The sequence below is a fragment of the Alligator mississippiensis genome, chromosome 4, assembly GCF_030867095.1.
Source record: "Alligator mississippiensis isolate rAllMis1 chromosome 4, rAllMis1, whole genome shotgun sequence".
Lineage (NCBI taxonomy): Eukaryota > Metazoa > Chordata > Crocodylia > Alligatoridae > Alligator > Alligator mississippiensis.
The window spans coordinates 41748168-42036525 of NC_081827.1; positions in this window are offsets into that span (position 1 = coordinate 41748168).

The following is a 288358-nucleotide window of genomic DNA, read 5'->3' on the forward strand; positions in this document are numbered from 1 at the left end:
CTGGATAGAAATGCAAGTTCATATTTCATAGGATTTCACAGAGGGGTCAATAGATGGAAAACCCCTCTGGGCAGCAGTTCTTAGCTGGTAAGGAGTCTCAGCTCTCCTGTGAGGCTCTGGTGATGCAAATTACCTTAGACAAAGGCAGGAGCAGGATCTCAGGTTTCAGGTGCTCAAAGTTGTTTCCTGCTTGGGAAAATATGACCTCATTTAAAAAATCGGCTAAAATGCAGTATCTTCCATGTGTCAGGTATTCAGGTTGTAGCTGTATTGGTCTAGAGGAAAAAGCAATCAGGACTTGTGGACAGAGGTGATATCTTTTATTAGACAAACAAGATTTTTGCAAAAATAATTCTTTAATTGCAAGCTTTTGAGCACAAACACTCTTCATCAGGCATCGGAGAAAAGATTGTAAAAGTTTTCCTGGGTGGAAATAAAAGGATTTCATAGGATTTCATAGAGGGTGAATACAAGGGTGAATGTGATGATGCAAATTACCTTAGACAAAGGAGGAAGAGGATCTCAGGTTTCAGGTGGTCAAAGTTGTTTCCTTCAGAAACAACCTTGGCCATGTATAGACGAAAAACGTTTCTAGAAACTCAGACACTTTGTTTCTGAAACACAGGTTTCAGGTGGTCAAAGGTTGCTTTTTCCTCTAGAGCAATTAAAGAATTTTTTTTGCAAAATTCTTGTTGGTCTAATAAAAGATATCACTCCTGTCCACAAGCCCTGATTGCTTTTTCCTCTAGACCAATATGGCTACAACCTGGATACCTGATTTTAGTATTCAGAAACTCTCTGATCATGCACCAATACAAACCTCTGTATTGAAGTTAAAATCATACACTGGTTTGGGGTCTATTAGGGAGCCTCAACTAATCATAGAAGTTAGCAGTAGTTATACTGGGATCAGGCGTGACATTAAGTTTTAGAGGACTGGCTACCCACAGGACTTTCCCTTCTTCCCTTTTTCATTCTACCCAGGTTTATGCAGGTATTGTAGGATGACTGAAAAATGATTATTAATAAATCATTTCAGAGTTCTCTTATTTCACTGTGGAACTGCCAATTTGAGGATGACAATTTCCCTTTTCTTCTGCTTGCATTCTCTTGCCTCCTTTCCCTCTGCATGTTTTTTAAGAGCAATCGTCTCTATCAAACTAATTTTTTCAACAAAGCTTTTAAATCAATGGTTTATTTTTCTCTCCAAGACAATCTATTTTGCTACGTTCCTGTGCCTCATCAAAATAATATATTCATTTTTTGGCTCTGCTTAGTTTTAAACCATGATTTTTTCTTTAGCTTACTTTCTTCTCATCTACTTTCCCTCATCGTTCTCACTCTCCATGCAGCATTGTGCTCCAAGTTAATTAGCACTATCTGTAAAGTTAATTTACACAGTACCACTTTCCCGTGGGATGTAAGTTATATAGTAATAGTATTACCCTACTTGATTACATTCTTCTTTTTATAATGCTTCATTGTAAGGATTTTTTTGTCCAGATGATACACCAGCAGGGTCTCTAATAGTCATGTCTCCATATGCCAGAGGAAACAATAGGGTAAAATAGCCCCAGTTCAGAAAATTCACATATGATGACATCAAATTGAAATCCTACTGATTAGAATTAGGATCTTTCAATATGGGCATTGAGCGGACACTTAGCTGTACAAAAATTCAAAGGTTTTACTGTTTGTTTTGGGGTTTTTTTTTCTTGGTGAACATAGAATAAAATGGACAGTTCATTCCAGTTGTAAGAGACCAGTGTAATATAACTTCCTAAATCTCTTTCTCTATTAAAAGTTAAAAGGAACAAATGTCCTACCTGAAAGGAATGCAGCTGCAAATAAAAGATGTATGTTAAAATCTCAGTTTTAACAGAGATAACTCCCAAACATTATGAGACACAAAACTCATATACCCCTCACATCACAAATTGCTTTCCTTTCTTGTCCTTATTTTGTTAATTAGACCGTTTTGCCCACAGTGAAATGGATACATTATTCATCTACTCCTCAATAAGCAAGCATCCTCAGTAACAGAGAAACATCTCTTTAATGTGAATATAAGTGAACAAAAAGCTTGGTTGAAATAATCCAAAGATCTAATTTTCAAATTAATTTCCATATTTCAAAATTATTTTCTGAATGTTTTCAGCTAACTGTTCTTATAGATTAATCACAAACAACTTGTGTTCAGTATTATAAAATTTAAGCTATGTTGATGGTAGCCAAGTAATATAGATTGCTTCTTTTATATAGATGGCTGAAATGTCAGCTGCGGTAACTGCATCTCTGTAAACAGTTTAATAAGCTTTCCTAATAAAAGCCAGTTTAGTTTTAGAAGGATCAAGCCCTTTCCACTTTTTTACTCAGCATCTGGTACATGAAATGCACTATTCTGCCATCAGTGCTGAAATTGATTAGCAGTGTGGGCCACATACCATTTGCAAAAAGTGTGTGCTTAAGGTTACAATTCTGCAAAGGCTAACACATAATTTTAACTAATATGGGCATTCCCAGTGAATCGGAAGAAATTACTAAGGCAAGCAAAGTCAGGCACAAATGTAAGACATGAAGATGCGAGGCTTCCATTTTAACATACCACAATAAATAAAGATTATAAACAGGCGTAGAAATGGAATGGGAATAACAGGAATAAGATACTAGTGAAAATAAGAATGTGCAGTTATTCAGCTTAATAAATCAGGTAGAAATGTTGATAGTCCTATTTAATTGTTAAATTATGTTCATGCACTTGTCAATGTGACTGTATTTAAATATTCAAATGAATATCCTCAGTACATTCTGTGCAATATTCAGCCATCTATTCTCCTTATGTAATATGAAAGCTAAATTCTTCATAATCATCCTCTAATAAGAATATTTGAACTTTGGAGAATCATTTGAACAAGGGCATAGTAATAGGCACCATGCCCGTAGGAACTGGAAAGTTCTAGGTGACTTTTTGCCATATGCATAAGACCAGTGAAATACTGTACATAGTTTCAACAACCTGTCATCATCCATCATCTTAATCTTCTTCTATCAGGTTCACAAAAAATCTTACAGGGAAAAGAAAATGTTTTTATGACAGATCACCAACTAATATTTTGATCTTATGTTCCTAAGATAATGTTAAACCAGCTGTGCATTCTTACCAGCTAGCTGTGTAGGAAACTCAAGAAGTTATATGAACATTACTTATGATTTAGAACCTGGTAAATTCTACTATTTTTTCTTTCTAGGTCAAAGGCCATAATTTCTGTATTGTTAAACCAAGTAATAGGTGAAACTCTTCTTGGACACACACACACACACACACACACACACACACATGCACACACGCATGCACGCACCAGCCAGGCAGTGTCCTGGGAGCAGACTCAGCAGCTGGATGCAGGTAAGTATATGGGGGGACAGAGGTCAGAGGGCCAGGTCTGGGGGATAGTCTAGGGTTTGTGTATGTGTGTATACATCCAAAAATATTTATAATAAATTGAGATTCCATTATTGTTTAACTGCATAATTAAAATTCCGATTAATCAACTATTTTTTAATCTCACAATTAATTATGATTAATTTTTTAATCATTCGATAGCCCTAAAAAAACATATATAATGGTATTGATAGTGAGTGGTAGCAAGTCTCAGAGTCAATCAAAATGTTGACAAGTACTGAATATCTCTATAGTATATATCATGTCACTATCTCTGTACAGGTTCTATTAGTGCAGAGCCTAACCTGAGCATGGACAGCCACCAACTCATTGGATCTGGTGTGTGGGTGGCTGGCAACTCTGGCCACCATGTGATGCCAGGTAGGCAGACAGGATTGCTTTTGCCCAGCAGCATCAGCCATTGATGTGGCAGCATCAGTGGGTGGGATTTCTGCCACAGTGGGTGGGCAGTGGTGTAAGCTGAGGATACTGCTGGAAGGTTCAGGAGCCCCAGTGCCGAACCTGCTGGTAACGTCCACAACTGATGCCACTGCCCCCCCTAGCACAGTGGAAGCTCCTGCTGGAGCCCTGACCCAGAACCTGCCAGTAGCATCAGCTGTGAACCCAAGCAGGAGCTGCTGCTGCACTGGGTGGGCATCATCTGTGACACCAACAGCAGGTTCTACATCGGGCCTCTGGACCCACAGCTGCGCCCACAAGTTGATGCTGCCACCCACCCACCTGCCCACTGTGGCAGAAGTTTCCATTTGGGTTCACAGCTGAGCTTCAGGTTTCCTGGCAAATTACAGCTCTAGCTAGGTTCTGGAGGGAGGGAGAAAAGCGAAGAGAAGAAAAGAGAAGAGAAGAATGGAAGTGGCCCTCAACTCATTGAGTGACCCTCTAGCTAAAATAATTTTCAACCCTTATACTATTAAGAATAGGATCTGCAGGGTTACTAAACACTGAATTTTTCCAATGAATCCTAGTTGCCAAATCACTGCACCAAAGTAGACTTGTATTAATAAACCTTGAAAACTCGGTGTTCAGTGGCCCTGTGCAGTTTTCCATTGGTTTAATTTGATTCAATACTGCATTACAGTCTGCACGTCAATAAGGTTTTCCAAAAGCTTCACAAAAGATAGGTTTATGTTGTCTGAATGTTCCATATTAATATATACATGTGCATGATGTATATATTATATAACATAATATAAAATTTACATACTAATGCACCCCTATTTTGGCCATATACTGACATTTTTTTGTCAGACACTTCAGTTTTTAAAAATATGACCAGTAACACTAAGAACAAAAAAGTTTAATAACAATTCAAACCTTGCATTTATTGACAACATATGGCTCCATCTCTTTAAGATTAAAGCATTTCCTTACAAACTAATGCACAGTTTTCTGAAAGAATTAGAACTGGAAAAATATTCAATCAAATTTCTGTGACTATATGCACAGATACAAATATGACTGATTTGTCTTAATTTGCTTGGGCTATGTCAAATAGATCAAAGATGCATACAATCTTAGCAACCTGTAGCCCAGTGTGATTAAAGCACACTCGTTTCTAACAATAAACTCACATCCAGCTGTCCTAAAGTCCTCACCCTGAATAACTAAATGCCTATTTACATTTCATCCAAACTTTGGAATTAGCCTTTTGAACACGTCCAGGGAAATACACTATAACTGCTCTGCCACCAAACACCCCTTCAACTTTGTGGATGTCCATGAACTTTTTAATAGACCACATTGGTAATTTTTTTGAGTGTGCTGTGAGATCTATTTAAGGTGCCATGAAAAACTAGGTGTGCATGATTTACAAGATAAACACAGATATTTCAAACAGGAATCCATGATGTCAAAAATATTCTGACCTGTTGTGATCTGTTTTAATTCTTTGAAGCAGAAAAACTGTTCTATTATTTTTCCAGTTTTCAGCTAAGAGCTGAAATTTTCCAAGAGTGCCTTGCAGAGGTGTTCCTCGTTAGGGGGTGGGGAGGTGAATCAGGGTGACCACCCTGGGCCCCGTGCTTTGGGGGGCCCTGCAGACAGTGCCTTTGGCACGTGCTGAGGGTGTCACCACTCTGTGCAGCTGTCGCATGCCACCAGTTTCACGTTCCAGCTGTTCCCCTCCCCTCCCCTCCTCCCCCAACCCCACACGGGCCCTGCACAGACTGATATGACCCACCCCCCGCACCCTCTAGGGTTGGCTCTGGTGCCTTGAGTCTAAAAAAGATTTAGAGCCATTGGACTAGATCTTTAGTGCTTGTTGCATAGGAAGCTTAAATCCATTATTTCCTAACTTTTGAATCCTTGCTATTGCAGTCTTAATTGTTTTATATTAATGTAGCTCCTTTGTTTATAATACACATATATACTTGTATTTTATAGTTAGGCACTTGAGCAGATAAGCTTTTATAACTGCTAAATGGAGCAGGTTAAGTGGTAATGCACACTCATCATGAATTAAAGTTGTGGCCATTTGTAGAATGCATACCCATTGCGAGCTTTCTTAAACAGTTTTCTCATTTGCTATTTCCATTCTGACATTAATGTTGTTTTGCTTCTACAGAGACACATGCTCACGTACTAACATAATTATTCTTTAGCAGTTCGGTATTCTGTGTCTTCAGTCAGGGGTTGACAAACTTTTGCCACTGGGGTCCATTGATTTGTGATCCAGCCCCAGCCATGGGCTGCGCTCCCATACTTCCCCAGAGATCAGGAAAGAGAGAGAAAAAGACAGGGTCTAGGGATGCCTTCTATCCTGCTGTAGCAGGAGCATAATGTCAATTCCTTGAGCTGTCATAGGCCAGATCCAGTAGATTCACAGGTTGTAACAGGCCCACAGGCAGCAGGTTTCCAACCCATCTGAAATTATCTGGAAAACATTAAGTGATCCCAAAATTCACCTTCTATGCCTTCTGAGATCTGCAACAAACACAGCAACTGACTTGCTAAATGCCTTCTAGTACATTACATTGGTGAAAACAGTCATTAAAAACTTTGGAAATTTTTTCCATAAAAATATATTTTTAAAAGATTTTAACTTTAGTCTGACTAAGTCACAGGATAGCATGGTTCTGTTGACTCTACTCTCCTTCCTACTTTCACAGTTTGATATTTTTCATTCTAACAACACCGAATAGTTTCAACATAGTTTAGCGGGATTCGTCTAGAGCAATATATTACAAATTAGGTCATAAATCTGTGCCTTTTCTCTTGTTTGTTTGGGTTATTTTGTTTTCAAGACAACACAGGGGCCTTTCTACTGAGCACAGAATGAAGGGTCTGAATGAAAACTCCCTTCAATAAATAAATAAATAAATATTACTGATTGAGGAATCTCTGGAGAGCTAAACAGAAAGAGACCTTTGGATTTTCCCAGGATTAATATTCCTCCAAGGCCTTTAAAGGGCAAAGCAACTTTGGCTCCCTGAGCAGCTGAAAATTACATCAGAAAAACAAAGAATGGCCATTAAAGAAATAAAATGCAATTTTAAAGGGAAAACAAATTGATCTTATACTCAAATTATAGAAATGTAGTTGTCAGAATTACAAATGTTAACATAATTATTGGAGAGTAGGATTTGAGCTACCTTAGTAATTACCTATTCCAAGTTCAACTTTTAATGGTAACCATTCTGCAGTAACAGTAGTTATTTGGTATATGGCTAGGCAGTTACTCACAGTTGTAATATCTCCTGAAACAGCAGCATGCTGTGCTCACAGTGAACAGAGATGCATATAAAAAGGTAATACAAATAGCAGGGCTCAAGTCTGATATAACACATACTGTTTTACAGTAAATCCATTTCCTTCAACTTATTTGCTTTGGTGTAAGCAAGGTCAGAATTAACCCATGGCTATGGACTTTGGAGCAGGCTTGGAAATAAATGTACTGTACCCTTTCCTAAAAAGGAAGCAAATATTTGCTTGGTTCTAACACACTATTACTAGAGGCTGGTAGTATTTTTTTTCTTCTTAGTTCCAAGGTGTACTTATTCTACAATTCTTGCTTAGAAAAATATGTTGTTCCAAGCTGCCTAAAATGAGGTTGTAAAATTGTTTTATTCAATTATTCCCAGTTGAGTGTTGTGGTGAGTTTCAGGACCCTAAAGAAACATGCCTTAGTTTGACAGTACCTCCTTCTCACAGCAAAAATGCATCACAAATTTGGTGGCTACTCCCTGCCATTCCATTTTTAAATTTACCAGGCAGCAAGTCAGTCAAATAGTTTTTCCCTGCTGCCTGAGAGAAACAGATGACACCGTGAGCACATCACACTTGATGTCCTTGGGCATATTTTGTTGACTTTAAATCGTATCCAGCTCTTCATGACAGAAAATCATTCCTATTTCAGAACTTTAACAGCCAGAGTAACACAAGATAGGTAGCCCAATACTAGTTCATTAAATACAGAGTTAGAAACACTTCAAAATATGTCCTTGGCCAAAGTCTTACCAACTGCATTTAATAAGGTCAGAGAATTCATTTTATAGTAATATGTCATGAACAATTCCTCTGCTTATTCTACCAGAACAAAGAATTCTGAATGATCAGAGCTAGGCATGGACTGAACAACAGTTCAGACAGTGTAAAACAACAGGTGGGTACAGCATTGTATATTTAGGGATATTAGAAGTCATAAAGGTGACTAATATTCTTAACTACTATTATTTATTAAACACTAAAATTACACCGAAGTAATGAGCTGTAGCCAGCTACACAGAGAGCTACCAGCTACCAGGATGAGTTGAACATGGGATCTTTAATACTACAGCCTTTTTCAACAAAGTGCATAAACCCATGCTTCAGTGTGTTACTGATGTCTCAGACGGCCGGAGCCGACTTGAGGTGATCTAGAAATTCCTCGGTAGTTGGGCGGGCTGGTGAATGGAGAGGCAGACAGAACATATTGGTTGCAAAAAGCTTTACTTACGCCACTAGTAGCCGCGACGCAGGTGGTCTGGTCGCTTAAATAATCACGAGTTGCTCCAGCTGGCAAGGCTCAGGCCAGAGAATCCATACACGAACCAAGCTGGCAGGGAAAAGGGTACGTTGAGGGATGGCGCTTGGCGACTGGGAGAAAATCGATAGTTGATCAGACTATCGATTAGCTCAGCCACGAGTCAGGAATCTTCAAAGTCACTCTGCAGCGTGCTCAAAGTTCTGCAACTTGGGCAGAAGTCACACAGAATTTTATACGGCTAACAAGCCAATCGCTAGCTGCCACGTAGGAATAATTTAGAACTGGCCAATAGTGGGACACAAATTTGCATACGAATGGCGGGAACTCTCTTGCACCAGAGTTTTCTGTGGCAATAGAAAACTTTTGCTGTGCACAGAGACTCTCATATGGCGGGAAAATTCCACCGTGCCGAGGCACTAAAATCATTGGGTTGTGACATGCCCCCTTGCCGACGGCACAACTGGAATTTTAGACACATGAGCATGTTATAAGGAATTTTCGTCTAAGGACTCACTGGCCTTACAAAGCTTAAGCAACCAACAAATATATATATATATATATATATATATATATATATATATATATAAACAAACAATTTTTTCAAACCGGTCTTTTTAACAAACTACAAAATACAATAACTTAAACATATAACAACAACTATTGATCATCATCTGATGGGAGAACATCTGTTTGGGACTCCTCCTTTTTATTAGCTAGTGAAATGCGGTTCATAACGAAGTACTCGTCGCGTAACATCTGTCTTCTCCCATAACAGAAAATGCCAATTAAAATACTTCCCAGTACTAGAAAGAGACTTACACCTACTGCACTACCGATGATGGTACCCCAACTGCGTCCCTGCATTACTGTTAAGGTTAATGCTGACGCTAAACCCGTAATGCTGTTAGTTGAAAGATACCATGAAACCGTGGGTGATCGTGTAGTAATAATAGAAGGATCTAATATATGGATAGTTTGTTGATCACTTCTTTGACCAATGGAATTTGTTACCCTACAAATATAAGTCCCGTCATGATTGTGGGTTAGTGGGCTATTGAAATGCAGAGTATTGTTTACAGACAGTAATTCTTTAGGCCATTGTCCATCTAATCTGGCCCAGGTAAACTTTAGAGGTGGCGGATTAGAATTAGCATTACACTTAAGCTGAGCATTCTTTCTGCCAAAAACCCAATTTCCGTCATAACCAGTTATTGATACTTCAGGGGCATATTGGATGTCTAGGATGTGAGAGTGTCTTATTTCTTTGTCCAAAGCTGGGTGTTTCACAATACAAGTTATACGCCTTTCCCTTGCAAATTTAGTGGGAATGATCTTATATTGGCTTATAACTGTTACCGTTCTATTTGGAAAGGAAATTGAACTACACTTCATTTTACCAAAGTCTCCTTCCCAAGACTTTCCCAGTGGCTGCTGTACAGATGGCTGCCACTGCCCACTTTCCATCATCTATTAGAGAGTTTGGCCCCTTGGTAAAACTTACAGTGGGCTCAACAAATACAATTACAATTGTTAACGATTGTGTATTTCCCAAAGGGAATGTAGTTACTTTCCATATATACTTTCCTTCATCATAGAAACTCACATTATGCAGACTGATCGTCACATCAATGGGCGAAGAACTTCTAGATAACACCCTCCCGTGGTGCTTTCTTTGAACAGAGACCCCATATTCAGGATGATGCACAACAATAGTTTGTGCACTTGTATCATGTATCTTTTCCCATGAAACTTGTATTATGGTTTCATTCATGTCAATTATACACTTTAATGTGACATTCTTTCCCCAAACTGCTGTTACATACGGATCAACAACAGGTTTAACTAATACACTGCAACAGAAATGAGAGAGAAGCAGTGCCAGAGCAAGCTCTGACCTGACGGACATTTGCTGCCTCCGTGCCCTCTCCATGGCTGTCACTACGTTGACTCGAAGGAACCGCAGTTGGGAGCTTGGTGGATCTCACAATCGAGCAGTTGTAGATTACTGCTTTGTTGAGGTTAGGCCTGTAAAGAAAAAAAACAACAACAAAACAAAACAAAAGAGAATTGTAATTGAATTTACTATAAAGATACTAGGTGAACATCGGAATGACGAGTCATCCAGTTGTGATGAACGATAATAGGGGGACGATTGGGCTTCTCCTCCAATAGGACAGAATAGGTATTAGGGTACGTGGTATTGAGACCCACACTAACTCATCTGGTTGGAACTTAGGTTCCCAAGGTAGAGGTTTCTTGACATTAGCTTCATCCCATAACGGTTTTGCGGTGTTCAGTGAGATGAGAACATCATGATTGAATTTAGTCCAGTTTTTAAACGTCCCTCCTCCTCTGAGACGAAGTTATTCTTTGTACAGGCCTATATGTCTTTCTACAACGCCATTGGACTGCGGGTGGTACGGCAGATGGAGATGCCATGCTACATTGTGAAGACGAGCAAATTTGTCTAGAGCGTTAGAGTTAAAAGGGGGCCCCCCATCAGACTGAATCTCATGAGGAGGTTGCCAGGTGGCAAATACAGCAGTTAAAGCACATACAACAGCAGTGGCATTGCTTTTCTGTAAGGGAATGACTTGTAACTGTCTTATTCCCAAGTCGACAATGACTAATCCTTTATTTGGCGGCTTAGACCCTGGGACACTTGCCAGACTTTTCCTGCCTGGAACTGCGAAGAGTCGAACACCCCGAGCTGATGTTTGGTTCTATGACACTTCTCCTTAGCACATATCTCACAGGCCTGAGCTACCTTTTCTCAATCGCGCCAAGCTCCATACGAGGCCGGCTCCATAATGGTTTGGTGCCAACGTTGATGGCAAGCTCGTGGTCCTGGATGGCCCCAATTTTCACGAAGCCATGCGAGGAATGGGCTTACTTCAGTACTGGAGGTAGATATGATAGGCAAAACTACGTCGGTCCGGAGTGGGTCTTTTAAGAGTTTATCAATGACCTCATGTACTGGATCAGCATCCGGACGGTGTGACTTAGTGTGCCTAACCAATGGGAGCCATGCAAATTTAGTTAACGTTTTCCAGATGTCTTGCCAATCATCCAAATTTTCAGTAGGAAAGGCTGTACCAGTAAGAATTTTGTAAATGTACTGCGAGTCGATTGCGATAATTGGAACGGGGAGCGTATCATCATGATGTGTCAGACAATGCTCCAGTACCTGAGGAATCTTAACAATTCACATTTTTGGGCCGAGTTGTCATCTGGGTAGGCTTGAAATATTTCCTTATCCTGACAAGCCTTGCAATAGTACCCATAGCCTCCGCCATGTCGGGAGGTTCCATCTGAGGCCATCCACGCCGGGGCAGAGGTTCCATACAGTGTAGGGACCTTTTCCTCATCTCCTGGGCTAGGATTAGGTGTCATATCTTCAAACTTCCAGCAGTGCCAGTTGTAATGGTGAGTAAACCCCAACGTATTCCACGTTTTAATCTCCCCCTGAAAATGCGGGTTGACTTTTTCCGCATCCAGCAAGGGTAACAATGTGGCACCGGGAGCGCGTAGTGTCCCATGCCCCCTTGCTAATGGCTCCACTAGTTGTGCAGCTAGGAGGATTTTCCCTACAGTTCCATACCGATGTTGTGCCGCCTGAAGCGTCTTACGGGCAATGTATACTAGCTCATTGCGAAGGTTGTGCCCAACAGCCCACACGTGGTTTGTGGTGAACCCAAGGGTTACGGTTAATGGCTCACGCAGATCGATGGCGTGGAGCTGTGTGTTTTTAACCGTGGCTAGCAGGTGAAGCAGGTTCCGCTGGTCTCCTTCCGTCCAAGGCGTGGATTTTTGGGATTTGTCATGGATCTGTCGCTGCAACTTAGTGAGGAGCGCCAAATGACTGGGTTCAATATAATGCCGGTACCAGTTCAAATGACCTAAAAGCTGTTGGAAATGTCTCTTAGTAACAGGGAGAAATGTCTTTAATGTATCGATGTTAGGACCATCATGTGAGATTCCATGGCAGATGGAACCAATATATCGGGTGCCGAGGAACGGGATGTCATCTACAGGATGTAGGCATGACTTTTCCTCGTTGATCGTCCATCCCTCACTTTGAAGGTGAGAGACTAGTTGTTTGACTATACTAGTAACTATGGAACTATCACGACCCATGATAGCAATATCATTGACATAACTCCAGATTCTTAATTCCTCCTCTGGGGGAAGAGAATGTGAGGCTTGAAAATTCTTCAGGGTATTGTTCATGGCACCAGTAGCCAGCGACGGAGCGTTACGATACCCCTGTGGGCAAACCGTCCATCTGTACATAGTGCCATCAATGCACATATTTAGTATTCCTTCAGGGTCATTTATTGGGATGGAAAAGAACATGTTTTTCAAATCCAGTGTGACCCCGACCCACTTACTTTGCTGGAATTGAGCCATCTCGAACATGCATTGTGGTAGAGTAGAAGGGTTAGGTTGTTGAAGTACTTGACATCTTTTGTTGACCTCCCTATAATTGACGACTAGCCGGGCTTCGTTGGGCTTTCCAGGTTTCGCGACTCCCCATCCTGGTGACAGGTAGGTGCTAGAAGTTACGGTTTTAACACAACCTCATTGCTCGAGTCGCCGCAGGAGGTCAGTAAGGGACTTTTTTAGGGGACCCTTGGTTGGGATGGGTCGATACCGCCAGGTAGAGGTATTTCAAAGCATTGGTCGATGCCAATCCTGTTCTGGGATAATAATGGGTAATGCTTGTAGCACTTGTTCTTTAAGGTCAAGCGCTTTTATTCCTGGGATTCCTAGAATGTTGATGCCCCCTAGCACGGCCTCTAGAGCATATCGGTGACCTTGGACTAAGAATTTGACTTTTGTTGGGACTGCAATAGCGTTAAGCCCTTGTACCTTGATTGTTTTGGTGGTCTTCTGGTGGGGTATTGTTGAGGTAATTACGTTAACCTGAGCTCCAGTATCAAGGAGGAAGAGTACTTGTTGTTGGTCATCTGGATCAGCAGGGTCATAAACAGTAAGTTCAGCGTAAGGACGAGGGTCAGTAGGGTCAGGTCTGAGCTGGAGGAGGCCGTCGGTTGGTCCCCGAATTTGAATCCCAGTGGGTCAGCTAGACGACGTTGGCTCTTTTCCCCCAAAACACGCAGTTGAGATTTCGTGAGTCCGGAATGGCCGAGAAGGAACCCGAACATGTTCCTTTCCTCCAATGTTCTTTGAGGTGACCACCATAGCTCTCGCCAGTGGTTAAATTCTTGACGTCTTGGTCTCGGTCCTTCGACTGGATACGCCAAAGATCGGTCTTTTACATCAGTAGGAGTTCCTTCACTTTGTTTCATGAGCGCCTGCAGTCGTGGGAGATGGCCAAAGAGATTTCCTACCAGCTGACCCGCCATCGGGTTCAGAAAGAGTCAGAGCGTAACAGCATTTGTCCCTCCATATACCTCTACACAGGTGTCTATAGCTTCCAGAGGCACTGGAATTGCTCCGGGATCTGATAGGTGGTGATGAGCCCATCTCTCCTTGCATTGGGCTGCTGTTAGCCCCATTGGATTCACTCTTGGGCTCCATGAAAGATATGACACTCCAATTATGGCCAAGAGGAGTTGCTCTGCAGTGGCCTTCTGCGGGCGGCCCTCATGCCAGGAGTGGAATTTATGGGTTACCTGTCCCACTACAAGCGCTGGGAGTGTGATGGGCCAGTGTGCACTGTCCGTGACCACATTCAGATAAGTAGCACGCCCTCCGCTCCACGCCGCTTGCCGGGTCAGGGCACTCGCTTCTTCCCTATCTAAGATGTCAGATCCAAATTCTACTATCAATCGCCCCAGCCACATGGCCAAAGTCTCTTCTGGTTTTATTTTAGATTCTCTGCAAAGTTCCTGTATTTCTGGTTGGGTGCATGTGCGAGAGGTAACAGTGGTACGCGTGGTACCTTCTTCATCCGCAACACACTTCATCACAGCTATTGGGTGAGCTGCGGCAGAGGGAGAGTTAAATTCATCAGGTGGGAGCTTTGGATACATCCCTCCTCCCATTGCCCCCTCCCCGTGGCAAGGAGGAGGGGCCGTTGGGAACGACGTCACCTCAGGGGGCGGGGTCGCTAGGCAGATCCCCGCTGGTTCTCCCGAAGCTCCGCCCCTCTTTTCCGGGTTCTCCGGATGGCTCGCGTTTCTTTCGGCACCATTTTCTATCAGTGGCCTCATGCGGCTGGCACTATTGATAGGCGTCGCTCTGGAGTTCTCTGCCATCTGCTCTAGTGACTCCTTGCCCGCCGTATGCAGTTGAACCTCTAAATTTGCATATTCCCTTAGTAGACCCGCTACTGTATGGAACAACACATTCATCATTTTTCCCTTTTTCCACTTGGTTAAACCCCATCTGGGCACGTGACGGCCCTTGGTCTCCAGGTCCTCCCAGAGCTGAACGAGAAGCTCACGACCCCGCGACCCAGGCACCAAATCCGGACAGTTGAACCAGTCCGTTGCGGTGGGTTCCCCTCCTTCCCTCAGGTATCGGGTGCATTGAGCAAACTCCTGAGCGGGGGCCAGCTTTTCTGCCTTCTGCGCCTTCACCCCGGCTAGGGATATGGTCGATGTTTTCTCCGGGGGTCGATAGTAGACCCGGTCGCTCCCCATTATACACCCGAACTCCCCAAGGGATAGCTTTGTTCTCCACTCTTTTATGACCTCTTCTTCTTTCTTTACGGAGAAGTAGCCGTCAATATTTCATTCATCCCCTTCTACCGCCTGGTGGTACGCGATATGCGCCCATAGATCATTTGCATTCTCTACGTGGCAGATCCCGGTGCGCCAAGGGCAGCACCCAATTAGGTTCGTCTCCATCACTGTGCCCTTAAATCCCATCCTTGTCGCCATGTCTCAGACGGCCAGAGCCGACTTGAGGTGATCTAGAAATTGCTCGGTAGTTGGGCAGGCTGGTGAATGGAGAGGCAGACAGAACATATTGGTTGCAAAAAGCTTTACTTACGCCGCTAGTAGCCGCGACGCAGGTGGTCCGGTCGCTTAAATAATCACACGAGTTGCTCCAGCTGGCAAGACTCAGGCCAACGAATCCGTACATGAACCAGGCCGGCAGGGAAAAGGGTACATCGAGGGATGGCGCTTGGCGACTGGGAGAAAATCGATAGTTGATCAGACTATCGATTAGCTCAGCCACGAGTCAGGAATCTTCAAAGTCACTCTGCAGCATGCTCAAAGTTCTCCGACTTGGGCGGAAGTTGCACAGAATTTTATATGGCTAACAAGCCAATCGCTAGCTGCCACGTAGGAATAATTTAGAACTGGCCAATAGTGGGACACAAATTTGCATACGAATGGCGGGAACTCTCTTGCACCAGAGTTTTCTGTTGCAACAGAAAATTTTTGCTGTGCACAGAGACTCTCATGTGGCGGGAAAATTCCACCGTGCCGAGGCACTAAAATCATTGGGTTGTGACAACTGAATCAGAGCCTTAAAGTTTTTTCCAGCTAGGGTTAAAAAATTCTGTGATGCATGGACTCTAGAAAGCTGTAGCTATAATATATTGTGAGACTAGCCATGAAAGACATGGGGTTGGCCCCCCAAAAAATGCTTAGCTGCCCATAAGTTTGGCACTGTTCCAGAGCTACATACTTAAACTTCCTATTTAGTGTATGGGGGTGCATCTACATGTGCCACCCACAGTGCAGTTGTTACAGCACAGTCATTTAGTACTTGGTTTAGGAAGTACTAAATGACGGTGCAGTAACAGCTGTTACTGTGCCATCCTGGCAGGGCACAGTTATTTTTAGCAGCTATGTCACACATTTTAGCAGACACGGTACTGTAGTATCAGCATCATGGTTTGTGCTGACCAACATAGTGATGAGCTACGTCACTGTAGCACATCACTACGGTGATGTATCATCACATGTAGACATACCCAGGGAGTATTATCAGGACTGTCTTAGAGCAGCCACCACAAACACTTGTTAGAAAAAGCATGTGTTTGTGGATACTTGGCCACTTTTCAGAGCTCAGGGACTTGCGTCAGGGCTACAGGCAGGCATTTCCATCCAGAGTCCCCTCCTTCAAGTAGACATACACCGCTGGTGGTAGTGTTGCTGTTGTTGCCTCCCAATTTTTATATAATTGCCCAATGGTTAGCACCCTTGCTGAAAAAGTAGGAAACCCTGTATTCAATTCCCTTTTCTTCCTAAAATGGTTCCAGTATTTCTCTGCAATGTGGGTGTTGAGAGTTTGAATGATATTTTTTAGGGGGAACAAATGGGGTACCCCTCACATCTCCTGGTAAGAATGTGACACTATCCAAAGAAAACAAGCAAGCTAGGGAAGAAAAAAACATTCAGGGGCCTAGAAAGAGCAAGCAAAAAGGAGTCTGATTCTATAGGGTATTAGTTTGGATTCTGAGATGGGTAAGAGCAGTCCTGGATTGAAGTCTGTAACCAAATGTCTGTTTAGCATAAAATAATTAAACAAACATGGGAGAGTGTCAGAATCCAGGATGCTCTTCTCCTAAGCAGATGCCCCAAACACTAGGTTACAAAGTCAAGTTCCCCGGTTTTTTTCACTTTTTCTTGCCCTATGAATTCATGCATTCCTTCTTTCACAGTAGCCCAGTTTCAAAAGAAGGGTTGGGAAGCCTCTCTTTCCCCACATAAAATATATAGCTGGCAGTTAAAGTATATAAAGTATATATATATATATATATATATATATATATATATATGTGTGTGTATATATATATATATATATTATATAAAGTAGTATATAGTATATAGCTGGCAGTTATATATTAGTATATACAGTATATATATATATAATACTGTATATATATAAAATATATACATATATACATAAAATATATACATATATCTATTATATATACATATATCTATTATATATATATACATATATATATATGTATATATATACATATATATATATATATATAAAATACTGTATATATTAATATATATATTAGTATATACACTTATATATATAGTATAGAAAGTAGTATATAGCTGGCAGTTAGGACTATGAGTGGATCTAGGACAGGGGTGGGCAAAATGTGACCCGGGGGCTGGATGCAGCCCACCAGGCCATTCTATCTGGCCTGTGGGGCCCCTAAAAATTTAGAAAATTAATATTAATCTGCCCTGGTCTGCCTGTCATGTGGCCCTTGATGGCTTGCCAAAACTCAGTGAGCATCCCTCTGCTCAAAATAATTGCCCGCCCCGATCTAGGATTTAGTAAAGGCATGGTGTAGCACATCACTACTCAGACTATGGTTGGGGATGAGGGTGAGGTATGGTTGGAGTCCCCAGATCAGTGGGGGACACTTGGGGACAGGGAATAGAGCAGGCTCAGAAAAGCAGGGACATGTCAGCAAGCAGAGGGGTGGGTGCAGAGAGAGCATCTGAGTGGGGTGCTGAGCTCAGTTGGGGACAGCGGTGGTGGAAGGGTCCTTCTTTCCTGTGTCTGCTTTCCTGCTCTGTGTGCCCTGCCGTCTGGGAGCAGGTGCTAGAAAGAGGAACTGCCCCCTGCTGTCACCACTGTCTCCAGTCAACCCCAAACAACAGATGCAGCTGCTCTGCGTAGTCACATGCTGGATTGAACCAAGAACGGCTCTGTGGTTCACCCATGCTTGTTACATCCAGGGTGAGTGGGCTCCTCTTTGTAGCACCTACCCCTGGATAGCAGGGATCAAAGTGGAGGAGCAACAGAGAGCATGTGGAGGAAGAGGAAATCTGCTCACTGCTGCCACTGTCTCCTGCCAGACCTGGCACCCTGTGAAGCCACTCCTTGTGGCTGCAGTGGGGCAGAAGCATTCCTGGGTCAGCAGCAACAGCAGATAGGTCCCTCCTTTCTGTGCCTACTTCCTGCTCAGCCCTCTGGTTTCCCCACCCACCTAGGGGCTTCAGCTACAGAGAAAAGCTGCATGGTGTGCTGGGCTCCATTGGAGACAGTAGCAGCAGAAAGGGTGCAGTATGAACACAACCCCACCCACACCCTCCTCACTTTACCCCTGGATGCATCCCTGGTGAGGACTCCTGGGTTTGCATTACCTCTGAGGAGAACATATGCTCTAGTCTCCTGTTTCTTGGCTTACAACTACTAGATTATTGCTTATATAAATATTGCCACTTCCACCACCACTTTTTTCTGAGATCCTCATACACCACCTTCTTGGGGAGCCACACTGAAACCCACCCCCAGCAGTCACACCTGTATTTTGTGTGGTACCCAGGCTCTATGACATATGGAGGTCATGCTCAGAGCATGCCTTCCAGATCTGACCCCTCAGAAGATGCTGTCACCACGTCATTGAAGCCAGATCTTAAGCAGACACAAGCAAGAGCTGGACATCTAAATGCTCTAACTGTGCCAGTTCTGGAGATGTGCAGAAGCTGAACTGTACATGTCTATGGAACTTTCAAGTAAAATAGAGAACTGCTTATTGAAATTTAAATTCTTCACATTTTGAGTGCTGAGAAAGGTTCTTTTGACTCACAGGAAGATTTTAGATATCTAAGTCCTATTTTGGATTACCGAGTTTTTGTTGTTGTTGTTGTTTTTGGATCAGTTCCAAGGTCATATTTGCTTGCAGTATATCACTTAGCCACTAGATGACTCTATCTGTGTATCGCTTCAGAACTGGGAGGTCCCTAATACATAAAGGAGACAAAGCTGGAGCTCAGGGCATGTAGAAGCCTGTTTGCCTGCCTGCAGCTTGCAGCTGTTTAATAAATGCCTACTATTTACAAATGTCTATTATTCCATATACTAAGACACTGTTAACATTCATGCGATCAAGCTTTAATACTATGAAAGCTCTCAAACAGAACATTTTAAGCATCCAGGCTCAAAGACTAATGAGCAGTGAATTTTCAATTTGCTTTCTATGATAAGAATTTTTCTCATCCCACTATGGAACAGAAACAATACCATGTGACATAGCTTGAATAACAAATCACAGAGCAATCAAAACTTGGGAATTTTGCTAGGTAACTACTTGACAAAATGTCAAGAAAACAATCTGTTTCTAGACAAACCATAAATAGAGAGAAAACGGGGAAAATAATAAAGTTAATTATGAGATATGAATAATTATCTCAGCTCTAATTCAGCCAGCCATCCTGAAAAAAATCTCTCTGGACTCAAACTTGGCAAAATATTTATGCATTTTAATTAAGTTTTCTTAATAAGCAAAGCATTTAACTTTATACATAAGTCCCATTTAAGTCAATGGTACATAACCATAAGCATGTAGTTAATTTTAGGCACCTATGCTGTTTTTAGTAGAGTTCATTTCCTGAATTGGGGATTAAAGGAGCAGATTGGATAAAAATATACATGAAATAATCTGAGAGATACCAAACTGTCAGTGCTTCCAGGGAGTCAAAGTCAGTCTACATTGCAAGATAAGCTACTTGGTGCAGTGGAGACAAGTGGATATCAGGGAGGAAGTTCTGTTCAAATATATAGGAGCTTAAATAACCTATAAATAGGGATCTATTGAAATTGAGGAGGCAGGAAACCAATTTCAATGGCAGCTCATGGGGCTGGAAGCCATTTTCTTGGGCATCCTCTGATGGCATACCCCTCCATGCCTCTGATAGGCTAAGGGGTTCCAGTGGCCCTGCTCCTGACTGCTGATTGGTTGAGAGGGCTCTCGGTCATGTGGCCTCACCCTTTGCTGCTGTTTAGCCAAGAGGGCTGACCATCATGTAGTCTTTCCCTTCACTGCTGATTGTCCACATGGCAGGCAGCCCTCTCAGCAATTAGGAGCAAGCGGTGGGGGGCGGCAGCTGCCATCTTGGCTGCTCCCCTTCATGCCAATGGGTCCCCCCTCCCTGGGCTGTGTGTCTCAGCCACAGTGGCCATGAAGACCACTGGCTCCTACTAGGGTACCAGCATTTTTTTTGTAATTTTTTTCATGGATTTCACAGACATTGCCTGATTTTGCAGACAATGGACAATTTTGTGATTTCTGCAAAATCCACAAGATTGAAAATTAAGTAGGCCCCTACCTATAAACTCTTTAGTATCTTTGCAGGAGAGAACCTCTATTGCTGAAAAGTATCACCTGGTACTCCACATCATAGATTTGGTATAGATTATATAGTACTAGCAAATCAGCCTTGGTTTTTCTGTTTAAAATGTTTTTGCTGCAAAGGATGTGTTATATCTTTAAAAATCATCTTTTTGTTTGTTTGTTTTCATAAAGAAGGGAGAATAAAAATCTTGCTCTAGTAGAAAACAACTTCAGGAACTTCCAGTAAGTTCTTATCATTTCAGTAATTTGAACTCATTAATTCCCTAAAATCTACCAGAAAAAGATAGCAGGAAAAAATGGTCTATGCTGTGGTGCCCTTGCGATAATATTGCAATGACTGCTTAAATATTTCATGTCTGTTTTCATGGTGAGCACTGTACAAAGAAATTCATTAATGTCAACATGATTCTGTTTTGATCTGATCAAAGATGGAATCTTACTTTTCAGCTATTGTTTTCATTTCTTCTGGACAAATATAAAAAACACATTTGTTCTGGTGATGAATCACACCTATTAGGTACATATATCTTTCTATAGCAGATACTGTTTCCAAGAAATGTTATAACATTGTTTTTGTTTACATCTAATTGTTCTGCTCTTTCCAACAGTTCTGATAAAGACAAAAAGACTATATCAGATATTCAGTGGGGGGGGGGAGGACAAGTCAATATCAAATAAGCACCCTCCAAACCTTTTCTCCTATTGGAAATGGAGCCAAGCCAAACCCAAGCTCTGAACAATCTCTAGCATGAAGTGTTCAGAATCCAGTCCCAGACTTGGGTTTTGCAATATCAGCTCATTTCTATCCAAAGTTCAAACCACAAACAAATCCCCAAATGGCCTTTGCATCAGCTCAACTTTTCTTACGCATACATGCATGTTTTGAGGTAAATATGTCTATTTACAGACTTCTACAGTTGCCTCTAATTGGCCAAGGGTGGAAGAAGTTAAAAAAGCCATTAACCCTCCCACCTTTGCATATCCACCAATCTGCAGCAAAGTGAAGGGAAACACTAAAAGCAAGACATACATATTAAACTTTAGAGACCCTCCTTGAAATTCAACAGTCAACTTTTAGTCTTCACACTTTGATTGCATAGTGATGGACACAGAAATATCTAGCTGAAGGGAAAGTCATTATGTGGGGATGGTGAAATATGTGGGAACAGTTTTCAATTGCTATACTGAGCATCTGAATTCTAGGATGTATAATACCTTGAAAACAGGTCATGACCTTTTTAGTTACTTCTGTCTCTGGCATTCCCTGCCAATTAATTGAGCATATATAAATTTTATATAAAACATTAGGTGACAACAATCCATGAAATACAAATGGGATAGAATGGGACTGCAAATGTTCCATTAGAGGTTTAAGGTGTATGACTCATGTTTGTTTCCAGAGAAAATTCTCTAACAAGCTTGAATTATGCATATTCCCTTCTGCTCCTACCTCCCTTGCCCCCCACCCCCCCATATAGAGAAGAAAGAGGGAGAGCAGTCTCATAATGTTAACATAAGGAAAGAAAAGATTTAGCAAACATTAACTTAAGGTATCAGGGATAATTACCATTGAATAAGTCAATATCAATAAAACAGTCCAAAAATAAAAACTGGCACTGTTATGTTTTCAGTTGTTTTCTCTTTGCTTTTTCACATGTGATTTTCCCCAGGGTTACAAAACTTCCCACTATTACTACTTCATTTTCTCTGTAGAATGAATGTTTCCTTCCAGCTCTAAAACACTTATATCTTGGCCAGCCAAAAAACCTCCCTATAGTCCCCTTTTAGAAGTCATTCAAAGTAATAGGAACTTCCAAGAAAAATAAAATAGTCAGATACAGAGTGACTGCAGGATGCCTAAGAGCAATTTTGATTCCATAATTATTTGTATATCCAGCCTTCTGAAGTCTTGGCTTTTTCCACAGTGTATATCAAAGTACTTCATACACAAAACCAAACAGAGCATGTCTACCTGTGCATTAATGCATTGTAATTCCAGCACATTAAGTTTAGTACCTGTTATAACAAGTAGTAACTTAATGTGCTGCAATTGGCGTTACTGCACAGTAGCACCAATGCACCCCCTTTTTTTTATGCTAATGCAGTAGATTAATTCTACTATGTATTAGCATGGGTTTTTTTTCCTGCTACTGTGCAGTAGAATTAGTCTGCTGTGTTTGTTGCATCTCATGTAGACGTGTCAACAGATTCAGTACTCTCCATTCTATATAGCAGCCTAGGGTTTCAAATGTGACCAGTAATTTTGGGAATCCAACTGGAAAATGTCTTTGAAGTTCTGCCTTTTAGAATTTGCTGACCATCCTTAGAAATATGTCTCAAATTTCTTAGCCTTAGAGATCAGGTCAATTGTAATAAATACAACCAGTAGCATAACTAGGGCAGGGTGACTGGGACAGTAACCCAGGACATTGACTTTGGGGTGTGGGGGAAGGGGGAATGAAAAAAGAGCAGTTGCCACCAGAGCTGCTTGGTTGCATTGGTAGCACAGCAACAGCTGAAAGTGTCTGCTGCCTCCATGAATCATGCTAACCAGGCAGGGTCACCAACTGTCTGTAAATTTATAGACAGTACATAAAAAAACACGGCCAAAATATCCTGTTTGTAAAATCTGTAAAAATATTGAGCTGTCTATATAAAAAAAATAAAAATATTTAAGCAACCAGGAGCTTGGTTAAAGATCCTTGGTCGGAAAGAAGCTGGAAGCAAAGCGTCAAAAGACAGACAGAGAAAAGCAGCACCACCTAATGTCTGAGATGGAGTGTAGCATCCTCTCAGGGCTTTGAAGTCCAAGAAAGCCTCTGAGCCTGTTGCCCCCTTTCTATCCCAACCATGTGCCTCTGCTGTGTCTTGTCCACTACCTGTAACCCTGCAGGATTGCAGGGAGCAGACTGTGGTCTTTCTTTGGGTGTCTGTGCTGGGACGGAAAGGCAGGACAGGTGAGGGTAAGGCTGGAGGGTAGACTGGAGACAGAAGCATGGTGTTCAGTGTGGTTGGCGGCATCAGGTGTAGGAGTGAGCAGGGAACCCCAAGGGTAGGGGCAGAATGGTATAAAACCATTGCTGCAGGCAAGCAGGGCTGCTGACCCAATATTTTTTTTTTTACTGATAATCTACAAACTTTTTACTGACAACCAAAGTTTTTTCACTATGGCTAAACCTCTACATTTAAACACAGCCTTTGTCCAGGGCATGAAGAAAAGGGATACATTTATGTTATGTAAAACATATGTAAGTAAAAATGTTTGGTTGTCAATAACAAGTTTGCAAATTTCTAATTTCCGGGGTGTGTGAAGATTTCTTGCCTGTGGTGGGGCTGGGCTATAAGCAGCAGCTCATGGTAGCAAAGGGTTTCCAAACCATGGCTTAGATGAACGACCAGTGGAAGAATTAATTTTTAAGTCACAGCCTTATATAGACCAAACTAAGTGGAATGTTTTTATATAGAGCACAGAAAAGTATAAAATTTGAAATTAGTCTTCTGGAGAATAGTAGTTTGTTTTGACATCTCAGGAGATATGATCCAAATAAAGGTCCCGACATACGGTAAAGTTGTAGAAGCTGCTAAAGCTGTGGCTGATGAAACTGAAAAACATTGGGAAAGATCCATACAGGAGACAAGGGAATCATCAGTACACACCTGAGGCACTATATTTACCTTTTCTTCCATCTGGACCCCTAATATCAGGTGCTTCCCTCTATTAAGAGACAGAATTATCAGCATAGCATTCATGAATTCCCAGATTTCTCTGACATGATGCAACTGCCTTGCAGCACCCCTGTAGCACAAATTGGATTTGTATACCTGGCGTGAGAAGGATTATCCCAAGGTAATGGTAATTCCATAATGCCAGAACAGGAGAAGGAACAAGCAGGAATGGCTAAAGAAAAGCATCATTCTTGAGATGTTTCTGTGGAATTCCAATCTCTGGTGACAGTTATGTTTCCTTGGGGTCATTTGCAGCTGCTATTAATACCACCTCAAATTACAGTAACCAGAGACCACCCAAAAATAACCAGTAATTTCATGATTATGAAACCCCACACATTTTGGAACAGGCATTCAAACCTGGATCTTCCATATTCCAAATTTCAAGCAGCTACCCTAGCCAGCAAGCTATAGTGTCATTCTCTCAGAATATTTTAATTATTAATGCAAAGTGGAATACTTCTAAGACAAAGAGAAAGAGAGAAAGAAAAGAAGACACTGATTCTATATCTCGGTGACTGGGGCACTAATTCAGACAGAGAAAGTATTTGAACATGGGTTCTCTTTGGGGTTTTCTCTTTTTTCCAATAGGGGCAGGGGGCAGAGAAAAGTTCCATTTACATTTTTTAGATGAACCCTAGTCCCAGCTCTCTCTAAAGCAGTGTTCTCAGCCACGGTGCTGTGAGAGTGCTTTGAAATTCCTTTAAGGGTGTCACAGGGTACTGTATAATATTAACACTGTAAGGTATATGCAGACACCTATACATGATTCACAGGATAAACCCTGACATTTCAAATAGGAACCTATGGTTTCAAAAACATTTCTGACTAGTTGCATTTTTTCCAATCTCTTTGCAAGAGAAAAATTGCTCTATTATTTGTATGTAGTCAAAAATGAATGACAGCTAAAAGCTGACATTTTCCAAGGGGTGCCTTGGATCTAAAAAGATTGAGAACCACCAGTCTTTCAGCAGAATTGACAAAAATGTATTGGCATTATGTACAATACTGATGACAATTAATTAGCACACATTGCAGTCTATTAAGGAATGCTTCTGCAAAATCATAAAATTGTAGAAAAATAAGTTTGGAAGGGACCTCAGGAGATCATTTAGTCCAACCTATAGTTCAAAGCAGGACCACCCCCAACTAGATCATCCCAGCCAAGGTTTGCCAGGCCTTAAAAAGGATGGAGATTCCACAACCTCTCTGGGTAACCTGTTCTAGTATTTCACTATCTTCTGGTCAGAAACATTTTCCTAATATCTAAACTGAACTTCCCTTACTGCAATTTGACACCATTGTTCCTTGTTCTGCCACCTGCCACAACTGAGAACAGTCTAGCTGCATCCTCTTTGGAACCTCCCTTCAGGTAATTGAAGGCTGCTTTTCAATCCCCTTTTAAGTCTTTTCTTCTCCAGACTAAATAAGCCCAGTTCCCTCACCTTCTGCTCATAAGTCATGTGCTCAGCCCCTGAACCATTTTCTTTGCCCTCCCCTGGACTCTCTCTAATTTGTCCATGTCCTTTCTGCAGTAGGGGCCCCAAAACTGGACACAGTACTCCAGATGTGGCCTCATCAGTGCCAAATACAGGGGAATAATCACTTTCCCAGTTCTGCTGGCAACACTCCTATTAATGCAGCCCAGTATGCTGTAAGCCTTCTTGGCAACAAAGGCACACTGTTGGCTCATATTCAGCTTATTGTCCACTGTAATCCCCAGGTCCTTTTCTGCAGAGCTGCTGCTTAGCCAATCAGTCCCCAGCCTGTACCGGTGCATGGGATTGTTCTGTCCTAAGTGAAGGACTTTGCACTTGTCCTTATTGATCTTCATGAAATTTCTTTTGGTCCAACCCTCCAACTTGTTGAGGTCTCTCCAAATCCTAGCCCTACACTTCAGCCTATATACTATGCCTCCCAGCTTGTGTCACCTGCAAACTTGCTGAAGGTATGCTGCATGCCATCTTCCAGGTCATTAATGAAGATATTGATCAAAGCCAATCCCATGCCCTGGGGCACTCCACTTGAGATCAGCTGCCAACTATACATTGAAACATTGTCTACTACCTACTGAGCCTGATGAACCAGTCAGTTTTCTATACACCTTACAGACCATTCATCCAACCTGTACTTAGCTTGCTTATGAGAAAGTTGTGGGAGACCATAACAAAATCCTTGAGAAAGTCAAGGTATATCACATTCACTGGTCTCCTCACATTCATAGACCCAGTCATCTTATCATAGAAGGTAATCAGGTTGGACAGGTATAATGTGCTCATGGTGAATCCATGCTGACTCTTCCTAATCACCTTGTTTTCCCCCAAGTCCTTAGAAATGGATTCCTTGAGTACCTACTTCATGTTTTTTCAAGGGACTGACGTGAGGCTCAATGGTCTGTAGTCTCCTAGATCCTCTTTCTTTCCATTCTTAAAGATGGTCACTACATTTGCCTTTTTTCAGTCATCCAGGGCCTCTTCTCATTGCCAGGATTGTTCAAAGATGATGGGCAGCAACTCTACAATCACATTGGCCAAATCCCTCCACAACTTCGAGTTCATCTCCTTTGACCTCATGGATTTGTCCATATCCAGATTTTCTAAATAGTCCCTAACCTGTTCTTTTGCCACTGTTGGCAAATCCTATATTCTATATTTATTTTGTATATAGGATAGTCAATTCCATGTAAAACTAGAGCTTTAATATTCCTGAGATCATGGATATTTACTAACTATACAAAGACTGAATCAATGAAAGGGATGTAAGACCTTTCTTTTTCTTTTCTTTTCTTTTCTTTTCTTTTCTATCAGAACCAAAGTCTTCTTATTTTTCTATGCCCATGCATATCTTTTGTTATATCTTTATCCCCATCTGCAAAGTGAAACAAGATAGCTGATGTAAAGATGCCAATGCATATAGAATGACAGACATAAAAGAGTACAGGCAAGGGAAAGTTGTCAATTTATACACAGTGGGGTGCTTTATTCTAATTAACTTTAATTACAACAAACAGTTGGCACTCTCAAACATCAAACTTCCTGTTTAACTCCTGTGACAGGGCAAGTATCAGCTGGAAATGAATGAATTTCAGACCATTGGCTACATTCACATGTTCTGCAGTGCAGTAAGTTTTAAAAGAAAGGAAGTAAATGAAAAGAACAATTATACCCCATTCTTATACATTCCTTCCCTTCCCCCCTTGCACCTACATTAGATCTATTATTTCTTACTACATTTTGAAATGTGCTCAGTCCTAATTTGTAAGCTACAAAAGAAACTCAAAACCTAGGCATCTGGTAAACAAACTGTGTAATGTTCTTGTAAAATATTCTCAGAAAGCTGTTCAGGATTTCAAAAAAAGAACAAAACATCTTTCCCAAACTTTAAGCTACACCCAGGCCATTTTAGAACAGGTTTGGAACAAGCATAGGGAATCACTACCTATTCAGTGCAGACCTGATAAACATAGCTTCTAATTATATATGGCACTCATTAATGGGTTTCTGTGCCTTGATTTAAGTTTCTGAAGCCTCAATGAACTTTTTACGGGCTTCTAAAAATGAGGTGGAGTATTACCTAAATACAACCATACAATTCAGTAACTTTATACAAGTCACAGTGCATCAGAACTCTTTGAATAAGATCAGATTCAAGGTCACAGCAAGCCTAGCCCTTTCTAATCATAAAATAGTGCCACAGTCCACACAGCTAGGCATAACACATACTAATAAGTTTCTCTCACAAAACTAAACAGCATGTACAACCCAGACATACGAGCAGCTTTAAACTGGCGTTTCAGCAGCAAACCCTGATTAGACTTTGAAATACAGACACCCCCCTCCCTCCCCACCCCCCGCAGAAAACAAACAAACAAGAAATCATAAAGCATGGAATTTGTTTCGAAATGAAATCCAACTAAATAAGTATTAAAACTGAATATGATCTGTCAGAGAAGCTAATAACACTTCAGAATTTCTCAGACATGAGGAAAGAGAAGCAACTGAAGGAAACACAGCTAGAAAAGACAACAAGCATAATGATTCTATTATGCCTTATCAGCATTACAGGTTTTACATCTACCATACTGTAACTTGAATATTAAATTTTAAAATGTTCAGCAGAATTGTCTCTTCTTTTTCTTCTGTTGTACTTGATGTAACACAGAGCTGTCTACTTATGTCTATGAGTTTGAATTTTAATACCTTATGCTAGGAAATACCAAAATTAACATCCATCTATTATACAGGAGTACTCTGAATCAATTCACATTGACATTATCTGGAGAAATGATGAGTTTCACAGGGTTTATGACCAGAGGGGACCATTAGATCATTTTGTTTCACCTCTTTTAGCTCACAGGCCATTAAGTTTCACCCAATTTCCCTTGTATAAAGCCTGAGATTTTAGTTAGACTAAAATCTTGTGCCACAGACAGAGAACAAGAGACATCAGGATGTCACCAAATGTCCAGGGATCCTTCAACAGCAAGGAACAGATTAGGTGAAATATGTCCAGCTGATTCCAGTAAGGAAAGGATGCTCCTTGCTGCAAAGGAAGATGAGATCCCTCAGTATTCTTGCCAGCTGGCCTTTGGGAAAAATCCCATACTAACCTTGAACTTGAGGATGACAGCAAGGCCTACCAATTGTGTATCTGAGAATGAAGTCATATATTGTACTTAGACTGTGATAAGGACACTTAAAATACATACCTCTGCATTTTAAAGCTTGTTAATTCATTCTAAATGTCCTCTGAGTGTCTGAAAATTATGTCACTTCAGGTGCAGGTTACTGTAGGCTGTGCTACCTTCCTTGTTTTAGGGTAACTTCAGTCAGCCCCACGGAAATTAACTTAGCAATTTACAGTCCTTCAGCATCCCAGGATTTACTGTACCCAGGCCCAGCCCCATCATCTACAACCCTACCCAAAGCAGGGATAGACCCCTGGTTTCCTGACTCCTAGCCATGCGCCTTCTCACCAGCCCCAGTGGCTGGTCAGAAATGTGCAGGTGAGAAACAGTATTAACCCTTAATGTGTGGCTAGTCACAGCACATTCTAACTTCAACACTGCTTAACGTTCCACAGACTTAGTATGCTCCAAGCGTAATGTGTAACTTCACCCTGAGAAACAACATTTTTTGTACCAACTCAGAAAACATTGGTTTGTCTCATGCACCATCATGCCTGCAGGTATGGCCAATTTAGTCAAGTCTGTATGGGGGTTGGGTGAAGAATTTTGTTTCTGAACTCTGTCAGTGAAGGTCTGAAGAATGAGATTTAATTATAATCATTGCCTTAAGGAAGAATTGCAAGGCTTAAGAGCACTCTAAGGGCAACACCTGTTTTCTCCAGGTCCCGTAAAGGAAAAGATGGTGCATAGAGTCACAGATTCCATAACCAAAAGGGATTATCATGCCCATCCAACCTGATTGCATGCTCTCTTCATTAAGGTGTCATAGATTTTCTTCCAGACTCTGGATTAAAGTGCATTTTAAAGCAGAAATTGAGATGCTAACCTACAGAATGTGCCTTCAGGAAATCAATATCTGATGCTGTAATGCTCTTGGAGAGGCATACACAGTGCACATGCTTAAAAAATATATATTGGTTTAACAGCGAAAATTCTTGTACTGGAAATCCATATTTAAACATGGGTATGCTCTCTCCAATAGTTCAAATTGGACAACATTTCTTAAGTGTCACCATGTCACACACATATTACAAGTATGATTATACTATTACTAGTGCTTCCAGTACTGGAATAAAAAAACAAAATTCACTCAAGTGTTAGAATGGCCACTATGAAGTATGATATCCATCCCTTAGTTTGTAGCACTATTACCTATAAGCACTGCAGAAATGCTAAAGACCAATGCCCCTTTGCACTCTTAAGAACTCTACCCAGTCCCTGCACCAAAAAGCATGCATTTTAATTTGAAACAAGCTACGACAGTGTGTGGAATAGGTTAGAGGAAGAAAATGGAGAAGGAAGAGAGTATGAAGCTAAAGATAACAGAACTGTATTTAACACAGGCTAAGTATTGCTTATTGGTTACAAATATAAAATACAGCTGTCCACACATTTGCCATGTATTTGCATATTAGTTAGAATTTTAATATTCTATTTATGGTAAGAACTAAAATTAATTCATGGATTGTATGCATATTCACAGGATGCATGCCAGGGGATATAATACCAGAATTGAATGTTTTGTTTCTCTGAATACTTCTTTCTGTCTTCATTTATGCCATACATGAATTTAATCTTATTGTTTGAGAATTACAAGTTCTGATACTGAAAACAGATTTTTTTTGTGGAAATTTTACTCCTTTACGTGTTTTGAAATAAATTTTCACTCTGGTGTGGTAGGAACTATTTGTCCTTCTGGTACAAATTAGGTGCAGGATTGCAGATCAGCACCTATTTTCAAAAGAAGTTAATAACTATAATTTTAGAAATTTCAAAAGGACAAATTAATTAAGTTAATTTTCGTACCTTAAAATGCATCCATCTCAGTATAAGTCAACAGATGGTCAGTATTCACAAACAGAATGTGCTAAAATGATGTTGTTAGTTGTACTGCAATAGCAATCAGAGGCCCCAGCTGGGATTGGGCTGTCATGCAATTTTGCAATCAGATAAACCTACAAGGCAAAAGACTCTTTTTTCTCCATAGAGTTTTCAAACTGGCATGCAACTATTTTCTGTGAAATGCTGCTATCAGTTCAGACAATGATTTTCCTTGTTGAAATAATATAGTAGACTGCAGCTCCAGCAAATAAGTACAGTTAGGTGTTTTCACAATAATATTTGTAGAGTAGCACAGGTCACACACTATTTCTCTAAATGACTGTTGAAGCAAAAAGACCCATTACTAGTTACACTTTTTGATAGTGGAAATTGAGATGTCCACCATATCAGTTTCAGGTCATTTAGTAGTCCTCATTATAGTAATCTATCACTTTCTGCAAGCAGCAACTTGTTTAAGAGAAATGTTTTAGAACATTTTCATGTAATCCAAAAAATCACAACCCCCACCTCCTGCCCCCCAAACAAAAAGCAAACAAACACCTCCTCCCCCCCGCACACACAGAGATTCCTTAGATTTTAGAATACATTTCACTAGCTGGTATCAAGAGCTACATACAGTTTAAGTTACACGTTATGTTAGGGTCAGCACTATTGTGCAGTTGGTAAAAAAGATGAGCCAAGATTGCCATTGTTCCTAGATTCATTTTTACAGTTAGCTTTGGACCAGGCCTTATTTTATGTGATATAACTTATTTATCTACAAGTAATATGAGAACTCTTTTAGAGTGGTGTGTGATATACAGACATACACAAATTTTCAGTGTACAGGCTCTTGTGTTGTTTGGTTGCACCACTCGCCAACCAGGCTCAGGCTAATTGCTTCCATTCCCTTGAATCCTCAAACACCTAATAAAAGGCAGATCCATAAAACAACATTACACAAGGTCTGGAGGTGCTCTTTTGACCTCTTATATACATTTCTTTAAAGACCTTAGCCTAAATCAGTGATTTTCACTAGGGTGCCATGGCACCCTGAGCTGCTGTAAGATCTTTTGAAGGATGTCAAGAATTGTGAGGAGATAAGCAGGTGTGATGAGAAGTACAGGTTCAGGTTCCTCCCTGCCTGGCTGTTGCCCTGCCCTCCACTTCAAGGAGAGGAGCACTGTAATAAATAAATTGGTTTTTGAAATTAGGTAACTTGATTGGGAACCTCAAGTCTAAAAATGTTGAGAACCTCTGACCTAAACAGACTCAGTTGTATATGATTCTATCCTACCTGCGAGTGTACCTCCCTAAACTGACCCTGGAAAATCCTATTTCACTGTCTTGCTGGAGTGCTCGGGAAAATCAAGCAATTTGGACCCCAGATTCAAGAATGGCTCCTCTGCCTACACAACTCATGTATAGCCAGTCAAATATTCCAAAGATATCGTGACATGCTCAGGTAGTAGCACTTCTAAAGACAAGGAAAGATCCATCTAACCCAAAATGCTTCAGACCTATCTCTCTGCTATACGAGCTGTATGAATGATCAATACTGAACCGGCTTGCCCGATAAGTGGATAAACACCTAATCCCTAAACAGGGTGGCTTTCACCCGGTAAAATTAACAATGAGCCAGCTGTTCATAGTTTCATAATTTCATAATTGGTAGGGTCGGAAGGGACCTGAGCAGATCATCAAGTTTGACCCCCTGCCATGGGCAGGAAAGAATGCTGGGGTCAAATGACCCCAGCTAGGTGATTATCTAGCCTCCTTTTGAAGACCCCCAGGGTAGGAGCAAGCACCACTTCTCTTGGAAGTTGGTTCCAGATCCTAGCCGCCCTCACTGTGAAGTATTGCCTCCTGATGTCTAGCCTGAATCTACTCTCAGTCAACTTATGGCCGTTATTCCTTGTTACTTCCAGTAGTGCTTGGGGGAACAGGGACTTTCCCATTGCCTGCTGGTCTCCCTTGGCCAGTTTATAGATGGCCACCAGATCCCCTCTCAGCTTTCTCTTGAGGAGGCTGAACAAGTTCAGGTCTCGTAGCCTCTCCTCATAGGGCCTGCCCAGCTGACCCCTGATCATGCAAGTGGCCCTCCTCTCAACCTTCTCCATGTTGTCCCTCCTGAAGTGCGGCGCCCAGAACTGGACACAGTACTCCAACTGCGGTCTGACCAGTGTCACATAGAGAAGGAGGATCACCTCCTTTGACCTGCTTGTAATGCATCTGTGGATGCACAACAGGGTGCAATTAGCCTTCCTGACTGCATCCCCACATTGGCGGCCCATGTTCATCTTGGAGTCTATAATTAATCCAAGATCCTTTTCTGCCTCTGTGCTGATGACAGGGGAGTTCCCCAGCCTGTAGGTATGCTGCTGGTTCTTTCTCCCTAGGTGCAGTACCTTGCACTTGTCAGTATTGAATCCCATCTTATTCTCATCCGCCCACCCCTGTAACCTGTCCAGATCCAATTGCAGCCTGTCCCTGCCTTCTAGCGTGCCCACTTCTCCCCACATCTTAGTGTCATCTATGAATTTGAACAAGGTGCTTTTCACCCCCTCGTCCAAGTCACTGATGAAGATGTTGAACAGCGCGGGATGTTGAACAGAGCTCCAAGGACTGAGCTCTGGGGGACCCCACTGCCCACATCCCTCCAGGTCAAAAATGATCCGTCCACCACTACTCTCTGGGTGCAGCCCTCCAGGCAATTGGCGACCCATCTGACTGTGTAGGCATCGACACCACAATCTCCTAATTTTTTAACGAGAATGGGGTGAGAGAGTGTTGAAGGCCTCTCTAAAGTCCAGAATGACTGCGTCCACCGCAACACCTGCATCCAAAGATTTTGTGACCTGGTCATAGAAGGCCACTCAATATACTGAGGATGGTTTTGAAAGAGGCAGATCACCAGAGCTGTGTTCATCGACCTAACAGTCACCGATGATACAATTAACCACCAATGACTCCTGCACAAGACCCTGGAAATGACAAAAGATCTACATCTTACACAGCTGATACAAAACCTGTTTGACAGACATTTTTTGTCAAGCTGGATGGAAAGTGAAGCAGATGGAGGCAACAGATTAATAGCCTGTATAAGCTCACCAACTCAAAATGGGGAACTAGCCCCTCAACCATCTCAACACTGCTCTGGCTCTCAGTTTCTTCTCTGCTGAGCATGCATGCCCTGTATGAGAGAGACCCATACATGCTGAGTGCCTTGACTCTGTTCTGAATGATAACTGCTGATGCATCACAGGATGTTGAAGCCTACCAGCCTAAACAGTGTGTGGCTGCTGGCTGCCATTGCTCTACCTGACATCAGAAGAGCAGTGGCCAGTAGGATAGAATGACCGAGACAAACTGAAGATGTGAGATGCCTTCTGTATGACCATCCTGCAGGACACCAATACCTAAAGTCATGCAGGAGCTTCCTCACTAGAACCTCACTTCACAATGCCACACCCAAGGAGACACAACTACATATGTGGAATGAGAGGCTGAAGAAAATACCTGACAGAGAAAAAATGGACATTCCAGTAGCCATGTTCTTACTACCAGGGGCTGATGAATCATGGCAAAAGTGACGATTTCTCAACCGCCTATGTACCAGTCAGGCGCTCCAAGGAACTAATGAAGAAGTGGGGCTATACCATTAGTTCAACCACCTGTGACAGCAGCACAGTGCCTCAGACTATGTAACACCTGCTGCAATGTCCACTGCTTGAAGGCACATATACAATGAAAGTTCTCCCAAAGTACAATAAATGAGCATAAGCAGGTGTAACAAAATAGTTAAATGTCATGTAGAGACATGAGAAAAAGGAAACAATCTTATTTAGTCCAGAAACAGCAGGTGTATGTTGACTGTGGGGGTTCCTTTCAGAACGGATCTTCATGCCTGAATGCCTCATGAAGCTTTTTTCAATAGGGAGGGAGTTCAATGAAATTACTGCTCCCTGTAATTTCCATTCAAACTGTAGCTAATTTTACTACATTATTTATGCCCTATCACTTGATATATCAACAAACCTTTCAGTTACCTGAGTATCCCTTGTGAAAAATACTTACCTACATTTACTGCAGTTCTGTCAGAAATGCACATCCATATTAACCAGTCTTATTTCAAATTGTTGAACTCAGTTTAAAGGTTATGGATTTGTATTTAGAAGACCTATTTAACCCTTCTGTTAGGTATTATTAGTATTTAACTTGGTTAGAGTCAATTGTTGTATAGGAGTTTCATATAAAATAAATAGATAGACTACCCTGAGACCCCTCTTATAAGCTTACTTGTAAGTTGACTCCTGCTTCTGGTTCTAGGAAATGAAGATCCCTGATCACCATTAATAATAATATTAAGAGATCTTTTGGTCATTTTATTGTTGGATTAGCACACCAATGTGGAGTCCTCAGAATAAATGACTGCCACAAACTCAGTCAAGCAACTGAGTAATGTTTACAAAAATATCTTACTTACTCCACTACAATCAGTTTTGCTCCCTGAAAAAACAACTTCGTTTTAATTTTTTACGACAGGATCATCTCTGACACAAGAGATCTCACATCATTCTGGAGCAATGTAACTTTATGAGAACACACACAGTTTGGTTAACTTAAGAATACATACAAATTGCATCTTGGTTACACAGACTGAAAGGGCAACCACACTGTAAACACATGGGTTCACTAGTAGGTAGCCAATCCTTGTGGCATCCAGCAGAAACCACATCTAAGCCTGATGTTCTTATAAATGTTACATGGTTGTTTTTGAGCTGGCTAACCAAGCTAGGTTCACTCTTTTCACATTGAGGTTGTGGGGAGGGAGTATACTTTCCCAAGCACATTTCCACATAGGTTTACATTTATCCTCACATTCTTGTACCTGCAAACAGCAAATGTATCACAGTTGGTTAAGTAAGAAACACGGGAAAACTCCATAATGTGAAGCCCTGGACATGTTATGGAACTGTTCCTGTGTCTTCAGATTGTGATGTGAGGGCAAATACAGCAACATTCAGTTCTTTCCATATGTGAAAAAGATATTTACATTAAAGGATGTCAGGGCCTATGAAGAAATTTATCGAATTCAGGTGGTTGTGGAGCAAGAAAACAGAAAGAAATTATGTAGTGGGAGTGGAGAGACTTGTAGAGAGTGAGGTTGCTTGCACAACAGGGAGAGAAACTTGTTCCAGGAGTAGAAGCTTATATGAGGAAGGTACCGAGACAGGGTTAAGAAGAAACATGATGGAGAGATTCTCTATACCATTGGTGGCCAACCTTCTCAGATGCATGCCACAAATTGAGCCTACCCTTTCCCTGAGTGCTGCTCTGATCCTCATCTGATCTGCCATGTGCCAAACACAGCATGCCTGTGCCACTTCTGGCACACATGCCATGGGTTGGCTACCTATCAGATAATGTAAAGGAGCTGTACTCTACCTCCACCTGTCCAACAGAATATTCCCATTTTGGAGGGGATTTCCTTTATGGTGTAAGTGGGCTGTGTCCTGTATCCATGGAATTGCTTCCCAACCAAGGTTGGTGCGCTGGAAAAGAGAGGGATGTCACAGGAGCTGGGAACAGTTGATCTCCACCACGTCTAACTATCACAAGTGTAGGGGCCAGAATCAGCAACCATTACCAACTATCTGATGCTTTTTTTTTCTGTTGCTTCCCCTCTGTTGCTTCTCCACTCAAGGGTAGGGGTAGGATTCAGGGTGACTTAGGCAAATTGGAGGATTGGAATCTCATGAGGTTCAACAAGGACAAGGGCAAAGTCCTGCACTTAGGATGGAAGAATCCCATCCCACTACAGGCTGAGGGCTGACCGGCTAAGCAGCAGCTCTGCAGAAAAGGACCTGGAGGTTACAGTGGATAATAAACTGAACATCAAACAACAGTGTGCCCTTGTTGCCAATAAGGCTAATGGCATACTGGGCTGCACTGGTAGCTGTGTTGACAGCAGCTCAAGGGAAGTGATTCTTCCCCTCTATTCAGCCCTGGCGAAGTCACATCTGGAGTACTGCATTCAGTTTTGCCCGCCCCCCCCCCCCACAGAAAGGATGTGGACAAATTAGAGAGGGTCTAGCAGAGGGCAACACAAATGGTTCATGGACTGGGGGACATGACTTATGAGGAAAGACTGAGGGAAATGGTTTATTTAATCTAGAGAAGAGGACACTGAGGAGATTTAATAGCAGCCTTCAACTACCTGAAAGGGGGGGAGGGGATCAAAAGAGAATGGAGCTAGATTGTTAGTGGTGGCAGGTGACAGAACAAGGAGCAACAGTCTCAAGTTGCACCAAGGGAAGTTTAGGTTAGATATTAAGAAATGCTTTCTTAGTGGTTGAAGCACTGGAACAGATTACCCAGAGGAGTTGTGGAATCTCCATCCTCAAAGGTTTTTAAGACTTGGCTGGATGAAGCCTTGGCTGGGATGATCTAGTTGGGGATGGTCCTGCTCTGAGCAGGGGGTTGCACTAGACGACCTCCTAAGGTCCCTTCCAACCCTAACTGTTGATCATTCTATAATTCCTCTAATAGTAGAGCATTGTAGCCCAGGAAGGGATACAAAACCTAAGGATTCAGAAAGATGTATAGTTGCCAGGGGACACAGTAAAAGTTGGGTTGTAGTAGGAAACAAGGAGAGCACATAAGGGAAAAGAGGAGGAATGGCATGCAGTTAAAAGAAAAAGGACAGCAGGAAAAAAAAAAAGGCTGAGTATCTATGGATAAAGGCAGTAGTTACGTTTAGTTAGTAATTGTCTGAGAACAAGGCAGTTATTAATTCCTATCTCTAATTTCTCTGGTAAAACTGATCCTGAACTGGCTAGGAAAAATCCAGTCAGGATTTGTACCTTCAAGAGAAAGGAGAATTTGGGTGAGCAGCTTTTCACTCCAATAGAGAAACTGCAGCAAATCTCATTATTGTTCCTTTGGACTGAATGTTTAGGCAATATTTGATGCACTGAAGTACTATTTCTATTACAATGAGAAACCAGTGATACAAGTCAGATATATTCTTTGATGTAATCTTGTTTATTTACAACAAACAGTGTGTATGTATTGTCTGGTTCCCATGAAGGCACTGGAAGCAAACAGTACTAAGCAGTTCCCTTTTTCAGAAATCCTTTATGTTACTCCAGAAAAATCTAACAAACTCTGTCTCTCTGATCTAGATTAGAGAGTTTGTAGCAGGGAACCTGGAAGTCCCATATGCCTTTGAGGAAATGCATGTGGTGGGGCTGCCTCAGAGCCATGACCCTGGATCCCTGATGCTGATGTAGTTGACATGGTGAAGCAATCCTGAAAAATGTGCATCCTGCCATTTTAGAAGTCCAGAGGCAGTATTCGTGTCAGGGACGCCTCAAATTATGGACCTTGGAAATTTGTGTTACATTTTAGGCTTATAGTAACCATCTAAAAATGTAGGCTAGGGTAAAAGGTTATATTACAATATATATTTATATTTTTTCATTAGCTTGATTGCGTCCCCATACCAAGTTCTTTTCCACAGTATCTCTGCCTAATTTTTACTCTTCATTCATTTCCAATTTGGATTGTTACTCTGGTGTTTTTTTCCCCCACACAGTCTGTCCTAAATGAATGTAACACATGAAACTGAAAGAAGTTCAAGAGGGTTTGAGGTTAGAACAAAATTCCCTCATCCCTTGCTATGTCCCACATCCACTTCTTTCTTTGAAATGGACACTGTTCTCTCAATAGCAAAGTGCCTTTCTGAAAGAAAAAGAACAAAGGAAAAAAACAAAAATCTTGCATTCAACAATATGGGCTTTTTATCACTTTTTCTCTTAAATTTATTCTAGAGTCTGAATGTAGCTTGAAATCCATGACTTGTGTTAGCAGCATTACAGCAATTCTTTATTTTCAAACTGATTAAAGATAGATTGAATAGGTCTTTGGTAATTCAAACATCACTAAACTTGATCTGCCTATAAATAATGTGAACACTCATAGTCCTCTGTGCTGTTTCACTGTGTTTTTATTTCACTTGAGAAGGAAAGCTAGTTATTACATTACAGCAAATTAATAACAGCTGTCTGCAGCTACTGCTATGTGTATTTCAAGGTTTTGTTTTTCAGCAGGGAACTATTTGCCTTGTCATGTCAGTGCAAGAGACTGTATATATGTACAAGAGAGCATCCTAATTAGAAACATGATTACAGCACTGATCCTGCCATGGCTTACATATATGAGGCACCTTGTGAAAGGTGAGCAGAAAGTGAGGTTGTCTCACAACTTAAATAATCTTGCAGTTATTAACTGCAGTATAAATAAAAGCCTAAGTACCATATAGTATTCTTTTCCATAAAGCTAGAGAAATAACTTTTCATATACATACAATTACTTGTACCTGAACTAGAGGGAGAACCCTGAAAAGTGAATCTTTGTTTAATAGAAAAAGACATTTTAGTAGGACAACCATGTTTTTATTTGAAAGAAAGAAATTGTACACATAAGTAACAACTAAATACACCCAATATAAATTGAGATACTAGCTTGTCAAAATTTGTTCAAATCTCAGTATTTATATATTAGGATCATAGAAACATAGGGCAAAAGGGACCTTACAAAGTCATCTAGTACAGGCCCAGATCATTCCTGACTAAACCATCCCAGGCAAGTATCTGTCTAAACTGCTCTTGAAACCTTCCAATTTAATGTTGGTTTTTTTTATGTAATATGGTTTTATTTTCAGTTTTTGCATCACCTGTTTGATTAATTGGGTAAACAATATTAAAGGAAAAGAAACAGAAGATATATTCAAAAGACACAGTTTGTCAAAGCTTTCAAAAAATCTCAGGTACCTTATGTCAGAAGATACTAATATAAAGCTACAGGGGTGTAGGTTGTAGCTGTGTTGGTCTAAGGACAGGCAGATTCTTTGGGTGAATCTGATATCTTTTATTAGACCAACTTAAATAGTTGGAAAACAATTATTAAGCAAGCTTTCCGGTTAAAAACCCTTCGTCAGGCTAAGGAAGTTTCTGCAGTTGGTGTGTGCTCTTCCTGGATGGAGTGAAAAGTAAAGAAGCCAGTGGCTGGGCTGGTCTGCATACAAGACAGGCAGTCAGTGAAAATGTAGATTGAGGAGTCAATGGGTGAGAGACAGGTTGGGGAGGGGGGCGAAGAGAGAGAAGGGGAACGAATAGTGGAGAGATACCTGGGGAGTGAGATGTCAGGCAGGTTATAATGTGTCATAAATCCAATGTCTATATTTAGTCCATGATTTTTGTATCCAGGAGGTTGATGAAGTGGAGTTCCTAGGCTCGTCTCTGGGAAGTGTTTTGTAAGTTTCCTTTGAGGATTAGAACTGAGAGATTGGAGAAAGAGTGGTTTTCTTGTGAGAAATGTGCCCCCACAGGTAATTGGGTATTTCTGTCTTTGATAGATTTCCGGTGTGCATTCATTCTGGTGCACAGTTGTTGTTTGCTCTCGCCTACGTATTTTCCATCAGGGCATTTGGTGCATTGGATGAGGTATATCACATTTCTGGAGGTGCAGCTGTAAGATCCTGGGATGCTGATGGCTCTGTTGTGGGGTGTAGTGATAGTGGGGGTGGGAGAGATGTGTTGGCAGGTTTTGCATGTCTTGTCCTGGCACGGTCTGGATCCATTTAGTGTGTTCTGAGCTTCAAGAAGTTTGCTTCTGGTGATGAGGTTGGCGAGGTTCGGTGCTTTTTTGAGGTCTAGGATGGGTGGATCTGGGAAGATCTCTTTAAGAATAGGGTCTCTTTCTAGTATAGGTTGCAATTGCTTGAGGATTTTCCATATGGGTTTGAGGGAGGGGTGATATGTCATAACCAGTGAGATTTGTGTGGGGTTTTCTTCTGTACTGTCACAGTTCTTCACGTGATATCCAGGTGGCTTTTTCAAACATGTGGTCTATCTCTCTGGAGAAGTGTCCTTGTTGGGTGAAGGCAGACAAGGTTCCTTGGATGAATCTGATATCAGATCAACCTACACCCCTTGTTGGGTGAAAGCCTTTTTAAGTTGGTGAGTTGGCAATCCCAGGTGTTCTCTTCAGTGCAAATTCGGTGGTATCCGAGGGCTTGGCTGTATATCATAGCTTTTTTGGTGTGTTTACAGTGATTGCTGGTTCTGTGCAGATATGTATGTTGGTCTGTGGGTTTCTTGTATAACATGTTCTGTATTTTATCATTCTGGATACTGATCATTACGTCTAAAAAGGAGATGTTGGTGCTGGAGTATTCTAGAGAAAGTTGGATGGAGGGATGGTGATTGTTGAATTTCTAACGGAACTCAATCAGAGATTGTAGGTTTTCAGTCCAAATGATGAAGATGTCATTGATATATCTTAAGTATAGCAAGGGTTTGATGGTTCACCTCAAGAACTGCACCTCATCACCAGAAACAAACTTCCTCAGGCCCAGAACACATTGGATGGATCCAGACAATGCTGGGATGAGAAATGCAAAACCTGCCAACACATCTCCACCACCCCCACTATTACTACACCCCACAACAGAGCCATCAGCATTCCTGCATCTTACAGCTGCACCTCCAGAAATGTAATATATCCCACCCAATGCACCAAATGCCCTGATGGAAAATACGTAGGAGAGACCAAACAACAACTACACACCAGAATGAATGCACACCGGAAACCTATCGAAGACAAGAATACCCAATTACCTGTGGGGGCACATTTCTCACAAGAAAACTACTCTTTCTCCAATCTCTCAGTCCTGATCCTCAAGGGAAACTTACAAAACACTTCCCAGAGACAATCCTAGGAACTCCACTTCATCAACCTCCTGTATACAAAAATCATGGACTAAATATAGACATTGGATTTATGACACGTTATAACCTGTCTGACATCTCACTCTCCAGGTATCTCTCCACTATTCATCCCCCTTCTCTCTTTCCCCACCCCCGCAGCCTGTCTCTCACCCATTGACTCCTCAATCTACATTTTCACTGACTACCCGTCTTGTATGCATACCAGCCCAGCCCCTGGCTTCTTTATTTTTCATTCCATCCAGGAAGAGCACACACCAACTGCAGAAACTTCCTTAGCCTGGCGAAGGGTTCTTGAACCAGAAAGCTTGCTTAATAATTGTTTTTCAACTATTTAAGTTGGTCTAATAAAAGATATCAGATTCAGCCAAAGAACCTTGTCTGCCTCTAATATAAAGCTAAACATTTAAATGTAAACCTCAGAAGCACTCATGTGTTTGCATGAAATATTTACATTTTGAGCAGTGCATTTGCAAACACACACTTACAAAACTCACTACTAATATTCTGAAGTGAGAAAACTGAATAGAACGGGTTAAATTTTATGGCAAAGCCCTTTTAAGAAAGCGGGCCGTAATATTTAAGAGGGAAGCTGCTTGGTCCTGAATACTTAAGGAAACACAGTCCTGCCTCGCATTTGAAAGTCTTGTCTATATTTATAAGTCCTTAGCACTACAGCTTTGCTGGTATAGGTATATGAGCAGAGCTTTATAATGAAGATGAAGCAGATGAAGATCTTCTTTTCTGCCTATGTAGCTATTCTGCATCCCTGATCTAAGCTGAAAGAAATCTTTCACATCTCCTAGCTAACACAGCTAGGATGAAATAACTGTCACCTAGGACAAACCTAAGTGGAAACTAAAGTACTGTAAACATTTAATCATAACTACAGTTGTTGAACACTTGAAAAAAATGACACTGAGTTTTTGGTTGTGTTTTTTTAAAGAAATCTGGTCTCAAATCTACAGAATAGGTGCCAGTTTTATCACCCACCAGAAGATCAGTTTTCCCTAAATATCCAGTATGTGGACTATATATTAAAAAACAAATATCCTTTCTCGTAAAAGGTGAAGGTAGTGAGCAGGGCCAGAAATAAATTTATATCCAATAAGATACATTTTAAATCAGAATAAGGTAATACCTTTGTTGTATTAAAAGGGCTGTTCCTGAAAAAATAAGGTCCCCAACCTCTTTCAGAGTTAACTTCATAATAACTATTCAGTTTTACTTAATACTTTCAGGTAAAGGAAGAGGGTTAAACATCAGCAATCCCTATTGCAACAACAACATCAACATACCTGTGAAGAGAATTGGGTTTATATCCTCTTTTTACATAGTTTTCTTGGATGTGAGAGCAGTGGATGTGGCAGGCAATTATTAGCTCCTATGACAACAATAACCCCTCTCTGTGAGGGATTTAAATGTCCCTTTCACTCAGCCTGCCTGGAACAAGTAGCAGAGTGATGGTTAGCTCCTACAGTAGCCTACACATATGTGCTTTAATAGAGCCATATAAAACATAGGAATGGGTAAAAATAGACTATACCGAGGCTATTGATTTTAGAGAGGAGATAAGTCAGTAACAAAATAACGAATGCTAGAAAGGTTAATTGGGCCCTCATTGTTCATTTCTTCTAATGCAAGGACAAAGGGATATACAATGAAACTCAAAAACACCATGTACTCAAGAAAGATTTACTCATGTATTCAACTCATTGTCCGAAGTATTACTGAGACTGAGAGCTCAAAATTATCCATCATATGGTTAATGGCAATAATTATAATTTTTACTAGTAGTATTTATAACCAACCTTCTTTTTGGAGGAATGTAAACCAGCTCTGTGAGTAAGCTGAGCACCAAGTGTGGCAGAAGGCCACCTCTGTTTCACACCAAAAACTCTGCTCTGTGTCAATTTGTTTAAGATGGGCCCTGCAGAGGGTACACACCTCACCCTATATCTTTAGGTAACCTGACCTGGATACTTTCCTGAGGGAGGGGGGAAACCTGCTCCCTCTGCCTACGTGACTGGCATCACATACCTGGGTGAGGGGCTTGGATTCCCTGGGGAGTTAGGAACTGCCGGTCTGCCCAGCAAATAGTGATGCATTTCAAATTGGTTGGCTGACAGCCAGCAGGTGCTGGCGTCCATTGGACTAGGTCAATGAGGTCATAAGGGATATATAAGTTAAGGACTTCCCAGGAGGAAGGGGCAGCAGCCATGAGGAAGACTCAGAGAGAGAGAAAAGCTGAACCATCTGAAACTTGCTCTCTCTCTCTCAGAACTCGTGATCAAGGAACAGCCTGCCTCCAGAGGGAATCTCCACCTGCCTCTGGATGATACTCATGAGTAAGCTACCTGCGATCTAACTAGATATATAGCTTGCAGTAACTCAGGTGCATGATCAAAGGCTAGCCAGACATGGGAGTTTTCTCTATGGGATTTCTCTGATATTGCTCTACCCTGTACCCTATTGCAACCCTATCCCTTGTAACCAATAAAGTTCTCCTTTGTACCTAGCATGGGAGATTTATTGGGTGTGAGTCTGGATTATGCCTTGGGGTCCCCTTGGTTCGGCTGACCAAGGGAGACCACCACTTGTGCTTCTGACTGAGAGGAGTACACCCAAGTGCTTGAAGTGAGTCAAGTACCCTCGAGGGCTACTAGGCCTGTGTTTCCCAGGGTGTACAGAGCAAGAATAAAGCCCTGGGTGGTGGCAGTTTTTACCCCAGGCTAGTGGGTGTGCCCCAAGAAGGGGGTCAGACAGACGTGACGCCCCTAGGGAGGCACTCGGAGCCTGGAAGGTGGTTGGGCGCAATGAAGTGTGTGGCTCGATGCAGAAGCACCTCCTACTGGTCTGCCACACCAAGTGCTGAAAGTTAAAAGAGAACTAACTTCTCACCAGCTATTCAATTACTGTGAATCACAACTGCTTTCCTTATTCCTTTGAAGTGAGAGTGGCAACTCTCAAGACTGCACAACGCACTTAACTGACCAAAGACTGGTTCCAGTATGGCAATTCCTATATATGCAAAACAATTTTGTCTCTTTGAGGAATCTCATTGAACATATCTTTTTTCACACTGAAAACCTATGAATCGTATTTCTTCTAAAGAATTATCTGATTGAAATTAACGTGGAAAGTAGTAAAAGTAAAAATTGTAGGTTTGTACAGACAGTGCTTCACTATTCAAAGATGAAACATAGGAAACTAGAGATCTGAATGTATTATTTACTTCAAAAATCCTGTAGAAATTTTTTATTCCTGGAAGCAGTCAATTTAAACTGGTCTTCCTTGGACTGCCTCCTCACATAACCCTAAAATAACAGAGGATAATGATGTAATTCTAAGTTGCCAGTGAGTAGAGGTCAATATATCTGTGTGGCCTGATCTTCAGCTTTTTTCGCCTTTTATCCTCTTTTCCTTTTTGTTACTGCAAGAGATGCAACAAGCTGACACACTGGTAGTCATATATCAAACTGATGCTTCAATCTCTGCAGCATGTTCACTGAGTATTTATAGCCTTTTCAAAGCTTAATCCAAAAGTGTTACACTCTCTGAGAATGGTGTCCTGCATCCTGAGTTAAGGTCTAAACTTTCTTAACTAGTTTGGAGTGCAACTTCCCAGCTGAAAGGAACAGCTTTATATCAATGCCCTTTACACAAAAACAAGATGTTGTGAGGCCACTCTATTAAATGTATATGTCAATAATCTTACAAAAAAGTTTTACAAAAATAATATATAACTGTGAATTTAAACACCTTTCAAAACATAAGGGCCTTATCCGGCATTGGTGAAAAGTCAGCCTGACTCCATTAATTTCAAGTCACTGAAATTCTGCAAAGTTCAGTGTCTGGGGGAAATCCTTGCCCAGTAAAATCAATCAAATCCCTCTCCTACTGACTTCAACAGGGCTGATGTTTTATCCATGATGCCTGAATTCCCATGCTGGTGACATCAGTTTTACTAGGTACTCATGAACACCAAAACTTGAGTGATTTTGCTTCCTCTACTTTTACATGATTGTCATTGTGTACAATGGAATTACCCAATTTTCTTTGTTAGCCCCCATTATATGTCGCATATATTATGCAATTAATTGGTTAATCATGCAATAAATTTAGACTGGCTACACGTGCGCAGTAAGAACAGCCACAAGTGCAAAGTAATTATTGCACAATTAACTGATTCATCACTCAATACATTTAGACCAGTCACAAATAGAAAAGTAATTATAATAAAATAAAAATGACTATCCAGCTATAAAAAGAGCCACCCAGCTATAAAGTTAGTGCTTGAAAATGTATAACTACTCTATAGTTGATTTCTATCCATCTTTAATTTGAATATGTAGCAGGGCCCTTAAACCAGTATCTGGTTAATATACAGTGGACATTAGTGTGGGTTTTTTTATAGGTTACTCATATAACCACAAGTTAACTGGTGAAATGTAGAAAGTCATGATGATATCATGTGATACTTGGAGGCAGCAATATAATGTACATCTGTCTTACTGTCAGATGTCCCATTACAACTGAAACTGACACACATCATTACTGTTGTATTTTGCTTACTTTTTCTGATTAAATATATATTTAAAATAATAATTGAAAGGACCATCTAATATAATCTGGCTGCAACGTACAGTAAGTATAACCCTTTAGTTTCGATATTAGACTATAAATAACACAGATAAATTATGGGAATGTAACCCTTCTGCACTGGTCAAGAGCAACAAGGGTCAGGTTCAATTTTGGGGTCAAATATATTTTGCCTTGCGTTGAGCCTTCAACCAGACCCCCTGGGAAATACTAAATAAATTATTAGGGTGTCCTTCATAAACAAAACCCCCTCCTTGCAAGCAGTATAAATACAGAGAACAAATTTGTTATAGAAAAGAAAGGCAAAGAAAACAAAGAAAGCACTAAATACCATTTAAAACACTACGAACTACAAGGCATAGTTCACAGATTGCACCCTCCTATGGAGGCTTCACCCATACCCAGGCAGTCTGGGACTTGGGGCTCACCCAGAGGCAGTTCCAGGGGCTTGCCCCTTTACACATGCCCTTCAGCAATGGGCTGGAGAAGGGGGCTTCACTGGAGAGTCCTCTGAGCTACTTCTTGGGTTTGCTGGGTCTCAGGAAGCTGCTGGAGACTATAGGTCCCTCGTTGCTCCCTGCAATGCTGTAGGGCGATCTTCACTTCCACATGGTGGGCTTGAGGGATTAACTGCAGCTCCAGGCAGCATGCTGCATCCCTGTAGGCTAGGCCCAATCCCAGCTCTTCTGGGAAAAAAATGCAAAAGAAAACTTCAAAAGAGAGTTCAGGCCTACCTCACTGGGCAACAAAAGTTGGCCAGGCTTATACTGCTCTGAGGCCTGAACACATAGCTGGGAGTCAGCCACACAGCTAGGCTGAAACATCATAGCTGTACAAACAGCTGTAAAATAGGCCCCAGCTTCTGGCTGAGGCCTGGACATCTGGTCTCATCTATACCCCATGCTGAAATGATACAATTGCAAGATATAGGGGGCCAGGCCCCTATAGCCAGTATCTGCCAGGACCCATTCCTGGGCAGCTGGCTCCAGTGATTCACACCCCCAGGGTGTTAACTCAATAAAAAAGAAAAAGGAGGATGAAGGAAATAGGAGTCTCTAACTGCAAAACAGAATTTCTCTTCCTCTACCTGAGGCTTTCCTTTTAAATAGAGTTTGCTTGCCTCTTCAGCGAAGAGGGGGAGAGACGACCCCCCCGAGCAGGTTTTCTGGGTCCAAATGTAGCTGTGCAGCTCTCAGCAGGCAGATGAATAAGAGCCCTCACACTTCAGTGAGCTTTTCTTACATACCTGGTATGACATCACTCAAGCCTTGTCCAGTCAGGGAGCACGACTACCAACCAATCTGCAGTCTTTCTACCAACCAATCTGCCTAAAGCATTCTCTACTTCCTCTGGCAAATATTTACATATTTTCCCTAGATACAGGCCCCAGCTTGCCATGTGCTCAGCACGTGGCCAGAACAACAGGAGCCATTTTGCCCATATCAAACACACACACAAAACCCAATACACAACCCAGTGTGTGTGTGGGTGTTTTAGGAATAAACTTCAGGACTTCAAAAAAACTTCTATTAAAAACAAGAATTTAGTAAAAAAAAAAAAAATTAAAATGTCTATGCTCCCTACCCTCTTTTAATGGTCTTAGCTGTCTTTGATACTCATGAACTATAGTGAGGATTTTCAAACATCTTGGTTATCAAAAGATCTAACAAATGCTGGTGGAGGCAGCATAAATTATGTAGGAGGAAATAATCATGATTGCTCCAAAACAATCTATTTGTTGCTATTGTGCTAGCTACTTTTACCATCTTTCCAAGCTCATCTCAAAACTTACAGCAGATGTGGTGCAATTTTTAAGGGGAACACACACACACACACGGACGCACGCACGCACGCAGGCACACACGGTATAGTGAATCGTGCAGTAAACAGGATATCAAAAAGACAGCTTAGAGACATATTTGACAGTTCTTCTATTACTGAAGCACCGTTATAATAAAGAGATTGACAAATTAGGATATTTGACCCTACTCCTTCATCTCTGGCAAAAGTATTCAATAACTCATTAAATCATAACAAAGCTATGGCAGCAACCAGGTAGTATTCTGGTAGAACTCTGCATGTCAATTCCCAACCATACTACTAGAAGTTTCCAGACTCTCAAATCTTCAGTCTGGTGGGCCTATGGAAAGCTATGATCCCATGGAAAGCTATGACTCCCTATGGGATTCTTGGTTCCCAAAACCCAAGTCTTCTAGTTCGGCCAGGGTTTACAAACTTCTGGTTCCTCTTCAGGTTCCCTGGTGTGCTGATGAGGAGCTGAAAGCCTAAAACTCCAGTCCCAAGATTCTTGGAAGCCTGTGATTCCAGCATCTCTGGCCCTGGAGAAGCCTATCAGATGTAGTGCCTGAGATAGGGACTGCCTGGATTCCAGTGTCCTTGACAGTCTTTCCAAAAGATTTTCCTAACTCAAAGGCTTCATTCTCTTTTCATGCAAATTTCAAAATTTGTGGGGTTTAGTTAAATAGAAGTTTGAAATATTGAAATCTTTTCTGACATAGAATTACATTTTTACACAGTTTTAGTTACAATGAAAATACACAGAGCTTATTTTTCAAGCTTCTATTCTCTGAATTATGATTCCTTCACATACGTATCTTGAAATGACATCTTGGAATATTGGACTAGAAAAAAAGAACCACTTACCGAGTCAATAGACTGCCACTACCATTCATCACTAAACACTCCATTTCATTTCCAGCTAGTGCAATAGGTGTAAAAACTTTTAAAGCAGTGTTTAGTCTCATCTTGTATATCTCTATCATTTCCCAGTATCTCTGCAATTCATTTTTCAAGGGAGCATTACAATAAATGTGTCTAGCTTGTTTAATCTCTGGAAAGTGAACATGTCATCAAACCAAATAATAAAGAACCCAATATTTCATCCATTGAAGTCCACTGAAGTTTTGTTACTGACTTTAGTGAAACCAGGAGCAAGCTCATATTCTACATATTATACCAGAACAAGAAGAGAGACTCTAGATACCATTCTCTTATAAGAGGAACAGTCCAAAAGATTTCAGCAAACCATTGCTAAAAACAAACAACATCAACAAACCTCCATAGTTTTTTAGAGTAAAAAAATCTTACCCAGAAAAACAAGCATATATGCAAAACACAAGAGAGGATGCAAGAGAAAGAACAACAGAGGAAACAGTATTTTTTTAAAATATGCTGGGAAAACATGGTATGTGTGTATGTGCGCATGCCAATAAATATATAGTAATATTATACTGAGCACTGAAACTATTGTTTCCTGGCACAATCAATGTCTTATTTATCAACTTTGGAACCTCAGACATTTAGTTCAATTAAGCAAACTGAATATTTCTGAAGTGATTTCAATAATTCTTCTGTAAACTACCAGCTGGCTTAGAAAGATGAAGCTAAATTATTTAATTTTGTTCAAAATCCAAACCATTCACCCCCCCCCCAAATATTAACTTTGCAAGAATTGTTAGAGTTTCAAGATTTTAACTAAATACTGGACATTGTCAAAGAACACCTCTCTTGTTTTAGGATTTCAGACATTCTAACTATTTTCAGCTTGTCATAGATTCATAGATTGTAGAGTCGGAAGGGACCACAAAGGATCATTGTGTCCGACACTCTACCCCTGACAGGAAAGAGGACAGAGGTCATATGACCCCACCCAGGTGTCTATCAAGCCTCCTCTTGAAGACCTCCAAGTTAGGTGATAGTACCACCTCTCTTGGAAGACCATTCCAGATTCTGGCCACCCTTACTGTAAAAAAATTCTTCTTAATGTCTAACCTGAATCTCCTTTCCACTAGATTGCACCCATTATTCCTAGTTACTCCTAGGGGGGTGCTTGGTATATAGACCATCTCCAATTCCCTGTTGTCCTCCCTTGATAAACTTATAGGCGTCTACAAGGTCTCCCCTCAGATGTCTCTTGTGAAGGCTGAAGAGATCCAGATCCCTCAACCTCCCCTTGTAGGGTCTTTCACGAAGGCCACTAATCATGTGAATGGCCTTCCTCTGAACCCTCTCCAGATTCTCCGTGTCCCTCTTGAAGTGCGGCGCCCAAACTGGACACAGTACTCCAACTGCAGCCTGACCAATGCTGCATAGATGGGGAGCATCACCTCTCTCGATCTGTTGGTCATGTATCTGCTAATGCATGACAAGGTCCAATTGGCCTTGCTGATGGCTTCATTACACTGCTAGCTCACGTTCATCTTGGAGTCAATTATGACTCCAAGATCCCTCTCAGCCACTGAGCTGCTGAGGAGATCATCCCCCAACCTATAGGTGTGCTGGGGATTCCTCCCCCCTAGGTGGAGTACCTTGCATTTATCTTTGTTGAATTGCATCCTATTTCGTTCTGCCCATTGGTCCAACCTGTCCAGATCAGCCTGTATCTGCTCCCTGCCCTCTGGTGTGTTAACTTTGCCCAATAACTTGGTATCATCTGCGAACTTGGAGAGGGTGCTCTCCACACCCTCATCCAAATCGCTGATGAAGATATTAAATAACACTGGTCCAAGGACCGAGATTGTCTTGGAGATCTGCCCTTATTTGGGTGATGTTTTAAAATTAATGTTGTGTTTCACAAGAGCATTTCTTAGGACAATAGTATATTTACTAATTTCTGATGCTTAATTGTCTGAATCCACAGCAAAAAATATGTAGCTTTAATTTGATTAGATCATTTAAAGTGTCAGTGTCTCATATACAAGAATGCAGGCAAGACACAACAGTTGTTTTTTTACCATCCCCGCTTTGAGAAGTCCCAAACTCTTCCTGTGGAGCCTTTCCCTAAGTAAACTTCCAACTATGAGTTATTAGGCACTACAAGACAACAGAAGAATGTCTTCCTAATTTCAGGGATAGCAAGCAGGTTGCTTCTCTGAATAGCTTCCAGTAAACTTCTGGTAGGGAATGCTGTTCTGAGTTCAGTGATGTTGGGCCTTTCTCCTTCTCCAAAAGAAAATAGCATACAGGTGACCCTTGCCATTTGTGAGGTCCCCACAAGTGGCAAAATCCGCAAATACGGCACTGCATTCATGACTGTCATGAACGCAGAGGCCCCAGTGGCTGGGGTGGGGGGGGCACAGCTGTGCTGGTGACAGAGGGAGCCTGACAGTGACAGGAGCCTGGTGGCGATGGCAGCAGCCCAGCAGCAGCAAGTGCAGAGCTCCCAAGGAGCTCCTGTAGCTGTATTTAAGATGCAGGTTCAGCATTTGCAAATATTTGAAACCATGGATACCAAACACGTAAATAGTGAGGGTTTCCTATATAGAACAAAGAGCATCAGGAGACTTTGGGAGTCAGCTCCAGGAGAATGACAGTTTATTGGACTGCTTATACAACTCCCCTTTTCTGGTTCATCAGCTTAATCCTTTTCTGAAGCAAATACCAGATGACTTTTGTCTTTCAGTGACTCTTCAAAAAAGCGTTATATGGAGTTAAACCTCCTAGCTATTGTAAGTAGAACAAGTATGTGTTAATGGTTCCCATTCTCTTCAAAGACAAAGTATCATACAAATGTAGTAGGCAAAGGTGTAAGCCACACTCTGGCATTATAAAGGCCTAGTTACACATTAATTTTAGGTGGCTTCTGGGGCTCTTATTGCCTGGATTTTCCACACATTAACATCTGAAACTAGTTTTAAGACACTTTAGATGGCTTAAAGTTATGCCACTCCAGGGCAGGTTTATCTTTGATCCATGTTACACGCCTTGTGTTCTATTAATGTGTGGCTACTCTGCACAGCTGAGCTACCCAAGTTGCAGTCCTCCAGCATCCCAGGATGCAGTGTCCTCTTCCCTACCCTCCTGTTCTGTGTGAACAAGTTTTCCATCCCCTGAACTCTACTGCTCAGGGGGTGGTTCTGACACCAAACCAACTCCTCATCATACTCCCAGGCGTGTGACCTTTCCACCCCCAGGGGACAACCCCATGCAAACAGCCTGCAAAGTACATGCCAGCTAGTCAAGTCATAGGGCAGAGATGGGTCCAAGAGTTGTGTCTAAGGTAGTTGGGAGGATGAGGTATGGGGCCAGATCAGGTCCTCATGAGCAGGGGCTTCCTTCACAGGGCAGAGACAGCAGCTCCCCTAAGCAGTTCTTTCCCTCACCACTGCAACCTCCCAGCCACAAGGAGAAGCATGATCAGTACCCCCCACACTCCAATCCAAAGTCCCAACTTATTAACACATGCTTTCTTCTTTAATTTACTTCCTCATTATTTTTTTAAACTTGTGTTCCTTCTTTTTATTTTATCCTTCAGTGGTTGATTTCTTTCATTTCACCACCCTTTCACCACCCACATTTCCTTTCCACCTCCTATTTCATTACTCCCCTCCATCCAATTAACTCTCTACTGCCCACCTTCATGTTCCTGCCTCCCAACCCATCTCTCACCGCCCCCACCCCACCCCACCCCACCTAGAGTCGAGATTGAAGTCAGCCTTGGCTCATCAGCCCTACAGTGGTGAGTCACAGCTGTAGCTCCAAGTCAGGGCCCTGTTTGCTAGCCCTCTAGTGGCAAGTCACAGCTGTGCAAGGGGACACTCAGAGGTTTTTAGTAGGACTGTGCCAAATTTCACCGGGTGTTTCGTTTCAAAGCTGTTTTGATATGTTTTAAGCTTGAAGGAGTGAAATCAAAATGAAACAAAAGCCTTTGAAACAGCTTTGAAATAAAACAAGGGCACTCAAAATGTTTCAAATGTTTTGAAAAGCTTTGAGTTTCAAAGCCAGGCTTACTTGGTTTCAGTGCCAGTCTCAGCTGGCAGCACCAGCCTCCTGTTATATGGCAGGCAGATCAGGAGCCCACCCACACCCCTGGGAGTGTTACGGGGCTGTGCCGGACTCCTTCTGGGGGTGCAGGCCCCTGATCTGCCTGCCAGATCACAGGAGGCTGGTGTTGCCTCTGGGACCAGTGCTGGGTACAGCACACCCAGTGTCAGGAAGATCAGTACTGCTGCTGGCCCCAGCCAGCACCACCAGCCTCCTGTCATCCAGCAGGCAGATCGGGGGCTCATCCACACCCCCAACAGGAGTCCAGCACAGCCTCTGCAGCCCATCTGGGGGTGCGGGCAAGCCCCCAATCTGCCTGCTATATATATGTGATGTCATACCAGGTAGGCCCTGGATATCAGGAGGCAGGTGCTACTGGCTGGGACTGGCACTGGGCACAGCCCATGCCAGGAAGATCAGCGCTGCCACCGGCCTCAGCCGGCAGCACCAGCCTCCTGTCATCCAGAAGGTAGATAGGGGGCTAGCCTGCAACCCCAGGAGGGCTGCAGGGGCTGTGCTGGACTCCTCCCGGGGGGTGCAGACCCTCAGTCTTCCTGCCAGATGACAGGAAGCTGGTGCTGCTGGCTGTGGCCAGTGGCAGCATTAATCTTCCCAGCACTGGGTGTGGAATAGCCAATGGGCGAAACATCGAAACAGCAATGAAATGGAACAGTGCTTTCAAAGTGAAACAAAACTCAAAACAAAACAATATTCCATTGAAATGCCAAAGCGGAAGTCGAAGTGGAATGGTGCTGTTTTTCACAGCCCTAGTTTTTAGCCTTAAGATGTGACTTTTCCAAATTTGAGCTAGCATTAACACCAATCAACATTTTGAGTAGCTCGAACTGCAACATGTAACAAGACCCTAAATAGTATTTGGAGTATTATGAATAACTTAAATTAAGTATTAGGCATAGGGTTACCATATGCTCAGGTTTTCCCAGCCATGCCCTCTTTTTTGGATCCCTGTGCTGTATCTGGGTGGATTTTTAAAATAAGAGCAAATGTCTGGGTTTTCTGCTTTCCTGGGAAGGCTGCTTTGGGCTGGAAGCAGTAGGCAAAGTGATTGGCTTTTGGGGGGTTCTGTGCTCCCTGAAGAGACTCCAGAAAGCCAGCTAGAGAGAGAGAGAGAGAGAGAACAGATGTGCGCACAATGTGACAGCTGCTTGGGCATCAGGGTTGGGAGGCAGGGGTTTACAGGTCAGGAGTGAGGGGCACCAGCAGGGCTGGGGAGCAAAGGCTGTGGATCCAGAGTGCAGGACACTGTCAGCACTGGGAGGCAGGGGCTGTGGGTTGGGAGTGAGGGGCTCCAGCCAGGCTGAGGTGCAGGGCAGGGGGCTGCAGGTTGGGAATGAGGGCCACTGGCAGGACTGGGAGGATCGCAGGGGGCTGTGCGTTGGGAGTGAGGGGCACTGGCAGAGCTGGCAAGGGGTCAGGGAGCTGTGGATCAGGAGTGAGCGGGGTGGGGATTAGGACAGGAGACTGTGGGTTGGGTGTGCAGAGCACTGGCAGCACTGGGGGACTGTGGGTTGGGAATGAGGGGCACCAGAAAGAGGTGGCAGGCAGGGTACTGCTGTTTGGGAGTGAAGGGCAGCAGCAGGGCTGGGGGGGTATGGCTAGCCAGTGAGGGGCAAGAGAATGGGAAGGGACAGGGCAATGCCCCACCCCCACCATCATACTGCCCCTGTCCCCCCAACAGGTGTCCCTGCCCCCTCCTCCCAACAGGTGTCCTCTTTTTTGGACCTGGAAATATGGTAACCCTCTGTGACCCTCAGATAGACAATTGCACATTGTTGCCATTACATATTTTAAACTACAAGGTCCTACACAACATTTGCTCTTCTATAGTGCACACACACTTCTGCCTGATGTACATTAAGAGATTATTTCGGTATTTATAATATATATGTGTCTAATGTGTACCTTGATTCTTAAAACTTTAACAGAAAGGCACAGTCTCAATTATTTTCCCAAACATGTCAAAGTCTGATCAGGAAACAGACTGGGGATCTTCACAGCCAGCAGCACTTAACCCTGGACCTAAGAGCTGACTGGCCCTCAGCTAGTGATGACCAGAAATCTGTATTAAATATGTTGCAAGTATTGGGATGCTACCTACACAAATCTGCATCAGATTCTGTGTTTTCAGGGCTGCATTTCACTCAGAACTATAAACCTTCTTTTACCTTGTACTCCGCTTGCTCAGCCCTTAGAAGGGCAATATACATGGGACTGCAAAGTTGCTTATCCCTAATTATGCCTACGTAGTTGTTGAGTACTAAAGCATGCTGAAGTATGGGCGGTTGCTGCACCATGTGTGCACTGCACAGTTAGATTTCACCGCTACGTCATTATGGTGGTGAGCTATACCTGTAGAGCACACTGCTATGGCAACATAGTTGCTGATGACATGGAGACCCATATGATTGCTACCTAGCTGTAGCAAACTGTATGATGACATAGCGTGCTGCTACATCCCCGGAAGGCGGCATGTAGACATGCCCATAGTTTTCTTCAGCCCTTAATGTCATAAGGATTGATTGGTGTATACAGTGGACATAATAAAACACAATTATTTTCACAGGCGTGAACAAGAACTGTAGTCTATGGGTGCCTATACATGAGCAGGAAGGCTGCTCTGATGTGCTGGAATTCCAGTGCGTCAGGCCAGACTCGATAAATCAAGTCTGGTGGTGTGTGGCAATTACCATGCTCCAGCAGTCTCCCGCATCTTGTGTATTAGCATTTCCATACTTCAAAATGGTGGCAGAGGCACTTTATCTAAACCTTGTTCAAGGAACTTTACTTCAAGTGCACCCACCAACCTTTTGAAGCACGAGGATGCTGATACATGAGATGCTCTGGCTGCTTTAATTACAGAGGCTTTAATTAGAGATGCTCCCCCCAACTCTTGGAGCATGTGTATAAATGTTCTTTGTGAACAGTGGCAAGTTTTGCTCTTTCCTAAGTATTCTTGGGCCTTCTTAGGTCCATGTCTGAATTGCAAACAAACAAAACAAAATAATCACTGACTGTGTATGGCTACATCCATACCAAAGGAGAAAAAGATCTTATTTCCCCTTAAAAGAGAGAGAATATTTCTTAACTGCAAAATTACAGTTTTTAACGTTCTCTTGAGCCAAGTTTCTGAGATTTTGTGAATTCTAGAAAATGCTACCCTTTGCCAAAAACATACCAAAGAGAGGAAAGTGGGATTTTTTTAAACAATCAGCAATTGTGAGGAGATTCCAAATGAACCTGTGAGTCATCAGTGGGAGTGTGAATTGCAGTGACTCAGCCAGGAATGCAGACACTGATGTATGGATTAAAGAGATTTAGGAGGAAATAATTCCACCAAATGCAGTGAGGGGAGCAATACATTTATAATGTCTCAAGAACCCCCAAATGATGGCATTTGTATATTTTAGTAGCACTGGTAGACCAGAAGTAAGATTAAGGTCCTATGGTACACAGTGAGACAGCTGCTACCATGAAATCTAACGTTATAAGTGAATGACAGACAAAGGGGCCTGGGCTGAGAAAGAAAGACATAAATGTTGTGTTTTCCAGTAGGCTAATGGCTCATTCCCTCAGCAGAATTGAGGATTTTTCTCGTACATAGAAAATTATTTCAGATGTATGTACACTGATGTAATTAAGCTGATAGTGCTTTGTATCATTTGTGAATTCAAAATTTGTAAAAATTTGTACATTTGAATTTCTGATTTGGTGAAGCTAAACATCAAAGAGACAGGTACCTACTGGCTTGCAATAGTAGAATTCCCTTTTACAGTCACCGAATGTCAATTTACATGCACTGAATAGTTGGCTTGCTATTTTTTTTTTTTCATTTTTATAAGAAGGGTGCTTGTGTGTGGATCCACCAAAGACTTTTCCAAAGAAATATGTAGTACCCTCAAAATGCATCCTAGCTGCAGTACAATTATAAGACATAAAGAGGCACATAGAATCTTAGGGGTTGTAGAGAGGCAGCAGCAAGGCGCCAGACTTCCATGCATAGACCCTGAGATGGTGCAGAGTCTCTTGGAAGACCTGGATGCCTTTAAGTCGGCAGGCCTGGATGAGCTCCATCCAAGGGTACTGAAGGCACTGGCCGACATCATTGCACAGCCACTGGCAGGAATATTTGAACGCTTGTGGCGCACGGGCCAAGACCCGGAGGACTGGAAAAGGGCCAATGTGGTCCCCATTTTCAAGAAGGGGAGGAAGGAGGACCCGGGCAACTATAGGCCAGTCAGTCTCACCTCCATCCTTGGCAAAGTCTTCGAAAAAATTATTAAGGCTCACATATGTGAGAGCCCGGCAGGACAAATTATGCTGAGGGGAAACCAGCACAGGTTCGTAGCAGGCAGATCGTGCCTGACTCATCTAGTCTCTTTTTATGACCAGGTTACAAAATGCCTGGACACAGGAGGAGGGGTGGATGTCGTATACTTAGACTTCAGGAAGGCCTTCGATACAGTATCCCACCCCATACTGGTGAACAAGTTAAGAAGCTGTGACTTGGATAACTACACAGTCCAGTGGGTAGAGGCTAGAGGGTTGCACCCAGAGAGTCGTGGTGGATGGGTCGGTTTCGACCTGGAAGGGTGTGGGCAGTGGGGTCCCGCAGGGCTCGGTCCTTGGACCGATACTCTTTAATGTCTTCATCAGTGACTTGGACGAGGGAGTGAAGTGTACTCTGTCCAAGTTTGTGGATGACACAAAGCTATGGGGAGAAGTGGACATGCCGGAGGGCAGGGAACAGCTGCAAGCAGACCTGGACAGGTTGGACAAGTGGGCAGAAAACAACAGAATGCAGTTCAACAAGGAGAATTGCAAAGTGCTGCACCTAGGGAGGAAATATGTCCAGCACACCTACTGCCTAGGGAATGACCTGCTGGGTGGCACGGAAGTGGAAAGGGACCTTGTAGTCCCAGTGGACTCCAAGATGAACATGAGTCGGCAGTGTGACAAAGCCATCAGAAAAGCCAATGGCACTGTATCATGCATTAGCAGATGCATGACGAATAGATCCAAGAAGGTGATACTTCCCCTCTATCGGGCGCTGGTCAGACCGCAGTTGGAGTACTGCATGCAATTCTGGGCACCGCACTTCAAGAGGGATGTGGATAACCTGGAGAGGGTCCAGAGAAGGGTCACTGGTATGGTTAAGGGCTTGCAGACCAAGCCCTATGAGGAGAGACTGGGGCACCTGGACCTCTTCAGCCTCCGCAAGAGAAGGTTGAGAGGTGACCTTGTGGCTGCCTATAAGTTCATCACGGGGGCACAGAAGGGAATTGATGAGGTTTTATTCACCAAGGCATCTCCGGGGGTTACAAGAAATAATGGCCACAAGCTAGCAGAGAGCAGATTTAGACTGGACATTAGGAAGAACATCTTCACAGTTTGAGTGGCCAAGGTCTGGAGTGGGCTCCCAAGGGAGGTGGTGCTCTCCCCTATCCTGGGGGTCTTCAAGAGGAGGTTGGATATGCATCTAGCTGGGGTCATCTAGACCCAGCACTGTTTCCTGCCTATGCAGGGGGTCGGACTCGATGATCTATTGAGGTCCCTTCCGACCCTAACATCTACGAATCTATTAGGAACCAAGGAATTCTCCAATGCATCTACATTCCAATAAGTCCACAAAGAATGATTAGTTTGAATGCAACATGTATGTTATAAAGGATAGATAAATGGCCTGCCATTATTATTTCTAAATCAATAAACACTGGATAAGTCAAAGTTGTGGCTCAGTTTGTAAATTTTCAGGACAACTGTATAAGATTGTGTAACCGTAGTTTATTTGTTAACTTTTCTGTTATTAGATCATGGAAGATTTGCTTGGTTTTTGAGCCCCAGATCCATATATGCACCTGATACTAGGCCTATTTGGTGTAAAGGTGATAGAAAGAGATCCGTGAACTAGTCTGGGTACTTGCTGAGGGGATGCATGGGAAAAGAAAATTAGCCCAGGAGACTGCCCGGATCATCAAGTAGTAATTTGTATGAATTCAGAGGTTTTTTGAACATTTCAAAGTATATTCGTGTCTTGCATCCATAGATGCTTCTCAAGTAAATCTCAGGATGTTATCCTCTCACTGTACTTGGCTTTGGTGAGGCCGCAGCTGGAGTACTGCATCCAATTCTGGGCTCCACAATTCAAGAAGGATGTTGAGAAGCTTGAGAGAGTCCAGAGGACAGCCACGTTCTTGATCAGAGGGCAAGAGAATAGGCCTTATGAATAGAGGCTGAGAGCCATGGGACTCTTCAGCCTGGAAAAGCACAGGCTCAGGGAGGACCCGGGGGCTGCCTATAAGTACATAAAGGCTGTACATCAGGACCTGAGAGAATGTCTGTTCACCAGAGAGCCCCAAGGGATGACAAGGTTAAATGGTCACAAACTCCTCTATGACCATTTTAGGCTTGACATAAGGAAGAACTTCTTTACTGTCTGAGCTCCTAAGGCCTGGAATAGACTGCTTCCAGAGGTGGTGCAAGCAACTACTATGGACTCGTTTAGGAGACATTTGAATGTTTATCTTGCTGGGATCCTTTGACCACAGCTGCCTTACTGCCCCTGGGGCAGGGGGATGGATTCAACGATCTTCTGAGATCCCTTCCAGCCCTAATGTCTATGAAATCTATTAAATCACTTCCTGGCAAGATATAGCCACACTAGGTCTGTTGCCCCGGTACTCACATCTTATCACAGCCAATCCAGTGTTTCTTTCTGTGCCACTTCATGTGACTCAGCCCTCCAGCTATGTAACATGCACTGTAACTCCTTTCAGTCAGGAACTAGTCAATTTAAGAAGAAAGGAGTGGAAATAAAAAAGAAAAAAGACTTCCAAATTTTCTAGGAAACCAGATCAGTGTAGGCTCCGGGCCTTGTTATACCTTATAGAGTTATGCAAAATGTCACTGGGTGTTTCATTTCAATGTTGTTTTGACTTGCTTCAAGCTCGAAACAGCAAAATCAAAATGAAATGAAAGAGAGGCGGAAGAGGGGGGAAGGACTGCTCTGATATTGACCGTGTAGCTGGCCAGTGACTGTGATCCTTCCCTGAGGTCCCTGCCGATCCCAGTTCTCCAGGGGAGGGACGGAAAAACAGCTGCGCCCTAACACACACACAGTCACACGTCACAAGTTTTGCCATGAACAGTTTGAGGTGCAGTTTCCAAGAAACCTCTACACCTATCTCCTTGAGACATGGCAGGCTTCATGGCCTCAGCAGGGGCTAACAGTGCTGCTGTTTTCACCGCCCTATGCCTTAACACACGTGACACATTTTTGCATATCAGCAGCTTGAGGTGTAGTTTCTGAGAAACCCCTACACCTATCTCCTTGAAACTTGGCAGGTTTTGTGGCCTCAGCAGGAGCTACCAGTCCTGCTGTTTTCAGCCCCCTCACACTTACAAGTGACATGAATTTTGCTTTCAAGACTTTGAGGTGCATTTTCCCAGAACCCCCTGCACCTATCTCCTTGAAGCTTGACAGGCTTTGTGGCCTCAGCAGGGGCTACCCTCCCTGCTGTTTTCATTTAAATCAGGCAAGAATGACAAAGTGATAGGCAGTTTTGTGATTTCCCATTATAGCTGCATGGGTGAAATGTCGAAACAGCGTCAAAACAGCAAAAGAGTTTTGATGAAATGAAATGGAACAGTGCTTTTGAAATGAAACGAAACTCAAAACAAAACAATGTCCCATTGAAACTATGGAATGGAAGTTGAAACGAAACAGTGCTGTTTTGCACAGCCCTAATACCTTAAACTGTGAGCTGCATAAATATTTATAATGTTTACTCTATGCCATTGGGTTCCTGGGATGGGGCACTCACTCAGAACTCCATACATTTGGGGTTCTGTCCTCAGGTCAGTATTCAGCAATGACCCGATGGGGTGGTAAACAGCTTTATCTTGATTAGGAACAGGATTCAGCAACTCATACACTCATAGCTTTCAGGGACAACAACAACAACGTGACACCCAAAGGGCATCAAGGGGGAGAAACTGAGTCATCCCACTGCTGGCCCCTTAAAGGTACATTACATATACCACACCTGCCTTCTTTACTCTAGGAGCTCCCTCTTAATAGTTGGATGTTAATCAGGGACTACTTTAACTCAGAGTGTTTCAGGATCGTGGAGCTAGCACTTGGCTCACCGGTGGGGTCTAGCCTTTACCGCTATCCCATTATATAGTCCTTGTACTTCACAGGCAATCTCACCACACTTCCACTCTTAGTTTGATGGTGTCAACAGGTTCCTCTGTGGGTACTGGTGGATTCTCTGGAATGTGATGAAACTCTTGCTCCTGGTGGTCTGGTTCTTCTTCTGAAGTTTGATCTGCTGCCACCTCTTGAGGTACATCAACAGGTTCTGCTGTTATTGATGAGTAATTCTTTCTTAAGCATCTTCTGTTCCTCCTGTAGACATTACCACTGGGGTTTTTACCATGTAGAAACGTGGCTCATCCCTTTTTTCCATAATGAATGCTGGTATCCAACCTGTACTTGTTTGCATCCTTACTTTCTCCCCCTGTTGTAGAGGTGGCAGGAATTCAGCCATGCAGTCATAGTACTCCTTTTGGTGCCTTTGACGTTTCTGCAACTTGTGGGAGGCATTCAGTGGTAGTCCGTGAGTTAGGACTGCCACTGTAGCAGGGAGATTACTGCTCAAAAGTCTACCCATCAGAAACTGCATTGGAGCATACTCAGACCAGAAATGAGCATGTTCCTCAGATTGAGTAAAGCCAGATATAGATCAGAGCTGTCTGCAAAGTCTTCTTAAACATTGACTTGATGGTCTGAATTACGCATTCAGCCTGACCACTGGATTGCGGGTATCCTTAGTTAGAATGGGTGATGGTTATGCCCCAGTCAGTCACAAATTGTTTCACCATGTGACTTGCAAATGGCACGTGATTGCAGACAATTTCTTTAGGTATGCCATGGCTACAAACACAGACTTCATTTTGGCCACTACCATGCCAGCTTTCTTGTCTGGCAGGTGGACAACTTCAGGGTACTTGGAGTAGTAGCTGACTATGATTAAATAAGACTGTCCCCATAGGTCAAAAATGTCCACTGCCAGTTTCGGCGAAGGCAGGTCTGGAGATCATGGACTCTTTCTGAACACTGGGTTGGAGATCTTGACAAGGAGCGCAATTTGTAATCCATACTCTATGTGGTCATTCATCTTGGGCCAATATATGATTTGTTGAGCTTGTACTTTCGACCTTTGTATGCCTTGATGGGACGAATGAAGCAATACCAACACTCCATGAAATGATTATCTTCAGCCTGAGCAAATCATCCTGGATCTGGATTTGGTCTCTGAGAGGCCAGTAAGGCCTAGGTCTAAATTGTTTTTACCTGCTCGGCACCCTTTTAGATGCTGACCTCTAAGGACTTGTAGTTTCTTGTTAGACTTTGTGTGCTCCTGTAACTGCTGGAGCAACTGGTCGCTGAGTGGTTCCATTTCAGTCATACCATGAACCACCTTTTCTAAGTGAAAAATATCAGGGTCAGAGAGAGGAGCAAGCATTGTGGCTCTAGAAAGCAGGTCAGCCACTAACATGTCTTTGCCTTTGGTATAGAGAATCTGTATGTCATATTTCTGGAGCAGCAACAGCATCCTCTGTAGCCATGATGGGCTATGTGAAGATCACTTCCAAGGGTTTGTGGTCTGACTGGACCCTTACCTGGGTGTCATATACATATTGGTGGAATTTCGTCATGATGAAGACAATTCCAGAAATTCTTTTTCAATCTGTGCATAATTTTTCTTAAATTGTGTTAGAGCCCTCAAAGCATATGCAATTGGTTGATTCTGGTGAAACAGACGTGCTCCGAAACCATCTTTGGGCACTTCAGCTTGGATCTCCAGCTGCTCTGCTGGGGTGAAGTACCTGAGCACAGGTGCCGTTGTGATGGTTTGCTTGAGATTATCCAGGGCTGCCTGATGCTCAGGTCCCCATTGCCAGAAAATGTCTGAGAAGCGGTTGGGTGCCTGTGGTAGGGCACTGTTTGTGCCTGCCACTTTAAGACCCAAGCCAAGCAGCTAGCAGGTGCCTGATTATGGCAGCCATTTTAGATTCAGGCCTGCCTATATAAGCAGAGCATTTTTGCTGCTGGCAGACCAGGCAGTAACATTGCCTGGCTGTGAGACTTTATGTATCATACTAGAGGTAAGGGAGGAGCTGTAAGGGTTGGCTTGGAGGCTCCTGGTCCTGGGTGTGACCTAAAACTGCACCCTGCCAGGAGTGGGTGGCCAGGTGGGGCTCTCAGTGGTGCGGGAGCCCCCAGGAAATGCCAGGCCAGTTACCACCCTGGTGAAAGGCGGGTTGGAGCGCCTTAACGCCAGCTCTCTCAACCAGGTGGATCACCTGCTAGTAGGGCTAGAAGGTAGACCCAGGAGTGAGAGTGGGGCTAGAGACTCTGACCTGAGCAAGAGAGTACCCTCGACTAGTCCAGGCTGGGGCCCATGGCAGAATGGTCAAAAGGGCCAGGGGCCCATGGCAAGGGATGTCCAGAGCTTGGATGGCCTGGGGTTCCCGACTCGCCTTGGAGGTGGGGCCAGGGCCTGTGTGGCCAAAGGTCCCGGGGGAAGGGACCACACCTGAGAGGGGAAAATAGTGACAGGGAGCTAGTTAGTCTGAATGAGGGTGGGGTAGGCTGCCGGAATGGAGGGATCTAAGAGGGGTCCTGATTGGAGGAGTCTGGGGCCCAGTATGGGGCTGGTGATTGTAAGAACTATGGATGCCATCTGCGAGGTGTAGGGGAGGTACAGAGCCACAGATAGTGCCCCCTGGCATTGGGGCAAGGAAATGGGCAGCCTCTCGCTTAATTAACAACTTAATTAAATGTCATCAAGGCATGGTGGGTGAGAAGGCGGGCGGTTGGCCCAGAAACAGGTGGGTGGGCCACAGGCAAATCGGCCCTGAGAAGACACCCCTGTCTCAGTGCCCATTGCCTGAGAAGCGCTCTCAGTGGGGCCGTCAGGCTCAACTCATGAAATGTATTGAGCCAGGTACTGAATGGTTCTGAGGAGCCTCTGAAGGCCTTTTTTTGTCTGGTGGAGGGGGCATCATTCCACTTTGTCATTATCTGATTTGACACCACCTTTTGAGAAGATATGGCCCTATACCTAACGCTGTCGACTAAAAAATGTATTTTAACCTCATTAAACTTTACTCCTTTCAGATGTGCTCTCTCCAGGACTTGTTTCAGGATAGTATCATGCTCCTCTTTGGTAGCTGCCACAATGAGCATGTCATCCACGATTATGTGAAGTCCTGGAATGTCATCTGAGCACTCATGACTCCTCTGTTGGAATACTTCACTAGCTGACTTAATACCAAAAGGAAGGTGATTGAAGTGGTACCGTCCCCCTGGGGTGTTAAAAGTACACAACTCTGCTGATCCTTGTCCAATTTGACTTGCCAGTAGCCATTCTTTTCATCAAGAATGGTGAAAAGCTTTTAACCTATCTGACACGCTCTTCTGCACATCCTCTACTGTGGGGATCAAAAATTCTGCCTCAACACTACCTTGTTGAGGTCTTGTGGGTCTACACAAAGTTGTAGCAAACCATCCTTCTTCTGTCTGATCACAAGCCTATTGACTTAGGGTGTGGGCTTAGTCACTTTCATAATGATTCTCAAGTCTTCCAGCATTTCCAGGGTGGTCTTCAATTTGTCTAGAGTTGCAAAGGGAATTTTTCTACACCCATGCACACTGGTGGTACTGCTATGTCGACATATATGTAGTGAGTACCTGGAAGTTGGCCCAAGCCTTCAAAAATGTTGGGATATAGTTTCAGAAGGTCTGCCTTGGTTGTAGGTGTTGTCAGGGCTATTTCATGGATTCTCCTGATAAGATCTAAGGCGGTGCATGCCACCCTACCACGTATTGGTGCTTCACTATTGTCTGTTATATAAAAAGTTAAATCAGGTTCATTAGCACCAGATTTGTGGTATGCAATTATTGCACCTTGTGGTTTGATGTGTGCACAGCCAAATGCAACCAATGTAACATGAGCTGGAGTCTTACGTACTTTGCCTTGCAAAACCTTTGCTACATCTGCTGGGATAATAGATTCATAGATTCATAGATGTTAGGGTCGGAAGGGACCTTAATAGATCATTGAGTCTGACCCCCTGCATAGGCAGGAAAGAGTGCTGGGTCTAGATGACCCCAGCTAGATGCATATCCAACCTCCTCTTGAAGACCCCCAGGATAGGGGAGAGCACCACCTCCCTTGGGAGCCCACTCCAGACCTTGGCCACTCGAACTGTGAAGAAGTTCTTCCTAATGTCCAATCTAAATCTGCTCTCTGCTAGCTTGTGGCCATTATTTCTTGTAACTCCCGGGGGCGCCCTGGTGAATAAAACCTCACCAATTCCCATCTGTGCCCCCGTGATGAGCTTATAGGCAGCCACAAGGTCGCCTCTCAACCTTCTCTTGCGGAGGCTGAAAAGGTCCAGGTTCTCTAGTCTCTCCTCATAGGGCTTGGTCTGCAAGCCCTTAACCATACCAGTGACCCTTCTCTGGACCCTCTCCAGGTTATCCGCATCCCTCTTGAAGTGCGGCGCCCAGAACTGCATGCAGTACTCCAACTGCGGTCTGACCAGTGCCCGATAGAGGGGAAGTATCACCTCCTTGGATCTATTCGTCATGCATCTGCTGATGCATGATAAAGTGCCATTGGCTTTTCTGATGGTTTCGTCACACTGCTGACTCATGTTCATCTTGGAGTCCACTAGGACTCCAAGATCCCTTTCCACTTCCATGCCACCCAGCAGGTCATTCCCTAGGCAGTAGGTATGCTGGACATTTTTCCTCCCTAGGTGCAGCACTTTGCAATTCTCCTTGTTGAATTGCATTCTGTTGTTTTCTGCCCACTTGTCTAACCTGTCCAGGTCTGCTTACAGCGGTTCCCTGCCCTCCGGCATGTCCACTTCTCCCCATAGCTTTGTGTCATCTGCAAACTTGGACAGAGTACACTTCACTCCCTCGTCCAAGTTGCTGATGAAGACATTAAAGAGTATCGGTCCAAGGACCGAGCCCTGCGGGACCCCACTGCCCACACCCTTCCAGGTCGAAGCCGACCCATCCACCACGACTCTCTGGGTGCAACCCTCTAGCCAATTCGCCACCCACTGGACTGTGTAGTCATCCAAGTCACAGCCTCTTAACTTGTTCACCAGTATGGGGTGGGATACCGTATCGAAGGCCTTCCTGAAGTCTAAGTATACAACATCCACCCCTACTCCTGCATCCAGGCGTTTCGTAACCTGGTCATAAAAAGAGACTAGATTGGTCAGGCACGATCTGCCTGCTACGAACCCGTGCTGGTTTCCCCTCAGCATAATTTGTCCTGCCGGGCTCTCACAAATGTGAGCCTTGATAATTTTTTCAAAGACTTTGCCAAGGATGGAGGTGAGACTGACTGGCCTATAGTTGCCCGGGTCCTCCTTCCTCCCCTTCTTGAAAATGGGGACCACATTGGCCCTTTTCCAGTCCTCCAGGACTTGGCCCGTGTGCCACAAGTGTTCAAATATTCCCGCCAGTGGCTGTGCAATGATGTCGGCCAGTGCCTTCAGCACCCTCGGATGGAGCTCATCCGGGCCTGCCGACTTAAAGGCATCCAGTTCTTCCAAGAGACTCTGCACCATCTCAGGGTCTACGCACGGTAGTCTAGCGCCTTGCTGCTGCCTCTCTACAACCCCAGTGAGAGACTTGTCATGCCCCTCGCTTAGGAACACTGATGCAAAGAACTCATTGAGGAGTTCACCCTTGTCCCCCCTGTCCATCACCAATTGCTTCTGCCCATTTAGCAGGGGTCCTATTCCTCCCTGGGCCTTCCTTTTACTCCCTATGTATCTGAAAAACAATTTCTTGTTGTCCTTTACTTGGGATGCCATCCTCAGCTCCATGGTAGCTTTGGCCCGTCTAACTGCCTTCCTACAAGCGCAAGCGGAGGAGGTATATTCATCTTTGGTGATCTCTCCCTGTTTCCACTTTTTATGTGCTCCCCTTTTGGCCCTTAGGCTGCCCTGGATTTCTCTGGTCAGCCAGGGAAGCCTCCTGGCCCCTTTCCCTCTTGTTCCTCGCATCGGGATCATCTCCCTTTGTGCCCGAAGGATCATTTCCTTAAGGTACAGCCACCCTACTTGGGCTCCCATCACTTCAAAACTCCTACTCTGCAGTGTGTCCTTGACTAATCGCCTGAGTTTATTGAAATCAGCTTTCCTAAAGTCTAGCACTTTCACCCTACTAGTTACCTTACTCACTCGACGTCTTATGAAGAATTCTATTATTAGGTGATCACTGTCCCCCAGATGGCTACTGATCTGTAGGTCCCCTACCATGTCATCCCTCGTTGCCAATACCAGATCCAGTAAGGCATTCCCCCTAGTGGGGGAATGTTTGCTTCTGCTCCAGTATCTGACTTCAAATGAACTGGAAAGTCGGCAATCATGACTCTGCTATACCAAGCATTCTGGTTATCAAAGACCTGTGAATGTTGCCTGGCAGACGTTGTGCCGATATATAGGGTGCTGACTCCCTTTGCAGACACTGGAGCCTCTCCCTTTGACATGCACATTTTTACAAAGTGGTTTATGCCAAAGCATTTGTAACAAGTCTCTCCAAAAGCTGGGCAGGAGCGAGGCTTGTATGTGCTTCTACACCTTCTGCAAGTTCTGCCTTTGTTAGCTTGATTGCCTTCCTGTGCAGCAAGCTTCACTGATGGCTTGCTTTGCTTTTGCAAAGTGCTCTGGCAGTTTTGCTGTTTCTCAATTGCATGCAAGCTTGCTTCTGCAGGCATAACACGAGCCTGAGCACTTGTGAGAGCCTTTGCCCTACAGATGTTCACAGCCTGAGCCAGGGTGAGGGAGGGATTTTCCAGAAGCTTTTCTTTGAGTTTGCAGTCAGTTATGCTGAAGACAATTTTGTCTATCAACATAACATCCTCAGCAGATCCAAACTCACAATACTGTGGTCTACTTCTGAGCTCTGGAACAAAATCATCCATGCCTGTAGCCTCATTGTATCTAAGTTGCCAGAACTGATGCCTTTCAAAGACAGAGCTTTTTCTGGGTTCACAGTAGTTCTTGAATGCTGCAAACACCTCTGTAAGGGTTTTGTTACTGGGATCTGCAAACACCCCTTACATGTTGCTGTAACTTTCTAGGGCCTTATCCCCAAAGCAGTGAAGCATGACTGCAATTTTATAATCCTCTGCTTTTTGCTCAGCCTTTGTGACTGCAAGGTATAATCAAAGCTTCTGTTCCCATCTCCTCTAATTCTCCCCAAGATTTCCAGTGAAGAAGAATGGAAGTTTGAAATGCTCCACTTGTTTGTCTTTTTGGAATGAAAACTATAACCCCCTTACTCAGGTGCTGGTGCCTCCACTGAAAGACAGGTCACTTCTGACACCATATAATGTTTACTTTATGCCATTGGGTTCCTGGGACAGGGTACTCACTCAGACCTCCATACATTTGGGGTTCTGTCCTCAGGTCAGCATTCAGCAGAGACTGATGGGGTAGTAAACAGCTTTATCTTAATGAGGAACAGGATTCAGCAACTCACACACTCATAGCTTGCAGGGAGAACAACGATAACCCACCACAAACAAAACCACACCCACAGGGCATCAGGGGAAGAGGCTGGGTTGTCTCACTGCTGCCCCCTTAAACGTACACTACATATACCACATTGTTCAGTGTTGGTGTTACCTTACAATTGAAGCAGTCGCACCCTAGTCTAGAAACCTTCTCTGACTGCCCCCCCCCTCCACCTGCACAGCTGTGACTTGTCACTAGAGGCCTGGTGAGCAGACACAGGACTAGGAGCTGTATGTGTGGGTTTTCACTAGGGGGCTAGTGAGTCAGGACAAGCTCTACAGTCAGGGTGTGAGAGAGCCTGGGATAATGTGGGACTTCATCTTGGGTGGCACATCTACAGGAAGTAGCTACACCTTAATGGAACAGGATCTGGGTAGTGCGGATAGGATCCTGCCCTGGAGTGGCGTAAATTTGAGCCCAATAATGAATGCTTAAAACCACTTTATGTTGTTAATATGCAGACAATCCAGGAGTTAATAGCTCCAGGAGCTGCCCAAAATAATCGTGGAACAAGGCCCTCAGATGAGGGTTACCATACGTCCAGGTTGTTCTCTTTTTGGATCCTCTGATCCCCAAATGGACAGTTTTTTGAAATCTCAACCAATGTCCAAGGGTACCAGCAGCACCAGGACCAGTGTCCTTGCTTGTGGGGCCAGGCCAACTGGGAGAAGCTGCTGAGGGGAGCATGGCCAGGCCACCTTTTGTGATGCTGGAGTCCCAGCCAAGGTGGGAGCTGCACAGTCTTCCCTCCTACGTGCACCAGGGATGGACTCACTCCGCCACTGCCACACGAATCAGAGCCACCACGCTCTGACCTGATCGGGACAGGTGCAGCCTGGGGCCCCCTCTGGCAGGGCTAGGTGAAGTTCAGGAGTGAGGAGCACCAGCAGGCATGAATGACTGGTGCCTCCCAAGTCTGGGGGAGCACCACGGCGGTGAGCAGGGACCGCCTGCAGCCACCAGCATCAGTGTTGGCAGCGACAATCGCCTGCAGCAGCCGGCATTTGTGTTGGTGGCAGTGAGCACTGCCTGTGTCGGCGGCAAGGGGGTGCATGGCGAGCAGTGACCACCTGCAGAAGCCAGTGGCAGCTTTAGCGGCGGCCAATCTCAGGGTGAGCATGTGCCCCCCCATGCCACCCCTATGCATCACCTATGCCAGCAGGTATGGGGTGCTGCAGCTCAGGAGTGAGGGGCACCAGAATGGCTGGGTTGGCAAAGAACTGTGGGTCAGAGTGAGGGGCACCGGGAGATCCAGGGGGCTGCAGGTTGGGAGTGAGGGGCACTGGCAAGGCCTGAGGGCACTGGCTTGGGAGTGAGGTGCCTCCCCCCCCCCCCCCCAACATGTGTCCTCTTCTTTGGAACTGGAAATATGATAACCCTACATATATAGGTAAAGGAAGTTGTATCTCTGGCCCTTAGAGAGGCCCTCAGCAATTATGTTCTGCGTGGCAAAAACAAAATTTAAATTGGGTCCCACAATTCACAATCAGGTAGAATGGTTTCATTTTGTTGTGTTTTTTTTTTTTTTTATGTGTAAAGAACATCTACTATGCAATATTAATAAAAACAAATTAACTCTGGTACTACAACAGCCTTGTGTTCTATTAGTATTTTTGTTCATTTACTAGTTTGTTGTGTTAAGTTATTAGCAATGGGTTCCTTAACAGCAACATTATACTTTGCTATTTACTATTCATGTCTATGAGGTTCCCCAGTTTTTATCGCAGTTTAGAAGCAATTAAATTAAATTAAATTGTGATTTTTCTGTTAAAGTAATATGAGCTATCCAATTTTCTGTCCAGTGTAAAATAAATGCATTTAGGGCATGATTTTCAAAACCAGAAAAGAGGTTTCAATGCTTAGCTTCCATTAATTTATAAAAATAATCAAACATTTACTTCACTTAGTTGGCTTTGAAAACTTCATTCTTCAAGTGTTTTATACTATATCCTTTATTCATCATTTGTACAGCATGTCTGAAGAAAACACCTATTGGATTTCTTCAGCCTTTTAAGGGAAAATTATAAAACAGATTTATATCTATAGGCATATTTAATGCCCAGGAGATCTCAATCAAATCTTCCTACGTTGCTTGAATAATACTTAAGCTCAAGTGATAGAAATGCATCAGAGATCATTCACAGGCCACTTAGTCCAGATTTATTCTCATTTCTTTGTTGCCAGCATCTCCTGGGTCTACTGTAAAAGAAAGAAAAGAAAAAAGTGTAAAAGATTTCCCATCTATCTTTTATTTCTCACATTCCTCATACATAGGCCTCAAATACATTTCTTTAGCTGTTATTCTCACTCCGTGGGAGGCTTCCGTGAATTTCCCTTTTAAATTCATGCTGAGCACTAGAATCATGTCAAGCTTATTCTGGGACTCCAGATATCCGTCTGGCTGCAACATGAGTCATTTTCCTCAGTGACAAAGCAGGTGACTGCCTCTAGGGAGACTATAAGAGAAAACTCGGTAATCACACAATGTCTGAGTTGCACTCATGCTGCTGACTCAACAGCTGGCATTACCCCGTAGTGGCTGCAGTGGGAGTTAAAACATAAATGGAGAATCAAATATCTGAATAGCAGAATAAAATGCAAATTCAACAGAATATTTCATAGGAGAGTAATTTCTGTGTCAGAAATGGCAGCATGCTCTAAAATTGTAACAGCAACCTTATAGCCCATATGTTCCACTCAAATTTATATACACTCCCCACCTTTAACTAGAGCTGAACTCTCAGACCATAAGTGCCTGAAGATCTTTATCTGTATAAGTGAAACCTGTTTCATAGTAAAGAGTGATTTTTCATCAAGGGACAAGATAGTCCAAGTTCTCCTGTGACACCAGCAGTGCATGCTTTGTTTAATACTTTGCTTATGGCTCTTATAAAGTCAATGAGCCCATTACAAGTATCTCTCATGCTGCCTGCAAGTAGAAAGCTTGTGGAAGGCAGTGATCACAGAAATGTTCCCTATACTGCTTGACACATGTAAACATGAAGGAAAGACCAGTGAATAAATGAATACACAGTACTAAAAACTTCCCTGACTCAGAAAACAGTGAGAAAAGAGGTTTATAGAAAGTAGGGGAAGAGATCAGAAAGGCCACTATCCAGGCACTGTAAATAGCCAGAGCAGTTAAGAAAGCAAAGGAGAGAGAAAGAAGAAAAATCATACAGTCAAATATTCATAGAGTCACAGAATAATCACAGCATGATGCCTTGATATTGCTTTGCAATATTTTCACTAGGATGTTGCATCAATACATGAGTACATTGGGTCATATCAGGATGACATGCCACAATTACTGTGTAGTTCTGTGTGACTATATTCATTGACTTTCTCATCTCTTCAGCTCTTAAATGCTGAATATTACTTGGTTAGATAGTCAAAACACTCTGTGACTACTGGGCCCTTACATCTTGCACTTAGGTGTGCAAGGTGATTTTTAGTTTTTATAGAAAGACCTAGATGTCAAATGAATCTCCATTAAGCATGAAAAAAGAAATTAATTCATGTTGCATTGTGTAGATATAGTGATACATCACGATCTAAGTGAGCTAAAAAATAGTGAGTGCAGAAGTGGAATTCTAGATTAATTATTTTAATTACATTCATTCATAAGAGAAACTGATTTTGGTAACTTCTAACATAATGCATTCCCTTGCATTAGCTTTACATGTAACATTTGGCAGAAAGAAAATAGAAGGCACAGGAAGTGAAATTCAGAAGGGACCAAAATTGCCCATGGGAACATTTTAGATCTAGTATAGATAGAAACTTGGTGCAACTACATGTGCATTTATGTGCCTTTTTAATGCGCATTAAATTTAGTATCTCCAATGTGTCATACTAAAATAATGTGCATTAGGCTATGCTAATGTGCAGTAGCACATTTGCATGCTTTTTTAGTGATGCTTAATGTGCAGTAGACTATTTTATTGTGCATTAGGGTAATGTCATAATTTTTTATGTGGCGCTTTAATCCACAGTAAAATAGTCTACTGCTTATTAAAGTGCATGTGTAGACATGTCCACTGAGAGTCATATATTGAAATAAAGAAGAATAATATAGAAAATGAAGCAGATCCGAATGATCAAAGACAGCAGATCTACACTTTAAACATAATTAGAATAGCATATTAATCATTCGTTTGACTTAGGGTTGTTTTTTTTTCTTTTTTGATTACAGAATCATAGAAAAGGCCAGAAGGTGGTCATCTAGTCCACTATATGCTCAGGACAGAATACTGTCTAATACATCCCAGACAGAATATTTGTTTAACCCACACTTAAATGGTGAGGAAGAAAAGACTAAATAGTGATTCCAAAGCAGCAGCAGTCTTGCAGAAAGTGCCCCCTGCTGTTCGTATAAGGCATGTGGAGATATAACATCTTTCACACGTTTTTTTTAATAGACATTTTTCGTGTTCTGAGCCAAATCAAGTCCAAATCCATGAGTCCATCCAAAACCATACATGGCCCTACAACCAGCAAACATTCTCCACACAGTCACACCCTGCTAGATATGTCTCTTTTTAGGCTACTAGCTGTGAAGAAAAAAACTAGGTAGCTCCAGAAATCCTCTCCCAATTTACCTACCATTAGCAGTTTTGCTTTAAACAGAAAGACCAGAAAGGTAATTCTCTTGACTCTTGGCAAATATTTTCAAGGAAAGAACTAGTTGCTCCTACTGCCCCTCTATCCTAAACATGGGGAGACAAAAATTAGATGATAGTGAGCTTAATATAAACCTAGGTGTTATAAATTCCAAGAAATCAAGGCCAGGATTTAAAAAAGAAATTGCTAGCCTCCTAAATCAAATTTTAGGCAGCTGAGTAGGTGAGTTAAATTTCCAAATTGATGATACCCAGAAATAGTTTTTCTGAAGTCAATAGAAGTCTTCACAGGAAGTGGGAACTCAAGGATCAGACTGGAAGGGGTCCATTTACTGAGGTTCTTATAACAGAGAAAGAAATCCTTAAGTGAAGAGGTGAAATGTGTGTGGATGACAGAACAAATTACAAGTTGGATACAAATGAAATGATTTTATGTAGGGTAGGGTATTCGTTTAGGAAATGGTAACTTTTGTGTGAATTAGGTTATCTATCACACAGAATTTTGAATTCTGCACATGTAGTGAATGAATAAACTTGCTACAAACAGTTCACTGCTTGGCTGAAATTTGTTCATATAACTTATTGTTTGAACACTTTTAAATAACAACCACTTTTTCAATAAATGCAATTAGCTTGCAGGCAACTTATGCACAGAAAAAGAATGAAATTATCAGAATAAACTGTTCCGAATGAAAAATTCAGTCAGTTCTAGTCTTCATTCAATACATGCACATATATCCTATTACCATTAATAAGAGTGATACACACATGTGGCAGGAATAATTCAAGTCTTATGATTGTCTAAAGACTTTTTTTTTGTCTTCAGATATTTAGGAGATGTTAATGGGTATGCATAATTATAAAGGTAATTTCCCTTTCAATAATACATATGATTGTAGAACAATCCTCTTATATCATGCTGTATTAAGATGAGAATAGAAACATAGCAAATCCAGCCTCATGATATGCTGAAGTTTGCTTTCAATACCTTCCAAACTGACAAGATATATATTTGTCAGTCAACTTCCTGTTATTGTATTTCTCTTTCTTATATCATTAGAGTTCTGTTTGGGAACTGGGATTTCTCTTTGGTTTATGAAACACAAGCTGGGGCAAATCATTATCAAATTTCTTCTAAAATGATTTTGAACATATTCCCCTGTGATCCACAATTGAATCTGTTTTGGATTTTTTTTAAATAACCTTCCATATTTTATGAACAATTATGACTATTTCATACAAGAATTAACAGAAGCCCTGTTAGACATAGGGCAGATATATACAAACAGTAGAACTGTAAATTAGCTTGTCAAGGCTCATAAATCATCTGCAGTCTGAAGAGTGAAGATCATGCACGCTGTTTTGTATTTAAGATTTGTGCTACTAAATTTATTTTGGTCCTGTCTCAATAGACAAGTTTTTGACATGGTATTCATTGCTTTGATATATTAGTATGATTATAAGACCTTGGGGCAAACAGAATTTCTGGGTGTCACTCTGTAAGAATAAACAGGTATAGTAATTTACCTGACAAAAGTGTGAATTCATGGCCTAATGTCTAAAGACCATGACCAGGACACAAGAAAGTTGGGTTATATTTCCAGCTTTACTACTGACTTTTGGGAGCACTTAGTCTCATACATTGGGAAAGATAATACTTTCAGTGTGTGGCTGATTTAATTTATGCCCCAAAGAAACCATTCTGACAGAGATCACCAGAATATGAGGACATGTTGGTAATTTATTCGGAAACATTCCTTTCACCATAGACCAGGAAGGAGCTATAACAATAAGACATGAGTGCAAATCTTCATTCCATTTGTGTATTCCATATTTCCTAGCAGTAGAAAATAAGGGCCAAATTGTATAGGATCTCTAAGCATCTAAAGGATGTAGGTGAAATTTAAATGCTAAATAACTATCTAAGATGTCAACAACACATATTAAGCTATTTAGCACATCCATTTTAGACTGCAATTTTCTCTAGGTTCCTGTATATAAAGTTCTGAGTATGCTCAGGAGATTTTCAGCTTGAAGATGTAGGTGCCCAGCTCCCATTTAAATTCTGGTGCTGGGGAAGTCCCTAATTCCTCTGAAATACCCAATTCCTTAGGCATGTTCAGAACATGCCTAAGTCACACCAATAGCTTTCAGTCTAATTAAAAACATAGCTTGAAGTGGTGACCACTTTACATTATAGTCTGGGAGTTAAAGCAGTAGTACAGAAAGTGAAGTGAGAGATCTGGGTTATAACCCTCCCCCCCCCCCCAGCCCCCCCCCCCCGACAGAAAGGATTCAAAACTACTTCCCAAAAAATGTATTCAACCACCAATTGATAACCTGAGTGTGTTCACCTTTGAAAAGAGGGGGCAGGGGCACTGCCAAACTCTCAAAATAAAAGATACCTTAAGATTGATTTTAGAAAAGGTTCTGGGAACTCATACCAGTCTGTTAGTCAAAGGTTTACCCTTGTGGATGAGCACCATCTGTCCTATGTAAAGGAATACTATTCCCCACTTTGTGGCTGAGCACCATCTTCTCCTGCAGGTAAGTACAGATCTTCTTAATTGTTATGCTCTTACTCAACTTACTATTGCTATAATTACTGTAATTACTGGAATTTAAGATGACCCTGAATTTAAATCACCCCCCCCCCCCCCGTAATTAGATTCTATACATGGAAAATGTATACGTTTGCTATAATTTTCCATGTATAGATTCTAAGAGCCGGAGGGTCATCTTTATTTCACACCCCCCCACCACTGCAGGGCAGGAAGCAGCCAGGGTGCAGGTGGTGTGGGGAGGTCAAGCAGCTTACCTCCTGCTTGTATTTGCCCCCTGCCACATCCATCCCCTGCCTGCCTGCCCTCCCCTCCCCTCCCCCCCGCAGCCATGGGCCATCCTTTCCCCTCTGCTCATTCTCCTGGCCCTTCCCCATTCCCTGCTTTCCTCTTCCTCTCGTCCAGCTCTCTACTTCCCTCTCCCCCAGTTTCTCTTGCAGCCTCTACTCCCCACTTTCCCCCTTAACCTTGCTCTGTGTGGACAGGCTCCAACCCTGATTTAGCTTGGGTCACAGAGCATGGCCCCCAGCGCCAGCCCCTGTAACAGCTATGTGGGCTGTTTGCCACTACTAGGGGCCAGGCTGAGGCTGGGCTAAGTGTCCCAGGCTGCAGTATGCATGGAGCCTGTCAGGATAGAGCAAAGGTAAAGGTGGGGTGTGGAGGGAAAGCAGAGGCTGCATGGGTGGGCAGATGTGGGGAAGAGGCTGCAGGGAGGAGATACCAGGGTGGAAAGGCAGGGAGTGGGGAGGGGCAGACAGCAGCTGTGGCTCCAGCCCATATCTGGGTAGGGGATAGAGCCCAAACTGCAGCAGCTGTCTACCACCCACCATCCATGTACGTGATTCTAAGATGAGGGGCTTTTCCTCCCATGTTAAATGGTGGAAAAGTCTAATTTTAGAATCAAGTAAATACGGTATTATTTTTATTGTTGCTATTATTATTTTGATTCAGATTTATATCCCACCCTATCCAGAAAGGATTACAATAAATGGCAAACAACCATCATATAAGAAATAACAGTAAACTCCCCAAACAATTGGGAAGGAAGAGACCTAGCATTCAGTTACCTCTACTATGCTTTTGCCTTGTTTTTTATATATTAACTGTCTAATGGAGAATGTTTAAACAGCCCTTATCCCTGATCTATATAATCCTGGCACATATTTATTTAACGATGTGATGGGATCTGAATCCCCAATCTAAACAACCATACATCCTTCCATGCCAGACATACATGGCAGAATGTGCAGTTTTGGGGGTGGGGTTCAGATCTCAGTTGTTCCATTACTGCTTTTGAGTGCAGGAAGAGCCTGGGATCATGATCTTTGGCTTCCCCTGCACCAGCAAGTTGAAAGCAGGGGCCCACAGCCTGCTGTGAAGTGGTGCAATCCCAGGGATGGTGCTGACAGTGACCTGAATCTCTGGTTTGAGACCCTGGTGCAGTCTCAAGGCCAAGACTGACAATCAGCTGATCATCAGTCCCAGCCCTTGTATCACACTGTGGCCATTCCAGAGCCTCATGCCCAGAGATATCAGAGAACATTGCGTGCACCTGCACGTGTGGTTTTGCAAAGTCCCAGTATACCAGGACTCTGGGGTCAAGGAAAGGTTCCCTGATCCTAGGATCCCTGAAAACCTAGAATGTCAAAAACCTGCACGTGTTATGTGCTAAAGGTTCTAGCGTATGGGGACTCCAGAATCAGGAAACCTCTCCCTGACCCCAATCTCTGTGGCCCGGATGCATCAGATACCATCCTCCACAGCTCCCTAGAGTTTCAGGGCAAAGTAGTCAATGTGCTGGGTTGCCAGACGCTCTACAGCTCACTTCAACTTGGCATGGTCCTTGCTTCATCCCACAGCTCCCACAGGGGATGATAAGCAAGGTACATTCTTGTGGAGACCCTACAACCTAGCTTAGCTTATGGGCTCCGCTCAATTCAACATCCCCAAAACAGCAAGCTGTCAGTCTGCTGACATGTGGGGAGCTGTCACCCAAGCCCTGCCATGCACTTGGCATCAGGCTGCATGGTAGGGCTTCTTGCCACAGGTTCAATTTAAGGTGAAGTGGAAAAGAGCCACACAATTATTATGCATATTTTTGTGGAATATTTTGTGTCTGATTTCCCATTTTCTCATTCCATTAATTTTCTGAACATGTGGCAGGATTATTATCTGTGGCATGATTAACAGTTGAATCATGTCTTAAATCTAACATTAAGCCTCAGATGCATCCCTATCCTTAGTGTTTCCTATTATCTAGCTCTAGGTATCCCAAGCTTCGTTGAATTGTCTTTTGCAGACTCCTAAGCCTCTCCAGCCACAGCTACATAAGATGCTGACTGTGCAGTGGTGGGAAGCATGATGCGGTGCTACTGCACAGCAGTCATGAGCTACTGTGCAGTCAGAGTCACAACAAAGCCTTTCCTCAACGCGACTGCGCAGTAACTCCAGTTACTGCACAGTCATTTAGTACTTGCTTATACAAGTACTAAAAGTCTGTGCAGTAACAACTGCGCAGTCAATGCCTCATGTAGATGCGGCCTCTGTTGACTGCATAAAAGGCACAAAAAGCTGGTCAGGTTGGATGGCCTTCATAAGGCAATGTGCATAAGTTTCAGGCATTACCTATAAATTTAAGCAACTATACAAACAAGCAAACTCTGACCCTAGAGCCTTATATACATATCTTACTACAACAACCTTTATGTCTGAGTTTTTAGCCACACAAATGTAAATCTGAATCAACAACACCGAGGTAAAGAGAATTAGTTACGCTCATGTAAAAATGGCTCAAGTGTGAAACAAATCAAGTTCCATGTTTTTAAATATCCTTCATTCTGTTTCAGAGTACCACACATAACACACACATACACACACATTGCAAACACATTTGGGTACAGCAATATTAGCATTTTATAAAAATAACAGTGGCAGGCATTTGTTGTTATTTATCTGTCTATCCATTGTGATTCAGAAAATGACTCTATAATCTGATTCTTTCCTCATATACACTATTTTCACAGCAGTGTGCAATCAATATTATATGGTTATTGCATGGTGTCACTACCATTCATAAATTACTTTTAGTAACCATACAATTATATAAATTCATAATGCTATATATGATTCTAGATCAAATTAAACTATTGTATAAATCCACATTGGGTCTTTTGCTCGTTTTTTCTCCTCATCTTCCTTCATATTTCCTGTGTGTAATGTGCTGTTTATATGTAGTTTGCATATCATTGCAATATGATTCTTATCAGCTTTGCAAAAAATATAATAATAAAGACTTGAAAAGTCTTTCTAAGATTTATGTTGATTAAAAAATATTTTTCCTAAGAAGAAAATACCTTGTTAACATTTGTACTGCAACAGTGCATCAAACTTGCACTGATTTTCTAAATGAATTCTCTGCATGATCAAAACACAGTATATACGTGCTAATAAAGCTATAAAAATTGAATAAACACATTCTTAATGCAAGTATAATAGTTCCCAACTCCCAACATAGAGAGTTATTTATTGGGACATGCAATACAAATCACATAATAAAAGCAAAACAAATCATGTTTATTGGTGGCTTTTGCAGTGGTCCTGCCAGCCTCAGTATTATAGGCTCAGAAAGCTGGCTAGCAATGAGGATAGGAACCTGGATGTCTAGGTATATCTGTATCACATCTTGGTTGATATATTGAGAAAAAAAAGAGCTGTGGCTGTCAGCCATATCTTCAAAGAAGGAATTGTCATTTCCATCTCCTAAGAGACCCCTGTCTATCATTGAAATCAGAGATAAAATATGGGCATATGTTCACATCTTATGCCAAAATCCTGCCCAACTCTTCTTTGTTTGGATGAGTATCAGGAGCATTGCTGGAGACCTGTTTTTTTTAATCTTTAATCCTCTACATTTTTTATCTTTATGCTACTATATGGCATCCCTCTTGTAACTTAACTCAACCATCACCATGACAATACAGTCAAGCATGTTTCAGTTCAGTGCCTAGGCACCTGAACTTCTGCTTCTTTGCCTTTCCTCAGAGAGCAGGACTTCAGCAAGGACCAACTGAAAGCACAATAACTAGCTATGGGTTGGGGCTAGCTAGAAAAATATATTGTTGCTCTTGCTTGGTATGTTGGCACTGTGTTCGCAAGTAGAGGTAGAACCTGGCTGTATACCTTTTATCACCATGATTCCAGAGCAGGAGATGTGACACAAGTAAACAGAAGGAATGGTTGGCGTAGTACACCTCAGAGCATGGAGGCAATAATGCAAGCATTAACACAATATAACCTAATTACTCCTGAACTCAGCAATAATAAAACATCCAGAGCAGTTCACAAGTTACGCTGCTGTGAAGAGTTTTTTTTTTTTTTCAGTGAGACCAGGTTTAAACCAGTGTAAACTGCCTGTGTAGGCAAATCTTAAAGCAAATGAAAAAAATGCCACCAAAGCTATTATGGATGCACAAGGTATAGGGTGCCACAAGACTGATTAAAAGGAAGCAATTACATGAGAACAGATAAAAAGAAAAATACAGCAACAAAAGAGTGGTGTAAAATATTCCCTTGCATGAGTAGGATGGCAGTAAATAAGTATGAAAGCAATTAATTAAGTGGCCCTTTAAAAGAGTTTATTATAATTTTGGCCTGATAAGAAAACAAAAACATTTTTCAAAGTGATTAAGCTAAGGTGTTAAATACCTCATATTTCTTCTCTTTGAGATAGAAAAAAAATTTGCATCTTTGACTTACAGTAGAGGTATCAAACTGATCTAGCCCCATGGGCCCAATGAGGGGCCTAGGGACAGTCTAAGGGCCATTTTGGGCCCAAAGATTGTCTCCAATGGGTCAGATCGAGCATGCAGGGCCAGTCCAACATGAAGCACTTGCCCAAACTTGCCCTGTGTGAGGTGTGCAGCACATGTGCTGGCTCCTGCTTTCCTTCCCCCCGCCCTGCCAAAAGACTACCAGTAAAAGTGTTTTTGTGTACCACTGACACACTATAGGCAACTATTTACCCATAAATTCCTAAAAATGACCAATTCAAACCTTCACACACAACCACAACATACAGCTATGATATACTGCCCTAGAGTCATATATTACTTAAATCTTCTGTACAATTGCATGGGGAAAATCAGGGACTATAGGAGTGTAAGTTATATCCTGGTAAATGTTGTTTGTCCACCGTTATCCCAGGATAGCTGTTTTCTTAAGACAAATGGTCTATTACATGTTCTCTCTCCAAACAGTGACAAAGCACTGCCATAGGTACCTACTGCCTGCAGCTACCTTTGCATATCTCTAGCTCTGTGCTCTGCATATGTTAAGCTAATATACATAGGTGAACCAAGCCAAGGGTGTAAATATCCAGGCTCTCAGTGTAAATAAATGGTCCAATTTTCCACCATATTTTTATACTACAGGACAACTCAAACACCTTAGACAGAATTAAGTCAGATGCTGTACACACACAGATCCATATGTCTTTAGCACAGGGGTGGGCAAAATGCAGCCCATGGGCCAGATGCGACCCACCAAGCCATTCTATCTGGCCTGCGGGACCCCTAAAAGATTTAGAAAATTAATATTTATCTGCCTCTGGCTGCCTGTCATGCGGTCCTCTATGGCTTGCCAAAACTCAGTAAGTGGCCCTCCGCCCGAAATAATTGCAAGTCCCTACTTTAGCCTACTAAACTCCCAGCCCTAAAACTGAGTTCACAGGTAGAGTCATGTAACCAAAAGTGTCCAGTTACACACACAAGACCTAATGTCAATTGAATAAGTAAAATATATATTTTTAATTGAAACTACACATAGTTTAATATAGGCAGAATATAATTACCTGGATTGTCATTTGCCTGAGATGCCAGGATGAAGGCTGTTATTCTTGAACAGAATCTTAGTGTTGGAAGGGGAAGGGAAAAGGAAAAGGAAAAATAAAGAAGAAATAAAGGCCTAGTTTTTATTCTCAGGCCAAGTTTGATATTTACAGCTGTAGACCAAGTTGGGATTCTTTCCTGTTTACTCAGAGTAAAGAATATCATACAGAAAATTCCCATTTTCGTGCAGAACTCAGATTTTCTATAGAATTTCCCTTTTAAGAAATGAACTGGTCCAATCAATGTGGTGCAGCAAGTAGAGGGGGCTCTCATATTCCTCCCAGCATGCCCCACAGGTTCCCCAAGATGCTGAAGACTCCCAAGTGGAGCTGAACAGCCAAGATAGCCCTGGTTGGCTGGCATCATGGTTGCCCACCTGGAGTCTCCCCACTCCCCCCCAACACACACATACATGCAGACACACACACATACAACCCAGGCACCTGGGGCACAACTGGGCTACTGACTTCCATACCATCAGTGAGGATGATGGCCACTTCTTGTGCAACTCTTTGCTCCATGGGGTGATGTAGATTGGGTGCTACAATCCAGGGGTCCCTGATTTAATCATTGGTGATATCAGTGCCCCTACAGTCCACACTGGGGGCCTGACCCAGCCCATCCTGCCATGACTTGTGAAGCTCTATTTGAGGTGGCTAGATTGCTGGAAGGAGCACTTTAACTATGGACTGGTCCTGGCATCATGAGCACATGGTGCAGGAATGAAGAGGAAAGAGAGCCCCCTGCCGATGTTTGTGGTTCCAGCACTGCACTGCAGCAGGCTGTTCAGACCTGCAAAGACTTGGCCAACTGCCTCCTCACCTGCACGGACCAGGAGCCCTCCCCAAATGAGCAGGGCTGGAGGACTTCAAGTGCCCATACCCTGGCACTGGGCCATGAGTCTCCTGCCACAGGCTCTTCTGTTGCTGTGTTACAGGCACTGTTGCCCACAACCCAAGCTGCCTGGGCACTGTCCTCCTTCCCCTGCCCCTCTCCAGCAGCACACACTGGGGCCTGGGAAAATGTGGCATGAGGAAGAAATGTGCCTCATTTTAATAAAGTGTCAGAGCTGCCAAATTATTAGTGTGTTTATTAAACAAAGAGTGTGCAATGTTGCCTGCTCCAGAACTTGGGACCTTCTTCTCAGTTAACAGTGAGAGAGTGAGGAAAGACCCTGGCTACACCAGGCTGTTCTGACATTGAAGGGGGAAAAGGGGTGGGCAGCTGCAGGGCTCAACTTAACAAAAACATGAAACCTCGGGGCTGCAAGGGGAATGCTGCCCTTCAGTTTATTTAAGTGTTGCATCTGCCAAAATTTTGTGTGTGAGACAAAAAATCATGGACCATTGCCTACTCAGGAACTTGGACCGGAGCCCAGGTGGTTGCTGTTCCCCAGAGTGGGATGTGGGCCCACAGTGTCCTGGCCCAGTGGGCTGCTGAGGCTTTGTTTCTTTGGAGCCCTGTTTCTAGGCTGAATAAATGCCAGCCCTGGGGACTGAGTGAATGAGTAAATGCCAGCCCTGGGATGCATTGAAGTCTGATACCACATCCATCCAGTATCTGCCATTTTTACAGTGCTCCATTGGCCCTGTTTGTTCGGTTATGGCTGTAGAGTGCTTTCTGTGTGCCTATCACACAATAAGTGTAACTTCTGTACCTGGCCTCCATAACTTCACCAAGCTAACTAACAGAAGTAATAGATGCACAGAAGCCCTTTGCATTCACCTGACTGAGGGCCTAGTTCACAGTTCTGTGTTGTCTTAATAATTCAAAGTAAGAGAGAATACTGCTTATGGGGTCCCACTACAAATGTTCTTTCTGGGAGCCTAGTAGTGAAGTCCATGAAACAGGAAACTCAGGTTTGAAGCCCACTTCTCCAAGGGTGTTTCAAGCCACATCTGCCATTTAGCTGCATACACGAACTAATTTAATGGATCCCTGTTCTGTTCCTGAAGTATAATCCAGAATAATGGCATTAGTTGAGATTTATATTAATTTAAGTGATAAAATGTGTAGACAGTCTTAGAATCATCAACCATAGTCCAGACCTCCTTCTGTTACCACAGAAGTGTCAGTGTCTACCTCCTTGGCCCACAGAGCTAAACTTCTCTGTTTGGTCCCATTCATTTTTACTTCTTAGCTATCTAGTTATCCACCTTCTGCTAGGTAAAATGTAGGTTAGGCTTAAAGTTGCTTTAAGTCTAACCTGCCTTTTATCTTTTTGGTCTGGCACTTTGCTAGATTTGTGTGTTGTTAAAGTTTAGCTTTGCCCATTAAATGATCTTAATATGGGAGTGTCTGCATGTTAACAAAGAAAAACATGAGCTAAGTTCCCTCTGAGCATCTCAAAATTATGCTTCTTTAGGTAAGGTTTCTCATCAACAGGAGTTAAGCAGTTCATGTTACAGCTCAAATCAGAGCTGTGCATGGTAGAAAGGGTATTAAAGTGTGACTGCTCATAGCATGTTCTAACTTTAATACCACCTAACATTCCTTAGAGTTAGCACATTAGGCCTGTGTGAAGTGGCTAGTATTTGCTTCAGATTCAGATTTGGCCGATTATGGGGACAGTGATTCAGTTTGGTGATTCGAATCACTGTCACAAATCAATTTGGACAAATCTCATTTGGAGATTCGGCCACTGCTGAATTGGTTGACTCTCTGAATCAGCACAATCCCCTGCCTGCTCTGAATGGCTGCCCTGTCCACTCTCCCAGCTCCCAGCTCTTTAAAAAAAAAGAAAAGAAAAAAAAGCCTGCATTCACTGTCTGCTGCCAGGCGGAGGAGGTGATCCCCTTTGCCCCCCACTATCCCGCACTGCATGGGGGGCTCTGCCACTAGCCCCCTGACCCCTGCCCACTCTCCCAGCCTCCCCTATGGCTTCCCTGGCCCCCGAGCTCCTGGCCCTTTAAAAAAAAAACCCCAAAAACCCTGGTCTCACCGGCTCCTGCCAGGCATGGGGTGATCCCTGCTTCCACGCGCTGCATGGGGGGCTCTGTCATGAGCCCCCAGAAGCACCAAGGCCACTGCAGCAGGTGGTAAGTTGGGGCTTTTTTTTTTTTTTAAAGGGCTGGGAGCTGGGGCAGGTGGGGCAGCCATGCAGAAGGCTAGGAGAGTGGCCAGGGGTTGGGGGGTACTCAGGGGGGCTGGGGAAGCAGGCAGGGGATGGGGCCTGGCAGGGGTCCTCCCATGGTCCCCACCCCTCTCCTCCAGCCTCCCCTCCCCCACCCCATACTTACCAGCATGGAGTCTGGGTCTAGCTCCGTGCTGCAATAGTGGGGGGCTGCCCAAATTGCTGAAGCTGTCTGAATCTTTTCTTAATCGATTCAGAGAGCTTTGAATTGATTCAGACCATTTAACTGGTTTCCTGATTCAATTTGGTTTCAGCGATTCAGCCACTGAATTGGGCCGAATCTCCTCTGAATCAAATCAGCACCCAAAGCTTTGCACAGCCCTAGAGCACATGTAATTGTGTAACAACACTCTTGAATTCAAACTCCCTTTTTTTACAGCTGAGAACAATGGACATTTTTACATGTGCTCTGGGTGTGGTGACTGGGGGCAACTTTAATTAGAGTGGCTCTGAGACCCACTCCAATTAAAGCTCCCAGAGCATCTTATTTATCAGCATCCCCATGTTTCAAAATGATGACGCACTTTATCTAAAGCTCATTGAACAAACTTCCAATAAAGTGCTCCCACTGCCATTTTGAAGCATGGGGATGGGATGCTGATACATGACATGTGGAGGCTGGCTGGTGTGCAGTAATTACCACAGTCCAGCAGACTTGATTAACCTAGTCTGTTCCAATGCGCTGTAATTGCAGCACATCAGAGCAGCCTCTGGGCTTGTGTATAGGCACTCCATGTGTCCCATATTTTGGGCAAGTGTCATAATTCTTTTATGGCTATTTATGGAGGCAGAAGAGGACAAGTGAAATTGTCTTTGCATCTGTCAATTAGGTAGACACATGGTTTAGACAGATAGCTCCCCACTCAGGTCCTGAAATCCACAAAGAAGTCTGCTTTTCACGTTAGCAGGAACAAGTAGAAATCGGATCAGATAGAGAGGTTTTCTAGCACAGGTTAAAACTCTGTGGGCACATCTACACCTGCACTTTCACGTGCATTATCCTATTTTAATGTGCATTAAAGTATCACAAAAAAAAATGCACTTTCGCTAATGTGCATTAAAATAGGCTAATGCACATTTTTCTAGTACCTCACAATGGAGGTACTAGATTTAATACTCATTACCTAAAGCTCATTAACAAATGTGTAGATGTGCCCTGTAGAAGGAAGAGCTGTATGCCTCCTGGATACATCTGTAGCAGCACCTAAATGCTACATATTGAAAAGAGGAAGAGAGTACTAAAATCCTGAAGGATTCATTTTTCAGCTCCCCACTGAAAGAAAAGGAGGGCTATGCATCTCCTCAGGCAAAATAAGATCATCATCCCATGCCTGGATTCATTTAGCTTGGAACAAATGAAAGCTAAGTTGAAGCCAGATAGGATCTGGCCCCAAAAGTCTACTTACTTTTTATCCATTGGGAATAAGCAGGCGCCTGATTTTTCAGAAAAGAAATAAAAACTCAGCATATAACCAAGCACAAACAAGTAACAATAGTCAAAAACACCTCACTCCAGTGCCTCTTCCTCCAGGATATTGTTTTTAAGATTTCCACTTAGGTTGATTTTATTTTTGAATAATCTTTTCTAGCATTTTTTTTTATGCCTGAGGAAAAGATTACTGTCCTCTCTAGAATAAGAACATTTCATTTTCATGCATGACCTGGAGTTTGATTGCAAACAAGATGGAAGCAAAAAGTCACCATCAATAAAATATTGTTGTATATTATATTCAGAGATATTTCTCTTTTGATGGATGACTAGACAGGTCACAGAATATCAGTAGGGTGCTTGTTTTCATTTTGATTTTTGATTTTCTTTGAGCTACAGAAAGGATTTTCTCTTTATCTTAATGCATTAATAAAAATAAAACCTATGGTGCTTCTATAAAAAGATTCCTTGTATGCAAAATCCTATGGTTCATTTACCACATGTGTCAGATCCTTTTCATGTCTGTGTAGGACAGATATTTTATGTTTTATGAGATCCACAAATTGCAAACTGTCTTTTCTGGTAACCCAAGGATTCTAAAATTTATTCCTCTTCCATTATGCTCCATCTATTCTGTCTGTCTTGTGGCCCTCAGACCTTATTTATCTTGAAATCATTTTAATTCCTCTGCACCTCATCCCATTCTTTGTTTCCTCAATTTACTTTTATATAAATCTCAAGGTCTTTCAACCTAAAATTCACTGTGGTAAAGGAACTATTTCCCAATTCTTATAAAAAGTTTGAAATGTATATTGTACTGTTCTGCATGTTACATTTTGTCTATGTATTGAATTTACAAGAAAGATAGTGGGGAATTAGAACCATCTTCCTGCTCACTTTTTTTCTCATTTACTGCTGCTAGAGGCATCAATAAGTGACAACTTCTACCCTCATCCCCTACAGAAAAGAACTGTAATTCATATGTGGATATCTAAATTCCCTATTCCTCCTTTTGCTGCTCCTGGGTTGGTGCAATGCAGGCAGCATTCCTCGCCTACAGTTAGAATCTAGCCCTTCGCTCTAGAGAAAGCTATAACTAGTTTTAATATTCTATCAACTACCCAGCTTCTAATATACTGAAACTTTTAAGTTCAGATCTTAATTTTCCCTGGAAGCAGAGAATGTACTAAATTTGTTAATGCAAGGGATATCACTACTGCATATGTGCATATAATCTCTTATGAAAAAGGAATAAAACATTCCACTGTATCACAACTATCAGTTATTGGAAAAGGAAAATCCCAGAGTTCTGCATAAGAAATTCATTAAGAAATTTAAAAGGAAAAGTTTTCCAATAGAAAACCATTCTCCAATGGTCTTGTACTAACAGCTATTGGCTCACTGAACCTCCCCCAGTTGACTCTTTTTGGCTTTAGGTCTCTCCCTCATCCCATTTTCTGTCCCAAGCCTTGTTGTTTTGCTTCAAGTCCTCCACCAGTCTTCTAAAACTCAGATAGTACATAGATCACATGTTGTCTTGAACTATTTTCTAACAGATTTGTATAAAAATGTTTAGGACTACAGCTATCTTTCAGTATTCAATCAACCAAAATGAGACATAACATGAAGACTCCACCCTAAGCCCAATCCATGTTCTTGTAAAATGAGCACTCAAAGAAAATGTACAGCAGATGTGAATGTAAGTGAAAATTCTAGGATGGGACTGGAGAACAGCTTTGATAGATCAGAAACTGGTGATGAAATGCAGTTTTGCCACCTCTTCAACATTTAGTGGCACTGGGCATGTGTAGATGAAACAAGGCCCTAAATTGAAGTGGTGGTTTTTTAAAAACACCACTTCAATTTAGGGCTGATTAAAGCCCTGTGTCATACACACACCCCGCTGACTTACCTGCCTCTCTGGTGGTGGACAGGGGAGGGTGAGTTGCTGACAAATGGAGCAGTCCCTGGGCAGCGGGGGCTGGGGAGGCTGGTGCTTCCCTCCGTGGCAGCAGTGGCAGCCCCCCTAGGCAGCACCTGCCCACAGGCACCCTGCTCAGGTAGTTCTGGGGGGCACTGCAGCCATGGAGGGAAGCACCCGGGCCCTGCACAGTTCAGGCAGGCAGGCTCGGGGGGAGGGGAGGGAGGAAGATCAGGCTCACCGCTTTTCTTGGGAGGAGCCTGCTTTCCTAGGCTGCTACCAGGCTGCCTGCAGGGCTTCCTCAAGAGCTATTGAGACTGGTGCTTCACTCCACAGTTGTAGGGGCAGCAAACTAAAACTCCTGGAAGGCTTGTTGGCAAGGACCTAAGGAACCACAACTTGAAGGGGAGGGGGATTCAGGATGAGTGGTTGCTCCTCAAGGAAGTGACCCTGAAAGCACAAGCAATATCCATTCCATCTTGGAGGAAAGGTAGAAAAAGGCACAGCAACCCCCTTGGCTCTTCAGGGAACTTGTAGACCTCCTGCATCTAAAAAGAAAGATCTATAAAGGATGTAAGACTGGAATCACCACAAAGGAGGAATATTCTGCACTGGTCCAGACCTGTAGGGAGCAAACCAGGAAAGCCAAGGCTGCGACCTAACTCCAACTGGATACATGTATCAAAGACAATAAAAACAATCCTTTTTTAGATATGTGGGGAACTGGAAGAAAAGCAAGGATAACAATGGACCCCTGCTAAACAAAATGGGACAACTGAAAACCAACACCCAAGAAAAAGCCAACCTGCTTAACGAGTATTTTGCATCAGTTTTTCACCAGCCCAAAGGAACAGCCCTGATCAACACGGTATGAGACGGCCTGGGTGAGGGAGAATTGTTATCCTACATCACTGTAGACCATGTAAAGGAACACCTTGAGAGACTGGACATCTTCAGGTGACCTGGCCTGGACAGTTTGCCCTCCAGGATACTTAAGGAGCTGGCAGGCATCATAGGTCAGCCACAGGCACAGATCTTCGAGAACTCGTGGCACTCAGGTGAAGTGCCCAAAGACTGGAAGAAGGCCAATGTGGTACCTATCTTCAAGAAAGGGAGGAAAGTAGATCTGGGGAACTACAGGCCTATCAGCCTGACCTCTATCCCGGGGAAGATCTTGGAAAAAATTATCAAAGACACCATTCTTGACAAACTGGCTGATGGCAACATCCTGAGGGACAGCCAGCATGGGCTTGTTGTGTATAGGTCTTGTCTGACCAATCTCATCTCCATTTATGACTAGGTGACATAGCACCTGGACAAGGGAGAAGAGATTGATATTGTAGCATTTGTAGCATTTGGTTAAACTTTTTTCTTAGTATACTTGAATCTAGCACAAATGTAATAATTTGATTCCTGTCTTTTAAAAGGTAGTTGCTTGACTATATTCTATGATGCTTCCAGCTTGACACAAGTGAATGAACTTTGTATGCCCTGGGCATGAGAAAGATATGGGCAAGGGATGAGTGAAGAGTGAATGGGAGTTTGCATGAGAAAAGGAGAGAGGATGTAATTGTTTTTGTAAGCAATAAGGCGCCATAGGTGTAAACCACCAGCCAGCAACCTACTAACAAAGGCTGAAGAATCCCTTTGAACCTTGAGGGCACAAAGGAGATAACCAAAGCAGAAATGCTGCCATGTGGGCAACAAGAAAACTTCAAGGCTGAAACCCATCTTTTACAACTGTAGTGACCTCAACGTGACATAAGGAAAAGACTGATGCAGAGCAGCTGCTAGAAACACAAACTACTAAACATGGAAAAACCCCAAGAAGTAAAACAGAGACTGAAAACCATATATAAGGAGAACACAAACGATGCCAAGTTGGGTGAGAAATCTTCTGTCTTCTTTCCGGAGCACAGGCGCACCTGCTTCTCACCTCACTCCAGCTCACCACCATCATCAGTTACAACATCTCAGCTACTCAGTGAACACGGGGTCGGCCACCCTGTGTTAACATGGAGCAACTATTGCTGGGAACTATATCTGGTGTCTGTCCGTATGCATCGAATGGTTGTTTTGTGTGTAAGTCAGTCTGTGTGTGATAATGTGCATGGTGTTTTCTGTGTGTTTGTATGGATAGTGTATCAGAACCTCTATGTCTAACTCATGTAATCAATAAATATGGCATTCTGCCTTATCCCCCTTTATAAAGTCTTGTTCATGATTTGAGCAATTGGCAATTTGTGTAACAACATCATATATCTTGACTTTAGAAAAGCTTTTGATCTGGTGTCCCATGATCTCCTCATGGAAAAAATTGGCCAATTGCGGCCTTGGCTACTTCACAGTTTGGTGGCTGGGGAATTGGCTCCGAGGTTGGACCCAAAGAGTGGTAATCAATGGAAGAAAATTATCGTGGTGTGCCGTGACTAGTGGGGTCCCACAGGGCTCTGTCCTTGGACCTATGCTCTTTAATATTTTTATTAATGATGTAAACATTGGTGTCAGAAGTGGACTGGCCAGGTTTGCTGATGACACCAAACTTTGGAGTAAAGCATCCACATCGGAGGATTGGCTGGTGATCCAGGCTGACCTCAACAGGCTTAGAAAATGGGCGGATGAAAACCTGATGACATTCAACACTAAAAAATGCAAGGTTCTCCACCTTGGGGAAAAAAAAACCCATAGCATGCTTATAGACTCAGCAGTGCAATGCACCTTGGCTGAAAGAGACTTTGGGGTCATGACTGACCACAAGATGAATATGAGCCACCAATGCGATGTCACAGCTGGTAAAGCAAGCCAAACTCTGGCTTGTATCCATAGATGCTTCTTAAGCAAATCCCAGGATGTCATCCTCCTGCTGCACTCGGCCTTGGTGAGGCTGCAGCTAGAGTACTGCATCCAATTCTGGGCTCCACAATTTAAAAAGGATGTCGAAATGCTTGAGAGAGTCCAGAGGAGAGCCATGTGCATAATCAGAGGGCAGGAGAACAGGCCTTATGATGAGAGGCTGAGACCCATGGGACTCTTCAGCCTGGAAAAGTGCAGGCTCAGGAAGGCTCAAGGGGGGTACATCAGGACCTGGGTGAACTCCTGTTCACCAGAGCACCCCAAGGGATGACAAGGTCAAATGGTCACAAACTCCTCCAAGTCAATTTCAGTCTGGACATAAGGAAAAATTTATTTGCTGTCTGAGCCCCCAAGGCCTGGAATAGACTCCCTCCAGAGATGGTGCAAGCACTTACTCTGGACTCTTTTAAGAAACATTTGGATGCCTATCTTGCTGGGATCCTTTGACCCTAACTGACTTCTTGCCCCTGGGGCAGAGGGCTGGACTTCATTATCTTCCAAGGTCCCTTCCAGCCCTAATATCTATGAAATCTATGAGTTTTAGTTTGCTGTGCCCCAAGTTATTTAAGGTGCATTATGCCACTGAATTTCCTACAGTGGCTGGAATTAATGCGCAATACACCACTGAGGTCTGCAAACACCAACACCATTAAAGTGGTGCAAAAGCATTTAACCCGCTTTAAAGTGTTGTGCACACATGCCCCTTGTTTTGTCTACATGTGGCCATTGACAGCTGAACTGGTGGAATATGGGAAAGACATTGTTTTGCAAAAATTCATTTAAATTCAGAACAGTTGTTCAGTTAGAGCTCGCTTTTATCCCTTATTATTTACTACTTGTGAGCATTCAGGCAAATGATACTTTATTGGCAGAAATGTTTGGGGAATAGCTGTTCTTGTATTCACATGTGCACAAATGCATGTAAGCATGAAGAAAAGTACTCACGAGTCATTATTTCCCATTGTAAAGGTCTCAGTCATCCAATGAGGGAGCAGATATAATGCCATATGACCTACATGACTAATTGAACAGTATGGAAGAAATAGAGGTAAACAGCTCATGGACAATCCGTTGACTGAAAATTGTGTGTAATCAATATTGGCAAATACTTGCACATCATTAATATATTCACAAAAATCATGGTTTGTTAGCTAGCTTCTCAGCTGCTACAAATCAGAATTTCTTAGGACGATATCTTTCTTTGGACCGACTATGTAATGGGAATAAAGTTAGACAAGCATATGTAAGAAGTGAGGCATCTTCCTCAGTTCTTTGATTATAGAAAGCTAGGCACAATGAGTGAAGCACAGCATAGACATATCCCCACAAACAGGCATGTGCAGGTTATGGAGCCTCAAGCTGCATGTGGTTCATGTGTATTGGTGTGCCTCTAATTTGTAGCATGGTGAGGTTTTTTTGACACAAGGAGATCCCAGTGTCAAAAAAACCTGCTGTGTAAAAAAGCAGCATGGTGCATGCAGTAGAAGCATGAGCTGCAGGAAACAAGAGCCTGGCCAGCCAGAGCCATACTCTGGCTGCCAACCAGAATCCAAATAGCCAGCTTAGTACTGCTGCTACCCCAGAAAGCCCCCAGGTCCCCAGATAAGGCTGCTGGGGCTCTCCCAAAGCAGGGTGCCGCTACATTGACATAGCAGCAAAATCTAACTGTACACTGAATGGCATGGCGCTGTAGCAAAGTTGCCATATGGCAATGTGTAGATGCAGCCACAGATTTCAAAACCTTTTACACATTCAGGTACCAAAATACATTTTGTATCTCCTGGGGTAAAGTCATTAAAAGAGGACATTAGGATTACAGTCCAGTGGCTGCAAGGAGAATTGGTAATGTTAATCTATCCTCATTACATTATTGCTATAACAGTGTATTCATGGGGACTGTGGGGCAATTTTTACTTTTGATACAATCTTTTTCAAGATAACAAAATACTATATCAGAATGCAAAGAAGGCACTGCATATAGCAATATACTATGCAATTTTTTTCTTTTGATTGTCTATATTTTATTTTAAGTACAAATAATATGTCAAGCTAGCTGTTGCTGCTGCTGGAAACTAAGACCACTGACTGAGAACTTTTCAGATATGCAGATGGCAGTTTTCATACTGATCTTGTACACTATTCACTTGTTTCATTTATTAATTATTTACTGATAGTATTTGCATTATTTTCTTCATATTTTCATACTGGATTTTATCCAAAATGTTAATTCATGACAAAAATATATTCTCCCGTTTTGTGTCAGTTCACACACCCATGTTATCAGACCTGCAGACTTTGACCCTGAAAAGCAGTAGATAGAACTTACCTGTGATCTACGTACATACTTACTAGTTATCTAGAACTCAGGGTCTTTGTTAACTCATTAAAAAAAACCCTTAAGGTTCCAAGAATCTGTATGCAGTGTAGCAATTTAAGGGGCTAATCCTTCAGATTGTATATGCAGGTGAGTGTCATTGACTTCAACTATTCCATCATTGCTAATATCAATACTGGCATAAATAATAATATTCATGAAGTGTTTATAGAATATCTTTCTCAGATAGTAAATCCAACAGTATTCTACACGGTAACATAAGGAAGTTTGAGTAAATCACTGACTGGAGCATTCCAGTGCATTGTTTTTGGTAATGAGCGGCTTCACTAGCTTGAAAACTAATTTATTTTAATAAATAAATATTCAGATGTATACTGGAACACCTACAAAATCACCACATATTTTGAGGTTTTACCCAAAGCAACAACTTTCAAAGTGAAATTCCAGGGACCTCCCCTGTAATGATGATTCCTAAAGTGCTCTTTTTCAAAGGAAATTTTTCATAGTCCTTTATTCTCCTTGAATTGTTTCCAATAGTTTTTCACAAGTATAAGTGATTGTAAATCAGCTTGTCATTTTGTCAACGACACAGATGAAATAGAATCTGTAGCTCACTGATTCTTTGCTGTGTTAGCTCTGAAGTGCTAACAGGAGTAAAAAGGATTAATAGATCACTTTTGTCACTAAGTCAGCAGATATTTATGCCCAAGGGACTGGAGACTCAATAAAAATACTGCTGGTTCCTGGTCTGGCATCTCCTGGTTGAATGGTTGTATGGTCTGAAATGTAACTGAATTTCTGAATATGTTTGATACTGATTTAATTCCAGGAGCAGGCAAAATGTAAGCCAAGTTGAGCCTCCCTAAATGTTTTAATTTGAATTTTCCCTTTAATAAAACTGTATCGCTCTGGTTCATAGTCTTTTACTTAATCTTGGTTAAGAATAATGAGAGACATTTTACTCTGAACACTCAAATTTGACCTTTGGATTGGTGAATCTGCCTATAGGAGTGACATGTGGTTTTGTAGAACATTTCAGTCCACACATTTCCTTAGAAGATTTTTGTAAACATACTGCTTTATCTGGATATTCATTGTTTAAATGAGATGTGCTTAGATCCCTGAGTGTTGATATAGCAACGATTGTCTGATGCTTATTTGCATTTCATCTATGCGTCTGTTGTCTCTTTTAGAAGCAGCTTACCTTTTCATTATATATGAATACAACACAGTGTTTTTTTCCTTGAGAATTCACCAATATGAACTCATGTGAACTTATGCAAAAAACCCCACAATTTTGGTAAACATATCTTGTTTTCAGTTATAATGTTGTGATTAAATTCAGTCATGAAAAAACTAGGTTTGTTACAAATAAAGGACCCAATTCTTCCATTATTTAAAAAATGAGCAACACCACCAAACTAGCTTTGTAGTTCAAATGGAATGTATTTTCCTGAAAATGTATTTGCCTGAATCCATGTCACTAGATTATACTAAAATTCATATTCTAGCATATGTGATGGGAAAGGTTTTTGGATCAGTGTGCTGGCATGTAGTAAAGCATGAAGTATTCTAAATAAGTGAATAAGACACTTCATCCCATCCAAGATGCCTGATTTATTCTCAAGTTGCTTCAAGTAATGATGCTGATTTTTCTTTCATTCTTGACACTGTCTCATAAATGAGCTTTGATAGCATACACAATGGAGAAAACTCCTTTTAAGTCATTTGAGCAATCCTATCAAATGGATTGAAGATGTTTTCCCCTGAGGAACAAATAATGTTCCAGGAGGAAAGCAAATAATGTTTCATTTCTACAGAAAAGTGGAAATCACCATGCTACATAAGATAATATTTTAAATTATTTGGAACTGTAAAAGAAGAAAAGACTATTACTATATGGCAATAATGAATATGACCAGAAAAAAAAAAATAAAATCAAGGGCTATTTACACTGACATTTGTTTGATAGAGAGTTTTTTTCCAGTTTTCTTGTCATTCAGTGTTTCCTTTCAGTTATTGCTGTTAACCAAAGTCTAGTTTATTCATGCCAATTATTTTGCCTGAAAAAATTAAATAAGCAGTTTACAGAGAATAATGAAATAGTTTGACCTGATCCTTGCTGAACTTCAGGGCCTACAAACCTGAACCGCAGCCAACAAACAACTTGAATTCCTCCTCTGACCTGTATTTATCTATCAGTATTTAACCTCTGCTCTGACCTGTATTTATCTATCTGATCTGTGTGTATCTATCAAACTAAATAGATAGATACATTTCCTGGATCCATGTAGTATAACATGATATAGATAAATGATAAACATGAATGGCTATAACTTAAAAATATTGTTACACATCAAATCAGTAACAGAAATTTGAGATGAATCTAGGTCTTCAGAGTCTCAGTCTATGGCCTGTACAAATGCCTTGTACAGATAAAGATGTATGATACTTGTGCACATCCTCTTTTGGAGTGTTGCTATGAAAATATTTTCTCCTCATCTTCCTGTACTAGCTATTATTGAATAATCCCTGTGTTGTGCATAAGTAACTGTATCACTGTGCATAAGTAACTGCATCACTGGTAATAATAAAAAGGCACAGCTCCCTTAATTTTCTACAAACATATTTCTGGTGACCTGTAGCAAAATGCAAACAAATAAAAATACTGCTGTGCTCCATGCTAAAGTTTTCATCAAAAAGCGCTGATCTCTGTCTATATTTTATGCTTCCTTTCATGAAGTCATTACCTACAATACCTGGGATTTATTACCTTTGGAATAATATTTTTTCCCTCATACAAGTATCTAAAAAGTACTGGCTGTACACTGCAGTCAGTGTGAGAGATACAGAATCATGTTTTTGTAATACCTTTATGTAATAAGATTACACTGTTATTCAGATTAACCTTTTAACAGTGGTGGGCTGCTGCTTGTAACCTGGTCAGCATTGCGGGCTACTGATTCCTGCTTCCTTATCCAGTCCTGCCTGGTGTGCCACCAACAGAGGCAGTATAGGGGTTATGTCCCAGTAGTCCTGGTCCCCTCATCAGCCTCATGCTCCTTCCTCTGCCCCCCTGCCCCTCATGATACAGATGTTGCTGTTGTGAGAGAAGGTGCCAGCCACCTAGTTGGATTCAGGGTAGGGATGTGCAAATCTTCAGTCGCCGAGTCGATTGGGAGAAGACTTGGCCCGATTCAGAGGCCAAATCATTGAATCCGAATCAAATTGGGAGACCAAAAAAAATCCCTCTGAATTGATTCATAGCTTCCGAATCGATTCAGAAAAGATTCAGAAAAAGATTTGGAGATTCAGAGACTCTGAAGGCAGTCTTTCAGGGGAACAGACATGAGAAGAGGGAGGGGTAGTAGGGAGGGAAAAACTGATATCTGTAGCTGGCCAGAAACTGTGATCTTTCCCTAAGTCTCTTTCCAATCACAGTGTCTGGGGAAGGGACGTAGAAACAGCACATAAGTCTCTGTCTGCAACCTTTCTGTGCCTTTTGTGACCTGTTGCTGCCTGAGCACCAGGAAGACCCCCTGTTACAGGCTACCATCCCTGCTGGTTTCATCCCACTGTGCCTTAACACAAACACAAATTCATGTCACAAGTTTTTCTTGTCAGCACCTTGAGGATACCATCCTTGCTGTTTTCATCCACATCTGCCTTAACACAAATGCTTGACATGAGTTGTGCTTTCAGTAGTTTCAGGTGCAGTTTCCCAGAAACTCCTGTACCTACCTCCTTGAAACTTCACAGACTTCATGCCCTCAGAAGGGGCTACCATCCCTGCTGCTTTCATCTATTTTGGAAAAATATGACAAAGCTATAGGTGTTTCAGTGATTCCCCATTATAGTCTATGGCCCAATCTCTGAATCTCTCCGAATCAGCGCCGAATCTTCTGAAGCCGATTCAGTTGAGTCGATCTGGAACAGTGATCTAAAACTCCAAACCAAATCACTATCCTCTGAATCAGCCCAATCCAAATCCAAATTGAATACTTCCCTATTTCCACAGACCTAGTTCAGGGATCCTCTGGCAGCTGCCATTACTAAACCCCACAACCAAGTGCTGATAAGTCCCATTACCAGCAATCACCATGAGTAAATTCAACAATGAAAAAGGCAGCAGCTACAAAAGCGGGATTACATTGACTCTCTGGCTGCTGGTTACATTTAGCATCTCCCACTGCAGACGTGGCATCTCCCACAATGTGGGTGGTGAGGCTGGTGAGAGGACCAAAGCTACTGGGATGCAACCTTCATGAGCCTGCAGCTGCCCCACTGGGCCAGATCCAATCTCTTTGTTGGCCAGATACGGCCCATGGGCTGTAGACTACGAACCCTTGATTTAAATCAGGGGAGGCCAACCTTTGCCACAGGTGACACAAGTAGCATGCACAACTTCTATGTGTGGCATATGGTCGCTCAGGGAGGGGACAGCAACATGGTATAGGAAGAAGAAAGCAAAGCAACAAATCAGGCAGAGGAAGGGGATTAGAGTGAGACCTAGGGAGTTTATGGGGCTAATTTGTGGTAGCCTACCAAAAAGGTTGGCCCCCACTAAAGATCATAGGATGCACAATACTACAAAATAATTGCAGACCTAAGCTACCTGGAATTGATTTACTTTATTGTATTAAACTTAAAATACTATCCCTCAGGAAAAATATCTATGATACCATTGGTGAAGAAAGGTTGTTTTTGCTGCCAACTTTTATCGTGGTGCTTTATAAAATAATATCCTCCCCATTGCATAGTCTGGATATCTCATCTTTTTTTCATTGAAGATGTTTTCCTTTCATTTAATGTTATTTAACAGCTCAGGTGATACAGCGTTCTTAGATACTAGATACAGTATGCCAGATAAAGTATACTAACTAAAGCCTTGGCTGGGATGATATACTTGGGGATGGTTCTGCTTTAAGCAGATGACCTTTTGAGGTCCCTTCCAACTCTAATTTTCTATGATCCTGTGATGCGGCCTGCTAAATTACAGCTGTGTTATTTGATATAGTCTATTAAAGATTAATAGCAGTTGTGCCTTCTCTTCTTCAACTACAGTTCATTCGTTAAATCATGCCAAACAAAAATGTGTTTTTAAGTAATGGTAACATTCCATTTCCCATACATTTTCCATTCAGTGAGGATTCTTGAACAAAAGGCATATTAATTATTCATGTGACCCTAATGTGAAACTACTTCTTTCTCTACATCACAGAGATGAATTAATTTATGATTTACAATGCCAAGCTCCTTGAAAGTGAGCTTTCATCTCTTGACTGTTTATTTTTCAGTCACCTCCATAAGTTCAGTCATCAGATAACATTTTGAGTCATGGACATAATACAGTGTCTCAGACCCAGACAGAAATGGTAAGTTCAGACGCTTGTTTTTAAAAGGCAAATTCCTGAGCTTTTAGATATTGATCCAAACCTTGGATCACTTTTTAAAGTGTAGTGATTCAAAGGCACCTAATTCATCACACTCTTGGTAATTCTATATTCAGCTAAAACTTTGATTCTCTCTAATTAAGGATACACTAACTAGCTGATCCAATCTAGAATCTACTAAGATGCAATGGAGGCTGGCACAGTTTCACACTTCTCTAATGTAAGGGAAAATGACATATTAATCTTTTACTCCATCACACTATTTAGGCAATCTGTATTATTTCAGGAAGAAAATAGTTGTTTTTTTTGCATTGCACGTTCTTTTTTGGCAGTCTTTCATAGAGAACACTGCACACAGGTATCACGGGAGCATATGCCAAGGTTGAAGTACATCAAAACAAGGTAACTTCACTTGTTCCATTTGACTACAGTGAGTATTTTCATTTCCGTCCCTTTCTACATTTGTTTTATTACTTGGATATTTCCTTTTTTTTCATAAAGTTAATTTTGGAAAAGAAAGATACATTCTGGGATGGCTTATCAGTGGCGTGGTATTGGTTGGCATTCTGAGGCCATTCATCAAAGTATCTGGTAAATGCCTGAGATACTTCTGAATGTCTAATCAACCCACTTTTTGTCTCTCTTAGCACTACTCCCTCCTCCTCTCTTTCTCTGAAACCCCTTCTTTCTGCATATCCATGCATAGCATCTGATGAAATAACCTGCTATCTCTAAAAGCTCATGCTTCTCTGAGCCAGTTAGTCTTTAACATGCCACTGCCTTCTGCATGATGGGGTCTGTAGATAGTGATAATATATTTAATAATATATTATTATATTTGCATTGTGATACCATGCAGAAGTTCCTTTAGGTTGTGTAATACACACAGACATATAATAAAAAGTTGGCCATTGCTCAAAGAATTTATAATTCAAGTATAAGGAATTAGAGAAGAGAAGTATCACAGTTGGGGGTGGGAAGAGCAAGGTGATGGGGAGATTAGTGTAGTAAGCAGCGATCACAACACACCTGCTAGCTGGTGGAGTATTAGTTCAAACAAGTTATCTCTAGAGCTGATGAAATGGGATGGATGGAGTTGTTGTGTTCAAAGTTTGAAACATATTAAGTTCCATATCACGTTTTTCTGAATCCAAGGAAGGATTTTGCTGGTAGGTTGGGAAAGTTCTGCCCACTGGACTCATGGAAGCCTGCTGGCAGGTTTTTCCTAGGTTCTCAGGCCCTGAAATTACCAGGTTCCTGTCTTCAGGGCAGTCTTCCTGTCCATCAGTTTTGGATCAAGGATGCTGGAAACTCCATGTCCCTGCAGATTGCTGATTCGACTATAGGGTATGTGGCTCTGAGATACATTTATCAAGTAGAGTGTCCTAGGTATGGATACCCTAACAGTCTAGAGATCCAGGAGATTGAAAGCACTGGGACTGAAAACATTGCTGAAGAATGGGTTCAGCTCCATAATGCATCATGGAACCTTAAAGCCATGACAACCACAACTGGAACAATGATCTCAAAGTTTCCAGGGCCCTGACTACAGAGCTGGGATTCAGAGGATGGAAGTTCTGGAATGGCCTCCAGGGTCTGGGGCAGTCTATGTTGTGGTGCTCTCCTAGAGCTGCCGATGCTGGGAGATTTTCTGCTGCTCCGTGAAACTGACATTCTAAGAATGTCAATTTCACTGCTGCTATTAGTGAACTGACAAGAATGTCAATTTTACTGAGCTTCAGGGAAACCTTCAAAAAATATTTGTTTTTGTCTGGTTTAGACTGAAATCAAAGTTGGGAAAAAAAGAGACAATTTTTCCCCACAAACTGGAAACCCTGCTTTCCCAGGTTACTTTGCTTGCAGCTTCCTGAGGGAGTGTATGAATTACATGCCTTACTGAAAGGATTTAATTTGTTTTCATCGCATTGTGCACATATCAAGTACAACGGATCAATTTAATGAGCAGGTCTGTCCTTCAATTTTGTACTTATGCTTTTGAATGGCACTGAGATGTCAGAGAGTATGGGAAGAGAAGGTAAAATTTAGCTTGTTTGGGGGCAGCACAAGACATCAGAGAAAACAGACACCTCAAAGATAGAAACATTGATAGCACTCCACCTTCAAAAGGGACAGTGGCCTGCAGGGTAGCTCCTCTTTTCATTCCATTCTCTAGTTGGCAGAGAAGAATTGGTATAGGAGGAGAGAATATATTATGCCTCCTTCAAAGGCTGACAGATTTCTCTACCTCAGCTCTAACTCCTCTAAGTCTCAAGGGTCATTTTGGCTGAGTCAGTCACAAACCTCAAGGGTTTTGCATTACAGCATTGCCCAAATCACCTCCAACACCATTTGAACCATGACTTAAGGCTACCATTCTGTCCTTAGAGAAGTCACAGGGGGCTTCTACAGACATGCAGCCAGGCTGCTCTGATATTGTATGAATCCAGCGTGTTGGAGAAGACTTGATTAATCGAGTCTGCTGGGATGTGGAAATTAACCTGCTCTAACAACTTCCAGTGTCACATGTATCAGCATCCCTGCACTGAAAAATGGCACTAAAGCTTGTTCAATGAGCTTTAGTTCAAAGTGCCCTGCTGCCATTTTTCAGCGCAGAGATGCTGATACATGTGATGCTCGGGTGTTTTTAATTAACACATGTCTGCGTTGAGAAAATTTTGACACAAGTTGGGAAGTAGAGCACTTCTGGAAGTTGTTCTAGATTCCCATACTTCAGACCCATTTCTGTCCCCAAAACAATTTTGAGTACTGACAGGAATGTAAATTGTATCACTGGTTTAGGATCGACTACATTCCTTAAAGGAATCTTAGCCAATGGTTGGGTTTTAGTGATGGACCTGATCTTTACCCATTACAGAGAAATGTCTTTTCTTTGATTATCACACCACCTATACTAGAAGAAGTATGATGCACCAATCTTCACTATCAGGCAGAATACCTAGGAGAGGGTCCATTTACATGAGAGATGTAAGTTTTTGACTGAGATTTTTTTTGAAGTGGTGCAATGGTGTCTCCCAAACTTAGATTGTAAATATGTCTCACAAAGTAGGAGCTGCTTGTCTACTGTACTAATCCAGTTTTACATTGATAGTGAATAATCAGTTAATAAGTATCACCTAATTAATTAATTAATAATAATCAGATAACTAATAGTGGATAAGTAATTTAAACTGATTGGCTATTAAGCAGTTATTAAGCAGTACATTGATGCTAAGAATTAGGCCCACAAATTACAATAAAAAACCTCATGGACGTTGAACAAACCCTTTAAGTTTTTTTCCTTCCCTAAAGTGAAAGTGGACTTAAAAACAGGCCACCTCTGTTTGTCCAAAAATATTAATAGAGCTATTTAATCTGCCTACTGTTGTACAAAGACTTGATTAAACATAGGTTTTACATAAGGCACAAATGAGCACTAATAGATTATAAGTTTCCGTGTTTCTACTGTTATTCCATGTTAATAATAGTAGTAGTAGTAATACTAACAACAACAACAATTATAAAATAGGCCCCTTTTAATTATAAAATACAAAAATCCTGTGTGTGTGTGTGTGTGTGTGTGTGTGTGTGTACACACACACACACACACAGGATTTTTGGATTTATATATATGTGTAATTTCATGAGATATGACTATGCAAAGAAAGGATCAAGAAAAAGACTAATAAAAAGTTTCCTGATATGACCAACCTTCCTCCTGCCTCCCCGTTTTTGGTGGTACTAAAACAATTATATCTTCTGGATAGCAGGAAACAAGAGTTGTGACTATTTAGTAAACAGTAATTGAAAAAGTACTTGAAAAATAGACTGTGTGATTGAACCAAGCAATATCTTATCAGCAGTTAGTACTTCTGCCATGGTATAAAGAGGAAAATACAGGAAATTAAACAGGAGAAAAGCCAGTAGGAAAATACTAAAAAAGAAAAAAAAGTAATTTCTTAATTGCAGTGTGTAGTTTCAACTTCCAGTGAAACTAATAGAATGTGTGCTGCAGAAACAGAAGCAATAATATGTAATAAATGCAAATGAACATGAATACAGTGTAGGTATTTTTATATTAACAAGCAGTCATGATGCTGAGGGATTTCTCATGGTTGATTTGCTTGTGTTGTTCCCTTGGCCTCCACTACTTCAGTGTAAATTAGATTGACAAGCACATATGATCTTTTCATCTTTTATTTCTCTTTAAGAAAATTATTCACTTGTCAGTTGCTGAAATATTGCTGAAATATTAGGCTTGTTCACTCATTTACCACAGTGACACCAGCAGTGATAACATAGCCCAGAGTTTCATTCCATAATTTAGGTTTACAAGCATATGTTGTGCATACAAATAGATTTCTGGTCAGAATACAAAAACCTGAAGCACATTTGGGATAATGAGTAACTTGGAAAAGGCCAGATTCTGGAATCCAAATATTGAGAGGTGTTTACATGAGTAGTCAATATCTGAACTCTTTGACTTTGACTCAGCAAATAGCACAAGATACGACTCCATACACAATCTGGGGCTTGATTCCTGGGGTGGCCCACATCTGATGTCAATTGGCTGGGACCCCACTAAAATTCAAGCCTTGAGGAGGCCATGATCAGTTGATTTTAAACAGGATTGGTACCACCTTGAGATTCAAGCCCTGGCTATCCTGATCAACTGATTGGCTGGCAGGGGCTGCCCTGGGGTCGTCCCAATCCTGTTGATGGTCAACTGGTTGTCAGCTGGCTCCATGAACCACAAAGGGGCTCAAAGCAGGCCCTTTGGTCCCCAGAGCCAGCTGACAGTCAGCTGGGCATCCACAGTGCCAGTGCAGGAGGAGTCCAAGATCATGATCCTGGGCTCCCCCTACATAGTAAATATGGCACAATTGGGATCTGATCATTGATCCCAAAACTGTGCCTTGTGCCATGCATGTATGACATGGAAGGGGCTGCTATTGTTGAGACTGTAAATGAGATCCCTCTATCAGGGGCCTTAATGCAATTTCAAACTGCATATGTACAAGTTCCTGGAATATTTCAGAAGGTAAAATCACTAAAGAATAAATACCGTGATTTCATCAGTAATAAAACCTAGAGATGGAATAGTTTCAACAGAATTAAATTGGCAACTCACATATATGCACCTGATGCACACATGCACACACTCATTTATACATACATATCCATGTACCCTTACTGGTTCTGAAGATATAGATATCATGTTTTTTTTGTGATAGGGTGTGGTATGCAAGTGACGTGAATGCTTTGTGTTCTCTCTCATTATCTCAGACTCAGTCTAGATTCAGTGCTTGCTATCACTGAAAATAGGCATACTAATGAAAAGAAATAAGGGAAGACTGCTTAGGCCTGGTACAGATATTACACTTCAACTGGTCTAAGTGATTAAAAATTGATCTAAACCCATAATAGTACAGAAAGTCAGTACACATAGACAGGTCTAAAAATGGTGGAACCAGGTCTAAGCTGGACCTGTCTGATGAGCACTCAAACAAGATTGATCGAGGTTAGACCAGTGAATTGAACTTCTGTACCCATTCCCATATTGATTCTAGTTAGATCATTGATCTCCAGCATCCCAGCCTCCTTTGTAGCCCTTTGCTAGCCCTCCCTCCCAGGGAGGTGCGCTAACACTCGTTCCATGCTTGGCTGCTCCAGCCAAGCATATAGTAGGACCCACCCCCAAGCTCTCCCAGAGCTGAGCCAACACAGCCCACTCCTCGGTCCTACCTCCTGCTTCCAGCCTTCTGTCAGCTTCAGGCAGGCAGTAGAGGGTGAAGGTAAGCATCTGTCCCCACTGAACGAGTCCTAGGAGCTGGGCACCAGCTAGGCACTAGCACGAGTCCCCAAGCTGTGCCCCTACACCTTTTTTATGAAGCACCTCATGATGTACACACAGACCTGACACTAAGTCCAGGAGAATGGTGTAGGTATAGAAACAGAGGTCAGAGAGAAGGGAAGAAATCCATGTATGATATTTCCTGAATTACTACCCTTTGAGCTACTGCCCAGGAGTCATCACACAGATTCCCACTATGCATGTTTCTGTACTGGGGGCATGGGACAGAGGAAAGGAAACTCTCTTTCCCCCTATACAGCCATACAGAGCTAACACAACCAAGCCATTAACTCATCTTACACTCCTGGGTAAAAGAACACTGAAATCCTTCTAACGATATTTAAATAGATGTAAAAATAAGCTTTCAGTTTCAACACATCCAACCCCAAATTAAGTAATTTCTATATGTCATTTTACATGGAACACCACCTAACAAATTATTAGCAGCATTGTGCAGGTGATCATAAAATGTTATCACAACGCAGCATTCATTTTTCTTTGAATAGGACCTTAAGTGTTTACTATTTAAAACTTCAATCTTAGAACAGAAAAAGTGGCAGTTTTCCAAATTCATGAAGTAACAGCCATCACAACAATTGTAATGCACTCACTAAGGCAACCTGAACTACACTGGCAAATGGCTGTAAATAAAATTAACAAAGCATGTATTATATTAAAAAAGTGTTAACATTTATATAGAGCACACAGCACATGTAGTTCAGGAACTGAAAGATTTGCACAGAATGAATAATAATGCCCTGACATACAGTAATTACTGAATATATATATTCTGCAGTATGTAATGTTAACAAGTAGAGAAAACTGTAGTAGTAAAATCTTTAAAGGCTAGTAGATTTTACAGGATTTCTTTTACAATGAAAAGTATAACACTGACAAGGAAAATACAGAACTAATTACCATTCTGAAGAATGTGCATATACATAAATAGCAAACTATTGTCTATTTCTGCCATTAAATAAAAAATACTAGTCATTTCCATATAGAAACCTGGGATTGATGTTCTTTTGCCATCTGTATACCAATATCCTCTTTACAATAATGTTTTTATTTTCTCAGAAACAATCAACAAGGCAGTACACGCTACTGCTGTATGAACAAGCTCATTTGATAGCTTGGGGGTGATAAGCATGGTGGAAAGGTCACATTAACATATCATACACGTGCCTTTGGTGTTCATTTTGCCATTAAGGAAGGACAAACAAAAGCAACAGAATCAATGGCAATATTGTTTGCAGTACAATAAAATAGTGAAGAGAACTACATATAAGTGGGACTTCATACTGTGAACAGAACTTGGGAACTCTTTGGAACTTGTGTTTGAGTAGAGTTTGATGAATGCAGGCATAAGAATAAAAATGTTGTCACAGTCCATCCTGTCATGGCTTCAGGTGAGGGTTGGGTTTGCTTGTGCTTCCCTTAGACCAATAGATATATGTGCGTAGTGTCTCCAAGAAAAGTAATGGACTCAAATGGTGTTTCAAATTTCTAAGAGAACAGTACTTTGCTCCTGGTCAAATGCCTGGCAAAATAAGACCATGTTTTCTCACACCTGAGTGGTGCCATGGTAGAAGTGGTTGAATTAAAGGAAAAATAGTAATCTACACAAATAATTGAGTACCTTAAATATTAAAATAATAGCCAGAAGTAGTCAGATATGCTCACTCATACCGCCAGAAGAAAACTATTATCACATGATTTGTCTGCCTAGTCACAACTAACCCAGCTAGAGAACATACATCTCACTGCCATTCCAGCAAGATTCCAAAGAGATTAAAAAATATCAAACAGATTCAAAACAACACAAAAATTGTGAAAGTCTGTCTTCTTGTGGATATGCCCTTAGTTAAAGAGTAAAATTAATTTGTTTAAAAAATTGCCAAATAGGCTCTCGGTTATACTCCAAAATGACTGCTCCCTTTGTTGTCCTCATACTTCACCTTAGTTCATAGCTGAGCTGTGATAGATTAAATAGATGGCTTTAGTGGTAATCATATTACACACATTTGCTATGTGGTAGAAAAGAGATATGCAGGTCACAATCTGGTGGAGAGGGACAAAGATTTTTTTAAGTTTCCCTGATTGTATTCATGAAGGCCACATGCACGTTTGTGGGACCCGATCTATGATCACACAGTGGTTTAATTAAGTGGTTTAATTGCAGATCAGATCCCTGCTGGTGAAGATATTCACCGGTACTGGGAACCATGCAAGGAATACAATCTAAGTAACTTGTGACTGGGTGGGGGGTTGGATTGGGGTGGGGGGAAATACCAGATCTGCAGGGAAGGCTGATGGGTCCAGAGGTGGCTTGGTCGGTATGCAGAGGGAATTGTCTGTTGGGGAGAAAGGTCAGAGGGCTAAAGATAACCCACTGTGGGGAAGAAGGGGAGAGAAGAATGCAGTCCCAGGGCTGCGGTGAGCAGCTGGACTTTCTCAGCCCCAGGGCGGCACTCCAAACATGTACACAGGTTTGGTAGGCCAAGCGCACATGTTCCCGGGACCCGCTCTACCATCATACTGCTTACTCCAAGCTGCACATGATTACTAGTGCAGAGTCAAGATGGGAACACAATCTAAGTTAGGATGGGGAGGGGAGTTGGTGGGTCTATGGGACAGGGCAGATGGGGAAGTGCTAAAATAGCCAAGTTAGGATTGAGGGGGTAGGAAGAGTGCTATGACTGGGGTGGGGCAAGTAGCTATGCATGCTCAGTATACACAGTCAGTAAATCAGGCTAACTTGTGCCTGATCTAAGCTTAGTTCATGTCTCAGGTGAACTAAGTTCTAGATTTAATAGATTTCATAGACATTAGGGCTGGAAGGGATATTGAAGATCATCAAGTCCAGCCCCCTGCCCCAGGGGCAGGAAGTGAACTAGGGTCAATGGATCCAAGCCAGCTAAGCATCCAAGCATTTCTTGAATGAGTCAAGAGTAGGTGCCTGTACCACTTCTGGAGGGAGTCTATTCCAGGTCTTGGGGGCTCAGACAGTAAAGAAAATTTTTCTTATGTCCAGCCAAAAATGGTCTTGGAGGAGTTTATGACTGTTGGTCCTTATTTTTCCTTGGGGTGCTTTGGTGAACAGATGTTCTCCCAGGTCCTGATATACGCCCCTTATGTACTTACAAGCAACCACCAGGTCCCCCCCTGAGCCTGCGCTTTTCCAGGCTGAAGAGTCCCATGGCTCTCAGCGTCTCTTCATAAGGCTTATTCTCTTGCCCTCTGATCATGCACGTGGCTCTCCTCTGGAATCTATCAAGCTTCTCGACATCCTTCTTGAATTGTGGAGCCCAGAATTGGATATAGTATTCCAGCTGCAGCCTCACCAAGGGTGAGTACAGCAGGAGGGTGACATCCTGAGATTTACTTGAGATGCACATATGGATGCAAGCCAGAGTTTTCTTTGCTTTACCAGCTGTAACATTGCATTGGTGGCTCATGTTCATCTTGTTGTCAATCATGACCCCCAAGTCTTTTTCAGCCATGGTGCTAGCAAGTGTAGCACTGCCAACCCTATTAGTATGCTGCAGGGTTTTTTTTCCCAAGGTGGAGTACCTTACATTTATTGGTATTGAACATCATCAGGTTTGCATCCGCACACTTACTAAGTTTATCCAAGTCAGTCTGGATCGCTAGCCTGTCCTCAGGTGTGGACAATATGCTCCAAAGTTTAGTGTCATCGGCGAACTTGGCCAGTGCACATCTGACACCAGTGTCCACATCATTGATAGAGATGTTAAAGAGAACTGGTCCAGGACAGAGCCTTGGGGGATGCCACTGGTCACAGAGCGCCATAATGATTCACTACCATCAACCATTATTCTCTGGGTCCGACCTTGGAGCCAATTTCCCAGCCATTGGACTGTGGTGTAGCTGAGACCACAGTTGGCCAATTTTTCCATGAGGAGGTCATGGGACCCCAGATCAAAGGCTTTTTTAAAGGCCAGATATATGACATCAATCTATTTTCCCTTGTCCAGGTGATATGCCACCTGGTCATAGAAAGAGATGAGATTGGTCAGGCAAGACCTACCCACAATGAACCCATGCTGGCTGTCCCTCAGGATGTTGCCCTCAGCCAGATTATCTAGAAGGGTCTCCTTGATCATATTCTTCAGAATCTTATCAGGGATCAAGGTCAAGCTAATTGGCCTGTAATTCCCAGGATCTACTTTCTGCCCTTTCTTGAAGATGGGTACTACATTGGCCTTCTTCCAGTCTTCAGGTACTTCACCTGAGCACCACAAGTTTTCAAATATTTTTGCCAATGTTTGGGTTATGACACCTGCCAGCTCCTTGAGTACTCTAGGGTGTAATCTGTCAGGACTAACTGATTTGAAGGTGTCCAGCCTCTCAAGGTGATCCTTTACTAGATCAACACCCATGCTGGGTATAAATATGCCTTCACCCTGGCCATCCCGCGTCTTACTAGGCAGGGCGGTCCCATTGGACTGATGCAAAGTACCCATTAAGCAGATTGTTTTTTTCCTGTGTGTCAGCTGTCCCGTTTGGTTCAGCAGGGGTCCAATGTTACCCTTGCTTTTTTTCCAACTCCAACATATCTGAAAAAGAACTTATTATCCTTGGTATGTGAAGCCAGATGGAGCTCGATTGTAGCCTTTGCTTTCCTGATCTGCTCCTTGCACGTACAGACCAGTGGTGAATACTCCTCCTTGGTGGTAATACCAGCCTTCCATCCTTTATAAGTCTCTCTTTTGAGGTGTAGGAGGTCCTCAAGTTTCCTGCTGAGCCAAGGGGGTTGGTGTGCCCTTTTGATACCCTTCCTCTGAGATGGGATGACCATCCCTTGTGCTGTCAGGATCGATCCCTTGAGAAGCAACCACTCCTCTTGGACTCCTCTTCCTGTCAAGTTGCAGTCCATTAGGGACTCAACAGTGAGCCTCCTGAGCTTGTCAGGGTCAGCTTTCCTGAAGTTGAGGACTTCTGTATTGATGACTGACTTGCCAGCTTTTCGATGGATAGTAAAGGTATCAGCTCGTGGTCACTATCACCCAGCTTTCCATTGATTCTAGTTCATCCTCTTTGGCCAGTATCGGGTCCAGCAATGTCAGCCCATAGACTTCTTGAGTCATGTAGAGCTTGTCCACACACGAGGAAGTTTTGCGACTCATCAGATTTGGCTGAGTGCTCTTCCCATGAGATGTCTGGGTAGTTAAAGTCTCCCATGACAACCATGCATCAAGAGCACGCAGTCTCAGCCAGCTCCCTGGTGAATTCCTGGTCCAGCTCTTGTTTCTGGTTAGGAGATCTGTAGTAGACTCATACCATGATGTCCCATGTGCAATGTTCCCCATGTATTTTAACCCAGAGAGACTCCAGTTGTCCTTCCTGGGTGCCAATGTCAAATTGCAGGGACGTGTAGCTGTCCTTGACATAGACAGCTATGCCCCCACCCCTTTTATCTGTACAATCTCACCTGTACAGGGTATAGACATCTATACCTGTGGCCCAGTCATAGGTGGAGTCCCACCAGGTCTCCATTATCCCTATGAGGACATAGTCATTCTTGTTTAGCAGGAGGAATGGACTAGTTCCTCCTGTTTACTCCCCAAGCTCACAGGTAAGTGTCCCATTGGGGGCCCCTGCCTTCCCTACAGATTGTTTCGGGGCTAAGGTAGGGATGTGTTCCCTTAAGTACCTTAACCTGCTGTATTTACAAAGTTTGCCCAGTGGGCTTGCAGTGGCAATAATCCCCCCAACCACCGGCAGGCTTAGTTTAAAGCCCAGTGGATCAGGTCATGTTAGATCGAGCTGGTCATTTTTTTGCCTGATCTAACCTCCCCAATATATGTGCAGAAATTAACCCTAGTTAGGTTGATCTAAGTGTAATGTCTGCATGTACCCAAAGTCATAAAAATGCTGAAAAAGCTTCGTGTTGACAGCCAGTCTGATTTAGATCTTTCACAGTGGGCACATCTACACATGCAGATTTAAGGCACGTTAACCATTTTTAAGGCACAGTTTAAGGGCACGGGTCTAAATGTGTGCACCCTTAATGCACCCTTAATTGTTATTTTAGGCTATTTGTACCTAAATTTGATACCTGCAAAAGCAGGTATCAAATTTAGGTGCGAATAGCTAAAGTGCCTTAACGCACCTGTAGACATGATGAGGTGCATTAACGCTATTTATGTCAACTGACTTGGGACTAACTTTAGTCCCAAGTCCACACATAATGTGCCTTAGCGCATGCATGTGTAGACGCGCATATAACGTGGATTAAGTTTAGGCACACGTAAAAACACATGGAGACATGCCCAGGCTGAAGAAACTTCTGTGTTCTTTAGGAGTGGAACTGGTCATATCCTGGCTGGGATAGCTCCTTTGATATGAAGAAATGTATACATGGAAGACACAAATGCAAGTTTCCTTGGATGAATTTCAAAAGCTATTCCTCAATGGTTTGGATAGGGATTATCCTGTCTCTGGCAGGGGGTTGGACTAGATGACCTTAACAGGTCTCTTGCAGTGCTACTTCTCAATGATTCTATGACCCTATGATTCAATGAGCTCTTTAAGATTTTTTCCACCCCATTTTTCCTTCCATTTTCCCATGGGTTTCCTGTGGGTCTAGAAATTTGGCAGCAGGGCAACAGTGGCAATTACCATTGTCATCATTCCTCCACCACCAAATTTTCAGGCCTCATATAGAGTGATTAGGAGCTGGTACACTGCCTTCATGTGGTGGGATCAGGCCTTCAGACTAACCTGGCATCACTCATCCAGACCATGGCCTGAAAAGGTTGTATACCACTGGTTTGGATCATACTTAACACAATCTAGTCTGTAGATCATTTCTTGTTCTATAATTTCCTGTTCAAGTAGTTTTTTATATTTTGTTGTCTAAGAACAGCTACTCTGAGGTCTGTGATGGACTGTCAGCAATGAAGAACCCAGCCAAAAAAGAACAAAAGTGCAAAAACTTGAACTACAACTCATATATGGTACCATGGATCCATAGACTGATGTGATTTAATGGATCTCACCCAAAATTAATAGTTTCACTATTTCTAGAACAGTATTTTTCAGGGTTTGTATTCTAGGGAAAAAAAACAACATTATCTTAATGTTTTGGGATAGTAACAAATGCTTAATATCAGAATTCCCCACTGGATGCTTCTCACTCAGCTTTCTCTACAAACACCATGCACAAACAAAGCTGCATTTATGCATCCTTGATTTCAACTGTTTACAAGGTTGGTTGGAGAAAGGAAAATAATTAAAGACCTAGTTGCAAGATCAGCAAGTAGTGAATCCTTATAAATTAGCCATTGATATGTTCACATATGGTCTAGGTCATCTATTTTATAAGGACTTTGTTAGCATCACAGCATTCACTGGCATGTTATATATTTCTAATTTTCCTAGCAATAATTCATACCATCTTGGATTTTTCCAGTGCACTCTGAATGGAATAAATGAACTGCAGGAAATATATCAAACCATTTTAGTATTTCCAAAAGTGTGAATGAAAATATTATTTCCTAATACATGGTCATAATGAGGCTTGAAGCAGGGATATAAAAGACCTGATTTTGTAGAGAACTGCAGTATGCGCTTAACCTCATCAATACTGTCAGTAGGACTTACACACATGCATAATACTTTGCTTAAATGGTCTGAATATGATTTAATAAATAAATACATTTATTGATTTGGACACTCATTGATCAAATATCCAGCTGAACCTAGAGACTCATTGGACTAAGGCATGCCAGTTTCTGTACATAGCATGACATCTGACCACATGTTACTGCTCAGTCCAAATACTCATTTAAAGCTATGTTTACTCAGAAGAGAGTTATGTTTGGGTGGCATATTTAAACCCATGCTGCCAGAGATATAGTGAGTTGGTATAAGATTTCCAGGGCCACAACCCCCTTGAAATACTCGCTGCTTATTGGTATTTTGGAGACACTCATTATTGTTCATATGTTTCTGTAGTTCCTTTTCTGACTATACGTTTGGGTATAGAAAATGACTCTCTCTGTTGTATGGTTTCTCAGAAGAGATATAGCAGCTGGCATACACTGCTTGATTGATTTGACCAGGGTAATTCCATTATATTTACTGTATTTATCTGTCAGTTGTTCAATAATCAGAAAGAAATAATTTTCATCAGATGTCTTGAATTAAGCTCAGTTTTACCTGTCCAAAACTTCGTTTAGTCAAATATAAGCTGTTTAAACAGACTTCCCAAATCCTATTTTATTTTCTGCCATTTCATGAAACTGGCCAAGAATTGACTGTCATTTTCCTATTTAACCAACTAAATGCTATTTGCTGCCAGCCTGAATAAGCATTTCTGGTTTCACATGAAATAATCATTCCTTCTAATTCTCCAGAATTTTAAACACTAGAGACTCCAAGTCCACATCCTATGATGCCAAGGGTCATTTAAATACAACAATGATTTCAACTGTTATGCTTGGATTCCTCAAAAATACAACTGTATTAGCCAGGAAATGAGTTGAAATGTAGACAGGCAGCAATTTGAAACTGCTTTAAAATGAAATCCGGCTGAAACAGAAATTGTTTTAATTAATCACTAAATCATCTTGTTTTTTTATTGTTAAAAATGTGTACTGTGCCTAAATATGCATACCACCCATGACCAAAATTTAAGGCAGTGGTTTCCAAGCTGTGTTCTGTGGGACCCTGGGGTTTCATGGGGGGCCACCACGTGTTCTTCAAACAGATTGAGGGTAATGACAGAGTGGGCTGGAAGGTGGTACCCTGCCATTACTGGACTAGGCAGCCTGGGTCCACATTAGTCTTTATGATTGGGGCAGGGGTTCCACGTCAGCAGAAGTGATATAAAAGGGTTCCACGACTTTAGGAAACTTGAAAACCACTGATTTAGGGCCATTGCCAAGTAAAGGAGACACTAGGACATTGCCTAGTTTCTAACTCTTGCCTCTGTCCTGCCCTAATGGAGCGGAAATACCTACTGTTGTCTATTTTTTCTCATGACTATTACATGCAAAACCACCATTGTGAACACAAGCTGCATACCAAGGCACTTTCCTTTTTATATCAATGCCACAGCTCACTGAGCCATAATCCCTCTGACCTACTATATTTCTGGACCCATGTATCTTTCTCTCTTTACTGCTCAGTGGGATAGAAACAACAGGAGGGGTAAAAGGTTGTTTGGGCTCCCTAACTCTTGGCTTGGTGAAAAATGCACGTACAATCTTGTCTGGGTGTGGCGGCACTAGAATTTGGCTTTCCCATTCCCTGGGAAAGTGTTCTAAGCACTATTGGGCTAAAAAGGTGTTCTCTTCTGCATTTTGTGTCTTATGCAGAGATATGAGCTTTTCTGGGGAAGAATAAGATCCAAAATCTGAGTAAGTGGGCAAAATGCTAGTCACACATTAAAATGAGTCATGTGTTCCTTACCAGTCTAAAGGTAGAGTCAGATCTGGGCACTAACTCCATGAGGAAGTTCATCATGTAAATCTTGTGTAAAGACAAGTGCTTCTCTTTATTCAAAGTTAGGAGAATAGAGTTGTCAAGAGGGGTAAATCTTAATCACGTACCTCTCCTTGATATTTCTCACTAAATGGCATAGGCCATAGGCACTAAGAATGTGGGGGCCTAAGGGCCTTGGCCCGCCTCAGGAAGGTAGAGTGACCACCCTAATTGGGTGGGACCCCCACCTCAGCGTTGTGAATCTAGGGCTGACTCAGAGGCTATTTGTCTGACTCTGACCTGTTCCATTGTTAAGTAATTCAGAATTTCGTAAGCATGGTAAAATAATGTGAATTATAATTATCATTATAAATGAAGTTTGATGGAAAATCCAATGCCAATTATGATTTTGGTTTTCCTGCAGGTGCTTTTTGGCAAATAATTTGAACTCCTGTTATTCCTTCTCTTTGCTTCCCTAAAGTTCAGATTAAGTGCATATAAATTGAAAGCCTGATGCCATGATACGCTGAGAACCTCTAAATTCCAGTCATTCGATGTTGGCAGTACTCAGTGTCTTACAAGATTGGAGCTCAAATGGTCCATAGTTCCAAAAGATCACAAACATCAATAATATTTCCATCACAGCCAGGATTGTAATAATGTACAACAATTTATTCATTTCTAGTTTACACTGATTTTGGTACTGAAGTTGTTTTGCTTCTAATTTAGGCTGCCTTCTTCTGATATTAAAGTCAACCTTTTAAATTTGGGTGCCTGAAGCTAGTCCCTTGTGTCAAGGAACAAGAATAAATGGTCTCTTATTTCTAGAGATTATGAACACATACAAACCTTAGTGGTTTTACTTACTAAGACAGCATGATACAAAATGCTGATTGTTGAACTAGACCTAAAGGTTGTTATTTCATCATTTTCTATGTTGTGAACATTACACTCTGGGTAAATTGGACTCTACCTAAAAGAATGTGTACTATGTGTTGTTAGAAATGGCACAGATTTATCAGAACCAGTGAATATTAAAGTGTGTGTCACACTGGGCACGTCTACACGAGACACTTTGCTGTGCAGTAGACTAATGTATTGCACAGTAAAGCATCACCATGTAACTATGAGCAGCAGCTTCTGTGAAGTAGATTAGGCTAATCTGGGGTTTTCTACTACCTATACATGCAGGTCGTAGATTAATTCTACATTAGCTATTGTACAATAGTACACATTTAGATGCTGACTGGCAGTAACTTGCTCCCAGGCAGCAGAAGGCCCTGTGCTGCCTGGCCAAGGCCCAACCACATGGAGATCAGGACCTTCCTGATCCCCATGTGGCCAGGAAAGCTGTCCCACCAGCAAGGACTACTGCATCCCAGGCACATGGGAATTGGGTCAGGACTGATCTCCACATGGCTGAGAGAGGCATCTCTGCCCAGTGGGGATGCTGCCTGGCCCAGTGGGGATGCTGCATGGGGATTGGGAGGGTCCTGATCCCCACATGACAGGGAGAGGCATCCCTGCCTGGTAGGGACAATGCCTGGCAGCCACATGGGGATTGGAAAGGTCCCAATCCCCATGTGGCTAGGAGAGGTGTCTCTTTTCACAGTTCTTCCAGTGCAGGGCTGGAGGAGTCTGGGAACCTCCTCAGTATCTTCCCCCCCACAATAAGCCCTCCCCCACCCATAAGCCTTACCCAGGAGCATGATTACACGTGCAACCTATTGGAAGAAAATTTCCTCCCAAAAGGACCAGCCTGTTATGGGGCTGCTCTCAGTTTGTTCTGCCCCTGTACATCATAGCATCCCCCTTGGCAGAGATATTTGAAAATTCATGGTGCTTGGGCAAGGTCCCAGACAACTGGAGAAGAGCCAACGTGGTGCCTATCTTCAAGAAAAGGAGGAGGGATGACACAGGGAACTATAGACCAATCAGTCTGATATCCCTCCCTGGAAAAATCCTAGAGACAATTGTCAAGGGATCCATCAACACCAGACAAACATCCAAATGCCAGCCAACATGGCTTTGTGACTGGCAGGTCTTGCCTGTCCAGCTCATCCCCTATGACCAGGTAACGTGCCCTGGACAAGAGAGATGACATGGACATCATATATCTGGCAGTAATTCAAACTTCAGTATAAAGAAGAGCCCAGAGCAGGAAGGGAGAGAGAGCACAGGACTGGAAGGAGAGAAACTGGGCTGAACAATGCTGCGTGAGAACTTGAGAGTGACCTGGAAAGCCGGCAGGAGGCTCCTGCAGAGAGTGAGCTCCCCAGAGAAGACTTAGAGGAAGGATTGGTGGAGTGGCAGTGCCAGGAACTGCTTGCGATCTTGCCAGCAGCCGGCAGAGCCCCTGGGGAAAGTACCATAAAGACCCTAATAGAAGGGCACTCCAGAAGAAAGATACCGTAAAGACTGTAAAGACCCTAAAAGGGATGCAAAAAAAATTATCAATGATAGACCCAGTGTGGGTGAGGGGACTGTTATGACCCCAATAAGAGGCTCATGAAGAGCTGCCATAAAGAAGGGAACAGGTGAAGGAGAAAGGGACCTCACCGAGGTTGGTTGCCAAAAGACAGGTGAAAAATAATCCAAGATGGGAGCACTTGGTTTCTTTTTTGTTGTTGTTGACAGAGGTCCTGGGAGAGAACCCAATGGCTGAACAGTGACGAAAAGACAATTTGATACCCGGTGGAACAGGTGAGGGTGTAAGGGATGGTGGAGCCCTCAGGAACATAGGACAGTGGACAACAACCAACTAGAACAACACGCCCAGGTACTGAATCTACTCCCATTAACACCAAGTTGTGGCAGGTGAGGACGTGGGTGTGTGGACCTCCAGTTGGGACTCATCCCTGACATTAGCCAGCGGGCTGAGGTCCTATGCAGATATAAACTGAAAATATATATACTTTTCTGTAGAAAGAGAAAACAATTGGCTGGTCAGAGATCTCTATCCAAAGAGAAAATAATAGGCCAGTCAGGAAAAAAAAAAGGGAGATAACCACTTCTACCCTGAAACAGAGAGTGGCTAGAAGAGCAAAGACTCTTTGGGGGTGGGGGTTGGCTAATTAATTAGATACCTGACAGCCACCAATGTGATGCTGTGGCTGGCAAAGCAAACCAAATTCTGGTGTGCATCCACCAATGGATCTCAAGCAAAACCAGGGAAGTCATGCTCCTGCTTTACTTGGCCCTGGTGAGACTGCAACTGCAGTACTGCATCCAGTATTGGGTCCTCCACTTCAGGAAGGATGTGGAAAAGCTTGAGAGAGTCCAGAAGAGAGCCACTAATATGATCCAAGGACTGGAGGGAAGGCCGTATGAGGAGAGGTTGAGGGACTTGGGACTCTTTAGTCTGGAGAAGAGAAGGCTCAGGGTAGACTTGGGGGCAGCCTACAATTACATAAGAGGGGTATATCAGGACCTGGGAGAACATCTGTTCACCAGAGCTTCCCAAGGGGTAACAAGGTCTAATGGCCATAAACTCCAGGAAGGCTGATTTAGACTAGACATAAGAAAAAAGTCCTTTATGGTGCGTGTGTCCAGGGTCTGGAACAAACTCCCCTTAGAGGTGGTGCAAGCACCTACTCTGGACTCTTTCAAAAAACAGGTGGATATATTTCTTGCTGGGATCATTTAATCCCAGCTGACTTCCTTCCTGTGGGGGGGAGGGCGGGGCGGGGGCTGGACCCGATGATCTTATGAGGTCCCTTCCAGCTCATAATGTCTATGAAATCTATGAAATCCCCAAAAGCTGTCTTCTACCCATGGAGTCATGCACCAGTCAAATATTAAATATCACCCAGTACATTGAAGATGGCTTCAAAAAATAGAATTTGGTTACTGGCATCATATTCATAAACCTATCATAAACTTATGACACTATACCATCAGAAGCTCCTTGCAAAAATATATGCTACAATGCAAGATTACCAACTGCTATGAATACTATGATCCTTGCTAGAAAAATCGACAGTTTACATCAAATTATTTAAGAAGCAGAACTGATAGGAAAAAAAAACAAAAACAATTGTCTACCTCAAAGGAGCATAGTACACTCATAGTATTTAACACCTACACCAACAATCAACCAATTTACCCAGGCATGAGAAGTTTTGTTTATGTAGGTAATTTGTGGTGCACACCCAAGCTAAGAACTTTGCCTAGGTTGAGCCTGCTTTGGAATCAGTACTGAGCCCAACTTGAACCTGCATTGGAATCAGTGCTCAGTGGGTTGTTAGACTGTTACATCAAAAAATAAAAATATACTAATCCAAATAAAGCATAGGTTAGTCTTTCTCACCTGTGCTATGAACATACTATTAAATGACTCAGCCTAACCTGGAATAGGATAGTTCTCACCCACTGCCCAAATCCTATCTATTTGGGAGTGACATTAGCCTATGTGCTATCACATTAGGCACATGTAGAAAAGAAAGTACAACATTTGTCCCTGGAACAACATATTAAAGATGTTCATCAACTCCAAATGGGGGGCAAATCCAACAGTGTTACAAGCTACTGTACTTGAAGTTTGTTATTCAGTAGCTGAACATGTATGCTTAGTTTTGGATAAAATCGTCACATACAAAGGAGATAAATACTGTGCTGAAGCACATTTACAAGTACATTACTGGATGCCTTAAACCAACAAATGTCAATAGTTTCCACTAACTCAGTGGAATAACCACACCCCCCCTCCATTCACACAAGGATAGGAGTAGCAAACAAAACAGAATATAGTCAGTAGATCAAAGATAAGTTGCACTACATGGCTACATTGCAGGTCCCAGTAGACTGAAAACATAGAAACATGTCCTCTCTACAGTGCAGTCACTAGATGAAACATTGATATCCACATGAATAAAACTGTGTCAATCATGATTACATATGCCCAAAGAGGGAGTTGGGATAAATATCAAAACTGCCCAACATCTCCCTCCAGGTGCACAGCTTGATTGGCTAACATGGAAAAAGCTGAACCACCTCTGAACAAAAGTTGATAAGACTAAACTTAACATATAACTGTGGGGATCCTCTAACAACAGAAACACCATGCATGGACATGGAGGACACTTTCAGAATATAGAACATCTACTGTCCTGAACACATAGAGGGGAACCATGCACCAATGAGGAACTCACTAAGTCTACAGATCAAACATGGTGACAGGACATGAAAAGGAGAAGCCTGATATACTGGTATAATCCAGTTCCTCTGTGCTGCAGAACAGCTGCAACACCCTCATAACTTGCTGATTTAAAGCTGTTCTGTATCAGCAGAGCAGCAAAAGCCGCCAAAGCCAACCCAGTCCATTACCATTTGATGGTATAGTTTAGTGAAAACAACTTTCAGAAGCTCTAGACTGCACTCCTAAAGAACACAATATAAACAATATAATGTGACCTGTGGGTCCAATCAAAATAACCAACCCATTTCTAATTTTAAATATTGAAAACCTTGCAATGAAGAGATTTTGAACATATTTACACTCAAAGAATTATTAGGGAAAAATATTTGATGATTATCACAATTTTGGACAGTTTCTAAATAAAAAGGAGCTGAAACTGGTCAAATTATCATCTGTGAATAATTCAGCTCCAATTTTACTTTTTTCAAAGTATGAAAGTTTTCTTCCTATATAAAACTGAACACAAACCACAGACAGTTTTAGGAATTTAGGAACATTTTAATTAAGCTAAATTAATTGACCAAATTTGATAAGATGAAGCACAGCTATATCCATCTTATATAACTCATCATTAGAATTAGAGTATCAACAAGATAGCACTATGCCACTTCATACCTCAGTCCACTGTTTAAGATAAGGTGTTTTCTATGTTAGATGCATATTCTTTGCCCAGTGGGGCTTTCTACATTATATAAGGCCAAATTCCTCAAAGGATATGCACCTAAGCATATTTTTTTACTTTAAATACATGCTTAAGTCTCACTGCTTTCAACAAAATTTAAGCATGGATTTAAGTGCTGAAGCAAAATGCATCCATTTTTTTCCCTGTATAACTTGACAGCTAACATGAATCACTAAATCCATGACAGCACAATGTATATTATGAAATTACCCTTGAGTGAGATTATTTTAAAATGGGGTTTTGCTCATCCAATCATTCCACAAGTATGCAAATGTCTATGGTGGTAAAGCCCAAAAATAACCTAAAAAATAGTTAAAATGCCAAAAGTATTTCAGGCAAGAACTATCAATACTATGAGACTTGCCAGATATAAAGGCTAAATACATAGCCACGCTATTGAAGTGTTGCTAGTTTAATGGGAAAGATCTGGAAAATACACTAGCTCCTTTAGGACAATTTACATGATATTGTAGACAGCTTAATATGGTTATTAAACCATTATTTATAAAGGTATGGTAGTATAAGAGTGAGGTTGTAGCCATGATGGTCTAGAGATTATGCGACAGACAAGGATTTCTTAGGGTGATATCTTATATTGGACTGACTGTGTAGTTGAGATAAAGTTAGACAAACTTTACAATGCAAGACATTCTTCATCAGGTCTTATAAGGTTACAGTAAAACATTATTCTGTCATTTCAAGATATGTCAGGTCATCCTTGTTTAGAAACTTTTATTCCCTAATGGAGGCCCAGCCGTCAAAAAGTCATAGCGTTGACGGTCCTTGAGATATTTCCTAAGAACCGGTGCCACCATAAAACCAGGGAAAGAGAAAAAATATATACTAAAATACTTGCATATAGAGGACCTGAGCCTAGAAACTTGTTTTATCACAGATGAGTGTAGATGCTCTGAATGGAACATAAATGTTCAGCATATTCATAGACAACAGCTACTTAGTTCAGTTAAAAAACATATCCTGCGAAGTGTAATGGAACAGCATGTGGGCCTGAAGTTCCATCTGTTCATAGACACCCAGATAAACAAAGGCAAACTTTTTTTATCGGATGCTGCTGAACCCTTATTCACACTGAGATGGGCAGCTGCCAGTCTCTTGGAAACCTAGTACTTCTGCTAGGAGCAAGAATATATTTGGTGTCCAACGTGGATTCCCTTCCCATGGCATCTTCCATCCAGTGACCATCTATGCATATTTCCTTCTGCCCTGTGCGTGATCAAGATGAATAAATTTGGTGAATACCTTTATTACTTAAGTGAAAAGGGTAAGCAAACTGATTGATGTATGATGAAACCTTCTTGAACACCACCCTGTAACTAGTTTGTAAGAAAAGCCAAGCTTTACTGGAGATTTATTAGAAAATAAAGACAATAATTTAAATGCATTTTTCAAAAATTTGTACTTACTTATGGTTTCATTTAGAACACATTAGTTGTGTACTTTTGTCAGAGTTTCAATTTTAATTTGAGTGAGCCTGCAGCACTGAAGAATGTGACCAAAATGTTTGATCCTGGTGAGCAAAATGAAACTGGGTGCAATAATGCAAGAATAGAAACCAAGAAAAAAACATTTGTATGGATCTCACAAACCAAAAGCAATGCTTTTGGATCATCTTTCTTTAAGACATGGCTGTCCAAAATTCCTTTACTAACTGATTTTGTTTAAAAGGTACTGAATAGTTTTGCTATAACATGTGTAGAATCAAACTAACAAATCATCTTTAATATACTAGCCGGTATATTATCTCCTCCTTTAAAACATTGCTTCATATATTATCAGGCAAGTGCCTATGATCCTCAAGAGAGTTTTTATATAGGATCAATAATATTTTTGAATATCAAAGTGACCGAGAAATGTAGTAGAGTTACTCTCAAGGACAGACAATAAATATGACATTTATGGGAAGATAGGGATTAATATAGTAGACGTGAAACAAAACATAACATATTGAAATAGACACTGCCAATGCTCTTAGGCCTAAAATTAAACCACTTAGCTGTAGTTTGGCTTATGGGTACACATGTGTGTTCTGCACCATCTCTACTCCATTTTTATGAGGAAGCAAGGGAATGCAATACATAGAAAATAATTTTGGAACTGCACCTCTGTATCACAGGTAGAGCTCACAAATGGATGGTGCCATACACACATATGCATGCACACACGTGCACACACACACACACACACACACACGCATGCAAGGATATATGCACAAACTAGCCATTCAAGGACACCCAGCCTCCCCTTCCCTAACCCTTGGAAGTCCAGAAGGAAAGATAAGAATTAGGAGTGCATTGGTTTGAGGTGAACAGAGGAATAAAATTTTAGTATGCATGGTTTTTTTAAATACCAGTGTTTATTTTGCTTATTTTTATTTCATATAAGAGACCATTGTTGATGTCCAGTATTCACATTAATGTATCTTTTTAAAGAGAGAGACATTTTGGAACACATTGAATTCATGCAAATTTGAATGGGCCAACAAAGGAAAACACTTCAAATGTTCACAATATATTGGTATCTCAAAAAATAAATATGTAGGTGAATACAATAGCCTCATATACTCCTGTTGATGGTAAGGGTGGTAGGGGTTGACATATCAGCAATGAATGTGATATAAAAGAGAAGCAACAGCTTGGGGAACATTCAGAGTATGGGAACAACATTGTTATAGGTACTTTTACAGCAAAGTCACCAGACTCCCCATAAATAAATGCTGTGGCTGGAAGAATACATGGATATAGTACAGGTTTAGCACCTGATCAGGGTACATTTATACATGCTATTAGCATGGAGCAATAAACTCTGGCACAAATTATGCCAGAATTTATTGCACCCAGGTGCCACATTTGAATGTGCTCCTTGGACTTCAGCACATTGAGCCAGGTCAGAGCAGCCCCAGCTGGCAGGTGGCTGGGTGGGAGGTCAGCCTGTAAGCCCAGGGTTGCTCTGACTTGGCTCAATGTACTGCAGAGGTGCTGGCTGGAGCACAAGCGTGCTGCAGTGCAGGGCTAGCCAGCAGGCATCCCCTGCACTGAAGCACCCTCATGCCACAGCTAGCCCTGTCAGCATCTACACATGCGTTGCTGCACAGTAAAGAACTCTGCTGTAAATACTAACTTGCAATGGAGTTAATTAGTTTAGCAGGCTTATAGGACTGCATGTGTAGACATGGAGACTACTGCAGAGCTAATTAACGAACTCCACAGTAAATGCCTCATGTAGATGCACCCACTATGACTCTAAGTCTGTGGCATTATGGTTGTGAAAGCAGAGTCTATGGAGCTTGGTACCTCAAACAGACTTTTGGCCATCAGGTATCCTTTTACTGAGCATTTTATTGAGTGCCAGCTGTTTTGAGTTCAATGCTGTGTGCTCTCTCCACATTTGCCTGATCTTATATGGTAATGACAATTTCAGAGAACAGAACATTGTCTGCTTCGATTACTTAGTCATGGCTTGAAGAGTCAGACCTCCAGGCCACAGGCACAACATTTTTTATCTGGTTTTCAAAAGGTGAGTGCAAGAGCTAAAACCCTGATTTAAAAAAAAAAGAGAAAACCTCAGCCCAAAGACCACTACAACAAGCTAAATAGTGGCATCATTTGCAACTGCGGTTGGGTTGATGGAACTCATCCCAAAGGGACAACCTCCTCCTCTCTCTTGGCAAATACACATTGTACCCTATACCTAATTCTCTGCTTTCTAAATTTCACTTAATTTATAATCTCCTTCATAGCCACAATAACTCAGACTAAACAATTAGTCCCCACTGCTGCAAAGATAATTGCACACGTCCTGTTCCCTTACTGTATGGTCTGAAAGGAGAAAACAGGAGTGAAAGGAGTAGGTGAGGGGCTTCTTACCCCATCCCACTATTATAGTTGCAAGGATTGGTTTAGCAAGTGAGAGAAAAAGTGAAAATTTACCAAAGGTGGTTATTAATTTTTACCTGCCCTTGTTCTTGAGTGATTGAAATGCATTTAGGCCATCATAAAACAGCCTACTGAAAGAGCTGCATTATTTTATCTGATTTTACTTAGCTATTTGGAGTCTACAGCCTACCATGGAAAGGGACACTGACTTCAAATTCCAGCAAAGAGGCAAATTGTCTTGATAAAGGAGGAAAAGTGATTGTTTTTTGGCATACTGATTCCTTTCCCAAGAAAATTAAAAGAGGAAAAAGTAATTCTGCTCAATAAGCAGTTGCAAACTGCAAATAATTGGAGCAGGAGGTATAATAGCATCTGATAGTATAACCACATGGATTTTGAATGCCCAGTTAGGCTAAATTAATATCACAATAACATATTCATGTAATTATTTTTTCTCCCCTCTTTTCTTGTTGGTTTTCTCCTGCTTGTTTTGCAACAAAAATATATTATGTATCAAGGTATTGTGTGTCTTTAGATAGTCACCTATGCAGGCAGTAAAGCAAGCAGATCATAATGATTAGAAGAAGCAGAAAAAAACACTTTGATGCACCTTCTATGACTAATTGTCAGTGCTGATGTGTGGCCATGCAATATCATCACCAGCTGGCTCTATACCACAACTGTTAACTGTCCTAGGGAATGGAAAGTCAGGAGGGTTGAGTTATATAGTCAGAGAAAGGAAAAGTAAAATATTAAATTAAGAACATCTGTATTGATTATTACACTACATGTCAATTTGTGATTCTAAATCATTGCTGATGGACTAATACTGGGGAAAGTGTGAAGAAGAAGTATCTTCATAATGTTTTAATGTGATATGTTCTTGCTGGAATTCTAATCAATTTGAAAATCATGTTTTTCTTTATGTATGTGCAAGACAACATGAGAGTAAGCAATTTGAGAATAAGGAGAACAACAAAATGACAAAAAAAAAAAACACTACAAAACTTCCATGAAATCAAAATAAAACGACTTACTTCATGGTAGATGACAGGTACTCTATGTACATGGTGGCATAAATTCCTAGGTGATTTAGGAGCATAAATCACTTTTCTCAAGGTGACTAGAAACTGAGATGGCTTCCAATGGACTTAGGGTACAGCCACACAACACAATTACCATGCAGTAATTTATCTTGGATCTTACTTTGTAGTAAACATACCGCTAAATAAAATATGGACACACAATCAGTACTTCTAAGCTAATCTGGGTGTTTCCAGGTGCTATTGCTGAACCAGGCCAAGAGGCAGTGGGGAGATGGCATACATTGAGGAAAGAGTTACTCAGGGATAAAACTGACAAGGAGAGTGGACACATGATATCCATTCTGTGCAGTAACTTTCCCATATAGTACAGTGGCTATATATTTTTCAAAGGACAATTTTACTTTGGGTTTAAGCAAGTTACTATGTAGTTGGGCTGTGCACTCTGTGTCCATTCTACTTTTACTCTGTAGTTAGGCTACTTTACTATTCTACTACTACACTACTACCTTACTAAACTTTTCAACTAATAGAATCTGTCAATTCTCATAGACTACAATGTACATGTATCATCCTTTTTCAATTGAAAATGAAGGGAGAGGAATGATGCAATCCATAGACCACACCATTGGTATTCCACACACTACAATATGAGAGCCACTGTCCTAGATGGATTTTGGAAATTAGACTTAGTCTCCTAAAACACATAGATCCTTTTTTGAAGACTTTACTCAGTATCTCTCTCTTCCAGATACATAGCTACAATCAACATGTGAGCAACCAACTGTTCAGCAGAAATTCAAATTCTATATAAGAATACTCTGAAATCTCATTAGGGGACAGTAAGGTATATGAATAGTGTTTATTTACCAGTTACAAACTTCTTCGTTATTCACACGCTGTAATATTTTTTTTCTCAATATTTTGAATCCCTCTTTTAATGGCCAAGTCCAGAAATGCCTCCTCATGTCTCTGGATTGTGGCAGCATGCTACAGGCACATTTTCATTTGTACCAGTGGTGTTTAATCAACAGTTTAAAAGCCAGATCCAACCCATGGAGCCTTGTCACTCAGCCTGTGGGGAGCTCCATGGGGCAGATGACATAGCTCCATGTACTGGGTCACATTGGCATGCACGGTTTTGCCCCAGCCATATCTGGCAAAAGTGATTGGGCAGATGAAGCACATAGAGGCAGGCAAGTGCACTGGATTGCACCCAGAGACTGACTGTACACTAACCCCTTGCTAAATCAGGCCCACAGAGCAATGCTGCATGCATGATCTAGCCTACAGACGACTCTGTGTCACTTACCTGGCCTGCCTGACTGGATAGTCTTAAGTCACTGGTGTTCAACCTGCTTCACACTTCTTTTATAACATCTTTCTAGGCAAAATGGATACACAAAATAAATAGCATTACAGGTGTTTTCCTTTAACTATCCTTTTCTCTGGTCACTTTGAAATCCCAAGTTTCACAACTAGTATAGATTTTCACACAAAGAAGAAAATGATAGGCACTTTCCTAATTCTCAGGATAAAACTTATCTTACTGGAAACACTTTTGCAATTTACATATATTGACAACTCCTGTCATCTTGTATACCCAAAGCACAGATGGATACAGATCTGGGCTGAGAAAAATAAGTCTTCCAGGGTATCATAAAATATGGGTATCTGTTAATATTTGAAATTAGTAATAATCCATCTTGAATACAGTCCTTACTTTTACTTCATTTTATAATATAAATAAAACATGCATTCATTGCTGTTAAAATAATAAAGATGGATTCAATTTCCTGTCTTCTTTGAGAAAGGAGTAACTGCAGAATGTCTAAAACCACTATGTAATAATTAACTAGAAAATGCTGGCTTTTTCAGGGAAGCTGCAGTGTCTAAAATGGTATGTTTCTCCAACAAAGATGGTAAGTTCAGTTTATGATTTATGACTTTTACCTCCACATACAGGGACATGGGTTATCAGTTGCATTATGAGTAGAATTTTATGAATCCACACTTGTGTTCAATTTATGTCAAATCCTCAGTAAATTGAGAGATAAAAAATAGTAAATATTGTTACAAAGGAGGATTGAAGTGTTGTGATAGCTTTGATGGTCCAAGAAATATGTGAAAAGCAAAGGGTTTTTGGTGATAACTGTACTGAACCAACTGTATAGTCAGGAAAGATCTTAGATAAGCCTTGGGTGCAAACTGCTCTTCTTAAGGTCTGCTTCCAGATGAGGACTTGCATCTTAAATTTAATTTCTTCTCTCAATTTTTTTCCACGTAAATGCTCAAATTAATATACCAAATGTAAAGGAGCAAAATAATAAAAAAAAAGAATGTCCAAACACTTCTTTAAATGACCCAATTACCTGTGGGGGCACATTTCTCACAAGAAAACCACTCTCTCTACCATCTCTCAGTCCTGATCCTCAAAGGAAACTTACACAACACTTCCCAGAGACGAGCCTAGGAACTCCACTTCATCAACCTCCTGGATACTAAAAATCATGGACTAAATATAGACATTGGATTTATGACACCTTATAACCTGCCTGACATCTCACTCCCCAGGTATCTCTCCACTATTCATCCCCCTTCTCTCTTCCCCTCCCCACCTGTCTCTGACCCATTGAATCCTCAATCTACATTTTCACTGACTGTCTGTTTTGTATGCATACCAGCCCAGCCGCTGGCTTCTTTACTTTTCATTCCATCCAGGAAGAGCACGCACCAACTGCAGAAACTTCCTTAGCCTGACAAAGAGTTTTTGAACCCGAAAGCTTGCTTAATAATTGTTTTCCAACTATTTAAGTTGGTCTAATAAAAGATATCAGATTCACCCAAAGAACCTTGTCTGCCCAAACAATTCTTAGTACACAAAATATAAAGTTCCCAGCAAAGCAACGTAATAACAATAAAGAACTGTCTCCAACATCAGACTGTTTTATGTCTCTCAACTCTTTCCTCGCCCCCTACTACAGATTGCCCTGGGCAAGAGACTGGCTTTTCAACATACCCTTATATCAACACATATATTCTATATCAGATCTAAGAGAAAAATGAGCTGCAGAGTCAAAGAGGTAAATCCTATTTTGCTGTATGTTGCTCAGTGGCATGTGCATGGCTTGTCACTACAGCTCTGACACAGAAAGTTTGGAATTCAGTTTAACCAGAGGGCAAGTAAGAAGGTGAAACCAAACTACAAACTGACTAGAGCACTCACCCAGGGAGCAGGAGGCCAAGTTTCTAGGGCTCCCCACACCCTTGCTTGATGACTACATTTCCTGTTTTCAAGCACAGACCTGGCTTTCATCACCAAGTCATAGGTTTGGTATTACACAGACCCTTCTTCAGCCCTTTCTTGAAGCTGAGCCATGCACTTTGCATTTCAAAATCTTTGGCTAAAATGAACAGAGAACAATGGAGAAGTTTCTGTATCACTGGGAGCAACAGTCAATTGGGACTCCTCTAAGCTAGGGCTGCATTTGTTCCACTGATTTGCATTGCTTCTGGCTGCTTCTCTTCCTTTTGGTCATACATATTACACTTGTGACAGCCCAGCAGGCTTCTCCAAGATGAAGACTGTAGAGGGGTTTGGACAATGCCAACTTTTGCCCCATGGTTAGAGCAGGAAGTACCAGGAAACAGGACATGCAGGTTCAAACCCCTGCTGGGTGAGGGAGGGGCCAGAAGCTGGGTCTCCCACACTCTGGGCAAGTACCCCAACCACTAAACTATTGAGTAAAACATGTGAGGACCTTCTTCCTCTGGCATCTAAAACCTGCTAGTGCTGTTTTTTCTGTAAGTAAAATTTTAGGATTCACTTAGCCTAATGTGAATAGCTGAGCAATTCTATTTAACAACACAACTGCCTGGCCAGAATGCAGTCCAACTGAGCATGATCTATAAGTGTGTGCATGTTTACACACAAGGAGATGCAAAATACAAGTGCATAAGTGCTCAAACTGCAGCTTCATAGCAGTGTATGTGCCATTTAAACAAATAAAGTGCAATAGGATTTAGCCTTTAGAGTCTTAAGAGAAAATAAACTCATGATCCACTACAGACTATATCCTTCACCCAACAAGGACAGGGTAGGATCAATTCCTTTAGTCTATACCCTTCATTCTAACAGAAGGATTATTTCCTATAGTGTTCTCCACATTTAAGTACCTGCAGTAGTCTTTATGGTATATCATGAAAATGAACCAGTTCCTTGGTGAGTCAAAAATACTATCTTAACTTACACATAAAAAGTCATTGGAAACGAGTGAAGACAACAGGGGATTGGTTTAGTGTTCTCTCTTCCTGAGGCACCATTCAAAAGAAAAAAATTGAAATACATACAATAGAAGAAGAGTCAGGAAAGCCATGACTTCAGTGAGAGATGCTAGAAATCATCATCTTATTGTTCACTAAGAAATAGTAGGGCATCATGTTTACAGGCTTTCTAATAGGGTACTATGCTTACAAGCCCATCCCAACTAAGTGATAATACCTGAAGCATCACACAATTTGAATCTAAATAAGTCAACGAGTCTCTGATTTGTTTCCAGACTTTAAGATTTTATATACCATGGAGATTCTAAATCCCCAGATCATTTCCCATCCCCAGCAACGCGCCTCTCTGTCCCTGGAAAATAATGTCTCTTGAGACCACCCCCTTTATTTTCCCTGCTTTGCTGCAGCTTCCTAGATCTCATGCCTTGATTTTTGCTCCTACATATTTTGTAATGTCGGTGAAGCATAAACCTCTACTGGATTTTTTAAGTTTATTCTGCATCTTAGTATATGCCAGGACTCATGTTATCATACCAGGAATTTCAAGAGGAAAGACAAACGTATCCATGAAAAAATGGAGACTATGGGGAAGCTGATTTGTGTAGCTGACTTATTCACTGCAAAGCCAAGGGCCATGTACTCAAGCAAAGTCCCACAGGGTTCCCTTGCTGCCATCTGGCCCCTAATGCCCTGAAGAGCTCCCTGCCTCCAGTCCCAATGTGCAGATTGTGGGAAATCTGCACAGTAGCCTGCAACCCTGAAGTTTTTACAAGAATACTAAAATGTTGCAAATAACACTTTATATCCCAGTAAACTGATAATTAAGGTAAATTTAAGAAACATCAAACATATTTAAGTAGATAAACGCATCTCAATTTACTTTAGCTCTACCTTTGTAGAGACATCTCTTTTTGCCTGATTTGTTCTCTTCAGATCATACCTATTTTGTAAGAATGATTATTTTTTTAATCAAGAATGAAGCTGAAATGCCATTATCCTTGTATTCCTTTCTACACACTTGGGTACATAGAATTAACTGGGCTATCACAAGAACAAACTTTATGGAAAGATTTCCAGTGGCTTTGGGCACTACTTATTTTGATTTGGTTTGTTTTGCCTCTTTCCAGTCCTGGCTAAATCACTGAAATACACAAGCACTTAACAAATAATTTGTTTCTAGCTAAATAGTTTGAATCTTAAAGATTTGGATCACTTCACACAGTATGAAAACAACTTTTGCTTTCCTTCAGCTGAGATCAGTTTGGAACTTCATGTACCAGATAAGACCTGGATTTCCTGAGATATCGAAAGTGTACATATGTATTCCTAGTGTTCTTGATGAATCCTATACAGTTGCACAATAACAACTGCTATCCTACAAGATGACGTACAAGGATGTTTTATAAAATCCTTCTAACCTTTTTGTATCTTTTTTGCTATTAAATAGTAACATCTGTGTGAGACTATGTACCTGATAATGTACAGTCTTCAATTTCTGCAGAGTGAGGATAATTCTGTCACCCAGCCAGTCAGATGCTCCTAGCTTGTCTCAAGTTTCACTTGAGCTAAAACTCTTATTTGTGTTACCCTTTAAATGAACCATTTAAAAACATTTGAGTTTATTCCTCTGTTAAGCTTTTTTCCAAATCATCTATTTCATAGTTATTAGAAAAGCCAACAATAATGCTGCTAGAGATGTGCTTTTTGTTATGAAGAAAATGTAAATGTTCTCTCTCTCTCTCCCTGCGTCATGTTTACTGGTTCAGAGAAGCTAGGATGAAAAACCATTATGATCTGGATTATTTTTAAAGCAACTAGCAGTGGCATCTAGAAATTAGACATTTCTGTGTTTAAGTTCTCTGCTGGGTTCAGTCCAGTTGGTTTCTCATCCCCGCTCCCAGGCCTGTTTCTTCATTTTACATCAAATAGTCACTGGCTAAAATCTATAAATAGTCCTCAGAAAAGAGGCTAGCATCCAGATAGTCTCCCCTTCCTCCTTTATACATGCCTGTGACTACTAGATTATTGAGTTATTTGCTCTCATTCCCTCTCTGGCTTCATGAACCTTGGATTCTTTTCTGCATCTTCAACAAGCGGAAAGGAGAATGTCCCTTACCCATTCCCCCTTCTGCCTCTCCCTCAGCACACATACCAGGAATAGACTGGTATTCTGGGAACTGTCCTGACATAGGAGACACAAGTTTGATCCCCTCCGGCTAAGAAAAGCCTAGAAGTCATATATGAGGCAAGTACTCTAATTACTGAGACACTGGATAAAAAGGCACCACTTCTACCTCCACCTCCCAATGCAAATTTTATTAAGAAAATTACACTCCAGTATCTTTATAGCAAAGGGAATGTTGCCTTTTCCTACAGTTAATATTTTATCATAAAGTATATTTTAATATTTAAAATTATTCAAGCTCTAAGCTTCTATGAATTAATATTTCTTAATATATTTTATTAGGCTTTAACAGAGGGCACGAATGGCTGGTACTTCATATTTTCAGGTAGAGAATCTGGTTGAAGCTGAATTTTATAATTATCACTAGCATTGGGCAGTAAATGTGAAATAATTTCTAGGAAAAACAAAATCCATATTCTCTGTTTATTTCGTTTAAATATCCAAAGTTTTCAAAAGAAACCTTGTTATGTTTTGTTTTGTTTTTTTAAGACCATTTATTTAAAACATATTTGGAATGAAAAATTACAATCAACCATGTTTATTACAGCTTGGTCATTTTGCTTATTTCTTGATTACAGCCAAAACCTTGACAATGATGCCAATGTGATTTGTCAGTTGCATACTGATAATTACAAATTACATTTATATAGCACCTCTGATACATAGATCTTAAAGTATTCTAGAGTTTGACTGAAAACCCACCAAAGCCACTAGACATCAGATTAAACTTTTATAAACAGGAGTATGTGGTATTTAATTGAGGCAAAGAGACAATGTATTACTTAGCAAATATTACCAAATGAGTAAGTGGAAGAGCTAGGAATAAAACACAATAGTGGAGACTATCCCATCTTGTAACAGACCATGACCAGGTGGTCAGGCACTACAATGGAAGATTATAGCAATAGATTTGAACTCCTTCAGTTTTCAGATCTCAAATGAGTGTTCAAACCACTGAATAAAAAAGAGCATCTCTGCCATCAATTCTGAATAGCTATAAGCACTGTGTTGTGTTTGCTTTGCACCTAGGAATCTCAACCTAAATACAATATGCTAGACTCCAAGTTTCAGAGACAGCTAAGAATAAAAGGCAGCACAACTGGACACAAAGATAAATTAAAATAAAAATATAAAGTCTTCCGTGTCACAGGAGGAGTTTTCATATCTATTAATGTTTTCTTCATGTGCTGGATATAAAGTAATGAGCAATCCTTGAGGATCAAGAATCAATTATGACACATAATAGGTAGCATAAATATAAACTTTGGTACTGTTTAAATTTTCTGCACCATGGGTCTGGCCTTCCTGTTACAGATGCAGTATTTCCAGTCACATTTTTCTCAAGAGACATTCAGAGAAATTGTATAGGCAAAAACTTGCATTTACTAAAAGGTAGGCCAGAACAAAATCAAACTTGAAAGTATGTTTCTTTATTTCAAATGTATATTTTGCCTAAATACTGAGGAACTTAATGAAGAACATACTAGGCACATCTACACCTGTGCTTTAATGTGCATTAACCTATTTTAATACACATTAAATCATCACAAAAAAAAATGCTCTTAAGCTAATACACATTAAAATAGGCTAATGCATATTTTTTCTAGTACTTCACAATGGAGGTACTAGTTTTATTGCACATTTCCTTAAGTGTGTTAATGAATATGTAGACATGCCCACAGAGAGCAGAATAGAGAGGATGGTCTTACGACACCGCTCTGTTTTCTTTTTTCTTTTTTTTTTTTTATAGCTATTTGAGGACATCCTGGTGAATCTATTCAGAGATGATCTTTTCAGACAGCTAATTTTGTTTGCTCTCTTCGCAAAGGAAATATTCTCTCCTGTTTCCTACCTTATTTACTTTTCCAAACAATGGTCTTATTATTATTATTATATATTTGTGTTGGTATAACACCTAAGGAATCCTACTGAGATTGCGGCCTCATTGCTTGAGGGCACTGTATAAGCATGTAATGAGAAGCAGTCCCTGTCTCTACACCACAACCAGACAATTTATATGTGCAAGAAGAAACAAAGAGGTAAAATGACTGCAAAAAGTCACACTACTAGGCTGAGAGGGGATATGACTATTCTCCATAAATATTTCAGGGAGTACAGACCAGGGACGGAGAATAACTATTATAAGTAAAAGACAGCATTGGCACAAGCACAAATGGGTACCAAACTGGCTATGAATAAATTTAGGAAAATGGGTGTCTTTAAGTTTATAAGGATCAGAAGACTACAGTTCTAGAACAGCCTTCTAATGAGCAAAATGGGCATAAAGAAAAACCTAACTAGGACCTTGACTTTGGGAAATTTATGGAATGAATTATATAAAGTGGTTGTCTTTTACATCAGGAGACATACCTTTATGACCCAGGAGCCCCTTGTAATCATATATCCCTACTTTGAAGACACAGCCAAGATTAGAGTACAGTCTCAAGGAACATTTGCTCCACTGAACCACACCGCCTTATGCTTACAAAAATGGCAACTTAAATAAAATCAAACTCTTAATTTTTATGAATTTGCAGTTCCTAATTTGTGTTCACAAGCTTTTTTTTTGGTAGTGCGGACGGACCACTTTGGATCTTTGCTATAAGAGCAGATTGCTTTAAAGTCTCTCAAAGTCACAAAAAATCCATTCCTGCTCCTCCTTTAATGTCTTTCTATGCATCTCTCCACTGAATATTGCATTTGGCTTATGGTTTGTACACACAGGCACCTTGCTGAACATATTGATTCCTAGTTTGCCCTGTCTTGGGCTAAACAAATAGTTCAATTAAATAGAATTCTCTGCAATGTTTATGTTTGTTTAGAATGTATGCTTGACATTTTATTGATTCCATTATCCCACCTAATAAGACAGAACCATATAAATATATACTGCATGACCATGGATTTGCCAATAAACTGTGTCCTAAAAAAAATTATCCATAGAAAAATAATATTGGTCATGATGACATCAATCTTCATTTTAAGGGAAAGAAAAAGACAATTTTTTAGAAGGTGTGCAAAACTGGATTTGCCATTAGACATGGGAAATTTAAACAGAATTTGCAAATCATTTGTTAACCATTTCTGTTAATTTCCTTTCTTCCCCACTCCAATCCTGCCCCAGCCTCCGCCCTCCGGGTATGGATGACCAAAGTTCACACCTGAAATCTCTTTCTATCCAGATGGTTTTTTCACTTTGGAAAGTTATAGTTTGATATTAGTTCCTGCAAAATGGAATCTTCTAGGGGGAAAAATGCCTCTTATTTTCACCCTATTAAAATTTCATTCATTATTTGCATCATTTCATCTCTTCACAATTGAGTTAACAGCACATTGCTCTGACTGCTATAGAATAAGTGAAGAATATTAAAGCCATTTTAATTTAGGATTTGGAGGATTAAATTGATATCATTAGAAAACACTGCACAAAAATGGAATATTTGTATCCATTATGTTCTTTTCACCAAAATCTATGGACCATTGCACTTTAGAAACAAGTAATATATTTCACTGATTAAAGCAGGCTCAAGTTTAGTCTTCCTTTTGAACTCTTAATTTATAAACATTACAGGGACAGTCAAAAGGAGCTTTATTATTAGTCCACTCTGTCTGACTTACATTACTACAGCATTTCAAAGCATCTGGCAAGATGGCTTAACTGGCTTTCTAAAAATTGCTTTTGTAAAGGAAATTCCACCTGGACCATACACCTGGCATATTGTTTTTAACTCTTTTATAGATGCCTCCCTGAGGAGCACCTAGGCACACTAGATCAGCCTTGAAAGATGCTTAGGCTTCCCTGGTCACTGTTTAGAGACCAGAGGGCATGTCTATATGTTCATTAATGTACAGTAGTTATCGCACATTTAATTTAGTACTTGCTTAATGAAGTACTAACTAAATGCAGAGTAACTCATGCTACTGCGCAGTAGTGCCGGTGCATGGTTTTTTTGTGATGCTTTCTGTTCAGAAGTCTAATTACACTGCACAGTAGTATATTAGCACAGTTTTTGACTAGCACAGTGTTATTAGGCTACTGCACAGTAAGCATCTCATGTAGACGTGCCCACAGACACCTAAATTTGTCTATTTGGATTAGATTTATTGGGTGAAGTGTCTAAGTGAAGGGGCCTACAAGATAAATTTGGATCTGACCCTGTCTAAATATTTTTGTCTTTTCTCAAATTCTAATTATTAGAACTTCAGGAAAAATACAACAAAAATATGTTCAGATGGCTATTCACTATGGGGTGCTTCTGTGACACCAATTATTCATGTTCTTTTTCTTTGAAGTACTATTTGGAACTCAAAGAGAGCATCCATATTGTAATGAAGATATGCTGTAAAAATCATAGAAAATTAGGGTTGGAAAGGATCTCAGGAAGTCATCTAGTTCAACCCCCACTCAAAGCAGGACCATCCCCCCAACTAGATCGTTCCAGTTAGGGCTTTGTTGAGCCAGGATTTAAAAACGTCTGAGGATGGAGATTTTACCACCTCTCTAGTAACCCATTCCAATGCTTCCTAGTGAGAAAGTTTTTCCTAATATCCAACTAAACTTCTCTTGCTGAAATTTGAGACCATTGCTCCTTGTTCTGTCATCTGCCACCACTGAGAATAGTATAGCTCAGTGATTGAGCTACAGTGAAAAAGTTAATTTATAGAATGCACCCATGCTCCACAGCTGCTAGTAATTTGGTCATATTTTTTTCAGGACAGTTTTAACACTGTATGGAGTATTCATATTTCCTTTATATGCAAATTCTTTTATAGAAAAATAACACTTTGTTTTATATTCCATTCTTATTTTGCTTGCATGTCAAAACAGATTTTTGACCTAGTTTGCTGAATATTAAATATTCTTTCATGTAATGACCAAATATTGCAAGTACAAAAGATTACTTTAAATGATAGTATCGTGATCATCTATGCAATAGTCACTCAACACCCAAGGACAGGTTAATAGAATTAGCCATCATTATTGTAACTGATTTTTTGTATTGTTTCTAGACGGATCATCATTTAAAAACTGCATAGCCAGTGCTGGCTGTGACATATTACTAGCAAGATACTATAATACCAGGAGCCAAATCAATTGTCTGAGGGGCATCTACAGGTAACTTACTAAGGGCTTGATCCAAAGTATATTAAAGTCAATGGAAAGATTCCCACAAACATCACTAGTTTTGGATAATACCTTAAGTCAAGTCTTTCCAAATGGCAGACCACATGTAGCACATGGACTCCCTCCAGGCCACCACTCCTCCCATTGCTCCTTCTGTTATGGTGACAGAGGGCCATGGGCTGCCCCCTTTATTCCAACTTATGCTTCCTGCTACACTCCTGAGGGAATGGAAGCATGGTGGGAAAGGGCCTGGGAAGGATCTGTGCTACCCATACTCTGCATACAGCCAGGGCTAGAGGAGCCAGGCTGCAGGCATGTCAGGCTGCATGTGGTAAGGGAAGAGAACAGGCTGCCTGTGCAGCCAGGGAGTCCCTAGGAAGGTTGCCTTAGGGTGCATGGCCTGTGCAACATGTGGCCCAGAGAGCTGCAGCCTGCAGTTCATTTGGCCCCCTGCTGCCCAGAAATTGCTTAACCCTGCCCAGCCCTGCCCTATGTCTCTGATCCATTGTAATGCTTGCTTCAGCTTAAATATGTGAACAGACACCATCAACATCAGTGAGAATATACACATGCTGAAAGTTGCATCTGTTGCCAAATGAAATCCATAGAAAGCCTTGTTCAATCAGTAATGCCATTTTTGTCCCATTTGCAACTGAAAATTATTCTGGTAAGGTACAGGATATTTTAACAAAATAGAAATAGTTCCTTGCTAAGCATTGTAATAATTGCTTTTCTTTCTTTTGTATCTTAAGTAGTTCTAGCACAAGAAAAAAATCAAAATACAAATAATTTTTTTATAAATAAAAAGTCCATGCATTTCCTGTATATAAAGGTATTTGAAAAAGATATTTTGGAGAAGATCTTTGTTTCCGCAATAAATGGAAATGAAAAGTAATACACTATAGACAGTAGCTAAAATTGGAGAAAAATATTAATGGATAGAACTACAATAGAATCTAAGATTGCCTGTTATGCCCATGTGAGAAATAGCTCAAATGATAGGCACTTGATACAAACTTTAGCTCAAATCAGTATATTATTTACTTCATGAGAAATACAATGGTTACCCTTAATTTACTTTTCTTGTTTTGACTTTGATAACTAGTCTGCATTATTTGCATAGTATTACTCTGTATTTTTAATATGAAGTAGGCCTCAATAATTTTGAAAAGCTGAGTTAGAACTCCTAGTTTATCTAAAGTAACTGAAGAATTTTTTAAGGACAGACATTATAGATCATTTTTATTATGCCTAGGTAGGTCACCTTCAGAGTTATTTTTGAAGAATAGCTTTAGGCCATAATGAAAAAGATTATTTCTCTTTTTCCTCAATTACATTCTCTTCTTCCATTTTTGCAGAAGGGACAGCACCTGAGGACACCCTTGAGTCTTTGCTGGCCATCATGAAGGCCATATGTTAAGCAGTACAAACCCTTTCCAGCTTTAGCATTTGGTTCCTTGGCGGCTCCCCAGGAAGCATTGTAGCAGCTTTGGAATTGCCTGTAGGCCCATCATATGATTTGTCTTCTATGAGCCTGAATACACAGTCATGTTGTTTCTCTGAAAACTAACTTGCTTTCAGCTGGCTGATTCTGGGAAATATGCAAACAGTATGCTCATCACTACATGCTTGAACTTTGTTTTATGCTTTTCTAGGCGTTTCCTTGTAAGTGGGGATTGGTTTTATCTTGTTAGACTTATGAAAGGGAAGTATGTTCTAAGTCTGTCTTTTGAAGATTCTTGCTTTACATAGAGAGGTCCCCCCATTTACATGTGTATATTAAAATGTTTATTGTAATAATACCTAATTTTTGGTTTAAAAAAATACTGCTTCTCAATGAGCTGTGAAGTCTTAGCTACTTTTCATTTTAAATAGGAAATGAGTCCATGTATCCAAAGATGTTAAGAGAAATTGAGACAGGAGCATTAATTTATGGCCAAATTCAGAAAAAGAATGAATCAGGCTTCTTAACTAACCAATGAACTCTAGAAAAAGTAGAGTTTACAGCAGCAGAGAACTGTGGCAATTAAATGGCCCCAAACTATTATCATTTAGATTTCTTTTGCTCTGCTAGGGTACTCAAACCTCACAAACTCATTAGCCTCCATGACTGAAAAAAAAATCTGCTCTGTTCATTCAAACACAATTCAAGAAAAAATGGAGGGGGGAGGTTAGATTCAGATAGATTTTGCTATTGTTTGACTTCTGTTTCTCCTTGTCCCTTGACTTCATGTTTCCTTACTCCAAAAAGATGTAAGAAATGCAGAAATAAGAAATAAGATGTAAGAAACCAGATTATTTCCAATGGTAATAATACCATGTAGTCTAGGAACACTGGAGTGGAAGTTTTCTGGGCCATCAAGTTTCATCTCTTGTGTTTCAAGTTAAAACATCAAACCTGACGGCCACTTTGTCTTTGGGTGAGCTCCCTCAACTGAACCATCCTCACAGTGATGGAAAGAGAGGCAAATAATAAATCTTGTGTGGCTATAGCTTAGTCAGGCAGAGTTTAGGAAGTGTCTAGTGATTTTAGAGACACTCCAGGGGTAGACAAAGTCTTACACTCCTCTTGCTAATTAGAACTTCACAGATCAATGCCTAGGTCCAGAAATTAGTTCTTCCCTGCCCTAGCATCACCAGAGGTCTTGCACATTCTCCTAAGCCTCACTGTAAAACTTGTCTGGTTTTCCTCCTTAGGAAACAGATGTTCCCATTGATAGGTAGAGTACATGACACTTGCACACACATGCTCACACACACAAACACACAGATAGGCTTTATACGAAAGCTGGCCAAACCCAGAGTTCTTCTTCATAGAAATGTTGTCATTTTTAGAAATTTGTCACCCAGCTCTAACTAAAATAATATTTTCCATAAGTACCAGTGGAGCCACTTTTCATCTATACTAGGAAATCAGGATAATTGTTACATAATATGTGTTTGGATATAAATGTGGTTTGTTCTTTTCTGTGGTTATGGGCTCAATTTACAACAATCAATATAACCAATTTTTATTCAAATGACTTATGCAACTATAGCAGAAAATTGTCAGAAGGATTTTTCTCATTTTCTAAAAGGAAAGATAGTAGTCTGTGCTACTATATTTTACATTAATCACACAAGTTTTGTTCATACTAAACCCTCCTGAACCATCCCTACTGAAGAAAATTACTTCATTTGCGCTAATCAATCTTAGGTTTACAGTCAGCCTGAGCATATGGAAATAAGAGCATGTATCTAGCAAAGTGTCTTTCCAGTGTGATTAAAATGAGACACAAATTATTATAACCCAGAATTAATATTGAACCACCCTTAAAATTCAGAAAATCGGGAGAATATTTTATTCCTATTATCTTTCTTTTTTTCATATACTTTTCCCTTTCTGGCCTCAGCTGAAAAGGAAAAAAGCAGGAAATGAGACATAAGTTTCCTTTAGCATTTCAGGCAGCACTTGAAATCCGATCTGGTCAGGAATTTTCTGATTATTTTTTTTTTCCTTTAGGTAATCCAGATTTGTCTTGGATCAAAGGGAAAGGAAAAACCAGCAGCCCAATGGTTATGGTACACATGTGAAATGTAGGATATCTGGGTTTAAGTTGATTTGAGGTTTAAGTTGTGCCAGATTTGGAGCCACAGAAAGAATCAGGAAGACCAAGGACTTTATCCTGTATCACCCATGAGCAGCCCCAGGGCCGGCAGGACCCAGCTGGACCTGGCACACGGTCCCTGAGTGCCGCAGTGGGTCCTGCCACCATGAGACCAGCCCGGCCAGGCTGCAGAGGGGCCCCAGGGCCGGCTGAACCCAGCTGGGTTTGGCGCGCAGTCCCTGAGAGCTGGGAGCTGGCAGCAGCAGGCTCAGAGTGCCCCACTCCCGCTGCTGCTGCAAAAGGCAAGTTATGGGCCCTGGGCAGGGGGGCTGTGGCCCTCTAGGGGGCAGCTGGGACCCTGGGCGGGAGGGCTGGGGCCCTCCATGGGGGTGCTGGGACCCTGGGTGGGAGGGCTGTGGCCCTCCAGAGGGGGACCTGGGACCTTGAGTGTGGGGGCTGGGGTCCTGCAGGGTGGAACTGGGACCCTGGACAGGGGCACTGTGACTCTCCAGGGGGGAGCTGGGAGCTTGGGTGGGAGGGCTGGGGCTCTCCAGGGGGGAGCTGGGGTCCTGTGGGGGGGCATTCCATGTGTTGGGGGGGGGGGCTGCACTGTGTTGGGGCCAGGAGACCCACCCCTCCTAAGCAGCCTCCCCACAAGGTCCCCCACACCCACAGTCCCCCCAGAAATTTCCCCACACCTACCTATACACCAACCTACATCCCTTCACACAGCCACCCACCTTCCCTCACACCCCTCCCTATCCCCTTCCTGCAAACACCACATCCCCCCATCACACCCCCATCATGTGCGAAGAAAACCAAAAGCACACATCAACACATATAGATATTTAGTATTTATTTTATCATGATGATAGAGATATCGGTAGGCTTCCAAACTGCTTTGACATTGTAAATATACCAATAAAGCATTGCCCAACTGATCGCTGTCTCTCTGACTGTGGCTCTCTCTCTCTAGATATGTGTGTGTGCGCGTGTGCATGTGTGTGTGTAGATTGGTCTTTTGTTTTAATTGTGGAAGAACATGGATTTTGGGGTATTTTTTAAAATAGATTTGGGATGCTGCTGCAGCTGTCCACTTGGCACAAGGGGTAGTGGCCCCAGGTACCAACTGCCAGGGCAGTTTTTTGTATGGATGGGGCCAGTGCAGGGCAACTTTTTATATTGCTGGAGACAGCACAGGTGCTGGCCCTGGGCTCTAGCTTCCCCTGGCTGCAGATCTTGGAGGAGCCAAGCAGAGGTATTTGGCCCCAAGTGGCACAGTTTGCTCCAGAACAAAGTGCATGTCCAAGCATGTGCACTGAGGCAAAGAGCCATGGCTCAAATTTGCACTGCTTCTATTTGAGCTGCTGCAAGCGCACATGCTTGCATGTGTGGGCGCACCCTGTAAGTCATCTGTAGTGTATTATAAGGTTTAGCATAGTGCCTATCACTGAAATATTCAAGCATTAAAAAGCATGTGGTATTATTTTATTTTTATATATTAAATTTATTTTCTGATCCACTGGTAGACAAAATTGTTTATATAGCAACCTAGTGAATACTCAAGGGAAATTCCATTTTTATCTGCATCATGCAATTCCACTAATCACATTTAAAATGCTCTTAAGTAAGTTGTGTAACCTTAGTATCTGTAGTATTCCCACAATATGATAAGGAGATGTTTCCTCTCAGTATAATTGTCAGCTTTTTTAAAGAATGAACAATGTAACATGTCCCAAACTAGGGCCATAAAATTATAGAAACGTAGGACTGGAAGGGACCTCAGGAAGTCATCTAGTTCAACCCCCCAGCTCAAGGTAGGATCCAAGCCAAATGTATTCCTGTCATAACATCCTTGGGGAAGTTTATCTGTTAATTGGATGCATCAAAAATGGATTCAGCATTGCAATTACTTTTTAACTGTCCTTCAGCTAGTGTTTATGGATTAGTGATGAATTCTGATGAAGTGAACTTGGGTTCATGAAAGCTTGTGCTCCCTCTATATATATATATATATATATATATATATATATATATATTATTTAGCTAGCCTACAAAGGTGTATTATCTGCTCTGCCTATGGATTAGTGTGCTACTGCTATATTCCTTTTTTATTTGAAAAGCATTTTGGAATGGTTGTCCTGAATTACACAGAAAAAATAATATATACATCAAACAATGGAAGCATTTTTTTTCATAACCTTATTATTACAGCTGGTTGGAAAAGAGTTTTCCCACTCAGGATTTTGAAAAGTAATGAATAATAAAAAGGATCAATCTAAACATTTCATATTGATAATTTTCATATTTTTGTTGAGAATTTAATTTAGGTTTTTCCCTTTCCTATTTTTTTATTTCTATTCTAATTTACATTACAAAAAAGGAAGCTATTTTGAAAAAAATAAAATGAAGTGTTATTATAAAATATTGGTACAGATGTTATGACAATAAATGCCATGAACTATTGTGGAGACCAGAACTATACATGGATTCAAACAGAGATTAGACATTTTTTGTAGGATAAGTCTAGACAGGGTTACCAACACATCAGTTAGGGATGTAACCTACTCAAGATAAGTAGAATGTCATGGTAGGGGTGGATCACTCTATTATGCTTTTCCTCTAAAGAATCCCAAGTGCCACTCTCAGAGGGGCAGTGGGATAGATTAACATTTGATCTGACACAGTATAGCAATCCTTATATTCTTACCGTCTTTACAACTTTCCTGGAAAGTGGGAAACTCAGAAAAAGTGACCCTTTCCTGCTAAAAGTTTCTGTTTAAACAAATGGATGCTTGCTATTGATTAAATTGCTTTGTCAAGAAATCCTTGACCATTGCAACCCGTTACCTAATAAGGCAAATACTCAGTTTGTGAAGTTAGAAATCAGTGGATTGGAAGAAGTACTTCAAATAGTGCACAATTAGTGATTAGTCTCATTCAGAAACAGAATTTCCAAAGGGCAGATTATATTATGATTATTTAATAAAAAACAACAAAAGAACCAAATTATTCCAATGAAAGTAATCTCCAGGGTATCTGAACTCTAAAGCCTGGTTCTATGTTATTGCTTTCAACCTATTTAACTGAGAAGCTTGATGGCTGGTCATGGCTTTCTCTAGAGTGTTTGAAAAATACTACCTACAATACATAAACAAGATCGAAAACCATAATGTAATGTTTCAGCACTTTCTATAGCATTTTTTTTTTCCCATCTGGACCCTTAAAGCTTGTTTCTGGGGCTGGGAAAGAGGCACCATCCCATCCCTATGAACAGGACAGAACTTACTGGCCTCACACAGCATTTGAAAATTTCTACCAGTTCCATGAATCTAAATACAGTGAGGATGGCTTGCTGCCTACATGAAAGCATGACCTAGAACATGATATAATTTGGATAGCATTTTCCATGAAACATTTGACTGTTCTGTTTCAAAAAGATTCTGAGAATGGTAATGAAGGTTGCACTACTCAATACTCAGACACTGTCAATGAGAAGAGTTCCAATTAAACTGTAGTGATGAACCACCACCCTTGTGGTGACATCCATATTGAATCTCAACAACAAAAAAGCACAGATGCCCAATCTCTTTTATAAAGATGTCCATATTGTGCTCAAGGGAAACGATCAGAAAGGTTTTAGTCACAATCTGCAAGACAATGGTTAATAATGCAATCTAACAAAAGTCAAACCCAAATTGCCAATGTGCTGAAAGAAAGAAAGGGTTTCAAGGGTGATACCAAAATACATTATGAGTACATTATCTTCATGAAAACTTCTTTCATAACATTAAAACTTATGGCTTATGAGAAAAATATATAAGCAAATACCGAATACAAAAAGTGGAGCTAGTCCATCTTAACAGTCAGAATTGATGAACAAACCCGTATGAAACACACATATTTTTATTGGTTTATTATTTCTTAGTGGAACTACAGTTCCTTAAATGAAATCCTTTAATCAGTGGAGGAGATGCAGTCTCTCAAAGATGGCCACTCGATTCTTCATGCCACAGTTGTCGTTGTTGTCATTAGCAATTCTTCACAGTCGAGGATGATCACTCCGATGGGTCAAGTAAAGTGTTGTAAAGGAGCGCTGATGGCTAAGAAGGCTGATTCTAGAGCCACAGGCTCCCTGGCAAGTGGCGCAGGTGGTGGTTAAAGGGGGGGGGGGTCAAACCATGGATTTCTTGGTCTTGTTTCCTTTCCTTCCATTTGTTTTTCTGCTTCCAGGGTGAGACTGTTTTCTTCAAAAATGTACCTTCTCTCACAAGGTGTCACCATGTAGCCCTGCCCCAGGCTCGTTTTTCCCAATTTGTGGTTTCAATGCCACACTTCTTAATGTTCACCTTCAGGGTGTCCTTAAAGTGTTTCCTTTGGTCCCCGTGTGTCCTTTGTTCCGGGCTGAGTTGGGAGTATAGTAGTTGTTTTGGTAAATGTGAATTCAGGTGTCTTTATGGGAATGCCAAACACATGGGTAATAAACAGGAGGAACTTGCACTCCTTCTGGTAGATGAGCAATTTAATCTCATTGGGTTGATGAAGATTTGGTGGGACGATACGTATGATTGAGCAGTGGATATTGAGGGCTATAGGCTATGTAGGAAGGATCAGGTTGGGAAGAAGGGAGGAGGTGTGGCCCTCTATGTAAAAGGCTGGTTTTACATTTCATAGTGTACAGGTCATGTTTGATAGCTTGTCCCTTGATAGAGACGTCCCTTGAGACCCTCTGGGTCAAGATACGAGGGTGTTCAGGAGAGGGAGACCTGATGGTGGAAGTCTACTACAGGCCTCCCTCCCAAGAAGAAGAGAATGATCAAGCATTCTCCAGGAAACTGACTGAGGCAGCCAGCACTAAAGACCTGATTGTTATGGGTAACTTCAATTACCCTGACATCTGTTAGGAGAACCATTCAGCCAGCTTCAGCAGGTAAGCCAACTTCTTGGCAGCTATTGATGACCTGTTCCTGACACAGATTGTGGAAAGGGCCAACTAGGGGTAAAACTTAGTGCTGACCAAAGGGGAGGACATGGTAGGTGACCTAAGGATTGGAGGTACTCTGGACAACAGTGATCATGATCTGATTAGGTTCAGCATCCAACAAAAGTCTGGGAATTCAGATAGTAGAACAGAAATCCTAGATTTCAGGAGGGCAGACTTTGGCAAACTCAGGAGTCCAGTTAGAGAAACCCTCTACAACCAGTGACTGGGTGATTTGGGAGTTCAGGAATGATGGTGCTTCCTCAAGGGAGCAATTCTCACTTCTCAAAAAGAGGCTATTCCCAGTCAGAAATGGGAAAGGAGCCAAAAGATCCACTTGACTCAACAGGGTCATTAAGGAACTATTGAAAAAGAAAAAAGAAGCATATAAGCAATGGAAAAATGGTTCAGCCCCAGAGAGGAGTACACTTATATAGACAGGGTCTGCAGGTATGAGACACAGAAAGCCAAGGCAGGCATTGAGATCAAGCTGGCAACCAAAATAAAGGACAGCAAAAAGTCCTTCAATAGGTAAATAGGGAGCAAGAAAAAAATTGAGTTCCACTGTGGGACCCCTACTAAATATGGAGGGGCAGCCCACAGTTGATCCCCATGAAAAGGCAGAGCTCATAAATACATACTTCACATCAATATTCCTGAAATCTGGCGTGAGCTTTTCATCTGTCCAGAGGCCCAGGGAATATGGGGAAGACAAAAGACCACATAAAATCAGTCCGAAACAGGTGAGGGTATTCTTAGCACATCTGGATGTTTTCAAGTCTTCTGGGCGAGATGACCTGCATGTGACAGTCCTGAAAGAACTGGCTGAGCTCACAGCAGGGGCTCTGGTGAAACTGTCCGAAGTGTCATGGAACTCAGGAGTGATGCTGAATGACTGGCAGAGGGTCAATGTGGTACCGATCTTTAAGAAAGGGAAGAAGGATGACCCTTCAGACTATAGAACAGTCAATCTGACTTTGGTCCTGTGAAAAATATTTGAAAAAATCGTTAAGGAGGCCATCGATCACAAATTTGTAACTGGTGGGTTATGAAGAAGCAACCAGCACAGCTTTGTCGAGGGTAGATCATGCCTGACAAGACTGGTGTCCTTTTCTGACCAGGTAACTAACTAGCTGGACAAGGGGCATGAGGTTGATATAATTTATTTGGACTTCAGTAAAGGCTTTGATTCTGTTTCCCATGAGATTCTCTCTTAAACTGGAGGGTACTGGCCTAGACCAGTCTACAGTGAGGCAAGTGCACAACTGGCTTAGAGGCTGACTTGAGAGAGCTGTAATCAATGGGAGGGCCTCATCCTGGAGGGCCATCTCCAGTGGTGTCCCCCTGGGATTGGTGCTTGGACTTGTGCTCTTTAACATATTTATCAATGACTTGGATGAGGGGGTAGAAAGCTAAATGATTAAGTTTGCGGATGACAACAAGCTGTGGGGAAATGAGGGCATATCAGATGATAGGATAAGGATCCAGGATGATCTTGGCAGACTGGTTCTATGAGCTGAATAGAATCAGATGATGTTCTACAGGGAAAAGTGCTGGGTTCTTCATTTGGGTGGGAAGAACCTCCACCATAGCTACACAATGGGTGGTAGTCAACTGACTGGCAAAGCATCTGAACAGGACCTGAGGGTCACAATTGACTAGGAGATGAACATGAGCCAACAGTGCGATGAAATCGCCAACAGGGCAAATAGAACTCTGGCGTGCATCAGCTGATGTGTGGCCAATAGAACCAGGGAGGTGCTCCTCCGTCTCTATTTGCCATTGGTAAGGCCACAGCAGGAGTCCTGTGTCCAGTTCTGGGCACCACACTTCAGGAAGGATATGTATAAGCTCAAGAGTGTACAGAGAAGGGTCACCCATATGATTAGGGGCCTTGAGGATAGGCCCTATGAGGAGAGACTCTGGGAACTGGGCCTGTTCAGTCTGAGTAAGAGAAGAGGTGACCCGATAGCTGTCTACAAGTATGTCTGGGCTGAGCACCAAGATCTAGGGAAAGGAATTCTTCAGGAAAGCACTCTGTGGGAGGACAAGGACCAATGGGCACAAACTAATTGAGGGAAAATTTAGGCTGGACATAAGGAAAAACTTCTTTTCCATAAGGATAACTAGAATCTGGAACACACTCCTAGCAAAGGTGGTGCAGTTGCCATCCTTGGAGGTGTTCAAGTGGAGGCTGGATAAGTACCTTGTTGAGCTCAGTTGAGCCCAATAACCTTTTGCCCATGGCAGGGGACTGGACATGATGATGTTGCAGGTCCCCTCCAGTCCTCTGATTTTATGACTCTATATACATCAGGGCATACACACACAGTGCACTTTCATGCCACAGTATCTATGTGACAATTTCAGATTTTGCCACTTTTGCCTTTTAGACAAAAATAAAATATGACAATGAAGACTAGAAAATTTTACAAAATCATTGCATTCTGAGTGGTTTAGGAGACAATTATCTTGAATTTGGGTAGGCAGTATGTGTCAGGTAGTTGGTTAAAATACAGCCTTTATAATTTACACTGATATTTCACAAATATGAGAAACACAGAGTGAAAATATTTTAGTGTGTTGATGCCGCAGTGTCATATCTGTCTGCCAATAGGACAGGTATGGTTATGACAATAGACAAGTCACAAAGAAAAGGAAATAATGTCTTCAATCTGGTGGGGGGTGTCAAACTCATCTCACCCTGTGGGCTGGATGAGAGTAACTTGGCTGGTCTCAGAGCTGGGTTGGGCCATTCCAGAGCCACTGTATAGGGCTGGTCTAGCACAGGTGCTGCATGCAGCATATGCCCCTGTGCTGTGTGGAGTCTTGGAGCAGCTGCACCATGACAGGACCAGAGTCAGAGCCAGACTGGGAAGGATAACAGCACTGTGAAGGGAGCAGCAGTGAGCCAGAGGCACTTTCTCAGGGCTAGAGAAGACTCAAGACTTTGAGTGCGTTCTGCATGGATTATGTTAAGTTTGGGTTCTTGAGGACTGATGCATGTAAGAGGGGTCCTGTGAGGCATGTGCACCCACAAAATAAAGGTCTGTGCTGACTTTAAAAACTGTAAGTGACTTGAACTGAGCTAAGTGATTCCCCAACTTGCTCTAGTCAGGCATTTTGTATCAATTAACCAGGTTTTATACAAGTGAGAGGAGGATTCACTGAGGCCCAATGTACTTCAAAATTTATGACTTTGCTACACTTTTCATTTGGCACGCAATTTTTCAGGCTAAATATAAGGACATAAGGAGTGTCATGCTGGGTAAGGCCACAGGTCCATTTAGCCCAGGATCTTGCGTCTCAGAGGTAGAGTGACAGCAACAGGAATTCTGAAAGGTTCCATTAATGTCAACTGTTTCACCAGACCCTGGGAAGAGAAGCAGTCAACACTTTAGTGACTGAAGAGGTGGCAATCCACAAACTGTTCAAGCTGGAGTCTTTGATGTGTTTCAAGCAGATGGAGTGGAAATCCCAGCTCGTCTAGTTGCACCTGCTGCACTTGTTGGACAGCCTGCGTTAAAAAATAAGAAATGCTGTCAATTGTGTCCACACAAAATGGACAGAAAAATGAAACTTCTGTACTAAAAGTGTCATATTTTGTGTCACCCAAACTCTCAAAAGTACTTTGAGAAACTTTCAGGGGCAATACACAAAATACATACAAAAGTGTAAAGAGCATAAAATGCAGCAATAGTGGAAAAAACATATTGTACATGCTTATGCAAAACAAAAATAACAAAAAACTTTTCTAAAAAGTATGTATGCATTATTTAATTATTTCAATAATAAAGGATGGTTTTGGAGTTCAGTTCAAAGCAGGGAGAATGAGCTAAAGATTATAGTTGTACTTAACAATGTAACTACAGTCCTTCTGTAATACAAGACCCTTTCAATAAACCTGTAATAATGGAACTATTTCCCATGTTCAATACAGTCTTTTCAACACAGTGAAGAGACCCAAAAAGAAACCTAGAAGATATCTTGTAGGAGGTCTATTCTGAGGACTTGGGTGTCAGATATAGGCTTGTACTATCCCTTATTCAGAGACTTTGACAGCTGGTCTTACAAGTAACATCAGAAAGTGCAGAAAATGATTACTGCAAGGCTAACCAACCTGTGGCATGCATGTCACAAGTGGCATGGGCAGCCTCCTGGTATGGCACATAGAAGATCAGGGAGAGAACAGTCAGTGAAGTGATAGATAGGGCAGGAAGCAAAATGTAGAGCAGGAGATCAGCGGGGGAAGGGGATCATAGTGTCACTTGGGGAGGTTGTAGGACTAAATTTCTGGCACATTGACCAAAAAGGTTGGCCTCTACGGGCTTAATGGATATTGTCATGGTCCCCAGATAGGTCTTCCCTCTTGGGTCATTTCCAGACGAGTATGGATGTGCAGTACATGGCGCAAGAGACACATATGTGGTGTGTCACATGCAGGCATTCCCCATGCTGCCACCTTGCAGTGCAGGCAGGGAGAGTGGGGTTTGACCTTGGGAGGTTCTGGGGTCAAAAAAATCCATGCCAAAAAAAGCAGGGTGACAGGGTAACCTGTCATGCACCACAGTGCACATGGCACAGGCATTCCTGGGGATAAGTAGCAGCAGCACAAGGTGTGCTACTGCTCCTTGTCCCTAGTGAAACAAACATCCATGATCATCTGGATGCACCCTCAGAGTCCTCTTCTATTCTCCAGTGGCAAGTCTTTTTAATTGCAGGAACTGGTGGCATGCAATTACTTTCTAAATCTATTTCTAGTTTCTACTTCTAGCACCTCTCATTTGCCAACCATGTTATATTAGGTTATATATACAGAGTTTCGATCTGCTACTGATTACCTTTTATGACCCTAGAGATGAAACAAGTTCGTTGTGAACTGGAAACATATGCATCAAAACCAAATTGTATTAATTTAACAAAGGTAACACAGAATTTAGGAAAATACTTACAAAAAGAAAGAAAAGAGTGAAAGAAAAAATTGGGTTCAATTTGTCCAACAATTAAATTTTTTACCCTCTCAGCATCATCAACATGTCACTTGATATGAAGATTACAGTCTTCCAGTAAATAGATACGTCATTGGGGATTCAGAAGATGACTGAGGAGGCTGATCCAAGATCCAAATGTTCAACTGTAGTCCAAGTGATGTCCAGTCACAGTTCTTTTGCCTCTCTAGTCTATCCACTTCCATAGTGAAATGAGTTTGTTCAAAACAGCTGATGCCTTGTCATACATCATGGTGCCACTGAGGATGATTCAGGGCTTTAGTTTCCCAGATACTGATGTTAATATTGAATTTATTCAAAGTGGCCTTCAAGATGCCCCTGACTTTTTTTTTTGCCAACCTCTAGCACAGTAGCCATGGGTAGGTTAGGAGTATAGCATCTGTTTTGGGAGTTGGTTGTCAGGTGTCTTATGCAATGGGGCTGGTGCCAAATAAAAATGGCTTCAATGCTAGTGGTGTTTACTTGAGAGAGAATGGTGATGTTCATTTTTCTGTCATTCAAATCAATACAGCTGATGGTGAAGATACCACTGATGGTTTCCAATATGTCATCCAAGTTTTACATCAATACAATACTGTAGGGATGACAACAGCCTGGTAGATGATAAGTTTGGTTTGGGTCCAGATGTCATGATCGGCAAGACACAGTTTCAGAGATGCCCAAAGGCAGAACTGGCAGATTGTATCTGGTGTTGAATACTGTAGTTTATTTTTCCTTTTTGGGAAAGTTAGCTACCTGGGTAAGGAAAATGTTCAACATCTTCCAAGGACTGTCATCTAACAGTAATATGTGGAGGAACAGTTGGTTGGTTTGCAATGGGTTGGTAAAATATCCTGATTTTCCTGAAGTTGACAGTGAGTTCATGCATTTTATACATTTCACACAGAAGCAATCAAGGGTGACATGTAACTCTTCAGTTGACTGAGCCCACCTGACACAGTTAGAGGACTGAAGATCAGTAGTGGAGGTATTGGTTATCTTGGATTTAAAAAATAACTGGCGGATGTTAAAGAGATTCCTGGCCATGTGATACTGGCTGTTTACTCCAGATGGAAGTCTATTAGCAATGAGATATCGAATAGCTGTGATATACATGGAAAATAGTATTGGTACAATCATGTATCCTTCAGGTCTACTAGTGAAGGAGTCAATTTCCGAGCTATTGCTCATTATGGTTGTTGCAAGTCATTGTGAAAAAGTCTGATAATGGTAAAAAAAATTGCCGGGTATCCAGATCTCATCAGGACTTCCACAGGGCCCCTCCGTTGATTGAATCAAAGCCCATATAAAGATCTTAGTGTTGCTTACAGCACTTCTGCAGCCATCTAGCAACAAAGATCATACCTATGATCTCTGAGTGGTCTGAAACCACAATGGAACTCAGATAGAATCCCCTCAGTGAGGAAAATAATTTTATTGAGGAGAATGTGGGTGAGGATCTTCCCATCTTTGGACATTAATGCAATACCATGATAATGACTGAAGTCTGATCTCTCTTCTTTCTTGAATACTGTAATAATTCTGAAATCTCAAGACTGGGAATCTGTTCACATTTCCAGACATTCACAATAACAATGTGTAGTTGGTGAGAGAACATTTTTCTACCTTACTTATACATTTTAGTTGGTATTCCATGAGCCTCCACAACCACATGTCTTGTTGTTCCTCATCTCCTTAATGGATTTCAATGCCTCTGGATAATAAATTGAAGAACCTGCAAACTAATCCTTAATGGGGTATTGCTGAATAGTTTAGATGGTATTGTTTTCGACATTGGAATCTCAGTTCAATAGGTCTTGAAAGTATTACTTCTATTGTGTATTGATGATGGAGCTGTCTTTAAAGGGTGTTGTCTCATTCTGAACCTCAGAGGGATGACTCCTTGTGTGCCTGGCCCATAGATAGCTTTGGTTGTTCTGAAGCAACTATGTCATGGCTGTCAGCAAACTTTTGAATCTCTTTTGCTTTTTCCCCCCATTATTTGTTCTTTCACTCTTTGTTCTTTAAACATTTTTTCTGGCTCTCATCTTTCATGTAGTGATAAGTGTCTTGCTTCTGTTTGGAGTTGATGTCATTCTGTCAAGCTTTGAAGGCTCTCCTTTTTCTGTAAATGAGAACTTAAATTTCTCTATTACAGTAAAATCCCTGTTATCTGGTGCAAGTGAGGAATGAGGGGTTCTGGTAAGCTAAAAGTGCTGGTTACCTGAGACACAGGGTTTCTGGCCACATGCAGGAGCAGGGGCTGGGGGGGGGGGGCGGGGGAGGGGATGGCGGTGACCATGTTGGGATTGGTGGCTGGAGCCACTACTTGGAGGCATGGGGCTCCCGACTCTGACCCTGGGCAGGGTAGGAGGGGCCACAGGAATCGTTCCCAGGGCAGGCGGGTCCCTGCTGCACCCCATTGGCTCTGGTTGCATCCCTGCCCTGAGTGCTGACAGCTGTAAGCCCCACCAAGGGGGCATGCAGGAGAGCATGGCCCCACTCCCTGCAGCAGGTGCCACTCTGCATGGGCCCATGGAGCTGGAGCTACTGCCAGGGGGGTGCGGGGCTCCTGGCTCTGACCCTGGGTGGGGCGGGAGGTGCTGGTGCTGGGGTCGGGTCTCCCCTCCTACATCCAGCTGCACACCACTCCCTCTTCCCCTCAAATGCCAGGGCAGCCCAGCCACAGGCTGCTGTAGCAGAGGGGGAGGGGTGTGCACACAACCAGGGAAGAAAGTGGCACAGCAGGCAGGAAAGCAGAAGGGCGCAGCACCATGTGTCCTGCCACTGAAATTCCAGTTAACGGAATATTCCAGTTAGTAAAATCCCTGATAACAGGGATTTTACTGTATTCTCACTGAACCAGTTCCAGTGTTTCTCTGTGGAGAAGCCTAGACATTTTTCACATACCTTATGCATGACTTTCTTGACACTCTCACAATGATGTGTTGTGTCAAGATCATGAGTTGGCTCAGGGTTTTTCACTGAGGCAGTGCTGGAAATTACCACTTTTATAGGGGTCTTTCAAGCACTTGATGTTGAACCTCTTTCTAAATTTCTTCTTCCATTTACATCATTTGTGGGTGATATGAGTGGACATGATGGAATGTATCAAATTATGATCTGTGCAGCAGTCATGTCTACTGGTCACAGCTCTGGTGATGTGGACATCAATCACATGTTAGTGTTTTGAGTGGAGATGCATCTATGGTGCTCTCCATTTTTGGTTTTGCCTAAATAAGGACTTTGTGATGATGAGATCATGGTCTGAACACTTGCTCAGGAGAGGAATTCCATTTGACTTGATTTTTCTCAATCCTTCCTCTCCAAGTGTGCCTTTCAGTTTCTGATCACTCTAGCACAAACTACTAACCAGAATGATCTTATCTTCTTTGGGGATGAATGATAGGATGTGGTCAAATTTAGAAAAAAAATCTTCTGTTTTATCATATGCATCAAGAGTTGGGGTTTAAACACTGATGCTGGTGGCATGTTATCTGTTGTTCAGTTGAAGGTGAATGGTCATGCAGTTATTATTGATGTCAGCTGAACATTCCAACTTTTGATTATCTTGGTCTTGATAGCAAAACCAAAAATGGACATGTCAGTCTTGTTCTGACTATTCTTTGCCCCTTCCTCCCCTTCTGGTCTCACTAAGTGCAACAATGTCAAAAGCAAAACATGCAAGTTCTCTGGCCATGTGTGCTGTCCTTTACTCTGTTCATTTACTGTTGAGGCTGTTCATCAGGGTGAGGATGTTCCAGATTGCAAATTTCATAACTTGATTTGGACCAAAGATAGAGTGATCCCATTGATTGCTGTTTTTCAATCAAGTGAAATAAGTATATGGAAGACATTTTTTCTAGCCACCCTCCCTCCATATGAGAAGAGTAGATCATGAAGAAGCCTGCTCAGTCATGACTGCAGCTGCTGAATGGCACATCTTAGTTTCAAGTGAAAAACAACCATCATACAATCATTGCCTCCATCCAGGTCTATGACTATGTACTTCCGGTAAACACTAGCACCTGCTCTGTCAACACTCACCATTGCTCTAGGACTTGCTGTTGAAGGAAGACATTTGTTCAGGTCTTCTTTGAACCTGAGGATGCCACTGCACATCAGGATCCACACAATATCTCACAGGAAGGAAACCTTAATCTGATGGCAAGGAAAACCTAGATAAGAAGTTTCTGTCCTACTTCATCTGCCTTGACAACCTTTCTGAAGTATTCTTTCTTCATGTGCTTGCTCTACTGTTGAGGATTTTTATTTTTGGATCACTACTTTCTTTACCCAAATCCAAGACAGCTTTAGCCTTCATACGTTCCCATGGGGTAATTTCCTACCCAGATGTATATTTTGTGCAGTATCTTAAAGTTAATTAATTCTAAAAAATAATCTTTTTAGGACATTGTCACTGGTACCACAGTGCACAATATCTGCAAAGAACAGCCAGCTTACATAAATGGTTTGCTTCCTGTGGATGAAAAACTGCCCAGGGTAACATGTTACCCAAGGTGTGACTGTGTTTTTCCATACAAGGTAACAACTTATCCCAAGCCCATGTTAACACATTGGGGTAACTTGTTACCCCAATGCAATTTCTGTATAAATGACAGGCCTAGACCTGTTTGCCCACTTTGGGTGGGTGCATCTGAAAGGTCAGCATTCATTCATACCTCATTCATGTCTACTTCAGGTATCCATGGTAACTAATGGATGGCCATCCTCTACTCTGATTTTGATTTTGATGGGGAAGTCACCCTGGTTTCCTATATTCCCAAGAAGTCTAAAGTTGTGCTGTTGCTGTCAAGCATGCACCATGACCTGTCAGTGGGTGGAAAGCAAAGAAAGCTAGACATTATTCATGACTACAATCAAAACAAGGGTGGGGTAGATAACCTTGACTACTTAGTCTGTATGACCACCTGTAGAGGGAAAATCAAAAGGTGACCAAGGTCACTATTTTTCAATATACTGGATGCAGCTGCCATTGCCAGCCTCATCATTTGGCTAGGCCACAGCACAAACTGGAAGCACATTTAAGAAGACAGAGGTTTTTTTCCCCAGGAGCTTGGAGAGCAGTTGACCAACGGACAAATAAAACAAAGAATGATGGATACACATAATCTGTCTAAATACGTCAAGTCTGGTATGACTGCCCTAAATTACAAATTGCCACAGTGCACCCCAGTAGATCCTTCTGCAAGCATGAGTGGACGTTGTGCTTTTTGTCTAAGGACAGATGACTTCAAAACCTAGAAACGATGCAAAGATTGTAAACAATTTGCTTGTGTGCACTATCGTACATCACTGCTGCTTTGTGAGGAATGCAATATTTAGTTAAAACACTTAGGAAATGTTTTTGGAAATAATTGTTAGTTTGAAAACAGTGTGAACTGCAGACTTAGCAAATTGTTTGATCATGTTTTGAAATTCTAAAAAAAGTTTAAATTTTGTTCATAGTTCTAGTTAAATAATATTTTGGGTTCAAATCATCATAAATACTCTTTCAAACAATCTATATGTTTAATAAATAGTTTTTGGTACATTTATACTGCTGTCACCGGTTCCATTTTGTTCATGCGGATGGGGTAACAGTTTACCCCCTGAGATCAACAATGGTTATGGTTTCACGAGAATGGATGAGGGTTAAATTTAAGATAACTCCCCCAATATTTCCCATATATGGAAAATGTATAAATATGTTATAATTTTCCATGTGTGTATTCAAATTATTGGAAAGTTGTCTTAAATTCATCTCCCCTACCACTGAAGCAGGGACAGCGGCAACAGGATGGCATGCCTCCTGGCCCCCCATTTGGCCTCCTGTAGCCTGCCCCCTATGATACCCAAGCCTCTGATTCTTGTTTTTGACAGCTTTTGTTCCATCCTACAGCTTCTCCCCCATTGCTGCTCCCCACAGCCTCTGCCTCCCTGAAGCCACTACCCGCCCCCTTACTGGAAGGCATGGCTCCAGATTCTTTCACTCCTGGGAATGAAGGAATCTCTGGCCTTTGCCTGGTCATGCAGCAGTGGTGGCAGCAGCTCTGGCCCTGTGATGCTTCTGTGTCTGGGCAAGGGCAGAAAACTTCCATTGGCTCCATGCCCTGGGAAGGAATGGAGCTGGAGCCATACCTGATACTTAATGGCAGGGAAGGGGAGGGAGCAGAACCTTTACAGGGTAGGTAGGGTGGGCAGGAAGATTTTGGCAAGGGGCCAAATTCAGAACCACAGCAGCTTCCTCCACTTTCCCCCTCTCCACTTCAGTTAAAAAAAGGGACTTTTTCCTCCATGTTGAATGGGTAGTGGGAGGGGGGAACCTTATCTTGATTCAAGTAAATATGGTATTTCTCTAGAAACCTTGCTCTTGACCTTGCTACCAGTATAAAGCTCCAGGTGACATTGCTTTCAAGGTCATTGGTAGTACACAATCCTCTCCACTATGCCAAGGTTGCAATCCTAGGAAGATGCCATCTACAAGGTAACCTACAAGTATTTTGCCTTACTTAAACTTAATCTTTCTACCTTAAGTGGTTCTAGTTTATTTCAAACTAGAACTACTGAGAAATATTCCAATGGAAAATTGGAAAATGCTGGTGCATTCAATGCCTGAAGGGCTAGCTGTCCTGAAAGCAAAGCATGAAAATCAGGAGGTTCAGAAACCAAATGGCAGGTTCAAGCCTGAGCTATTGATGTTTAAGTTGCTTATTTCCATATCTAGAGCTTGAACTCCAGCAAACCAGGGCTCCCCCGTTTATTGGCTGTGGGGTAGCTCTGCTTTCTAGAGCAACTTTGCCCTAAGGACTTTCCTAGTACTGAGGACCTTAGGCTTTTCACAATACATATTTTCAGGGCTGCCAGTCAGTCTGCCTTTGGGGGCAAGGTCTTCTGGGCCCCCAGATCCTGAGCCAGGTAGATGACCAGATTCCAAAAGACTTTTTATTTACCTATTTTATGGGCATGGTCCAAGTCTCCACATTTTTAAAGTGCATGAAAATAGATAGTCCTGTTTCTGGGACATGACAGGGTTTACAATCAAAGAAGACAAGGGGAAAAAGTGAAGCATTAGGAACCCTATTATAAAGATAGAAAATTTAAAAACAGAATGAATATTTCAAACTGGTTCCTTAGGCTTATACATTTAGGCTTGCATTGCCTAAGTATTAAGCTCCTTGCTCTATACAGTGTGGAATCAGAAAAAAATATATGCCTTAAACTTTGATTATTTTAGTTATAAGATGACATAACCGCTTTGTGGAGAATTGCTGGCTCTGTACAGTAGAACAGATAAGAGAAAGTGTTTGTTCTTTGTAACTCCTCTGCAACTGCTTCGCTCACCGCGGCCTTGAAGATAGCAAAAAGTATGTACAAATCTGATTTCCAGGTGCAAGAAGCAGGTTTGTGAACTAACCTCGCCTCCCCCATTCGTTCCCATCCTGATTACAGCAAAGAAATAATGAAGTAATATTATAGCCGCTTTTCATGCTAATTTCACTATATGATCACGTGAGTTGTAAGCAACTGTTAAAAAGTATATAAGCCTCCTGATTTTGCTCTTGGGGGGGACCCCTTCCAAGTGCTTGGGAAATCCATGTCACTTTGGAATCCCCCCTACAGCTGTAGTTTCTTTTGAATAAAAGCTTCTGCTGACCTGACCCAAAAGTATGCTGCGTATGTTTCCACGACAATAGCAATCCAGTTGGATCAGCGCGGGTACTTAGGATCCTTGTATAGTCAATGGTAAAAATTCAGATACCTACTGTGTTCTTTACATGGTGAATTTACTGTGCCCAGCAATGATACTTTCAAGTTGACTCTATTACTCCGTGTACTCGGCCTCCTAAAATAGAAGCGATATAACTGTGTTCACAGCACAACATGGGTAGGCTGCCTAGCATGGGGCCAGGCTAATTGTCACTATCAGTCAACAGTGGTAATTAACTTACCTAAAACACCACACAAATGCAGCAACACTGCTTCTGGTTTAGGAAGTAGCTTGCATAGAGCAACTTGAGGGCACTATCATTGGGCATAAATTGACCATTTAGACGTGGCATAAGATAAATTTGGATTTAAGTGTCCTATATAAAGCACAGATAGCAGAAATTCCATTTTGGTAGAATTATTTCTATTTTTCAACCAAAAAGTGTCTAGACTAAAATTCATAAACAGTCTAGGAAGCAGGGATGTAAAAGCAGGACACCTTTTTCCCAAGGAGTACAAAAACTAGACCTCAGAGATTCTTCCTGCTGTTTGCCTTTATTTCTGGCCCCAAGACTCTTGCATTTTTGGCCAGACATTGGAGGACAAAGAGTGTCCACACTTAATGTATTCTGTAGTGTGGTGGTTAGGTAACTCTTTTGAAAAGTGGAAGATGCAGATCTGAGTTCCCTTAAGGTGAGATCGCCCTAGAACACAAGTCACTAACTGCTCTACCCACCAAGATCCTGGGGAAATTTGGGCAATGGCACTACAATCATTTTTGAGCCTCAGTGAATATTGTTGTTCTGAGTTACGTTTTAAGTGTATGTGCTGTTGGAGGCCTTTCCATGGATTTCACAAGAGTTTATATACCTCTCAACAACCACTTGAATTGCACCAGAACTGAAGTAAAAATACTTGCATCCCTTCTGGGCAGGTGCAGAAGCCCTAGTTTAGGTGCCTAATGAGTTTTAGGGGATGTTATAATTTTTGTAGCAGCTGGGACAGGGTTTTTAAAAATAATTCTTTGGAATTTATGGGTACCTGACTCCAGCATCATGCATATCAGCATTCCTGTGCTGAAAAAATGGTGGTGAGGGTGCTTTAACTAAAGCTCGTTCAATCCAGCTGTCCTTCCTACTTTCTTTAAAATCCATTTGCACACTCGAGTACAAGAATAAAATAGAATAGAAAGTTGGCATTCAGGTCAAATTCTGGCATCTGAATCCATGCCTCATATAGCTACATAAAAAAAACCTAAGGAATTCTCTTAGTAATGACATAAGGGTTAAATGAGGGACAAACTGCCAACTCTTTTTCCTCTTGTCATTGTTTACTCAGTCCTTTTCTTGGTTTTTTCTCCCCTACATTTTTTAGCATACACTTTGGTATGTAATTCATTGGGTTACAGGGCCATTTCCGTAAATGGGATCATTTTGTTTGACTCTGATGAAACACTAACTAAGCTTCACATGCCTGAAGCCCTAAGAACATAGTTATTAGCATTTGGCAACTTGCTTCATTGAAATACACACCTTCATTGCATGACTGAAGTGCTGCATCTTAGACATGAATGAGGAAAAAACTCAAACTTAAAAGTAAGTTATAAAATGGAAAGGAAGGGGAGAAACACAGACATAAAATCAAATCAGTTTACAGTCCATGCCCAGTGCCTGACCAGAAAGCACAGCATCGATCCCAGTAATTCACATGCCATTTTAACTTTGCCACTTAGTTTGTGTAGGACTTCAATAACAGAAAAACAACAAAGCTGGACACGCAGCTTCTTGCCATTTGTTATGATGGATGTATTTTTTTTATATAAAATACTTTTTGTTTTGGCTTTTTCATAATAGTTTTGGAAATTGTAACTGTTTTGAAAAGTGATGCATTATCTATTACTGGGTTTGGCACGCTCTATACAGCCTAATGCTAGAAGAAAGAAAGAGAAGGGAAAGATAGGGAGAGAACTGCATGAACCAGTGTTCTGTAAACTGAGTGTCATGTCCCCGGAATAAATCGAATGTCAGAAAACTGCCCTGAACAAACTGAATTTCTTGATTTATAGTGGCTTAAGGAGTGTGTAAAAATAACAGTGAAATATTTTTATAGGCAGCATGTAAATAATAGTTTTACTTATTGAAAAACAACATTTTGGGGAATATAAAATGTGATTAAAACACACAAAAATAATAGAAAATAAGAATACGTCATAAATTTAAAACCATAGAATAATTATAAGTTAAGGGTGTCACAGTACCCTGACCTTGTCCCTCCTGTGTTTATTTATAGGGATTAAAGAACACTGACCATATAAATGCAGTGTCTACTAAATGAAATGGAACATTTCTAGTCAATGAATTTGATGTAAACCAAAGCTGGCACAGTCATGAGCGCACCAACCCCTTTAAACTAAAAATGGCTGTGCCATTTGCACATGGCTCATGCATGTTAAATCCCTACTGGGGTGGAAGAAAGATCCAGAAGCATGTTTTACCTAGATAAATAATGCAATTGCTCTCATTCATATGCCACCCCCCGCCTCCCATCCAGCCCAAGCAAATTGTGTTCCCAAACAATTGTAATAGGTAGTACTATTTCCCTGGCATTTAATAAAGGCATTATGCCAGTCTCCTGATTCTGGAAGCAAGAAATTTATGATAAGGAGTTGTGTCAGGGTGCTAGCTGGGAGAAAATACAGGAGACATCAGTATTTGTCATAGTAGCAAAGGAAACAATCCAAAAGTCTTTGACCCAAAAGAAACCAAGAATGAAGGCCTATTTTTGAAGCCTACTGTAGCAGAGAGAGCATGGGAATGTAAAACAATCAACAATTTGTATTTGACAACTGAATTGCCAGAGGAGATGAAAAGGAATAATAGAATATCTTGTGAATGAAAGGCATCATGAAGCCATGTAAATTTGCTTGGGGAGAAAAGGCAAAAGGGAGAAATTAGACTTTGTGGGGGGAGGGGAGGGGAGGACAAAACAGAAAGCAAACCAGCACAGAACATCATGATCTCATTTTAAGAATATTTTGAAATACCAGATACAACTCCTTGACAATTAGGAGGCTGTAAGAACTATGTTTTATCTAGAATTCTAAACATGTGTCTATACTGCATTCCCAGCAGGTCTGGGAAAGATGTCTTTCAGCATGCCCCACCTATTTACTCTCACTCCCATACACTAAACCCCGTGATTCAGTGAAACTATTTGGCATTGTTCCTCTGTGGGTTCTCATAATGGTTCAGTCTCGAACCTGCTTGGTTTTTTGGGTTGTACGCAACTCATCTGGTCACAGGGCCATTTCCCCAGGCCAGTTACATGGATAACTGCTGGTATGCCCCTGAAGAATGTCCACCATTACCTTCCAGGCTTGCTCCTGGGGCATGGTAGGGATGCAGTATAGACATATATAAAAAGCTAATAGCCCATTTTGATCCATTTAGCCATTGTTAGGAATTTTTTAGTAGCAATTCTAATGCCTTGAAACAGAAACTTTTCACAAGGGTGTATCAGTTCGACAAGAAAGGTTTTCAGTTCCAAGATGGAATCTTTAACCAGGCACAGTACAGAGCTGACTGTGTTCCTACATGTCACGTAACAGCCCAACACATCAGTCTAATATATATTAGACTGACACACACACACACACACACACACACACACACACACACTCTTCCACTATTTAGTGAATTGGAAGGGCTAGGGTGGTTCAGCATATTTGGTCAAAACAACTTCAGTGGAAGTCTAGAGCATAGAGAGGATTGAGTGGTAAGGATAAGTGACAATTGAACAAAGGACAGAGATGAAGTGTCACTCAGTATTCCATCTTTCAGAAGGAGAAGCATAGAAGGTGAGGCCTAGCAGGAAAGGTAGAAGGACTTTGCTCCCTCTTTGTAGCTCATGGATTCTGGTTAATGCAAAACACTCTCTTGTTCCTGCTTTCAAAGTGCCTTCAACATGTTCTGTAGCCACAGTCAAGGTTTGCATACTCAAGCCTACATTGTACACACATATATATACATATATATAAAATGAACCATGGTCTTGTACCTGCTGCAGCTGTTTTATAATGCTCCATCAATGTAAAGAGATTGCAACAGTCTTTAGAAAATGCTCCCAGTGCAAGAGCAACATAGGGACAATGTAGGCTTGAATATGCAAACCTTCAGTGCAGAGCAGTAACAAAAGAGTTTTCTTCATTAACCAGAATCCGTGACATACAAAGAGGGAGCAAAGTCCTGTTACTTTTCCTGCTAGGCCTCACTTTTTATGTTTCTCCTTCTGAAAGATGGAGTACTGAGTGACACTTTATCTCTGTCCTCTGTTCTATTGTTACTTGTCCTTACCACTCAATCCTCTCTATACTCTCCACATGTTCTTGACTTCCACTGAAGTTGTTTGGACCAAATATGCTGAACCTCCCTAGACCTTCCAATTCACTAATTAGTGGAAGTGTTAGTTAGGCTAAGAAAGTCAAGAGACTCAATAAAGAAGCAAAGTACAGTATTATCCCCTCAATTTGCAACCCTAAAGAAAGAGAAGTCCTTATGTCCTCTTCCTGTTAGCTGAAGTAGGAGGCCTCCATATTCTACTGTTTCTATCACTTTTACTTTCAAAGTGGTTTCTACTGTGGCTCCAGCAGAACAAGGTAACTGGACATGAAAGTTAAAATGTTGAGATATATTATAGGATAACTAGCTAGTCCTGAGCTAGTCCATGATAATGATCCATAAACTTTACCCAGTTGAGCCAAATATAATAGGTTCCTGGCCATACAGGCTGGAGAATTCAAGATGCTAGCCACATCATCAATTGGTCTGCCACTGGCATATTAGATTCAGGCAAGTCACTTGACAAAACGTATTATGGCCCCTGGATATGAGAAATGTTCTTGTGTATATAGCCTTCTTATTATCAATTTAAAATAATGTTTTGTCTCAATATTTATAAATGCAGCAGATTGCTAAAGTAAGCACCAGCCTCCTTCAGATATGCTTGCCAGCTGACTGGTGAGTATATAAACAGTCTAGTCTAGTAATTACTCTCAGCTTTGTCACAGCATGAAGTCTCCCAGTAAACATCCACCTCACCTCCAACCAACCTGCTCCCTAAACTTAGAGCCGCCTGAAGTCTGAGGCTTCAGGCACTAATAGGAATGAAAGACTATAGATTAACCAAGTTCCTTACTACTTCATGCAACCAGATAGTTACCCAGGCTTCTTTTATTCACCTTGACAAGTCTAATCCATCTAGATAACTAAGAATTTAAAATGATCCAATATCATACCTGTTGTATTTCACCCCAGTTTGCAATCTATGTTGCAAAAAAGAATTAACTGAAGAGTCAAATTCCCTGGTAGTATAAGATAGCACAACTTCATTAACTTCAGTTTGACTACACCAATTCATAAGAGCAGATAATCTGACCCAAGCACTTCACTGATCTGTAATTATGTTTTAATCTCTGTAATATTTTAATTAGGTAACACAGTAAGTGAAACCATGCAAGGGAAGAGCATTTTGTTTTGTCAGTAACAATAGATTGGATTTTCTTTTGCCTTCCACATTAAGAGACACTTTTTTTTTTTGATAAAGTTGATTCTCTTGGCTACTTTATTTAACATCTTTGAAGATTAAGTATCATGGTTTAAAAGAAGGGGGCTGTGTATATTTCCTAAAATTTGGCTTGAGGATTTCAGAAGTAGAGGAAGACTGTTGCTTATCAGAGCTAAAATGGGAATTATGGAGGAGCTATACAAAGATATGGACAGTTTAGGATCACACTGGCTTTCATGTCTGTGGTCACCTGCTACTTCAGGAAAAAAAGAGAAGCTTTACCATGTTTGTGTAAGAAAAAACACATATATAATAACTATGTCAGTGTAGCATCAAGACAGCAAATTTTAGACAGTGATTTTTTTAAAAGGTTTGGACATTTCTTTTGGTAGGTTGTTAACTGCCACCTGGCTCTAAGGCATTCAAAAGGGTACATCATTTCTGTGCATCTTTCTTAGTACAGTAGTCAGAAATCTCATTGCAGGGACAAGTAAAAGCCCCACCTTGTTAACAAAAGGTTACATTTAATTTAAAAGCTTAGCCACAACTGCAATAGCCTATAGACTCTGCTTATTTCAGTTCTATCAAGTGATGAAGATTTCTCTTTTATGTTCCCACTTCCAACATAATTTGAGGATTACCAAAACATGGTTTAACAGATTAAACCTTTATTTGTGCAAAAATTACACCCTGGCTTATAGCATGTTCTTGCCTACCTTACTCTGAAATGGCCCAAATGTTATTAACTCTTCAATACTGGCATTTACAATGGAGAAAACAAGCAACCTTCAAATCCTTGGTCTAATTGGTTTTGGCATTTACATTATTGGCAATGAACATATAGCTAGGAAGCTATGGCTCCCAGATCAGAATTAACAATAGTGACACTTCTTATACTTAACATTATCAGTGTTCTGTGCTTGTGCCTGATTTTCAGAAGTATCATGTATCCAGAACTCTAAGTCAATGAGAACTGTAGGTACTCAGCATATCCGAACATTTTTTCCCCTAATAACTCCCAAACTGACTGAATATGGTGATACCGATATTATTGTGCAATAATTAGAAAATTATTTGCTGGTTTTAAGTTAACAAAATTGCACTTTATTATTAAATTGCCATTCTGCTCATTATGTAAAAACTTCAGATTGGCTTTTGGTATTGCATATGAATCTCTAATGTGTTATTTGTGTTCTCAGAGGAGAACTCTGCCAGTTTATGCACCTAAATCCAAAATATGTGACAGTAATGGTGCATCCTTGTGTTTATCTTATGGTCATATATGGTATATTTTCTCAAATGCATAATTATTTGCACGTATTTTATTCCCTTCCCTCAAACTGCCAGGTTTCCCAAACCCAGTAGTGCTAGTAATATAAGTCTGTCATTTAACTCTTGTTCTGTGTAGTACAGTATTATTTCTTTAAATAGTTCTCATTGATTATGCATGATGTCCCTTTATCCTGTACTTTTAGTGCACACTGAAGCAGTTCTTTGCTATCATACTGGCTATGTTTAGCATACACATGAGCACATTTGGAACTGTAAATGTAAGCCTATATCTCCCTATGCTCACTGAGTGAACTTTATCCTTTAATTTTGTTCACTTTAACAGATCTGGAAAATAAAGCAAAAAAGTCTTGGAGCAGATCCTAAATTGTTATGAATTTTCATAGCTGCATTGAATTGGAACGGCATATTCTGCTTCTCATGTTTAAGGTCTTTATGAAGTCTCCACTCAGACCAATTTCTCCTTTCATAGAAAATGTTTTGCCTCTCTACTTGTACTCCACCTCATCTTGTTTGAATTAATGAATTTGTTTACATTTTTACCAAAGCCTTTGATCATTATTTTCAATTTACTAACACACTTATCGAAGTGACATACATTATTCAACTCCTCTCTCTTCCCCTCAGTAATGTACTGTGTGATTATGGAAAGTCAGAACACACCAGTCTGTACTGTCTATAAACTGTTGTCTGAATGGAAAAGGTATTGCTAAAAGAAGAGCTCAATCTGTAACAATCACATCCTTATGTGGCAGCTAAGAAGGTAATCTGTGTCTGCTTTGAATGATGACTTGTGCTTTCTTTATCTCTCTCTCTTTAAAAAAAGTCCTATTTTATTCCATGTTCAATTCTATCTACAGTAACCACCATAACTCACACTCACAGTTCTTTGTAGTTAAAGTATCATAATCCATCCCATTAAAGCTTCTTGCTGATGCAAGAAGTGCTGCTCTTGTCAAGGCAAACATGGTGTTTTAGAAAGTATAGTTGTTTGAGGCAACACTATACATGACAAACAGGTCATTTTGCTTTCTGTGTTCACATGTCATCCTTCAGGTTATTTCTTGGTATACAATTTTTCTTTTAGGTCTTGACTAGTAGTAAATCTGTTAACCACAGACATTTTAGTGCAGTTATGTCCAGCTATATGTATGTCATGTTAAATCTTTCGTTTTACTATTGGTCTAATTTTCAAGAAGCAGCTTGTAGTGTGGGCACAAATGCTAACTGCTAAGGACCCAATTTTACTTTGCAAAAAATGGAATTCAAGCTGAGAGCTTTTTAAAAACCGGTTCTTATATTTATATCTGTGAATATTGATGCACTTTTCTGAGGAAGTTAAATGCTAGGTATGAGACTGGCACATCAGTGATCAGATGAAGAGGTATATACCCTGGGAGACAGAATGGAAATTGTGAGAGAGGGCTTCGCTTTAGAGTTTGAGAAAATGCTGAATCTGTGTTTCTAAAGATAGAACTGAGTGGGTGCATCTACATGCATGCTTAACTGTGCAGTAGGCTAATTTGCTGTGGTGTAAAGCATCACAGTCAACATTAGCGATGCTATTAGACCACAGCACACTAATTTTTATTGCTGTAAGATAGTACTGTTGAGTACAGTACTATCTTATGGTTAACTGTGCCTAAACGACATGGAAACACTGACCTGGGCATAAATTGCACCCAGTCAGCAAGGAGACAGACCCCTGTCTGCTGCCTAGCCACATGGCTCCACTCTTTGGACGCTTGTTCCCCAGCCAGTCCCTCTGCTGCATGATGCTTCAACCCAGGGCCCAGGGGTGCTCTGCCTTGGCTTCAATGGCTGAGGTCCTGGGCTCAGCCATGTAGATGCTGTGTCCAGGAGCCATTAACTCTGGCACAAACTGCATCTGAATGTATTGCTCTGAGTTAATAGAATGTGTAGATGCAACCAGTGGGAGTATCTACACAAGACGCTATGGTGCAGTCGCAATGGTGCCATAGAATCACTGGGCATGGACCACGATGGTGACACTACTGTGCAGTAGTGTCTAAAAATAACCATGCAGTGATGGGACTGTGCAGTAATGCTGATTACTGTACAGTAATTTAGTACTTGGTTTAGCAAGTACTACATGACTGTGCAGTTGTCACTCATGTAGATGAGGCCAGCATGAGGAAATATTACTGCCTAGATCCATTTGGAAATGGGAATCCTTCCTGTAAAACACAGAATGAAAAAATGGGATGATGATACAGAAGTGAAATGTGAATTGTTCTCTCCCCTTCTACCCTCTTTAACTTATGAAATGTGGAAATAAAAAATGAGAGGAAAATGAGAAAAACTGAAGCTTTCCAATGTCTTATTTTCTGTTGTCAATATATTGTTTCTTTTGTCTCTACGCCTGTTTCAACACCACAGTTATAGCTACATTAATGGAGCTTTTTTGGGACACCCTAAACTGACCATAGATTCTTACATAATGTTCCAGAATGAACTAGGGCAGGACTGTCCAACTGGCAGCCTGTGGGCTGCATGAGGCCTGCAAGGGTATCCCCCTGAGCTCCCCCGGGCTCCCCTCCCCTCATTGCTCCAGCTGCTGCTGCAGCCAGGGTCTCCAGGCTCCCACTCACTTTCACCTCCTGCCACCTCCCAGAGGGAGAGACAAGGCATAGTGGTGCAGCTCAGCACAACCTGTAGTGCCAGGGAAGCCTGTAGCACATTTCACCAAGTGAGGCCACAGCCAAGTAGGTGAGGGGGTGGCCTGCCCACCTGAGTAGCGCAGCTGTGGGGTGGGGAGGGCTGTGTGCCCACATGGTGCTAGGGGAGCTTGCAAGTGGAGATGTGGATGGGGCGAGGGGGAGGCATGGCCCCTGCTGGTGTGGCCCCCAGCTGCTAAGAAGTTGGACAGCCCTGAGCTAGGGAAACTAAAGAGTCCAGTGGGACCGAAATGATTACAAGTTGTCATTCACTTCAGGTGTGGGGGTGTAAGAATCACCATGGTTAGCTAGTTTATTCCAACCTGTTTAGCATAAAGGGAATATTATTCTTACAAGAACTGGGTTTATTGAATGGAATTAATCCCTTCAGAAAACTGCAGGTGCGAGTTTTTAAAAAATGGGCTTGCAACTACTGAGTTTTGAGTATTCACTCTGGGGAAATTGCTGCATGGACTTAATTTACTTAGCTTTTACTAAAAAAATTTAAAGAAGTCAGGGGTCACCTTGTATTTTCTTAGTGCAGTGACAAAGTCCTAGTTATCTCCTTTGACATATTTACATGCTGCAAGAATTTGCTAATGGCCATTTCTTCTACACACTGCATAAGGTTTAATTTATTCTGGGTAATCTATAAGTGAATCCACCTAGCAGGGATACTAAAATGTACAACCACTATTGTTCTCTTACAGCACAAATTGAGACATTTTTATTTTAAACCATTTTGAAAATAAAAAAAACAAGTTGAAGATGAGAAAATTATATAGCAGCACCAAAGTATAGGGCAATGAAATCAAATATTATTTCTACCTTCTAATATGTCTTTATATTTAAAAGGTTTGTTTCTATATAGGTTGTAGTACACTGAAATCATATGTACTAATAGAAGCAGTTTTGTACTTATATAGCTACATCTGCAATAGGGGGTTAAACTGGTTTAATATTGCTATTTCTGAATCATTATAGATATATCAGGAGAAAAACAGCTGTAACTAACAAGACATTTAAAAGCTATTGTTCAGTTTCCTCTGCTTGTATATCATATTGCTTTCTTTAACACTTTTCCTGTCTTGCCTATTGTTCATCATTGTGCTTGTACTGTACAGTGCTTTTCACAATAGGTGAGTATCCTCAGTTAGTACGTAGGTATTACCATAGTATAAATAATACCAAGTGAAATTTCACATCCCTTATCCAAAGCTCAAGTAATAAGATTTGACCCAGAGACCTCTGGAGGGTGAGGGGATTTAATTCACACCATAAACTGCAGCTCCTCAGCAGCCATTATTCTAGTAAATGGGCTGGATTAGCAGCTGATGATCTTCTATGTTCAGTAAATGTGGTTTTTCAGCTAATGCATCCAGAGTGACCATCTATTTGCCATCAGTGGGTGAATTTTACAGAACAAGTGCAAAGGGACCTACTCAGGCCCTTTATAACTCTGTTCACTTGACTCACATCATGCAGAGGTGCAGAATATTATTTAAGTAGTATGGATTAGAGGCATAAAAATACCTTTATATGAAGAGAAATTGGAAAAAATTGTGACTATTTAGTTTAAGGAGAAGATGAATGGGTAGGACATGACAGAGAGATTAAAAGAATGACTGGTGCAGAGAAGGTTAGAAGGGTACTCAGTTTTTAAACTAGTATAAGAAAAATTGAAAATTGAAACTAAAAGGCAATATACTTTGACATTATACAAGCAGTGCTTTTACACAAAATAAAATTAACCTGTGGAACTCATTGCTGTGATATGTGACTAAGTCTGGAAGTTTTAACAGGTTGAATATTATTAAAAATTAATAGTGATAATAAAATTATACCTTTGAACTGACTTCAAGTGTATATAAATCCTTTTACTTTAATATACAGGCCAACCACTTACTGCTTAGATTTTAATAATTTTTTCCCTAAGGGTTGATTATTCCAGGTGTGATGATTCAGGATATCTGCCTACATACAACCTGAACTCTCCTAAGTGAACTTTCTTCTCAATTCACTGGTCCTTATGCTCTTCTACACTACAAATGCATCTAGGGTCCTTTGTGATTACTAAGATTGTGAAGTAGATTACAGATCATAAGATTATATATTAAAACCTCAGTAGAAATAATTGCCCATTTTGAAGAACATAATGGAGGAAACATTCCTTGTGGAGGAAAAGTCATTATTTTGATGACTTAACAGATTCTTCCCTTTTTCGTGATAGTCCGTGATATTCCAGGAGAGAATTCCCTCTAGCAACTAATATTTCCTTGTTGAAAGGAAATGTTAGTTGTACATTGATCTATATTTAACAAGGTTATTTCTGTATACTTCTGTATGTACTTACTGTTTGCACAGGTAAAAGTTAGAGATAGCAGGTCAAGGATTTGCTACAATGCCTATCCTAAAACCACTGCCCAACACTTCCCCTCTTAAAATCTTGTTTTCATAGCTTAGCATTTGGCCAAATGTTATTGTCTGGGTTAAAAATTCACATGCCAGATAGATGTCTATCTTAATTCTTTTTGCATAGTTTAGCCAAAATGGTCCAGGAGAAATACATTGCCCATGTTAAGAAATTATGGTGACAATCAGACATAAAGTTGAAGAACTTAATGACCCCTGCTTGATGGAAGGGCTTGAAACCTACACAGAGCCATGGCTTTTGAGATGTGCCTGTTACCATATCCATGAAAATATGACAACATAGGGACCAATTAGAAACTGTTGTAAAAATTTCAGTATATACATGCTCAATAGGGCCTTTTTTTCAAATCTGCCTCTGAACCCCCTGAAGATTTCATTCTCACTGAGTACTCGTTCCATCCTCTCACAGCTCCTAGTGAGTTTTAGACTGCTTATGCACTATTGCTACAGAGCAACCAAGGGACCAAGTGATTTTCTCTGTAATGGCCTTATAGTCTGAAATAGTCAGCTTGTCTCAGTTCCAGCTCCTCTCCATCTAGCACCAGGACCTTGTGGAGGAGGAAGCTATATAACCTGAGTACAGGGAAGAAGTCTGGTGAGACTGGAACTGGAAAGGTAGAGGCAAGCATGGAAGGTGGAGGAAGGAAATCCAGACATTTTCAGGAACGGATGCTAGGAACAGGAGCTTGTGAAGGAAACAATAGTGGTGGGGGATAGGTCTGTGCAAAGCGGCTAGTATTCACTTCAGATTCTGCTGATTCGGGGGACAGCGATTTGATTTGGTGACTTGAATCACTGTCCTAAATTGATTCGGTCTGAATCTGATTCAGAGATTCGGATGCTGTTGAATCTCTGAATTTCTGAATCAGCCAGGCCCATCGCCCCCTTCCCAGCAATGGCTGCCCTGCCCGCCCCAGGTCCCGGCACTTTGGGAAAAAAGAAGCCCTGATTCAGCGGGTGCTGCCAGGTGGGGGGCAATCTTCACTGGCCCCCACTGCCCCACACTGTGTGGGGGGCTCTGCACAAGCCCTCCGAACTCCCCCCTTGCTCCCCCAGCCTCCCCATGGGTGCCCCACCCGGGCCAGCTCTGGCCCTTTAAGAAAAAAAAAAGAGAAAACCCCCCAGGATCAGTGCCCCTGCCAGTGGGGGGCGATCCCCGCTGCCCTCTGCTGCCCTGCGCCACGGGAGGGGCTCTGCACAAGCCCCCTGAAGCCCTGAGGCTGCTGCAGGAGTAGTGAGTCCCTGGGCTTTTCTCATTTTTTTTTCTTAAAGGGCCAGAGCTGGCCCAGGCAGGGCAGGCATGAGGGAACTGGGGGAGTGAGCGGGGGAGGGGTCAGGGAGCTTGTGGCAGATCACCTCCCCCCACCCGGCAGCACCCAGTGAACACCAGGGCTTTTTTTTAAAGGGCCGGGAGCTGGGGTGGGTGGGGAAGCAATGGGGGGCACTGGAGGAGCGGGCGGGGTTCAGGGGAGCTGGGGGAGCGGGGAGGGATTAGGGGGGTATGGCAACAGTCCACCCATGGTCCCCTCCCCTGCGCCTAGTACTTACCAGCTTGGAGGCGGCTGCAGCTCCCTGCTGCAGCCACCGGGGAGTGGCCGAATCATCAAAGCTCTTCGAATCTTTTCCAAAGATTCTGAGAGCTTTGAATCAATTTGAACCTTTGAATTGGTCCCCTGATTCAATTTGGATTCAGAGATTTAGCCACCGAAACAGGCCAAATCTCCTCTGAATTGAATCACCATCTAAATCTTCAGACAGCCCTAGTGGGGGTGGGGGCTGAGAACCATTTCGTTGGAGATAAAACTGATACTGCCTAAGAAGCTTGCATAAGGGAGGGAGACTACAACTGATTCAGGAAGGGGGGAAAAAAAAGAAGCAGATACTAAAAACATTGTGAACAAAGAGAGATGGGAGTGAAATCAGGCAAAGAGCCTGGATACGGGTAGATCTGACTGAGATTTCTTCATTTTCATCAGAAAAGCCCATGTTGCTGATATGAAACCTTTTTACAGAAACCTTTTAGTTTCATCAATAAAGGTTTCACAGGTTCAAGATGGGATTTCTGGTCAATGCAAGAGAGAATGTGCAAATAAAAGAATCTCATTGTCTATACATAGGGCATATACATGTATATGACATTGTCATATACATGAGACAACCTTAATAGATTTTTCTAATTTTTGAGTGCTTGATTTTGCAAGTACTCACATAATATTAATAGTGCAGTCATCTATTTAATATTAATAAAAATACTATTTTAACTTTTTTTTGTGTTTGCAATGTATATACACACATCTAAAAAGAAGAGTTGGTTGAATAATGTTGAGCTAGTATTACAATCACACATAATTGTATAGTACAAGCTGTCTGATACCGTGCTGTTTTCATATCCTCATTCTTCCACATAAGTGATATCTTTATAGCAATAAGTAAAGCCTAAATAACACTTGTTTCATTGTGGGTCTGTTTCCCCCATCCAGACCCCATGTTGGATAAGGATGCTTTCCAAAAGCCTCCTGGAGGAAAAGCACAAATATGAAATCTCAGTTTAAATAAGGACAAGCTGATTTAGTATACACAGAGAAAAACAATACCTTGACATTCCTTTGAGGTTCCTATCAGAATCCTTTATTCTAAACTAAGTGAACACAATCTTATTATGTTGCCATATGATAGACATTATAATTTTAAAGCCATTGGTATAAACAATCTTACCTGTAATTAATGATATATTAAATTCTCATCAATCTCATTTTATATCTACTGTAATGAGATTCCTGGGTGCACATAAAACAGTACGATATATCTGACCTATTAAGATTATGTTACTTCTGGCAATAATTAGTGAACGCACCTCAAATTTTAAATAAATACACATAAGAGTAACAGATGAAGAAATAAAATACAAATGTCATTCCCTAAAGCCAATAGAAAAGTTCAGGCTGATTATTCACTGCTTTAATGTCTGATATGAATGTCAACAGGAATAACAGAATACCTGCATCAGAGTATGCTTCCTTATCTTCCTGTACACAAAAATGCCTGCCAAAGGCACAGAAATAATTATTTGAATAAGCCTATTATGATAAAAGGATTTTTTTTTAATTCTCTAGTCTACTTTGCTGCATCACATATTTGCAAAATTGTTCATTCTCCCAGTAAGCAATGAGAGCTTAGCAAAGAAGTTGCTTGATGAGTTAGCACAGTTCTCCATAACTACTACATTTATGAACTTGGAGAGAGGTAATTAAAGCTAGCAAAATGCCTTTTGTTTTTTAGCAAAGAAATATAAACAGGGCATCAGAGGAAAATATAATGTTTCTTTATTATGCTAAGGACTTTTTGTTCAACTGGAAACCCCTACCAATCACCTATAACTAATGCAACACTCAGGTGCCTGTTTCTGCCTGTGAACCAGAAGAATTAATCATATAGCTGTGAATATCTGGCACACAGGTGTTTGAATTGTTCAGTTAGTTTAGTCAGCGTAGATTTTTGTTTGTGTCTTTATGTGGTCATAAGAGTAATCAAATGGGGCTAATAGGCCTCCCTAAGGACATGATCCTTGAGGGGGGATTTAATATTCACTTCTGTGGGACTACTCAGGTGCTCCACTTAACTGGACTGCACCCCAAACAGCCTTATGACCACATCCAGTAAAGACTCACATTGAATTCAAGCATGCAAAAATAAAACTGTTATCCTAAATTGCCACCTTGGCTGCTGCTTCATGCTAGAAATTCCTGAGCTCTATATCTTCAACATTAACATTCCCCAGGTACTCATCCTGTACAGGCCCCAAACACTTCAGTCTTTATTGTTCAGTGCCTAGCTGATGTCTAAGTCTTGTTGTAAGGAGTGACCTAGAAAACACTACCCAAGACAAAGCAAACAGAATGTTATGTGACGAATGCCCATCCGCAATGATAAGGAGGAGACAGTCTGAGATAAAGGGGGCTTGAAAACAAAAAGGAAAAAAACAGGGAACTGGGTTAAAAGGGCTCATTAAAATACTAAAAATCACGCCCCTAGGTGGGGAAAAAGTATGCTAATGAAACATACATGTATGTAAATGAGATACATAGCTAAAACACAGGTATAGAGACATGCTCAGTAAAGAACTTCTTGCATCACTCCTTACAACCAAACAGCAAACAAATACGCTGGTGAGAACTTGAAAACTCCTGTATAAAAGATGCTTAGTGGTAGTGATCTGGTGTGCTTGTTACATGAATTTATTCTGCTTGCACCTTTTATTGCTAGCAATAAACCTTCTTTATATTTTCACCCCTGGTATCTTTATTGGCATTTGCATACCGGGCACGATCCCAGACTTGAGCTGGGGCTCAACACTGTCAGGAACCAGAAAAGTAGGTGTTTTCCTATCTCTGTCACTTAAACAAGTTGATCTGGAAGGTGTATTCAAACTGTCAGGGTCATCAATCCCACAGTTGGAGGATGATCTCTACTACAGCTCATTAATAGGTCTTGAGATAACTTAAGAGTCCAATCCTTGAGCCACAGATCCATCTGTAGAAGTTGCAGGTCTTTCTGCAGGGGAGAGTAGGTCATAAGCTAGGATTCCTCTCCTTTTCCTTCCTATACTCTCTCTTCTCTGTTTTGAGGGCAAGATGCTGTACCGCAAAATGCTCTGCCACTTGATTGAGGTTGTGACACCGTTGGACTCAGTTAGCATGCAGCTCCTCTCAGCTCTTGATGTTGGCATCTGTTTTCTTGAGGTATGATTTCAATATGTCCCTGTAGCATTTCCTATCTTCTGTGAGGTCTCAGGCCACAACTAAGCTGAGAATAGAGCACTTGTTTCAGGAGTTGAGAGTCAGGTATTCACACACAGCGTCTGATCCAGTAAGTTGGTGCTTGTGGGTCACAAACTCAATTGTGGAAACACTGGCCGCAGCAAGGATGTTGGTGTTTGTGCAGCGTTCCTCCCATTTGGTGCAGAGGATTTTCTGGAGGCATTGTTGGTGATACCTCTCCAGGCTCCTGAGATGACACATTTCACATCCATACACTAGAGTGGAAATGATGACTGTACTGTAGACCTGGATCTCGGTGCCTTTCTGGAGATCATAATCAATAAGACATGTCAAAGCAATTTCCTGTGGGAGGCACTAGCACACACACAGGAGATCTTATGCTGGATCTCCTCAACATTCACTCTCTTAGAGAGGTGTCTATCGTGGTAAAGTGGCCCTTCAGGGATAAGAACGCAAGAGTCTTTTCTTTGAAGGTAATTTGAGGTGGGAAGTCACATTCATTACTTAGAGTAGGCTGATAGAGTACTTTAGTCTTCTCAATGTTGCCAGGTGGGCTCAAAGGCTTCTGCAGAGATATCCAATGTGGTCTGGAGGCTTTCCTCAGCATGCCCAAGGATAGTGCAATCAGCATATTGAAGGTCAAGGATGGTTGTTTTGAATACTTTTGGTCTTTGAGCAAAAAACATCTGAGATTGAAAAACCCTCCAGCTGTTTGGTATTCAGGTTCAGTTCCAGAAGGGAGGCTGCCCTTAATGAGAACCAGAATGACTGTCAAAAAATGGAGAACAGAACTGGGCCAATGACAGATCCTTATTTTACCCCAGTTTTGATGACAAATGCATCTGTCTCCAAGCCATTACAAAAAATGATTGCAGTGTTTTCACATCACCCCTCCCCTAACAAATCAGGCATTGTGTGAAATGAAAGTGTGTGGTCATATTCCTTTGGAGTGGGGGGAGGGGAGTACAAAGGAGGACGAACCCTTCCCACCCCATTCCTTTATTACAACAGCTAATTGGTTAGAGGATTCACCCAGGGTGTAAGAGATTCAAGTTCACCTCGCTCATCTGTTTGACAATTATATGTAGTTCCCAGTCAAGTGCTCTTATCACTAAGCATTTGGCTTTCTCTGCTGTTAAAGCTGTTTTAGTGTATCAAAAATTCTTCAGGCTTTATTGGGCCCCAAAGGGTCCCACTGTGATTGTGCCTCAGCACCGTACCTAGACACCTGGCATCCCAGGTGAACTTTGAGTATTGGGTCCCCCCTTCACCAGAGATAATGATAATAATAATTTTAAAATTACCATTTTCGGGCCCTCTTTCTGTCCAGGCCCTGGGTGGCTGCCCAGTTTGCCCATGCCTGTATGCAGCCCTGGTGTGACTTTATGGCATAGTGGTTGAGGCTCTCCCTTGGAAATAGGGAGCCCTGAGTTCCTGCTCTAAAAACTGTTTACCTACTTCATACAAAATAGTCACTGGATAAAATGTAGGCAATCCCGGTACCTTATTGGATTTTGCCCTTAATCTCCTTTTGAATGTGCATCTCAGCCTTTACAACTGGGAACCGTAATGAAGAGATTATACAGACTGCAATTCAGCGGGAATCTTCATATTATTATTTATTTTTAATGTAGTTGCACCTAGAAATGCAGTCATGGACAGGGACCATTATATTAGGAACTGTGGAGAAACAAACAAAGCACAGTACTATTACACTTGCATCTATCACTGATAAGGGGAGGGAGTTAAATTGACTGCTCCATTGTTTGAAAGCCTGTGGGGAAAATTAGATTTATAATGGAAAGCTACTTCAACTCCTGCCTTGGTCTCTCTTAACTCTCTGCATCTTCATTTTCTCATAATTTCAGGGGCTGAATTGTTTTCTCTACCCTTAGTGAATAATTTCTACTTGCAGCTACCCAGATACCTGCTTTTTGCTTTGCAATCTTTTTATGACAATTAGTTCATTAACTTGGCTTAGTCTCACAAGAGGGCTCTCTCTGTCCTCGGTCCCAATCAAGTTCACTTTTTAACAGGCAAACAGAGAATGAATGTGGGAAAATTAAAAAAAAAAAACCTAAACCTGGAATGAAGTGAGAATTTTGGTTACTGTGGGTACAGCAGGCTGGAAAATTTTACACCAAAAAATGGGGAGTCTGGTAACAATAATTATTTTAACCAACTTGTTGCAGAAATTTATGAATTTGAACAAAGCCTTTATCAGGAAGGGTTTCTCAAGTCAAGGATACAATTTCTGTCAAAACCCAAGACAGAAAAACCTTAATACCAGAATAATTACTAGCTCAATGAATGTGGGAGACTCAGGTACAAGCTCTTGCTTACCTGAGTGCCCTACAACTGGGCTATAAAGTTTGTCTTAACCCTACGGTTAAAGCCATTTCATTTTGTAAAAATAATGAAATAACCATGGGACCAATTCAGTAGCCTATAGGGCAGGGTGAGCAGGCACCACCCCTGGGTGCCAACTATGAGGAGGCACCAAAATCCCATCCCCATCCCCCCCACAGGAGATATATTTCTGTGCTGCCCAGGCATAGGAGTCACAAAGTGCAGCCCCACACCCAGCAGTGTATCTGGGCAGTGGAGACATGTAGGGGGTGCACAGGGGTGTACATGCACCCCCTGAGAGCACTGTTGTGCCCCCTCACAGCCAGCGTTCCTGGGTAGGGAAGCAGGCGAGAACGCTGGTATCGCCCCTGAGAGTGCTGGCTGAGGGAGTGTGCCAGAAGCGGTCCGCCCGTGGCTGATCTCGCTGACCTAGAAGTGCCAGTGGCATGCCTGGAAGTGCCAGCAGTGTGCTGCTGCCAGTTGTGGGTCAGCAGGATCAGCCACAGGAGGACCCCCCTCCTCTGACCTGCAGGTGTGGCTGTGGGGTCATTGACTGTCCAGTCGGGGGGAGAGGGGTACTTTCCCATATATCTGGGGAGGAGGTACAGGGTGGGAGAGTGCTCCCCACCCTGCTGTTGTTACGCCACAACCATGCATCCATTAGCATACCAGGGGGGAAGAGAGTGAACAGGACACCAGGTGTGGCTCCCCACCTTCCTTCTCCTTTGTGCTTGGCAGGACTACCCCTCTCCTTTCCCCCTATTTATATGCCTATGGGCACAGGAAAGGGATACCTGCTTACTACTGCCTCTGGCTCTCACTGGGGCACAGGGAGACCCAGAGGTGCTCCTGCCCTGCTTCAGCTGGGGCTGTGGGGAGCAGCTGCATGTGGAACCAGGCTCAGTCAGGGACACCAGCAGTAGCAGAGGTAGGCAGGCTCCAGCTCACTACCCTGTCCCCTTGGGTGTTCCCTGCCAGCCTGGGAGCAGATGCAGGGAGGGAGAAACCTGCACACTACCACTAGAGTCCCTGACCAAGCCTGGATCCCCGTGCAGCCACTCCCTGCATCCCCAGCTACACTAGGGCAGGAGAGGTTGAGGCAACAGTGCTCATGGCTTATTTTTCCTGCACCCAGATGCATCAATAGTGAGGACAAAGGGGGCTGGAGGGTGGAGGGGAATGGGATGGGATGGGATGGGATGGGAGGTGCCACTGAATGAAGAAGGGAATGGAGGGGGGGCTAGGAGCATGGGAAGGGGGCATATTTATCTGATTCAGGGACTGCTTCTTCAGTGGCAGTGTGCCAGTTGCAGTGGGGCATAAAGCTGGGAACAGGGAGGTGTAGCCACCCCCGCAGCATCAGTCACTGCTCCTGCACTCTCATTTTTTAAATCTCATGCATGCAGTGTCTTAACTGCTAGGCGGTTGAGTGTTGTGGAGTGTTTGTTTATTGGTAGTGGCTTGTTTGTTTGCTTTTTATGAAGTACTTCAAAAGGTCTGAAAGATGTAAAATACCAGGAAAACCATTTTCTGCTCAAGTCTTAACTATAGCAGTGGAAAGGGACCCCAACTGAGATTGGGTGCCCTTTGTGTGACCAAAGGTGCCAAATGCACAGCCCACAGACTGCTTCCAGTCCACAGAGCCATGCCATCTGGTTTGCAGGGCACTAGGAGGGACTGGTTATTCAGGGGTGGCACCTGCTGCGAAATCCACTCTATAAAGGGCTATTGGGTCTGCATGTTGGTGACAGGGGCTGAGCAATGGCTATGCTAACCCCTATTTGCCCAACTATCAAAGCAACTCACCTCATCACCCAAAAGGAGCTATGCACTCTGGATCCCTGTGCTAGAAACTAAACAAGCACAGAGAAAGACATACCCTGTCTCAATGAATTATCAAGATAGAGAAAGTACCCCAGTTTTAGGACCTGGGGAGACTGGACAGGAAAAGAAACAGGAAGACAGAGTAATGAGATGACTTGCCAGGGTGACACAGAAGCAGATCCAGGAACAAAATCTGGGTATACAAACAGTCTTTGGATTTACAGCACAATTTGTTCCTGAAATCTGTGTCTTAAATTGAAACGTAACTCAGAACCAATTTTCTCATAATAAACTTTGTTATAATGGGGAATTGGTTCCTGAACCAAGGCCCAATACCCTATTTTCACCAAAAATACCCCAGAATTTTGTTCTCAATCAATTATAGATGAGTAATATTGCTACATTAATGTATTTATATTGTAAATAGCAATCATATTGAGTTGGAAGGACTTCTTTGAGGTGACTTTGCTGGACTTTTTGAATGGCTCTTGGCTGGACTTTTTGAAGGGTTCTTGGCTCGAGTCTTCTCAGGAGTCTTGGCTGCAGGTTTTTCTGGAGTCTTGTCTGATTTCTTAAAGAAAGTGTCCGAAGAAGTTTGGACAGATGTTCTTCAGGGAGATGAGCTATGCAGATAACTTGTTCAAGCGCTGTAAAGTCAAAACTGATGTCATAAAGTTGAAACAGGGTGTCAATTTATAAACGTTGTAAGTGCAAAATGTTGTAACTCAAAATGTTGTAAGTCGAGAACTACCTGTACTGACTTCCAATCTAGTGCTTTATCCATGGGACAGCCCCAATCTATGAAATCTCTCTCTAAAACAAGACTAGATACAGTTAGTTTTAAAAAAATAAGGAAAAAAAGCCTTACTATAATCTTTGATAGATAAAACAGTCTTCAAGAAAGGGGTTTTAAAGCTAATACTCTCTAGCAAGGAGTAAAATCCTCCAGCCGACGTTCTGTCATATTGAGTCTCAGAGCATGTGTGCATTCTGTACACAAACACTTGGACATATTGCCCTCTATGTTTGATTAAACACAGCTGGGTGTTGTGTTCTTGATCATTGCCTGATATAAAGAAATACTCTCTTCTTTCTCTGTAAGAAAAAATCTGCCCATGTAGTCTTGAACACGTCCAAAGGTCCTGGTGTCCCACAGTCCCGAGATGTGAAGGACAACTAGATATTTATCACAGTATGATTTTCTTAAATAAAAAATCTACTTTGATACCATTTCAAGAGAGATTCCACATTTCCTGTTTGGACTGGAAAGCCTACTTTCAAACATGAGAAATATACCTCATTTAAAATAATAGGTGAGCAGTGAGTAAATATTCCAAAGTTGTGGATCTGATCTCTGTAGTTGGTAAGAAAGCAAATTCATTTGAGTAAGCTAGATAAATCATTCATAATTCCTCTGTGGTGGCTGGAACAATGTGTTTCAACAGCAGAAGTCACGCTGAATTTAATGCCTGGTAGTAGAGAATAACAACTGCACATAGGCTGTTGGATCTGGCAATCCAAAGGGGAAAACCTGAAGCCTTTTTAAATTTTTGCTGTTGCCCTCTCTGGATGAGACAGATGGTTTTATCCACCCTGCCCTGTGAAAAGAGCCAGCTGTACTGAGTGGAGCAGACTGCACCATCCCTTTCCCCCCTGCCTTTTGAATATAGTTACAGATTCACACTGATCAGATTGTAGATATAAAATAACTTAACATATTGCACAAAAAAATGTTGCTCTCTGAATACCAAGGTGAGCAGTTTCAGTAATTCTTGTATGACTGCATTTATTTTGCAGCCTGTGTGACACCTATTCATAAACACAAAGCACTTGCTGTTCTGATCAAATCATAGTAATTTATTTTGTAATGTTTACAGATTGACATTTTCACTACATAATTAAACAAGGGAATCCCTACATACATTCATTGTTGTTACCTTACTTTCTCTTTGTGAAGGTCAGACTTTCCAATCTCCTATTCTAATGCAATGTTTTAATTCAGTGATTGGCTTTTGCTTTCAATCACTGAGTTCAATTAGCCCGTTCACATTTAGCTCTGACATCCCTCTGCTAGAAAAAAGTACTTTTCTATTGACAGCTCTGCTGTTCTCTGTCACCTATAAATGATACATTTTTACATCCCTGTAATGCTGAGATTTGGATTGTAATAAGCAGTTTGTTGGCTATTATTTATTTATAGTTAGTAGGGTGTATATTACTGAAGCTCTACAACTCATCTATGGATAAAACCCTGCTCCTTCTTACACTTTTTTGTCTTTCCTCCAGCCCTTCCAGAAATGTTATTTTATGAGAAATTCTGATATTTTTAATGAAAAGTTCTGATTTGAAAAAAAAAATTGTCTATGAAAACATTGTACTAATTAAGAACACATTATACTTGCACCCTGATGTTACATGTGCCATTTGTTAAAATTCAAAGTACATGATTAGGATTAATATACTAAAATACTAAAAACATAAAAGCCTATGAAAATCTAATTGGCCCAATATGGTCTAAATGCAAGTCTAAATGAAATGATCAGATTTTTTTGCTTGAAAAATGTTGATAAAATTGAATGTTCTCCCAGACATTTTGATGAGATGAAATCTCACTTTTTGATGGAAATTTTCCATATGGAGTTGACTATGCCACTCCTATTACGTTAGCATCTGGAACTTGGAAAAAAGGAAGGACTTATCAGGGTCTGGATTAAACACCATTGAAATAATTGGGAATTTTGCCATTAACTTTAATAAAGTTAGTACCAAGGCCCTGATACTATTTCACTACATTTGGAAAGCTCTAGTCCAAAAATTTTAGCTCAAAAATAGGAATAGCAATGATCAGACAAATATCATGAATTCTTTGCTTTGTTCACTATATTTATTCTTGACATTTATACACAATGGTCAATATTTAGTGTATTTTAATATTTCGATATTATAAACTATAAAAGAATTATGTTACCAAACTACAAGTGCATGAATTGTAACAAGCAGGGGTGGATACAAAGGGAGGAAGTTAATTGCTGCACCCCCCTTTGATTTCTGGTCAATCCAAAGTTTAAAACCAATTGCCTGGCAGTGACAGCAGCATTTCTATTCAGGCAGCAGTGAGACATTTGACTGTGTGACTCATTATAATGGATCTCTTTCCTCAACCTCTTCTTTACTTAGATGTGAATGGGTGTGTCAACACGAGATGCTTAACTGCACAGTAAAATAGTTTACTGAGCAGTAAGTTCACGTGTCTACATGTGCGCACGCTTATTGTACAGTAAATGACGCTACTCATGAGTAAACTTGCTACCTATAAATGCAAGTAGCAACTTAACTTGCAAGTAGTTAGTGCACAGTATTGCACATACAGATGCCAATTGAGAGCAGATTTGCCACCGGGGGGGCAGCCACCCCAGGGCTGGGCCACCTCTATGGTAGCCCCAGCCTCAAGCCCTTAAAAGCCTGCAGGCATTTTGAGTCTGAGGGCACACATGCAGGCAGCCTTAGGCCACTGCAGGCCCCTGTATGCCCTGGGTAGGCCACAGACCAGCCACACCAACCTGCCTGCACCCCTGCACCGCTGCCTGGCACCACAGTGCTGTGTGCCTGCCAGGTCAATGACATCCAGGCCTTTAGGGTACTGCAGGCTCCTGCCAGGCCTGCTAGCACCCAGGCCCAGTTGCAGGCAGCTCCTGGCCACCAGGGTCAGTCCCACCAGGGTACAGCCCACCCTGACTACCCTGCCCGGAGCCTGGAGGTGCTGTGGGGCGTTGCCTCACCTCGCCATGTGGCTGCCAATTCCACACTGTGCCCCTTCACTCAGTGCTGCAGGCAAGCTACCCAGGCCCACCAGTGCAGGGACAGCTGCACAGAGGCTCAGAGAGCCAGCATGGGAGCCCTTATCGCCTTGTCCTCACCCATGCCTGTGCCCTCATCTGGTCCATGGAGGAGACTGGTGACCTTGTGGCACTGTGGGGCAATGATGAGGTACAGTACCAGTTTGAGCAGGGTGGGTGCTCCAACACCCATGTCTAGATGAGGGAGCATGGGCACAACCAGTCTGTCCAGCAGTGCCACATAAAGGTCAAGGCCTTGCGGGCACAGTGGGGCAGCACCACTGCCCACAATCATCACTTCAGGACTTTCTGCAAGTGCATAGCCTTCATGCAGCAACTGACTGAAGTCCTTGAGCCCTAGGACCCAGGCCACAGCTATGCTTTGTAGAATATCATGGGTGGCCTGCCTGAGCACCTACCCTGGCCTGGCATCCAATGATGTGTCACTGGGGGAGGGCCCCTCAGGCCACCAGCAGCCCCACCAAGCTTCCTGTCTGCATCCTCCACCAGAGGCTTGGGGAGCTTGGGCAAGTGCCTGCCCTGACAGGTCCACAGCCTCAGCCCCATCCATGAGGCATGGCCAGCCATGTCACCACTGGCTACCAGCAGTGCCAACTCCTCCCTGGGGATATCCTTGCCCAGGCGCCCATACACTGTGCCCCACCATCCAATGACATCACCCAGAGGTACACTCCATTGCCTCTAGCCAAGACCAAGCAGAGCTGTTGGCCATGCCAACCCTGGCCACATGGTAAGCCCCGCCCTTGACCCCTGCCCCTGCCCTGGTCCTGGCTTCTGCCCCCCATCCCTGCCTGGCCCATCTTGCCCACACTCCCCTGCCCCTGAGTTCTCCGTGCCCCCCCTCCCCACGCATACAGGGAGATGGGAGACAGTGCCAAACTATATTGAGCAGCCCATGCCATTGTAGCTAGGTGGGCACGGTCCTCTCACATGCCAAGGAACACATCAATGGCTGTGGTGATGCTCTTCTTGGCAGTGGGGGCCAGGGACATGGAGCACAGCCACTGGCAGCCCTCCAGGTGGCAGTGAAAGTTGCAGGGCAGGCCAGGCTTGCCCCCTAAAGCAGTCACCCTGAAGGTCAGACAAGGTCCAGCTACAAGCTGTCTTAGCCCTAATTAAGGGGGGAAGAATGACAACTGTGGCTATTTTGGGAACTATTCAGAAAAAGAAGTCTATGCCTATACTTTTAATAAAAGGAGTTCTCCAAAGATGAGGAACCTAATGAGATCCTGCTCTAGACACTTGTGGGGTCCACCTCAAAGGCAGAGGCACAGTAATTTATAAGATTTAGCAACACAGATTTTAGAACAATCTCAGGATGTTTTTATCGGAAGAGGCTTAGACACCTCTCTCTTACAGTGGCTCACTCCTGGATTTACATTGTTGTAATCAATAAAATCAGGATTTGGCCTTGTACCTTGAGGCAGCAGCTCACGCACCAGATACTTTTCAAATAGCATTATTACACAAGTTTTAGAAGGGGAAGCTGATGAATAATGTATTAAACAGAAACTACAAGGGGAATTTAGGTCACCAGAATGTGGAACTGGCATTTATCCAAGGCATAGAAGTTGACATACCTCTTTATTTTTCTGAAGCAGCAGCTGTGGTCTAGCAGTTTGAGGATGACTTGGAGTCAGAAAGGATGTGCTTTGCCTCAGTTTTGGCAGAGAAGATCTGACTTTGAGTCTCCCACATGTGGGCTGTAATCACTAAGCTAGCAGCTCACATGCGATGGGGTACCTCTCTGTTTCTCAATTTTAACCTGCTAAAAAATTGGTTTAAATGAAAGTATGTTTAAATGAAAAAAAAATCATAATTGGCTCTAATAGTAGGAACATGAGATTTGAAAGGCCAACCAAGGTTGAGAGCCTTTATTGCTTGGGCAATATAGGAAAAAAGTTTTTCAATTGAGCTGCTCTCAGAGACTGATGAAATATTTGATCAATATAATTGAAATGTTTTAGACAAACAAAACCATGTGCAATAGAGTTAGTATCACAGCTGAACCTCAACTAATAATTCCACTCTGTATTTCCAAAAGTGAGAGGAAGCTTGCCTCTAATTCTGTGCTCTCTAGCTTCAGCTCATCTTCAGTTGAAACAAAGTGAAATGTTTGACAAATTCACTGCAGGAAGTATATTAAAAGTTAGGGCTTTGCATTCCTTCTTTAACACTTATAGCTGAAGGCTAGTACTGCACTGTTGAGATTTGGCAATATTGCTTCATTTCAAATGTTATGTTGCAACACCAGAGCATAATGGCATGAGTTAAGATATAGTGATAGCCTTGATTCCACACTTCTTTATACCCTGCACTGTAAGTTAAATTCTGTAGGATATTTAACATTTCTTGGGTTAATATAGTGTTTGTTCATCACTTTTATTCTTTTCATGACATGAATACCTTTCACTGTCTACATATAATGCTTGGTTCAAGATATTTATCCTGCTCTTGGGGTTCACAGTTGTGAGCTTCTTATCACTAATAGCCAAGCTCAGAGACTGTCTGTCTGCTCTGGGTCATATAATCTAAGTGTATCCATCACTCTGTTTCCTCTGCTGAAGTTTACCAATAGGAACAGAGAAATAAATTGAACGAATACCTGGCTCCATACCTGTTTATAAATGCAAAATTACAAACAGAAAATCACAGTTCAATTTCTCATTTTCTGACCAGAATACAGGTAGAAGCTTTCCTCAGAGCAATCCATTACATCTGTTTCTAGTAACAAAATTGAAATGGCTGAAGTCCAAATTTGGCTGAGTTTCTATGGAGTTTATCTCTGCCAATCATTCTTTCAGCACAATATGGTTTCACTCCATAGTGCTCAGCTGACTTTTGATGGCACTGAATGAGATTTTCTTTTTTTCCCCCCCATTTAATGTATTGCTAAAACACAGCTACAGGAGCAATTTCACCAGAGTTAGCTTGAAGGATTATTGAGTTTCTGAAATGGAGGTAGACAAATAGAGCTGCTATATTTTGATTTCCCAACTAAAAGTTCAAAATGTAGAAAAGGTTACTCAGTAATCCAGGTATCTGGAAGGCAGACCTGTGCTGACTCTGCCCTACAGTGATTTTGGGAGAGACCTTGAATCTTTTTCTCCATAGGCTAGAATAGCTAAGCCAAGTCACAGAATTATTGCTGTTAGGTTTCACAAAGGGAGTAAAACTGCCACTTGATGGATAAGTACTTGCTGTCAGTGCATACACAGACTATGACTGTGGTGGCATCAGAGGAGTTTGCTGTTCTAGCCACCTGCTTTTCTGGTTGTATTTGGCCATCATGAAAAAAATGTAATCGTAAGGTCCAAGAGAGTCAAAAAGATCCTCTGCTTAAGTAAAGTTATTAGTTGTAATATTAGTTATTAAATCCAACAAAAGAAATTTACAGTATTAACCTTAAAATGGGACTTATTACAATCCACACTAGACACAAGCAGATTTAGGATTTTAAGAGGAGAGGGACGAGTGCAGGGGCAGGAGCAGTGACCAGCACTGCAGGGGTGGCTGCACTCCTGCACTCCAAGCCTTTACCTCCACCTAGGGAGGGCAGTCCACATCCTGGGAGCAACAGCCAGCAACTTCAAGGCTCCAAATCAAATAAGAATCACCCCTGCCCCGATTACTAGCACCCCATCCTTTCCCCTCTTTCCCATTTCCTCCCCTCCATTCCTCCTTGCCCTCTCTATTTATATCTCTGAGCACAGGAAGCGGAGACTTGCTTGTCACCACTGTCCCAGCCACTCCTGCCCCACTCCAGCTGGAGTTGCAGGAAGTGTCTGTACAGGGAGCTAGGCTTGGCTAGGGACAGGAGCAGCAGTGTGTAGCTTCCTCCTCCCTGTGGGCAACAGTTGTGTATGGCGCCAGGCTCAGCTGGGGACAACAATGGCAGTGGGTAGTGTCCCCTATGCTAGACCTGCTCCTGGGTTGGTGAGGAACACCCAGGAGTTGGGGAATGAGCAGGGAGGGGGAATCTACACACTGCCATCACTGCCACTGTATGTGGCTAAGCCCAGATCCCCAGCTGGAGTGATGCAGAAGTGACTCTGGAGACCCACTACCCCAATATCAACTAGGGACACAAGCATCATGGACAGGGGAGTGGAGGAAATACAAAAGGGAGGGGAGATGCTATTGAGCATGGAGGAGAAGATAGGGAGTGGTGAGAGGGGGATTCTTACCTGATTAAGAACATTTTTAAAAGTCTCTGGCTGCCGTTCCTGCAGCAGAGTCCATAAAGGGAGACGGCGGGGAACTATGCTACTGCACTCCCTCTGGATCTGCCCCCGAGGTATGATACTTAAAAAGCTAGGCATAACAAGGCTTGACAGGATGGACAAATGAACACATTATTATGCACTAAAAGGCAACAGAGACTTACCACAAAATAGCTCGGTAACTAGCCACATGATCCCTCTTACCCCATGATAGGGGAGGCTAAATCGTGGTAACTTAACCAGATCTCATTAAGAACTAAGTTGCCATGTGCACTTACTGTGCACACATGCAATGCATAATTAATTCAACTGAATAAACTCCAGCAGTTTGTTCCAGAATTTGTTGCTCCTGGGCACCACGTTTACATGTGTGCCCAGGCCTGCAGCACATTGAGCTGGATCACAGCAGCCCCAGCTGGCAGGTGCTGGGAGGGTCAGTCTGGGGCTGCTCTGACCTGGCTCAAAGCACTGTGGAGGGACTGGCTGTGGCACAAGGGTGCTACTGTGTGAAGCTAGCCAGCAGACAACCCCTGAACTGAAAACCCTTGTGCCCCAGCCAGTCTCATCAGTATCTACATGTGTGTTATGGTGCAATAAATAACACTGCCACAGGATAGTACTTGTGTTTACAAGTACTAATTTATGACAACATTTATTAGTTTACTGCAGCCTAATAGGGCCACACATGTAGATGCAAGACTTTACTGAGGAGCTAATTAGGCAACTCGGCAGTAAAGGTCTCACATAGATGAGCCCACTGTGAGGTAAGAGTGAGGACATAAGCAATTACCATGGAGCAGCTAGTTTGTGGTAAATTGAATTAACTGAGTTCTTCTAAATTCATCCACTTGTCCATGCCCTAACTTTTAGGTCCATAAATCCTTTATTTGATTTAGCAACTGTTAGACATGAAATTATGTTTTTACTCTTAAAAGTGTTGTTCTCCTTGACTGTATAAGTGCATTTTTATACCTATTGTATATTAATATCTCACAATGATGTATTGTGTGTATGACACAATCCATAGAAAAATCTTACGTTGGAAATGGTTCAGAGTTTTTTAAAGAAATAGGCTAATATTATTGTATTATTTTGTTACTATGACTTCAACTGTACAGACCCCTGAAGGAAAGAAAGAGATGAAATAAAACTACATTAAAAACACCCGGAAAAATGACTTCTGAAATGCCGAATATTAAAAAAAGTGTTACCTGAAGGGCAAAAATAAAGTGAAAATAAGCAATTAGTAAGCTAAATGTAGGTAAATGACCAAAGATGTATAGCAAATTCAGATTATCACATGTCTCTGAAACCTATCACAGATCTATATCTCATGAAGATAAAAACACTCCTGTAACCCTTTAACCTTATCTGGACTAGGTTTTCATTTGAACTGAACATCATAAGGAGGGCAATATTTAAATGCATGAGGGAACACAGAAATAATCACAAAATTACTCAGTTTAAAATGCTTAATTCTACATACTGGGAATCCAGTTGACTTGGACTTTACTGGGAGTTTTGCCTAATTAAGCTGAACTGGATTTAGCTCATTAAGATCTGCTCTTCTTAGAATCACAGTAAAACAGCTATTCATTCCAGAGGTGGCAAGTTCTTCTTTACTTAGGAACAAGGAAGTGGGACACTGGTATCAAAGAAGAACAGCATCTCTGCAGCAACACTTAAACATGGTTTTGTGTTTTAATTTTATATTCTTCAATATAAAAATACAAAATGTAAGATATAATAGTTTAAAAAAAATATGCAAAGAATCCAGCTGGTCAGTAAGATAATTCATGTGAAATGTGTACAGGTATAATGTAGTTGCATAAATTATAGTTATCCATGGGTGAGCGCGCGTGTGTGTGTATATGTTCAATATATGCATATATTATTATTATTATTATTACACACAGAGATTCTTTAGGCAACAAATATTTAGCTGTATTCATTCCATTTAAAATGAAGTCCTAAAGGAAGCTATGGCAGGACTTTCTCATTTATCACAGTGCTTACTTTCTAGAACATAACCTGGTAATTTAACATCTGCCCATTTTTATCATCTAGCCCATCTTTATGCTACAAGACATTTGAAATGTAAACATAAAAGAAAAAAGAACCTATAATAAGTGATCTCAGCTAATGTAACATTAGTGCAATTTTAATTCAAGGTACTCCTAATAAATAAGTGGAAGAAGGAACCGATTCATGTTCGCCAATAATTCAGAAGCCAGAGCTAATGGGCAAAAAGCTAGTAATTTTTGTATTATAAATTCAGAGTACAAGATTTATTTTATTATTCAGATTTAATAACAATAGAAGCTTTTGACTGATCTCCAATCTCTGCTGAGGGACAAAGGAAGCATATATGATTATACTATTATTAAAAACCAATCCGTTTCAAGCCCAGGCATATACTATATTTTGAAAAAAGAAATATGTGCTTTTTAACAAAAATATCCATTCACACTGTATTCACAGTAAAAAAAAATACAGACCATCCAAAGGTTTAAGGTCATTATTGTTAAAGTAAATAACGTAATGGCACTTGCCTGTAGGTTGGTAGCTTTGCTGATAGTGCAATATTGGCATTACATGCAAGTCAACTCAGAACAATTAATTTATGGCTTTTAACTGAGTTCTCACAGTTTATTATGAACTGAGTTCAGTGCCTGATCTCTCTTTAATAAACTTCTGTTACCAGAACAGTTTTTCCAAATGCTTAGATAGTTAGTTAACACTGCTATTTAGAGGCAGACGATGCTATTTTTTTGCAATCCATACTAAGCTGGTGCCTAGAGATACACCTGGAAGTATTTTTTCCATTAGCATGCAGGAGTTAGCAATTAACTGCAGCATGCTAAAGAGTGAGGATGTCCACTCTACTTATTAATTAATGCATATTATATGTAGATAGAGGAATACAGAGTAGGGTTTCTACCAATTCAATATCCTTTACACACTTGCTTCCAATGGAAACTTATGGGTGTGGATTCTACTTCCCCCAAGACAACATCATTGCCATTGCAAGTGGCCCATTTGCAGCCACTTAAGAGCAGCTACTTTGTTCCTTCCTACTCCCTTGCACAATCACCAAAAGCATAATAACAAACCTCTCTACCTCAGTTGTAAAATAAAAATGTTGTGAAATAGAAATGACAAGGAAGTAGATGCATTGCAAGAGTAGGAGCAGTTTGGAATGAATGATGTTGTGATTTTCCCCCCTTTCCACCTATAAAACACACCTCTTATTGATAGAAGTAGAGAAACAAACCCCTTGCTGGTTTTATGTCATCCAGAATTCTTCTGCAGTGGGGGAACAGAAGAAACTTTGATTCCCTGCCTATTTACAGCAGCTTTACCTGCTTTTCTGTTGCTACATTAGCAAAAGGGGTACTTAGTCAAGATTGATAATCAGAACTATATGATGGCAAATAAAAGGTCTGAGTTTGCTCAAAAACACTGAGTAAAATAACTTATTTTGCTGAAGTTTTTGACCCAACCTCTACTGTCCCTCCACTTACTTTTCCCAGGTTTGCAGTCACTGGAAACACTGCTGAAGAAAGGGAGAGAAAGACAGGCATGGTAACTCTAGTAGTTCTCTCTACTCTGTGGGTGTGTCTACATGAGCATGAGATAAGGGAGCAGTTTACTCGCAAGTAAACTACTCGTGAGTAAACACTCCCAGGCAGTAGGGCTGTGCGAGGCTTTGGACCCTGCTTTGGATCCGGAGAAGCTTCGGATGCTTTGGCATCTGAAGCAGCAAGTCCAGATCAAAGCGCTGTCTTCGTTAGGCTTTCTAAAGTGGTTAGGAGCTTCTGAAGTGCTTCAGAAAAGCTTTGGATCCACTTCAGAGATCTGCCCATAGGGTATAATGGGGAATCAATGAAATATCTATAACTTTGGGTTTTTTTGTCTGATTTGGATGAAATTTGCAGGGGTGGTAGCCTCTGCTGAGAGCACAAAGTCTGCCAAGTTTCAAGAAATCAGTGCAGGGGTTTGAGAGGAACTGCACCCCAAATTCGTGAAGGCAAGACTCATGTCACGTGTATGTGTTACACCACAGTGGGGTGAAAACTGCAGAGATGGTGGCCCCTGGTGAGGCCACAAAGCCTGCCAAGTTTCAAGGAGATAGGTGCAGGGGTTTGGGGGGAACGGCACCTCAAGCTGCGGACAAGCAAAACTCATGACATGGGTGACACTGTGTGTGTTAAGGTTCAGAGGGGTGAAAGATGCAGGGATTGTGGCCCCTCCTGTGGCCATGAAACCTGCCAGATCATCAGTGCAGGGGGGTTCTAGGACCCTGCAACACTAGCTACTGACAGGCAAAACTCATGACATGGCTGTCTGTGCAACTGACTGTGTCTCTCTTGGGCGGGGAGGGGGAACTACTGCAGGCCTGGGTACAAAGCTACTGTGTTACCAGTTACCAATCAATCATGATTCACTCAGGGACCAGCTCAATACACAGTACCTAGCTACTACATAAGAACTTAAGGATCATAGATTAACACCTATAAAACCACAGACAGACTAAGGAGACCTACAGATCAGTGGTCACCTGGGGGACAGTGATCACCAAATAATAGAATTCATCATAAGACGTCGAGTGGGTAAGGCAACTAGTAGGGTGAAAGTGCTAGACTTTAGGAAAGATGATTTCAATGAACTCAGGCGTTTAGTCGAGGACGCACTGCAGAGTAAGAGTTTTGAAGAGATGGGAGCCCAGGAAGGGTGGCTGTACCTTAAGGAAATGATCCTTCGGGCACAGAGGGAGACGATCCCGATGTGGGGAAAAGGGGAAAGGGGCCAAGAGGCTTCTTTGGATGACCAGAGAAATCCAGAGCAGCCTACGGGCAAAAAGGCGGGTATATAAAAAGTGGAAATGGGGACAGATTACTAAAGAGGAGTATACCTCCTCTGCTCGCGCTTGTAGGGAGGCAGTTAGATGGGCCAAAGCTACCATGGAGCTGAGGATGGCATCCCAAGTTAAGGATGACAAAAAAATGTTTTTTAGATATATAGGGAATAAACGGAAGGCCCAGGGAGGAATAGGACCCCTACTAGATGGGCATAAGCAATTGATGACGGACAGGGGGGACAAGGCTGAACTCCTCAATGAGTTCTTTGCCTTGGTGTTCCTAAGCGAGGGGCACAACAAGTCTCTCACTGGGATTGTAGAGAGGCAGCAGCAGGGCACCAGACTTCCAAGCGTAGACCCTGAGATGGTGCAGAGGCACTTGGAGGAACCGGATGCGTTTAAGTCTGCAGGCCCAGATGAGCTCCATCCAAGGGTACTGAAGGCATTGGCTGACGTCATTGCACAGCCACTGGTGGGAATATTTGAATACTCATGGTGCATGGGCCAGGTCCCGGAGGACTGGAAAAGGGTCAATGTGGTCCCCATTTTCAAGAAGGGGAGGAAGGAGGACCCAGGAAACTATAGGCCAGTCAGCCTCACCTCCATCCTTGGCAAGGTCTTTGGAAAAATTATCAAAGCTCACATTTACGAGAGCCCGGCAGGAAAAATTATGCTGAGGGGAAACCAGCACAAGTTCATAGCAGGTAGATCGTGCCTGACTAATCTAGTCTCTTTTTATGACCAGGTTACAAAACACCTGGACGCAGGAGTAGGGGTTGACATAATTTACTCAGACTTTAGGAAGGCCTTCGATACAGTATCCCACACCATACTGGTGAACAAGTTAAGAGGATGTGACTTGGATGACTACACAGTCTGGTGGGTGGCGAATTGGCTAGAGGGTCGTACCCAGAGAGTCATAGTGGATGGGTCGGTCTCGACCTGGAAGGGTGTGGGCAGTGGGGTCCCGCAGGGCTCGGTCCTTGGACCGACACTCTTTAATGTCTTCATCAGCGACTTGGACAAGGGAGTGAAGTGTACTCTGCCCAAGTCTGCAGATGACACAAAACTGTGGGGAGAAGTGGACACACCGGAGGGCAGGGAACAACTACAAGCAGACCTGGACAGGTTGGACATATGGGCACAAAACAACAGAATGCAATTCAACAAGGAGAAATGCAAAGTGCTGCACCTAGGGAGGAAAAATGTCCAGCATACCTACTGCCTAGGAAATGACCGGCTTGGTGGCATGGAAACGGAAAGGGATCTTGGAGTCCTAGTGGACTCCAAGATGAACATGAGTCGTCAGTGTGACGAAGTCATCAGAAAAGCTAATGGCACTTTATCATGCATCAGCAGATGCATGGCGAACAGATCCAAGGAGGTGATACTACCCCTCTATCGGGCGTTGGCCAGACCGCAGTTGGAATACTGCGTGCAGTTTTGGGCACCACACTTCAAGAGGGTTGTGGATAACCTGGAGAGGGTCCAGAGAAGGGCCACTCATATGGTTAAGGGCCTACAGACCAAGCCCTATGAGGAGAGACTGGGGCACCTGGACCTCTTCAGTGTCCGCAAGAGAAAGTTGAGAGGCAACCTTGTGGCTGCCTATAAGTTCCTCATGGGAGCACAGAAGGGAATTGGTGGGGCTTTACTCACCAAGGCGCCCCTGGTAGTCACAAGGAATAATGGCCACAAGCTAGCAGGGAGCAGATTTAGACTAGACATTAGGAACAACTTCTTCACAGTTGGAGTGGCCAAGGTCTGGAATGGGCTTCCAAGGGAGGTGGTGCTCTCCCCTACCCTGGGGGTCTTCAAGAGGAGGTTAGATAGGCATATAGCTGGGGTCATCTAGACCCAGCACTCTTTCCTGCCTATGCAGGGGGTCAGACTCGATGATCTATTGAGGTCCTTTCCGACCCTAACATCTATGAATCTATGAATCTATGAATCTATAAGAGGAAATAATTAATACAGACAATCAACTTCCCCAAGATAGAAACAGTCAGTTGCATAAGCACCCATGTCACGAGTTATGCCTGTCAGCAGCCAGAGGTGCAGGGCCCCAGAACCCAGAACCCCTGCAACTATCTCCTCAACAGTTGGCAGGCTTTGTGGCTGCAGCAGGGGCTACCATCCCTGCAGCTTTTACCCTGCTGAGCCTTAACACACACAATGTCACCCATGTCATGAGTTTTGCCTGGCAGCAGATTGAGTTGCAGTTCCCCCCAAACCCCTGCACTGACCTTCTTGAAACTTGGCAGGCTTTGTGGCCTCATCAGGGGCCACCATCCCTGCAGTTTTCACCCCCCTGTGGTGTAACATATACACGTGATTTGAGTTTTGCTTTCAGGAATTTGGGGTACAGTTCCCCCCCAAATCCCTGCACTGATCTACTTGAAACTTATCAGACTTTATGATCTCACCAGAGGCTACCAACCCTGCAAGTTTAATCAAAATCAGACAAAAAGCAACAAAGTTATAGATATTTAATTGATTCCCCATTATACCCTATGGCCAGATCTCCGAGGTGGCTCCGAAGCTTCGGAGTCACTTCAGCCGGATCGAAGCAGAAACTCAGTCCAGAGCTCCAGATCAGATTGCTGGCATCTGAAGCAGCCAGATCCAAAGCTGGATAGAATAGCTGCCTACTCGCACAGGCCTACCAGGGAAGCAGGAACATCTGTAGGGAAGCAGCAACAGATTTACTGTTAATGGCAGCAAACTGCTCCCACTTCCTGGGGCTCTTCAGTGGGCCCCTGCCACCACCAGTGGGAGCTATAGGCTCCTCTAGGTGCTAGTCCAGGGGCTGGCAGGGAGCACTGGGTCAGGAGACAGCTGTCTCCTGGCTGGGGCTGGGACACTGCACCCTGCCTGCTGCTGAGGGAGGGACAATGTCAGGAGCGCCTGGCCTCATCTTCCCAAATAGGGACAGGGACTTGGAAAGAGCTGCAGGGGTAGGGGAGATCCCAGCCTCCTTCCCTAGTCTCCTGCCCCAGCTAGCTATTAGCTGCCCTACTGGCAGATTGGAGCAGGGGGCTGGGCCCTACCCAAACTGTACAGCTCTTTCCAAGCCCCATGTCTCAATCACCATTTGGAATTAGTGGGATAAATCCATATGGCTCAAAGACCTGCAAGATAATTGCTGTAATGCCTAAAATGCATGGGAAAAGTTAGGACTGTCAGAAGAGAGATCCAAAAATCCTGTATGCTGAGCCTGGAGATGACTAGTTAACCAGCAGGAAATTTTATACATGGGATATGTTTGAACTCCTACTGTTCTCCAGAACTTAGATCCCTGAACCAAGACTTCAGAGAGAGTTGCCATTTCCCACTTCTTAAAAAAAAAAAGAGAAAGGAATAAGAGGAGGGAGATGGAGAGGGAGAGAGAGAGATTAATTGTTTTCTCTTAAGAAATGGACAGAGAAATGGAGTTGGGGCACAATATCCACCTTATCACTTGACCGAAAAGTGGAAGACCTACTTTTAGTAGGCATTTAGAATACCTTAGGCATACACTGAAGAACAGTTATTTCACTATTCATGAATTTCTTATAGAAAGACTTCTTTATAAGCCTAATAAACACATGAAACATTATGGAATCACAAGGCAACTAATTAGTTTGGTGAATTTAAAGTGCTGTGTTTGCACATGAAAACCAATTAGTGATTATATGCACTCCTGAATCAAAGCTCCTTCCTTTTGTTTTCCTGGTGGTTGTTAACTTAAATTCAGCAGAGGTTGATGCTCTTGTTTTTAAGCAAATGTATGATTTTACAATCTGTAAATAATCATATTGTCTACCCTCCAGGAGTCTGCTCCTCTCATCATCACCTGCAAATATTATTTAAAATTATCACAAACAAGGCATTCACATTTTATCTCAGAGTTACACACTACTGAATGTATTCTCTGCACCTTTATGCAGGAGGCTTGATGCCAGCAGGACACAAGCAATTAATTCCCTGGGAGGTTAATACTAAATTGTGCCTAGCCCTAAAGCAGCTGTGTTTGGGGGATCGGTGAGGATATGATCTCTTGTCTCCCCTTGTATGACTGCATTGGAGCTATGCTCATAGCTACTCCTGGAGTATAAGCATGTGGGTGCATATATATGTCAGACAGGGAGAGAGAAATGACAGGGCAAAAGAAGTTTTTTTAAAAGAATAGTTATAGTGATAGGAAGTAAAGTGACTCGTCAGTAACATTAAATGGAACATGAGGAAGGGTGACAGAAGCTGGCCCTAGGAAATGTATTTGTGCTTTAATTACAATCTACAAAATGAGGGAGAACACTACTTCCTTACCCCACAAGGACATTATGATCACGTCCACATGAGCATGGACGTTTGGTTCCTTGGGAACAACTAGCAGCGGTATACCTTGTGCCTCTGCTAGTTGACCCCAGGGAATGCTTGTGCTATGTGCCCTCTGGTGTACAGCAGGTTACTCTGGGTGGGGTAGGGGAGGCTGAGGCTAGCACTAGGTTGGCCCCAGCAGCCTTACCTGGGGTCCTGGGGGCCTCCTGGGGCTGCACCAGTGGTGATCCTGCTGCCCAGACCCTAGCCAGAAGCCAAAGTGTGGCTCCAGCCAGTCAGACTCTGGTTTTGAGTGGTGCATGCTGCCCCCCTGTGTGCCACTCTGCTTTTTTGTGTGTGCGGGGGTCAAAAAAACCCCCTCTGCGCTTCTCCCTTGCTGTATGGAGAACAGTTGAATGTGCAGTATGTGGCGCCGCAAATGTGTCTGCAGTGCTACATGCTGCACAGCCGCACTCATCTGGATGTGGCCTAGGAGGATAAAATTAATAGTAGTAGGGTGTTAACATACCAAACCCAGAAGGTCCATATTCAGGAGATAAATAGAATATAGTACTAGTGATGAATTCAAATAGTTCGAACTGTAAGTTATCTAGGTAACAATTAATGGCATACAATTCAACTGTATCTTGTATAGCATGTTTCAAACACATTGTGCCCTAAAATGTAAATTATACAGTTACAGATTCCAGATCAATTCTATCCTTAGATACATGGGTCAACTGGAATTGCATCCATGTATCTGAGAACAGAATTGGATTCATAAATAATAAATAATTTCAAATGGAAAAAGGAATTAAGAAATATAGGCAGGGGAGATAAAGATGCCCTCAGCTGAGATATGAAGAGACAGAGAGTCAATGGGGCAGAGAGACAGAGAAAGGCTGTTTCAGACAGCAGAGGAGAAGACTGTCAGTCTCAAAAGTGGCAAAATTATCTGTTATGGACAAGGAGGTTTGCTGCCGCATTGTCTTTTTTAACTCCATATTCCAAAAAAATGGATGGTAGGGCACATGGACAAGCCAGGAAACAAAGGCAAAAGAATCTCTGAAGGAGCATTCTGCCAATATGAGGAGTGTCCCAGAGAGCATGGAGAGATCCTTTGTGCAGTTGCCTAAGGATCCACAGAACTAGATGCAGGATTTCTGATTTATTAGTTATCTTATCTTATCCTGAAGGTGTAGCAAAACCTGCAGTTTTTCTTTTTTTTTTCTTTTAAAATACATTCCCTCCCCTTCCCTAACCATTTCTGACTTTTTCTTTCCCTCTCTATTCCCTATAGATAAGTATAAGTTACCTAAGACATAGGATAAGCTTCAGCATTTTATTTTGGTAGCAAGTTGTATTTGTTTTGTTTTTTATTCTTCTTTATATTGTATAATGATTATGTTTATATTGATTTGTACTGTTCTATATTACTGGTTTACTGGTACTATATGATTTAGGCCTACATATGTAAGTTAGCATAAGTCATGTCAAGTTTCCATTTTGTTTGTCAAGTCTCTATCCTGTCCCCAGGCCCGGTTGTGTAACTCATGACTCACACCTACCCCTCCTACGTAACTTGGTTCCTGAATGAATGGGGATGAATGAGGGTGCTCGAGAGACAATGACAGTAGGTCTAAAAATATCTCCCTCTGAGTGACCAAACCATCAACACCAATAACTGGACCAACGACCCAGCCGTTGGAACCACCCTCAGCATTCAAGAAACAAAAGATGAGGCAACCCACCATTGTGCCAAGGCTGCACATGCTCAGTAAGAACACCTGGAGCCCTCTGGGACAGGACTGACATTGCTTGGACAGGCCCTCCCCATAGGAGATCAGTGGTAGTCTGCCCCATAAAAAGCGGTAGTGAATACTTACTCTTTGGGAAGCCCTCTCCATCTGTACCAGCACCATGCCACACCACCTAACCACCCAGAGGCCCTGCCGGCGACCCCCCTCTGGACAACACCTACTGGACAGGGACCCCTTTCTAGCCTGGATAGGGAGCTATCACCCCTCACCCCCTCTTCAACCAAGGACTTGGACTCTGCTTCTCTTCCCTTCCTGGACTCCAGCCCTTCCACTGAGTCTCCTTCTCCTGCTGCCATTGTGAGTGCTTGTGTGTGTGTGTGTGTGTGTGTGTGTGCATGTGTGTGTGGGAACCAATAACTTCATGGGGGTGTGTAGTATGTTGTCTGTTTAATAAACCTGTTATTTGGACCTCTGAGTTAGGTTTTGCTTTACTATGGTTCGGCCCTGCTCCAATCTCTGCTCCTCGCCCCTCTAACTTCTGCCTCATTTCTCCCTCTCCTGCTTCTAGCTCACTGCCACCTCCAACACCTGTCCTGATCTCCTCTCTGCCTCCAACCCCCCTATTTCTTTGCCACTGCCTTATCCCCACTGCCTTTTCCCCTGAGCAGCCAGGTTTCTGCCTCAGTTTCTTTCCTGGCTGTCTCCTCCTTGCCACCACTTATCTGCCCCTCCCCCCAGAATATCTCAGCTGTCTGCCTCAGTTTCCAGTCCCAAGCTCCCAGGTTTCTGTCTCTCTCTCTTTCCTGGCTGTCTCCTCCTTACCACTAGGCTTCTTCTTCTTTTTTTCCCCCTACCATGCACCAGTGACCTCGAGTAACCCTGGGGACACTTGATCTTAAGTAAACCCAAGCCTCAGTTCCTCAGTCAGCTTCTCTCTAGTCCACCAGTTCTAATTCCTTTCCTGGCAACTTTTACTCCCTACATTTTAACTCTCTCTCTCTCACCTTAACCTTCCCCCAAGTATCCCAGGTACCCCAAGCACACACATACATACCGTACCATCCAAGTTAGGAACTTACCTATGTGTAGGTGGGTTGTATGTGTGTGAACTGGTGAGTGTGTGTGTGTGTATATATATATATATATATAGTGTGCATGATATACGAATTAGTGATCTGTGTATGCGTACTGAGTGTGTGGGTACTGACAATTGATTTTTGTCTAATTTTTAGTGTATAGTGTGTATGTGCTTGAATTGGTGATAGGTATGCATGTACCTAGGCTGGTTTGGATGTATATGTGCCTGAGCTGGTAGTGTTTGTGTGTTTGTGTGTATATGCACCTAATTGATTTGTGTGTTTGTATATGTGCAATTGTGTCACACCCTCCTGTCTAACAGTGCACTATTGAGATCCTGAGAGTTTGCCTGACCCCGCAGAGCAACAAAGGGGCAGACGGTCAAGAATTTTCAAACTAAATTTTTCCTTCCCCACTTTTTCCCCCATGAGGAAAGAATACAGTCCTATGAATGTAGGTTCTACAATATTCAGAGACTCCCTCATAATATAAATTGGTCATGGTGGAAGGAATAATTGGTTAGGGTAGAAGAATCTTGAGGTTAATAAAGATGACAAATTGAATAAGTGTAGCATTGTAACTAACAAAAAAAGGAAATATCATATCAGCTAGTCATAATAGGAGTAGGTCTAAAACACTGTAGATACATACTCCACTCTACTCAGCACTTTTGGGCTTGAAATGAAATACCGTACTGAATCACCCAGCATGTTGTAGGGGATGGGGAAGGGGGCAAAGAAAAGATTTGGAGCAAAATACCTTTAAAATAGAAAATGTAAGAGAACTAAGGGCAGAGTATGACAAAAAAACAACTGATACAGGTGTGATAATGCATCTGGTACAACACAAAGGGACATCAAGGATGATTCAGGCTTTTTAAGTAAAGAGAAGGTAGAACAAGTAGTGGACTTGTGCTTCAGCAAGGCAAAGGGACAGTTCCACTACCTGGGTCCTAAAAACATTGTACGTGCATAATTTCTCCAGGAGGAAAGTATCTACAACATCCTTCTACAGGGCACATTACGCACACCTCCACAAAAGACTAGTTGCATTAACTGGCATGATGATGGGACGGTACCTTCCCATCTCCTCTCTGCCTCCTCTCTTAGATTCCCATATAGAGCAGAATAACTATACTTTTAAAGTCCTTGCCTTTTCTTGAGCCTAAGGTCTTCAACTCCTCCAGCCTTTGTATGGTGTACAAAGAATAATGAGAGTGGTAAGCTGTTTACTGCTCCCATCCCTGGATTTAGATTCCTCAGTCACATAAAATTCTTCTTTCCCTGAATTACCACAAAAACATCAGAGGGCAAATTAGGCCTTCTTCCCTGATACTACTTTTCATATTTAAAGTGGGATCCTGTGGGTTCTCATAAGCACAGTAACATTCTACAGTAAAGGAACTTGGCTCTCTTGTTATATCATAAATATTAACAAATCCACTGATGTGTTTGGGAAAATAAATTTAACAACCACCTTACACTGTTGTTAATCTGTTAAAGCCAGGGGTACCCCACTGGGTAAAGTCCACATACTGGGAAAGTGGCTTGGACTTCTTCCTCCGCAATACAATGGTACATTAAGAAAAAGAGGAGAGACATTTGGTAGTATACTGTCAGACCTACATAATCTCAGGCAGTAGTAAGGACCACATCAACAAACATTTTCTAACCTTCAAGATAATTCAATTTGAAGTATGTATCAATATTCAGGAATGTTCTTTCTCATTTAAGACACAAGCACTATTACCCTATATTAAATATTAAAAATGCTTTTGTCCTAACTTGCAAAAGTAATACCGGCAATAGTTTTAAAGACTTGATAAATGCATAGTCAATAATAAATTCAAGTTAGAAAGGAAATTTTGTAGCTACAAGATTACAGTACCAAGTGGGCATTCCCATATTCTTAATTAATTCTCAAAATGTTTATTCACTAATCTGTAAAATTATACAGATGTCTGCACAAAGAGGATATCTGCCATAAAAAGGAAATTATCTTCTAATAAAAGCAGTGCTCAATTTTTAGTCTATACCTCATGTAAACTCTAAACATCCCCCAATTTCTGATAAATCAGGGACATCCAGGCTTTGAGAACAAAACCTGCAGTTCTGTTACAAATCCTAGTTCTTATAAATAGTTTGTAAATAATTGAACATGGTGACTGAATAATACACCAATTGTAACCAATGATGCATTTGCAGGTGTTTAGAAGAAGGTCATCTATGGTGTAATTTCTTCCAACATTCTTCTTGGACTTTGTAGATTGGCAAGGGAAAGTAATGCAATAAACCTGAAGTAAAGCTTTTGACACCATCTGATACAGCATTCTCATAAGCAAGTGAAAGAAATAAGTTTTAGATGAAGGTACTAGGGGTGCATGGATATGGGTAGTCAATAGTCCCATGTCATGCTGGAAAGTGGCATCGAGTAGTGTTCCCTTGGGGTCCATTCTGTGTCCAGTACTGTTCAATATCTTCGTTAATGCCTTAGACAAGGGAACTGAGTGGGCACTTAGTAGATTCTCAGATGGCACAAACTGGGTAGAATAGCAAACACTTCAGAGGACAGGATTACAATTAAAAAAGTCATTCATAAATTGATAAATTGTCCTGTATTAATAGGATGAAAATCAATAAGGTTAAGTGTAAAGTACTACACTAAGAAAGAAGAAATTAAACGCAAAATTCAAAATGGGAAACAATACACTAAGCTGCAGTATTTCAGGAAAATACCTGGGCAAGTTGTAAAGTGTCCAGAGGAGAGCAGCAAAAGATGATTAGAAGTCTAGAAAACACGATGTACAAGGAAAGTGTGGAGGAACTTGGATTATTTAGCCTGGAGAAGAGAAGATTGCATTGGGATTTGATAACAGTCTTGAAATACAAGGATTGTTGTTAGAAACAGGATGATGATAACCTATTTTGTGTGCCTACAGGGGACAGAACAAAACAAGTGATGAGTTAAAGTAGAAACAAGGTAGAGTTAGGTTTGCTTTTAAGAAGAATATTTTAAATATAAGCATAGTTAAGCACAGGAACACACTACCTAAAGCAGTTGTGGAACTGTCATCATTTAAGTCTAGTCAGACAACTACTTGGCTGGGATGATTTAGACAAGAATGACCTGCCTTGGGCAGGGAATTGAATTACTGTACATGACCTCTTGAGTTCCCTCCCAATCCTATGCTTCTATGATGTAACTTTATGATATAAAACAAGTCAATTAATCACTATTACAGAAGGAATACCGAATAGGCTACTATGATGCTAACTGAATATTCATATTGTCCATCATTTATGCATATTCATAAATTAAAGAAAAATGATCCCTCCCCCAAAGGACATACAGTTTAATTTAGATAATATTAAAATATGAAATAAGATAAATCAAGGTTAGAGAAAAACAGGATGAGGATCATAAGAAATTAAAAATAATTTGAAGCTTATGGTATAACTATCAAGTTATATAAATTCTGGTTACTCTAATAGAGACAGATATAGAACAAGAAAGAAGCAGCAGACAGAAGAGAAATGAGAAAGAAGAAAGGAGAAAAAGGAAAATGAGAATAATTAGTGAGCATATCTGGTTGATTAATTTTTTCTGTGAAAAATGCCTTTTTGAATAATTTTTATCATGGAAAATTCTCATTCTAATTCAAGTTTTCAGGGTTTTCATCGAATAACTTGAAAGCATTTTGATTCAAAGTGCCTCTGAGATACTACATGTGAAGTCCTGACCTACCTAAAATCAATGCTAATGGCAAGATTTCACAATACATGTTTAATCTCCCATATTCAAATCTAGTACATTTAGTTGTCCTTCAACAAATGTGAAAAATAATTCCCATGGATATTACAAAAGACACCTGCGACCCTTTTGTCATCTCTCTGATATGACTTGGCTGCAACTTAAAAATCAGACTAGTTTCTCTTTCCCTTAATAGCATATTGATGTACCTTGACTTGGAAAGTAATATTATTGACATCAATGGCTATGAACACACATTACACATAAACCAGTTTAAATGATCAGAAACTAATTTAAACCTATAACAGAACAGATATTCAGTGCACATAAACCAGTTTCAAAATTTCTGAAACCGTTCTGAGATAAACCTAGTTGAATGTAGTATCAGACTTAACTGATTTGGGTCAACCCAGTTTATATAATGTTTGTCCCAGACCCCTTCCTGGTTTAACTTAAACCAGAGTCCCACAGCATCCCAGATGCTTTGCAGTTCTGGGTGGGTCTTTCTGATCCAGAGAGCTGAGCTGTCCCCACCCCTCTGCTCCCTAGCTGGAGCTCCAGCAGAGACGGCAGGCACAGCAGGGTTTGCCTGGCTTCTGCTGCCCCACCCCACCTTGCTGTTCACTACTTAAGTAGGGATTCCCTAGTCCCTCCTTCCCTCCCACAGCATGGACTGTAGCCAGCCTGTGGTATGCTAGCTAATGCTGAGAGATGCCTGTGTAAGGCAAACAGGACAAAGACAGACAGGACAATGTTGGCTTAGGGCTTTTTGGAGATAATCAAGAGGTAGATGGTAATGTCCCTCCATTCCTTCCTTGGAAAAAGTTCTTTAAGAAGAGCTTGAACTAATGAGAGAGGCTTTTGTTTTCTGATGGGATGATAAATGCTGATAACAGAGCTGATAAATGCTCTGTTATCAATGTGGGGCAGGGAACCCCTCCCTAATCAGAATGTCCTGCCGGGGCCTGGCTGTGCCCCCCTCAGATCAGCAGTATTGAAGGGAAGGGAGGTCTGCTCTAGCATTTGCTAGCATCTAGCCCGAGCCACTGTAGGCATATGCCAGCATTTCCTCAATCCAGAGGGGACGTCTGTATGGTTACAAACTGGTTCATCCTAGCCAGATTAGACTAACCTACAAAGATTGAATCAGTTCAGGGTCAGGCTTTTTGAATGTCTGTCCCTATCTAATAAGGCTACTGTTTTCAACAGGATTACTTGCTAAGCTACTAAATGCAGCCAGAATGTGGAATAAATAACATTTTTCTTGAAATTTCTACATATATAGCCCAAGCATACCTCTTTTATACACAAAACCCATAAAACCTTTCTGACTTAATACCAGCAAGAGCAAATTAACCAGCAAGGTACCTCCTGGGATAATCGGCTCCTTTATATAACATATGAAGCATTTTCCCATACTGTTAGAAAAGGATTAGAGGAGCGAACTTGGTATAGGTTCAACTCCTCATTTTGCAACTATCCTCTGTGCGGCCACATGTAAACCAAAGATAACAACCCTCCCCTGATTTATAGAATGTGGTGAAGATAAATACATTACAGATTGCAAGGTGCTAAGACACTGCAATGCCAGTGAGGTCAATAAGGCATCCACAAACAGAATAATCATTCTAGCAGATCCCAGTATAAGATCTAAATTAGGCTTTGGAGGTACCAGCTGTTCTTCACTTACAAAAAAACATTTGTTTTTTATAGCAAAGTACAGTGAACTACTAAGGCAAATAAGCCCCTGCATTAGTAACAGACTAGCAAGCATTCCCACTGCTTTAGGAAACAAGCATTTGATAGATGATGTAGATTTCTTATGACAGATGAATACTCCACATTTCTATTCTAGATTATGTCCACTAAACAAATGAGTTCTGTCATTGACTTCTCTTCTCAATATTATCAGCAGTGATGGCACTGATTGTTTCAGTTCAAGACACTGGAGGTTTTCAGTTAAAACCTGGGAGGTGAATTCTGCTCCCAGAGATTTGTATGCATCTCTCTTTGAACTTAATGTGAGTTTCCTTTGTGTCTTCAGGGGAAAAAAAGATGAAATAAAAGGTTTTATGGGTCACCTGAGAAACATATTTTTGCTCATTTATACCCCTTACTACTTCTTATTAGATCATTTTTCTATAGTATTACAGACAGGTTTGGAGGTTGATCTAAAACAGAGCAAGCAATTCCAAGTTTGACTATATAACTCAGCTATTTTTGGTCTCTTGTTTCTGTTGTTGTTTTCTTTATTCCTAAAATATCTCTAAATACTTCTTTATCTTTAACCCTGTTGCTCTTTGCTATTCCACTAATTGCTTTGGCTTCCCTTATCAACTAGCTATTAATATTTTCTTATCAATAATCTTAGCAATAATTTTGAGTTGTAACTTAGACTTATTAATATTTACTTCCGTATTTTCTATCCTTCATGCATTAGGTTTTTTGTGTTTTACACTGTTTTCATATCTCCTTTAAACTAGAATGGCTTTCTATTCAGTGGGTGTCTCTACATGAGATGTGGTACTGAGGATTAGTGTAGTTTACTGCACAGTAAAAACATGTGTCTACATGTGTGCATGCCTACCACACAATAAAAACTCTTAATCCCACTTAAATTTGCTACTTGCAAAGGCAAGTAGCAACTTTAAGGAGGACTAGTTAATGCACAGCAACACACTTGTAGATGTGAGCTGGAAGCAAGTTTGCTCCTTGGTCTGCCCAGCTACTAGGGGGCTAGCCTGAGGCCAGCCCCATGGCTCTGAGCTAGGAGCCTCTCCTGGCTCAGGGCTGGGCTGCCTCTATGGCAGCCTTTGTCTGAAGGCTATAAAAGCCTGCAGCCATTTTGAGCCCTGGGGCGCACAGACAGGGAGCCTGAGGGCACTGCAGGCCCCATGTGTCCCTCCTGGGCAGGCCATAGGTTATCTGTGCCTGTCTGCCAGCACTCCAGTGCTGCTGCTTGGCACTGCACGGCTGCCAGGACAGTGCTGTCAGGACCAGCAGGGTGCTGAAGGATGCTGCAGGCTGCTGTACCCTTTGGCCAGGCCTGTCAGCCCCCTAGGACCTCCTTTAAGCAACTTCTGCACATCAGGGCCAGTGCCACATGCCTGCAGCACACCCCAGCAGCCTGCCCTACACCTGCAGGTACTGCAGGGCATTACTTCTGCTGTGCAGCTGCCAGTCCCTTGCCATGGTCCTGCTCTGGGTGCTACAGGCAGTTGCCCAGGGCTGGCAATACAAGGACAGCCTCACGGAGGCCCAGAGAGCTGATGCAGGACCCAATATGGTGTCCTGCTCCTCACCCAGGCCTGTGACCACACATATGCTCATACTCGTGCTCTCCACCCAGGGCTACACCTGTAGTCAAGAGGAGACTGGTGACCTCATGCCACTGTGAGGCCAAAGTGCTGCTCCAGTTTCAGTGGGGTAGGTGCTCCAATGCTCACATTTATGAGGCCCTTTCAGATCAGATGTGGGAGTGTGGGCACAACTGGTCTGCATAGCTGTGCAGTATACACCAGCACAAAGCAGCCTGCCTGAGCCCTTGCCGTGGCCTGGCACCTATGGTGATGTCATGTCACTGAAGGAGGGACCCTTGGGCATGCAGTGCCCCATGCCACCCAGCTCCCCAGCCCGCCTCCGGGCCCACCTGGCCAACTTACCATGGTCCCTGGGCACTTGTGCACACCTGACTTCTGATCTGAGTCCAGGTAGCGCATGGCCCCAGTGCAGAGCATCTTAGAAGTGTTGCAAACTCTTACAAAAAGCTTCTTTCTCTTGGCTCTCCAGGTCTTACATCTGGATGCAGGGGAAAGGCCATACTTGGCAGCAGCGATGTGGCTTCAGGGTCACTGATGCCCACAACCAGGGCCCTGCAGATGCACTGGCTCAGCCAGAAGCACACGATGGGCTGCATCCTCCTCCTCCGGTAGCTGGTGGCAGTCATGGAGGAGTGGGTGGAGGGGTGGAGGACATACAGGGCTGGTGGATGGAGGACATTGCCCCCAAGGATGTGTAGGACTAGCAGGAAGAGGTGCAGGACTGGCATGAGGAGACACAGAACCATGAAGACCAGAAGTTCCAGGCTGAACTCCTGGCTTTGGAGCATGAGCGGCTCCAGCTGCTGAGGGAGCAGAATGTCATCCTGGACTGGGCAGTGCAGGCTGTGGACAACAACCATCATGTGTTGGACACCGCTCTGGCCCTGGTGGTTGCATTCATGCTGCCCACTACCTGGCTTCCAGCCCTAGCCCCGCACTCCCCCTAGCAGCCATCTGCCATCCCACAGCAGGCCCCCACCTGGGCTTGGGAGGAAGTCCTCCATTGCCTCCAGTTACCAGAAGCCCCTGGCCCAGCCTCTATCATGCAGCCCCCTCACTTGGGCCCAGCCCTGCCACTCCCCCTGACTCCATGCAGGCACAGAGTCAGAGCTCTTGGAGCAGCACCAGGATTGAATACAGGCCCTACTGGGCCTGGACTCTGCCAGCCAGAAGGGGAGCCAGCTGTGCCAGAGGAGCATCAGCCACCATTTCCCTTGGGTGGACCTCCCACCTGCCATACTCACCACATCATTAAGACCCAAGGAGAATGGCCAAAGGCCAGGGTCCTGGCTGCCTGGACCCAGGCTCTACCCCCTAGGTGCCCCACCCTATGGCCCCCCACTCTGGGACACCACAAAAATCACTTTGTAAACAGTTTTCACAGGGAAGAGGTTTTTATTGCTGGTGGGTGGAGTGGGTGGTAGAGGCAGGGGGGTCTTGTGTTGGGGAGGGAGACGGGATGGGGGGGGAGTCTGCGTGACGTGCAAGAAATAAGGACTTGTTCTTCTGATGTGTGTGCAGTGAGCATGATGGTGGGGGTGAGTGGAGGGGGTGGGGGTTCCATGAGTGGTGGGTCAAGCGGGCTAGAGCAGGGAGTGCTGGAGGCAGTGGTCAACTAGAGCCTCCCACACTCAGTGCCTTGGCCACCACTGGTGGGTGCATGGCTCTCCTGGGGCCTCAGCAGGGCAGGCCCACTGTTATCTCTGCCACTGCAGATGGTGCTCCCATCTCCAGGCATCCTCCGCGCACCATGCCTCCTCCATCCATGCCTCACAGAACAGCTCTCCCCAGGCCTCACAGATGTTATGTAGCATGCAGGCTGAGATGATGACCTGGGGGAGTTTGTCCTTGGAGACCTTGAGGCAGGCAGTGAGGGAGCACCAGCATCCCTTGAGGTGGTCAAAGGCACACTCCAGGAGGGCGTGGGTCCAGACCAGACACCAATAAATGTGGGCCTGACACAGGTCCAGGTGGCTGGTGTAGGGCTGCATGAGCCAAGGCAGAAGTCTCTGATGACCAGGTGTGGGACCATTATGGTGCCCAGCTGCAGATCCAACATTCCTGGCATGAAGTGCCCACCCTCCACAAGTCCCACTAGGATGGAGTTGTGAAATGCAGGTATCATGAGCACTGCCTGCACAGCCAGTGCTAACATGGGTGAATATGACCCAGTGGTCCATGATGGCCTTCAGGACCATGGAGTGAAATCCCCAGCAGCTGTCATAGGGGTGGTCTTCATGGGGCGGGCAGGTGACAGGTGTGTGGCTCCCATCCAGGGCCCCGACACATTGGGGTAATCCTAGGGCATGGAACCCTGCCACCACTACCAGCGGTCATGCACACAGAGTACGGTGTGCACATTCTGGAGGGCCCTGCACTCCTCAGCACAGCCTCCCTGGCCGTGGCCTTGCTCACACTGAACAGGTGTCTGACGTATGGAAGGCTGGCAGGTGTGGCCAGCTTCAGCACAATGAGGGCCAGCCAGGTGTCTGCAGGGAGGGCCAGATGCATGCCAGTATTCTGCCACTCCAGGTGGGGCTGGAGCTGCTGAAGCAGGTCCTGGAAGATAGCCTGGGTCATGCAGAAGCTGTCCAGCCACTGCTTGTGATCCCAGGTGTGCTGGATGATGTGCCATCACCAGTGCTGGCTGGCTCAGAGGGCCCAAAGGTGGGTGGACTACAGGCCCAGCAGGGCAACAACAGTCCTGGAGGTGACATTGTGGAGCTACTCGTTGGTGTCCCTGCCAGCAGCAGTGGCAGCCCTGGGATGGTGCGCTGCAGCCAGGCAGGTGGTCACTGTGCATGGGGGAGACGGGTGGGGTGACACAGCCATGGGCCAGGCAGCAGTCAGCACAGGAGGCCAGCAGGGCCAGTGCAGTAGCTAGCAGGATCATGGGACACTGGTCATCACTGCCAGGGCAGCAGTTCAAGCAGCCATAGTGTGAGGAGAGAGAGTGGCCAAAGACAGCTGCTGAGTAGGGCTGAGCAAAACAGCCACCTTCCACTTGGACTTCTGTTTTGACAGAATGGTGTTTCGTTTCAAGTTTTGTTTTGTTTTGAAAGCACTGTTCCAATTTTTTTCGTTGCAACTGTTTAGCTGTTTCAATGCTGTTTTGCCATTTCACCCGTAGGTTATAATGGGGAATCATAAAATGCAGTAGGCAGGCAGATTGGGGGCTCACTGCACCCCTGGGAGGGATGTAGGGGCTGTGCCAGAGTCTTCCTAGGGGTGCAGGCCCCCGATCTGCCTGCCAGATGACAGACTGGTGCTGGGCAAAGACTGCACCCAGAGCCAGGAAGATCAATGCTGCTGCTGGCCCCAGGCAGCAGCGCCCACCTCCTGTCATCTGGCAGGCAGATCAGGGGCCCACACCCCCAGAAGGGCTCTGGCACAGCCCCCACAGCCCTCCCAGGGGTGCAGCTGAGCCCCCAATCTGCCTGCCTGCCAGATGAGCGGAGGTCGGTGCTGCTGGCTAGGACCAGCACCAGAAAGATCAGTGCTGCTTCTGACCCCAGGTAGCAGCAACTGCCTCCAGTAATCCTGTGCGCGGATCAGGAGCCTGCCCGCACCCCCAGGAGGGCTGTGGGGGCTGTGTTGGAGTCCTCTCGGGGGTGTGGGCCTCCAATCTGCTTGCCAGATGACAAGAGACAGGTGCTGCTGGCTGTGACAGGTGGTGAAGCCAGTAAGCCTGGCTTCAAAACTCAAAAGTTTTGAAACTTTTGAAATGTTTTGAGTTCACCATTTCATTTTGATTTTAGTGTTTTGAGCTCAAAATGCATCCAAATAGTTTCAAAACAAAACGCCAGGTTAAATTTCACACAGCCCTACTGCTGAGTGCTCTCCTTGCGCTTGCCATGGTGCTCCTGGACAAGGAAAGGGCTGGCCAGAGAGCAAAGCTGGCTTTTGAAGATGGCTGCTGGCAGCTGCAGCTGGAGCCCACTGCTCCCCCCAGTGCATAAAGTTAGGATGGAGTAAATGCATTTGTGGATGCACCCCATATATTTCTTTTTGTGCCTGTGGAAGTATGACTTTCTAAAAATCTGGTAGATGTTCTAAATATTTCTAAACATTTAGCAGGGTATCACTAAGTGACACTAAGTGTCTTTTGATACTTCTTTTAGATTTATGCCATGTATTTTGTCTAAACAATGTCTGAGCATAACAGAGTTTTAATAGAAGGTAAAAAGCATTTGAAACAAATGTGCTTATATTACTTTGGATTGATATGTTTCCATTGTCCGGTACATGTGATTGTCCACTTGTACATCCTTCTTGTTATACCACATTCTATTCCCCAATGATTTCAGAGAGTGACTTTGTTCCTTCTTTTAGAAGGAAACAAATAGGAAACTGTACCCATGGTCCCATCCCTGCTCATCTGGGACCCTGCCTACCTGCTCCTACCCTGGCTCATGTGGCCCTAAACCAGCCACCTGGACCCCAGCCCACTTTAACCAGAGTCTGAGCCGGACCTGCAGCCTGGTGGATTGTGCCTTTGGCCGCCTCAAGGGCCACTGGCACTCCCTCACTGCCCACCGTGAGGTCACCAAGGACAAATTCCCATGGATCATCATTGCAGTCTTCATGCTGTATAACAAAATTATTTATATATAAATAGTAAGCTATAGATATATAAAGATATATATAGCTATATCTCACTATTTATATATAAATAATTTTGTTATACAGCATGAAGGCTGCAATGATGATGAGATAGATAGATACACACACACACACACACACACACACACACACACATATATATATATATATAATCTTGCTAACACACAGCTAACTGGCTATTTAATATTTTACACATCTTTCTACTAAATCAGAGCTTAAAATGCAAATTCTGGTACTTGGATCATTACGTGAATACTTGATACTCCCTTGAGGACTCTGAGTCTATAAACTAATGAATGAGACATAAATACTATATGCTAGTTTAATCTGTAACAATTAATCTTGCTCCAGTATTTTCCATATTCTTTAATAGGAAACTTCACCCACATCATTCAGTCCAGAAGCCTAAAAGTTCAGAAGCACTTCTCAGCGTGATTAAGCTGTGAAATGTATTTGAAAATAATTGCTTCTGACAACTGCTATTAGATACATATTTACAAATACATTTTATAATTCATTAATAGTGAGAAGTGCTTGTTATCTTTTGAACTTCTAGGCCTCTGGTATGAGCAACATGAAAAAGACTTCTTTCATTAACTGTTTAAGTACCATGTATGAGAAGATAACAGAATGAAAATTACTTGTAAAAACACCAAGGAGAAAAGAATAGATCACATAAAATGCTAAATCAATAAAGTTATCTTGAACCATGTGACAATGAAATCAATGTAGATATTAAAAAGTGAATAAATTCTACAGCATGCATAATGATTGTAAATTTCTAAGGTTGCAGTTGAAACTGATTGTCAAAATTCAGGATTAACTATGTTTCTGGTCTGTCATTAGATCCCGATCCCCCTTTGGCAGAGGCATAATGAGCTCCTTCAGCATCTAGGATGGGACAGGGTGAACAAGGATTACACCAACGATTTGAGACAGGGGACAGGAGGGGAGTGGAGATGTATCTTCCCCAGCTCTCCACGTTCTGGAGGCAGCTGTTACTTCTGCTGCTGCTGTTGTAACAGCGTAGGCTCAGACTCCAGTTGCCTCATGATGTGAACTCCCTTGTAGCCACCCCACTCCCTCCTCCCCCCACCTCCAAGATACGCTGTTGGATGTAGGATTGCACCTGCCATGGCAAAGCCTCTCAGAGGTAGGAGGGTACCATTCCACTTTTCCCATGCATTCCCCGCCCCCAACCCCAATACACAACTGGGTGCAGGGTCTTCCTGCCCAGCTCCCATTGCCATCCCCTCAAACCTGATACCCAAGACTGGTGACCAGGCACCCCTCCCCCCACTTACACTACAGCCCCTTAGTGAGAAGCCTTTTGCCTTTCAACTTTCCAGGATGAAACCTTGTAAGTCTCACCCCCTCAGACCAGATTACTAAAATATAGCCAAACTATAGTGTCTCTGTATGCTCCAAATTGGATTCAGGGGTTCTGTAAAAGAGATGCAACCAGTGTGAACACTATTTGTACACACGCTTGTGCCACAGCGCCAAGCATTTCTAAAAGCACCCAGCGCTGCAGAGCATGCAGTTGTATAAGTGGTGAAATGCATGTCAGTGCTGAGAAAATGGCAGTGGCACACTTTTGAAATAAAACGTATCAGAGGTGTTTTAGTTCAAAAGTGTGCTGCCACCATTTTCTGTGTGCTAATGCACATTTTGCCACTTATACAACTGCACACGAAGCAGCACAGTGAAAGCCAAATTGTGTGTGGTGTTATGTCTCAGCTCTGCGTTCTTGGGCAACCCTGGCACAGGATGCAGTCTGTTTGACTCACAAAGGACTCACCCTCCCCCCCCACCTAAATGAAACTGATTCAGATGCAGTGAGAGACACACCTAAGACCCTCCAGATAAGGGTGACCAGAGTGAAACAACTGCCCTAGGTCTCATTTACATCCGAGATGGAACCAGATGACCATTCATTTACATGAGAGATGGAGAACAGAAAGCCTGAAGCAGAAACTGCAGTGAATTCTGGGACCAGAGAAGCAGGGGAGCACTGCATGATGGGGAATCTGTGCTCTAAATGTTAATCAACCCATGTTCACACACACCCAGCTCAGCATTTATCTCCTGTGCTGACACCATCCCCTGTCATTCTTGGGATGCTGGAAGAACAGATCGTCTCTCTCTTCAAGGATTGTGCTACGGACTGTGCCTGTCAGCTTTGCAGCCTGAGTACCTTGGACTAGGTGAGATCCCAGCACTCGCTCGCTCTCTCTCTCCTCTCTAGGCATAAACTTGTGAACCTGAACTGTATCAGTTAAGCTTGAGCTAAGTTTCCCCAAATACTTAGTGAAACCAGGGTAGTATTGTCATTGTTTGTGTTTGTTTTTCTTTTGCATGTCTATTACTACTAGTACTATTATATATTTCATATGCTTAGCAATAAATAACTTTTATAGTCAAACTGGTAGTAATTGGGTATATTTTTCCTTCTCTGCTTCTCTTTCCTCCCGTGCTCTGCAGCAACGCTTCTTTTACCTATGCTAAAGATCCCTGTGAAGCCCAAAAATACTGTGGGGCCTGCTCATCAAGAGGCCAAAGATTGGGACATGCTGAGTTTGAAACACATAAGGGGATCAGCTTGTACAGGCTGATTGACCCAGTTTGACTCAGACGTGTCCTCATGAACTGAATGCTGGCCCATGAGGGTGTCAGCTGGACACCCAGCCGGATTCAGAGGGATTCTGTTTACCTGTGTGCTTGTGTCTGACTGCATTTTATTGTTGCTCTTATGAATTGATTCTTGGCATATGAGGGTGTCAGCCTGTGTATGCTGATCAGCCCGGCCAGGTCAGGTGTGTCACGTTAATCTGTGTGTGTTTGTGTGTATGACTGATTTGGTGACTGGAGGAACCCAGTCCCATTGAGACTGAGTCCTGCAAGATAGCTCCACTGGGGGTGAGGGCTTGCAGAAGGGAGAGATACAGCTCCGTATAGTAACACAAGCAGCACATTGACAGAATCACCAAGACCTTAGAAACTATCCCTAATAAATGAGCACACCCCAAAATAATGGGCGAATTTGGTAACAGTGGAGCAGACTTGATTAATTGAGTCTGTTCTGACCCACTGGATCTCTACCATGTTGCGGGATGAAAAGGGATATGAATAAATGCCCTATGACTCCAAATCGGGGGCATCTACATGAGATGCTTACTACAGAGTTGCTAATTAGCTCCACAGTAAATAGATTCATAGATTCATAGATGTAGGGTCAGAAGGAACCTTGTAGATCTTCTAGTTCGACCCCCTGTCATGGGCAGGAAAGAAAACTGGGCTCAAATGACCCCAGCCAGGTAAACGTCGAGCCTCCTCTTAAAGACTCCCAGGGTAGGAGCCATCACCACTTCCCTTGGAAGTTGGTTCCAGATCCTAGCCGCCCTGACTGTGAAGTAGTGCCTTTTAATGTCTAGTCCAAACCTACTCTCTAGCAACTTATGGCCTTTATTTCTTGTTACTGCAGGAGGTGATCGGGGGAACAAGGTCTCTCCTAAACCCCACTGGTCCCACCTAGTAAGTTTATAGATGGCCACCAGGTCCCCCCCCACCAGCCTTCTCTTGTGAAGGCTGAACAGGTTAAGGTCCTGTAGCCTCTCCTCATAGGGTCTGCCCTGCTGTCCTTGGATCATGCGAGTGGCCCTCCTTTGGGCCCTCTCAATGCTGTCCACATCCATTCTGAAGTACGGCTCCCAGAACTGGACACAGTACTCCAGCTGCTGTCTGACCAATGTTGCATAGAGGGGGAGAATCACCCCCTTGGCCCTGCTTGTGATGCATCTGTGGATGCAGGACAAGGTACGGTTAGCCCTACTGACTGTGTTCTCACATTGTCGGCCCATGTTCATCTTGGAGTCAATAATGACTCCAAGATCTCTTTCTGCCACAGTGCTTTTGAGAAGGGAGTTCCCCAGCCTATAGATATGCTGCTGGTTCCTACTGTCCAAGTGCAGTACCCTGCACTTGTCAGTATTGAATACCATCCTATTTTCATTTGCCAATCCCTGTAACCTGTCCAGGTCCTGCTGTAATCTGTCCTTCCCTTCTAGTGTGCCCACCTCACCCCAAATCTTGGTGTCATCTGTGAATTTAAGCAGGCTTCTCTTCACCCCGTTGTCCAACTCACTAATAAAGAAATTGAACAATGCGGGCCCAAGGACTGAGCCCTGGGGGACCCCACTGTCCACTTCCCTCCAGGTTGAAAATGACCCGTCCACCACCATTCTCTGAGTGTGACCCCTCAGCCAATTTGCAATCCATCTGACTGTGTAGGCATCAATGCCGCAGTTGCCTAGCTTTTTAATGAGACTGGGGTGGGAGACAGTGTCAAAGGCCTTGCTGAAGTCCAGAAAGACTACATCAACCGTGACGCCTGCGTCCAGTGATTTTGTGGCATGATCATAGAAGGCAATCAGGTTGGTTTGACAGGACCTGCCCCTACTGAAACCATGCTGGTTGCCCTTAAGCATCATCCATGCTGTTGGCCCATCACAGATGTGCTCCTTGATAATCCTCTCAAAGACCTTCCCCAGGATTTAAGTAAGACTAATGGGCCTATAATTGCCCAGGTCCTCCCTCTTCCCTTTTTTAAAGATGGGGACCACATTGGCCCTATTCCAGTCATCCGGCACCTGGCCAGAGCACCAAAAGTGCTCATAAAGCTGTGTCAGGGGCCCCATGATAACCCCTGCCAATTCTCTCAACACCCTGGGGTGGAGAGCATCTGGACCTGCTGATTTGAACATGTCCAGCCCCTTCAGAAGTTCTTTAACCCGGTCCTCCCTGACCCTAGGCTTGGCGGGGTTTCTCCTGAGTCCATCCTGAATCTCAGTAAAAGGCTCGGTAAAGTATCACCATCTACACATTGGAGCTATTAGGCCAGAGTAAACCAATTAACTCTTCCATAAGTTAGTACTGCCTGACACAAGTACTATCCTATGGTGGAGTTATTTACTCTACCTCAACACACATGTAGACAGTGATCAGGGCTGACTGGGCCACAATGGTGCTACAGTGCAGGGGCTACCTGCCAGCGAGCCCTGCACTGTAGCACAATCATGTCCCAGACAGCCCCTCTGCAGCATGCTGAGCCAGGGTGGAGCAGCTCTGGGGCTGACAAGCTTATACCCAGGGCCTCTGCCAGCTGGGGCTGCACTGCCCCTGCTCAATAGTTTTGGGTGCTACACTTCAAGAGGGACGTCGACATCCTTGAGAGGGTCCAGAGGAGGGCCACTCATGGTTATGGGCCTGCAGGCAAAGCCCTACAAGGAGAGATTGAGGGCCCTGGATATCTTCAGCCTCCAGAAGAGAAGACTGGGAGGTGAATTTGTGGCCACCTACAAATTCATCGTGGGGCCAGCAAGGAATAGGAGATGCTTTGTTTACCAGGGCACCCCTTTGGAGTTACTAGGAACAATGGCCACAAACTGATGGAGAGAAGATTTAGGTTAGACACCAGGAAGAACTTCTTTATGGTAAGGGTTTCCAGAATCTGGAACTGGCTTCCAAGGGAGGTGGTGCTCTCCTTAGGGGTCTTTAAGAGGACGCTGGACATGCACCTGGCTGGGGTCATCTGACCCCAGTGCTCTTTCCTGCCTAGAGCAATGGGTCAGACTTGATGATCTGCTAAGGTCCCTTCCAACCCTAACATCTATGAGTCTATAAACACATGTGTACCCAGGACTGCAGCATAAACATAGCAATAAACTACACCGGAATTTATTCAAGTGCATTAATTGCACATATATATGCATTCACTGAGTATCAAATGTCAACAGAAGAAACAAAGCAGAATCAAAACAATAAAAAATAAAAAGCATTTGTCACACAACAAAAAAACCATGTCCCTTTGCCTTTCTTATACTTAAGAAAACGTTGCTTTTTCTGTCTTCTTCTGTCTCCCCTACCTACACCCTGGTCTGGGCAGACAGTCTATACCCTATCAGTCCCTGCCACCATCTCCCATCTTAAAGGGCAAACCTTTTTTTTTTCTTTTGTGCCCCCACCCTCCCCTACCTCTTTTCCAAGTTATTTTGTGTATCTTGGGCTTCCTGGACCTGGTAAAGATGAGTTACATATAGCAAAGTCAGGGGTCAGGGACACACTTCACAGCAGTTATTCTTTGCAGTAGCAAAATGAGAGGACGGCAACCAGTGCACCAGCTCCAGGTGCCCACTTAGAGGATGTGGAAGAATGGCAGCCATCCCTCCTGGCAGGCCAACTACCACAGCTGCTACAGCCAGCCTAGCTTCTGCCACCTGGTTGTTACTCCTCTGACTCTCTGAATTTCCTGCCATGTACAGGTGTGTGGGAAACACATAGGAGGCACATCTCACAATCTTTAGAGTGTTGTTTGAAAAATAGTAAATGATCTTGCAGTAAAGGGTTCTCTACAGCTATTTGTTTAGGTGCCACTGAAAAGTCCCATCTCACCAAAAGTCTGTGAGGGCATAGGATATATTTCTGTGAAAAGCTAAGTTTATGGGACTTCAGAGTGAATCCTTCTATCAAAGTGCATTTTATAAGCATAATTAAAATCAAAACACCGAGTAAACTTGTAATCCAGTTTTCAAACGCTCTTAATTTGGTCAAGTCAAAATGAATTTTCTTTAGAACAAGTAAAAATGCTTCTCTCTAGTGAGAGCTGTATTTCAATACCAAGCTTTGATCTCCAGCCACCTTGGCTATATAGTTCTTCAAATGAGAGTTTGTGATGGAAAAAGTACACTTTCCCCCAATCTCTATAAAAGGTTCCATCATGTCTTAGATATATAGCAGCTACAGAGGGGTTGTACCACAATGACAAACTCTAGGGTACAAGAATGTGCAAGAGGCTAAATTTTATTCCATCTCTTAGGGCTTGTCTATGCCTTGGTGGCAGATGGGTCTGACCAAACCCTGCCTATGACCACTAACTCATACCTGAGGCACACTCAAAATATGGCATTTTCCAGATAAAGCTGTTCTGAGCTTATTAACAATCACACTAGATACTGAAAACAGCCTCAGAGGCATGTCCTTGAGTGCTCTCATCAGTTAAATCAGAGCTAGGCAATTAGTTTGCCTGGAGGGCCACTTAAAGAGTTTTGGTTAGCACTTGAGGGCTAGAGGGTGGGCAGAAGGGGAGGGGGGTGATGACCCAGTCTTAGCCCCCTCTTTACACTACCTGGTGTGAAGGTAGGTGGGGGATGGCCTGATGTGATGCCAATTTATCCTATCCAGCCTTGAACCCGTCTGCCCAGCACCCAGTGCCCGGGCCACTGGATAGGGTAGGTAGGTGGGCAGGGTCTCAATGGAGACGGTGCAAAACCCCAACAGGCAGGATGTGCTTGGCTGGTGGATGGGGCCTCAACAGAGCTGCAATTTGCTCCCTGCACATCCCTGCAATGGATGTCAGCTCCACAGGGAACGGGTGCACATTGCAGGGACAACTGGGGAATGGATTGAGGCTCTGACCCAGGTCCAGGCCTGGGCCCTGGCCCATCACTACCCCAGTCACTGCCTACTCATACCACTTCTGGATGCTGCTCCCCACCCACCCACACCACCATCCCATCCGCCCAGCCACATAACCCTGCCTGTGAAGGTCCCTAGACCGATCTCCATGGAGACTCTACCTTCCCTCTCTGTCTGGTGCTCCCTGAGGTGAGTGTGGGATGGACGGGCCCAGGGTGCTTAGGCAGCAAGACCAGGATCCAGTGGTAGGGCACATGCTTGCTCCCAGGTGGTGATGGGGGCTACCAGGAAACAGAGTCCAGCTGTTGCCCCAACCCTGAGCCACTGCCTGGGTTTAAGCATTCTTTAGGTGGAGTATGCTTGGGTTTGTCATGGCCAGGGCATGCTACAGACAAAGTGTAGACAAAGCCCTAAGATGTCCAAATAGAACTGCAGAATTTCCAGTTTAAACTAATTAAGGTGATCCTGTTTCATCCTGAGCAATAGCTAATCACCTATATTCCTTATGCAGTTCTACTTTGACCTAAAAAAAATCACTTAAGCAACTACAAGTAGTCTTGGTATAGTATGCACATTCAGAAGCAATCTGATATACCCACCTAAGCCTACTCCTGCTGACAGGTCTAGACCCATCTCTCCTTGACAGGGCAAGGAACCAACAGCCAAGCAATGCCTTAGGCAATGCTTTGAGCACACACACCCTTTTGCACTGGGTACAGTGGTCAGAGAGACAGCATGCAAAAGTGGGTTCTGACTGTGCTCTCCAGCCTTCCACTTAAATCAATCTTTAATACAGTGGTTCTCAATGTTTTTAGACCTGAGACAACCTCGACAGACTTGAGGCACCCCTGGAAAATTCCATCTCCTAGTTTTCACTCATTTTTTTACTACAGAAAAACAATGGGGTAATGCTTCTGTTGTAAAGAAATTAAAAAGACCACAACAGATCAGAGTGTTTTTAACACCGTATTTCTGTTTGAAATTTCTGAGTTTATCTTGCGAATCCTGTTTGCATACCTAATAATGAAAACATTTTGTGGTGCCCTGTGGCACCCCTGAAGACACCTTAGGATGCCATGGTACCCTGGTTGAGAATCGCTGCTTCAATGAAAAAATGCATGATTTACATTGATGTAAATATGGAGCAAGGCTGATGCCAGCACCACCACAATCCTCCCCTTTTATTTATTTATTACTGGTCAAACAAAGTCAGTGATATTGTCTGTCAGTTTAGAGGCACTGGTTCAAGTAAACACATCCTTTCTGAAGATCTGGATCCCATTGAGACATCTTCCCTTGTAGTTGTCAGGATCAAGCTGCCTACATGATTGAGTCAGATATGGCTTTCTATAGAGAAAACTTAGAGCTATGCACCTCACTAGGTAAAATATGATCTGTCTATGGAGGGGTATGAGGCTGCCCATTGAAAGAATGGGAGAGTCCTGAAATGTTAGAAGGAGAGACATGGACTCTTTGCATGGGCATACGATCAGAGTTAAATAAATACATTTGGGCTGAATATAGGCCAAGGTCTTAGCTGTTTAGTATACAATGTAGGATCTCCTCCTGTAAGTCTCCAAAGCATAGTGAATAGTGTCACTGTCAAAATCTTCAGTATACCCTGTCTTACATGGTTGTCCAATTCCTGTATACTGGGATTATGAAATGTTAATGATGGATGCTTTTTCTTTCTCTCTCCTTCAAGCACAAATAAAAGGTGTTGATAACAGTATGAAGAACAGTGTGTCAATTGCGCAAGTGATGTTTAGCAGAGGGAGTTTTCCATTGATTCCCTTTTGGTTTGTTTGGCAAATATAAAATTAATTTGATTTTCTTATTATTACCATGCCTTGGATAATAGTGACTCTTAAATTGGCACTGAGAAGGAGATGAAAATACATAAAAAAATGTAAATTTCACACTGTCATCTAGACACTGAAACAAAGAGTGTAATCTTAAATACGACTTATTGATGGTGCAACATCATGTAATGGCTCCTTGGTGACATACACACACACCTATATTGGATCTTTTTGGAATTAATAAAAGAACTATGATCAGCTAGTTCTCTATTAGGAAAGAAGAGTATTTAGACATAGCTGCAAACTCTACATCCTATGCGCTTTCCCTATGTGTGTCTGTTTTTCCTTTTCATCCTCCCAATCCCCCTCCCCTGCCCCATCATATTTTTTCTTCTCTCTTTCTCCCTCATTTCTCCTTCCAGGGCATCAACATTTTAAAAGTGTATTGGGAGAATAAATGAGGAGCACTGTTATGCTGGGACATGTTAATGGCTGTTATCATTAAAACTAGACATTTATGGGCATTTGAAGCTGCTAGCTCTGCTAACTAGATGACAGGGCCTCTGTTGGTATGCCCACACTGTGCCAATAAAGTGTCCTAGCCAGAATATTCCCAACTGTTCCTGTTTTCATGCTTCAAACCCAGAGATACTCCTACTAGGCCACTCATGATTTTTCTCAATGTCTGCTCTCAAGTGCACAAGAAACCAAGCTATCGATAGTAGTCGCAAATCAACTTTACATGCATACTTCCAGGCTCAGAAAATACAAGCAGGAGTTTGGGGACCCAGGGGTCTCAAAAGGTCCTAGTCATGACACACTGTTGCTGCAGTATAGAAATATCCTGTATTTCTACCATTCCCCCTTCTGGCTCTCTTTTTACCAAAATCATCAAGTCCTGCTGATTGATACTTACTTTTATAAAAATTTGGAATTGACAGATGCTCAAATATCATATCATTTTAAAAAGAAAAATACCATGTGGTTGGGTTCAAGGCCTGACAATGTGCATTTCTGGTCCCTGATATCATTAAAGAACTTCCCTTGTAAATGAAACTCATATGGCCTGTGTAGTAAAATATGTTTCTTAGCTTTGACTTGTTTGTAGTACATTTTCTAGCTGAGGATTTTTCTTTTTTATTGATGCTGCTGATCTTGCCACTACAAAATCCAGCTCTATCCTAAGGAGCATTTATACACTAGGAAGAATATTTCTTTTCCCTCTGCTTTTCAGTATTCTTATGAAAGAGGAACTTTCTCCCTCCTCCAAAAAAACTGCTTGTCTTTTCAAAATCCACAGAAGCCACACACACACACATACATGCACACGTGTGTGTGTGTGTGTGTGTGTGTGTGTGTGTGTGTGTGTATTTCATAGATTGCATAGACATTAGGGCGGGAAGGGACCTCGGAAGATCATCGAGTCCAGCCCCCTGCCCAAAGGCAGAAACTCAGTAGGGATCATAGGATCCCAGCAAAATAAACATCCATGTGTCTCTTGAAGGCATTTAAAGTAGGTGCTTGAGCCACCTCCAGTGGCAGCCTATTCCAAACCTCGGGGGCTCGGACTGTAAAGTTCTTCCTTATGTCCAGCCTGAAAGAGTCATGGAGGAGTTTGTCACTGTTCAACCTTGTCATCCCTTGGGCCACTCTGGTGAACAGACGTTCTCCCAGATCCTGGTGAGCACCCCTGATAAACTTATAGGTGGCCACCAGAGGCCAAAGTGTCCTTTTGGGGGCCCTTGCCTTACCTACAGCTTGCTCCAGGGTTGGGGCAGGGTTGGGCTCCCTTAAGTGCCTTGGCCTCCTGGCTTTGCAAAGGTTGCTCAGTGGGCCAGCAGTGGCAGTAGTCCCCCCATCCTCTGGTGGGCTTAGTTTAAAGCCCGGTGGAGCAGGTCAGCCAGTCTGGCTGAGAAAAGCCCCCTCCCCAGGTGAGAGAGGTGGAGGCCTTCCGTTCCCAGAAGCTCACTGCCTCTCTCACCAAAGAGCGGACCTTGGTCATGGAAGCCGAAGCCTTTGCGATGACACGAGCACCTCAGTCTTTGGTTCACTACCTTGATCCTCCTCTCCCTCCCATAGCCTGAAACTGGGAGGATTGATGGAAATACCACCTGTGCCCTCAACCCCTTAAGCCATGCTCCCAAATCCTAGTAGCGCTTCATGACCCAGCTGGGAGTGCTCCGAGCCATGTCATTTGTGCCTACATGGATAAGGAGAGTAGGGTAGTGGTCAGTGGGCCAGAGGAGCTCAGGGATCTTCTCCGCAATGTCTCAGATATGGGCTCCCGGGAAGCAGCAGACTTCCCAGGCTAAGGGGTCGGGGCGGCAGATTGTTCTCTGTCTACCTCAGGATGGAGTCTCCCACAACAAACGCTTTGCATTTTGTCCTAGGGAGAGCGGGGGTGGTAGTTACAGTTGAGCCTGTGTTACCTGCAGGAGCTGGCAACCTAGCAGGCTCAGCTGGGGCTGCAAGAGGTTCATACCTGTTGCAAAGCTCCAGTGGGGCAGGGACCTTGGTGGGGCGGGCCTTAGGGCCCTTGACCACCTTGGTCCAACTCCTTGGCTAGACAGAATGGGAGGTGCCCGAGTCCCCCCTTGTCCTGGAAGGTGACCGTGGTCTACCCTCTGCCTCCAGGGGGAGAAGGGCCTGGCAGTAGGAGGCTCTCTCTCACTCACCATCCTTGATGGCTTGCAGTCTCTGGACTGCAGCCTGGAGCTCCTCCAGCTGGCGCACCAGAGACCCCAAAAGGGAGCAGACCTCTCAAGGGGAGGTGGCAATGCTCCCGGACCCCAGGGCCTGAAAAAGTGACAGGCAGCCCCCGCAGCTGAAAGCCAGAGGCTCTATCTGCATGAAGCCTGGAACCACGGGCTCCATCTGGGTGGAGGCTTCTGAGGTGCCAGAGGGGGAGGGGCCACAAACCCCAAGGGGTCCCTAGGGTTGTGGCGCATGCCCATCTGTATGATGCTGTTGGTAGGCTGGCTGTGGCTAGGACTGTCTACCCCAGGAGGCTCACAGGCAGGGCCACAGGCCATCCCGCTCGCCCTTCTATGTAAATTCCCATGCTAACTCACACGCTGGGCCCAGAAGCGTGCCTGTTTGCGTGGCCTGTTAGTGTGGCTCCCTGAGGGGCTGGGCAAAGTAGGAGCCGGGTGGGGGGGCTGACTCTCCTCATCTCTACTCTCTTGCCTCCCAGCTGGCTATGTCCCTCCCACCACAGGCCCCTGCTTACCTGCGGGCAGGTCGGGGCTCATTGGGGGTCCTGGGGGTCTCTCCTGGGGGTCCCTGGGCTCATGGGGGTGCAGCAGGCTTTCACCCGCGTGTTTTGCTCTGGAGCCAGGACCCTATTGCGGCTTGTGCCGTTGCCAGGCCCTTTTTTAAACCACGCGCATTATATATATATATATATATAATGCAGTATTTTTCTACTGTCAACTGTTTATTGTAAAGTTTAGCTAAATGCTGCATATAAAACTGACAAAGCCATCCAGTCAGATTTATAAAAATTATCACACTAACCTTTTCGAAACAAGTCAATGTCATTGGACTGAGTATAAATACTTGTTTGATGTGGCATTTTTTGCTCTTCTTACTACATTGATCCCAAATAAACAGTTTGATTTTCTGTAGTACGTTAGACACTTTGTAGAGATGGAGGATTTAAAATTAAATCATTACATGAAATAACTTAGTAAATTTGAGAAATCCATATTTGTCCGTATCCTTTTTAGTCAAACAATGAAGTTCTCAAACTCTGTTTAACCTTGTTCCCTTAATATCAACAATCAGTAGGAATGCCAAACATTTCAGATTATTTTATGAAAGTGATGTGGAGCTCTGTTTGGAATATTAAATCTCTGATGACCTGTATATGCTGTCTTTTCTTGTCTGGATAACTACCACAAGAGCTGTATGGAAATGTCAAATTAATTGGAGTTCAGGTTGTTCACAAAAAGCTGCTGATAGCTCCCTTATGAGTTTGCCCTTTTTTCAAACATAACTGGTTATTGCATTTAGTAAGCATGTGAAGACACTGCTTTTTGCATATCTAAGTTTTGTTTTCATCTTTCTGGAAAGGGGGAAGCCGGAGCAAAGGGCAGTTCCCAGATTTCTATAGGACCAGTCACTAGCAACTTCCTCTTTCTTTCTGACACGAGCAGAGTGTTGTTCCCATAAGGATTCTCAGTTCAAGAAGATCTAGTCACACTTTACTACAATGTTCTTTGTGCACAGACAAGGTTAACATGCTAGTAAATAATGAGGAATGTTTATTTCCACTGGGCTTGTAAGACTGATATTGTGTTAGAGTGTAATGTTGAATGTCACATACAGTAATATTGTAACATGAACTACAGCTCCCAAAAGCCTTCAGGTGACTGGAGGGGTGAACTGTACCATGCACTACAATTCCCAGAAGGTGGCAGGGGATGGGAAGGAGTGGAAAAAGCACTGAGGGCGCACAGTTGAGAGAGACACATGGTCAGAGAATTGGAAGGAGCCGCTGAGTCAGGACCATGAGCTGCAGTGGCAAGGCTCATATGTGGGACTTCTGGCACATGGCAATTACACGTTTTTGGGACCAGAGGCTGATTAGGAGTCTCTCTGAAGTTATGGGAAGGTTTAAGGTTTCTCAAGCGTATATATCACAGTATTAATGCTCTCTGTATATTCCATGTTTGTGGGTGATTTCACGGTAGTGTCACTGTTTATTTCCTGTTACCTAGATCCCATTTGTATATAACTTAATGTTAATGTTTATTCACTTGTGCCTGTCTCTTTCTCTTTAACCTATTGGCTTGCGACCTTAATCCCCAGCATCCCCTATATAAAAGTGGGAATTTCCTTTCCTGGCATCCTGTGCCAGTTCCTGGGCTTGCAGGGTTTGGTACAATATTAACACACTTCTCCTTGTCAGTCTAGGTGGAACATAAACATGTGCTAGACTGGTTATAAAAAGGCCAGGTTATAATCTACATTCCAGCTGACTAGTAAAAAAGCAAAGCAGCACCTTTCTAGCAAGATCTGTTTAAATATGGTTTCTTTAAAAAGTGCTAATACAACTTCCCTGGCCAGTACAGACAGGGCATCAAAGATGCAACTATAATCTTCTCCATTTTATGCGCGTGAGCAAGCCATAGCTCCTCTGGGAGCTTCTAGTCTGTATGTTTCATACTCCTAAGAATTTCATTATCAGGTTTCCACTGCTTCTGAGAGGTTGTTTTAAGCTGTTATGCTTCTCTCTATCCTTGGTTTTTTTCAGAGACACTGTCTCATACAAATACTGTATACAAAGCCATTATATTTTTGCTGTATATATTTCGATATGTGCCCTCCCTTCACTTTACCCTCCTTGCTTTTCTTTTTTTAAACACACATTCTTTTCTCTATATTTCTTCTGTCAGCCCTCTTTTGCCCTCACTAGTCCAGATTTCTTTTCTATTCAGATACTTATCATTCCTTTCTCCCCTCTCAAACCTTCTCATCATTATTCTTCTCTTTCTCTGCTTTTTCTTTCTTTTCATCACTGTTGGGAAGTTCCATTTTCAGCTGCTGCCGTCACCCCTCTTCCTCTAATCTTATTTCTGTTTTGTTTTTTTTCCTTTCATTTTCAGAAATGCAAAAATTAATGTGGCTCAGTCTCATCCAAGTACAGCCATCTTTTCTGCATCTCTACTTTATTCCAGTGGGTCTTCATCCCAGGGGAGAAATACCCCTTAAGTCATAATGCTGTTGCCTTATGTGAGAGGAAACTTCTGCCAGGAAACTTATTTCTTATACCTTGTTCTCAAGAAGTCAAAAATGACTTAATCTGATCTTCAATTTTATATTTATTTTTCATATAACTGTACTCAGCATGCAAGACTGAGGACCTCTTGTGCTAGGTGCTAAAATATATATCCTCCACGTGGTATTAGGATTAGAGTGTTGCTGTAGATATGATGATCCAGGAACTATGCAAGAAGCAAGGGTTTGGCGCTTTTTGTTTCTTTGGTTGTTTTTGTTTTGTTTTGTTTTTTTGACAATATCTTTTATAGGAGCAAAAACATTGGTGAAAAGAGATTAGACAAGCTTTTAGACTTGCAACGCCATTCTTCAGATCTGGGAAAGAGGGAGGCTGTTTCTACATCTTTCCCAGATCTGAAAACCTATCTAACATCTCTCCCAACTATACCCTTACTCCAGTAAAACATATCACCAAAAAACCTTTCCTTCTCACTAAACGTTTAGGCACAATCCTTTCCAAGATTTTGTTCTATACAGTACCTATAAATGCAGGGACTCTCAACTGTGGTGTGGTGAGTGCCTTGAGATCCTTTCAGGGATGCCACAGGGTGCTGCATAGCATTAACACTGTTCGGTATGCAAACATGATTAACAAGATGAACCCAGGGTTTTCATGTAGGAATCCATAGTGTTGAAACATACTGACCTGTTGGGGTCTTTCTGTCCATCTCCAGATGAGTGTGGCTGTGTGGTACCACATTCCATTGCTCTCCATGCTGCAAGGGAGCAGTGTGGAGGTTTTCTTTGACCCCTGGATGTTTTTTCAACATGGTCTCTGAGTTCTTTGCAACAGAAGAATTGCTCTAGTATTTTTCTGCAGTCAAAAAATGAATGGAAATGAGGAACTGGCATTTTTCAAATAGTGTCTCAAGACTAAAAAGGTTGAAAACCACCACTATAGTGTATATGTAGATCAATAGACATATATAAAGTCAGCCCTAAGCAAAAAGGGGAGCTAACAGACTCAAGAAAGACATTTTGCCAAGTCAACCTTTCAACCTTTGCTAAGTCAACCTTGATTTAGTGTAGGGGAAGACGTTTTTGGTAATATGTGTCTGAGTGAACATAGAAGGTAGAGGCAATTACAAGAACACTTAACTGATTGGGTATACTGGCATGTAGGTAAAACTATTACATGAAAAGTTACAAATGTGTGGGTGGAATAAGGCAGAAAATTACTTTAAAAAAGAGTTGTTAGCTTAAAGGCTAACAACTCTCCTTTCCAAATACACATTTTTTTTCTATCCAAAGACAACATTTCTTCTTCAAGAGGAAAAATATTATTGTTTGTATTAATTAGGTTTCTTAATGAAGGGTGTTTGTGTCCAAAAGCTTCCAATTAAAGATTTTTTTTTTTTGCAAAAATCTAGTTGGCCTAATAAAAGATACTACTTTTACCACAAGTCCTGATTGCATTAGGTTTCCTAAGCACTTTGATAAGGATCAGGTGTCCAGTCTACTAAGTGCTGTACAGGAACAAAAAGACAGCCTTTACATTAAAGAGTTTACAGAAAAATATGAAACAGCAAATAGTAAATGATTACAGACCATTTTGTTAAATGTAATGGTTATTGTGGTCTCAGGCCTCCAGCATCTCTCTCTCTACAGTACATTTCTGTAGTCCTACAACAGACAGTATTAGGGTGGGATATAAAAGAAGACTAAGAAGTGGTTTGGTAGGTATTTAAAAGCAATTTTCCCTAAAAATGAAAAAGAACATAAGAGAAAGTACATACAGTAGTGATTTTAGAAAATTTATCAAATGAGTAACGGAGGTGCCATCACCCGACCAAATACAGGAATCACAGACTTGATTTTGATTTCTTTATGTTTCCTACCTGATAGGGAATGGAGTTTCTATAGTCTGAAAGACAGGGATATATTTGTATTTCATAGAGTTCTTATAATCCCATTAAGGTTTTATAATGTAGCTTAAAAATATCTCTTAGCCTTTTATCACATCAATGGGCATACTGTATTTGCATCCACCTTAACAGCTGTGCTGTTTTATTTTGTTTGTCTGACAGCGACACATATCCCAGCTGCCAGAACTATGCCATTTGTATTGCTTCAGAAGGCAGCAGAGGTCCTTCAAACAATATTGCACCTGAGCAAGCCATGATTCCACAGGGAGCCCTGCCATATGTGTTTCGAGGCAGACTCGTGACTCTTAAGGGTTTTATTATCAGGTTTTCATGATTTCTCAGAAATTGGTTTGTGCTGTTCTGTTGCTCTTTAGTCATTTCTGTTTGGTGTGGCTGTGTCACACAGATTATGTTTAGGAGTCCTCCTTTAATATAAGGAGTATTTCCAGCCCTCAAGTCCAAATAGGCTTTTTACAAATTACCCCACTGTAGTTCCTATATATACACATGGGCCCAAGGGATATTTATAGAATCCAATTAGAGAATCTAATCTGAATCATTTTATTTGTGCATTATAGTCATCCTCTAAACTTTTGATTGCAACACAAACCTTGAACAAACAGGAATTGAACCGTAAGTATAAAATGAGGCCATGGGGAAGTGTTTGGTGAAGTTTTATTTCTGAGCCTGCTGTAAACAAATTAAAGATAAGCCAAATCAAAGCCTATTTTTCAGTACCCCTAAAGCGGGGCCATAAAATTCATTAGGTCACACAGGCTGGGTCCTGCCCTCAGGTAGCTCTGCCCTAACGTAAGAGTGGCCTCAAAATCCAAACCCAGATCTCATTTACTCAAAGGAGTTCTCTCTTTAATGGGACAAACCAATCATTTGGATTTGAATGCACGCAAACTTTTAGTTCTTTTAAACTCAATGGGCACATCCCCAAGAGTGGGAACATGCATTTCTGCAGGGACATACAGTAGTGGCACATCTTTGTCCTGTTTCTACTTGTCCCTGGGGAAAACCCCTGCACGTACACTCTGGCTTATGGCAAGTTGCCCCAGGTGGTGTAGGGAAGGCTGGCCCCAGCAGCCTTACCCTGGGTCCTGGGGGCCTCACCAGCAGTGCAGTGGCAGTGATCCAGGTACGTGGAGCCTGGCTGGCAGCCAGAGTGTGGCTCTGGTCAGCCAGGCTCTGGTATCAGGTGGTGCACACTGCCACCACATATGCCAACTGGTTTTTTTCCTGGCATGGTTTTTTTTGACACCTGGAGTTCTTGGTGTCAAAAGAACCTATTGCACTGCAAATTAGTGTGGCAAATGCTTGCATGTGCAGTTTTTGATGCTGCAGATGGTCTGCAGCACCACAAAACTGGATGTGTATGCTCATCTGGGTGCACCCAGTAGGTACATTTACACATGTACTTTTCTAGGTACATCTACATGTGCAATAATGTGGCTGAATAAACTCTGGTACAATTTGAGCTAAACTAATCCTGACGTCACAATTTACATATGCATTTAAGCGCAGTAATTAGCTCCACCGTAGTGTCTGACAGCACTATCCTACACCAGAGTAAATTAATCTATTGCGCTCTAATTGCAGCACACATGTAGACGGTGATGCTTTACTGTGTGGTAGATTAGTCTACTGTGCAGTAAAGTATGCATACAGATGTGTCCACTGTGAAGTAGACTAATTAGCTCCACAGCAAAGTGTCACATGTGTGCCAGTATTAGGGCGCAGTAAACTAATTAATTTCACCATAAAATAGTACTGTTGGGGACAGTACTATATTATAGGGGACTAATTACATGCAATTAAATACATGTGTAGATGGTGACTGCAAGTGTAAATAGTACCTTGTCAGCCCAGCCAGCTGAGTGGCAGACTCCTGCCTAACCCTTATGGTCCAGGCATCACTTCCACTGCTCAATGCCACCATTTGGAGCCCAGGGGCAGCCCCTATGTCCCCTACCGGCCCAGGGGTGCTCTGCCCCAGCTCAAATTGGTACTTTCCTGGGTGCATGTGTAGATGCTGCAGCTGGAAGTAATTTACTCTGCCTCAAAGTACTCCGGAGTATATCGCCTCATCCATTATGTATGGGATTTTGCTGTTTGGGCCAACTCAAACCCATGTCCTCCACAGAATTAAGGATAAGTATATTGCCAATTATGCTGACTTTGAGGTAAAATATTTTAAAAATCCACAGCACTGTTTAGATGAAAACACATTTGGCTGTTTCCTAAACAAATATCAGTTTAGATAATTATTCTTCTCCCATACAAATACTAAGCCATAGCAGTGCAAAGGAGGGAAGCTACTTAGTCTATGCAAAGTGGCTGTATTATTAGTATCAGCAACTGTATGCCCTATTGCTCTAGGCCTGGTGCTCCCAACTGCTAACCTGACTGAATCACTACAGAGTGAGCATCAAACTTCATCCCATAGTATCTGTAGTCAGTGGAACACCATAGTGGAATAATTATCTCAGTGTAAGGACAGGTCAATAGCCTATCGATACAATAGGATGCAGCAGGAAATGAATACTAGCTGCTTTACTTTTTAAGTAAAGAAAAGAATTGGGTATTTAATTTTTTTTAGTTTCTGTGTTTAAACAAAACTGCTTATTGGTGTTTTGTGTACTTTAACAAGAAACTCATGAACATGTATTCATAGAAGAGGAGGATATACAAGACCTAGTCAAGGCACTTTGAATAAAATAAAACCATGCTAAAACCTGTAACCATTTGTAAAACAGAACTTCAACCAAACACTGAGATTATGATTTATTAAGCTATATTCCCTCACATACACTTCTGGCTTCTAGTCAAGACTAAATTAGAACGACCAAATATTGGGAGGCAGGCTATCACCAAGGTACACCCAGATGTTCTCAAAATGAAAGAGAGAGACTGGCACGGGAGTACTTCTATAACACTACCACCCAAGGGGAAGCAATTTATGGGATGTGGGAATTTCAGGAAAAGCTGGAGGCAGACATCAGACCTGTGAAGTATTGTGAAGAGTTAATTCTAGTTTCAGAAGTAGTACTGATTCTAGTGATAAAACTTCTACTCAAAATGGGTGAATATCACTGGAATCAGTAATTCTATGAAAACCAGAATTCTCTTTGCATAAATGCACATATAAAGATTTACCAACTCTTGGTAAAAGCTTACATGTACTAGCAATTTTTCAATTACAGGCCTTCCCTGAGAACTTTCTAAATACTTTACTTTCTATAAAGCAGTCTACCAATGAAGAAGTTTCTCTCCTTAAACTCTTGAACTTCCCTCATACCATGCTTTCAAGATAGAGTTGACTTATGTGTAGTCATAGTTCATTCCTCTTGAGAAAACTTCCCATAAACTTCCTTGAAAAAAAGGGTTGAGGATTCACTTTTATAGTCCTACCCACATCAGTGGAAACACCTGAGCACACCAGGTGCTTCCTATAAAAGAGGCATGAAACAGCTGGCTTTGGGAGTCAGTTTTAATCATGTAGCACAAATACAGCTCAAAGGGAGTTTAGATGAAGAATTTCCAAATTATTTTGTAAACTATTTAGAACCCTAACAAGTAATGTTTTCCAATAAAAAATATTATAAAAGTTTAGGTAAGGTGTTTATAAATCAGTTTGGAAAACACTAGGTAATGTAATAATAATGTAAATAATTCACATTAATACTCTACATGGCTAAGGGCAACAGGAGTTGCATGGAGAATGTATTAGGATAGAGTGTCTCAATGAATTGTTCTTTATTTAAAAAAAAATCTAAACCTTAATTCCTTTAAAATTCCTAATTAAATGTTGAATTATATTGTTCTCATGTGATACCAAATACATAAATGATTTTCTTCAATGTTATACCCCACTGTAATAAAGCTGGTTTTGATTTTTAGCCTTTCAATGTCAGGGTCAGAATTTGTTATGGAATAACCCAGGTTGCCACAAGACTACTGAGATTTTGTTAAAGTACTGTCTTATTAGTATTCCACATGGTAAAACTACCAATAGATGAATGAAGAAAAATGCAGAAACAGAAGGAGAGGAGATAAAATGGAGAGCAATGAGCATAAAAACATTTTGTAAGTCTGTGCTGCATACTCTCACTCAATCTCTAATGGATTCCTTTTCCCAACCTACCCTAAGGCTACTGGAATTTGTGCTTGCACTGTGATCTGCAATCCCCCATGTTCACCTGTGCCTATCTGATGCATGTGTTGAAGATGGTATTTGCTACCTAGCCATACTTAGAATTTTTTTTCATAAAAGGAGGGGTTGGGGCGGGAGAGTGGGAAACACAGACAAAGAGTGGTGCCTCTGGCACTATTTTTTTTAATACTATACAATAACCATATATATGGCACTTTATTATGCAAGTATCCTAAGGTGCCTTACAATAAAATCAATAAAACCAGCTGTGAAATATAGCTCAGCCTTAGGGTGAGTTCAAAAGAAAACTCTTACTCAGACTGTTTTTTAGGTCTCAGAAAGTGAGTTTTTCTTGAGCGTTTGAAGGGTTTAAATAGCAATTGATAATGGAGAGATGCATGTATCAAATGGTTGAAATGTGGTCCTTGGGGATGAAAACAGACCTAATTAAGAATGTCAGAGCTAAGCTGCTGTTAAGGCACATGTGAGGCACATGATATGCTGGTTAAACAGATGATGCATGGTAAGACACAGCCATAATATAACAGGCTAAAAAGTTGTAAAAGCAACTGGGAAATTACTTCGAGCCAGGAATTCAATACCTGATAAGCTAGACTTTGTTGTCCCAAAATGAGGCATTATTTCCCAATTGGTGTCATTTTTATTAAAAGCCCCCATACTCATCTGAAAATTCATTCATACTGATGCTAACCTGTCAACAATATATATATTTTTAACTTCCTTGGCATTCATGGTTTTTCACTGCTTTACAAGCAATCCATCTTCACAAAACTAATCACTAGGAGTCATGTTTGTTTTACAGAGGGATACATGACTTGCCAAAGGTATTATACAGTGAGCCAACAACAGCACTGTGACAAAAAGCTTGGAGTCCCTTGCTCTAGTCACTTGACTACACTGACACAATTTGTATTACTTCATTGTATCTGGATAATCAATATTCCACTGAACATGATCTATAATGGTTTACACTGGAAAAAGTCCATGAAGCTGCTGAAATCTGAACAAATTAATAGAGTTGAATAAAGCAGCACCAGAAAGGCAGTAGTACCTAATGCTTAGAACTCAGAAGTAGGAGTCAGGATTCAAAACTTCTGTTCCTTGGTTAATAATATCCACTTACAGTGTCTCTGTAGTCAAATCATTTTAATTCACAGTGCCTCGGTTTACTAAATTGTAAAACAAGCACAAGATCATTTTACCTATTAGACAGACTAATGTTATACTAAAGGAAAAGTACTGAAAACCTGCAAAGGAAACACAGTTACATCTCAGAGTCTTTAATTCAGCAGTTTCAAGCAATTCTTATTCAACTTGTCTCATTGGGCAAGACACAGAAACAGAACAGAGAGCTAAGAACTGTCTTAGCTCTTAGGATAGTGAAAGACTATTTTTTTTTTTGCTGCAGGAGACAGAACAAGAAATAATTTCTTAAACTGCACCAAGGGATGGATATTTAGTTTAGCTATTAGGAAGAATTTTCTAATTATGAGGATGGCTAAACTTTGGAATAGATTACATAGAGAAACTTAAATCCCAATCCTTTAATTTTTTTTAAAGAATAGGTTAAGCAAACACTTGGCTGGAATATTTTAAATAGGTATGATCCTGTTATAAGAAAAGGATTAGACTACATGGCTGCATCCAGACGAGCGTGGATGTTTGTTTCCCCAGGCACAAGCAACAGTGACACACCTTGTGCCACTGCTACTTGTCCTAAGGGAATGCTTATGCCATGTGTGCTCTGGTGTGTGGCAGGTTACCCAAGGTGGGGTAGGGGAGGCTGGGGCCGGCAACTGCGCTGGCCCCAGCAACCATGGCACTCTTGCAGCTGGGAGCCTGGCTGGCAGCTGGAGTGCGACTCCCACTGGCCAAGCTCCAGTTTTGGGTGATGCATGCAGCCACCACATGCACCACCCTGCTTTTTTTCTGGCTTAGGTTTTTTTGACCCTGGGATCTCCTCCCCACAACACTACAAGGTAGCAACACAGGAAACACCTGCATGTTCGGGGTGTAGCACTGCAAATGGGTCTGTGGCACCACATAATACACACCACTGCTTATCTGGACACAGCCTACGACTCATTGAGATCCTTTCTAGGCCTTTTTTTCTAGTTGTATAAATCTTGAAGCAAGTCAGTACAGACACTGGGTGCAAACAAGCGTTCACTGCACCCAATCTAGGTTAGGCCACCTATTCCTAAACCAGGAGTGGATGCATGCAGCAGTTCACTGCTTCCAGGACTTGCAGGTTCAAGCATTCACTGCTGCCAGGAGCCACGTGGGGAAACCAGCTTAAGTAGCTCAGGGTGATGGGAGGGGCAAGTGGGATCAGAGGAGTCTGGTGGATCTGTACGGGAGTGTTGAGGGGCTAAAAATAGTGCAGTCAGGATCAGGAGGGTGGAATTACCACAGCCCCAGGACTGAGTCAAGCAGTTGGGCTTTTCCAGCCCTGAGGTTATGCTGTGAATACATTCAGGCATTTGTGAGATCAGGTTTCCTAAATCAGGTTAGCTCAAACCCAATCTAAGTTAGGGCACACACTCAGGTGCACTAATTTAGATCAGGTGTGCAATTTTTTCCTGATTGAAGCCCTCTGAATGCCTTCATGCATGGACATTTAGATCAACCTAACTCTCACTAGTTTGATCCAAATGTAATGACTGTACAATACATACTCATACACAATTGGCTGAGACAAAAAGTGCTAAATATGGTAGAATGGGATGATCGCATAAGAGAACAGTAATACACAACAGTCGTCTAACCAAGGTTTTAAGCAGATGTTTGAATTCTGTTACCAGTTATGAGCTAAGAATTCAAGAATCATATCATGTTCTTCAGCTTTTATTTGGCAAGAGGAACATATTAAAAGATGCTAGTTCTTTTTACCCTAGTTCCTGAACTGGTCCTGAAGGAGGAGGAAACAAAGTACATATGTGAGAAGTGCAAGGTCATACAGAATATCATAGGCATGCCTAAGCGCTCATATTGTACAGTGTTTGAGGTAGAGAAGTCCCCCTCCCCCATGAATACAATTTCATAAATATAAGACTACTCCTAATTATAAAAACAAAAAAATAAAAATAAAAATCAATCTATCTTGTAGTTTATAGTGAGAAGTAACAATGATATTAGATTACACAATTCCTTCTCCATCTCTAAAATAAAACTTCTCCTCATAGTATGTTTTCAGGTGGTTTATGCAGTCCTACATAAATGTACTATGGGGATGGCTTTCACTATGCCATTTCCATAGGTTTTAAGCAATATGATTATCAAGCCTGATCTTCTACATAAATTGGCCATAGAATTTCACCAAGCAGTTCTGGCATCTAGCTCACAGAAGACTATTTCAAAATGCAGACTTCCATGAGAGATCATTCCACTATCCAGTACAGTCAGTTCTTTGTTCCTCATTATGTTTTAAGTGAATCTGAAAACAAGAAGCAGGGCTGAGTCCCTTTTAAAGCAGCCAATACAATTAATAAAGAGTGAAAAACAACCTGAAGTAAGTTAGGAAGTACCTCTTAGACTTCCACACAGAGGGAAAGAATATGAGTTGGTGTCATGGTAGCTAAACAGAGAGCCTTCTCTATTTTGGCTGTAGCCAAGGAGAGGGGTCCTTACACAGAAAAGTCTTTTTTTTAATTATTTTTACTACTGTAAAAAAGTACTTTAATTTAATACTGAATATTTACAGTAAGGTAGTGTCCAGAAGAATAGTTAGAATTGTACTAGGTGCTGTATACACAGAACAAGACAATCTCTAACTCCAAATGTTTCAAATCTAAAGGTTACATCATGACAAGGAATACAATACTATGGAAGAGGACAAAGGGAGGGAGCAGGGGGGGGAAACCACAGATTCCTTTACTGCTCTATGAGATTTTTCTGCATCTTTAGAACTCATTATTTAAATGAAGGTTTTCATACAAATAGCCGCCAGATATTTAGGACTCTGAACAGGCCTGTGTCTAATTTATACAACTGATTTCTTAAGAGAGAATACTTGGTTTGGTTTCTTGTTGTAGCTGTGATGGTCCAGAAAATGAATGAGGCAAGGGTTGGTTGTTTTTTTTTTGGTTAGTTTCTTCATTTAGTTTTGCTTCTTTCCTGAAATTGGTCTAATAAAAGAGATTGCAAAAAACACTTCCCTCTGAAAAGAGAATAAAACCCAGGAAATCATCTGTGAAAACATTTACTTTTTTCACGGTTTCAGCATCTGAAGATCGAATGAACTACAAAATGTGTAGCCTCACCAAAAGTCATCTACAACACCCATTTTCAACAAAATTTTAGATTTGTAGGAATACAAAAATTCTGGGAAACCAAATTTGGGGACCCCTCTGCCCCCTCCTTTTTTTCCCTTAACTTTGCAATATTTGTTTCAATAACAAGTCAGAGGGAGAAATTTTCTAACCAGCTCTAATACATAAGCACATAAAAAACTAAGCTGCAACACCAATAAAACCATGGGAATTCAAAATTTAATGGCAGCACTCTGCATAAGGTAATTCAAATGGTGCATGTCGACTTTATTCAAATAACTTTTATCAGTTACTTTGTATTGGATATTTATACGTGAACTGATCTTTGCTGCTCAGTACAATGTTGTTTTAATTAAAATAGCTATTTACAGGCAGAATATTCTCTTGAAACTTGTTTAAAGTTGATATAAACAGCTATTCAATTCTACCATGCTTCATCATTTCAAAGCACACCTCCATCTATCTTGAAGACTGAAAGGTCTTTAGAAAGGAAAATCACTGCTGTAGCATAAGTTAGAGCAACCTTCAAGATGCTCTAGTTTATATTCAACTGCCTGCTGTCTCAAGGTTCTTATAGAAACAAAATGTCCACTTTTCCTCTTGAGCAGTGTGTGTGTGTGTGTGTGTGCGCGTGCGCACGTGCGCACGGGGGAGGGGGGGAGGTCAAAGAAGGTGGTAACAGTCCTATTAAGTTAATTCCATGCAGCTCATTTATTCCCCTTACATTTTTTGGCTGAAATAAACCCTCCGAATGCCTATAGAAGTGGACATTTGGATCAACTTAACCCTGGTTAGTGGTTAGGTTTAAATGTAATGCCAGTACACACCCTCATTTGTCTATGAATAGGATAGTCTTTATCTTTACATATAAATTCCTTCATAAGAGATACAAAAGAACCAAAACACCTAACATAGGACATGGGAAGAGTTTAAGTACTGACATTGAGACAGTGATCCACAGAAAACTGACCTAACATACTTATGTCCCTAGACATTTAGGGCACCTATGCATGAGCAGCGAGTCTGCTCCAATGCTCTATAATTACAGTGCATTGAAGATGACTTGAGTCGAGTCTGCTGGAGTGTGGTAATTACCATACTCCAGCAGGCTCCACTGTCTCATGTATCAGCATCCCTGCACTTAAAAATGGCGGCAGCGGCCCTTTAACTAAACCTCATTCAACGAGCTTTAGTTAAAGTGCCCCCACTGCCATTTTTAAGTGTGGGGACACTGATACACAAGATGCTCTGGGTGCTTTAGAGTGGCTCTCAACTCAGAGCCACTCTAATTAAAGCATGTCCCCCCCCCCCCCCCCCCCCGCTCTCCAGACCCAAGAGCTTTAACTAAATCTCCTTGAATGAGCTTTAAAGTGCCCGCACCACCATTTTGAAATGCAGGATGCTGAATACATGAGACTTTGTGAGTGTTTTAATTAGAGTGGCTCCTGAGAGCTACTCTAATTAAATTGCCCCCACCCCAAAGCCCAGGTAAAAATGCCTTGATGCTTAGCGCATACCTAAGCCTGTTTGGAATTTGTAAACTAAGCAAACCTGTGCCTAAATCATTTGAGGGGCTCAGTCCAGGACAAGTATCCACAGCATGCTCCTAAATAGCAGTGGGATCTGGAAGCAGAATACAGAAGTCCTCTTCCCACCTCAGATTGTCCTTTTTCTGAGCCATATTATCATGCCTTTCCGCATAGTGGCACAGCTTCATTAGAAGAGATGGGGAGTGCCCCTAATTTAGCTTAGCCTGTAGCCTAGAGGTTAGGGCACCCTCCTAGGAGGTAAAAAATATATGTTAGAAACCCTCAGGCAGAGAAGGGCCTATAACCTAGGCCTCCAACTTCCTAGGCAAGTGTCCTAACCAGTAGACTATTACATAAAAGGCAGGCACCATCACTGATCATGCTTTGAAAGTGCCAGTTGATTTTGTACAATGAAACAATAATGTCCTCTTAGTCTAAGTGTAGGTTTGTGAACACCAGCTGCAAATTGGTGCCCAACTCTAGGAGACAGTTGGGATTTTAGATATGTTTTCTATTAGCTGTGTTAGATCTTCCCCTGCTTACAGTACTGAGCATCACCTAACTTGCATAGATGCCATTTAAACTCTAGAAAATTTAGGTGTCTAGCTTGGGCTTTCTTGTGAATTTCACTCCTGAAGGCGGTCAACTAATATTTAAGTGCAGAAATGTTCAGTATCTCTGCCCAAGCCTCTTTGTGAATTGTACCTAAAGTGCTCATAGTAAAGGACAAATTAGGAAATGTCTCTTTTTATGTTCATGTATAATGATAGCACATTACTGTTACTGATAAGAAAAATATAAATTTGGAAGCAATATGCCCCACTATTATTAACATATCTGCTCTAGGTAGTTGTGTTGACATAGTGTTATTTTACATCTATTGTAACAACGGGAAAATAATGTCACAGCATGACCTTGCAGAAGCATTTTTTTTTGGCTTATAAAATTCATTAATCAGCCAAGTACACAGGGATTGTCTTTGAAAACATCCTATGAAGTCATTTATCAGTAGATTTTCTGCAGTAGCTAAACTCACTGTCACAGATGTCTCTGGTACCTAGGCTGATAATAAGCTTTTGTCATAAGAGGACTTTCTTTTGCCAAAGACCTTAAGCATGCTAATTAGACCTCTGAAAAGAGAAATATCTTCACCCTTAGAAAACTTACACCCTTTGCTGTCTCTGAACAAAATATGGCATATGAAGTCAACTATATGAACTGCACCCTCCACATCCCATAACATTCTATATACATTGCTGTTGAATTTGGAGTAGAAATAGACAGATATAGTGTTTAACATGCTATGCTGCATACATAATATTAAACATGTTATTCTATATGCATGCTAAATCACTCAGGAATTTTCTCTGTGAAACTGATCTATTAGGCATCTTACATTAAAATATCTGAAACAGCTAATATCAATGAATTTTCAGTGCACTAACTTGAAGTTACACCTAAATAGATTGTAAATGACATTTACAAATCTCTTTTGTAAGAATGGTAAGCCCTACAAGACTGCAGATATTGATCATTAGCACAATGATCCATATCAGAAGTACCTTAGTTTATCACAACTTCATTTTCGTTAATGACATAAGTAAGCATTTTCATTCAGGAAATATTCCAATAAATCTGCATGATACTGCATGGAAATGCTGAGAGTGAAACTATTTATGGGAGGAAAGGTATAATATTCACACAGAACTAGATGAATAGTGAAAATAAAACTTTAATACACATTTACTACATCCACACCTTTATTTGGTCTGACCAGATTTATACTCTCTTAACATACTTTACTGTGACCCTTCTGAAACTGTTTTTGTTCTTCATCAAATCATAGTGAAAACAATGTTTTATTCGTATGAATTTGAATAGTTATATAATAAGCATAGTTGCATGTGAATTAATAGATTAAATCTGAAATATTTTTTCTTGTAGCCCTTTATACTCTGGCTTCATGTATTTTGTTTGAGAAGAATAAAACCATGACAAAAACCCAGTGTTTACAGTAAATTATCAGTAAGGATGAACACAGGTGAGAAACAACCATTGTAAGAGAAGAAAATGGCTTTTCATGGAGATAGTGTATTCCTCATCACTGGCCTAAGCATGATTTAGCTGTCTGAATTTTGATCTTGATCACATAATAAAAAAAAAATGGAAATCCTTTAATAATGAAAACTGCCTTATAAACCAACTGGGGGGAGTGTGTGCACACGCATGCATGTGCACATGTGACTATGTACTGACATGGCTCATTAGAGGGATGATCTAGTACTGATGCCATCCTGAAGAGCTGGTACAGGGAAGAGGGCCATCAGCCCTACTACTGTTGTCAAGGGAAAAAAAACCCAAGAGTTTGAACCATCATCAGGAAAAATGGGAAAGACAGCAAAAGCCACAACCATAGAGCAACAGCATCTGTCAGTATGTGTTTTGAAATGTTGTAATTAGAGCTGCTCACAACATTTCTGTCATTTCTTTCTCCCTTTGGAAAATTCTGGTTTGTCAAAATTGAAGTGTTTCACTCAAATATGTTGATTTTGAAACAACATTTTGATAAAGTTACTATTATCCATTTTAAACCCTCTTGTAATAGTAGGTTTGGATTTTCTGTTATGAAATTAATTTGTACTTTATATTTGTTCCATCTTTCATATAAAAATATAAAACATTGTAATTGCTGATTATCCTACATATTAAAAATGTAGTTCCCAACCAACCCTAGGATTCTGCCCACTGAGTCTTCACAAGAGCATTTAGATTTTCATGAGCTGTCCTTCATATCAATTACTTCAAATGTCCATGAAAATTATATTCATAGTTACAAAAAATTGACACATTAAATACTTCTTTGCCAATTATAAACACTTTGAAAAGGTTGTTTTAAATAAATAGATTGCTCAGCAGTGTTCTAAATATACAAGCCCTCCATTTTACACCAAGAAGGGTAACTATAAGGTAGATGTAAGAAAGAAAATAAGTTTTTTGTCATCTTAAGCAGTTAAGGACAGCAAGCTTCCAAAGACTGTGTTGGAACTGATTTCCTTCACAGAGGCATAAAAGAATAAATACAGCATGTAAACATTAAGAAATCAGGATATTAGCCATTTAGTACTCAGAAATAGGAGTTCTAATAATAGAACTATAATGGTAGTATTACAGAGGTGGAACAACGTAAGCTTTTCTTGCTATTGATCTCTGCACATTTATATATTAAATTTAACAAAGGAAAATTTAGAGCTTTGTCATTTGAAGTTTATTCTGTGATTTTGGTGCTATGCTATAAGCCTCTTTAATAGTAAAAAAAAGGAACTTTTGCAGTTAGTAGTTCATCAGAAACTTGTTAACCCCACAGGAGAATAATTTAGTAGCTAAAGCATAGGAAAAATGAAGCATAGTTCAAGGACTTGTTTTATGTTTCTCTGAAAGACTTGGAATGCCATTAAGGTGGTACTTGTAGTATGGAAATATAAAGAGGAGAACCTTGTTTTCAGTCCAACATAACTTAAGACTTCTCCTATTTCCTGTGCAGGTGACATTTAAATAAATTGACCAAAGGAATAAAAGTTCTCTTTTTTTAAAGCATACCAAGACAGTGAATTATGTTTAGCAATACTGTTTTCAAAGTTGACAGTCATTTCCTCTATATTTTCAAGATAGTTTACAAGTATTGCTAATACATAAAGCTACTTGTCTCATTTCTTGAGGCAAACCTTGCTCACATATCAATCATGTTATGCATTACAAATATTGATAGAAAATAGAATGGGAAATAGCATGGAAAGAAAAATAACCTAGAACAAAAATGTTGACTTCAAACTAATAGCCCAGTACAAAGGAGAAATGTACTTTGGATTTAAGAGACCCTGGTTCAGTTCCTTCTGCATTCTTGGGGACATGACCTTGGGTAAGCCTCTTAAGCTTATAGGGCATCTATACACATGACAGAGCTCTGCCGCTCAGTTAATCTAGTCTGCTGTGAATCAGCCTCTTCATAACATATATTCACTGTCCCTGCATTTCAAAATAGTGATGGGGGTACTTTAGTTAAAGCTCACCAAACAAGCTTTAGTTAAAGCACCCCCACCACCATTTTGAAGTTCAGGACACTGAATACACATTATGATGTGAGTGCTTTAATTAGAGTGGCTCTCAGAGCCACTTTAAATAAAACACCTCCCCCATGCCCCCACCTCAGAGCATGTATATAGATGCCCATAATGTAAAAAAATGCATAATGTGTTTTAGGCATTTCTGCTGTCTATACACATTCTAGAGGATGTGTGTGTGGGGGGTGGGGGGGCAGGGGTTAATTAGAGCAGTTCTCAAACAGCCACTCTAATTAAAATGGCTCACCACTATGTATATTAAAACCCTGAGCATTTCAAAGTGGTTGCGGGATGCTATATCTAAAGTTCATTTGACAAGGTTTAGCTAAAGTGCCCCTGTGGCCATTTTGAAACATGTAGGGATGTAATACTAAAAGGGAATAGCTAGCATCTAAGAATGATGACAGCACAGAGTGGGGAGTTACCCACAACCAGAAAAGGTAAAATCTGAGTATGTGATTATCTCTTACCCTGGAGAGGTTCAGGTGCCCTAGTCAGTGGGGGTCATGCTATCCTGTACTTAGTATTCACAGCACAGAACCCTTTCATGAAGACAGACAACTAGGCCCATTCTAATAAAGAAGCGGGAAAACACTCTTCTTTTAAAATAATAGCACCACTTGCATCTTATCCCAAAATACAGCAATTAGAGCATCCACTCAAGATGTGCAGGACTCCTTCCTCTGCCTAATGAAGTTCAAACCCTCGTCTCAGTGGAATGCCTTTACCATTGGGCTACATGCTAGGCAGCACTTTTTACCCCTCCTGTTGAAACTACAAGAATGAATTAGAGTCACTGAGCCAGAGAGCTAGAGAACAAGTATAAGAGTGATTAATCTTGCGGTTAAAATGTGTGTGTGCATATGCATGTATGTGTCAGGCTTAAGGGGTAGGGAAGTGACTTCTAGCTCCTGCTTCATAGTTTATGTATGTTACAATTCAACAACCATTAACTCTACTGAAATATTAGATTATACAGTGATGGCAGCATCCCCTTTCTTTTTAAAAGTGCCAACCAATGCTGCAATGTGTGTGGAACCTGATTTATTCCATGTGATCTGATAATCCCTTCCAGATTGAGACCCTTGGGTAAACAATGTAGAGGAACATCTAGGTCCTGGACCCCATCTAGGTTTAAGTGTTACATAGGCACTGCGCTGGTCAACCCTGTCAAGAAGAGGCTTAGCAGCTCCATGCCTAGGGTAGTGCCAACTGCTATGGTGCAGATAACAGTGGCTCGTTCAGGCACTGCTGCAATGGTTACTATTTTGTGCTCCCCTCACTCAAAGGTGATGTCCAGTCTAGCTGCCCCAGTTACACCTCCTCAGTTGCATTATTGCTGTCAAGCTGGAGGTTCTTTCTGGAAGGAGGCAGAGAAGTGGGCCTGTCTACACGTGCCCCTGACTGCACAGTTGTTAATACACAGTCATTTAGTACTTGGCTTTAGCTTGTACTAAATGACTGTGCAGTAACTGCTGTTATTGTGCAGTCCAGTGGTGCATGGGTCACTTCTGACCCTACTACACAGTAGTGTCGGTGTCACAGTTCATGCCTGCTGATGCTACATCACTGTAGCTCATCACTATGGTGACATAGCACCTTGTGTAGAGAAGCCCACTGAAAAATATTATTAAGAAGACTAAGGTCTCTACAGAACTGATGCTTCCAGGATTAGATCATAGCTAAATCATGGTGTCCAGGACCTCATTTTGAATTAGGCCCACAAATTACACATAAGTCCTACTTCATTCCAATGAATTCTTGTTTCCATCTTCCCCTTAAAGACTGGAAACAGTTGCAGAGTGAGTAAGGGGACTGTATGGGTTGCAATAATTTCCCTGCAGTCTAAGGCCACATAAATATATTCATTTTCTCCCTGGAGAGTCACTGCTCTCCAATGAAAAGCCATGAGTGTGTCGTTGTTTAGGATTTTTCTCCCAGAGCAAAAAATAAAAAAATACCTATAACATTCTTGTCAACTAACAAGAAAGAAGGAAAGAAGTTCTTTCCTCTTTTCGTGACTCTGGGGCCATAGATTGGATGTGACACATTATGGGTCAGACAGCTGAAGTCCATTAAAAAACTCTTTCTGGATGAAGTTCTAGTACCTGCTATATTGAGACCAAATAGTATAAAACAGTATCTCTAGCTGATAAGAACTATTATACACAGAAAGACTGGATGCTGTGAGCTTTCAGAACATCATGTCTGTCTTGTTTCCTGGATGATGGCTGTATCTAAATCCTCCTACCTCCAGAAACTGAAAGAGAATCTACTCCCACTGTGATGACATTTTCATCATTTGGACTGAAAACGTACAATCTCTGACTGAGTTCCATCAGAAATTCAACAATCACCATCCCTCCATCCAACTTTCTCTAGAATACTCCAGCACCAGCATCTCCTTTTTAGACACGATGTTCAGTATCCAAAATGATAAAATACAGACCACGTTATACAAGAAACCCACAGACCAACATACATATCTGCACAGAACCAGCAATCACCCTAAACACACCAAAAAAGCTGTGATATACAGCCAAGCCCTCAGATACCACCGCATGTGTACTGAAGAGAACACCCAGGATTGCCACCTCACCAATCTTAAAAAGGCTTTCACCCAACAAGGACACTCCTCCAGAGAGATAGATCACATGTTTGAAAGAGCCACCCAGATACCACATGAAGAACTGTGGCGGTACAGAAGAAAAACTCGCACAAATCTCTCACTGCTGGTTATGACATATAACCTCCCTTGAACCCATACAGAAAATCCTCAAAAAATTGCATTCCATACTAGAAAGAGACCCTATTCTTAAAAAGATCTTCCCAGAACCATTCTAGCCTTCAAAAAAGCACCGAACCTTGCTAACCTCATCACCAGAAGCAAACTTCCTCAGTCCCAGAACACACCAAATGGATCCAGATCGTGACATGACAGGAAATTCAAAACTTGCCAACACATGCCCACCACCCCCACATTTACTACACCCCACAACAGAGCCTTCAGCATTCCCAGGTCTTCCAGCTGCACCTCCAGAAATGTAATATACCTCATCCAATGCACCAAATGCCCTGATGGAAAATATGTAGGAGAGACCAAACAACAACTGTGCACCAGAATGAACGCACACCGGAAATCTATCAAAGACAGGAATACCCAATTCGTTGTGGGGGCACATTTCTCACAAGTAAACCACTCTCTCTCTCCAATCTCTCAGTCCTGATCTTCAAAGAAAACTTACAAAACACTTCCCAGAGACGAGCCTAGGAACTCCACTTCATCAACCTCCTGGATTCTAAAAATCATGGACTAAATATAGACATTGGATTTATGACACCTTATAACCTGCCTGACATCTGACTCCCCAGGTATCTCTCCACTATTCATCCCCCTTCTCTCTTTCCCCACCCCCGCAGCCTGTCTCTCACCCATTGACTCCTCAATCTACATTTTCACTGACTACCCATCTTGTATGCATACCAGCCCAGCCGCTGGCTTTGTTACTTTTCATTCCATCCAGGAAGAGCACACACCAACTGCAGAAACTTCCTTAGCCTGACGAAGGGTTTTTGAACCGGAAAGCTTGCTTAATAATTGTTTTCCAACCATTTAAGTTGGTCTAATAAAAGATATCAGATTCACCCAAAGAACCTTGTCTGCCTGTTCTCCCACTGAACACTCAGGATACAGAAAATATTGCAAGTTTCCGTGTTTAATACTATCTAACAAAGAGTCCGAGGGCCTTGTTACGCCTTACACTGCAAGGCACAAATGCTGATTGGAGTTAGTGCTAGCTCATGTTTGGCCAGCTGATGTTGAAACCCAAATTCCTTCAGGCCTGGGGTTTGACCTTTATGCTTACCTGAAGCTGCCTACTTAGCTTGAATTATGGTTGAGACTTGCACCGGGTGAAAAAGGAGCAGACGGAAAAATACTGTCCCTGACTTAAAATGAATCAGGAAGTTAGCTAACTAAACTGAATAAATATGCCCTGGGCACAAGAGGAACAGCCAGAGAAAAACTACCCCCCAGCTAAGAATGACAAGATTACCTCAGAATAAAAAATTCTAGTTAAGGGTAACAATATTTGGCAAACAGAAGAAAAATTAGTAATTTGCATTAGGAGGAAGGCTTAAACTAATTTGATGCATTATGAAATGCAAGCTATCTGGTATATAAAAAGAGGTGAGAGAATGCACCCTCTGGAAACTACTCTTAAATGATCCAGTCGCTGATCCAAGATTCAGAATGCAGATGAAGAAGTCAGGAACCTGGACAAGACCTCGCAGACTGCCCATCCAGTGATGCCACATTCATTAAATCTTGGGATAGTGAGTATGTTGTATTGCTTTTGACTAACTACAGTAATAGAATTGTAACTGGTAAGCTTATTTTGGCTGTTTAATTTCGAACTGTAACTGTTGGGGTTTAGTAAATTTGCTTATAGTTAAGAACAACCTTGTCTTAATATTCGATAACTGGTACAAGACCCATAATGTGTCATTCTCAAAAGACCAAAGACTGAAACTTATAAAATGATAAAGCTTGCTTATTCAGAGAGCCTGCTGTTCTTCTGTTCCCACCTACAACCCCCAGCAAATGTACCAACTTTTACATAATACTCTTAAAGGCATCCACACATGTAATACCATTACTAATAAAGGACATAACACAGGGGCCTGGAGGACTGAAAGGTAATAATCCCCTACCCTCCCATTCTGGGCTTCCCCCCTTACCCTCTGGGGCTCCCCTGGCCCATCATCTCCCCTCCCCCATGACTCCTCCTTCTCCTCAGGGTTACCCTCCCACCCCTCCCCCTACTTACTTGCGAGCACCTGTGCTGTCTGCCCTGGGGAGCAGGCAGGAAAGGGTTAACCTGTCTATCCACCTCCCCATCCCTGCTGGGATGCTGCTCTTTCCAGACTGAGCCCACCCAGAGATCATCAGCAGTAGCAGGGGCAGCCAGGCAGGCAGTTTAACTCTTCCCTGCCCCCGTCACCCCAGAAAGACAGCATGGACAGCCAGAAGTAAGTGGAGGCGGGGGGGGGGGGGGGGGGGGCAGAGGGAAGCAGGGAGCCTGATCTGGGCCAGCAGGGGCAGGTGGAGCAGGTGTTTACACTAAGGGTCCTTATAGTAAGGTGTAGCCTAAAATGGCTTATTGTAACAGAGCTGGGTAACACAGATCAGAGAGAATCCTGGCCTGGAGGGGTATAACTTTGAGCCACCTAACAAATGCTTAAAACTAGTTTCAGGTTTTAATGTGCAAACCATACTGGTGTTAAAAGCTCCTGGAGCCACCCAAAATTACAGGGCCCTGAGACTCCACATGCAATCAACATGCCTGCCTCAGGGTCCTCTTAATCACCATTATGAGTTCCTCTAACTTGTTTTTCCTTTTCTCTTGTTTTGCTTTTCTCTTTTTTTTTCTTGCTTGCCTCTCAAGTGGAGAATCTCCTGAGCCTGTTTTTCTTGATCTTGACTGAAGTAATTCTCTCTTCAGCTTTGTAAGCACATTAACCTCCTCATCGCCCTGCAAAAATGTTCTTGTAATCAATCCATTCCCTAGTTCATCCCTCTCTTCTCCTTTGCCTGAGGCACAAAACCTGTTATTTGTTAGAGGAGGGACTGATTCTTTGCAGATTCTGAAAAGCCTAACCACCTCTAAGAGGTTAAAAGAGTCCCCATGTTTTCTTTAGATCGCATCCTCCTATTTCTAATTTTATTAATATATCTAATTGAAATAAATGAAGTTGAATCTGCCATATCCTAAATTAATTATTCATCATTTTCTAAGATTCCTTTAGAACTGTTTGCACTTGTGGATGTTCTTTTCCTTAGTTTTCTATCCCCTACTCCAATGTGTTTTATTCCCACTCTGTTTGTCATTCCTCCATCAACAATATTTGTGCCCCAATCAACAACACTGCATCTGAGAATATTTTCCTTCTAAGTCCCAGGCCTGCTCCCAGTCCTGTGGGTTCAAATGGATGTTTCATCATTCCTTGGAGGGCTACAAAGAATCCTATGATTATTTAACTTTGGGAAGGAGGATGAATTCCTTGATACTTAAAAATAAAATATGTATTGTGCCACTGCAATTCAGTTTCATCAAAAATTATTTTACAGTATACACATGTTGTATGTATGTGACCACAATGGGTAAAGACTCAGTGGGTCAAGGCCACAATGGGGGAAGAGCAAACTAAAGAGCAAAGATGACAGAAATCATAGAAGCAAAAAAACTCTACAAACTACCTGGTGTTCTCCAAAGACGGAGGGCAATTTTAATGACTGAAATTGACTAATTGTATTTCTAGAATTTTGCAAGGTAGTCAAGATACTCTAAATATCTGCATAAGCAACAAACTAGTTTGTACAACATTTTTTCCCCATACTGGTCTCAGTAATCAACACCAAAGACTTTCTAAGCTCTAAGTGTTTGTGTCTACAGGAGATGCTATACATTGCAGTAGACTAATCTACTGTGCAGTAAAGCATCATCATCTACATGTCCACACCATTTACTGTACAGTAACTAAGTCTACTGCACAGGTAGTAAACTAACTGCACAGTAGTGCATGTGTAGATGCTGACCAGGTGCAAGTTTTCTCCCAGTCAGCCCCAGTGAGAGGGAGCCACAAGGGATGGCAAACTCCTCCAGTCGTGGTGATACCCAATTCTGGGTCCCCCCAGGAGCCAGGAACTGAGCAGTGCTGGAACAGGGTAGCTCTCTGCTTACCCACCCAGCCGGGGACTAGACAGGAGCTGCCCTGCTTCTGGGGTAGCTCTCAGCCAGCCCCCAGCTGGGTGGGGCATCCCAGCTCAGCAGGGGGCTGTCTGGGAGCTGCTCCAGAAATGGGACTGCTTCCCAGCTACACAGGGAAGTACCACTGGGCATGGGGCTTGTCCCTATAGACATGGGGCTGGGAGAGTTCTGCAGCAGCAGATCCCTCCAAGCCCCATGCACATCAGGACCCTTCCCACTGTGCACAGGGCCAAAAGACAGTTGGCAGAGGTCTCTTGGCCCTGTGCATATAGGATTGGCCCCATAACTCCCTGCCAGCCCCTGGGCAAGCACCTTGGGGGAGCCTGGAGTTTCCCTTGGCTGCTACAGGGGGCCAAAACAGGTTAGAAGCAGCCCTGTATTGTGCTGCTCCCATTGGGAGCAGATTTGCTCCCAACAGGGAGCACATGTAGATGTGCTCCAAGGGAAGGTATACTGCACAGTATTTTACTGCACAGTAAGTGCTTATAGTGTTAATAGCATGTGTAAATGTGTCCAGTATATAGTAATTTTAAAGCACTTTTAATCCACACACAGGCATGTATTCTGGTCTCTTGGGAAATTACCATGCATTTTACAAAACTAATTGTGTTTACCTAATAGACTGAAAGTAGTCTGGAATATATTTCCACGGTTTTTCTTCTAGAAATATTTATTTTATATATTTTTCCCTTTCAAGTGTTAATGTCCAATTTGGAAAAAAAAAGTGTAGGAATTTAATAAAAGCTTTGCTTGTCTGTGGACCAAATCCCAAACCAATGTAGATCAAAGCGTCCAATGGGCATATAGCAATTTACATGAGTTGAGAATATGGCTTGCTTTTATAAAGGGGATTAAGGGAAGTATTGTCCCCTTGGTCCATACATTGAATTCTCACTGGTAGTAACAAAGAAAATGAAGAGTGACTGTGTCCAGAGCCTAACATTGCTTGACAGTATCCCTCAAAAGCAATATGAAAGTAATGTTTATTATGGGTGGCTTCCTCTCCTTCAAAAAAAAATGCTATAGAGGCAGTTTTAGCTTTTAATTTTTTTGTCTATTATCTGCATAAGTCCCTTGATATTATTTCAGCAAATGTATAATATGACTTTATGAGGTAAAGGATGGTGAAGTTGAGATATTTTCCTTTGAGTTAATGACACGTGTCTGCTTAGTTGAGATAATAAGCCTTCCTACATTAGCAATGAAAATAGTTTCTAGCCGATAAGCTAGTATTAGCAGTGTTTCTTTTTTCATATATTTTTGGGCAGCAAACTGATCCATCTCTTCTAAAACTGAAGCAATCTGGGGTTGGAAATCAATGTATTATTAAAATAAAGGAAAAGAAAACCAAAAACCCCATCTCAAGCAAAGTATTTACCTCGAAGAGAGAAGACAAACTCCATCAAGTTCAGTAGGGACTTCACTTCTGCTATCACATTTACTTTGGAAGTGCTCAGATACTAATGTGAAGGACACCACTACAACACCATAGAATAGATAAGATGGACAAGGTGTAATGAAAAAAGAGAAGTTTCAATATATTCCTGGGATCTGTTATTGATCTATTACATTGAGGTCACTTATACTGAGAGTTTTATCTGTATTGATGCTGAATTTCAGGGAAATACAAGATCAAAGTACATTTTTAAGTAAATATTCCCCAAAACAGTCGATAATATTGCATAACCAACCTAGATCAGTGCCAGTGTGTTCTATTTTGTATAGTTTACTTGAGATTAAATAGGTTGCAGAGAAATTTTTCAGTAACCAGCATCTGTTACTGTGTACTGATAATTTAGTTTTCATTGCTCTTTCCAGGACTTAGAATGACAAACACGATTACTGATATCAATTTCCAAATGATCTATAGGTCTTTTGATCTGTAGCTCTTCACTATTTAATAATAACATACAGAACATTTTAGAAAACCTTTCTTCACTGTGAAAAGCAAAGGGTACAATCTTCCTGCCAAAGCTGCCTCCAATTTTATGCTACAATTTTTCCCTTATTGATTTTTGGAAACTACATTTTGACTATAATGCATTCACTGTGTAAGCACTAGAGTAATCCAGAAATTCCATGTGATGGTGTCTATGGTGCCTGACCAACTGCGTGGTTAGTTCAACCCATACCTTGGCCACCTAAGGGAACCCCGTAAGACCTCTGGTCTCTTATGTGATTTGCAGTAAGTGGGGGTCAGAGTGTCAGTGATCAGTTGTATTAGGGGAGGTAAGAGAAGCTGCTAGTTTCAATGCTTTGGAAAACATGAATACTTTGGCTTTGCTCAGTTCTTTTTTGTCTGTTTGAGCTGAAAGCTGGGTTAAAAACATGGTTTTCTAAGTGGCCTGAAGTTATTGCCAGCCCTTGAGACCATTCAGGAAAGAAAAAGCTCAAATAAGCTTTGCTCCCTGGATTTGCTTTAGTGTTTTTCATCTGAGCCAAGGGATCAGATGCAAGGTAAACATGACATTTCCCTTTGAAAACCTCTTTTTGTCAGCATATGCATCAAACCTGATTTCTCTCAGATTTGTGATTTTTTTTCTGTTGCTGAAAGTTTACAGTCAATGATCTGAATGATTGTTTCACCTCTGTGGTTCTTCTGCAGCCCTCAAGTTCACCATGCATAACCCTGGAGGTGGTGCTTTTTGGATGTAATCTAACTCTAGCCATCTATGTGGCCATGTGCACAAAATTCTCCAGAGTGTGATCTCCATATCCCCTCTATTACTGTTTGGCTCTATTGTGTCTTAGATTATCTTGTTATGCAAAAAATTAATAGAACAAAAATCTGACACACTTTCTAACATGTTTCTTCCTTTGGTTGTATTATTTGAATGAAAAATATAGCATCTCAAGAGTTTAATTCCCCTGCAATGCAATGCCTTTTAATATTAGTAGACAAATTGCGTAGCAACAGGTGACAAACAAAGGTACAACTATCAGAGTCTGAGTTGGTAGTAGCCATGGCTGCCAATCTTGTGCCCACTCTAACTAGGTGCCAGAGACTGGTGTCCTAGTTACCCACCCTTTGTTATGCTACCGGAGACAAAACAACACCTCCAGCTCACATAATCCCCTCTTTTTCCTATAGCTTTCTTTTATTCACTATGCCATACAATGGCTTCTGATTCATTATTAGCACTAATTAATATCTAGTGAACAAAAATATTTTGGTGAGGTTTTTAAGAATATTTTCACTGAATATAGGAAACTGTTTATTTCTATTTCTTAAAGTTTCCCTGCGGTAATTTATCCTTTTAATAATCAAGTTTATATGCCACTAACTAGAGTTATGTTTTTTATTATATTTTAGGGTAACATATCTATGCTCTGGACAGATGATAGAAGGGTATGCAAGGTGATGGTATCATATTGGATCTCAACAGACAGTGAGTAAAGTCTTCACTACCCTCACTGCATACATCTTTATGAAGTTTAATCTGTCACTGGTCTAGGCTTAACATCCTCCAGTATGATATATATGATGAAACTATCATGAAAATTTTACAGCAGAATATCAGATATGGTGTCAAGATGGAAATTTCCATCAGAACAGATTATCAGGAACTTGTCTCCATGTTATGGAAGAAGGTGAGCAACCCCACAGACCCTTATCTGTGAACCCATGCCAATTATACAGTTTGTGTTTTAAGATAAATGTTTATGTTCAGTATTATCCTGATGCAGAATCTCATTTGTGTTTGACCTGTATTTCTGAGGGCTTACAATATTGCTTCTTTCCTAGGGAACAATCAGTTGACCACCTAATGTAGTTCTTGGATTCATAAATCAAGCATTCCTTTTTCATGTTCAGAGGTGTAGCAGGGCAATTCTGTGCCCTGGGTAACTACAGTAAATGGAGCACTGCCAGCTACTGTGATGCCAATAGTGTAGCAGCAGCTATTTTTGCATCCTTCCCCATCCTCTACTACCCAGAGATAGCACCTAGGGCTTCTGCCCAGTTCTGCCCCTGCTCAGTTACACTACCTGCACATCCAATTGCTACTATATTGTGCCTGTTGGTTTAAAGATGCTACTAACAGATGACTTAATGGCTAAGTACAGGCAGTCAAAAAGCCAGAGGATGAATCAATTCAATCTTCTCAGCTTAGTGTGAGCTGTGTAGATTTAACTGGTAAACAGACATTCATTTTAAATTCCAGAAATGCAGCTACATACCTGCAGTGGCCCAGGCCAGAAGCTGGGAGGTGCTATATCATATACAGCTTGAGCAGAGGCTGTCCCACCCACCCTGTGAGGTAGGGATTGTGGGGGACATGCAAAGCATCCTGAGATGCTAGGGGACTGAGTTAACTGATTTCAGTTAAATTAGTTTATTGAGCTTCTGTTCCAAATCTCCTCCAGATTCAAGTTAAGTCAGATACTACATCCATCCAGCTTTACCTTAAATCAGTTCTGGCAATTCTGAAAGCAGTTTATGCACAATGAACTTCTGTTGCATTAGATTTGAACTGGTTTCTGATCACTTATACTGGTTTATGTGAAACTTCTATCCCTAGCCTAGCAGTTCAGGAAATAAACTATGGCATAGAGAGTTTTATCCAATGATGAACTGATATAATGCCTCTTAATGTTGGGCTTCACATGCTATGGGACAGAGGTTAGGAAAGAAAACAAGGCATATGAAATAAGCAAATGTCCAATAATTGCTGTTAAATGGTTTCAGGGAAAGAAAGCTAGTTAAGAAGTCCTTTGCCGAAGGTTGAGGATCTGCTTCCAAAGTTTGTTATAATTCCACTCTGATATGTTCAAATTGTTCTTAGTGAAAAAACCAATGATTATCCTCTGGCATTACATATTAGGTCAGGGAAAGTGTGGGTCCCTTACTAAATGGTGGAGACAACCTAGTGGCAGCTGATGAGGAAAAGGCTGAAGTATTTAATGCCTTTTTACATTGGTCTTCACAGGCAAGGTCAGTTCCTAGATTACTGCACTAGGAAGCAGTTTGGAGAAGAGATAAGCAATCAACAATGGTGAAATAACAGGTTAGGAACTATTCAGAAGAGCTGGACAAATCCATAGGGCCATATGCAATGCATCTGAGGGTGCTGAGGGAGTTGGCTGATGTGACTGCAGAGCCACTGGCCATTACCTTGGAAAACTTGTGGTGATCAGGAGAGGCCCTGGATGATTGAGAAAAGGCACATATAGTGCCCATATTTAAGAAAGGGAAGGAGGAGGATCTTGGGAGCTACAGACCAGTCAGCTTCCACCTCAGTCCCTGGAAAAATCATGGAGCAGGTCCTCAAGGAATCCATTTCTAAGCACTTGGGGGAGAAGGTGGTCAGGAATAGTCAGCATGGATTCACCAAGGGCAAGTCATACTTGATCAGTCTAATTGCCTTCTGTGACAAGATGGCTGGCTCTGTGGATGCAGGGAGAGCAGTGGACATGATATACCTTGACTTTAGCAAGGCTTTTGATACAGTCTCCCATGGTATTCTTTCAAGCAAGCTAAAGAAGTATGGTTTGGATGAATGGACTGTAAGGTAGATAGAAAGCTGGCTGGATCATCAGGCTCAGTGGGTAGCAATCAATGGCTCAAGGTCTAATTGGCAGCCAGTATCAAATGTTGTGACCCAGGGGTCAGTCTCAGGGCTGGTTTTGTTCAATGTCTTCACCACTGACCTGTAAGATGGGATGGATTGCACCCTAAGCACATTCACAGATGACACCAAGTTGTGGGGTGTAATAGATATGCTGGAGGGTAGGGCTAGGATTTAGAGTGACCGAGGAAAATTGGAAGATTGGGTCAAAAAAAAAACCAAACCACTCATGAGGTTCAATAAGGAGAAGTGTGAAGTCTTGAATTTAGGACAGAAAAATCCCATGCACTGCTACAGGCTTGTGACCAATTGGCTAAGCAGTAGCTCTACAGAAAGGGACCTGGGGGTTACAGTGGCAAAAAGCTGGGAATGAGTGAACAATGTGCCCTTGTTGCCAAGAAGGTAAGAAGCATACTGGGCTACAATAGTAGTATAGCAGAAAGCCCCCTTTTCCTCTTGCCTGCATTTGCTCTCCCCTCTTTGGATATGTTTTTCCTCTTCTACCTTTTCTTCCTTCCTCTTTCTTTCACTTTAAGATAAGGAATTGTGTTTTAAAATTTGTATGTGTGCATTTTGTATCTCCCCTTATATTTTGGTATTTTTATCTATTTGTGTGCCACGGCATTACTTTTGTAGCTTATATTTTATACTCCTCACCTTTCAACTAAATATGTTTAGTTTCAGAAGTAAGTTATACATTGTAACAATGTTAACAAGGGCAGGAATCAAACTGCCACTTACCTGTATCAGGCGGGCCCCTGAAAGAACGAGTGAATCAGTGTTTGAATGTGTAACACAGTAGCAGGCAGCAATTAACACCTAGGAAAGCCGCAGATAAACCAACGGAAGAAATCAATAGAAGACAATGTAGCAAACGGGAATTCTCTAAACGTCGCTGTTCAAGGGCTAGAAGCCCTGGTCTGAGTTAATCAATGCCGGGGACCAACTTTTGGGCTGAATATCTCCAGATCGACCGCTCCCAGAGCCCTAGTCAAAATTCATCAATGGACTCCCAAACCTGCATGTACATGGGGACAACCCCTAGGGCTGACAGATGCCATCCAGTAACCACCGAGGGGGAAGTCCCATGAGGGTCAACGACCCCTGGATTGAGCAAACCTGAAAACTGGGGAGTCACCAAAGTCTGCCAAGGACAGATAAAAAACAGTGAAAAGTGACCCTTGGTGGCACCCTCTGGATCTCCAACTTGACCAGCACCCGACCTGTCCAGCCAGAAGGACCAGCCGGCAACCCCCTTCTGGAAGATAACACCACGCTGAAAGGAGCCTCGATGGCAGACTCCAGCAACTGTGGGATAGGTATACCTGACTCTTGTAGCTCACTACTGTGTGTGTGTGTGGGGGGGGGGGGGACCAGCCCCAAGTTTTATGATTTAACTTCATTACAGTGCTTCAGTCCGCCTAATAAACCACAATTTTAAGGATCCCAAGTTGGACATTTGTAGCCAACAGTAGGAGCATTGCCAGCAGATCGAGAGAAGTAATTATTTCCCTCTTTTTCACACTGGTGAGCCCATATCTGAAGTCCTTTCTGTACTGGGGCACAAAGTGTGTGAACAAGGTGGAGAAAGTCCAGTTGAGGGCAACAAAATAGTTACAGGGCTGGGGCATGTGACTTCTAAGGACAGGCTGAGGGAACTGGGTTTATTTAGTCTGCTGAGGAGGGAAGTTGATAGCAGCCTCCAACTACCTGAAGTGGGGGGCTGAAGAAGAATGGAGCTAGACTTGTCGGGTTTTAAGGCCCAGCTCGATAAAGCCCTTGCTGGGATGATCTAGTTGGGGATGGTTCTGCTTGGAGCAGGGGTGGACTAGATGACCTCCTGAGGTCCCTTTCAATCTTAATTTTCTATTATTATGAACCTCTAAATTTACTTTATTTTAAAGTCCTGGGGCACAAGGATTATAGAAGTTCCTCCATATAACTGGGAAACAGTTTTGCCCACTTAGCAGCTTTTACCTCTTAAGTCTCTCATACTGAGAAACAAACAAACTGAAAAACCAGAACAAGTCTGTGTGTGGTTCTACATACAAACAATGCAAGAACATTCACTTAAGTACATTTACCATATAGCAAAATCTGTTTATGCCACCAAGGGAAATTTTTTCCCTTTTCTCTTGGTTTGCATCTCAGATCACATACTCATATCACACTCATTTCTTTATTTGAATGTCTGATTAAACTTTATTGTTACTATAAGAAAGACAGACAGACAGACTTTGACTTTTTATAAAGGTTTATTAAAGGGGAAAAGGGGGTAACAGTCCAACAAAAAAATAAAACATTGTCCATGCAGGGACCCTGGAACAGAAGACACAGCCTAAAGCAATGGCCCACAAGCCCTGCCCTCACAGTCTTAAAAAAGAGCTAGTACAACAACAGCCCACTCAGACCCTTGCTGGTACCCTGGGAAGGGGCAAGCAGTATCACAGTGCGAGGACTAAGCAGATGCCCTCAACACTGCAGAGCACCCCCTGAATGGCCCCAAATGCCTGAAAGGTGGGTACTGTCCCCTGGAGGGCTGCAAGTTCAAATTCCAGTGGCAGGCGTGCCTGGACCAAGAACTGAAAGAGTCTCAGGGCATCAGAGCCAGCCCAGTGAGCCGGTTCTTGCAGCTTTTGATGATGGCCATCTTAGCCTGACCAAGCAAAAAGTTGGCAAGGCAGATGACACCCTCCTCTGATGCTACATATGGGAAAGAAAACATATAGGTGGTCTCTGAGAGGTCCAAGTCTAGCGTCTCAGAGAAGGTGCTAAGGGCAGCAAAGAGCGGCAGCATCTGGGGCATCCAAGGAAGGAATGGAATAAATCCTCTTCTATCTCCCCTGGGCAAAAGGGACAGGCCGCTGATGCACTCGAGTCCATGTGGTGGACGAGAGTGCAGGTGGCCAGTATCCCATGCAGTAACTGCAACTGGAGGTCACCAGTCCTTTTGGCAATGAGTAGCTTATAAAACTTGCACTATGCAGGGCAAGCTGGTGTGAGTGCAGGTGCCACTAGATGCTGCCTCCACATCATGTCAGGTCAAGTGGGAAGGGTGCAAGAGTGATGGACACAAACCACCCATGTATACAGGGCTTTTCAGGGGAGCACATCAAGATGAATCCCAGCATTGCTGTCAGGAGGCACAGGAAGAGTCAATAAGGTACCAGGCCAACCGCCCAGATCATTATCCATGGCCAGGACAACAGGCAGTGGTACAAAGGGCTCTCTGGAGATATCTCTGGCAGGGATGTCCCACCGTGCTCTGAGGTAATCCTCAATGGCAGCTGCTGCCTCCACTGGGAGGGTAGTCCGCACAACCCTCAAGAGACGGGCAGCGGGGTGGACCAAATCCATGCCCAACTGGGCAGCCAGAGCCTTGGCTGACAGCCAGTCCGACCGGGCCATATTGAGAAGGTTGCCTAGCCAGACCATACATGACCGGATGAAAGAGTCAGCAAAGCTATCAGACCCAACGCTCAACAGCCTGTGATTCTGGCCAGGTTGTAGAAAAGTGGCTCTTGCAGCAACTGTGGAAATTGAAGATGTCTGGCCAGCAGACTTTGAAGCTGTTCAAGTAAATCCAGCAGAGAGTCCAACATGACACACCAGTGCCATAACGTTGAGGCTGCCAAATTGTTCACAATGAGGACCCGCCCATGGTAGGAGAGGTTGAGTAAGTGCCAGCACCACCGCCACAGGTGCACCTCCACCTTCTCGCTGAGGTCTTCCCAATTCCAGGCTAGAACACCCCCAGATCTTTAAGGCCCTTGCACTGCCAGGCGAGACCCTCAGGCAGGTCTGTGGGGGGATGATTGGTCCATGCACCAAGGAGTAGGGCGTTGCTCTTAGGCCAGTTAATGTGAGCTGAGGAAGCACGCTCATAAGCATGCTGACAGTCCACCAGCAACTGGACACCACCCTAGGTTCTAAGGACAATTGTCACATCACTTGCATATGCCGTCAGCCTAACCAGCAGGTCACCAACCAAACCAAAGCACAATGGAAGAACAAGGCCAGTCAGGTGCTGTAGCAGTAGATGAGCAGGGGCTCAATGGCCAGAGCGTACAGCATTCCTGAGAGGAGGCAGCGCTGGCGGATACCCCTGTGAGCTGGGAATGGAGCACAGAGCACACCCTTCACTTTCAAAAGATTGGAGATGTCTTGGTACAGTACGAAGAGGGCGGAGGTAAAAACTGGTTCATAGTGAGACTCCCCACTGCATTTGTGAGTTCCTCCACGGACAGCTCTCACTCAAGTTCATCAGCCGTCACTGGGCACAGCTTGGGAAGGCCATCGTATAAGCATTTAGTGGACCCTGGGCAGAGAGGTTAAGCCGTATACAGGTCTTGATAGAAGGTTACAGTGTGATGGTGGATCTTAACAGGATCCGTCAGTATCTGGCCATCCAGAGTCTTGAGATGATCAAGGATTTTCTGCAGGACCTGTTGCTTTTCCAAGTTGAAAACAACTGGGTCATGGCATCAGCCTCTGGCAGTTCTTGGCATTGGGCACAAATCCTTGCGCCTCGAGCTGCACCCTCAGCCAGCTCCCGCAGGTGCTTCTTCTGAAGCTTAAGGCTCTCAAGTAGTCCTGCGTCTCTGCCAGTATCATGTAGGGCAGAAAGCTCTGATCTGTGCCTTCCCCACATCCCTCCATTGCTTCCAGGAGAAAAAGGTGGTTCTCCCATGTCCACCAGAAATAGGCAAAGCATTCATAGAAGTGAGCGTCTTGCAGCAAGCTGGTGTTAAAACACCAGAAGGGTGCCTGGGAACACTCTCTGCCAAGGAGCCTAGCTTGCAGCAAATAAGACTGTGATCTGAGAGTCTGGATGGAATAATGCAGCTGCCATGCAGCACTAGCAGGCAATGCTTGGTGATGTACAAGCGATCAAGGTGTGCCATGACAATCCCACCAGTGGTTGCTTTTATCCAAGCGTACTGCCTGACGTCAGTGTGGAAATGGTGTCAGACATCCACAAGGTCCCCTGCCTCCAAAGCTGTTTGCAGCCACTGCACTGAGGACGGATGGGGTTCTGGCCCATTCCAGTCATGTCGTTTGCTGACCGTGCAATTAAAGTCCCCACCCAGGAGGAGAAGGTCATCATCAGAATGCAGTTCAACAAGGAAAATGCAAAGTCCTGCACCTAGGGAGGAAAAATGTCCAGCACACCTACAGCCTAGGGAATGACCTGCTGGGTGGCACAGAAGTGGAAAGGGATCTTGGAGTCCTAGTGGACTCTAAGATGAACATAAGTCAGCAGTGTGACGAAGCCATCAGAAAAGTCAATGGCACTTTATCGTGCATCAGCAGATGCATGACGAATAGGTCCAAGGAGGTGATACTTCCCCTCTATCGGGTGCTGGTCAGACCGCAGTTGGAGTACTGCATGCAGTTCTGGGCGCCGCAATTCAAGAGGGATGCGGATAACCTGGAGAGGGTCCAGAGAAGGGCCACTCGTATGGTTAAGGGCCTGCAGACCAAGCCCTACGATGAGAGACTAGAGAAACTGGACCTTTTCAGCCTCCGCAAGAGAAGGTTGAGAGGCGACCTTGTGGCTGCCTATAAGTTAATCACGGGGGCACAGAAGGGAATTGGTGAGGTTTTATTCACCAAGGCACCTCCGGGGGTTACAAGAAATAATGGCCACAAGCTAGCAGAGAGCAGATTTAGATTGGACATTAGGAGGAACTTCTTCACAGTTCGAGTGGCCACGGTCTGGAACAGGCTCCCAAGGGAGGTGGTGCTCTCCCCTACCCTGGGGGTCTTCAAGAGGAGGTTAGATAACCATCTAGCTGGGGTCATCTAGACCCAGCACTCTTTCCTGCCTATGCAGGGGGTTGGACTCGATGATCTTTTGAGGTCCCTTCCGACCCTAACATCTATGAATCTATGAATCATCAGCTGCACTCCTCAAAAAGTCAGCCAGGGTCTCAAAGAAGGCTTTCCATTCTCACCCAGCACTGGGCGCATGGTGTTAATTGAGAAGCCAATGTTGTGCTAAAGTGATATGAGCAGTTAGCAGGCACCCAGGGATGATCTCTTGGGTTACCACTAAGTCAGGCATCAGCTGTGGTGATAGGAGGATTGCGACTCCTGTGCTGAGAGAGGTGCCATGGCTCAGGAACATATGGCCCTTCCAGGCAGCATGCCAGTCGGCTTGACTTGCTGCATCAGTATGAGTTTCTTGCAGAAAGGTGATGTCCAGCTTTTTCTGGCACAGGAAATCAAAGAGTGCCATTCGCTTCACAGGGTCTCTGCAGCCATTGGCGTTGAGTGAATCAAAGGTTGTGGCAGCCATGCGTGAAGGGTGTAGAAAAGGGGAACAGGCAAAGCCAAGGGAACAGAGAGGAACAGCAGAGAGTAGCAAGCATGCAGGACAGGGGAAAAAAAACCCAGTCTTACAGCTTGCCAGCCGGCACTGCTTACAACAAATGCCTAACATCGCCCACAAGCTTGCTTAGGTGAAAACTATATCACTGCATCCCTGCAGCACAGTGCAGCACCGCTGCTGTGGCCTTAGCAGACACCACAAATGTCTCTGGTTCTCTGAACCATTTCTGTATATGTTGTGCAACTCTCTGATGTTGCTTTGTATCAGAAACACAACAGTGGTGCTTTGTACCAGAAACACAGGGGTACAAGGTAAAGTCTGGCCAGGATTCAGAGTGGTGCAGAGGGCCTTGCAGGCACCACTGCCTGCCTGGTATGCTACCCTGCCCCTGCTAACTTGCTAGACCATAAAGGGGGATGACAGGAGGAGGGCAGTGTCCCACATGAATATTCTGGAATTCCTTATGATCAGCCTAGTAACAGTTTGCATTCAGTTTCTACTGGTGCAAGTAAAATTACCCAACCAGTAGAGCAATAGAAACATTGGCCCTCAAAGTGAAAATATACACACTGACCATCAGCTTGCATGATGCATCCTCCACTATACCCAATTTGAAAAGAACATTGATTCCTTTTACCATACAGCAACAAAGCTTGGATCTTTAGTTTGGATTAAAGCATGAGACACTACAGTTCAAGGAGAACAGAATGTTGGTCAAAGTGGTGCTCACCCTCCCTGGATTTATCACGTTTATCAATGAGGCATGATTTAAATTTGTATTGACAAATCACAAAGATGAAGCCATACACTTTTCAGCAACTTTAGTATACCAAGTAGATTTTATATTTAGAATATTTGCAGGTGTGCTTTTATAAAATCTGTTCATTCATTCAGCATATGACTTTTTTTTTTTTAATCAGCAAGGATGAACTTTGTCTTACCGTTTAATGTTTGGCAGACTCTAAAGCATGCAGAGAGAGGGGAACAAGTAAATATTTTTTTCCATAACAGTCCCCTGAACCCCATATGGCATTTATTTAGTAAATAGTGGACACGTCTATACATGTATTTACGCGCACCTAAACTTAATGTGCCTTTGCTTAAGGTGCATTAAGGTGATTTAGATGCACGTCTACATGTGGACACACTAATGTGCATTAACGCGCATTAAATTTAGGTGCAAATAGCTAAGTTGCATTAGTGCACATGCAGACATGCTGATGCACATTAATGTGGTGTCTATCCATTGACACACACTGTGTTAATGCGTATTATTGTGTCTACACATGTGCTAATGAAACTTATCTATTCATGCCTAAATTTGATACCTGCTTTATTCAGGTATCATACATAGCCTTAAATAGCCATTTTAAAGGCACATTAAGGACACGCCTTTGTAAACACATTCCTTCAAAGCACCTTAAAAATGGCAATTTTAAGCTAAACCCATTTAAAAAAGGCATGTCTAGATGCGACCAGTGGGTGGTTGCATCTAGGCAGGCACATATACTTGCAGGGAATAGGGTGACCCAGGCAGATCTTGACAGGTTCATGAAATGGGTGGATGAGAACCTGATGGTGTTTACCACTGAAAAATGCAAGGTTCTCCACCTTGGGAGGAAAAACCTGCAGCATCCTTATAGGCTCGGCAGTGCTACGTTGGCTAGCACCACAGAAGAAAGGGACTTGGGGGTCATGATTGACCACAAGATGAACATGAGCCTTCAATGCAATGGTACAGCTGGTAAAGAGAGCAAAATGCTGGCTTGCATCCATAGATACTTCTCAAGCAAATCCCAGGATGTCATTCTCCCATTGTTCCCAGCCTTGGTGAGGCTGCAGCTGGAGTACTACATCCAGTTTTGGGCTCCACAATTCAAAAAGGATGTGGAGAAGCTTTAGAGAGTGCAAAGAAGATCCACATCCTTGATCAGAGGTCAGGAAAACAAACCTTATGACAAGAGGCTGAGAGCCATGGGACTCAGCGTAGGCTCAGGGGTGATCTGATGGCTGCCTATAAGTTTATCAGGGGTGACCACCACTATCTGGGGGAATGTTTGTTCACCAGAGCACCCCAAAGGATGACAAGACTGAATGGTCACAAACTCCTCTGTGACCGTTTCAGGCTGGACATAAGGAAGAACTTCTTTACTGTCCGAGCCCCCAAGGTTTGGAATAGACTGCTGCTGGAGGTGGTTCAAGCACCCACTTTGAATGCCTTCAAGAGACATTTGGATGTTTATCTTGCTGAGATCCTATGACCCCTGCTACCTTCCTGCCCCTGGGCAGGGGGCTGGACTCGATGATCCTCTGGGGTCACTTCAAGCCCAAATGTCTATGAAATCTAGGGAGCAGATTTTCTGTTCTCTGCACCAAACTTCCTGCATCCCTGCAACGATCCTCTGCCACCACCATGGGAAGCTTCAGGTTCTGGCCACTGCTGCCAGCATATGGCAGCCCTCTTCAAAGGGCAGCTCAACTTGCTGCTCTCTGGCCAGCCACTTCCCTGTCCAGTAGCAGTATGCCCAGTGCAGAGGCAGTACATGGCAGCTCTCTCCTTGGACACTCTACCTCCCTGTGCTACGGCTGCTCCAGCCCCTGCCTGTGGCAGCAATGACCAGTGCCCTGGGTTCTTGCTGGCCACCACACTGGCCCTGCTGGCCTGCCATGCCAACTGACAGCTGCCCCACGGCCATCTTGCCCTGCCCAGCTCCCCACCGCACAGCAACTGCCTGCCTGGCTGCAGTGCACACTCCCAGGGCCACTGCTGCTGCTTCATGTTTCCTGCTGGCAGGGACATCAATGAGGGGCTTCTGGATGCAGCCACTGGGGCTGCCATGGGCCTCCAGCCCCACTGCCTCTGGGTCTACTGGGCCAGCCAGAACTGGTAGCAGAACATCATCCAGCATACCTGGGACAATGAGCAGTGGATGGGCAGCTTTTATATGACCTGGGTCACTTTCCAGAACCTCAAAAAGCAGCTCCAGCCCCACCTGGCAGGATACTGATATGCAGCAACTCCACACCACAGATAAACACACAGCCCTTACCCTGCTCAAGCTGGCTACACCCACCAGTCTGCGAAACGGTGGCCACCTGTTTGGTGTGAGCAAGGCCACTGCTGGGGAAGCCATCCTGAAGGTGAGCAGTGCCCTCCAGAACATGCTGGCAGATACCATGCTCTGTGTGTGTGACCCCCTGGTGGTGGGGGGGGTCATGCCTTGGGATGCCCCCAGTGTATTGGGGCCCTGGATGGGTCCCACATCTCTATCACCTGCATGCTCCACAGAGACCATCCCTATTACAGCCAGAGGGGCTTTCACTCCATCCTGTTCAATCATGGACCATTGCAGGGCCTTCACGCACATGAGCGCTGGCTAGGCAGGCTATGCCCATGACGCCCACATCTTTCAGAACTCTGGCCTGGCAGGCCTGGTGGAAAGCAACCACTTCATGCCGGGGGTGCTGGACATGCAGCTGGGCGTTTTGGTAGTCCTGCCCCTCCTCATCAGGGACCCTACCTACCTGCTTCTGCCCTGGCTCATGTGGCCCTGGACCCCCACCAGACCCACTACAACTGGGCCTGGGATGGACCTGTGCCTCCTGGTGAAGTACACTTTTCGCCACCTCAAGGGTGCCTGGTACTTCTTCACTGCCCATCTTGATGTCGCTGAGGACAACCTCCCCATGGTCATCATTGCAGACTATGTGCTGCATAACATCTGCAAGGCCCAGGGGGAGCTCTTCTTTGAGGCCTAGGCAGAGGTGGCATGGCAAGCAGAGGACACCTGACAGCAGAACCACCACCTATGGCAGCAGTGACAGCATCATCCCCCCACCCCATCCACCAAGGCTCCAGGACAGCCACGTACCCACCAGCAGGGGCTGGGGCACTGGATACAGGTGACCCTGGCTGACCTCCTCCAGCGCTCCCTGCTTTAGCTCACCTGCACCTCCATCCATGGGCCCCCCACACCTCCACATCTCACTATACACATCTCATATGAAAACGTTTTTTTTTTTCCCTTACATCAACCAGAACTGCCCCCTTCAACAAATAGAGCCCCTCCACCACCCAACCCACCCACCAACAGTAAAAAATGTCCTTCCCTGTGAAAACTATTTACAATGTCCTTTGTGGACTTTCCCGGGGGGGGGCATGGGATGGGGGTGCCTAGGGGGCAGAGCCCAGGGACAGATGGCCAACACCCCAGCCTCTGGCTGTTCCCCCATGGGTGTGCGTACTGTGCTTAGTGCAGTGGACAGGGGGCTCACCCAGGGGTGATGGCAGCCTCTAGTCCCCCAGCATGGGTGACTCCCCCTCCGGCAGCTGGTGGCCAGGGCTAGCAGGGCCATCATGTAGGCCTGGTCCTGTTTCAGGCAGCTGTGGCTCCATGGCCATGTGGAGCCAGGGTTAATGGCAGGGCTGGGCCCAGCCAGGGGAGCTTGGCGGCACTGGACCCAGGGCAGTGGCCAGGCCAGTGGCTCCTCTCTGCTGGAGGTAGCGTATGACCTGCTCTGAGGCCCAGGTAGGGGCCTGCTGCAGGTCAGCGGATGGCTGCCAAGGGGCAGGTGGGTCTTGGGTTGGGGGTTGGGCAGCAGGCAGTATGAATGCTACCACCAGGGCTAGAGTGGTGTCCAGCACCCAGTGGTTATAGTTTGTGGCCTGCACTGCCCAGCCCAGGATGGCATTCTTTTCCTGCAACAGCTAGAGCTGCTTGTGCTCCAGGACCAGAGGCTCTTCCCAGAATTCACAGTCCACCCAGTCCTGCATATCCTCATGGGTGACATCCTCCACCAAACAGGCCCATAAGTTCTCCAGCTGGGTCTCCAATGCCACCACCAGCTGCTGCAGGAGGACAGTGTGGTCCTGCATTCACTTCTGGCAGAGCCAGCGTATCTGAAAGACCTTGGCTGTGGGCAGTGGTGACCTTAGGCAGAATTCCAGCTGCCAAGAGCAGCCTCTCCCCTACATCCAGCTGCAGAACCTGCAGAGCCATAAGACAGAAGCTGTTTGTGAGGGTTTCCAACTTTCAGAGATAAAATGCTTTGTACCAGGGGCTGTGAGATGTCCAGCCCCAGATCAGGTGGCAGGCATACATAGGTGCCAGGGAACTGGGCGGAACAGGCCACTGAGTGCCCAAAGTGCCCTGCCCAAAGTGCCCTCCCCCAGTGACATGTCACCAGGAGTGCCAGACTAGGGCAGGGGCTCGGGCAGGCTGCCTGTGGTGCTGTATATAGCACATGTGTGGCCTGGCTCCTGGGGTACAGGAATGGCTGTCAGTTGCTTCATAAAGGGCATGATTTTGCAGGCCCAGCTAGACTGACAATTGTGATCACTTGTGGCAACACACTGTGCCTGTAAGGCCTTAACTTTCATGCAGAACTGATTTATGCTGAGCTGACCAGTTGTGCCTGCACTCCCGCATCTGGCCTGCTAATGCCTCATAGATGTGCACATTTGAGTGGCTACCCTGCTCAAACTGGCAATGTACCTGGCCTCAAAACTCAAACTGCTCAAACTGGCCTCATCCCACAGTACCATGAGGTCACCAGTTTTCTCCTTGGTCCAGCTGGAGGAAACCGGTGGAGGGCACTGGTGTGGACACATCCACAGACCAGGAGGTGGCTATGGTGAGTCCCACACCAGCTCTCTGGTTCCCTGCACAGCTGTGCCTATGTTGCTGGCCCTGTGAAGGCACAACAAGGAAGTGACAGTTGCAAGTTTCAAGTTGCCTACAAGGGCACGACAAGGGACTGACAGCTCACATGGCAGAGGCAATGCCCCACAGCACCTGCAGGTGCAGGGCAGGCTGCTGGGGCTGTGCTGCAAGCAGGTGGTGTTGGCCCTGCTAGCCAGAAGCTACCTGCAGCTAGACCTGGGGGGCTGACAGGCCCATCTGGAGGCTGCAGCACCCTGCAGGTCTGGACAGCACTCTTCTGGCAGCTACACGGCACTGGCGTGCCAGGCAGTGGTGCTGGGGTGCAGGCAGGCTGGCAGAGCTAGGCTGTGGCCTGCCCAGGGTGGGGACACAGTCCTGGAGTGGCCTCCGGCTCCCTGAATGTGTGCCCCAGGACTCAAAATGCTTTAAGGCTTTTAAAGCCTGAGGCAAGGGCTGCCAGAAGCAGCTCAGCCCTGGGGCAGAATCAGCTCCTAGCCCGGAGGCAGGGCAGACCCAGGAGCAAGCTTGCATGACCAGTAAACTAGGCTACTGCACATTTAGGCATCTCATATAGATGTGTCCAGTGAAGTTTTCAAGTGTTCCTCCATATTGCCAGGAGTTATTTGTTGATAGTAGTACAAATTAATATAGAATTACTGTTTAATTACTTACCTTAACAAGGGCATCTAAGTAAAATTATAAATATTGATGAATGATTCCATGTGTATGGTGCACGGGGTGTGGGGTGTGTGTGTGTGTGGGGGGGGGGGGTAATAGAGTCCCCCTCTTCTCACTTGAAGCATTTAGTTTTGATTCAGTTCAACAATGCATTCCACTTGAATTATCCATTTTTTACCATTTAAGAGTTGAACAAAAGTTGACAAAATGATCAGGAGTATGAAATAGCTGATGTACTAGGAATGACTGGGCCAGTTCTGGAAAGAGAAAGCTGGGGAGGGATATGATAGAGGTTTAAATATTCATGAAGATTATGGATAAAGTGAATAAGGAATTGTTAGTCACCAAGTCCCAGAACTAGAGAATGATCACCAAAATTAACAGTAGAGTGGTTTAAAACAAACTAGAGGAAATACTTTTTCTCTCTCCCTATTTTTTTTAAACACACAACATGTAGTTAACTTGCAGAACTTGTTACCAAGGAAGGCTTTGGAGGTAGATGGCATAAGCAGTTTCAAAAAGATGTTAGACAAATTTATGGAAGACAGATCCATTGAGAGCCATTAAATAGAACAGTCAAGGATGTATCCTTCAATATCCCCAAACCATGATTGGAGGATGCATTATGTAATAAAAGGCATGTTTAGTATATCTAGATATATAATGATATGTTACACACACACAGCCTCTAAACCATCTATTATTTGAGCCTGTCAGAAACAGGCTACTAGGTTACATTGTTCAGGCTACTAGGTTACATGGTTCATTATTTTGGAACAGTATGTCATGTATGTTTTTGCATACCTTATAAGACCCATGCTTTCTCATCACTAGGCATCTTGGAAGACAGTATTTCAGATCATACAATGCAACATTTCATCTGACCATATTCTTCATGATGTGTCATGAGAACCACATGACTCTTGTGAGTCAAGGGAGATATAATCCAATTATGAAGATTGACCTATTGGGTAAAATGGAGCATGATTATCAACCTACAGCTTCCGTGAGGAAAACAAACAGAAAGCGATGTTTCCAACATTAACATAACATTTCTTGGTTTGTTTGAAAATACCAATATAAAAAGGTTTTCTGCTTTTTAACAGACAAATTAAAAAGACAGGCTTGCCTTAACAGTGGACACTTAACCTGTCTATGACTCTCCACTGCTACAACAGGCCCCCGCACTCCCCAACCCAAACCCATCAGAATCCATGGATCCTACACATGCCTTTTCCAAAATGTGATACATCTGATCCCATGCACCAAGTGCCTGTACGGTAATTACACGGGTGAAACTAAATAGAAAATATGCACCAGAATGAACTCCTACCTAAAAATAAAAATATAAAAATAAAGGACAAACTCACAAACATCAGTAGGGTCACATTTTTTGCAGAACAATCACACTATTCCTGACCTCAAGATCCTCATGTTCAAGGGAAATCTACCACAAAGACAAGTTTGGAAACAAAAATTCATAAGCTGGTTGGACATTAAGAACCATGAATTGTACACTGATATTGACTTTATGGCACTGATCTTGACTTTATGGCTTCCTGAAATTCTTCCTGCACACTACAGGTGAGAATAGATTTCATAGACATTAGGACTGGAAGGGACCTTGGAAGATCATCAAGTCCAGCCCCCTTCCCAAGGAGCAGGAAGTCAGCTGGGGTCATAGGATCCCAGCAAGATAAGCATTCAAATTTCTCTTGAAGTCATTCAATGTAGGTACTTGAACAACCTCCGGTGGCAGGTTGTTCCAGACCTTGGGGGCTCGGACAGTGAAGAAATTCTTCCTTATGTCTAGTTGGAAACAGTCTTGCAGAAGTTTATAACCATTTGACCTTGTCATCACTTGGGAGTTCTGGTGAACAATTGTTCCCCCAGATCCTGGTGAACACCCCTGATAAACTCATAAGTGGCCATCAGATCACCCCTGAGCCTGCGCTTTTCCAGGATAAAGAGTCCCATAGCTCTCAGCCTTTTGTCATAAGGTCTGTTTTCCTAACCTCTGATCAAGGGTGTGGCTCTTGTCTGGACTCTCTCAAGCTTCTCCACATCCTTTTTGAATTGAGGAGCCGAAAGCTGGATGCAGTACTCCAACTGCAGCCTCACCAAGGCCAGGTACAATGGGAGAATGATGTCCTGGGATTTGCTTGAGAAGCATCTATGGAACCAGCTGCAGCATTGCACTAAAGGCTCATGTTCATCTTGTAGTCAATCATGACCCAAGTCCCTTTTATCTGTAGTGCTAACCAGCGTACCACTGCCGAGCCTACAAGGATGCTGCGGGTTTTTCCTCCCAAGGTGGAGAACCTTGCATTTTTCGGTGTTAAACACCATCAGGTTCTCATCCACCCATTTCCTGAGCCTGTCAAGGTCAGCCTGGATCGCCCTCCTGTCCTCAAGTGTGGATGCGTTACCAGAGTTTGGTATCATTGGTGAACTTGGCCAGTCTGCTTCTGACTCCAATGTCCACATCATTAATGAAGATGTTGAACAATATGGGTCCAAGGACAGAGCCTTGGGGGACCCCACTGGTCACAGGACACCATGATGATTGACTTCCATCAACCACCACCCTCTGACCATAGAGCCAATTCCTCAGCCAGCGGATTGTGGTGGACCCAAGGCCGCAGTTGGCCAGTTTTGCCAAGAGGTGATCATGGGATACCGGATCAAAAGCTTTTTTGAAGTCAAGATATATGATGTCAATCTCCTCTCCTTTGCCCAGGTGATAGGTCAACTGATCATAAAAGGAAATAAGATTGGTTAAGCAAGACGTACCCACAACAAACCCATGCTGGCTATCCAGGGTGTCAGGATGTTGCCGTCAGCCAGTCTATTAAGAATGGCCTCTTTAATAATCTTTTTCAAGACCTTCCCTGGGATAGAGGTCAGGCTGATGGGCCTGTAGTTTGCTAGATCCGCTTTCCTCCCTTTCTTGAAGGTAGGCACCACATGGGCCTTCTTCTAATCTTTGGGCACTTCACCAGAGCACCAGGAGTTCTCGAAGATCCGTGCCAGGGGCTGGGCTATGATGCTAGCCAGCTCCTTGAGTATCCTGGGGTGTAGACTGCCAGGACCAGCTGACTTGAAGGTGTCCAGCATCTCAAGGTGTTCCTTCACAAGGTCAGCATTGATAGAGGGCAGGGAATCTCCCTCACCCAGGCCTCCCTGCCCCGTAGTGAGCAGGGGCACCCCGTGGGACTCATGAAAGACTGACACAAAGTACTCATTTAATAGGTTGGCTTTTTCCTAGGCATCGGTTGTCAGTTGTCCCATCTGATTTAGCAAGGGTCCAATGTTGCCCTTGCTTTTCCTCTGGCTCCCCACATACCTAAAAAAGTACTTTTTATTGTCCTTGATACTTGTAGCTAGTTAGAGTTCTGTTGCAGCCGTGGCTTTCCTGGTTCACTCCCTGCAAGTCTGGACCAGTGCGGAATATTCCTCCTTGGAGGTGGATCCCGTCCTCCATCCTTTGTAGGTCTTTCTTTTTAGCCGCAGGAGGTCCGCTATTTCCCTGGAGAGCCAAGGGGGCTGCTTTGCCTTTTTGCTGCCTTTCCTCCAAGATGGAATAGCATTAGCTTGTGCATCAAGGATCGCTCCCTTGAGGAGCAACCACTCTTCCTGGACTCCCTTCCTCTTGGAGTCATGGTCCCTTAGGGCCTCACCAACAAGCCTCCTGACCTTGCCAAAGTAAGCTTTCCTGAAGTCAAGGACTTCTGTATTGCTGACTGACTTGCCAGCTTTATGGCAGAGGGTGAAGGTGATCAGCTTATGGTTGCTGTCACCCAGTTTCCCTTTGATCATTAGGTCACTGATTAGGTCAACCCGGTTGCCAGTACCAGGTTGTACCATGACAACCATGGACCTGGAGCATGTGGCTTCAGCCAATTCCCTGGTCAAGCTCTTGACTTTGGGTGGGAGGTCTGTAGTAGGCTCCCACCATTGCGTCCCCTGTGCCATGTTCCCCACAGATTTTAACCCAGAGGGTCTCCAGCCATCCACCTTGGTTGCCAATGTCAGCGAGCATGGACACATTGCTCTCCTTGACAGAGAGAACTACACCCCTGTCCCTTTTTCTCTCGATCTCTCCTGTACAGGGTACAGCTGTTTATACCTGTGATCCAGTCATGGGTGGAGTCCCACCAGGTCTCTGTTATCTCCATGACATCATAATTATTTGTGTTAAGCAGGAGGACAAGTTCCTCCTCTTTATTCCCCAAGCTTCTGGCATTTGTGTACATGGCAGGCAAGTGTCCCCTTGCGGGCCCTTGCCTTACCTACTGGTTGTTCCAGGGCTGGGGTAGGGGTGGCTCCCTTAAGCGCCTTAGCCTGCTGACTTTTCAAGGGTTGCTCAGTGAGCCAGCAGTGGTGGTAGTCCCCCCATCCTCTGGCGGGCTTAGTTTAAAGCCCGGTGAAGCAGGTCAACCAGTCTGGCTGAGAAGAACCTCCTTCCCAGTGGAGAGTTGTGGAGGCCATCCCTTCCCAGCAGCTCACTGCCTCTATCACCAAAAAGCAGACTGTGGTCATGGAAGCCAAAGCCTTCCCACTGACACCAGTGCTGCAATCTTTGGTTAACTACCTGGATCCTCCTCTCCCACCTTAGCTGGTATCCTGAGACTGGGAGGATCGAAGAAAACAGCACCTCCACCTCCAGACCCTTTAGCCCCACTCCCAAATCCCTGTACCGCCTCATGACTCAGTTCTCCTCCCTTTGATACATCTTGATCTCCCAGAAATCAAACTTTTCTTCTGCTAATTTTGTCTACTACTCCAAATAATTTTGCCCCCTCTAATTTCAGACCTCTACCCAGCATTCTTAGTCATTGCTGGGCCTGCTTCCTTCCTCAGACCCGATGGAGAATGCCTTACATTTGAAAGATCGTCTAATTTTATCCCATCCCTGCATCTGGTCCAATAACAGACATCACACCAAAAATCCTTGGGCACCTGTAGCCTTACAGGCTTATCACATGGCTCTGACTGCCCCTTACACCACATCCATCCCTCACGTATGTCACTGTCCCATCGTTCCCTAGTCAGGGCCTTGGACTTCTCAGCCTCTACTCTTGTTCTCTGACCGGGCTTTCTAGCCTGGGTCCACTGCACTGGACTTGGTTTCTAAGTACCAGCTCTTATATGCATTATTTTAGTTCTGAGTTTCCTGACCCTGCCTCAGCACTGCTCTGGGCAATGAACCTGCTTTGGCTCTGTCCCATCTGGGCCCTCTGGCCCTACCAGGCTTGAGTTGCATTCAGCTGCAGTCCTTTCCTAGGCTGCCACTCTATAAGGTCAAACCTAGTTTATGTCTTGGGCCACCAGCCCCTGACAGGACTTAGGACACTCTTGTGCCTTTAGGCATAGCTGGGACCTCCATATCACACCTGTTAATCCCAATCCCAGATCACTGGTATAAACTATAACAAAGACAATAAACCTCTCTTGATATAATACCAACTAACCTGCTATGGGTCTAAACATAAACAGTGGCTACTTGTCTGTTCCACCAGGCGTCTCCTTATCCTGGGTCACTTTCTTCTGCAAGGCAGCAATGTTCTGTTAGTCTCCACCAAGGTAGTGCCAGTGCCAGCTAGGAACTCTCCTGGCCTTTCCTGCTCTAGAGCTCCTTCCACTGCAGCTTCCAGGGCCAGACTGATTGCTCTGGCTCAGGACCTGGGTTTCTGTGCTGTACCTAGACTCCTGGCAGGCCCAGGCAAACTTTTACTATCGGGCCCCACTTCGCCAGAAATAATGATAATAATAATAATAATCAGACTTGTTGCAAAAGTCTTTATCACATCTGTGGTATTGTTGTCTTTAAATAGTTCATTCTCAATTGATAGCAGTGACAGTCCCATATATGCACAATTTTAAAACTTTATATTTTTTTCCCCCCCATTTTTGGGCCCCTTTTCTGTCCGGGCCCCAGGTGGCTGCCCAGTTCACCCATGCCTGTGTCTGGGTCTGCTGGGTTTATAGAGCTGGAAACCATGCCTCATTTGTTTATATAGCTCCCTGACCTGCCACAGGTGTTTCCTAAATAGGCTTTCAGACTAGACTCCAGTGCAGTTTACTGCTGCTAATCTTGCTGTTGCAGCAGGACCTGTTCTTTCCAAGTAGGGTTGTGTCCTGCTGGATTATTGCAGAGTAACCAGCTCTGTAATGGGCACTTCTATCTTTTGTCTCTGCCCCTGGCTGGCTATTTTTCTTGAAGCCAGCTCTTCTTTTCTCAAGTAATAGAAGCTATCTGGTTCTCTGCTACAGTGGGAATTTACCACATAACAGAAAATCAGAATTTCTTTCAACTCTAAATTATACAGAAGCACCCTAGAAAAGAAATTATTTCTTTTCACTCTGGGTGATGTGTCAACCATTTTTGCAGAGCATGTTGGAATGGATTCCTGCTCATAGTGACAGGTTTAAGTTACCACATATTAAGTGATTCTGTGTAAATGATACCATGTCATATGACAAGCAACAGGAGATCAAAAATAATCTTGACCCGAATTCACAGTGCTCATCTGAGAACATAAGGAGACAAGCCAGTTCCTGCAAGGTAAACAGGGCTGGATATTTTGCCACCCATGAGCTGTTTTGCAGTAAATCCTAATGAAAGAGGGTTAAGCTACTACCTGCTAGTTTTCTTCTACCTCAGGGTAATATCATGCACCTGGGCAGTTATTACCTAGCATCTGACATGCAGTAAATCCCCACCCCATTTTGCCTCAGGGTAATTAATTCATCTGTCCATCTCCTAGACATCAGAGCAGTTTAAGAGCACAGTCAGGAAAAATTGTTCTATGCAGAGACTAATACTGGCATCAAGACAGGATATCCGAGTGTGAAATTATCAGTAAGTAACAAAAATCAAATACAAGAGCACCACCTATACTACATGAGATTGCCGATGGTCACCAGTCCAAGACAAATCTGTATGAAATAAACAGGCTAAATTAATAGACTGTTGTTCAATTTTTAAAGATTGAGCTATCGTACAACACACCAAATAGTGATGCAGTAACAAACTGAACTCCATTTTTCTCACAATGGCTGTTCCAGATGAAATAGGTGAGAGATAATGGCCCACATTTACTCCTTTCATTTCAGTAACTGATTTCAGCAATTTTCTTTGGTATATCAATAACATTGCAAAACATCATATCTTTATAGTGTATAGTCAAATTGCTCAGAACAAGCAGCAAACGACTCGAAAGAAAACAAAGCCCTGGTGGATTCAAGAAAACCTTACTTACTACTGTAGGAATATTATAACGCAATCCATAATGCTTTGGTAGGATCACCGTTTCAAAAGCAGCAAGAAGGGGAAAAATAATAAGGGTGACATTTTAGTACGTTTTCCTGAGTCAAGGATAACTAATACATATGTAGCTACAAAAGTACTGTAGAGTATGAAACCACAATTAGAAAAAACAAAACTTCCTTATAACTGCTAAATGGTTATCATATCCGAAGAGGAAAAGAATACTAGACTACAAAGAGAAAATGGGGGAAGTGGGGAAGGGTTACTATGGTAACATGCCAAACTCTTGCTCTTCCATTGGTTAATTGAAGTGAAGTCAGGTCAGAGGCTTTTGAAGTAGTAGCTGGAGTATTAGGGCCTTACTACACATTGATTTCAGGTGGCTCCTGGAATTAGCCCCAAATTAACACCTGAAACTAGCCCCTGGATTGCCCACAAATTAATTCCTGAAACTAGCTTTAAGCACACTTTAGGCAGATTAAAGTTATACCACTCCAGGGCAGATTTATCACTGGACCATGTTACCAGCTGGTGTTCCATTAGTGTGTGGACACTCCCCAGAGGTGAGCAGCTCAAGTTGGAGTTCTTCATCATCCCAGGATGCAGTATCATCTCATCCCATCCCTCACCCCCCCTGTTCTGTGTGGACAAACTTTCTACCCCCTGAACTCTACTGCCTACGGAGCAGTCCTGGCACCAAGCCAGCTCCCCCTTGCAGCCCCAGGGGTGTGACCTTCCCACCCCTGGGGATACAACCCCATGCAAACAGCCTGCAGGTCATGGCAAAGAGCAAACATGTCAACTAGCCAGGTCACAGGGCTGGGCCTTGGGGGATGGGGAGGGAACAGGGTAGGGGGACAAATTGGGACCCCATGAGCTGGGCTGCCTTGCCAAGGTAGGGGCAGTAGATCCCTGAAAAGTGCCTTCCACTTCCACCTCTCAGCCACCCCAGGAAGCACAGCCAGCACCCTGCACATCACAAACCCAATTTATTAAAACATGAGTCCTTCTTTAATTTATTTCATCTTTATTGCCTTTGGTTTTCTTTCTTTCTTTTAATTTTTTCCATCAGTGGCTGACTTCCTTAATGTCACCAGCCTTCCTCCACCCCATTTCCTTTCCAACTCCCATTTTATTATCTACCCCATCCCATTAACTTTCTGCCTCCCTGCTTCATGTTCCCAACTACCCCTTCCCAACCTTACATACCTCTACCTATAGCAGGGATAGAAGCCTACCCTGGCTCACCAGCCCTATCGTGGCAACTCACAACTGTAACTCATAGTCAGGCCCCTGCTCGATAGCCATCTAATAGCATGTCACAGCTGTGCAGGTGGGAGACAGCTGTAAGGTATGACTGCTCCAAACTTGAGATAGCACTACAACTAACCAAAATTTGAGCAGCTCAAAGTGAAATGTGTAACAAAGTCCTTAGATACCTGACTAACAAATTTCTGAGACTGCAAGAATCTCATGCCAGTGTTCTGAACAGGACCTTATAAAAAAAATGGCTACTACCTCTATTTTCTGTTTCTTTTATAAAGACTATAAGCATTTTGCCATCTTTTGGAAAAGAGGGAACAGACACCTCTTCACATTGCCTTTTCTAGAAGGTCAAAGAAAGAGTTCTCAGCAACTCCACATAATTTCTATAAAATTTCTCCTCAAACCTCTTAATCCAATGCAATGTTTTCCAATTTAGAAGCTTCTAAATATTCCCAATTGAAATATTTTAAATACAATATTCTGATGTGATCATTTGATTACCAGAACTGTGGCCATCTCCACATGGCTACAGGGCCTATGCCTGTTCTGACCTGCTATGTATATTGCATTTTCATATTATAATCTGGATACTGTTGAAGGACCAAGTCAAACTTCGTCTTACTTCAGAAAAATAATTTAAAAAATGCCTCTAAACATAATAGCATTCTAGCATTTAAAGAACCGGTCAAGGATTTGACACTGATATTGCTGTAAGCACTGAAGCTGATACTGTTTGGGGTATATTCAGTGGTGCAGCTGCATGCCCTTTGATTCCAGCTTCATTGAAACTTTAAAACCAACTGCCTGGGAGAAGAAGTGGCATTTCTTTTCAGGCAGTGCTGAGAGAGTCAGTTAACTTAGGCTAAGCACAGACAGTCAAAAAGCCTGAGGATGAATCAATTCAATCTTTACAAGCTAGTCTGAGCTGCATAGATTTAACCAATAAACAAGTGAACAGACATTCACTTTTGATCCCAGAAGTTCACCTACATGCCTGCAGTGGCCCAGGCTAGAAGGTGGAGGGTGCTAGAGTATGCCTTCCTGCTATGCTGGAGCGAACAGCTTGGGCTAAGGCTAGCCTGTCCCCTGTTGGTGGGGTGGGGTGGGGGAGGGTTTACAGGGGATGTGCAAAGCATCATGGGATGCTGGGGGACTGATTTAACTTGAATCTGGAGGGGATCTGGGACAGAAGTACAGTTTAGCCTAAGTCAGTTAAATCTGACACTACATCCATCCAAGTTTATCTTAAACCAGTTTCAGTCATTTTGAAAGTGGTTTATATGCACTGAACTTGTGTTACAGATTTGAACTGGTTTCCAATCACTTACACCAGTTTGTGTGTAATTTCTATTCCTAGACAGAATAGCTCATTGTTATCTACCTAATTTCTGCTAATCTCTCTCTACTCCACAGTTGTTAATAACCTTCTCTCCTTTGAAATGGTCTTGATGTGCCATTATTCAAAACTTTCCTTTCCTCTGCAATTTTGCTGTCTTTTAGTCATTCCTGGTAAAGCCTCTCTCCTCTTTTATAGCCCTGCAGGTGGTTTTTAGCTCTAGCTAAAAACCTTAAGTCAGATGTAGAAACAACTGAATGAACTATTGGCTGCACTATCAAAATGCTCAAGGAGGCTAGATTTTATGAATCTGAATAAGAAACATACAGTTAACTATAATGACTACAGGAGTAATGACAATATTTTTTGACTATTTTGCCTAGTTTGTTGCATGTTTTTTAAAACTTTATGTAACACCTACACACACTTGGACTGTGTATTGCAAAGTGTGTGCCTTTGGCCACTGTATAGTGTGGTTTTTTTCTGTATTTAATTTATTTTTCCTCCTTTTCCTTTTCTCCTCTGGCCTGTTGCTAAAGAGAAAACATGCATTCTGGCCATGTGGGCAGGATGTTCCCAGTGTGGCACTCCCTGATTGGACAAGGCCAAGGTGATGTCATGCTGAGAGATACATACATCAGCTAGGCTGGTTTGGAGGAGGAAGAAGCTGCTAGGGGCTGTTGAAAAGTGAAGTGTCCTCCAAGAGGAGAAGGAATCTGCAGCTAGCAAAAAGGGAAATTCAGCCTCTCTGTGGGAGCAAAGGTCAGTAATCTACCACTTCTCCAGGAGTAACGAGGAGCCCTTTGCACCACAACCAAACCACCAGCCGCAAGCAGCTTCCTTATGTGTGGTGAACCCCAATTGTTAGACAGCCCTGGCATGGACCCTGGAAATAACCCTTTGGGGAGCCCCAAGCCCAGACTGGTCTGGGCTGGGGTGAAGTCACTCTAATGAGGTTCAACATATGAACTATAGTTGTAGGGATAACATTTATATTGGGTTTAAGGTTTGGGGCGGGAGGGTTGTGTTTTGTTAATAAATTTGTATTGGTTTATACTGCTTGCAAGAATGGTGATTGGTCTGTATGGAATACCCCAGTCAAATTTAGTGTTCCTAGATTTCTGGGTGGGGGCTTGAGCCACTGGTGTAATTCATTAGGTACTCCAAAAAGTGAACCCGGCCCTTCTTGCTGCCAACCAGTGCTTGGCAGAAGGGTTACATTTAGACATAATCATGCAAATTAGTCCACATTAGTGGTTATATTTGTTTTTGCTTTGATCTTAAGCTAAATAATATAGTGGTAGTCTCCCAGCAGATTAGTAAAGCATCTAGCTTTCTTTAACTGGAGAAAAGTGTGTGTTGTGTTATATGTGCTGATATACCAAAACATCTGCACCCTCCTTTTCACCATCTTAGATCCACCCATGCCTCATGCCATATAGCACTGGGGGGCAATTTTTGGTAGATATGCCAAGAAGTTAGCCCCAAATTCTCCCTGTGCGCCACTAATTCCCTTCCTTGGCCTCGTCACCCGCTCTATTCTCTGCTCCCTACTCTGTTGTCCCTGTGCCATCTCCCATGTCTTCTGTTTCCTGTGTGCCCTGCCTGTTCACCCCTACCTTATAGTCACCATGAACTGCAGTTGGAAATCACTATAAGAGGCAGGCCACTTTGTCATCATAGTCCTTTTCCAAAGGTGTGGAAAATTCAATTTTGTTCAGAGCCTCTCCAGTACAGGTTTCCTGGAGGATGTATGAAAGGAATCCATGTTTCACAAATGAGGTCATACCCCCTTCTAGAGCAATGTCACTAGCATCTTGGGTAATCCCTGTTAGAAGAACAGCCATTACTGAATCAAGAATGTTCTCCCCTAACAGTAGGCCTGTGAGTCAACATTGCAACAGAAACCATCATAAACCAGGACTGCATGTCACCTATTGTGATTCAGAGCATTACAAAATAGCATTTCTGAAGTGCCAATAAAAGATGGCACTAAAGTCTACAGTTTATACTGTTAAACTTCAATAACTGCTTCTTAATTAATACTATTTGAATACAAGAATTTTTCTATGCCATTAATTTATTTAAACATGCAGTAACTTGGTGTTCTACGAGTAAGAATTCTGGACTGCTTATAGAATAAGAAAGAGAAAATGATGCTCTTACCTTATTTTCTTCATCAGAAAAAAAAAGAGGGGTGGGGGGAGCACATGGGTAGTTATTGCAGGATAACATCTGTGTCACTGAGCTTATAATGCGATAATGAAATAACATGAATGGACTGATTTGAATAATGAGATTGTAGGATTCATGGTGTGCGAAAATCCCATGCTGTGCATATTCTGTTTTAGTATTTTCCATGGAAGATTTTCTGTAAGTATCTTTTCTGCTCCTAAAAAGGAGACGGGGGAAGCATTTCCTACCATTCATTGTTTCTCATTTGAAGCTACTTTGCATGTTTAACACGTTTGTGTGCAATATGAGAATTTTAATTATTAGTTTATGGCTGCTGATGGGTTATTTAATCACCGCTACTCTTCTTGTAACAGGATGAGGCATGTATGATAATAGTATAGCAGAAAACACATTGTTATATTTTGTTTAAAGGGCTTGGTGCAGTTTAACCTGCAGTTGAAAACTGAGATTGGTGGTTTCATTACCCAACCAAGGAATACTGCCCTTTTATCAATTAATGCTTTGTTTGGTGTAACTGATACTATTTTTCCCCACTAAGGACCATAATGGGACTTTCAGTAGATATTAAATCAGCTGTATACTCTGGCTGTGGGTTGCATAACAGATTCTTTTTTCAGTCCTTGCTTCCATCTCTGTGTATACAACACAGTCTGCACTATCCTTCAAAATATGGTTAAAATGTTAATGCCCTACAAAAACAATTAACAGATTTTTATTAAGCAACATGTAAATACTACATTAATTTTTACTGTGATAAGATTCCATGGGGAAAACATGGGTATAATCACATCAGCTCCCCCTTGTAAAATCTGACACAGCCCACTGCTCTGGGTCTATTAGGTCTGATCCATAAATAAGGAAGAGAAGGAGGTCAGGTAACAAAGCTAACTTCCAAGGGTAAATCCAGAGATAAAGAACATTACCCATAACTAAAAAAAAAAATGCAACCAACTTCAATTTTGAGGTTTATGAAAGATAACTTCTTCAGGGATTTAAGGTCTTTACTGTGACAAATCTTGTTTAGTGCAAAGTGACTTGAATAGAGCAGGGTGCTAGCAGCAGATGTCTCTAAGGTTTAAGCCCCCTGAAAAGTGTCTAAGCAAATTCATTTAAAAGTCAGGTTAGCCTTAAATTGTGACTTTTTTCTGGCACATTTATTCTGACTCCTTTCCACAGGCAGACTAGTTAAAAAGCCTGACCCACTTCCCTTAACCTGATGACTTTTTCATTTAACTACCAAACATACCCTCAAAGTGAAATTGTTTACCTAGCTATTTAAAGTTTTCACTGAATTTTTTTTTTTTTTTTAAACTACTAATAGTAAACCCCAGCATAGCTAGCTCTCCTCCTGGTACCATGCTGTCTTCTTTGGTAACAAATGGAAGATACTCCAACCACATACACACTTTCTCCTTACAAGAAAAATTTTTAGGCATGGTCTGCACAGAGAGAGCGAATACAGCTTTATGATTTTTGCTGGGGTGGGCAACTTGTGGCACTCAGCAGACTGGGGAGAGGATAGGCAAAACAGTGGCAGAGATAAAGCAGGGAGCAGAAACAAATCAACAGATGGGAGCAGAGCAGGAGATTGAAGTGGCACTCAGGGAGGGTGTTGGTCTAACTTGTGGCACACCTGCTAAAAAGGTTAGCCTTCACTGATGTATATGATTTAAGTAAAATGAAGCTGAATGCTCAGCTGGTGCAAATCCTCATGGTGTGGATGCAGGCAACTTAGAGGGTGCTGTCAATCTGGCTTCCTTTGTGGTTTTTTTTTCTTTTTTTGTTTTGTTTTGTTTCGTTTTTAAACAAAGACCACAGGATGAGGAGGCACCTTCTGAGTCATTGCCTGCTACAAGCTACGGTCACATAAAATCCTTTTTATTAACTGATTCCAGTACATCTTAAAAGTAGCTAGGCGGTTTCCTGCCAAATTCTTCTAGTCTCAGAACCTCAGCTTTATTGGTTACAAGCATTTTTGTAATTTCCAGCTTAAGTTCATTTATTTGATCTTGAGCCAACATTGTTCTTTAGCTCAAATAACTCTTTTCTCTTCCTGGTGTTTACATTGTCCCCAACATCCTTTATATCACCAGCAATCATATCCTCTTGAAGTCTTTGATTTGCTAGATCAAACAATCCAAATGTTTAGTCTTTTCTTGTAAAATAAGCTCCTCATTTTCCTGAACACCCTAGTAGCCCTTCTCTGCACCTGCTCCAGTTTGAGGACTACATACAATATTGCAGATGAGACTTGTACAAAGAGAGATACTGTCTAAGGATGTATCAGATAGTGACGCATCTGCTATTGTCAAGTTCTTCTCCTCAGTAATCCCCAACTGAAGAGCTCCCAGCTTACAGCAGTCTTTCTTATTATTCCTTGCATGCACAATCTCTCATCTTGTACTACTAAATGTTACCCCTAATCTAGCACAGTATTAGGATTCTAGTACTTGACTAGCACAGGCAGAAATTTTTCTTCAGAAATGGTATTAGAAACATGTCACAAAATGGCACAATAAGATTGCTAGCTACTAGTATAGTTTTCATAATTCCCAAATTAAAAATCCATGCTACTTACCACCCTATACGTGAACCAGAAAGAAACAGCAAACAGTTACAGCCTATACTAGAAAAATGTCAGACCTTGAGAGACATCTGTAGTACTACTGCTCCTGACTTTTCATACAATCCCTAGTCTTGCCCAACTCAGCAGTAGAGGCAAACTCCCTGCTGATCTAAAACACAGGCATCGATGGGATGAAGCCTTGCCTTAACTGTAGATGCAAAACTTGTCAACACATCTCTATTGCTACAGCAATCAACAAAATGAACCCATCAGAATCTATGGACACTACACATTCATCCCAGAATATGGTAAATCTCATCTAGCACACCAAATGTCCTCAGGGAAATCACATAGGTGAAACTAGATTACAGCTATGCACCAAAATGAATGATCAGAGGAAAAAGATTAAGGACAAATGCACAAGAACATTTATTGCAGAACACTCGCTCACTTTCTGACCTCACTACCCTTGTGCTTGCTAGAAATTCACAAAATACGTTCAAGGAGGTGAACCTGAAAATACAAATTAACAAAATGCTTGACACCAAGAACTCATAGACATTAACTTCATGGTTTATTGTAATCTACCTGATTCCTGCTAATCTCTTTATTCCACAGGTATTTATAACCTTCTAGTTTTTTTAGTGGCCTTCAGTTTCCACTAATTAAGCTATCCTTTCTTTTGTGATGTTTTTACCTGTTAGCTCGTAGGAATGTCTCTCCCCTATCTCACAACACTGTAGACTTTTTAATCCTAGCTGTGCTTGCTTTCTCCTCAAACCTAAAGAAAAGTGTACTGCAATTCAAAGCTTGTCTAAGTCTATTCCAGCCATGGAGTTGGTCCAATAAAAGATATCACCCACAGAAATCTCTGCCTCATGCTTATGTTAAATCAAGAAAACCAGGATAAATACATGCAACCAAATCTCATAGTACATTTAGATTCCAGTAGCAGCCATAAGGATGACATTTTAGTAGCAGACACCTGCTAGATTGATGCTGTATCCAGGTCACAGGTAATGTAATATGTGGCAGGAGAGCTAATAGGAACTACAATTAGGTCCAGATTTAATATATTTAAGCTTCATTTAATCATAGGGTTTATGCTAAAAAAAAGGTTCCACCTCAAAAAAGTCTCCCTGTCTGGTTACAGTTTACAGGAACACCTTTCCACTCACAAGTACCCCGAGGTTGTGTACAACCAAGGAAATCTGTCCTTACAGGACAGGAAAACCAAAGAGAACTTTAAAATAAATGCAGCAGCAGATTACATATAGAGAGACTAAAGCACTTTCCTTTTCAGTATTTTGAGAGTAATCCATCAAAATCCTTTGCTACCTACCGGCGATATTCTCAGATTGTTACCAACCCTTGTCTGCTCCAACTTCCCATCCCCCAAACCCTACTTACAGTTTGGATCAGCAAGTAGCAGCAGTCCAAATGTCTCTTTCAGGGCTGTCTTCGTTCTGAAGAAAGCTGCTCACTTGGCCCCCCTTGGGAGTATCAACCCTTAATTTACTGCAGTGCTTCACTTTTTCCCCCAAAGCTGTACACAGGCATGGCTTTCCTGAAACTTCTAGCTCTGTGGCTACCCTCTGCTTCATCTTTTACCAGAAAGTCTTCTACATTGCATATACCCCTGACAAAAATCACCAGAAGAAAAGTTAGAAACAACTACAATCAATGAGGAAAATAATGATTTTTTCTAAAACAGACCCTTTATTAGCTATCTTTGAGCTCCTGTCCAAAACAAAACTAAGTTTCTGGTAAGTTACTCTGACTTTTCAAAGGTCAATAAAGGAATTACGGGTAGGAAGCCTATACAAATTTACTTAAGGCAATACTTTTTGCCTTTCCTCCAATGAAGGGTTTGAGTCCTTCCCTTATCAGAAGTGGAGACTGCACCACAGCGTGACATTTTAGGTGGATCTGCCATTGATTGCAAAGGGTGTGCCTGCTTATATATTAATAGCATAGTCTGGCCCATAAATAGTAATGAAACTAGAAATATTTGAGAGAGAAATTTATGATGGGAATATATTAGGTAATAAATAGCACTTGTGTGATTTAATGGAGTGAAGCTTATGAATTTTATCGTCCAAGCCCTTTTATTACAAGTACTATTTATAAGAAGAGTATTCCACTTAGCATATAAGACAATATAATGTTCCACTAAAGAAAAAAAAGAACAAATATTTATTTTCATGCGTTGGGTGGGTTTGAAAGTTCTGTACAGCTGCTCTTGGAAATTTCATAAATTGCTTCAATTTTTTGAAGGAGTGAGGTTTCACTGAAGTATTCGCTGACGACAAGTTGAAAAGTGATTTATTAACCAAGGGCAGGGATCAAATTAATTATTGTTTGGCACCACATGTGTTGAAGGAAAACAATGTCACAAGAGGCAAGCATTAAAAATGTCTTCACTTTATCAGTGAAAATAATATTTGATAGTTCCAGCCTGTGATTAGGTGAAATCTGTGATACAAGTGTTTGGTTAATGTGCAATATATTTTTTACAAAAAATATTACTTCCAACAGCAACTACTCCTACATAGCAAAAAGTGTCTACCTCTAGATAAGAAAAGATCAAGGTGGACAAAACTTACAACATACAATTAAGGGTTTTAAAAAATGGATATGGACTATTTAAAGACTGATTGAGAAGAACAATATATCGTGTGTTGAGGAGGCTTAGCCTTAAGAGAACTGAGATCATTTTAAAAAGTTGTAGGCAAAAAAAAGGTGTGTGTAAAAAAAAAAAAAAAAAATATTATTTTACAATAAATTCTCAAACTGAAAAAGAAAAGATATATTAATTAAAGACTTAGAATCAATGCTATATCACTACTAAGTAAGTATCTTTATTAAAGGGAGGCAGGCAAAATAATCAAATAGTTAAATATTAGATTTTCTATTGGTGGCAGTAATTCAGAAAGATTCAGTTCAGCAATTTTCCCTTCTACCAAATTTGAAGTTTTTAATAATTTCAACTAATGTTATAGCTGTTTAAATATGAGAGTCTAAAATGTTGTCAAGATATTTTTCTTTTATTATTCAAATCTTAAACTTCCATAGCATTTTTAAAAAGAAATAACCAACTAGTCTGATAGAGTGCTCGAGTTTTGAAGACATGCAGGGGGGAGGAATATAAGCTTACTATGAAGTTATTTGGAAATTCATTTTAAGTACAGATGAATTCATAAGGATAAGTTGAATTATTACTAAATTTGACTTTAACCAAGGATTTATATATACCTATCAACTAATTTTAAATGATGAGAATATTGGGAACACTGACTACAGGGACTGTATAAGTGTGTTTAATGAAAAAAACTTCATTCAAAATAAGCAGCACCAATTCACAACGAAAAGTTCATGCCAAATAAGCATGAAACAAAATTGCAGAAGTGAGAATAGAATTATCCATTTTGAGTGGTTCAAAGTTTAGAGGAAGTAACTAATACTGTAATCAGTCTGTAAAAGATCAGAAAGAGTAGGGTAACGGTGACTTCTTTGAGGGGATAAAAATTGATTGGATGCTGGAGGCAAATGCCTAATCTATGCAGACAAAGCAAACTAGTTTAATAAAGGTAGTTTAATCTGCTGCAGTTCAACTGGCCAATAATATGGTTGAATCTGGCCTGTATGGACAAGGTCAAACTGCTATATTTGGCTTAATACTGATGCTTTTATGCTTCTATTCTCCATCAGTGTGAGAATAGAAATAAACTACTTTTTAAATCTGACCATATATTTTTACTTCATGTGCAATAACTGCCAAACGTAGTGATGTCACAGTCCGGCCAAAAGTTGGTTAAAGCACCACACACGCGTGCGCGCGCATATACACATTCGAACTTAGAGTTGTTGGGCACCTATACATGTGCAGGGAGGCTGCTCCAACACACGTGCATCAGAGCAGACTTGATTATTCAAGTCTTCCGGAGCATGGCAATTACTGAGTCATACGTAACAGTGTCCCCATGCTGAAAAATGATGGCGGGGCACTTTAACTACAGCTCGTCAAATGAGCTTTAAAGTACCCCTGCTGCCATTTTTCAGTTTGCAGATGCTGATACATGTAGCACTCTGGCCACTTTAATTAGAGTGGCTCTCAGAGTCACTCTACTTGAAGCACCCCTCCCCCTGCCCCAATACCTCCCGGAGCTTGTCTCTAAATGCCCATTGTTTCAGGAGCGTATTGATAGAGCTGGCCAGAACGTAATGATGCAAAACACTTGGGACAGTAATTATATAGGGTATGGTCATCCAAAACAAAATGAGACAGGAAAACCCTGAACAAGGATAGACAAGTGATTCCTTTCAGTTCAATCCAGGAAAATGTAAGATCATGAGTTTGGGGATAAAGATTCCAGAAGCAAACTTTTCCCTAAGGTGGTTAGAGAGGTCTAGATAAGGTGAATTCATGCACAGGAAAACATAAAAATAACCATCTTTGTTCACGCTCTGAGCCCACTGTGAAAAGGCATTATTCATGCAAGTGTACATGGACATACATTCTCCTTCATGCTACCCTTTAGGATATCTGTTGAGGTAGAAATTACAACGCCGAATGTATGTCAGACTTTATTTAGCTAGCATATAATACTGCTATGTATAGTTGTTCTCTTAGACTAGACTACAGAGGTAGATGCATTAAGACAGGAAACTCCTAATTAACAACTGGGAATTTCCCCCCTATTTCTTTGATGCTTTTCCATTTCTTTACATTTACATTAAAGTTCTGTAATAGCAGAATTTTCTCTTTATGTATAGGCTTTTCTTTATTCTTATTACCCTAGCATCTAAGTATCCTCACAATATGCCCTACAAGGATGAATCCTAACATATTATGCATTATTCAGGGTGTTGACTGCTGCAGGAAGATAGAATAATTTGCCCAATTACATAACTTGCAGGATCAGAGCCTAAGTGATTTATCCAAAGCTGTAGAGGTAAATATTAGCAGAAATAGTAATTTATCTGAGGTTTTCCAAGTCTTGGACCAGAGGCATAAGTGCAAAATCATTTTTTCTGTTGTCTCTAAGTTCATTTTAGCACTGAACAAAGCCATCTTTTTTCAGGTATAGTAAACACTGGGAGGGAAGAAATCTCCACAAATTCTTTCTGGGTCATTTTGAAGCTGCAAGTTGTTGTTTTTCCAAGTGATTTTTTTTACAAAATGGTGGGTTTTTTGCATTAAAGCATACTTTTATATTTTCTAAGTTCAGTTTTATCTACGGAGGAACAATAGTGCTGAATTTCAAACAACAACACTTAAGTAACATTTATTTTGTTTTCTCCAAACTGGACATGCAATATAAATACAATGTGCAAACCTGAATTTTAAGAGTTTAGCTGTTTCATCTCCTTTATACGCCATGGCACGGGTGGGGGGGGGGGGGTGATGACCAGAGGGCGTGTTTGGGATGAACACTCCAAGCACCACAGATCCCTTCACACAGGAACTTCAGTTAAAAGGGACATTTTATATTGTAGGCCTCTAGGTGGCATATCCCCTGGCCTGCTTGCTAAATGTATGTAAGGAGAAACCAAACAACAACTGTGTAGCAAAATTAAGGCACACTGGAAATCTAATCAAATCAAAAACACCCAATGCCCTGTGGGTGCACACTTCTCACAGAACAACTAGTCATCTCCAATCTCTCAGTTCTAATTCTCAAAGGGAATTTACAAAACACCTTTCATAGGCGAGCCTACGAACTTCACTTCATAAATCTGCTGGATACAAAAAATCATGGACTAAATATAGACACTGGATATATGGCACATTATAACCTGACACCCATCTGATAACCCGAGGTAACCTGTCTGGATTTTACCAGCTACATTCTATTACCAGTTTAACATTCCGCCTTTCCTCACCTACCTGTCTAACACCTGTTGTCTCCCATTTCCTCTGATCCTCACTGCCACACATCTGCATTTTCACAGACATGCATTTTGCATATTGGCTTCTGTTCTACCTGGGAGAACACAAAAAACACCACCAGGCTCTCCGCATGCCTGAAGAAGGGTGTTTGTGCCTGAAAGCTTGCAAGGAACAATTTTTCCAAATATTTAGTTGGCCTAATAAAAGATATCACATCTACCCAACAAACCTTGTCTGCCTATGTCCTTAGACCAACACAACTTCAACCAACAACCATATAGTTAGGTCATACAAATAGTGGTTAAGCAAACAAAGTAGTGCTGCACATGCCTACTGAGTTAGAAGAACTAGAAAATTCCAGTAGGGATGAACTTTTTACCTTAATAAGGTAATGACCCACTTTGGAGGTCTGGGCATACGCAGTTAGTTATTAGATGTTTGTGCTAAAACTAGTCCTATAGCTAACATGCATTTGATACCTTTTTACTGAAGTGATCAAAGGTGTGATTGATGTGGCTGATGATTGACAGGAGAGTGACAGCATCTCTGGAGAGTGATTATTTGAGTAAGTGATTGACAGAGGTGGCATGATTGGAGAGTTTAAAAAGAAGCTTGCACCTGAGAGTGTGAGTATGAAGTTAACTTGTTTTACTACTGTTGTTGTGTCTGTACGGAGCTTAGCTCTGCTTGAGTTTCACTTGGCGCTCAGAGGAGAGAGTTGCTTGTGAAGTGCAATGCTCCCCCATAACACAAGCGCAGGATCCAAAGCAGCTGACTAGTGCCAGTACCAAGTGACCAATGCCCAACTGGTTGGTAAAGTATCACCCTTCCTTTTTGAAAGAAGATGAAGCACCTGAGGAGGGCGAAAAGCTCCTAGGAGAGTTGGACATTTGGTAAAGTTCACTGTAAATACAGTGCTCAAGGGTTCATTTAAAGTTAAGTGTATGCACTAGCAATCACAGCAATGTTGCAAGTAAGTAGACGGAGGTGTCTTCTCTTTATTTTCCTTGCTGTTTCTGTATTCTGTATTTTCTTCTTCCCCATTGTAACAAAGCTCTTGTTGTTGTTTGTTATCATAATTCAGTTCTGTGGTTCTCACTTGATTAACAATTCTGTCTGTTTTGTACTAATTAATTTAGCATTAAGGTAGAGCCAGGCTGCAGGTTTTGGCCTTAAAATGAGAGTAAGTTGCTGCCATTAAACATTCTTTCCTGTGCTGAGCTCTGGAGGAGTAACGCCCTCATTTTTGCATAATTAAGAAATTGAGAGTTCAGTCTCCAACAATTTGATCCTAAGGGTAAAATCCTACTCCTGGCATGGAGCCTGAACACCACTGCAGTTGGGTTATAGGGAACTCCAAGAGGCACCCCTGAGCTATAATCTTCCTGATTTAAGACCAGGGACCTGAAAACGGAAAGGGTCCTACCCAAGAGACTATTGATAAATCCATGGTGGGCTTCCCTTAAAGGGAATAGTTACAGGTTACCTTTCAAACAT